This window comes from Primulina tabacum, chromosome 7 (genome assembly GCF_025594145.1).
Source record: "Primulina tabacum isolate GXHZ01 chromosome 7, ASM2559414v2, whole genome shotgun sequence".
Classification (NCBI taxonomy): domain Eukaryota; kingdom Viridiplantae; phylum Streptophyta; class Magnoliopsida; order Lamiales; family Gesneriaceae; genus Primulina; species Primulina tabacum.
The window spans coordinates 38,498,767-38,760,057 of NC_134556.1; the positions used below are offsets into that span (position 1 = coordinate 38,498,767).

At 35.1% G+C, this 261,291-nt stretch overlaps 36 protein-coding genes, 4 long non-coding RNA genes, 1 other non-coding gene and 3 pseudogenes across 71 annotated transcripts; 26 read left to right on the forward strand and 18 right to left on the reverse strand.

The window, feature by feature from the left end:
* Positions 1 to 382: 382 nt before the first annotated feature.
* LOC142550976 (uncharacterized) lies at positions 383 to 1,261 on the reverse strand. Its single transcript, XM_075660029.1, has one exon. The coding sequence runs from the start codon at positions 967 to 969 to the stop codon at positions 502 to 504; it is 468 nt and encodes a 155-aa protein (XP_075516144.1). The 5' UTR covers positions 970 to 1,261; the 3' UTR covers positions 383 to 501.
* A 9,432-nt stretch (positions 1,262 to 10,693) lies between these two features.
* LOC142551814 (pectin acetylesterase 5-like) lies at positions 10,694 to 16,772 on the forward strand. Its single transcript, XM_075661233.1, has 12 exons — positions 10,694 to 11,096; positions 11,213 to 11,295; positions 12,066 to 12,195; positions 13,446 to 13,525; positions 13,662 to 13,751; positions 14,066 to 14,190; positions 14,684 to 14,744; positions 15,192 to 15,245; positions 15,376 to 15,457; positions 15,535 to 15,636; positions 15,996 to 16,141; positions 16,268 to 16,772. The coding sequence occupies exons 1-12, from the start codon at positions 10,853 to 10,855 to the stop codon at positions 16,379 to 16,381; spliced, it is 1,311 nt and encodes a 436-aa protein (XP_075517348.1). The 5' UTR covers positions 10,694 to 10,852; the 3' UTR covers positions 16,382 to 16,772.
* A 2,640-nt stretch (positions 16,773 to 19,412) lies between these two features.
* LOC142551815 (metallothionein-like protein type 2) lies at positions 19,413 to 20,104 on the forward strand. The gene is made up of 3 exons (XM_075661235.1): positions 19,413 to 19,650; positions 19,777 to 19,854; positions 19,932 to 20,104. Exons 1-3 carry the CDS (start codon positions 19,586 to 19,588, stop codon positions 20,020 to 20,022), a joined length of 234 nt encoding a protein of 77 aa, XP_075517350.1. The 5' UTR covers positions 19,413 to 19,585; the 3' UTR covers positions 20,023 to 20,104.
* Positions 20,105 to 20,426: 322 nt separating this feature from the next.
* On the reverse strand, positions 20,427 to 24,693 carry LOC142551816 (kinesin-like protein KIN-10B). The gene is given in 14 exon segments (XM_075661236.1): positions 20,427 to 20,502; positions 20,584 to 20,622; positions 20,733 to 20,795; positions 20,880 to 20,901; positions 21,011 to 21,057; positions 21,148 to 21,413; positions 21,490 to 21,574; positions 21,752 to 21,815; positions 21,895 to 22,200; positions 22,293 to 22,500; positions 22,596 to 22,776; positions 22,778 to 22,990; positions 23,951 to 24,119; positions 24,327 to 24,693. Coding segments are annotated over 14 exon segments (1,980 nt in total). The 5' UTR covers positions 24,578 to 24,693; the 3' UTR covers positions 20,427 to 20,436.
* On the forward strand, positions 21,586 to 22,262 carry LOC142551817 (uncharacterized). The gene is made up of 2 exons (XR_012821623.1): positions 21,586 to 21,845; positions 21,977 to 22,262. It is a non-coding gene; the product is annotated as an uncharacterized LOC142551817 (long non-coding RNA).
* Positions 24,694 to 26,432: 1,739 nt separating the features above from the next.
* On the reverse strand, positions 26,433 to 38,619 carry LOC142551818 (E3 ubiquitin-protein ligase PRT6-like). 3 transcript variants are annotated; one of them, XR_012821625.1, is made up of 19 exons: positions 38,309 to 38,619; positions 37,028 to 38,086; positions 35,272 to 36,440; positions 34,988 to 35,128; positions 34,084 to 34,327; positions 33,296 to 34,006; positions 32,538 to 32,738; positions 31,727 to 32,412; positions 30,807 to 30,858; positions 30,093 to 30,726; positions 28,918 to 29,126; positions 28,309 to 28,832; positions 28,119 to 28,223; positions 27,928 to 27,994; positions 27,715 to 27,792; positions 27,526 to 27,594; positions 26,981 to 27,087; positions 26,754 to 26,880; positions 26,433 to 26,558 (listed from the first exon to the last, which is right to left on the reverse strand). XR_012821625.1 is itself a non-coding variant. In XM_075661237.1 (18 exons), exons 1-18 carry the CDS (start codon positions 38,375 to 38,377, stop codon positions 27,013 to 27,015), a joined length of 5,955 nt encoding a protein of 1,984 aa, XP_075517352.1. In that variant the 5' UTR covers positions 38,378 to 38,619; the 3' UTR covers positions 26,990 to 27,012. The 3 variants fall into 3 exon arrangements, 1 of the variants encoding a protein (XP_075517352.1); XR_012821624.1 differs by having other exon boundaries at positions 26,754 to 27,087; XM_075661237.1 differs by lacking the exons at positions 26,433 to 26,558; positions 26,754 to 26,880 and having other exon boundaries at positions 26,990 to 27,087; positions 35,272 to 35,722; positions 35,861 to 36,440.
* Positions 38,620 to 41,576: 2,957 nt separating this feature from the next.
* LOC142551819 (receptor-like cytoplasmic kinase 176) lies at positions 41,577 to 45,326 on the forward strand. The gene is made up of 6 exons (XM_075661238.1): positions 41,577 to 42,112; positions 42,683 to 43,032; positions 43,485 to 43,620; positions 43,752 to 43,894; positions 44,029 to 44,152; positions 44,610 to 45,326. The coding sequence occupies exons 1-6, from the start codon at positions 42,055 to 42,057 to the stop codon at positions 45,065 to 45,067; spliced, it is 1,269 nt and encodes a 422-aa protein (XP_075517353.1). The 5' UTR covers positions 41,577 to 42,054; the 3' UTR covers positions 45,068 to 45,326.
* A 1,271-nt stretch (positions 45,327 to 46,597) lies between these two features.
* Positions 46,598 to 49,068, reverse strand: LOC142551820 (RHOMBOID-like protein 1). Its single transcript, XM_075661239.1, has 6 exons — positions 48,682 to 49,068; positions 48,027 to 48,190; positions 47,685 to 47,848; positions 47,228 to 47,487; positions 46,980 to 47,106; positions 46,598 to 46,838 (listed from the first exon to the last, which is right to left on the reverse strand). The coding sequence occupies exons 1-6, from the start codon at positions 48,999 to 49,001 to the stop codon at positions 46,716 to 46,718; spliced, it is 1,158 nt and encodes a 385-aa protein (XP_075517354.1). The 5' UTR covers positions 49,002 to 49,068; the 3' UTR covers positions 46,598 to 46,715.
* Positions 49,069 to 50,824: 1,756 nt separating this feature from the next.
* LOC142551821 (scarecrow-like protein 9) lies at positions 50,825 to 53,743 on the forward strand. 2 transcript variants are annotated; one of them, XM_075661242.1, is made up of 2 exons: positions 51,268 to 51,335; positions 51,439 to 53,743. In XM_075661242.1, the coding sequence occupies exon 2, from the start codon at positions 51,459 to 51,461 to the stop codon at positions 53,457 to 53,459; it is 2,001 nt and encodes a 666-aa protein (XP_075517357.1). In that variant the 5' UTR covers positions 51,268 to 51,335; positions 51,439 to 51,458; the 3' UTR covers positions 53,460 to 53,743. The 2 variants fall into 2 exon arrangements, with proteins under 2 accessions (XP_075517356.1, XP_075517357.1); XM_075661241.1 differs by having other exon boundaries at positions 50,825 to 53,743.
* Positions 53,744 to 54,692: 949 nt separating this feature from the next.
* Positions 54,693 to 57,964, reverse strand: LOC142551822 (UPF0161 protein At3g09310-like). Of its 7 annotated transcripts, none has more exons than XM_075661247.1 (6): positions 57,766 to 57,964; positions 57,575 to 57,644; positions 57,418 to 57,477; positions 56,983 to 57,123; positions 56,676 to 56,758; positions 54,693 to 54,975 (listed from the first exon to the last, which is right to left on the reverse strand). In XM_075661247.1, exons 1-5 carry the CDS (start codon positions 57,889 to 57,891, stop codon positions 56,700 to 56,702), a joined length of 456 nt encoding a protein of 151 aa, XP_075517362.1. In that variant the 5' UTR covers positions 57,892 to 57,964; the 3' UTR covers positions 54,693 to 54,975; positions 56,676 to 56,699. The 7 variants fall into 7 exon arrangements, with proteins under 7 accessions (XP_075517362.1, XP_075517358.1, XP_075517361.1 ...); XM_075661243.1 differs by having other exon boundaries at positions 57,751 to 57,958; XM_075661246.1 differs by having other exon boundaries at positions 54,693 to 55,010; positions 57,751 to 57,958.
* A 20,337-nt stretch (positions 57,965 to 78,301) lies between these two features.
* Positions 78,302 to 80,704, forward strand: LOC142550977 (transcription factor TCP11-like). The gene has a single exon (XM_075660030.1). It carries the CDS (start codon positions 78,638 to 78,640, stop codon positions 79,286 to 79,288), a length of 651 nt encoding a protein of 216 aa, XP_075516145.1. The 5' UTR covers positions 78,302 to 78,637; the 3' UTR covers positions 79,289 to 80,704.
* An 8,526-nt stretch (positions 80,705 to 89,230) lies between these two features.
* On the forward strand, positions 89,231 to 91,928 carry LOC142551823 (large ribosomal subunit protein mL102 (rPPR5)-like). The gene has a single exon (XM_075661250.1). The coding sequence runs from the start codon at positions 89,398 to 89,400 to the stop codon at positions 91,687 to 91,689; it is 2,292 nt and encodes a 763-aa protein (XP_075517365.1). The 5' UTR covers positions 89,231 to 89,397; the 3' UTR covers positions 91,690 to 91,928.
* A 1,949-nt stretch (positions 91,929 to 93,877) lies between these two features.
* Positions 93,878 to 96,299, reverse strand: LOC142550978 (BTB/POZ domain-containing protein At5g03250-like; annotated as a pseudogene).
* A 1,638-nt stretch (positions 96,300 to 97,937) lies between these two features.
* On the reverse strand, positions 97,938 to 102,799 carry LOC142551825 (glucomannan 4-beta-mannosyltransferase 1-like). Its single transcript, XM_075661251.1, is given in 11 exon segments — positions 97,938 to 98,997; positions 99,301 to 99,323; positions 99,325 to 99,493; positions 99,592 to 99,791; positions 99,900 to 100,013; positions 100,101 to 100,237; positions 100,339 to 100,449; positions 100,727 to 100,813; positions 100,816 to 100,969; positions 101,059 to 101,157; positions 102,485 to 102,799. Coding segments are annotated over 11 exon segments (1,569 nt in total). The 3' UTR covers positions 97,938 to 98,837.
* Positions 102,800 to 103,100: 301 nt separating this feature from the next.
* LOC142551826 (uncharacterized) lies at positions 103,101 to 106,564 on the forward strand. 2 transcript variants are annotated; one of them, XR_012821627.1, is made up of 3 exons: positions 103,101 to 103,220; positions 103,258 to 105,775; positions 105,932 to 106,561. It is a non-coding gene; the product is annotated as an uncharacterized LOC142551826 (long non-coding RNA). The 2 variants fall into 2 exon arrangements; XR_012821626.1 differs by lacking the exon at positions 103,101 to 103,220 and having other exon boundaries at positions 105,025 to 105,156; positions 105,261 to 105,775; positions 105,932 to 106,564.
* Positions 106,565 to 108,490: 1,926 nt separating this feature from the next.
* Positions 108,491 to 111,839, forward strand: LOC142551828 (uncharacterized). Of its 2 annotated transcripts, XM_075661256.1 has the most exons (9): positions 108,491 to 108,860; positions 109,045 to 109,162; positions 109,472 to 109,614; positions 109,720 to 109,923; positions 110,924 to 111,065; positions 111,164 to 111,282; positions 111,375 to 111,425; positions 111,522 to 111,575; positions 111,718 to 111,839. In XM_075661256.1, the coding sequence occupies exons 1-6, from the start codon at positions 108,665 to 108,667 to the stop codon at positions 111,276 to 111,278; spliced, it is 918 nt and encodes a 305-aa protein (XP_075517371.1). In that variant the 5' UTR covers positions 108,491 to 108,664; the 3' UTR covers positions 111,279 to 111,282; positions 111,375 to 111,425; positions 111,522 to 111,575; positions 111,718 to 111,839. The 2 variants fall into 2 exon arrangements, with proteins under 2 accessions (XP_075517371.1, XP_075517370.1); XM_075661255.1 differs by lacking the exons at positions 111,375 to 111,425; positions 111,522 to 111,575; positions 111,718 to 111,839 and having other exon boundaries at positions 110,924 to 111,228.
* On the forward strand, positions 111,826 to 116,764 carry LOC142551827 (S-adenosylmethionine synthase 1-like). 2 transcript variants are annotated; one of them, XM_075661252.1, is made up of 5 exons: positions 111,826 to 111,837; positions 112,411 to 112,535; positions 112,671 to 112,722; positions 112,981 to 113,067; positions 115,411 to 116,764. In XM_075661252.1, exons 4-5 carry the CDS (start codon positions 112,997 to 112,999, stop codon positions 116,588 to 116,590), a joined length of 1,251 nt encoding a protein of 416 aa, XP_075517367.1. In that variant the 5' UTR covers positions 111,826 to 111,837; positions 112,411 to 112,535; positions 112,671 to 112,722; positions 112,981 to 112,996; the 3' UTR covers positions 116,591 to 116,764. The 2 variants fall into 2 exon arrangements, with proteins under 2 accessions (XP_075517367.1, XP_075517369.1); XM_075661254.1 differs by lacking the exons at positions 111,826 to 111,837; positions 112,411 to 112,535; positions 112,671 to 112,722; positions 112,981 to 113,067 and adding an exon at positions 114,271 to 114,510.
* A 1,650-nt stretch (positions 116,765 to 118,414) lies between these two features.
* LOC142551829 (dual specificity phosphatase Cdc25-like) lies at positions 118,415 to 120,465 on the forward strand. The gene is made up of 3 exons (XM_075661257.1): positions 118,415 to 118,572; positions 118,657 to 118,795; positions 120,016 to 120,465. Exons 1-3 carry the CDS (start codon positions 118,490 to 118,492, stop codon positions 120,184 to 120,186), a joined length of 393 nt encoding a protein of 130 aa, XP_075517372.1. The 5' UTR covers positions 118,415 to 118,489; the 3' UTR covers positions 120,187 to 120,465.
* Positions 120,466 to 125,736: 5,271 nt separating this feature from the next.
* On the forward strand, positions 125,737 to 128,970 carry LOC142551831 (ACT domain-containing protein ACR10-like). Of its 2 annotated transcripts, none has more exons than XM_075661259.1 (6): positions 125,737 to 126,347; positions 126,904 to 127,155; positions 127,335 to 127,440; positions 127,650 to 127,986; positions 128,090 to 128,374; positions 128,482 to 128,970. In XM_075661259.1, the coding sequence occupies exons 1-6, from the start codon at positions 126,194 to 126,196 to the stop codon at positions 128,620 to 128,622; spliced, it is 1,275 nt and encodes a 424-aa protein (XP_075517374.1). In that variant the 5' UTR covers positions 125,737 to 126,193; the 3' UTR covers positions 128,623 to 128,970. The 2 variants fall into 2 exon arrangements, with proteins under 2 accessions (XP_075517374.1, XP_075517375.1); XM_075661260.1 differs by having other exon boundaries at positions 125,740 to 126,347; positions 126,946 to 127,155; positions 128,482 to 128,968.
* A 2,264-nt stretch (positions 128,971 to 131,234) lies between these two features.
* Positions 131,235 to 134,556, forward strand: LOC142551830 (serine/threonine protein phosphatase 2A 57 kDa regulatory subunit B' beta isoform-like). Its single transcript, XM_075661258.1, has 2 exons — positions 131,235 to 132,745; positions 133,841 to 134,556. The coding sequence occupies exons 1-2, from the start codon at positions 131,579 to 131,581 to the stop codon at positions 134,141 to 134,143; spliced, it is 1,470 nt and encodes a 489-aa protein (XP_075517373.1). The 5' UTR covers positions 131,235 to 131,578; the 3' UTR covers positions 134,144 to 134,556.
* Positions 134,557 to 134,846: 290 nt separating this feature from the next.
* On the forward strand, positions 134,847 to 137,752 carry LOC142551832 (uncharacterized). Its single transcript, XM_075661261.1, has 4 exons — positions 134,847 to 135,187; positions 135,651 to 135,761; positions 136,553 to 136,621; positions 137,473 to 137,752. The coding sequence occupies exons 1-4, from the start codon at positions 135,041 to 135,043 to the stop codon at positions 137,521 to 137,523; spliced, it is 378 nt and encodes a 125-aa protein (XP_075517376.1). The 5' UTR covers positions 134,847 to 135,040; the 3' UTR covers positions 137,524 to 137,752.
* Positions 136,628 to 137,028, forward strand: LOC142551833 (uncharacterized). The gene is made up of 2 exons (XR_012821629.1): positions 136,628 to 136,911; positions 136,956 to 137,028. It is a non-coding gene; the product is annotated as an uncharacterized LOC142551833 (long non-coding RNA).
* A 442-nt stretch (positions 137,753 to 138,194) lies between the features above and the next one.
* On the reverse strand, positions 138,195 to 141,625 carry LOC142551834 (E3 ubiquitin-protein ligase RZFP34-like). Of its 9 annotated transcripts, none has more exons than XM_075661266.1 (14): positions 141,488 to 141,557; positions 141,148 to 141,242; positions 140,888 to 141,004; positions 140,615 to 140,702; positions 140,458 to 140,517; positions 139,937 to 139,969; positions 139,756 to 139,833; positions 139,632 to 139,675; positions 139,491 to 139,531; positions 139,322 to 139,404; positions 139,143 to 139,234; positions 138,997 to 139,066; positions 138,862 to 138,903; positions 138,195 to 138,550 (listed from the first exon to the last, which is right to left on the reverse strand). In XM_075661266.1, exons 3-14 carry the CDS (start codon positions 140,971 to 140,973, stop codon positions 138,398 to 138,400), a joined length of 870 nt encoding a protein of 289 aa, XP_075517381.1. In that variant the 5' UTR covers positions 140,974 to 141,004; positions 141,148 to 141,242; positions 141,488 to 141,557; the 3' UTR covers positions 138,195 to 138,397. The 9 variants fall into 9 exon arrangements, with proteins under 9 accessions (XP_075517381.1, XP_075517380.1, XP_075517383.1 ...); XM_075661265.1 differs by having other exon boundaries at positions 140,888 to 141,041; XM_075661268.1 differs by lacking the exon at positions 141,488 to 141,557 and adding an exon at positions 141,366 to 141,445.
* A 4,097-nt stretch (positions 141,626 to 145,722) lies between these two features.
* LOC142551836 (pentatricopeptide repeat-containing protein At3g49170, chloroplastic-like) lies at positions 145,723 to 148,469 on the forward strand. Its single transcript, XM_075661272.1, is given in 2 exon segments — positions 145,723 to 146,599; positions 146,602 to 148,469. Coding segments are annotated over 2 exon segments (2,568 nt in total). The 5' UTR covers positions 145,723 to 145,764; the 3' UTR covers positions 148,335 to 148,469.
* Positions 148,470 to 150,292: 1,823 nt separating this feature from the next.
* On the forward strand, positions 150,293 to 151,279 carry LOC142550979 (zinc finger protein ZAT5-like). The gene has a single exon (XM_075660032.1). The coding sequence runs from the start codon at positions 150,455 to 150,457 to the stop codon at positions 151,184 to 151,186; it is 732 nt and encodes a 243-aa protein (XP_075516147.1). The 5' UTR covers positions 150,293 to 150,454; the 3' UTR covers positions 151,187 to 151,279.
* A 2,596-nt stretch (positions 151,280 to 153,875) lies between these two features.
* LOC142551837 (uncharacterized) lies at positions 153,876 to 161,058 on the forward strand. The gene is made up of 12 exons (XM_075661273.1): positions 153,876 to 154,193; positions 154,425 to 154,640; positions 154,748 to 155,848; positions 155,953 to 156,075; positions 157,009 to 157,190; positions 157,308 to 157,539; positions 157,705 to 157,902; positions 158,096 to 158,224; positions 158,510 to 158,578; positions 159,432 to 159,554; positions 160,106 to 160,156; positions 160,234 to 161,058. Exons 1-12 carry the CDS (start codon positions 153,951 to 153,953, stop codon positions 160,396 to 160,398), a joined length of 2,832 nt encoding a protein of 943 aa, XP_075517388.1. The 5' UTR covers positions 153,876 to 153,950; the 3' UTR covers positions 160,399 to 161,058.
* Positions 160,627 to 162,415, reverse strand: LOC142551839 (expansin-A4-like). The gene is made up of 3 exons (XM_075661275.1): positions 162,120 to 162,415; positions 161,331 to 161,649; positions 160,627 to 161,051 (listed from the first exon to the last, which is right to left on the reverse strand). The coding sequence occupies exons 1-3, from the start codon at positions 162,298 to 162,300 to the stop codon at positions 160,742 to 160,744; spliced, it is 810 nt and encodes a 269-aa protein (XP_075517390.1). The 5' UTR covers positions 162,301 to 162,415; the 3' UTR covers positions 160,627 to 160,741.
* A 2,243-nt stretch (positions 162,416 to 164,658) lies between these two features.
* On the reverse strand, positions 164,659 to 165,775 carry LOC142551840 (uncharacterized). Its single transcript, XR_012821630.1, has 2 exons — positions 165,509 to 165,775; positions 164,659 to 165,438 (listed from the first exon to the last, which is right to left on the reverse strand). It is a non-coding gene; the product is annotated as an uncharacterized LOC142551840 (long non-coding RNA).
* Positions 165,776 to 167,050: 1,275 nt separating this feature from the next.
* Positions 167,051 to 169,878, forward strand: LOC142551838 (pentatricopeptide repeat-containing protein At5g03800-like). The gene is given in 2 exon segments (XM_075661274.1): positions 167,051 to 168,702; positions 168,704 to 169,878. Coding segments are annotated over 2 exon segments (2,691 nt in total). The 5' UTR covers positions 167,051 to 167,094; the 3' UTR covers positions 169,787 to 169,878.
* Positions 169,879 to 171,903: 2,025 nt separating this feature from the next.
* LOC142551843 (uncharacterized) lies at positions 171,904 to 174,121 on the forward strand (annotated as a pseudogene).
* Positions 174,122 to 174,365: 244 nt separating this feature from the next.
* LOC142551841 (uncharacterized) lies at positions 174,366 to 178,405 on the forward strand. Of its 2 annotated transcripts, none has more exons than XM_075661277.1 (7): positions 174,366 to 175,225; positions 175,697 to 175,838; positions 176,681 to 176,734; positions 176,860 to 176,951; positions 177,239 to 177,474; positions 177,567 to 177,716; positions 177,867 to 178,405. In XM_075661277.1, exons 1-7 carry the CDS (start codon positions 174,603 to 174,605, stop codon positions 178,004 to 178,006), a joined length of 1,437 nt encoding a protein of 478 aa, XP_075517392.1. In that variant the 5' UTR covers positions 174,366 to 174,602; the 3' UTR covers positions 178,007 to 178,405. The 2 variants fall into 2 exon arrangements, with proteins under 2 accessions (XP_075517392.1, XP_075517391.1); XM_075661276.1 differs by having other exon boundaries at positions 174,376 to 175,225; positions 177,567 to 177,737.
* Positions 178,406 to 179,423: 1,018 nt separating this feature from the next.
* LOC142551844 (leucine-rich repeat receptor-like protein kinase PXC1) lies at positions 179,424 to 181,793 on the reverse strand. The gene is made up of 2 exons (XM_075661278.1): positions 180,349 to 181,793; positions 179,424 to 180,280 (listed from the first exon to the last, which is right to left on the reverse strand). Exons 1-2 carry the CDS (start codon positions 181,667 to 181,669, stop codon positions 179,607 to 179,609), a joined length of 1,995 nt encoding a protein of 664 aa, XP_075517393.1. The 5' UTR covers positions 181,670 to 181,793; the 3' UTR covers positions 179,424 to 179,606.
* Positions 181,794 to 185,776: 3,983 nt separating this feature from the next.
* Positions 185,777 to 186,349, forward strand: LOC142550768 (cytochrome P450 76A1-like). Its single transcript, XM_075659831.1, has one exon. It carries the CDS (start codon positions 185,777 to 185,779, stop codon positions 186,347 to 186,349), a length of 573 nt encoding a protein of 190 aa, XP_075515946.1.
* A 3,215-nt stretch (positions 186,350 to 189,564) lies between these two features.
* LOC142551845 (cytochrome P450 76A2-like) lies at positions 189,565 to 191,917 on the forward strand. The gene is made up of 2 exons (XM_075661279.1): positions 189,565 to 190,537; positions 190,929 to 191,917. The coding sequence occupies exons 1-2, from the start codon at positions 189,638 to 189,640 to the stop codon at positions 191,538 to 191,540; spliced, it is 1,512 nt and encodes a 503-aa protein (XP_075517394.1). The 5' UTR covers positions 189,565 to 189,637; the 3' UTR covers positions 191,541 to 191,917.
* Positions 191,918 to 192,605: 688 nt separating this feature from the next.
* Positions 192,606 to 192,678, forward strand: TRNAA-AGC (transfer RNA alanine (anticodon AGC)). Its single transcript has one exon. It is a non-coding gene; the product is annotated as a tRNA-Ala (tRNA).
* A 167-nt stretch (positions 192,679 to 192,845) lies between these two features.
* Positions 192,846 to 196,133, forward strand: LOC142551846 (splicing factor U2af small subunit B-like). 5 transcript variants are annotated; one of them, XM_075661283.1, is made up of 5 exons: positions 192,846 to 193,153; positions 193,727 to 193,895; positions 194,224 to 194,350; positions 194,438 to 194,871; positions 195,001 to 196,133. In XM_075661283.1, the coding sequence occupies exons 1-4, from the start codon at positions 192,917 to 192,919 to the stop codon at positions 194,850 to 194,852; spliced, it is 948 nt and encodes a 315-aa protein (XP_075517398.1). In that variant the 5' UTR covers positions 192,846 to 192,916; the 3' UTR covers positions 194,853 to 194,871; positions 195,001 to 196,133. The 5 variants fall into 5 exon arrangements, with proteins under 5 accessions (XP_075517398.1, XP_075517399.1, XP_075517400.1 ...); XM_075661284.1 differs by having other exon boundaries at positions 195,716 to 196,133; XM_075661285.1 differs by having other exon boundaries at positions 195,801 to 196,133.
* Positions 196,134 to 199,164: 3,031 nt separating this feature from the next.
* Positions 199,165 to 209,707, forward strand: LOC142551847 (DNA glycosylase/AP lyase ROS1-like). Its single transcript, XM_075661286.1, is given in 21 exon segments — positions 199,165 to 199,306; positions 199,732 to 200,456; positions 200,614 to 202,128; positions 202,317 to 202,727; positions 203,553 to 203,643; positions 203,740 to 203,780; positions 203,782 to 205,100; positions 205,229 to 205,308; positions 205,387 to 205,471; positions 205,552 to 205,643; positions 205,729 to 205,797; positions 205,894 to 205,930; positions 206,014 to 206,096; positions 206,586 to 207,050; positions 207,346 to 207,382; positions 207,451 to 207,508; positions 207,684 to 207,823; positions 207,897 to 207,962; positions 208,107 to 208,221; positions 208,302 to 208,340; positions 209,417 to 209,707. Coding segments are annotated over 20 exon segments (5,361 nt in total). The 5' UTR covers positions 199,165 to 199,306; positions 199,732 to 199,957; the 3' UTR covers positions 209,536 to 209,707.
* Positions 209,708 to 216,147: 6,440 nt separating this feature from the next.
* LOC142551848 (uncharacterized) lies at positions 216,148 to 218,887 on the reverse strand. Its single transcript, XM_075661287.1, has 2 exons — positions 217,997 to 218,887; positions 216,148 to 217,353 (listed from the first exon to the last, which is right to left on the reverse strand). Exons 1-2 carry the CDS (start codon positions 218,507 to 218,509, stop codon positions 216,247 to 216,249), a joined length of 1,620 nt encoding a protein of 539 aa, XP_075517402.1. The 5' UTR covers positions 218,510 to 218,887; the 3' UTR covers positions 216,148 to 216,246.
* An 8,456-nt stretch (positions 218,888 to 227,343) lies between these two features.
* Positions 227,344 to 230,380, reverse strand: LOC142551849 (trihelix transcription factor PTL-like). 2 transcript variants are annotated; one of them, XM_075661289.1, is made up of 3 exons: positions 229,735 to 230,380; positions 228,657 to 228,904; positions 227,344 to 228,566 (listed from the first exon to the last, which is right to left on the reverse strand). In XM_075661289.1, the coding sequence occupies exons 1-3, from the start codon at positions 230,145 to 230,147 to the stop codon at positions 227,683 to 227,685; spliced, it is 1,545 nt and encodes a 514-aa protein (XP_075517404.1). In that variant the 5' UTR covers positions 230,148 to 230,380; the 3' UTR covers positions 227,344 to 227,682. The 2 variants fall into 2 exon arrangements, with proteins under 2 accessions (XP_075517404.1, XP_075517403.1); XM_075661288.1 differs by having other exon boundaries at positions 227,349 to 228,904; positions 229,735 to 230,378.
* A 7,408-nt stretch (positions 230,381 to 237,788) lies between these two features.
* LOC142550769 (uncharacterized) lies at positions 237,789 to 238,874 on the reverse strand. The gene has a single exon (XM_075659832.1). The coding sequence runs from the start codon at positions 238,872 to 238,874 to the stop codon at positions 237,789 to 237,791; it is 1,086 nt and encodes a 361-aa protein (XP_075515947.1).
* A 5,223-nt stretch (positions 238,875 to 244,097) lies between these two features.
* LOC142550980 (GDSL esterase/lipase At5g03610-like) lies at positions 244,098 to 246,393 on the reverse strand (annotated as a pseudogene).
* Positions 246,394 to 247,545: 1,152 nt separating this feature from the next.
* On the reverse strand, positions 247,546 to 247,887 carry LOC142550771 (uncharacterized). Its single transcript, XM_075659833.1, has one exon. It carries the CDS (start codon positions 247,885 to 247,887, stop codon positions 247,546 to 247,548), a length of 342 nt encoding a protein of 113 aa, XP_075515948.1.
* A 1,324-nt stretch (positions 247,888 to 249,211) lies between these two features.
* Positions 249,212 to 252,795, reverse strand: LOC142551850 (CAAX prenyl protease 2). Its single transcript, XM_075661290.1, has 8 exons — positions 252,441 to 252,795; positions 251,899 to 251,958; positions 251,544 to 251,753; positions 250,911 to 251,022; positions 250,396 to 250,467; positions 250,023 to 250,085; positions 249,833 to 249,910; positions 249,212 to 249,567 (listed from the first exon to the last, which is right to left on the reverse strand). Exons 1-8 carry the CDS (start codon positions 252,738 to 252,740, stop codon positions 249,434 to 249,436), a joined length of 1,029 nt encoding a protein of 342 aa, XP_075517405.1. The 5' UTR covers positions 252,741 to 252,795; the 3' UTR covers positions 249,212 to 249,433.
* A 1,691-nt stretch (positions 252,796 to 254,486) lies between these two features.
* On the reverse strand, positions 254,487 to 256,640 carry LOC142551851 (F-box/LRR-repeat protein At1g67190-like). 4 transcript variants are annotated; one of them, XM_075661294.1, is made up of 2 exons: positions 256,444 to 256,640; positions 254,487 to 255,965 (listed from the first exon to the last, which is right to left on the reverse strand). In XM_075661294.1, the coding sequence occupies exon 2, from the start codon at positions 255,937 to 255,939 to the stop codon at positions 254,680 to 254,682; it is 1,260 nt and encodes a 419-aa protein (XP_075517409.1). In that variant the 5' UTR covers positions 255,940 to 255,965; positions 256,444 to 256,640; the 3' UTR covers positions 254,487 to 254,679. The 4 variants fall into 4 exon arrangements, with proteins under 4 accessions (XP_075517409.1, XP_075517408.1, XP_075517406.1 ...); XM_075661293.1 differs by having other exon boundaries at positions 256,092 to 256,640; XM_075661291.1 differs by having other exon boundaries at positions 256,070 to 256,640.
* Positions 256,641 to 261,291: the final 4,651 nt, after the last annotated feature.

A 261,291-nucleotide genomic window follows, 5' to 3' on the forward strand; every position in this document is an offset into this window, starting at 1 on the left:
GAAAATAAAATGAACAATCCTCGATCGGAATGCTCCGTTATATATACTATTTTATTAAAGTTAAGGCATTTAGAATAACTAACTTTAGTGTCATGGTATGTTTTAATAATTATATATATTTATAAAATGTTAAAAATTTAATGTAAGTTATTTGTAGTTTAGCGAATAGAGTCATTGTTTCCTGGAATTTAAGTTATAGGTTCAATTCTTATTGTGGTCATTTTTTTATTCTTTTATTTTTCAATTTATTTTTTAATTTATATATTAAAATTACAGTGTAATCCCTCAGTTATTTGTTATAATTATATTTTGATCATCATTTAAATATAAATCAAATGAATTATAAAAAATATTTATCAAGCACGCCGTTGCACCTAGTGTATATAAATTCGGAAGTTTAAATTTCAAAGTATCACTTAATTATGATAATTAATTAATAAATAAAAGATTACATTTTTACGTTAAATTTCAATTACCATATTTTGAGAGAGAGACGCTGGATCAATCTTCGTCATCTCTTCTAGCTTTCTTGGTTTTCTGTTCTTCTACATTATCTTCAACCACCGGCCGGAATATGGATTCAACCTCTTCCGCCGCCGCATCGAGTTGGAGGCTCCGGCGAGCTCGCGACGGGGACGCTTTTCTCTTAACTCCCGATTGCTGCGGCCTGGTTTTCCTAGGCGCCGGCGGGCATTGAGTAGCCGCCGGTATTTTGTGATCTGATGATGTCGGGGTTCTGAACCCATCATCCTCCTCGTCGACATTCTTCACGGCTTCATCTTCTTCCTTAACCTCGATCGCTCCAAGGTTTTCCTGCGTCTTTTCTTGAGCTCCGGCGTCTGATTCCGAACCAATGTCCTCTGGGTTTTCCGAAACGGGTAGGCTCGGATTATCTGGTTTGGTGATCCGTTCTTGCTGGTCTTCGTCTTCTTCGAGTGTAACTTTTGGGCTACTATCGCTTTCGGGCATCCTCAGAAATGGAGAAAAGCCAAGAATTTCTGAGCATATTAAGGTGAAATATCTGAAGAAATGGGAGAGGAAATTGGTCGGGGAAGGCTATTGTTGGAAATGAGAGGGCATTAAATAGATTCCACGTGAGATTAAAATCAAGACATTGGAGGGATTAACAATTTTCTTCAATTTCCTCCACAATTATGGTAGAATTTGAAAGGGAGATTTTTTTTACAGAAAAAGAGAAGAAAATGGGGAAGGCTTTCCCGAACAGTACTTTTGGCGAAGGATCCAATGCGAACACTCACTCACATATAAATCTCTCACCACCTTCATTTCATAATTTCTTTATTATAAATTTATAAATATATATATTTTCTACATATTATTTAGATACGTTAAACTTTTATATATCTGATGAGATCTATATTACATATCTTGTGGGAGTTGTATTAAATTCCATGATAATTTATCCAATTTATATAATTTAAATCATACATTTCAGTACTGTAAATTATATTTTTCAACAATAGATAATTAGTGGTGATTGATTTCAGATTATATCTTGATTGGTCAAACACCGTAAATCTTTTTAATAATGTGAAAAACTTTTAGAAATACATAAAAAGTAATTTATATTATGCAATCTAGTTGAAGAGTGCTAAAATGTTAAATCATATTTACTATAATTAAACTAGAGCATATACTTTGGGATTTCGTAATTTTTTGCATTTGCACACAAATAAAATAAAAATAATAATAATACGTGGGATGACAATTTTTACGAACCCGATGGAGAATCTGATATCTGACCTGAATGGAGGAGGATGTGGAGATAATTTTTATCCGGTTAAATAAACGGGTAATCGAAAATTATGATTTTCGTGTATGGGGATGAAGGCGAGTCTTAATGTTGAGATAAATTGTTTATATTTTTTTCTATATTGTTTAATTTGTTAATTTTTATATTTTTTATTGCTCTCAACAATTTATTAAATATTCATAATTCAATCGGAATAATTCAAATTATATATCTATATTGTAAAAAATTAATTATTTTTCTTTCGAAAAATTTTGGTAGATGGAGAATGTTGTGTCTGTGGGCATTAGTACATGGTATAATATTTGAATTACTGTCGGGATTTATTCTTAATTTTCGGACAATATGATTCACAATTTTGCTTCTTATGAAAGCCAATAAATCTAAATCTGTGAGGGGTGAAATAAATCTAAATATATTATCGAAATAAATCTTCTCAAGCACAATTCATTTTGCCCACTTTTGTTTTGCAGATATAACATACATTATCGAATTACTCGACAGTGAACATATAACAAAATTACTCTTTTATATGTTTCGATTTGATTGAGTGAAAATTGCAATTTTATTTATGTAATGTTTTGAGTTTTAGTAATGTAATACTAAGGCATAGTTTGGTACATGAGATAAATGAGGGATTTATAAATAATCCTCATTATCTCATGTTTGATACTTTTTTAAAAAGCCCATTCGATAAATAATTTTTTAGAATGATAAAATGTCCCTTCTATTAGGTGTGATAATTTTAATTTAATGATAAAATACAATACAAATGACCTAATTGTCCCTCAATTTATAAATGATTTTTTATAAATCTATGCTAGTAGATAGAAATTAAAATCAAATAAATATTTTTATTTATTTTTATATATTATATAATATGATAATTATATAAATGAATTCGAGATAATTATATAAATAATTTTTATAAATATCAATAAAATTATTAATATCACTCGATTAACCTTAAAAATTGATATTTGACTTGACTCACAAAATCAAGGGCTCAATTATCATATTATATAATAAATAAAATTAAGTAAAAATAAATAAAGCATGCAAGCAAAAAATATGAACTCAAACAACAACTTTGAAATTATAAAATTTATTATAATAAGGTTAATTTTGTCATTACAATCTAATATATAAATTTAATCACTCTTATTAAAATCATACCAAATATTAAATATAATATATCTTATTTATCTTTAACTTATCCTTATATTATATATCACATGTTTATCCTATCATATGTACCAAACTATGCCTAAGTATCGAAATTATTTTTATTTTCTTTATAAAATGGGATGTGAAATGTAAATATAAGAAATTAAAATTTTATTATTATTTAAAAAAGAAAACTTTAATTGGTCAAATGGTAAGGCAAAGATTTGATAGTAGGGGCCAATGCTACTTATTTATTATATATTAAAAAAATAAGTCAAGGTGGGTGAAAAAGTTTCGGATTTTTTTAATTTCGAAACAGTAATTATTTAAACCTACGGATGACAGAAACTTTTTCCTGCGGAATTTAATATGTTATTTAATACACGTGTTCGTGTTTGACTTCATTAAAAATAAAATTAGAATGTAATTTTTGGTTTAGATGATTTTAAATCAGAGTTTAAACCATTATATATATATATGTAATATATTGAAAATCTTAAATTTTATTTACATCATCGTGATAAGGACAATATATATATTGAAAATCTTAAATTTTATTTACATCATCGTGATAAGGACAATATATATATTGAAAATCTTAAACTTATATATATATATATATATTGTTTCGGTTTTGGGGGACCAACTGTTTTTCGACGTGTTGGATTTGTGTTACTTGGCGACATGGATGATCAAATTTTTTTTATTAATCCTATCGTATCGAATCGAATCACACCGCATCTTTTTTTTAATATTTTATAAAAATTGCGATTAAACATAGTAATCATAAATCGCACCGCATATACGGTTCAGTTATTTTTTTGCCAATAACCGCACAAAACCGCACCGCCTAAACCGCTTACCATAATATTTGGTATAAGATTATGTTAATCTCAGCTATCTTCAAAATTATTACTCTTAAAAAGAAAACGTATCTTCTTATTAATTATTTTTCACATTAGTATTTTATTCGAGTGTTTATTTTTTAAATCACAATATTTTATTTGAAGTTTGAGAGTAAAAAAATGATAAAATAATGTAAATGTCATTTTGTTTTGAGTGTATTGTGTTATTAAATTATTACCTTAGTTTTCAATCTTGATTATTGTTTTATTTAGTTTTATTTTCGTATGATTTGAACTATATTTTATATTTGAAGACATTATATTATTGTTGTTTTCAAATTAATTAAAAAATACGTTATAATATTTTTCATTAAAAAAACCGTAAACATATCGCAACCGCGTGAAACTGCTTAAAACCATAAGACAAATTCTTCATGTAAAACCACGATTATTTTTTTAAAATACTAACTGACCGCATATGACAATTTAGTTTGATTTTTTTTATATACGAAAAAGCAAAACCACATTGTGATCACCCCAGCTTAGGATGGATTGTGAAAAGCAAGTAGAGACAGGGACGGAGCCACCCCAAAGGCTGGGGTGGGCTCCAGCCCAGACTTGATTTTTGGGCTTATTTAAAAATATGGATGAAGTTTTTTTTTTTAAAAATTTTAGCCCATTTTAGCCCACATTTTAGCCCACAAATTTAAAAAAATAAATAACATTGAGTATAGCACAAATTTTAGCCCACAAATTTTTAGCCCAGGATCGAAATTTTTTCTAGCTACGTTCCTGAGTAGAGATACTTGGACTGATTTTTTTAACAATTTGCATGTTAATAATTTTATAAACTCTCTTAATAAGAACGATGGTTGCATTCAACAAAAATATTTGTGAATACAAGCCAAATCACACTCATCAAATTTTCTCTCTTTCCTTATATTACTATCTCAATAACCACTTTTAGTAACTAATAATGGAACTTCATATCTGTATAGAAAATTTCAGCAGACACCTAAAGTAATTAATAATAAATAGATAAATAAATGCATAAATTGACTAAAATATTCCTTCGTGAGAGCGAGGTAGCTACTAGCTAGCAAAAAATTTCCTACAGGTACAATTTGGTCCAAACCAGAAATGCTTGCGGCTGTCACCTTCAATGCTAATTAAGACAAATAAATTATCTCTTCAATCAACAATTAAAATACATTAATAAAGCTACGACCCTCAATATCGATCCAACCTCCACGTACGTTCGTTCGTTCATTCATTCATTAATAAATAAATTATGAAATATAATTTATTTATGTATATTGTTTAACTTCTCTTTGAGTTTTTTTTCACCGATTAATCTGCAGTTGTTGTGCGTATTAAGTAAATCTACGAGCTTTAATATAATATTATGTAAATCATGCTAGTTGAGTAAACTACACTGAGCAAAAATTGTACAACAAGTAGTCATATTACTATATCAGTTCCGAATTGGATTAAACCTTTCGGATTTTCGGATGATGAAACTTAACTAATCTTGTATGATATCGGAATTGAATTAAATCGAACGGGACCAGATTGACACCAAACTGGAATCGAATTTTTTAAAAAATCATTATATGTATGTGCGCGTGTGTATGTATTGTTGGTCACGCGTGCGAAATATGAGATAATAAAACTCGAAAATAAAGAATAAATTGGACACCGAGATTTACGTGGAAAACCCCTAAAAATTATTAGGGTAAAAATCACGGGCAACATGAAAAGATTTCCACTATAATATTTTGTGGTGTACAACTCACTCACTGTGTTTCCAAAGAGAACACACACTCTCTTAATACAGGAGAACAAAACACCTCAGAAATATTATAGAACTAAGCACTCAAATGCTTATAAGATGAGAGAAAACTCGAAAAAGGGATGATTTGAAATGAAGGAATGAAGCTCTATTTATAGAACTTCCTGTCAGTGTGAAAACGCGTTAAAAACGCGTCCCGTCTGAACGCATCCTACCGCGTATAAAACTGCAACCTTGAGTGGCTGCCATGTATTCTGCCTCTGTTGTAGATAACGCCACAACTGTCTGCAGTTTTGAAACCCAGCTTACTGCTCCCCCCTGCAAGTGTAAATACATAACCAGTAGTAGGTTTCCTTTTATCAGGATCACCTATATAATCTGAATCGACATAGCTCCTGAGTGTAAAATCCGATCCTCCATAACATAATGCAGCATTCGAGGTACCCTTAATGTATCGAAGGATCCTCTTAACAGTGCTCCAATGCTCTCGTCCAGGATTCGCCATATACTGACTAACTGCTCCCACTGCTTGAGCAATGTCTGGTCTTGTACAGATCATGGCGAACATCAAACTTCCCACTGCTGATGCATACGGTACTCGAGACATCTCCATCCTCTCTGCTTTACTGCTAGGACACATCTCGGAGGATAACTTGAAGTTAACAGGAAGATGGGTCGAAATTGGCTTACTATCTTGCATGTTGAAACGTTGCAAGACTTTCTTCAAATAATTTTTCTGGGAAAGCCAAATCTTTCTGTTACTTCTGTCTCGGTGAACTTGCATCCCTAGAATCTTGTTTGCTGGTCTCAAGTCATTCATATCAAATTTCCTAGCCAACTGTGCCTTCAATCCTTGGACCTGATCTTTGATGGGGCCTGCTACCAACATGTCGTCTACATACAACAACAAAATGATATAATCATCATCAGACCTCTTGAAATATGTACAAGGGTCTGCACTTAGTCTGTTGTATCCAAGGCTCATGATATAGGAATCAAATCTCTTGTACCAACACCTCGGCGCCTGTTTGAGACCATACAGAGATTTGTTCAACCTGCAAACCAAATTCTCTTTGCCTTTTTCTGCAAAACATTATGGCTGGAGCATATAGATTTCTTCTTCAAGATCTCCATGAAGAAACGCCAGTTTTCACATCTAGCTGTTCTAGATATAGGTCAAACACTGCACATAATACCAACACTACTCTGACTGTTGTAAGCCGAACCACAGGAGAAAATATCTCATTGAAGTCAATGCCTTCTTTCTGAGCATACCCTTTTACCACCAATCTAGCACGATACCGCTCCACTTGGTTATTGCCATCACGCTTGATCTTATAGACCCATCTGTTTCCAATGGCTTTCTTTCTTGTGGTAGTGTAACAAGATCCCAAGTTTTATTCCTATCTAATGCCTCCAACTCTTCTTGCATTGCTATCATCCACAAGGATACATCCGAGCTTTGAGTAGCCTCGTGGAAACTCGATGGCTCACCATCATCTGATAATAGACAATATGCAATGTTGCTTTCAGTGACATAATCTGAAAACCAACCTGGTGGTCTTCTGTCTCGAGTTGACTGCCTCGTATTGGAAATCTCAAACTCAACATGTTCTTGTTCTTCGTGCTCTGGTACTGCTTCACAAGAAACTTGACCTTCGTCCGTCTGATTTTCCACCTGAAAAATAGTAGTTTCTGAATTCTGTGTGCCTTTGTCTCCCTTTAATTTATCTTCTTCGAAGATAACATCCCTGCTAATGACAAGCTTGTGAACAGTAGTATCCCATAAGCGAAACCCCTTAACTCCATCAGCATAGCCCAAGAAGATACATTTTCTGGATTTCGAATCCAACTTCGATCTTTCTTGCTCATTGTACAGAACGTACACAAGACTTCCAAATGTATGCAAATGAGAATAATCTGTCGGATTCCCGGTCCACATCTCCATCGGAGTCTTCAGATCAATCGCCACTGAAGGAGAACGATTGATAACATAACAAACGATTTTGACTGCTTCTGCCCAAAATGACTTTTCTAGACCTGCAGTCCTCAACATAGCTCTTGTTCTGTACAACAAGCTTCTGTTCATCCGCTCCGCCACTCCATTCTGTTGAGGTGTGTAATCTGTCGTGAATTGTCTTTTGATGCCCTCATGTTGACAAAATGAATCAAACTCGTCACTGGTATATTCTCCTCCATTGTTAGTCCTCAGACACTTGATTTTCTTTTCAGAATCAAGTTCAACCCGCGCTTTGAAATCTTTGAAGACTTGGAAAATATTGATTTATTCTTGATTGGATACACCTAACATCTCCTAGAGAAATCATCAATGAACGAGTCAAAGTATCTCGCTCCTCCTAGGGATATAACCGGTGCTTGCCAAACATCCGAATGAATCAGCTTCAATATACTTTTGCTCCTGACAGTAGAAGTGTCAAACTTTAATCTGTGTTGTTTACTGGTAACACAATGCTCACAAAAGGGTAGTGACACTTTTGTAAGTCTCGGCAGCAGCTTCCGTTCTGAGATAATTTTTAACCCCCGTTCTGACATATGCCCGAGCTTTCTATACCATAACACTGTTTATTCTTCTCCTGAACCATTTGATGCAACAGCTAATTCTGTCTCTTTGTGTGTTTCTCCCAAAAGTACATACAGATTTGCAGCAATCTTTTCCGCCTTCATAACCACAAGCGCGCCTTTCACAATTTTCATGATCTCGTTCTCGATACGAGTTTTGCACCCGATGTCATCCAATTGTCCCAATGACAAAAGATTTTTCGTCGGTCCCTTCACATGTCGTACCTCCTGTATGGTGCGAATGGTGCCATCAAACATTTTAATTTTGATAGTACCGACCCAGCGATTTCCAAGGCATGGTAATTTCCCATGAATACAGATCCTCCTGAGACTGGTTCATAATGATCAAACCATTCTCTCCGAGATGTCATATGCCACGTCGCTTCTGAATCCATAATCCATGTGTCACAAAATTTGTGCCTGTCTTCCGCAACAGTTGCTGCTTCGCTGAATAATATTTCACCACCGCCTGAAGTACTGGCCATATTTCCTTGAGAACTTTTCTCGATACTCGTACACTCTTTCTTGAAGTACCCTTTACCACTACATTTAAAGGAGTAAATATTTTTCTTCTTACTTTTTGACTTTGATCTACCTCGCCTTTGGCTCCCACTGAAGTCACGGTCCATAAATCTTCCTCTTATCATCGGCAAAGCCTCTGTTTGCTTCGAAGTAACCAACATGTCTTCCTTATTCTTGCGCCGAATTTCTTCTCCGAGAACCGCAGTTAAGACATCGTCGAATCTTAGAAAGCCCATAAGAATATTGTTGGTTATGTTGATGATAAGTTGATCATATGAATCTGGTAGACTTTGAAGTAGAAGCTCCGCACGTTCATTTTCCCCTATTTTATGTCCCATGGAAGTGAGTTGGGCAAATAGAGTATTTAGTGTGTTGATATGGTCGGTCATCGATGAGGATTCCGCCATCCGAAGAGTATAAAGCCTTCTCTTTAGGAAAATCATGTTGTGTAGTGACTTGACCTCGTACATCTTTGTCAGAGTATCCCAGATAAATTTTGCTGTTTTTATCTCAGAGATACTTGACAATACTTCGTCTGCTATAGCCAAGTGTAAATTGGCAACATCATTATCATTCATCCAATTCCACTTTCCATCATCCGCAATCTCCACCGGTCTATCTTCAATAGCCACCAAGCAATTATCCTTTCTTAAAACTGCTTGTATCTTTATTTTTCACAGCATAAAATTGCTTCCATTGAACTTTGCTATCTCGTACCTTCCCGCCATTATGGCTACAACAATTTTGTAGACTGGACAAAATAATCCCGCCTTAATAAAAAAATCTCAAAAAATCTTTTATGATGTGGAAAATCAGTCTAGGCTGCAACCACAGAGCATACTCAGAATTTTAAGAAATTTTAAACCATGGCTCTGATACCACTTGTTGGTTCCGCGTGCGGAATATGAGATAATAAAACCCGAAAATAAAGAATAAACTGGACACCGAGATTTACGTGAAAAATCCCTAAAAATTATTAGGGTAAAAACCACGGGCAACATGAAAAGATTTCCACTATAATATTTTGTGGTGTGCAACTCACTCACTGTGTTTCCAAAGAGAACACACACTCTCTTAATACAGGAGAACAAAACACCTCAGAAATATTATAGAACTAAGCACTCAAATGCTTATAAGATGAGAGAAAACTCGAAGAAGAGATGATTTGAAATGAAAGAATGAAGCTCTATTTATAGAACTTCCTGTCAGTGTAAAAACGCGTTAAATACGCGTCCCGTCTGAACGCATCCTACCTCGTATAAAACGCGTTCCTTTCTGTCCGAATCAAATGCCAACCTTTGACTCATCCATTTAGCATGTTGCCGACATGTATGTAGTGTACATATTATCTAACATAGTTGTATGAAAACTGGTCCTGAAATAATTCCGATATCGGATTCAAACGGATCGGATTAAAATGAATTTGGATATATTCTAAAGCAAACCAATTCAATTCATTGTGGGTGTTAAATTCAATTCAACCAAGGAAGCAATATAATCGGTTCCAAATGGAACTGAATCCGAATTTGAGTTGGTTTCGGATTGATTAAATATGTTAACCATGATTAGTAAGTTCGACCAAGAAATTATTTTAAAAAAAATAGAAATGGTCGTGCGCGCTACATTTCAATTTTTTTAAAATTTAATAATAACCGTTCTATTAAAACTTTGACTTGGAAACACAGATTAAGACAAGAAGATGATATCCATGATCAAAGAATTTGGATTCGTAATTGGCTTCGAAATTGCGTAGATTTATATAATTTCTTAGAACATGAATTTTCTATCATGGGCCTTGGAACGGACAGATCATATGGGCCTCCGCTGGGAGTAGATTTTTATGTTAGGGTTATCAGTAAAACAAGATGATTCCAAACATGTTTATTTTTCAAAATTAATGTTATATTTTCTAAATTTTTTACCTCCTATTAATTTTTTTTTTAACATGGATCTTGTTCATACCTTGCCCTCAGCTTGACGGATTCTATGTTTTTAACAAAGTAGATGATCCAAATCCAGCGCTTGACCAATCTTGAGTGTTGTGAATTTTCCCGAAGAAATTTCAGTTCCATTGTTTTTGAAACCTTTTGTAATGGCTGACTTGGTGTAAATTAATTAAGTCAGTTTATTTTTATTTTTAAAAAAAAAACCGCAACAAATCAACAGCTCGAATCGATGCCAAATAACCAGCACCGGCTATTTCGCGGCGGCGGAGCCTTTTCATTGCGATGGTGCCGCAGATTATCCAGACGAGATTGGATCATTTCTGCTGCGGCTGTGGCGACGCTCGGTGTTCTCTACCTATCCATCTCCCCCATTTCTGTCTCACGCGCATTTACGAAACCAAATAAAAATTCGACACCAGCTTCTGATTGGGTGCCTTTCACGCCTCTTTCTAAGTCAACGGAAAATTCTGCCGGTTATTGCCTGAACTTTTTATTTATCTCCATGTTTTCTCGTTTAGTCGTTTATCCGTTTTTTTCTTTCTAAAACCAGTACTGAATCCCATTATCATTGAATATGTCGTACTTGCAGTTTGCTTGGATGGAAGTGTGCCTGGTTATCATAGAGAGAGGGGTTTCGGATCTGGCTCGGACAGCTGGCTTCTTCATGTTGAGGTTTCCTTCTTCTTTTTCCCTTTCTCATTCGGTCCTAATTTCTTGTAGACTGTTTGATTAATGTCATAGTCATGCAGCATAGGTATAGTACACCTTTTAGTTACTCGTTTTTGGTTCGCAGTTTCAAAAAAATTTCAATGTTCGTAAGGCGTTTGCTTTTGACTTGGGTACTGCTTTAAGACTTAGGCAAGGTAACCGAATATTACACCTTTGAAAGTTGGACGAGCGTTATATGCGTCTGGTTGAAGTTCAGAGTGCAATGCATTTCCCAAATATTAAGTACTGTCATGCTCCATCGCTGACTTGCCCAACTGTGGGAGGATAATGCTACCAATTTATTATCTTCACATTACTAAATTACCTTACTGTATCATCTTCTGTGAATATATTATATTGTCCAATAGCAGGATAATCGCAAATTTTATGCCCTGCATTATTAATTGATGAATGAAATCTTTTTCCCAATGCTTGATTTTTCTATTATGATTTGGCAAGCTCTCCCATAAGAGATGCCATGATGTGTGCTGCTCATTGCTGTAAGGAGAGACTTCAAACTAGCTCGTCCTAATTTTTTTTATGTGGGATCAAGCGTGGACCCCACTTGTTTGGCAATACAACATCTTGTTAATAGAGATGTTGTATTAGCAAGTCAATTTGATTTCAGTTACAGGCTTACAGCACAGCAATATATGCTGATCTCATGAAATTTTTGTTGGAGTTTTTATTCTCAAATTCTTAAGTAATATGCATATCTACATCGATGTCAACAGGGAGGAGGATGGTGCAGTACTTTGTCATCATGCTTGGCTCGTATGAGCACGAAACTTGGTTCGTCAAATTACATGGAACGTCAAGTTCAATTTTCTGGTATTTTGAGCCATGATCCACTTCAAAATCCAGGTAAATATTTTTTCCCTGGATCTTTATATTTCATTGACGGCCTTGGCACTTGTTGATTCTGGTTTCGATGGAAAATGGTCTCGGTACTCTTGAAGAGGGGGAGGGAGGAGGGAGGGTGGGGGGGTGGTGGTTTAGATTCTAAAAACAACTTTTTTAAAATTTGAAGTTTGTTTCAAGGCTGTTTTTAAATTTTGTGTGTTTAAGCAATAATTCACATTGCGATTAAACAAAATCCAGTTGAGAGGCCATATAAAGTGATGAAGTTAATGGCAACAGTGTGACGTAATAACAAAAGTACGGAAAATAAAGAGACGAGATTTATAGAGATTTGAAAGTGGTGACTGGTGATATCTGTCTTTGTCTCCTCTTCTTTCATTATGGAAGGTGCAAGGAATTACTTAGAAGATTTGACTCTTGTGAATCATTTGTAGTCTTTAAAAATGATCACGGCTTGTGACTCATAGATGTCACCCATCCCATATCTAGGCTTGAAATACTTTAACTTCCACTCAGATTACTTGTGATATTCATTTTTTTAAAATTGAGTCTTGGATCCGGAAAGTCATTCCAACAAATACAACAAAATTTCAATTAAGTGAATTTATGTATCTTATAACTAAATTCTTATAGTTTGGTCTACTAAACTCTCTAAAACACCACAGTTTGTGAAACTCAATATATGCAGAGTCGAAAGCTTCGTAAATTCTCTAATCTTTAGTGTGTTCTATCTCCAGTTTCTCTCTGAATGGATGAGGGTCTTCAACGACAATATTTTGAATTTGGGGACTGTTTATATCATCTTACCCAAAATATCTTCTCATCAAATATTCTGTGTAATTTTAAGAGTTTGAAGTTTGGAGCAAAGCTTTATTCTGTTTCTTCAGCAACTCATTGAAACTTTCTATACTATATTTTTCTTGATACTGATTTTCTTCATTTTTTTAAGTTAGCTGATCTGTTCGGGATGCTTCAACCAACAGAGAGTTTTTGTCTTGAATGATGACCAATGTCTTGACCAATTTGTTGGTCTTAGCCGAGTTTGCCCATAAATAGCTACTGATATACTTGTCTCAGCTGGTTTTCTCTCTGCCGTTGTTGTCCTAGGCAAATTTCAGAAGATTTCTTAAGTGACCATCTACTTTGCTGATCTGGATTTGTCAAGCATATACATCAATGATATATTACTTTCAACCTGATGCCAAATTTCTATTGTTCGCTACTCTAATGTTCCATTTTTTGTCAATTTTCAGATTTTTTCAACTGGAATAAGGTGAAGATCCGGTATTGTGATGGAGCATCATTTTCTGGGAACCCTGAAAGTGAGTTCAAAGTAAGTTTATATTAAGTTTACCACTTCATTTTAGTTGATGGTGATATTACATCTAAAAGAGATGCCTGAAAGACATGATTGGAGTAGTGTGAATATACAGTGAAGGTAATGAGTTTCCTGTTCAACTGTGTCCCAGAATGGGACTAAACTTTTCTTCAGAGGTCAGGTTATCTGGAACACACTAATGGACGAGCTCTTGTCAAGTGGGATGGCTAAAGCTAAACAGGTATGTAAAGCAACTCTCAAGTATATTTCGTTTCAGTTTGTCTGGTGTGATATTTCTGTAAGGTGAATAGCTATTAGGGTCGGGTGCAAATTCATCATGTCTATGATACCATGATAATTTACACATTTTCTTTCTTGTATTTCCTGTATTGAGTTATTGAAAACAATCAGTTGTGTCCACCTTCATTGTCGGAGTAAGAGTTTAGATCCTAGCGCCAAAAAGATGGACTCCACTGCTTGTTTAATTAAATGGTTGAAGCACTACCAAACATGAAAAATTCCAGGTTCTTACACGTGCACTGTATAACTTCACAGGCTCTTCTTACAGGGTGTTCTGCTGGTGGTTTAGCCACTCTTGTACATTGCGATGACTTTCGAGAGCTTCTATCAAAGGACGCAGATGTCAAGTGCTTAGCAGATGCTGGTTTTTTCCCTAACGAGTATGTACTATACATTCTCTCAGCACTTATTAAACAATACTGGAATCATGTTATGTTGGGATTTACCTCGGACAAACGGCCTAATGATAAAACCTACATGCTGACAGTTGTATCTGGAAGTTTCCATAATTTGTGAGCATGGGAAAATATTAAATGTTCATTATGAATGCAATCAATAGCAATTGTTGTATCTGTATCCGAAAGCTCCTTATAGAGCCTTTTGATTCCTGAATGTTGGTGACTTTTTGTTCCACCCAATTTTTTTTTCCACTTTAATTGTTTAAATCTTTTTGGGAGAATGCTCCCTAAATTTTTGTTGACTATAATTATTTCCTTCAAGCCGAGCATAAAAATTTCATCTGGGGTATCTTGATATGGCATCATACCATTTCAGTTAAAATTTTGCAGTAAATTATTTTTGTGGAAGCTCATATTGATGTCGATTGCTTCTCACTTCCTTTTATATTGACTTGAATTTTTTATTTGTAACCAGGAAAGATATTTCTGGAAATAGCACCATCGAGTCCTTTTATCGTGATGTTGTGCATCTCCAGGTTGTTCCAAAACTACATAAGCATTGATCATGTACATGGGCAATTTATATATTTTGTTTGGTATCTTTTTTAGCGTTTGTATGTTTACAGTTGGAATCACATGACACTACATTCACTTGATTTTCAATTTATCAACACACACTACTCCTCTCTATTACTAATGCTGATGGTAACTCTATTTTGGTTTAAATATGCTCTCATTTCCAGAAAATACAGGCATAAAGATCAAGTAGAAAAAGCTGATTTCTGCTAGTCTATTGGATTAATGTTTAATTATGCAAATGTTATTATATTAATCAGTAGCTTCCCCACTCAATAACCTACTAACCTCAATTTCTGCTTGCCAAGATCTTGAAACCAAATTGTGAACTTCCAAAATTCACTGAAATTAATTGGTTAATTTTCGTTTGTTGCAAGTATTGTAATATTTTGTATTTATGATTTCAGGGATTGGCAAAGAGCTTGAACCATGATTGTGTTGCCGGATCAGAACCGCATAAGGTTCAACTTTTTTTCTGTTACTTGTTTAGGTATTTTTGTTTCTTAAATAGTTTGTGTTGGTCGCCGTACGGTGCTTACTTTCATTATTACTCAAATTTTGATTGCCTAACCTGCATTTTTCTCATACCAGTGTTTCTTCCCTCAAGAATTTTTAAGAAGTTTAAAGACCCCAATCTTCTTGGTTCAACCAGCATATGATTTTTGGCAGGCAAGTTCATATTTCAGTTCATTTCTTATTGTTACTATTTTCTTTCTCAAGAAAAATTCTGATAACATTTTTTCCAGATAGCAAATATTTTAGTGCCTGCTGCTGCAGATCCTCATGGTCGCTGGTTTAGATGCAAGTTAAATATTTTCAACTGTGATCCCAGCCAAATAGATGTGCTCCATGGTACCGTGAGATGTTGCTTATTGTTTATTTAAATCATATACTACGATAATGACAGAGAGATTCCTTCAGAAATCTCAATGCAAAAATAAAATACTAAGTTACCAGCAAATGTTTTGATTTTTCATTTACCTTGCATTGGGAAAGAATTCTGTTATGGAACAAAAAAAAAGACTGAAACTGCAGGGACTTTTTTCAAATCACATCCTCAAGTTTTCTTAAAATTTATATTCCATTCTTTAGATGTAAATATATGTGAGAATCACATATATTAATCGATGTCTAAGCAGCTCTAGTCTCCTTACACTTTTTATTCAGGCTTAACAGTTGTGATATGAATGAATTTTTTCTCCCGCATGCAGGTCACAGAAATTCATTGCTGAAAATGCTTAGTGAATATCAACAGATACCAGAAGTAGGAATGTTTGTTAATTCTTGTTTTGTTCACTGCCAGACGTGGATGACCGATACTTGGCATTCTCCTACTTCTCCCAGAATCAACAATAGAGTAAGTTTTGTTTCATCTCCCAAGATTCACTAAGTAGCTTCCTTGTCAAAATTTTTGTGTGCTCCCTAAGACATGTTTCATTCTGAATTTAGTTCACCTCATCTCCTTTTGCTGTTTGTTAAACAGACAATTGCGGAATCAGTAGGTGATTGGTACTTTAAGCGAGATTCGGTGAAAAGAATTGATTGCCCTTTTCCTTGCAATCCTACTTGCTATCACATGGATTTTACTCACAGTTAATGTATTTGAAGATCACATTTAACCTCTTCGACAATTTGCTGGGAATTAAGAATTTTTCAGTCCTTTTTGCAATCCACCAGTTGCTCATGCAGATGAATGCACATATTTGAAATCCAGTGTTCGAGGATGCTGGTTCATAGTATTTCGAAGCAAGGACAGAATGAAGTATTCTTAATTATGTATTTCACCACTGTTCCGGATCATATTTCATGAAATTGGGTAATCACACGCAATGAATTGGATAATTTCCGATTTTGTTCAATTACTTGCGCGGGCGTGCCCAATGTAATGTACACATTCTTGTAGGAAAATGTGAACTTCAAGGAGCACCAAATGTGGTCAACATATTAATTCAATGATAAAGTAGACGCTGTTTATGATTTAAGTCGAATATATGGTGTTTTTTTTTTTTGGTTTAAAAAACCCCAGTACTAAGGTCCAAGAATCACCGAGTTTTGAACTGACTTTTCATGTTGCGCTTGCGGGCAATTAAGTATTTGTATAATTATAATTCTTGTACTGAGGCCGAAAAGAAATTAACTTAATAATTTCTTCAAAGTCATACATGAAATATACGAATTAGAATACTTTACAATCAACCTCCAATGCAAGTAAAATCACTCGAGAAGGTCTGGTAAGTTTAATTATTTTTATTAATATTTTTTTGGTTGAGCTTGTCACATAAGGTTAGCTTCATGTGGTTTACTCGCCTGACGTCGTTTGTTGTCTATTGTATTAATTAGGTTTATCTAGTACACACAGAAGGATAACGATCGCGTATTCTCACGTCACAAAAAATCACGCATAAAAAGATGTGATCAATAAAATAAGTTTGAATAACTAATCGACACAAAAGTTAAATATAACTATCGAATAGTTCATATTTTTTATTTTAATGAGTGTTAAAGATCAAACGTTTACTACGAAATCAAAAGCTATAACTGTTAGTCAAGTCAAATTTTATTTTCTTATAGTTGTGACAGTGCGAAGTGCACCAACTTGGGTGTTAATGAGTGGGTTGTTAGGCACAAGAGTCCGGAAATATGCGTGTCTATCTGCTGGTTTTGTCTCATATTTTTTAGATATCAGTCTTACCATTTTCCTATTATCAGTAATGCCCCTAACATAAACAATATTAACGTTAAGATATGACATAACTCTTTTAAAGCTTACCTAGCCAACCAGATCAAGCGGCACAATGTCAGCTGCTTGATGCACGAGAACTTTCCAGGAGGTCATTCATCTCAGTACTACTATCACTCATGCACGCTTAACCCAACATCCTCTAGAAGTAAAGATATATGTTTATTGGGAAGCTTGAACGCATAACTTCGTTGTGATACCAATTGTTAGTATCAAGCGCTTACTACTATGACAAAAACTATATCTATTATCCAAGATACAAATTTATTTCCTTATACTCGTGGCAGCGCAACACTTACTTGAGTGCTAATGGGTCAGACTTTTAGACTCACGAGTTCGGGAAGATGTGTGTCTATCTGCTAGTGCTTTCTCATATCTATTACAAATTAGTCTTATCGTTTCTTTACCGTCGGCTCTGTCCCCAGCAGATACAATATTAGACGTTAAGATTCAGCGTCACTCTTATGTGGCTCACCTAACAAATTAAATCAAGTGACGTAATGTCAACAACTTTACACACAAGAACTTTGAGGTCACATATTTCATTATTACTCTCAATCATGCACATTTAACCCATAATAATTATTAATGATTAAAGTTAAAACGAGATTTGTAATTTCACAGTATAACAAATAAATTCTTACTTTTATGCATGTTTAACATTTCATTAAAAAATTTTATAATACCACTACACACATTAATATAAAAGCCAGTTAAATCTACAGAATAAATATATTTTGAGACACGAAGTAGTGGAAAAAAAGGTTTTTCGATCCACGCTTAATGGTGCAAAATAATCGATACCCCACTCCAAGTTCCAAATATGAATATTTAAATATCACAATTAAAGTAATCCCTTGGCAATAAAATTGAGGAGACCATGTGGTGGCATAAAGTAATGGAAATTTGTAGTGAAAAGTGATTTGATCCTCATATGGAATTGGGAGAGCCATTCTTTTAAGTAGATAGAATCCACCATATTCAGTGGTTCATCACTTTTTTTTCTTTTTTTATGAAGGCATTTTGCTTTAACGTGAAATCGAACTCATATATTTTTTCTTTTGAAATGAACTTATACAATTAAAAGTGTTTGCGGTTCATCTACCTTTTCATTCAATGAGTATGTCTCTTTGTGAAACGATCTCACGAATCTTCATCTGTGAGACGGGTCAATCCTAACAATATTCACAAAAAAATAATACTCTTAGAATAAAAAGTAATATTTTTTCATGGATGACCCAAATAAGAGATCTGTATCACAAAATACGACCCGCGAGACCGTCTCACACAAGTTTTTGACTCATTCAATTTCAATAGTTAAAAACTTCATTTGTACATAGATTTGAATTTCAAATACGTAATACTACAAATCCACTCAAATTGTTTCACTAAATTTCAGATTTATGTATTTTTCAAATCTGCCATTTTGAGACACATTTTAACAAAACCAATAAATTTCAGATTCTCATTCACTGAAGTCATTTCAAATTCAATATTGAAATAAAATCATTCAACCTAAATACAATCTAAGTGCACAAATACTTGAAATATAAAGTTCCAGATAATAAATAAAACCTCTTTATATATGATTTTAAATGAAAAAATATATTATAATGTATAATTCTTGTAAAAAAAGGGGAAAAAAATCTAGATTTAGAAATTCATTTTCTTAAATTTGAGGGGCAGTTGTTATCTGTGATTTAAGATCGAATAAGTGAGCTCTATGATAATATAAAAAACCACAAAAATAATGTTTACAAATATTTAAAAAATAATTATGATTTTTTTCCTTTTCAAAAATTAAAGTATACTTATATTATTATAAAGAACCGATTTTTAAATAAAAAGTTTATTCTGAAAACGGGACATAACATTCGTGTGTGGCGGATGCACGAAGATCAGAAGCTCCTCAGATATCGCCACGTGTACGGCTGATGTACACCACTCCACTCCGCCGCTGCAGTATAAATAAGAAGCTCCACTTCGAAACAATTCAGAGCGATCAGTGAACAGCAAACAATCTCATAACAAATCCTCCATTTTTCAAACTTTATTCGGAAAATGTCTTGCTGCGGTGGAAGCTGTGGCTGCGGCCCCAACTGCAAGTGCGGCAATGGCTGCAACGGGTAACTAACTAATCATACCTTGTATTTTATATGGATTATCGTAGAAAGAATTTTCGATTTTCAGATTGTATTTCTGGCTATATTTCATTCGTTCATTTCTATTATCCGTAATCAAATTTTGTGCAGCTGCGGCATGTATCCAGATCTGAGCTACTCCGAGGTCGCCGCCGCCACCCCGGCTCAAGTCCTCGGCTTCCAGAAAAAGTACGTGTCGAGATGAATATTCTTCAAACACGAAATTCCTATTTTATTTATTTATTTTTTTGGTTGGATTTTTGCAGACACGTTGAAGAATCAGAGATGGTGGCTGCAGAGAATGGGTGCAAGTGTGGGGGCAACTGCAACTGCAGTACATGCAGCAAGTGCAATTAAATTGGGCCTGGCCCAAACCTTATTGGTCTCACTAAATGTCCTACATTAAAAATAATAAAATAAAAGTAACTGTTTGTGCTTATATTCTGCGTCTGTTGTCTCTGGTAAACTAAGTATATTTAAAATTAAATTTGTACCATTATTATGAACACTACAACTGAATCGATACCATATTTTAAAAAATGGAGAAAAAATCAATGCAATTAAGGGAAACACCCTTTAAAAAAAATAAAATAAAAAAAGAAACATTACATCAAACTAATTGAGCAGTAAGTAGCAAACAGAAACAAACTCAAGATGTCACAAACATGTTAGGTGCAAATGATACAACAGGCATGGAACGAATATAATTAGAAGGAAACAAAGGAAAAAACTGCAAGCAAAGTAGTATTTGACAGTTTCCCCCCTCAACAACTAGATGTTGTCACGTTCTGATTCTTCAAACATCCCCCTTGCAGCTCTTTCGAACAAGTTATGCACCTTCAAAATAATTTCAATCCACATTCATGCAATTGTTGCAACGCAAAGAAATCGGTTACCAAGTGTTAATTTTTATCTAACCTGCTTTGACGAAAATCCCATCTTCTGCAGATCATTTAGCTGCATTCATACAAAGGATCAATCGTTTTCTAAGTATCTTTTTCGCAACAAATACACCAAGCTAGATGGTGATGATATTGTTTCATATCAATGTCATTTAATTTTCTTACCGACTTTACGGGGCTCGATTCCCTTAGCTCGATGATGTACTCAGCTATCTTTGATCCAATTCCCTGAATATAGTTATGAAATTCATAAATCAGAAGTAAATAACAAGCGTATCATGTTGCGAGTTATATCATTACTATCAGTGTTACCTTCAATTCCAGTAGCTCCTCCCTAGCAATAGTTTCATGGACGTGAAAATGGTATCAACGTCAACAAAGAATAACAAAAGCCACACATGACTAAGAAGAAAACAAAGGCATCACTAAATGACTCGAGTTACCTGCTGGCGGTGTTCAAGAATTCGATGTAGTCCTGGATGAGGGAGCTCTGTTCATCGAGAACAAGTTCATATTTGTCAGAATAAACGAGAGGGATCGCGTCATTGATTGATCTATATGGTAAAATTCACTCAAATACCTTTAAACGAGAGCTCTGAGCCACCAATTTTTTGAATGGGGTGCTTAAATCTTGAAAGATATTTTCGCCATCGCGTGTTATGAAATTTGACTTTGGAGTCTTTGAATCCAGAGGTGACACTTGGGTTTTTTTTATGTTAGTGTTAATAGAAGAAAGGGCTTCTCGTTGTGGACTTTGAAATGCTTTAATATTTTCACTGACAGGAGGAGACAAGCTGGTAAGGATGCTGTGATATGTATTTTCTCTCTTGTCCTGATCGAAAACATCTACAGTAGAAATTATATACTCAGAATTACAACTAATACATAATTAGGGGAAAAAAAAGGTTTTAAGGTAGAATACCAAGTAAAGGAGAATTTAATTCTGATGTGTCGTCATGAATTGATACCACACATTTATTTTTCACAGTGGCAGCAAGGTCTTCAACCTGTGGATCAAACACATATGATGATATTTCATGTAGCTTTTTTGAAGGCTCGGGATTTGAAGCAATTTAATGAAACTTAATGGCTATATATATGTTGACATATACTGAGACTAGAATTCCTTTTAAAGAACAATATTCCTACATGCTACCATTTTGCAGATTTAAACAAGTGCTTACCTTCCTGCAGCTATTTTCATGACAGCCAGTGTTAAATAATTTTCTGCCAGCCAGGAATGGAGTCCTGTAAAATGGGAGTACACTCATAACCAAAGTAAGAATCGAGTTATGAAGCAAGATAACTAACAGCATTTAGTTTTTACCGTTGCTTCAAATTCATAACTTCTTGCTTTTGAACAGACTTTGAATCACTGAAGTTTGGGCATGTGTTTATTTTCCTTGTAGAATTCACAGAACAAGGAGTTCTACCAGAAATCGGAGACTGAAATGGCACCATTTTTTGAGAACTTTTTGTTTTCCCTTTCGATCCGAGCCATGCAAGAAGCTTAGCCTCCATGTCAATTTTCATCTTTGAGGAAGCATTCTTCTGAGCTGACATAAAATTTGACACATGGCGAGATCTAGCTGCTAAGCTTACTGTGTGAACACATTCTTGATACTCTCCTGGGGTTCTATGAAAATGCAAAAGACAGATAGAGTCCTTAAGCGAGCCCTAGAACCTTTAAATTAATATACATACAAACAAGATATAGAATGCTATACCAAACATGCAATCATTAGAGCCCGGCTTGTTCCACCAAGAGAATCCTGTAATATGCGTGTCAATTTACTTTCCCTATAAGGTATCCTTGGCTTCTTGTTGTTTAGTGCATATATGACATTCGAAAGTGCGAACAAAGATTGGTTTATTTTTGCGCTTTCTTGAAGCCGAATCCCTTCATTGAAAGTTTTTCTGTTATCTTCATTTCCTACAAATACAAATATCAAATGTAGAAGATTTATACCTATGGTCCAGATACTAGTACACATGAACTCAGATTTAATGAAAAACTCGAAAAAAAACCTGCTAAATCAATAAGGTTAAGCTTTCCAGTCACAGGATTTGCGACATTATCATTTGAAGGAGTGGAAATAGTGATCACGAGAACTGCATGGCTTCTGCTAGATACGTCGTTGAGACCTGTACGTGCGACCTTCCTTCTCTGAAGAGCGGCAGAGAAAATCTCATTGAATTGGGACACTAACACTTACTCCAATTTGAGATAATCCTTTGAGATGAAGCTTTTCATCCTTATCATTCAATACCATTATCTTCTTTTCCTTAGGTTCTAATAGATCATAACAATTGTCTAGATAAACCTCGTAGTAAGATACCGCGACTGTACTTCCAGTAGACTTGCACATGGACAATATTAAAGACATGGCCCGGAGCATTAGACCAGGAAGCTCATCACTCCCCTATATGTCATTCGTCAAATTTTCAACATAAGATGAAGAAACAACAATTGCAATTATATTAAACTTAATAATGGATTGATGCCTAAAAAGAGGTCCAAGTGAATCAAGCTACTCGTTAGCACTTGAGCTCAGTCTCGAATCGAGTTCAAATAGCTCGAGTATTTTTTCAAGTCGAGTTCGAGTTTCAATTATTTATACTCGTGTAGTTCGCGAGCTACTCGAGTACTGAAAATATATATATTGTATTGAGAATTATGAAAAATAAAGGATATTTTTGTCAATACATATCCGAACCCTAACTCGAGTTCGAGCTCAAGATTTAAATGCTAGAATTAAGACTTATCGAGTTTTTCGAGCTCATGTAACTCGTTATATACACGAGTCAAGCTCGAAATAAATTACTCTATCGAGCTCAAGTAGACAGAAAATTTATAACTACTCAAGCTATTTTCTGTCTACACGAGCTCGACTCGCTTGTTTGCGCTAAATGCTTTAAGTGGCTCAACTTCATTAAGAATGGAAGATTCAGGCGGCTTTCCATATAGGTCAAGCAAACCAGTAATGAGAGCATTGTTTATTCCTAAAGAGGTGGCCACGTTTCAACAATAAACCAGACCCGAACTGGACCATGGTCGACGGTCTGGACTCTGGATAAGTGGGTAGTTGGGACTTTCCCAACCCTTGATTATACCGGTTAAACCTATGGTATTCGTATTTTCTTTCTCTCTCTTTGGTTTTTTTGTTCTGTTTTTGTTTCAAAATCAAGTGGCTGTAGGCTAAGCATGTGTTCTATTTCTTTTGTACGCACTGGTTCGACGGCTTTAGGTGTTGGCACTATCACTATCTTTTGACTTGATTCTACTGCTAGATTAGGGATTCCAGCTGCTCTGTTAACTTGCTTTAATACTTTATCATAATCGTACACATGTAATAAATATAAAGACTTCGATTAAACCAAACCTGCATGGTGTACGTTTTCCCACTCCCAGTAGCCCCATAAGCGAAGACAGTAGCGTTATAGCCCTGAAACATTCCTGGAATTAAAGGTCTCACTTCTTCTTCAAAAATCTGGCTCACATTGTTGCCTTCTTGCCCGAACAACGCATCTAATTTGTAGCACTCAATTCGACTGCACAGGAGAACAAAACAAAACAAGAAAAGCCCGTCAAAACCTCAGAAAAAGCCACACAATATAGAGAAACCCAGATCAAGTCACTTCTTAAAATGTTCACCCGTCAACCCTAAAAACCTTAACTTTCAAATTCTCCTCCCCCTCCGGGAAAATAAAAATAAAAAACAATCAGTCTTGTGAACAGATAAATGGGAAACAGACAACCTGGATTCTTGATCTTTAAGAAGAACAGTGACATCATCACCACAAATTTGTGATTTTGGATTCAGAAGAGAAACACAAGAGACGGGGTTTTCATTTTTCGAAGAAATTTCTCTGGGGAGAAATGGCCGAACTCGTGCGACAACTCTAACTTTAGAAATCGAACAGGAATGAAGATGACGGGAGGAATATGTAACGGGAGTAGAAAAGCTTCTAGTCTGTGTTTCGATCCGATAATTTTCTCCAGTTTCCATGGGAATGAAAGATTTTTTCCACGCACAAAACTCGCACTCAGCGGAGAGACAAATTTGAATCGCGGACGAGGGAGAAGGAACAGGGTTGGTTTTTGAATGTTTGAATCCGAAATTTGGCAGTTTCCAAATATGGCTATTTACCTCAGCCGGGAAGATTTGCAAAGTGCCATGGAACGGCCCGAGAAATTAGTTGCTCATTAGGCCCATTATTACACGATCACGAAGGCCCAAACTAAGGCTTATAACCTATTACGGGACTATTAGGCTAACTAACATGGACCGATATAAGGCCCACATTAATTCCTAGATCCGCTGCATCCCATATAACTATGAGGCCTCGCTACATGACCAGATCAAGGCTTATCAGAAAGCTCTTACTCCTGGCCCATGTAAAATCAATTAGGCTTCGGCCCTTCTTAATATTCCTTAGGTATTGGGCTACTACGTCTTGCAGGCTGATGGATACATGTAAAACCCATAAGCTTAGTTGTCATTTGGCCCATTAAAATATGCAAGGTAACGTCCATAATCATATCAAGGCCCAGAATTAATTCCATCCCAGACTCCCAAAGCTCGGCCCAGTTAAGACCAAGCCCAAAAATATCAATGGAATTATTGTATATATATTAAAAAATGTGCTAAAGGTCATTCATTCTAGATTTCATCAAAGGCCCAAAATGCTAGGCTGTACCATGCCTAGTATCAATTGCTTTAAAAGTACCTGGCTCAATTTTACGGCAGGTGGGAATCACATTGCCCCGTAAGAGTTTTGTGTTAAATGTGGTTAAGGGTAATGGTGCCCAGTTAAGGCCATCTGGGTTAATGGATCCAAATCTAATCAGGTAAAAATTAGCTATTGTTTGGTAAAAAGTTAATCAAATCAAAATGAATATTAATCATTTTCCTTATTGGATCTTGAATTCAATTATTTTAGGTTGTATTTGAATTGAAAGATTTGAATAGATTTGGTTTCAAATCTAGTGCATGTATTTTGGCTCAAAGTTATAATCAAGGATTGAAGTCCTTCATGTTTGCTAAACATAAAATATATAGTTTTACTTCAATTTCAAATTCACTTTTTAAATTTTATAATGAAATCCTCTTGCCCAAACACACTTAATCGGCCCAAACTCTACATTAGGTTTCACTCGATTTAAAGTTTGAATTTGAGTTCAACTCATTTAATTTGAACTTAAATCGAATTAAGATCTGTTTATTACATCAAATATTTTTTTATATATTTATAAATATTAATTAAATCCTTCAAAAAAAATATAAATATTAATTAAATCGATACAATTTATAAATTATATTTAAAAAATTTGAAAATATGTTAAAACGAATACGCATAATTTAATATTTCATGCCAGCGCAATCCATTTGCTGCATTACTAGCCATTACGCAATACAACACACTCAATAATTTCCTAGATTCATTACACCATTGTTAATTGTTTTAATTATTAAAAAAACAAAAATGTTTCGTTTTTAATTATTATTTGAATTTTTCTATATCAAAATTTTAAGTTCAACCCTTTTCAGTGTTTTTATTATTAAAATACTTTTGTTTGATTTAATGTTTGAATAAATGTTAAAAATGATTTTATTTTGATTTTTAAATAAAAACGGAAGTTCAAAACAAAAACATATAACTCCAAAAAACAATTTTAAGCAATTTTTTTAAAACAGCTTTTGGAATCAAGTACTATATTTTTGAAGTGTTTTCCGCCCGTAAAAGTGTTTTTAATTCCTAAGACTTGTTTTTTTTTTCTCAAAAAAAAAAAACAAGTGTTAATACTTCTCCAACCAAACGAACACTGTTAAATTAAAAAAAAGTGTCGTGCTTCTCCAACCAAACGAACACTAATAATTAGACCGAATTCACTATACACCCCAATTATACGATAAACAAGGATGAAATCAATTAATATATAGCAATCACAAAATGTTGGGGACTTTACACAACATCGAGTTTCCTGAACTGTACAGAGGGTAACTGGTAAGAAGACAGATGACAGCAACCACCCTCCCCCCCCCCCCCCCCCCCCAAACCACACCCACCCACCCCCCGCAAAACCTAAATTTACCTGCGAAAAAGTTAATTCACTTCACACGAGGACGCCAGTGAACAAAACAAAGTAAAGATATCCTTTCAACAATCTAAAACCATACCTACCTCAAGCTATTATGTACAAAAACCAATCACTGCTATGGCCCCTCAGATCCTCGGTTTGAGTATGAATCTGGAGGTATGGAGAATTGAATTTCTTTGGATTTAACAGAATAGTCCAAATATATACAGCCTTGCAAAAATCATTCAGAAACTAATAAAAATTATTCTGGAGAACAAGTTAAACACCAAGAACATAATGGCCACAATCCATGCGTAAACCCAAAACTCACCAGAATCATTGTTTCAATTGCACGTCCATGAGCTAAAACACAAAAGAAGAGCCAGTTGTCGTTTGCCGAAGCACCTTTGAACTTCGATCAAGCCCATGAGAAGCCACCTAGATGGCATAATAAAAAATTTAAGGCAGATAGAAACAGAAGTATTGACAAGAAGCGTATTAGAATAATTATTATCTCAACTCAAAAATGTGCTTCAAAGTTAAGGGTATTGTATCTCAAAGTCGTAGAAAAATTTCCCCACCAAATATCAGAAGAGGCATGACTTGGTCATAAGTACAGCTGAAAATCACTGGCATGATACCATGTAATCCTCGATAAAATGAACCGAATAGCATAGAATTGCAAATGGGAATAAAATAACTAAAGATATTTCATTCAATCATGGCTACGGATTTTTATTCATGATAATGTCAGAGGAAAGTGCATATGCTTAAACAAAGCAGCAAGGTCATAAAACTGCATTTAAAGCCAAGAGCTAGGTCTTATACAAAAATTCAAAATACAATCACGAGGGGAAAGAAACCATAGCCATTTACCATATGAGTCAAAGCTGCATAACGTTCTTCATTCAAAAACAATGGCTTCCCTCTATGCATTTCAACATCCTGCAAGAATGAAGGGAAATACTGTAAAATGGAAAAGGCAGCTTTCATCTAGGGAAGCTAAATAATTAGGTGAAAAACTAATTATTCAGGTACCATAAGCTTTTAGAAAAACCAATTTACCTCTTCACCAAATGCATCCAAGTAGGGAGATGGCCAAGGTGCCTGGCGTGCAGATCTCTGAAGCAAGATAGTAGTTCTCTGTGACAATATATTGTAAAAGTTTATCATTATCCGGATGACACTAAAGCTCCATACCAGATATGAAGATAACCAATTGAGGTTAACACATACTGACAAGAAAGTAGCAAAAATCTTGTAAAATATACAACGTACTCTAATCAAGAGGAACACACCAATACCAGCACCACAGGCCATAGCATGAGTCTGACAACCAGTTCCCCTTGAGAAAAAAGGAACAGAGTAAAAAATTTAGACAGAGCTCAATGAAAAAAGGAACATAGTATATGTTACGAGCATGAATGAACATTAATTAATTTACATCTAAAATAAGATAGTGTTATAACCTGCAGCATGTTTTCCAGCTAGGTGAGCACAATTTACCACACAGCAAGCACAAAGCAGGCTCCTCCTTTAAAGCTCCACAGTCAGGGCAACGTTTTTTTATACACCTGATGTTTGACAGTCTCCCACATCATTGATAAATTCATGCAAAAATAAGCAAAATTATGATACACCATTGGCCAACAACCCCACCTCTGCAACAAATCCTGGTAAAGATGAGGCAAAAGCATCAGCTTAAATGGGACTGAAGGAGTACATCTCACTAGACACTGGGATTTATGAAATCTCAACGCTTCAGAAAAATGGCGCATCCATCTCGAAGCTGTGAATCTCAATTTTTTATCAGCAATAATGACACCAAGTGGGGGAATGCCGAACATCTTTTCAAGCTTTTCAACCTCAGGAAGCTCTTCCGCAGGGTTATTAGCACCTTCTGCATATTGAGATCCACCCCACGTATGAATCCCATTGTTGAATGGGATCGAATTTGAACAATTTATTAGTTTCCAAAGTAACACACATCTACGCAAATAAGGAAAGGTAAGGCTACGGATCGAATCATAGATGTCGTAAGTAGCATCAACATAATAGGAATCAAAACACTCCGCAACTTCTCCGTATTCCCCCACAGCTTTGTAGATGTCAGTTATCAAACAATCATGGCATCCCAATCCACATATAATGCCTTGTTTTTTTCTGTAATAAGTAAGTATAGCCTGTTGCACAAGATTAAACAAAAGTTCAGGAAAACATAGCAAGTTTATATCTTTTACAGGTCAATCAAGATAAGTACTTTTTCACCTGAGTCACAGAAACAGTATAAAAAGCATGAACAAGAGACGTAAAGGATTCCTTGCATGATAAAATTGGCCACGGAAGACAGAAGAGTGTCCACATTAATGATGAAAAGGCATCACAGGCAAGGATGGGCTCAGACAGGCGTCTCCATAACTGGGTGTCTGGATACTGAACTGCTGCTTCAGCATTGTCTAATATATAAAGCATACTACCTGAAAACCATAATGTAATACACTTCAAATGTAGTAACGAAAAAAAATGTCTAGAAAGAGAGACAAAAGTTCGTTGGCAATATAACTTCTACTATATAAGCACTAAACCTTGACTCCATTCTCTTTAATCTCACAAGCTATGCATTTTTTATTCATTTAAATTCACAAGTAGGTCATCATATTGAGTGGGTCAGATTAAAGATGTATCATGCAAATGGACATAAAATGCAATACATCTGCGGGAACTGATTTTGTGTTTAGAAGAGATAAAAAATTCAGATAATCATGGAAGTTAGTGATAACGCCAATTTATTGGAGCCTTGGAAAGAAAAGAACAGGCAGATCTTTGAAGGAATAGAAGAAGATGCATCTCAACTGGGGAAGAACATCAAATAATGGATTCCACTTTAGGAATAATTGTATAAAGACCTCAAAACAAACCTGTTTAGTTCATTATTGATTGAATGGAAACCTATATAGCATACACAAATGTGCAACTTGTTTGCATCAGGACACATTCTGATTGAGATGTCAACCTATTGGTGGACTGAAATGATTTGTTATACTCTTATTGCGTATCTCTATCTATTTATTTATCAATAAATTCTGTGTTCAATAAAGGAAAAGAAAAAACTTTATTCTCCATTCAAATTTTTGAAGCAGTCTCAATTTCGCTAAATAATAATAAGATGCAATAAAAAGTTGAAAATAAGTAAATAACAATGAAACATCCGTGCAAAGGAACCCAAATTGATGATGATGTCGTGTCTTAACATCTGAGATAAGACAGCTTCAAAGAAATACATATAGATCACATTTCCATTTAATGCCCGACAATAATAAAACAATTATAAGATCAACCGATTTCCTTAAAACAACGTGAGATGTCATTTCATAAGTATAATTTCAAGAAGCAATCTTGAGGAATATCATTTGGCGAAATTAAACCAGCACTAGGAACCATACCTCCTCGTTGACAAAAGTGACTGGAATACTCATTTGGAGAAGTGCCACAGCATAAAGACTTGGCACAAAGCTGAATGCCTCTTAATCTTAAAAGGACAGTTAGAGAATTTGATGTTCGAATGGTTTGAGTAGCATGCATGAGCAAGGATAATATAAAACCACTAGAAGAGTTAAGTTCCCGATACAACGTGTCAAGGCTGTAATTTGAACTCAATGAACTCTTTCTTGACCGAGCAGCAATTTCAGTTGATATGAGGGAGTACCTTAGTGTATCCCACAGAATCAATGAGTTGCTTACCCTGCCAGTTTCTAAAATCTTGTCCTGGCCTGGATAGTACACTCCACACAACAAACGAAGGATAGGTTCAAGATTCGATATTATGCTCACATTTCGCGCTGGAAAAGCTGTTAGACTTTCATTACTTCCAGCAACATTTGCGGCAGTTTGTACTAGTGACAACGCATTTTGAAGGCGTAGTGAACCGACCATGTCTGATGAGGTTGGAGGGAAACCAACATCCATAAAATTTCTAGTCGAAACAACTGAAGGCTGAGGAATCTTTCTCAGATCTCCAGGCAACGCTGGGAGAACAGCATTTGCAAGTCCTCTACACACTGGACAGAGAAACTCGCCCTGACAAATGGTTTGACTATCATCAAAACAATTTTAAAATCCTTACACCCAAAGGTTCAAGATGGATAAAGAGGTCTTACCTGATCTGGATCCACAATGTGCCCTCCTTCGAACACAATTCTTCTTATGTATCTGCATTCATAGCAAAGTAAGCAAACTAATCCTTTAAATTCATTTTCGTGTATAAAACCAAAAATAAATTTTTATGGTGGGGTGATAATGATGACATTTAGTCTTTTAATCTGGAGGCCAATGTAATCATATCATTGTTGCTGTACATGACAAGTTGGCAGTAAAACTCACGTTTTCAGGTATGAGCAAGATATTCAGATATGTGGAAGAGAAAGCAGAGAAAGATGGCAATCCTAGAGGCTTAACTGTCCCACTCAACATTACAGACCTATTTAAAATGTATCAAATGTCAAACTAGCTCTGACGTAAGATACATTAAGAACATCCAACTACATAGCATTAAGTTAAGAGACCATAATCTAATTGCGAAAAAATGACAAAGCAATTTCAAAAAATAGATTCGTGTTTTAGGGCCTGAAAATTGATTGTGGAAGTTATTATATAATATTAAAAGGAAAAATATGCTTCACATATTCATTCTTCTGGAAAGGCACGTGACAAAGGTTCTTCATATGCATTGTGGTAAACTTTTACTACTGACTCATATTTGATTGACAATGTCATCAAAGAAAAGGAAAGTGCAGCCACTCTACTGCTCTAACAACTATGTAGTAGCATCAACAGTCTGGTTGGAGCCTGCTTTGATTTCTTCACTAAGAGATAAACCAAAGAAGTCACAGTGCTTGTGCTGTTTCAGACGGTTTTGTATTTTAGTCAGGTTTTTCGCTAGACATGAAGCTTAGATATTTCAAATGGTAGGTGGAGTAGAATGCTCTAGCAAGTCCGGATGATGTGTGACATTTGTGAGAGTGTCTGTGTGTGGTTTTTTCTATTGGTGTTGTGGCGGTGGGATACGAAAAAGGTATACCTTTCCCTGAGTGATGATAAATAACGATCAAGACATCCTTGATGCACTGCATGCCCACAGGAAGAAACATAAATCCCATCACTACCAGCAGGACCAAATTTATCGTGTTCTAAATGCCATATATTGGCTTCTGACTGCATCTGATTACTGCGAGAGTGAACATTCTGTGAAGCTGACGGACAATCTGTTGGTTCTTTAGATAGCGCAGCAATGTATTTACCCAACAAAAGAGATTCCGCACCGCAACTTTTTTCCGTGTCACTTTCAGTGGCTAAAAAGATTCCATCTTTATTTGGGGAATCTGAGTTGTTCAAATCGGATGGAGATCTCTTGATCAACAGATACATGCGTTCTTCAAATGCCTCAAGAGAGGGCGCTGTCCCCTCCACCTTGTCTGTTGACATGCAAGGGAGCTGAACATTCTTAAGGGAAGGGAATCTAGCCTTAACAAATTGCAGAAAAGAATCAACTTCCGCTGGTCGTCCCAAGGAAGCAAGATCGTTCAAAGCACTCTGAACTACATCAATTAACTGAGAAGATGAAATCATATTGAAGCCATCTGAAATATTGACCGGTAATATACCATTATAAGTGGCGGGGCTGCTAGAAACATGCCCTTTGCCAGACTGGAGAACTTGTTCCCAAGAAGGGGGCCCTTTGTCGACAAAACTCAGGAGCCGGGATTTCTATAGCAAAAAGTAGGAGGAATAATAATGATGCATAATATATGTCAAATGACTAACAGTAGTATTTAAATTGATTGGCGCACAACCTCTTGACATCGATGAAAATTGAGGAGGTAAATTTTTACCTGAAGAAGAACTAAGAATGATACAGGACTTCTCGATTTGGGATCATGGCAGAGAGAGCAACTGACTCGAACAGAATCTTGCATTTGATTACTAGTTTCAGAATCACACACTTCTCCCTCAGATTTGGCATCATCCATCTTGTCATCTGCATTGGAATTAAAGCTCTCCAAAAACTTGGACTGTTGATCTCTCATTCTTTCCTGTGCATCAGAATTTAGAAACGATAATTTAACATGAATCACTAGATAATATCACAACACAAACAAGCTAAACATAAAAGCAACAGAGCTCAAAATATATTGAATTATATTCAATGTTGCCTGACTATGAAATAGGACCATGTCACCCTACCAAGGAACTTGAATCCTAACTGCCTACCAGTCATCGACTAAGCAAAATCATCAACACACAAAAGTTGATATTATGGCCAACTAACTATTAAGAAGGGCTTTGAAACTAATTTGCCTTTGCATATTCATGGAGGCTAGCAAAATTTGTTATCATGATAAATGTTAAATGCACCTGCATATTGACTTGTATCAGATGGAAAAATGGCCAAACATCAACATTCTAATTTATAAAAGCTTAGTTTTGTGAAAAATAGAGAGTGAAATTCCCCAACATATTTCAATCACAGTTTCTTTCATCCTTCGCAAAAGACAATGATATGAAAAGATATGGCAGGCTAGCAGAGCTTCAACCATAGTTCAGCCTTTTTAAAGTAAAAAATTAATTAAACCCAAAATTGCGATCTTACCAAAATAGCAGCTTGTCTTTCTCGAGACTTTGCTTTGAGCTTTGAGCTTTCAGAAGTAGACTCTGTCTCTTTGAAACTATTATTCACAGAATTTGGAAAATGATTGGCACTTTCAGGCGCAAGTTTTTGCAATTTGGTCATGCATCCAGGTTCAAGCTCGGCAAACTTATCGAGTAGACTTGATACCAAAGATGAGAGACTAAATTTTCCAGCTTCCGTAAAGTTCTCCGCATTTTCTTTCTCATGCATTCTCATCAGCGATACAAGGAGTGACAACATACTCTGATCACCATAGTCGCTTGTGGATATTTCTTCACTGGCAAATGCCAAAAATGGGATAACATCACCCTCGCAACATAATGGATCACCAGATTCCTTATGAACCCGACATACATCTAGGGCCAATGCCAACAAATGTAACCCAGTTAAAAGAACTCCATCTGGAGCACGTGATGACATGAGCTTTTCAGTATGAACAGAATAAAACAGAACAGCACGAACAATTTCAGCAAGTGTTCTGCAGGTGGCGATTTTAGCTAAATCCCTGAGAGGATAATAAATCTTTGTCCATCTAGGAAGTTGATTTGTCAATGCAGAAACATTACAGAACCGCGAGTATCTTTCCTCCGCAGCCTGTAGATCCCTAGAATTCCACCGAGGATGGTATAAATCCAGCTCCTTCCAGTACGGGGAAAGAAGTCTATACATCCCCTAATCACAGAAAATCAGAGTGGCCATCAATGATTGCTCAACTCAAAAATAACATTGTCTTGAGATAGAGCTCAAACCTGAGTCATGCCAGAAGGATGTGAATATTCAGCAACTGTGTCCAACACTTCTTGAATTTTATCAATTTTGGAAAGATCTCGAGGAAGAGATTTGACAAGCTGACTCCGAGTGGCATCTCCAATTGAAAGCTTATATACCAACTCTTTTTGCAAGCATTCAGCAGTTGTTAACCCACAAAATCTTCTTTCTTTCACTATTTGTATTAGAAGAGCAAGCATTTCAGTAACTAGAATTGGTTCGTACCTGAAACACCAAAATCATGCAAAAAATTAATCACATGAGTAGTTGTAAAAATTACTTTTTTTTAAGAAAAAAATTACTCTTCTTCAGCATGAAGAAAGGATTGCAGAATTGTCAATACGGTCATCCATGAATTGGTCACAGATCTGATTCTAGGCTATGTTTCAGGAAAGTATCTGATTAAGGTTTAAACAGATACGCCAGAACACAAAGATCTGCAGCCAATAATGGTAGTCTATTCAAGCAGCAGATAAAAAAAACCACAGAATACATAAAATGTTATTCAATGAGGTGCAAAAAGTAGCCATTCTTCATTTCACAATCATATGTCTCGTAAAATAATATTGCCATGGCTATGCTCATGCTGATAAGAGCTTCTTTAGAAACAGATTAAGAATTCGAATAATACTGAAATAAACTAGTTATTTCATTTTGCGAAATTGAACAGTTATGGAAACATAGAAAGAAGCATTTAATAACTACTAAAATGCCATGTTAATTCACACTTCAAAGATAGGTATAGTCATCGAAAATATGGTTCACATTATCTCAATCGACAACATCCAAATGTCAATAATCGGTAACACAGGGAATATTTGTAAATGACTGCTCCATTTTTGCAAAAATTGCCCAGAAGGGAAAATTGAATGAGAAATTATATACTCGCTTGACTGCTCGAGTTTCAGAGATAGGTAGTCTGCCAGCCCAAAACGTCCAAGAATTCTCTTGATGAAAAAATCAGCTGGAGATAATGCAGCGCAGCACTGGAGCAAGAAGAGATCAAGTTCCTGACCCTGTTCAGACCTGAAGAAAGCCAAAGTGAAGAAATAATTTAGGCCAGGATAAAAATTAATAGTAATAAAGAAAAATGTCAAGGGGATACTCCAAAAGGAATCTGTATAATCTTAGACGGACAAATTCTTAATCGAATTCAGAGGTCAACACACCATCGAACTGAGCGATACCACTCGCTAAATAATATAGGTGCATCACCATTCCTGCGCCACATCCCAGCATGTACCTCAGCACAGAAAACCCTTATTCTCAAAGGATGCTCCATCACAAAAGCAGAAAACCCATAAGGGTGGCAGCCTTCTAAAATCTGGCCGAGGAAGTCACTGGATCTGGCAAGAGATTGGTCAGCAGAGCCAGCATTGAGAAAAGATGATGAGATAGATTCACCATAACATAGTTTGAGAGCAGTTCGTAGGACCATTGAAAGCAGCCGATGAATTGGAATATTGATTGAGATTTCTTGTGAACTAACATCAAATGTGATATCAGGCCAGTCTGATAAACACAGGACTCGTAGCCTTTCTAGTTCACTGGTGCTTTCTCCATCTAGCATATGGTCATCAAATCCAGCTTCTTGTCCCGTGGAAGCACCACATTCCGACCCTATACCAAGGTTACTTAGTCTATCATGAGCTTCACTTGAAGTAGAAAGCTTACTATAGGATATACTGGATGATTTAAACATATATCTGCCTCTTCTAAACTTAGAAAGCGTTCTTTTCAGAGCAAAAAAATTATTACCAGAGCAATTATTTGTTTTCAGGGACGCGGCACCGAAGGTCCCAACTGTATTATCCAATCCCAACCAATTTTCCATAGATCTCAAGCACTCATGCAACAACCACAAAGCAGATGATGGTAAAGGGAAACAGTCCACAGCCTTGGACCCATAATCTGACGAGCATTTCCCCATAATACTACTGACATAGCTTTCCTGCGATAGCCTTCCCACCTTTGCAAGTCTTGGGCTCTCTTGGTCTTCACGCTCTAGTTCATATGCACCGAAGGAAGCTTCTTCCCTAGTATCCAAATTGCTACTCACTGAAAATGCCCCAGCCACTAAAAGAGAGAGGATGTTGGATATAGAGTGACATAATACAAAAGGCAAATGAACATTCTCATTTTCTTCTTCTATGTGATTGCCCATTTCTCGCTTCTGAGCATTCATCCCTTGCACGGAAGCCAGTAATCTCATCCACATCTTAACTAAATCTCGTCGGCTGTTGCATAAATACTTGGGTACAACTGCATGGCTCATCACAAACCTAATATCTTCAACGACACGAAGAGAAGTTTCATACAAGGGTGCCCATTTAGCAACCTGAAAAGCAGCTGAATTGAACATTTTCCCGTAGGGTTCAAATAATATAGAGAACACCATTAAAAATACTTGAGAAGAACCATAACTAAACAAATTTACTACGACTTTGAAACCAAATCCTAAATCAGAAGCTCGATATACAAGTGATTACAACATCAAAATTTTAAAACTCTGGTTACACCAATGTCGGAGAGATGATAGTATTGGAGTACCTAATGAACCGTAATACACATCCGATGGTAGGGAACACTAGAATTAGAGTTGTTATTAGGTTGCAAATAGGGCAGCCAACAAATAAACAAAGGAAAGTGGAGAAAACTAAATTTTGATTCCGAATAATTTAGAGCATGCATAAGCAATGAGGCCAAAATTCACAGAAGGCAAAAAAAACATGAATATATATTGTATTATGCTCCACAGGACTAGCAAACTTAACTTTTCAACTTCCAAGGAAATTTTCACAGCTAGCAGTTGATAAATCACCACCACATGAAGAAAAAACAGTTCATGTAAACATTACAGGAGTGTAAGATTAAATGTGCAGTACGCACAAGTAGAAATGAACGTGAAGAAAATAATTACACTACCTGAAGCCTTCCATCATCTCTGGCACAAGCAACAAATATATTTTCTAAGCATTGCAACAGCATGTCCATCAGATTCATTTCCTCCACTAGACGCGGTGTCAGAGTCGGCACAGTCAGGATTTGGACAGAAAATGTTGACAGCAGTGTATATTTTCTGAATACGGTGTCAGTGGACTCTTTAATGGCCTCATCTACGATCATTGGATAATATCTTACAAATACTTTTGCAAATTCATATTTAAATACGGGTTCACCCAGCAATTTCAAAAGTAACTCATGGAGCTTTCCAACAACACTATCATGCATGAAACTCTCAGCCCTCAATAGAGCATTCAAAAGACCAACCGAAGAGTACACTCTCCCAGAAATAAAACTGAGCAAACTTTCACTGTGTTTGCAAAAATTCAATAGCATCTCCACCGCGACAGCGGTCAACTCATCTGCAATCTTCTGAAGCTCAGCAGCATGGTCAGAGGTTCTAGGACTCTCCTCATTGATCCTTTTCCCACATTGTAGCTTGTTTTTCCAATAACCGAGAAATAAGTCCATAACAGGTCCCAAAGACTTCGCAACGTTCTCAGGAAGGGGTTGTATCTGCTCTGCACCTCTGTGCTTCGAGCAAAACCCTTCCCGTTTCCAGGCAGTAACATCTCCACAATCACAGCACCCTCCACCTGTATATATTACAGAGTAATCGTGATCCTTATGGTTTCCATTTTCAAAACAAGGAACACAAATCGCACATGTAGGATCATGCTCACACGTCCGACAGCGGTATGCAATATCATTATTCCCCCAAACAGCCCCACAAACGCCTCGTTCATTTTCACTCGTTTTCGCCAGGTGTTCTAAGGCCACATCAGGCTCACCTTCAAACATCAACCACTGCAACCAACTCAAGCTCTCGCGGAAAACATCTTCACCCTCCTCCAACTCATCACTTGGCAAAATTGCAGACACCAACTGTGGTACACGAAATCCATTGTCCTTCGCATAAGCCACTAAACCATGCTGTCCATGATTCAAATTTTCATCTGGGACTCCCAGCCGTGAGAGCCTCTGGAACACGTAAAAACACAAATTTATATATTCCGTACGACCCGGTTAACAATTCTAAATCCAGTTAAATTTCAGCACATAACCTACTCTCGATAGTAAAAATATATACACCGTAACATATCCATAATTCTCCAGAAATCGAACACATTTCTACTACTATGTAAACTTTAATCACAATTCCCACTATTTAGCTTAAAATTGAGCAGTTTGAATCGACAATACCTGAAGGATGAGATCATAATTGGATGGAGGGATAGATTCCGCCGAAGAGTCAACCTCCATCCGAAACATATCACGAATCCAATCGATGCAAGAACACTTATCAATTTCACAGCTAGAACTCCCCAGGGCTGAAGCTCACTGAAAACCACGCTCAAAGACGCATAAACATCTACAAATTCATATAGAGAATGATCGTAACATTCATTAAATCGGATCAAATTGGGAGGAAATTATCAAAAACCCTAGGAAGTCTAGAATAACTCTTGATGGTCCAATTTTACGTTGCGAAATGTTTCTGGATCCTCACTTTTAGAATGCGCGCACACACGCACACATATATATTAATTATATTATTTATTATTATTATTATTATAAATAAAATAAAAAGGAATGTTATAGTGTTTGTACGTTGTGCTGTACCGTATGTACAGTTGAATGACTGCTATCATGTATAATTCTGTATATTGAATAGTCTGGATTTGGTAAATTTGGTAAAAGCAAATATGTTAAAAAAATTTATGAGACGGTCTCACGGATCGTATTTTGTGATACGAATATCTTATTTGGTTCATCTATAAAAAATATTACTTTTTATGCTAAGAGTATTATTTTTTACTGTGAATATCGGTAGAGTTGACTCATCTCATAGATAAAGATTCGTGAGATCGTCTCATAAGAGACTTACTCTAAATCCCTTCATCTTTATTTTTCAGCTTTACATTAATAATAAAATATTTGTACCCTTCAGATTCGTAATTAATTTTTACTCGAAATAATTACTTCATTCTCATTTTGAAATAATTTTAAAAATATTTCATATTTATTTCCTTAGTAAATATTATACTACTAGCACTTGACTACACACCAAGTAAAAAAAAAAACAAAAAACTTAAAGAAATTTAAACAAAATCAAGAATATTATTTCAATATTAATTATTCAATCATATCTCCATAATAATAGGATTGAAATATTTAAAACAAAGTTAACAAACAAAAATAAATTCATGGAGGACATAATTGTAATTTTAAATAAAAATTTCAGTAAATAAATTAGAATTTAATTAGTATTGAAAACTTTACTTTAATTACATAGTAATAATAGATTCAGAACTGATCGAAAATACGTTAACTGATGATCTATACGTTAACTTCGTGGCATCCAAATTTCCAATAATCATTATCATATAACGTTTATTTAAGTTTTTTAAAAATTAAAGTTATAAATCATTATGTTTGTTGGGTGCAATAATTATCACTGTTTGGTAGAGCGATCGAACCGTTATGCTTAAGTTGCTATGCGGTTTAAAAGATTTGAGTTACATCATTACCACCAGATATAGTTTTTGGTAAAGCGACAAGCGCTCGGTCCTACGATCTTATCCATACATTGATTTATCATAATTTTACCAAGTCTAAAAATAACAAAAAAATCGAGGCGATATTATCGGTTTGCAAAAAAACTAGGCATATATTTTTGCCACGGTGAACTTGACAACTCGGAGAAAGTTTAATGTTTTATAAAACCAGCCATAAGACAAAAATATCGATTTAAAAATATTTTCGAATTTTTAAATGATCGATTTTAAAATTGATATCGAGTAAGACCATTATATATGAGAAATATATAAAAAAAAATTAACAAATCTTTTCGAACATAACGAGACTAGCATTGTTATAGCCAGAAGAACTTTTTTGACTCTCGGATACATGAGAGCAAGATTAAGAGTTTTTGAGATTTCGTTGTCTAGCTTAGAATGGAAAGGATAATCGGGAATCGAAAAACAAAACTAGAAAGCTCCATATAGAGGATAAAGCAAATTTATGGATTCAGAGTTGCGAATACTTTAAGAAAGCTACGGACCAAGTTGGTTACAACAAGTTAAAACCAATAAAATTAACTCTTTCTTATCGAAAAAGTAGTCTAATTTATGACACTTTTCAAATTCAATTCTCCTGCTCACCAGTTAAATCAAATTTGTTTCCTTCATAAATTTCAGGAAAATATTGTGCTTTCTATCTATTATAAAAGCAAAAAACTAGTAAAAAAGTTGTTCGAGCACATATAATAGATAAATTTGGACTGATAGTCAGAAGTTCGAGTTTTCACGACATTTTTTTGGACAAGTCTGTCCCATAATGTTAATCCAATGCAGTTTTTTTAATTACCATGATTTGCAAACTACCTAAAAAGCCCAAATCCAGTATAAACATGTGGTTGGCCGATAATGAGGAAAAGATTGATCGCAATGCAGTTATGCTCATAAATGCACCCACGACTTTAGACCTGGGTGATACAAATATTAAAACGCGACATCTAATGCCAGTGGTGGCATCGACCGTATTAAATTCCTCCGCCCTCACATGCTATTCAAATTATTGCGTTGCCCAGATTAAGAGAGCCATTCGGTGGCCCTATTGTCCAAAATAATTATATATAAAAATTTAAAATCTCATTCAACAACAAAAAAATTTATAAATCTGTCGATTATCTAATCGACTCGATTCATGAAAAATATTATATTTTATGTTAAAAATATTATTTTAATTTTAGATATGAATTGATTTGATTCGTCTCACAGAAATAGATCATCATCTCAAATATTCAGAATGCTATATATAGAGTTTTATATAAAGTTTTGTCATTTTTTTAATGTACAAGAGTCTCTCAAATTATGATCATTTTATATAAAGTGAACATGTGCTAATTTTAATGTCATTTCAGCAACCATGGGATTAATTAGTTTTAACCACGCAGAAGGAGTACGTTTGACCTGATTACATCACCGAATAATTAAACAACAATTTATTATATGGTTAAAAACCATTTAAATTCCTCAACCCTCTTGTGTAGTTTATAGTGGCTTTAATTTTTTTAAAAAGCGTAATTTCAAATTCAAATTATTGCAAATATCTAACAATTTTTTTGCAAAATTTTATAAATATTTATTTTGGGTATACAATTTTAAGAGAAAATTATAATTTTTTAATTATTTATGTTTGTTATATTTATTAAATTTAGTCTTATTTCACTATCTTTATTTTTTTTAAATTTTAATTATTTTCATAAATGTCGCCAAAATCACAAACACAAATATATGAAACAAAAAATAAAATTTTTACAAATTTCAAAGTCATAAAAGTAATTATTGTTGAATCATTGAGCAAGCGTACGAGCTAAGGCAATGTGAAACGAAATTGCTTGCAATCTTCAATATATATATATATATACACACACACACGCACACACAGTAATGATAACGATCCCCTACCTCACGTTTATCAGTCAACGCAAATCTTGTAAACAAGTCTGAAGAAGTCTTTTTTCCACGATCCTAGGCAAAAGAACAAAAACAAGAATTTGCACATTTTTGCTGAATAAAATATCAAAACCTTAAGACCATGTTGGTAAAACCTCATATTCTTCTTCAAGATCCAGCCTGTTTTGTGTCTTTGCTCTTTCTCTCAACCAGAACTACCATGAAGTGCAGAGAAACACACGCCAGGTGCTGAAACCCATACAAAATTAAGAAAATCGACAGAGTCTTTACGCTAAATCTGGGTTCAGGGGGGTTGATAATGGTGCTTTCTTTTGTTCATTCAGGCCTCTGAGCTAAGCTAGTTTGTTATTTTTGCATTTACCGGTTAGAAAGAAAATCTTGAGGTGGGCTGTGGATTTTGGCCCGTTTCTTTGAGCTGTTTATTGTTCAGAAAGATTTAGTCTTTTTAGGTTGTTTTTGGGAATTGTAATGGGGATTTGCCTGAGTAGCCAAGTTAAATCTGAGAGCCTTTTTCATTCTGACACAGGTAATTTGTTCCAACTCTTCTTTACTTCAAATCTTGGTTATGAGTGAAGACATCATATTTTTCTTTAGCTTGCTGTGAATATGGAGAAAGAGAGCACAAGTTTGCAATTTTTCTTCATTTTCTGTTTAAAGACGATAATTCACTGCTTAGAACTACTCGAAATTGTATCCCGTAAAAAATATGTTATTTGCAAAACAAATATCTCTCTTAAAGCTTAGTTTTTCGACATGATTCTCGTGTAAGGAAGTGTTCCTACTATTGAACATTTACGCTCCTCTTGGATCTATGGTATAAACTATTTGCAACTATGATAATCTACCGAAAGTATAGTGTTCCAACGTAGTTGAATGCTGTAAAAGCTGAATGATAATGGATGCACTTATGTTTCTCATCAGTATTTATATGGACATTTCTTTCTGATCATCGTTCAAAACGAAAGTACCAAAGAGTTTATCGTTTAACCTTTTTTTCTTCACCTAAATTCAATATTCGGGTATTTCTCTTCGATTCATGGTTTCCCTTGATATTTATTACTATTGGCTTGTATACTTTACTGGATAATATACGTAGGTGTGAACTCTTCTAAAATGGTCAGCAAAGATGGGACAGAGTTTAGTATCAGCAATGGGACCGATTTAAGCAATTCAAGCAGTAAAGGTTCTTCTACTTCTGTACCCCCAACTCCTCGAAGTGAGGGTGAGATATTGCAGTCTTCCAATTTGAAAAGCTTTACATACAACGATCTCAAGGCAGCCACTAGAAATTTTCGTCCCGACAGTGTACTGGGGGAAGGGGGTTTTGGTTTGGTTTTTAAGGGATGGATTGAGCATACACTTTCAGCTTCAAAGGCTGGATCCGGTTTGGTGATAGCTGTGAAGAAGCTGAACCAGGAAGGATGGCAGGGCCACAAGGAATGGTTGGTATGTACAATTCTCATGTGGTTCTCTTCTATGCATTTCTCAGGAAGTTTGTTAGTTTTGTATCTGATGTTTACTGGTGCTTCCATGCATGTTCATGTTCTTTTCTTTCGTGTTGGGATTCAAGATTTTCCTTCGTGTTGGGATTCAAGATTTTCATGTTCTGTTAGATTTGGTTTTTCTGTAATTCTTGCAGGGAATTGACTTATGTAAAAGCAAGCGAAATAACAACCACAGTCTCTTCTAGTGATGATTGAATGCAAAGTTAATGAAAATGCGATTTTCTAATTCGTTATCTATCATATCTTTGTGTTCGGAGATTACTCTGCTGCAGATATAAGCAGACTGCTCCCAGTTAGAGCATATATATCACCTCACTTGAATGGTTATAATAATTTAAATTATGGATATTGACAAACGTAGTTGATGCTATGTTGTTTCACTCAAATCAACAGGCAGAAATCAACTATCTTGGGCAGCTGCGTCATCCTAATCTTGTAAAATTAATTGGTTACTGCTTAGAGGATGACCACCGGCTTTTGGTCTACGAATTCATGTCCAAAGGCAGCATGGAAAATCACCTATTTAGAAGTGAGTTCAGCATAAACTATGATGTATTGGCTAAGATCTCAATCACATTATCTCTGTTTAAAGTTAATGCAAGTATTATTAAAATGTTTACCCTGTAGATAGTTTGACTGTTTGAGTCTATGATGAATCAGGAGGTTCTTACTTCCAGCCACTTTCATGGGGAGTAAGAATGAAAATTGCTCTTGGTGCTGCTAGGGGGCTAGCCTTTCTTCACAATGCAGAGACAAAAGTAATATATCGGGATTTCAAGACTTCTAACATTCTTCTCGATTCGGTTTGTAACTTCTTGTTTCTCTAGCATTAATGGAATTTTGTACATTTGTTGAAGAATGGTTTCTCGTAATCAAATTACAATTTGAGATTATTTAATACGTAATTTTGTTCATTTTTGTGCTTGTTGATTCACAGAACTACAATGCCAAACTTTCTGACTTTGGCTTGGCCAGGGATGGGCCAACTGGTGATAAGAGCCATGTCTCGACTAGAGTCATGGGAACTTACGGATATGCTGCTCCTGAATATCTATCAACCGGTACAGATTACATGAAATTCTTTCTAATTAGCAACAAGCAAAATGACTAAAATTCTACACCGTGTTTTCTCGAGTTTACATAATTCCATGAATTTTCATGACAAACTTATATTTTACATAATACTCCTCTCTGGCTTTCTTGCCATTACAGCAAGTTGAAAATTTGAATTACAAGGTCTATTACGCTCGGAATCTATATATGCAGAATAAGTAAAAATCGGAATGACCGGTCGAAATTGTTGATTTTTTCCTGAAATATACCTACTTCAGAAGGAAAAGACGGTGACTTAAGAACATAAATTTCACCTGGGATCCCATTCAATTTGACTGTTTTAAACGGAGCTTGAATTCATGACAGTATTATCTCTGATATCTCTGTGGCCACTTATGTTGGTTTCTAAGAATTCATTCGAGTGGCAATTTCGTCCCAAGAAAATAATTTATTCTTCTTGCACAGGCCATTTAACCTCCAAGAGTGATGTATACAGCTTTGGTGTGGTACTGCTAGAGATTTTATCCGGCAAGAAAGCAGTAGACAAGAATCGTCCCCCGGGAGAACATAATCTCGTTGAATGGGCAAAACCTTATCTTACAAACAAACGCCGAAATTTCCGTATCATGGACCCTCGACTTGATGGCCAATATTCAATGGCTCGAGCTATAAAGGCAGCTAACCTTGCTCTTCAATGCACATGCATGGATCCCAGGTTAAGGCCGAACATGAATGAGGTTGTCACAGCTCTAGAGCAGCTCCAAGATTCAAAGGACCCTTCAAAAAACGACGATAAAGATTACCCACTAAGTCGACATGGCCAACCAAGTAGCGGGCTTAGATATTGCAGGAGCAGTGCTGCTGGTGAAACACGACCAAAAGTGGCTTATCCAAGGCCTTCGGCTTCTGTACATTATGCATGAAATTGTTCTGGTTCAAGGTTAAGCCACTTATCAAGTAAAGGGTGACCAAAAATCTGTGCTATTCGCCCATGTTTCAGATGGTTGTATAGTTTTTTTTTTTTTTTTTTGCATTTAATTCTCATCTCTGGTTTTAGGTATCTCTTAGGAGTGGATCTATTTGTTAATTTGGAGTTGTGAGCAGCATTTGGATCTGATAATTTTCATGGTATTGTTGAAAGATCTTTGAAGCGTTATTTTGGAAATGAAAGCATTTGTTGTACTTGTCTCTTGATTGATTTCCCCAAATTGCTTAATCGATACACTTTTTCTCTGCAATTGTTATTTTTATGAAAGTCTTATGAACCATCTCTTTTAATCTCTGTCATCTCGTATGGCCAAAAAAAAATAGAAACAAAGGAAGGATATATAATCTCAGTCAAAAACTTGTATCAGACGATCTCACGGGTCGTATTTTGTGAAACAAATCTCTTATTTGTGTGATCTATGAAAAATATTATTTTTCATGCTAAGAGTATTACTTTTTATTGTGAATATCTATAGGATTGACTCGTCTCATAGATAAAGACTCGTCTCACAATAACCTACTCATAATCTTATTGATATCACCTATCATCATTATTTAACGGGATTTATTTATTTTAGCTTATTTTAAAATTATTTTGTTAAAAATAGCTTTCTTTGTTTAATATAATGTAATATAATTTATTATTATTTAAAATCTCTAAACACCTTTCATTTACCACTTTCACATCTCCATTAACTGTTACAACTTAAATTATATTTATTATTTGATAAATATTATGTAATATAATTTTTTATTATTTAAAATCTTAAAACACCCTTTATTTATATATCTTTCTTTAAATAAGAATTAAGAATGAATATACCCACTTTATAATTTATTTTTTCTAATTAAAATAAACTTATTTCGTTATATTTCTTCTTCAAATTGAATTATTTTTCTAATTAAATATATTCATATTTAAACTAGTCTGATTTGACACACATCTATCCATAATGAAATCATATTTAATAACTTCATTCAACATAACATATATTTTTGTAAAAGCTTATTTTAAATGATTCATGTCATCTAAGTACGATTTCCAAACATTTATTGGATAAAAGTTTGAAATCATTTAAAATAAGTTATTGCAAACATTTAAGTGAAGTGTATTCAATTTAGGAGATTTATTGATTTTTAATTAATTTTATAATTAAATATATTTTTATTTAAACTAGTCTAATTTGACATGCATCTATCCATAATGAAATCAAATTTAATAACTTCATTCAACATAACATATATTTTTGTAAAAGCGTATTTTAAATTATTCATGGCATCTAAGTACTGATTTCCAAACATATTATTGGATAAAAGTTTGAAATCACTTAAAATAAGTTCTTACAAACATCTACGAACATTTAGTTATATTTAGCGTATAAAATTGTGTATTTTGCACTATTAAATATTACAAATCAACGTAAAAAAAAACTTAATAGGTTATAATTGACAAAAGAATGGCAACGTAGTTCAACTGATTCCAGATCAACAATCGCATTAATCTCATAGGGAGGACACAAGTTTAATAGCTTTGTCTTTAAATTTATCTTAAAAACATGTGAAGAAGAGCCGGGGAAACAATCATCATCGACAAAGCTGCACACATAACCCCTGGATCAGCGTTGCTGTTGGATTCAACAACGAATATGTCCTGCTTTTGCTGCTGTTCGAGCACGTCAACGTATACTGGCTACCGTTTTGTTCAGCCTACAGATGAGAAAAACTATCCGACATCAGTAAACTATCCGACATCAGTAACGATATTGAGCTAGGGGGTGAAATATAACTCAAGTTCGTACATATAAGAACGTGGATAGAAAGAAAGAGTATGTCGAATGACTTTCTGACCTGGCACGAAACAGGCTGTGTGTTGCAGCTCCACCTCGAAGTAGGAACACAGCTTAGATAATGGCACCATGAACAACGATCATTCAGATCAACTCCACGAAACAGCATCACCATGCCAACCGTGATCCTATATCAAAAATGAGTTTTCACAATAAAATTTCATGCCATACGCCTCGTAAACTCGCTCAAGAAAGTGGAAAGAAGAACAGAATGGCATAAAAACATGATTTCAAGATTCAAGAACTCACCCAACGATCATAAGGATCAAAGAAACCAACCAAAGTATGCATTGATAAGCCTTAAATTTAGGACTATTTGATGTTGAGGAATATCCTGGAGGAGCATATCTCTGATTTACCCATCTAAACTGGGGGCGGATCAAGAACACAAAACCAAGAAGAAATCCTGATAAAAACCCTCCAATATGAGCGAAATTGTCAACGTGTGGAAGAATCCCTACAGCCAGATTGATTGCGATAATTATCACTAGGGTCAAGAAAGCCGCGACCTAAACAAAAGGTTTTGTGAGTGGAAATTAAAACCTGAAATTCATGTCATAGAAGATAGATGCAGTATTTCATCCAAGGGGCGACACGGGGAAGATGGGTGGGTGAAATTTGTATTCTTAAGCAGTTTAGGAAAACTGATACCACAGTACAACAATACAACCTACTATTTATCTGACATGTATGAAAGTGCACATACCTTGTTTGCATATATAGACCAATTAGTGATAAGCTCCGAAAGCATTCCTCCCAATAATCCAAAAAGTGCACCAGAAGCGCCAACGGATATATTTGTCTGAATAAAGAGAGCAGACAGCAAGCTACCACCAAGTCCAGATATAAGATAAAGCAAGCCAATACGTACTGCAGTGGCAAAAAACAATGATATAAGAGTTACAAAAGCAGTTTGAAATCCATTACGAGGCCAAGATTAAAATGATCATACCAGCTGATTTTCTTAAAAATCATGTGGATGTTGTTATTATTAAACAAATAAGCAGAAAATTTACAGATGATAAATTCACGGTCAGTCGTCACATACCAAATCCGAATTCCTGTTCGAGCCGAATGCCAATAACTAAAAGACTCAGCATGTTGGCAAGTAAGTGAAAAACTCCACCATGTAACCAGATACAGGTGATAAGCCTCCATCCTTCATGTTTGTGGACGACTTTACCAACGTCTAAGGCTCCCATCTTCTCTAACCTGAAAAGAAGGATTTGGATCTCGTTTTTTAGATGACATAATCAAAACTATACTCTCCTCCATCCTAAGAGAAAAAAACAGAAAGGAAAAATCAATTCCTTACCTTAGTAATGTACAACAGTAAAATGAAATGTTGCAAAATCATTAATTGTTACACGCACAAAAATATTAGAGTAACAGAATTTATTCAGGGAAAAATCTTAAGTCAACCTATTCAAAAAAGAAGAGTAAAATTCATCATCTCAGATATTAGCAACTACAAGTAATTGGTTGTCCACATAGAAGATTCATGTTTAAAAATGAATCAGGACCATATTAAGTAAACTCGAGTGGATTCGCCCTCGGATTATCATGACCGTACATAATGAATCAGAATTCATAAAGACATCCTACTAGCAAAAGGGTACAATACACTAAAGACTAAAGCCAAAATCTTTATGCTGAAAAAAAAAACCAAAAACTCAAAGGGCATGACAACAAAAGAGGCGTACGCTGAAGAAGATGGCCCAAGAAGAGGATTTTCACGAAATGGCTGAAAAGAAAACCTTCCCAGAAACCTGGCAACACAAGAAATCGAATTCTTGGGGCAATTATTCACATACATGGTGATGAAAAACATCACGGTGTTTGCTATCACAAAGGAAGGTATCAACCAAGGAAAACATTTCTTGAAATGCTTCACTTCTCGATAAATAACGGCGTTCGGGCTCTGTGTTGCGGCGAGCTGCGGTGAATCCACGGAGACAGGGTGGATCATGTTGCTTCCCCGCCGTGAGTGGACTCTTATTTGGATATCTTGGGGAGTGGCCATTGCGATCCAAGAATGGGAGGAGAAGTATTGAACTCAAAACCTCGTCCTGAATAGACTTTCAAGCCATCGGCCGGACCATTTTAACACGTCAGATAAAAATAGTAGTTATAAAAATAGTTGAACTACGTCCATATTTTTAAAATTAGTTGTACATAGTAGGAATCGAAAATAAAGTATTTCAATTGTGAATTATGATGTAATTTATGTTCGTACACGTGTGAAATGAATGCTTTGACAGATTCAAACCTAAACAAACTAATCATTAATAAATTATTGTCAGCTTGCAGTTGTTGTTCATGGACTCACTCAACGAGGATGGAGTGTTGGGATAGTAAAGTCCAACTATTATTTGGTCTATCGAATGACATGATCTTATCTACCCCTCTACAAGAATAGATTACACCGATGGAGATAATTTTATTTTGGTCTTCAAATATATAATTCCAAAAAATTTTAAGAAAAATCCGGACCAAATTTTTCTATTTATCGAGGAATATTGTCTTATAATTCGAAACCGAAAAATCCGAAAAGACTGAATTACAAGTAAAATGATATAAAGAAGAAATTTCGGAAAATTATCTATTCAAAATATATATAATATGCTAAACAAAATCAGCCCAACTTACAATTAAAAATTTCAATTTATGTCAACTTTTAGCTATTAAAAGTAACTAATTAACCAAATGAGAACCTTAAAATCAGTGGTATCAAACGGCCCATTTAAATTGGGTCTAGATATTAGGAATCCAATGTTTTCGATTATCTGTGTATAATTTTCAATTATTATTGCTCAGATAAAAGATAAAAAAATGTTTATATGAATAACAACGATAATAATGAGTAAGCCTATTGTGACTCACGGATCAATCTGGTCCATAATTTGAGGGAAAAATAATATTTTTAATGAATTTGGTCGGATAAGAAGTCTGTTTCACAAAGTTAACCCATGAAACGGTCTCATAAAATCTTGTGATGATTATTAATTTGTAATTTTAATAACAATTTAGTACATAATTAATTACTTATTCCGATGTTGGAGAGTGCCGACTTTATGCCTGAATGGGGGACATTGTCTAAAGATGCAATCATTTTAAAAATAGTAAATATGTAGTAATAAAGGGCACCAAGTCGGACATCGTAATTTTTTATTTATACAGTGATGATATCGTATTAGCACAATCACCAATCACCAAAAAAAGCCAGAAAATTTATAATATTTATTATCTTGATGTACTTTTTTATAAGTTTTTATTTAATTGTTTACTGCCCCTCGCTCTTGCTCTAGCTCTATTATTAATATAATATTAAAATTTATAACTTTTAATATTTAATTTATCACATTCATAATGGACTGTTTTTATTTAATAATAAAGTACCATAAGCTTTAATATCCAAAAACATTGTTATTAATTACCTCAAATATAATATTAAGGGAACATTGGAAAAAGTTATGGTGTCTCATGTCATACCGAAAGCAATTACTCTAATATGTATAAATATTACATGCAGACGAATGTACAAGTTAATGGAGGGAGTAAACTCTTGATCAATTATTATTAATTTAATTTATCTTTCCAATATTTTATCGGATGAGACCGTCGCACAAAATTTTTTTAATACAATTTATCTAACTAACGTGATTTGTAAAAAAATTACCCGTAAAAGCTGCTCTTGCTGTTACATCGATGAATTTTGTAATCATGAATGAATTCTCAAGTCATTTGGTAATCATATATCGTGAGAAATTTTTATGCAAATGATCGCAAGTATAAATTACCGGCTAACCAGGTCAAAATATGTTATCGGTCCAGATTCCATGAATTTCTTCAGGTTGCTTGCTTTAATTTTTTTTTAAAAAAAGTCAGTGTACTAAAAATGACTGATTCCGGGGAAAATGTACTGAGTTTGACCAATGACTGTCTTTTAGCATGTATTTCTGCATCTATAACATGTTCAAAGATTCAATCTTGATGATTTTTCGGAGTTGAAATTGCTGTTATCATTTGTCCGTACTGCATTTTTTTTTTCATTTTTTTTTCTTTTAAAGTTTTTTCATGTAAGGTGAGGACTAAAAGTTGCAGTGGAAATCTTGGAAGTTTGGGTGTTCATTTTAAAGAATATACAATTTTCTTGATACAGTAGATGGCAATGGATCCACGTTTTCATGGACTCTTGAATCCCTCGAATGGATTTCAATCGAGGAATCAATCCATGGGCGAGTTCTCCAATGGGAAACTAGTAAATGGAATCAGGTCAGATAATAGTAATCCAGATCAGACGCTAGTTAATGGGCAGGGGTATCAAAGTTGCTTTCAAGAACATAATGTTGGAGTGGTAGGTTTGGTCGCAAACCGGCCCGTTTCAAATGGTACCATCTCTAGTTCTTGTGTTGACACCGAGGATGAATATCAAGATGATTGTGACTTTTCCGATGCAGTTTTGAGGTTTATAGATCAAATGCTCATGGAAGAAGACATGGAGGACAAAACACATATGCTTCAAGAGTCGTTGGATCTTCAAGCACAAGAAAAGTCATTCTATGATGTCCTTGGTAAGAAATATCCACCTTCTCCTCAGCCCGAATCAGCTTTGTTTAGTCAATTTGGTGAGATCCCAGATGGCAATTCTTATGTAAATCCCCATAGTTTATCACATAGCGATAGTAATGGCAATGGCTACCTAATTGATGCAGTCGATCCAAGGTGGATCAACGCTCCTTTATATAGAGATACTTCACTAGTAAGATGTCATACCACTGATCATATTCCCAACTCGTCTGTTAGTACGTCAAATATCTTATATAATATTGATGATGTTTTCTCGGACTCGCCTATAAGTCCTCTGCAGATGCGTGAAATGCATAGTGAAAGTCAATCTGTATGGAATTTCAACAAGGGGGTGGAAGAAGCAAACAAGTTCCTTCCTGGTGAAAATAAATTGTTAATCAGTTTGGATGTTAATGGTTTTTTAGCTCAAAATTCAATAGAAGAATCTGTCAAAGGGGTAATTGAGGTGGGGAAGAAAGATGAGGTGGAAGAATGCTCACCTTCTCAGTCAAAGGGTAAGAAAAATGGTCATTGTTTGGATTCGGATTTTGAAGAAGAGAGAAATAGCAAGCTTCCTGCTATCTGTACGGAATCTGATGTGCCTATGGAGGAATTTGATAATGTCTTGCTTATTTCCTTGGGGGAGCATGGAGAGAAATTTGCAGCTTATCGTGCTGACCTGCAATATGCAGCAACTAAAGGTACGCAACACAATCTGAAACTAAACGGATCTAGGGGTGGGAAGAGCCGTGGCAAGAAACAGAGCCGGAAAAAACAAGTTGTTGATTTGAGAACCCTTTTGATTAGTTGTGCTCAAGCTGTTGCTGCTGACGAGCATCGAAATGCCAACGAACTTCTTAAACAGATCAGGCTGCATTCGTCTCCTTTTGGTGATGGGAATCAGAGATTGGCTCATTATTTTGCCGATGGTCTAGAAGCACGTTTGGCTGGCACTGGTAGCCAGATACATAAAGCCCTTGTTAATAGAAGAACAACTGCTGCCGATTACTTGAAAGCTTACTATACTTATCTTGCATCATCTCCATTCAGGAAGATAACTAATTTTGCCTCGAATAAGACAATCATGACAAAATCAGAAAAGGCAACAAGAGTTCATGTTATAGATTTTGGTATCCTTTACGGCTTCCAGTGGCCTACTTTTATTCAGCGTATCGCAGCGCGAAAAGGTGGTCCACCTAAGGTTCGGATTACCGGAATAGACTTTCCGCGACCTGGCTTCAGACCCGCGGAAAGAATTCAGGAGACAGGGCGCCGATTGGCGCATTATGCTGAGAAATTTAATGTTCCTTTTGAATACAATGCTATAGCCCAAAAGTGGGAAACAATTAGAATGGAGGATCTCAAGATCGACAAGGATGAATTCGTGGTAGTCACCTGCTTGTATCGAGGCAAGAACTTACTTGATGAGTCGGTGGTTGCAGAAAGTTCAAGAACAGCGGTTCTTAACCTGATTAGGAAAATTAACCCGTCTTTATTCATCCATGGTGTACTCAATGGAGCATATAGCACGCCATTCTTTGTCACCAGGTTTCGGGAAGTTTTGTTCCACTTCTCTGCACTGTTCGACATGCTGGAATCAAACATACCTCGGGAGAAACAGGAAAGACTGTTGATTGAGAAAGATATATTTGGGAAGGAAGCATTGAATGTCATAGCTTGTGAAGGCTGGGAGAGAGTTGAAAGGCCAGAAACTTATAAACAGTGGCAAGTACGTGATCTTCGGGCGGGTTTCATGCACATCCCTTTCGAAAGAGATATCATGAAAGGTGCGATATATAAGGTGAGAACGTGTTACCACAAAGATTTTGTAATAGATGAAGGTGGTCATTGGCTGTTAATGGGCTGGAAAGGGCGGATAATCTACGCTATTTCGTGTTGGAAACCTATTTAAGAAATAAATTCATCCATGATATACAAGATTTGTGACACTAATCAAATGGTTCGAAGTTAATGTGCATCTCTTCTCACTTGTTCGATCACAAACTCTAATGTAGCAGCGCCTTTTTATGTTGACGTTGCTTTCTCATTCTGATGCAAAGGAATTACCGAGTTGTCTGGTTTCCGCAAAAAGAGTTCTTTTTCTCTGTTTTGAATGAAAAGGTTTGTGTTACATCTCATGCACGATGCACAGATGTATGCCCCTCTTTGCTCCATTTTATGCTTTTGTGATCTCCATTCTCGCTGCTATGGAATTTTTCTAACAGAAATTAAGAACAGTCTAGTTCCCTCGTTCGAATCCTCTGTTTCGATTTTGTAGCATTTTTGTGCGTTAAATTCCATACTTACACGATGATACAGTTGGATCTTGAAGAGTAAATCCTCCAGGTTTGATTAATGTGAAATTTTTCGAGCTGTTTCAAATATGAAGGAAATTTTAATACAAAGTGTGATGTACCAAGTGGGCAAATCGTGTAATTTTAATCAGCATATCATACCTATGTGGAATTTATAATGTATGGAGAATAAATAAGATCAAAACTCTATTAAGTTTCTTGAATCAACGCTAAAAAAAGCAAGAGAAAAATAAATAAGATTAAAACCAAGTGTTATAAATCAATGCTAAAATTTCCCCACATAGCATTTGCCATTGCCACTTGTGGGGGACCTCGAGAGGTGGAGATATATTCAGTTTTCATGTCATCTACTTGAAGGACACCACAAAAGTTTACTTTTGAGAAAAACTAGTTGAGTACGATAATGACACACAAACCAATGCTCTATTTGACAACGTTAATGCCCCAAACATGTTCTTTAGCTCGAATCTAACTGTGCAAATTGTTAGTATTATTTGCAAGATCAAGAAAAGCATTTGAACCCACCTGCAATTGGGATTTTTTTTTTGAGGTTAAATAATTCCGAAGGCTTTAAATTATGGTACACCGGCATGCGATTAATGTATGATTATTAAAGTATAATAAATCCTTTCTTCACCTTTGGACCTAGTCGACTGGTGAAGCTTGTAAACCTTATGATATATAGAATATCATTAAAATATTAAATATTATATTTCGATAACTTCTTCCCACAAACCCAACACCAAGACCAATCTTTAACAAATGACTTGAAAAAATGTTCTTGAACTGACTAATTCTCGATGCATCACTTCATTCATCTTGACCAAATGTAAAGAAAAATCATTATCCTATTTGGGTTGCTTCCACCAAATGATATCAAGTAAAGGAAACTCTAGAAAAATAATTTTATAAAAAAGAATGGCTTACATCTTAACCACTATCATTTTCTACTAAACACTTGCACTAATATATACTTGGAGTGGACCATAATTACACCTATATACGTGAGATCAAACCAACCACTCTCTTTCAGCCAATGCAAAGTCAGAACCTCCATTAATGGTGACTGGATGAAATTGCGGCCCCATTTTGCTGATGCATCATATTCTGCAGCTACATAAAAAAGTCCCCAAATTGGATTGCAGGGACTCCAAGAGTTATTGGCAATATTATTATGATATAAATACAAGTAAAGACTATGGTGGTCATGGATAATTTCATGGCTCTGATAGCAACAGTATATCAACATCTAAACATCAGGTATGCCACAAGAACTGAGATAACAACCATTCTGTTGGTAATGGATCACTCAAGACTCTCAGAGCATTTCTGCTTTTGATCAGCCAAACATTAACCCAACCAAGTTTCAAAATCCGGTAGGAAATGTCATAGTTCAAGTGTTTATGTTAGATTATAATTTAACTAGGTACTTATAGATACAGATACCTACGAGGATCTTTCAAACCATTTGACAAATCTTATCATATCAGATGAGGTCAAATGAATCTGGATCAAGAAATGCATGCATCCAATTTTTCCAACCAATGATGTAAGCAAAAGGCCAACTAGGAAATTCCAAACTAATTCATCTGAAATTTAGGAATATTCTTAACTATCCTCCCTGCGTTGTTTGGTTAATAAAACCACTACTTAGTACTGAACAGAGCTTCAGTACAAATTCACAAGACTGGTTTCCAAAAAGACAATCGACACTGGTGTAAACAGCTCTACATGTCAATAAACAACTGTCTACTTTATCTGAATAATGTTTAAATGAAACTTTCCAGTAATCAAAAGACACAATATCAGCTCCCATAGAATAAATTGAAGATAAGGTTATGTTCACAAAACCCAAATTTATCTGCTTCACAACTTTGTGCGTGGAGTATTATTTTGAGTTTGAGTACTTGGTAATCATAGGAGAAAGCAAGCAATTTTTTGGTTCATTATCGACTTTTGCAAGTTCCGGTTATATTTTTTTTTGGAAATATAACTTTGGCTGCTCGGGGATTGCAATTTGTCTGAAAGGAAATTTTCATGTCATTGAGAGGACTTGACTAGTTTGCTACACATCATATACGTGTAGCTGTAAAAAGTAAAACAGTATCCACTTACAGGACATCAGATCAAAGGAAAAAGGAAATTTTTGGACAAGACCCTTAAAAATCATAAATAGATGGCAGATGATAACTAATCTAAAAAGTCGCAACCACAGAGTAATGGACAACCCAGTAATCACCAAAATGTAACAAAACTAGGCAGCCACAGTATTTTCATGCACATACACACATTATTTCAGGGGGAATCTTTACAATTCCATGCATATTTTACTCGACCAGATCTAGCTTTCTGTACTTCGGCAGATATTATCTTAGAGTTACCGATGATAAACTTTTAAGAGATCCTATTATCTGTCCGTTTTACCAAAGACTCGGTCCAAAATAATATTCAGGGCCATAAAATTGTGATGATCCTTGAAGCAGATTTCCTGTTCCCTTGCATGAATTGCTGCTTTGGTGGCTGTATTTTTTCTACATACTTTCCACAGCAGTAGCAGCAAATAAACCACTGCTCAAATCATGACTTAAGAAATTGCTAAACTTTTGTTCTGAAGGACATTAAAATCTTCAAATACAAAATTTCCAAACAATAATCAAATTCGATAAGCTTCTATAACATTTCAAAAATTAGTAACAGTAGGACAGAAGAATGATGGGGTTTATGCTTAAATATGCTTGCTTTATGCGCGATAAATTATTGTTTGTCCCATATTTATTGACAATTTTCCAAATTCGAAATAAGCATATACTTACCATGTCATTCCCAATCAAAGTAATTCACTGCTCGGGTGGAGTTGCCTCATCAAACCATCTAGGGGGATCAAAGCCGGATCCACCTACCACGTTCAAAAAATAACATATTTTTATCTTATTTAATGATAATAGCTCATCACAAAACCAATCATTGCTGTGTATAAAAGGATTCAAAATATCCAGTTATCCAAACTGCTCAGTTTTGAAATAGTTGGTTTACAGCAGAATCAGAAAACATTTTCAAAATAATATATGAATGATTTTGTACTTCTACATATGGAACAACAAATTGGAAAAAGGGTAATACCAAGAGGATTGCAACGACAAAGGCGCCAAGCAGTCAATACGGTCCCTTTTGCAACTCCATACTTCTTGTAAGCGATCATCGAATACTCACTACATGTCGGAACATACCGACAACTATTTAGCAACAAGGGTGAAATTTCCCCTGTTACTCAGTCAATCGTCGTTAGAACACGCCCAACAAGATTAACCAATGAAAAGCGTTGGATGCGACACATTCAGTTATTTTCCAGTATTTCATAAAGCAAAAAGCAAAATACAGGGAAAATAAACTGTAGCACTTGATTCTACCAACTTCTCTACTCGATCACTCCAGCTCACATCCCCGACTCTATTTTATTTCATGTTTAATTGCGGCCAGACAATGGAAGTTTACTAAATTATGGATAAATTTAACTATATTGTCAAATAATTCTTAGTAGAGTTAGGAAGAACTCACGTTTGTAGAACCTTAGAACAGACAATGCTGCTTTAACACCTACACTAGCCTCTTCATCCTCTGATACAAAAACCAAATAAATTTTACTAAAAAAGGCTGCAATAATTTTACGATATGTACTCAGTATACTCAATAAAATTATCACTCAAACCCATACCTTCTGCCCCGGGCTGACCCGAATCCTCCCCTGAACAATTAACAACCCTAAAACGACGTCGCTCTTCCCACTACCAAAAAATGGAGAAGACAAACCAGTAGAAAGGAACCAATACAATGATTGGCAAAATAGCAATAAAATCGACAAATGGGTATGTAAAAAAAAAAAGTAATTACCAGTTTAAAACGTACAGTAAAGGAAGAACGGTGTTTCTGAAACCGTCCAGAGAATTGGGAAGGATTGGGTTTGGAATCAGCGTTGTTGAAGTAGATGGGTTCATGAAAATATTTGCAGTTGACACTCAAAATTAACGCCATTTTCTGTGTAGCTGGCTGCCAGATTTTTGGTGGCCTCTGTGACGGCTCAAGATCACCGCTTGAATATCATCTACGGTACACAACATGTATTGTGTATTTTATAACGGTTGGATCATGTGAACTCCATGTGATTCACTTGATCGTACGGTTGTTATGTGCACACCGTCATAATTTTAGATTTAAGTATTTTATGTGATTATCAAATCAATTTTTTAAGAGGACATTTGTAATTTTTTGTGGCTTTATAAAGTTTTTAAAGTGGTTTTATTTTTTATTCTTGAATTAGTTTCTTTTCTAATCATTGTTTTTGTAAATATAATTGCATCAAACAAATTATAGATTACCTAAAAATAAGGATAGTGTTTGTGATTTTCGAAAGGAAAAAATTTGAAATAAGAAAATTATTTTACCAAAAATTAGTTTTTTAAGAGTCTCCCTTGTAATAGATATATAAAGATGGCAATTGTATATATGAATGACAAAATTTTAAAGTGTATGTCTCTTGTGAGACGATTTCACGAATCTTTATCTGTAAGATAGGTCAACCATACCGATATTTACAGTAAAAAATAATACTTTTAGCATAAAAAGTAATTTTCATGGATGACCCAAATAAGATATTCGTCTCACAAAAATCAAAACACGACCCTTGAGACCGTCTCACACAAATTTTTTCCGATTTTAAAATATATATATATCACATGATATAAATATTTACTCCCAAGTTAGGTGGTCGCCACAACCTAGGTATGTAAACGAATCGAAATAATTCATGATCTTTTCGAGTCGACTTGAAAAATATTTGATTTGTATTCGAATTTATCGAATTCTAGTCAAACTTGAACATTTTTCGAGCTTAAGTTATTTAATTTGATAGTTTGTGAGCCGCTCACGAGCCTTAATATTTTATTAATATGATATAATTATATATTAAATAAATAAATTTCGAGCATTTCGAGTACTTATTTTCGAGCAATAGTTCGAATAGATCGCGAACATGTTCGAATCTTTCGAGTGGAACTCGAAGGCGAGCTTTAATTTGAACATAATTCGAGCCAAAAATTTTAAAATGTTCGAAATTCGAATCGAATTCGAACTCGAATAGAACTAATTCGAGTCTTCAAAATTCCATCATATTCGATCCGTTTTTTTTATACCCCTAACCACACCTGTGCCCAATTACTGTAACATTAATGCATAGGGCTTTTGGCATAATTAGCACGCATCTATGACTCAATTAGCACGTCTAAAAACTAGGATCAAACACACAAAAAGAAAAACAATTTGATTTTTTTAAATATATATAAAAAACCAAACCTTAAAAAAGAAAAGACTTGCCAAAATTAAGTAATTTGTTTTTAAAAATGGAAGAAGGATATATTTTTTAAATATTCTAAAATTATGGTTTTATACATGTCTCGAACAAGAGATATTAACATTAGGGCCAAGATACCAACGCGAAATATTTTAAATAACTATCTAGCTACATGAGTGTAGCTGAAGAAAAATGATATATTTATTATTATATAAATACGTGATGCGTGTATAAAGATATTATTAAAAATTAATTTTCAATGATCAAAAAGTTGTGATGCGACAATATGACGTAAGAAAATATTATATGTACAATGAAAATTATAATTTAGATTATAAAATGTTAGCTTTTTATAACAGAAAACTTTAATGGATCGCACAGGATTCTTCGTGAACTCATCAATTAAATCTTCATTATGAGTCTGCTGAATGGTTAAAAAGAGGCAGCGATCATATACATCAGGGTTCTTATAATATCAAGAAAGTTCGGGGCTGTGAGAATGGGGGAGGAATCTGAGTGCAAGACTCCGAGGAATCAGGAGTACCAGATACAGGAGCCGCAGGTATGTCCGCCGCCGCCAAGGAAGAAGAATATGGAGGCACGAAAGATACGGGCTCCGTCAGAGAATGGCTATTTCCACCCTCCCGAACTTGATTCCCTTTTCGACAATGTGACGATGGGAGAAGCTTAAACTTTGGTTTAATTTAGCAGTGTAAGTCACTCTGGGCCTGGGTAGTGGACTGGGCCTTGGAACTTTTAATTTAGACAAACCATGAGCGGGGAAAACTACATATAAAAGAACTGTAATAAAATTACAAGAGATTTTGTCCATGTATATTGTGTACAATTTGATTTTATAATGTTTGCTCAAGTATTCCCAGAAATCCATTCAAATCATGGTATGTGGGATTTAATCATAAATACCGGAGAGACACAAAATTAAATATCTAAATTTGAATGGGCCCACACTTGACGTATCCTCGTGGGGAGGTTAGAAAAGCTGGCAAATACTTTGATATTTTGCAGGAGACGAGACAGCACCTATAGTCAGAGTTGCACGTGTTGCATACTCCCTTTCACTCTTCAAAATTTCTCGCACGACCATTTTTCAAATCCTATTTCCAATTTGAGCTAACTTCCCGTTGAGGTCAGAAGTCTACACACACGCATAAGGAAACTAAATGGAAGTAAGTGCCATAACAAATACCTGAACTTTATACTATGTAATTAATACATTCATGAGAAAATTAGTCGTATCAAAGTTATATATCTTGCTGTACACAACCCGAACCCATGTAAGTAATGGGGCTACTCTTCGAGTTGTTTTCAAGTTCAAATTTAATGGTATTTATACCTCGGTAGGATGACTAGCATGTTGCAAGACTTGATCACATCCATGTAGCAAGTCATGATTTAAGTGAGGGAGTTGGATGAGTCAGACATTCAACACGGCCGACATCACGCAAGGATGCGAGTTGGAAGAAGTGTATCGTAGAGGGTGATAAGAAATAATAGAATGTTTCGTCTCATCTTTGATTCATTCAACAAGTTATATATTGTGATTTGAGTGTAAAAAGAAGAAAACATTTACAACTCTTTTATCATGATTCGACGAGTTTGTGAGCACATAGGACATCATTATTTGCGGGATTAACTATGATTTTCAATTAAATGTTTCTATCAAATTTTCTTAGTAAAACGCGTTCTTAAAATTCCACTTATGTACAGGGGGAGTCAACTAAACGTGAAGGACATGCAAAAGTTGAGGAGAAGGGGCCGCACGAGTGTGGGTCGGGGGCGGTACGTGTTGGAATTATTTTATGGGCTTGCATAAGTTAATTAATTGTACATGGACAAGCTATCTAATAAATGACTCAATAAAGTGATCTAATTAATTATGGGTTTCCAAAGTATTAAATAAATTGGTATGGTCCACCTTATGTGTAGAAACCCAGCCCAATTAGGTTTTCTATGATGGGTTGAAGACTGCTATAGTTATATAAGGTTATGGTCCCCAGATCACATAGAACATAACTCAGAATACATACGGCACACGTATTCTAGATCTATCTCCTTCTCTCATCAAAGGCAAGAATAAGGTGGTCGATTCTCTGTTGTCTTGGAAGATCCATAACTCCGACGCTAGATCAATCAATGGATTCTGGTACGTGTTTACTGTTATTCTTATTTTCTGATAATTCGACATGAATTCCTGGCGTGTTGTGATATATGGGTTTAATCACATGATTTATAGATTTATTTTATTAAATCTTCAACAAGTGGTATCAGAGCCACGTTCATGCTGAATTATGAGAAATTTTGTTTATTGATGGATCGAAACATAAAAGTATGTTTTATTCCCAGCTCTGATGCAATTTTCTAGTCTATAAAGTTTTTGGATTCAGATCTGATTTTTCTTAAAATTTTCTGAATTTGGATCTGAATAAATTTATGTTCTTTGAATCTAATATTTTCGAATTTTACATCCAAAATTCAGATTTATTTTAGAATTATTATTATTTTTTTTAAAAAAATCAAAATTCGAAATCCGATTTTTGATTTTGGGTATGGGTCGCCGGATTTTGGCTAGCGGCTGATTCGCGATTAGGGTTAGGGTTTTTCGAATTTGGGTTTTTTGTGTGATTTAAGGCCTTGTTTGGTTGTCCAAATTTTGAAATCCAGAATTTTAATCTTTTATTAAATTTTGACTTCCGCAATTCTGATTTGTGAAAATTAAATTCGACCATTTCAAGATTTAATTGCGTGAAATAAAATTAATATGGAATTATTCATTATTTTATCATCTTTGTTTATTTCGATAAAATATTTGTGGATGAATAATTATGATGTGCAAATATTTTATTTTTGTAAATTTGGTCTCCATTCTTTATTTGGCCCAATTAAAGTAAATTAAATTTTCTTGTGAAAATTTAATTTAAGTTGATATCTTGTACCTCAAATTTGGTTAAATTTAAATTACATGGTAATAAAGTGATTTTTTGAGATATGTAGATATTGTTCAAGTTCAAAATAAATTGTGTTTCAATTTATGCGAAAAATAGTCGGCCCAAAGGAATACTATTTTTTGGTCAAATTTTAAACACAATAGATGATTTTAAAGTGCATCTAGATCTATGCGGAAATTAATCGGCCCAAAGGAAGATTATTTTCTGGCCATATTTTAGATTCAATATATCTTTTTCAAGTGCATTTATATCTATGCGAAAAATAACCGGCTCAAAGGAAGACTATTTTTTTGGCCAGATTGCAGACTTAAAAAAAATGTGTTGATATCTATGCAGAAAATAATCGGCCCAAAGGAAGGTTATTTTTTGGCCAGATTATAAGCACATAATTATGTGGTCTTAAAGCGTGTCAAAACTATGCAGAAATTAATCGGCCCAAACGAAGATTATTTTCTTGCCAGATTGTAGACACATTATATGATATTAAATTGTGTTAAATGTATGCGAAAAATGATCGGTTTAAAGGAAGGTCATTTTCTGGCCAAATTTTTGCACAATATGTAGTACGAAATATGTGATAATTTCGGATTTATTCATGCATGCAATTGTTGGTCCAAAGAAAGACATATTGTTGGCCGGATTTATTATCAATATTTAATAACCATGATGTTTTAGTGTATCACTTACAAATTGTTATTTTTGTTCAAAGACTAAATATCAAATTATGCTAGGTACATTTTTTTATGAGCCCACCACCAGCATGCTTATATTTTGTGATTTATTTAATTCAAATATATGCATGGACTATATTTATTGTGAGTTTTTTTTTGTTCTATTTTGTCATAACATCTTCTATATCTGTCAATCTGAACAACATTCCAGTACTTAATGGCTCAAACTTCAAGAAATGGAAAGAGCATGTTATGATAGTGCTCGGCTGCATGGATTTGGGTTATGCGCTAAGGGAAGATCGCCCCGCACTTTTGACCAGTTCAGGAACTGCTGATCAAAAGGGTTCTTTGGAAAAGTCGGAGCGATCAAATCTCATGAGTCTGATGATTATGAAACATTCCATTCCAGATACTATAAGGGGTGTAATTCCTGAAGAAAATGATGCTAAAAAGTTCCTTACTCAAATAGCAGATCGTTTCGCTGCAAACGAAAAGGTCGAGACAAGTACTATTCTGAATAAACTTGTCTCAATGCGGTACAAAGAGAAAAGGAATATAAGGGAGTACATAATGGAAATGTCAAATCTTGTGACTCGACTAAAAGCGTTCAAGTTGGAATTGTCGGAAGACATAGTCGTGCATTTAGTCTTGATCTCTCTGCCTGCGTAATTTAATCAATTCAAAATAAGTTATAATACCCAGAAGGAAAATTGGACTTTGAATGAGCTTATTGCGCAGTGCGTCCAGGAAGAGGAGAGATTGAAACAAGATGTGATTGAAAGTGCTCACTTGACAGCTAACTATCAAGGTAATTGCATCAATAAGAAAAGGAAATGGAGCAACAAGGAAGAAAACTTTGAGACTTCACAGCATATGGAGCAACAGAAACAAGATAAAATGATCACTTGTTTCTTTTGCAAAAGGACTGATGGGCATGTGAAGAAGGATTGTCCCAAATACGCCAATTGGCGTGCAAAGAAAGGGTTGCCTAAGGAGCCGGTTGCCAACTGATGGTGAAAGATACATATTATGAAAAATGAAAATAAAACTGTTGGTGTTTTTTTCTAAAGCTTTATTTAGGAACTGAGTTTTTTTATTTTATGATATTTGAATTTGAAAAACGAAATTTGAATTTAGTTGCATGTTTGGACAAATCAAGTTTTTACTTTATCCATGTGTTATTTTCAGTTTTTCGAAATTCAAATATATTTGGTATGAGTTCTTTGATTGATAAGCTTGATAAATTGAACATCGATATTTTAAATGACATTGACATTATGCATGCATGAAATTTTGAAATTAAATGCAAATTAATTTCGTATGTTGACTTTAGTGGGAGTGAGTAAATTGGAAAGTCAACATTGAGAATAATATATTGATGTTTATGTATACATATGTGGTGGTATAGATTTTATCATGTGATAATCTCATTCGGATTTATAGAGAACATTGTTTAGATATTGTGAACATCATTAGAATGTTGGACAGATATTTAAGAAACCCGATATTGGATTATTAATCGGGTTATGCGGTACATAAAGTGAACTAAAAATTTTATGCTCACACATCGGAAATCTGACATTTGGAAATAGTTGGATATTTGGAATCCGAATAAAGTTGTGGAATTTTATCACCGGTAATGATCATTGGTCTAAGAAACCATTGAGGATCAATTGTGATAATAAAGCCGCTATATTATACTTAAAGAACAACTGAAACTTGTCAAAGTCAAAATATATTGATATGAAGTTTCCAGTTGGAAGGAAATAATTCAGAGTGGTTATGTGGGGCCCTTAGCTCCTAATCGTTATTACAATGCAATCTGATTAGGGTTAATTAATTACAGCGGAAAACGAGTTTAAATTTTCTTTACAATGAGCCCAAATCATTTTATTTGAATACTAAAAATAGTATTTAATCTCACGTCATAAACATGCCCACACGAAATCAAAATCTATCATATACAAACAACTCACATTCTCGGGACATGCCCCGGTATATAGATACATATATATATATATACTGGGAACAAGACAAAACATAAAACCTCAGCCCAAGCTGTGGCTCCCTCCAGAAGTACCCTCTCCGGTCTCCTGATATCCTGGAGTACCTACCATTGTCCACACACAAAGACAACAACAGCCCCCCTTGGGGGTGAGCAAAGCTCCGTATGGAACAACCAATCATATATACCACAGATATCTAAGCAATGATATATGGTATGCAATGCATGTATGTCGTGGAGGTATCGGGTCAAATGCCCATCCACTGAGCACATGTCAGAATCAATCGAATCGCTATCAAATCAATGCTCGAGCTGGCACACCGGCCAATATGGGATACTCGTATGATAGCGTCGGCAAAGCGCCATCAAATCCCAAATCTCATATCCAATCATATGGGGCCACAATTGTCTATGCTTTACGGGTCATATAATACCGGCATAGCGATTGTGTTCACAAACCCCGGAATCCAATCCAATCATATCAGGGTATCCAAGGATCATAGCTCAACGTGCATGTCATGTATCGATGTATGCATAAAATGATGTGTGTTAACAAAACATTTATTTTATACACCGATATCTCAATCTCAATGTCATGTATGCCACATCAATCGACAAATAAGGCATATAGACACATAATCTCATTCCAATCAATCAAATCAATCCGACATATATCATATAATACAGATACCTGTCGTATGTTACCCGGTCGCAACATACCTCAATTCTTCGTTTCCAGTTGATGTAGCCTGAAGATATTGATATTACACTTCATCTACATCAATAACATACTCATTCCAATCAATAACATATTCCAAAATCATTAATATGAGTTTCAAATATCATTTGAAACGTCAAAAATTCATATCAAATCAAAATCATATCATAATTCAATTCCGACTTCGAATACAAGCTTCTTGTCGGTTATTCTACTACATATCAAAAATTCAACTTCAAATACATGCTATTCCAGCACTTTGATATTTCGAGCTGCTGAAACTAGAAGAAATTACCTCAGTCAGAAGCTCTCGACGCGACGATCACAAATATATAATTTGTTTCGCGTTTAGACAGCGTTTCGAAGTCGATTCGGACAAAGGAAATCGAGTTTCCCTTCTTTTCTCTCGAAGCCACGGTAAGGAAATGAAGAAAAGTAAAACAGAAGTCTCGTTCTTATCACCACCGTTCTCGCGCTCGGGCGGTAGAATTCTCGCGCTCGAGCGCGAGACATTCTGTCCCCGAGAAATCTTTATGCCGCGCTCGGGCGGTCAAAAGTTACCGCTCGGGCGCGGAGTGTTCTGCTCGACACTAACCTTTTCTACCTTGGCGCTCGGGCGGTCATTTTCTACCGCCCGGGCGCCACACATTCTGTACAAAATATTTATGTTTGTACTAAATTGGCGTCCGGCCTCTCCACTCGAGCTCTTACAACGTCAATTCATATTCAATATTCATTTTCTCAATTTCATTGTCATAATATACACAAATGTATAATCACATATCAAATTCCTGAATTATCGATAATCATATAAGATTTACGATAATACGATACACGGTCCTTACATTTCTCCCCCTCTTAAAAGATTTCGTCCTCGAAATCTCAAACATCTCTATATACATAACATTGGCAAACATACATATGTCACCAGTTATAGTACATATCAAAGCTAAAATCAGTAAAAGAATCAGAATACATCGAATACAATGGAACAGATGGATTAGCATCAAATAAATGCGGATATGAATCTCGCATCTTGCTCTCCGATTCCCACGTTGATTCTTCAACACCATGTCGTGTCCATTGCACTCGTACTAAAGGAATCGATTTATTTCTCAATATCTTTTCCTTTCGATCCATAATTCGAATAGGTTGTTCGACATAGGAAAGAGAAGGATCAAGTTCCACCTCATCAGGTGCAAGTACATGTGATGGATCCGGTTCATATTTCCTCAGCATAGAAACATGAAACACATCGTGAATAGCAGATAGAGATGGTGGCAATGCCAATCGATACGCAAGATCACCAACTCGATCCAGAATCTCGTATGGACCAACATAACGAGGAGATAATTTCCCTCGCATGCCAAATCGAACAGTGCCTCTAAAGGGAGATATTTTCAAAATTACTTTGTCACTTTTCTGGAATTCCAAGGGTCATCTTCGTTTATTCGCATAACTCGTTTGACGATCCTGAGCAGCTTTCATCCGCTGCCGAATCAACTGAACCTTATCGTTCATTTCCTGTATCATTTCAGGTCCAGTCAATTGTCTCTCACCAATCTCATCCCAGAATAACGGTGATCTACATCGTCTCCCATATAGAGCTTCAAACGGTGCCATACCGATACTCGTCTGAAAGCTATTATTATAAGAAAATTCGACCAATGGTAAGGCATCTTGCCATCCCATTCTGAAGTCCATCACAATCGCACGCAACATATCCTCTAGAGTCTGAATCGTACGCTCGGTCTGGCCATCAGTTTGAGGATGATAAGCAGTACTCATAGCCAAACGCGTACCCATCGCTTCCTGAAAACTACCCCAGAATTTAGAAGCAAATCTGGGATCACGATCAGATACAATCGAGACTGGCACACCGTGCAGTCTCACAACATTCTCAATGTATAAACGGGCCATTCTCTTATAAGGATAAGTCCGTTCATACGGAATAAAATGCGCATATTTCGAAAGCCGATCAATAATCACCCAAATAGCATCACAGCCCTTGGGCGAACGAGGTAAATAAGTCACAAAATCCATAGCGATATGTTCCCAATTCCATTTCGGGATTTCAAGACTATGGAGCAATCCTCCCGGTTTCATTCTCTCGGCTTTTACTTGCTGGCAGACAAGACATTTCGAAATAAACTCAGCAATGTCCTTCTTCATACGTTTCCACCAGAATTGAGGTCTCAATGTCAAATACATCTTCCGACCTCCAGGGTGAATACTGTATTTGCTACAATGTGCTTCACGAAGAAGAGCATATTTCAAATCAGAATCATTAGGGACTACCAGCCGACCATTAAGTCGTAAAGAACCATCAGAAGAAATCTGGAATCCAGATTGATGTCCTGCCGATACCAGTTCTTTCGACTTTTGGATCTGAGCATCGCTTCGTTGGGCCTTTCGTATCTTCGATATCAAATTCGGCTCAATTTGCAATGCTGAGACAGTAACAGAATTCCAATTCGAGTGAAAAGTCCAGCCGGAAATACAAATATCCTCATGTACCTTGGCGACACAAACAGAAGTTAAAACAGAATCATAAACTTTCCGACTAAGGGCATCCACAGTAACATTCACCGATCCAGGGTGATATTGAATCTCACAATCAAAGTCCTTCAGGAGATCCATCCACCTGCGTTGCCTCATGTTCAAATCAGATTAAGAAAAGAGATATTTCAGACTCTTATGGTCCGAATAGATAACAAACTTTTCTCCTTACAAATAATGGCGCCAAATTTTCAGAGCAAACACAATGACGGCCAATTCGAGATCATGAACAGGATAACATGTTTCATGAGATTTCAATTGACGAGATGCATAAGCAACCACTTTTCCATGTTGCATCAAAACACAGCCCAAACCTTTACCAGACGCATCTGTACATACCACAAATCCTCCGGTACCTGAGGGAATAGTAAGCACAGGTGCTGTGGTCAATCTCGTCTTCAATTCAAGAAAACTAGCTTCACATTCATCTGACCAAATGAATCGCTGATTCTTCTATGTCAGTTGAGTAATAGGTTTAGCTATTTTCGAAAATCCTTCAATAAAACGACGATAATATCCAGCCAAACCCATGAAGCTACGGATCTCAGGAACATTCGTAGGTCTCGGCCAATTCAATACAGCTTCGACCTTAGCAGGATCAACAGATATGCCATGTCTTGAAATGACGTGGCCCAAAAATACCACTCTGTCCATCCAAAATTCACATTTGGACAATTTGGCATATAAATGACTAGTACGAAGAGTTTGAAGTATCAGTCTCAAATGTTCAGCATGCTCCTTTTTCGATTTCGAATATACAAGAATATCATCGATAAATACAATAACGAATCGGTCCAGATAATCTCGGAAGACACGATTCATTAAGTCCATAAAAATAGCAGGAGCATTCGTAAGACCGAAAGGCATAACCAGAAATTCATAGTGGCCATACCTCGTACGGAAAGCAGTTTTGGGCACATCTTCGTCTCGAACTCGTACTTGATGATACCCAGAACGTACATGCATGTCATGTATCGAGGTATGCATAAAATGATGTGTGTTAACAAAACATTTATTTTATACACCGATATCTCAATCTCAATGTCATGTATGCCACATCAATCGACAAATAAGGCATATAGACACATAATCTCATTCCAATCAATCAAATCAATCCGACATATATCATATAATACAGATACCTGTCGTATGTTACTCGGTCGCAACATACCTCAATTCTTCGTTTCCAGTTGATGTAGCCTGAAGATATTGATATTACACTTTATCTACATCAATAACATACTCATTCCAATCAATAACATATTCCAAAATCATTAATATGAGTTTCAAATATCATTTGAAACGTCAAAAATTCATATCAAATCAAAATCATATCATAATTCAATTCCGACTTCGAATACAAGCTTCTTGTCGGTTATTCTACTACATATCAAAAATTCAACTTCAAATACATGCTATTCCAGCACTTTGATATTTCGAGCTGCTGAAACTAGAAGAAATTACCTCAGTCAGAAGCTCTCGACGCGACGATCACAAATATATAATTTGTTTCGCGTTTAGACAGCGTTTCGAAGTCGATTCGGACAAAGGAAATCGAGTTTCCCTTCTTTTCTCTCGAAGCCACGGTAAGGAAATGAAGAAAAGTAAAACAGAAGTCTCGTTCTTATCACCACCGTTCTCGCGCTCGGGCGGTAGAATTCTCGCGCTCGAGCGCGAGACATTCTGTCCCCGAGAAATCTTTATGCCGCGCTCGGGCGGTCAAAAGTTACCGCTCGGGCGCGGAGTGTTCTGCTCGACACTAACCTTTTCTACCTTGGCGCTCGGGCGGTCATTTTCTACCGCCCGGGCGCCACACATTCTGTACAAAATATTTATGTTTGTACTAAATTGGCGTTCGGCCTCTCCACTCGAGCTCTTACAACGTCAATTCATATTCAATATTCATTTTCTCAATTTCATTGTCATAATATACACAAATGTATAATCACATATCAAATTCCTGAATTATCGATAATCATATAAGATTTACGATAATACGATACACAGTCCTTACAGGTTATGTGTCAATTGAGCATGTTATTGCAAACTCTATAATTGCGGATGCGTTTGTCATGGGTTGACCACCCAAGATTTTTTGGGCATGTGACACACATTGGTGTTGTCCACATAGTTGATATGCCTGTACAGTGGGAGTTTGTATTCGGTTTGAACATTGACTCATTTGACATGATTTAAGTTTCTGTACAGACTAAGATTTATTTGAATTACTCTGAAATATAGTGATGACTTTCATTGCGGTTTAACATTTGGTTGAAAGTCTGTTATTGGACTCTTTGAGTCATTAGGAGGACCAGTTGGAAATACAGGTTTTATTCTGGGATTACATTTATGTATTTTCATGCTACACATCCATACTTGATCTATGTTATTGATTATGCTAATATTGTGATCATCGATGGGTCTAGTGATTTTAAATGTAGCGATGACTGCTTTGGTTCGATATTGGTATAATCGATAGATCAGATTGTTAAGGAATATTTTGGTTTAGATTGCAAGAGCTCAATCCAGTTTTTTGCATGTACAATATCCGGATAACTTATGTGGCCCAAGTGGGAGATTCTTGGAATTATTTTATGGGCTCGCATAAGTTAATTAATTGTACATGGACAAGCTATCTAATAAAGGACTCAATAAAGTGATCTAATTAATTATGGGTTTCCAAAGTATTAAATAAATTGGTATGATCCACCTTATGTGTAGAAACCCAGCCCAATTAGGTCTTCTATGATGGGTTGAAGACTGCTAAGGTTATATAAGGTTATGGTCCCCAAGTCACAGAGAACATAACTCATAATACATACGGCACACGTATTCTAGATCTCTCTCCTTCCCCCATCAAAGGCAAGAATAAGGTGGTCGATTCTCTGTTGCCTTGGAAGATCCATAACTCCGACGCTAGATCAATCAATGGATTCTAGTACGTGTTTACTGTTATTCATATTTTCTGATAATTCGATATGAATTCCTGACGTATTGTGATTATGAGTTTAATCATATGATTTATAAATTTATTTTATTAAATCTCCAATAGTGCGTACCTACAATAGCGACTTCGTTAATTGTGGAAGAAGTCGCGTACCACCTGACGCGCTTTCCTAAGGATTCTTGCTGTATTCACGTGTTTTCTCCAAGTACGTACCACGTACGATCCCCATTTTGTCATTTGGAGTGAAAAAGATGCCACGTTTACGTTGTCCCAATTAACGTTTTTATTATTCAATTTGTTGACTTGTTTAATTACTTTGTTCAACTTTTTTCATAAAGAGTTTAATTGTCATTTGGAGTGAAAGATGTCACATTTTATTTTCTTTTTTGAAAAATGCAAATGTAATTTTCAAAATCATACAATTCTTATTCAAAATAACCTCAATATTTGTTCTTATATCCTAAATTATTCAATACCCTTTTCACTATTTTCTCAGTTCATTGGTCATTTTATTTAAAAAAATTTTAATCTTCATTCTTAATTTTCTTGCTAAAACATCTTTATATTACTCTAACCGTTGATCTAATTGATTGGGTTATTTGATAAAATAGGTATTCAAAAATGGACATAGTTACCTAGATTTTAGAATATGATGTGAAAAGGATGATACATATATAAACGGAAAATTATATTTCTAAATGATGTATGTTTGTTTCTTTGCTATTTTGGTCATCTATGTTAGCAAATTTCAGTCGCAATTGTCTATATTTCGATTTTTGACAATTTTAGTCCTTTTCATCGATAGTGCTGATATGACACCACACACGTCAGCACCATGTTAGAAAAAAAGACTAAAATCGCGTAGAAAAAAAACAAAGATAGTCGATTAAAATTGAAACTTGACAACAAAGATGACCAAAATCATCAAATTTATAAAACAAAAAAATTTCAATTCTCTCTTTTAGAGAATGAAAAAAAGAAGGGATAATCACATTTGGTTTTACTTGAGAAATGAGAAAATAATTTCTAAAATCAAATCAAACACTGCGTTGATTTTGTTAAAACATTTTTTATAATAATCAATATCCTGTTTAGAAGTACATATGATTATTTTGTTTCAAACAGTACGTTGATACCTTTTATGTACGTTACCTGCTATGTTTTCTAACTTATTATTGGAAGAATGACAAAAAAATTATCTTCTTTGATTAATGTATTGTAAAAAAACATCATTCAACGTACCTTAAAAAAGCCAATTCATCGTACAAAATTTTTATCCCAAAGAGCACTCTATTTTATTTTTAATTTATCAGTTTTCCCAAGGTTTTTTTATGCCCAAAATATGTCATTTACAGATAATATTTTTTACTTTTTTAAAAAGTTAAAGTCACGTGTATGTAAGATTAGAACTCAATAAAAATTTTCGACAAGTACCAACAACCTTAATGATATATTGTCATAGACCTCTTCCTCAAAAACTAGTTGGCAAAAACTTAAGTGTGACGGTCTCACAGATCGTATTTTGTGATACAGATCTCTTAGTTGGGTCATCCATGAAAACATATTATTTTTTATGCTAAGAGTATTATTTTTTATTGTGAATATTGGTCTGGTTGACCCGTTTCACAGATAAAGATTCGTGAGATCATCTCACAAGAGACTTACTCAAACTAATTCAATCTCGAGTTAAAACAAATATTTAAACCGTTATAATTTAGACGGATACAGCATACTTGTTAGTGACCAAGTCAAAAATCTAGAATTTTAAGAAATCAAAAAAAAAAAAAACGTTTGTAAATCAGACCAGAGCAATTATTACCACATGTTCTCTGAATAAGCTCCTAACTGAAATTTTATCAACTTCGATGAACTTCGCTAAAAGCTTAGGTCTTAAGATCTAGTTTAGTGAACTACAAAAAAATTCAAGATTTATTAAAAGGGATAGAAATATTTAAACCAAAAATAAAAATTTATAACCAATATGTAAAATCTTCGCTCAATAATTTAATATATATAGATTTAAGAATTTGAAATCCAATAATCTCATATCCATGATCTATTCAAAAGATAACTTACAGTAGGATGTAAATGATTTAGATGGAGGGAGATTTAATTTGATTAATGATTTTAGACTTGGATTACAAATTACATTTACATTGGATGATTTGAAATATATCCTTCATTACAAATTAAATTTTTTTTTTGTTGATAACGATTAAATTTGAAGTACTCCAAAATGAATCTTCCGAATTTTTTTTAAATAATTTTAGAATCAAGGATTTTAAATCTACACTTTCGAATTAACGATCCAAACACAACCTAAAAATTTATTTTCCGACCTCGTAAGTTTCTTTTTTAAAAAATGTGTTTTTTTTATAAGATCCCAAAATTTAATGTTCGCGCATAATATCTATACTCTATTATTAAACTCGAGCACTTCGTATTAACTAATTTTGATTTTCACTGTGTCATCAAATTTTATTTACAATTTTACTTTTCATAATATTTGTAAGATAATTTTGCTTGTGTGAGTTTATTAGTATTTTTGTATGTCTCTTTATATTTTTTTGATTTTTCCTACAATTTATTTAGAAGTTCAAATTATCTCAACAAATCTTATATAATCGTTAATCTTTAGGCTGCGTTTGGTTTGGAGGATAGGATAATGAAATGATTAAGAGAGAAATGATAAAAAGAATTATTGAAGTAAAAAATTAACATATAATGATAAAATAATATTATGTTTGGTATGATGAATAAGAATGTGATAATTAATAATTTTTTGATGAATTGACAAAATTGCCCTTCTATTTGTTTGTCGGCGAGAGGCGGCGGCGGTCGGCCGGTCGGTCGAAAGCGTCGGCGGTCGGCCGGAAGCGACGGGGGTGGTAGGTCGGAAGTGGCGGCGGCGGTCGGCCGGTCGGTCGGAAGCGTCGGCGGTCGGCCGGAAGCGACGGGGGTGGTAGGCCGGAAGTGGCGGCGGTGGTCGGCCGGAGGTGGTGGCGATAGGCCGGAGGAGGAGGAGGCGGTCGGCGGCAGGGGTTGGCGGTGGGCGGTCGGTGGAAGGAAGTGGTGGTGAATTTGGATTTAGGAGAATAGTAAAATTGGAAAAATATGATGGATTAAGAGTGAGATAAATAATCCTAGGGGGTGAGGAGATATTATTTTAATCTACCTAATATGACCTAATCATTTATAGGAGGGATTGAGTTGGTTAAATAAAAATCGTATCAAACGTTTGATTAGATGGGTGTAATAATCATAAATCCACCAAATCCCATGAACCAAACACATGTATCATATCCAAATAAAATAATATATATTTTGTTCAAAAAAATTATCAAACAGAAAAAAAATAAATATGACATGCATATCGCGTGTTACGGAATATTGGTATGATATAAATTATTGCACTTAAAATTATATGAAATTTTATACTTACGTACGTACATGTAGAACACAATCTCCATCTTCACTAAAAAAAAAAAAAAAAAGATCAAAGCTGCCTCCTCATCGATCTTCAATGCTCATTCCTCTCATGCCAACAGACAAGCATCGCTATGCAACGTCGGAAAATATAGAATTTCGCCCTCTGCTTCTTCGCGAATCGGCCGCATTTCTCCGCGAAAGATGATCTGCAACTCCCTGAATACTCCGCACCCTCTTCACTCCCTTCCATGAAATCAATCTTTAATCACTAAAATAATCTTGTATTATTTACAAGTGTTTGCTAGAGCCTCAGAGGTTAAAGTAAGATAATATATATATTTATGTAGGAAAAGGGTTTTTTGTTTCAAGCAACACGAACTCAAAATTGATTAGGCGATCGACTTCACCAGTTGATCAATATATTTGGGTTTCTTTGTATAATGGTTTCTTGAATAGTAATTATAGGAAATCTTAGACAGGTACGAGTTGACCATCGCAATCGATGAACTATATATAATTGAGTGTGAACTAATGATGATAGGGGGAAAATAGTGGACTACCTTTTAATGGTAAAAAAAAAAAACTTTAGTAACAGCGCATGTCATAATGTATTTAATGTCAGTTGTTGCATCGAGCACAAATCTTGCAAACAGGAGTTGGGAGACTGGACTAAGTTTTTCCCCGGAAGAAGAAGTGTTTACTATATACTATCACAAGAAAATGTAGTGAGTAAATAAATTCATGTATATCTTGTGTAAGTGACATGACCTAGCTAGTTAGGTGAGTTGTAGTTTGTATACGATATTTAGTGAGACGGATATTTTATTTGGGTCATTCATGAAAAAGTATTACTTTTTATGATAAGAGTATTACTTTGTGAATATCGGTAGGGTTGATCCAGCTCACAGATAAAAATTCGTGAGACCGTCTTACAAGAGATATACTCAAAGATAAATAGATGATATATAGGGCTTTTTTTTTTTGGTTGATGTGCTTTTTTTAAATTATTAGCTTAATTAATTGGTTGTTTAATATCACTCAATATATAGTTTCCAAATACTTGCATGCACCGATACATCTTTTCTCATATCCATGGTTTTATGATAAGTAGTCCCTTCTGGCTTCTAGTTAGGGATGTAAATGATCCAAAACAAACCAAACAGTATCAGGCTTGAGCTTGGTTTGTTTAAAATTGTTTGAGGCTCGAGCTTGATTCGAGCTTCTATTATTAGGCTCGAGTTTGGTTTGTATTGAAATTACTGAGCTCGTTAAAAGCTCGAGCTCGGCTCGTTAAAAGCTCGTTTAGCATGTTAATCAAGCTAGGCTCGAGCTTGATTCATAATAGCTCGTTTAACATGTTTAACAAGCATGTCTTGAGCTTGTCTCGTTTTCGAGCTCGATAAGCATAGAATTGAGCTCGAGTTTGAGTTTGAATCGAGCTTGTTAAAAATTAAATATATCTATAAACTAATTTTAAATCAGACATAAAAATGTAAATTCATTCATAAATAACCAAAACGACACAAATAAGAGCAAAAAATAAATAAATAAGTATATTATTGAACATTCCAAAATCATGTTTGCGAGCCACCTAAACGAGCCGAGCTCGAGCTCGAGTACGAGCCACCTAATCGAGCCGAGCTCGAGCTCGCAAGCCTATTATCGAACATGTTTGCGAGCTCACGAGCCAAATATCCTTAGGCTTGAGCTTGGTTTGATTAAATTTTCGAGCTCAAAATCGAGTTTGGGCTTGGTTTGATATGATTAACAAACAAACCCAAACAAGCTTTTTATCAAGCCGAGCTTCGAATATCTCGCAAATCCCTACTTCTAGTATGTGAAAAAGGTATTGTTGGCCTAACCATTTTACAATCAAAATAGTCAAAATTCATTTATTGCAATATTGCTTTTGCAATTATTATGTTACAGACTCGAACTATTCATGGGCTCCTATGGTTACGTTAAGTCGAATTCTTTTATGTCATAGCACACTCACGGATCAAACTACAATAAATGAGTGGTCCATGAATATAAAAATAAGGGTTTTTTTTTTAGTTGATACGAAATTGTTATATTCTCTCTCAAATTCGAGATCTCATTTTAAACATAAAATTTTTAAAACTTTAATGTTAAGTGGACCACAAACCATAACCATAAACGTAAGGTGATAATATATACATTATCGGTGAATCCTTGATATGATATATATGACTAGTGTGAATACATAAAGACGAGTTGAATTCACACATGAATAAGGAAAATTACATAATTTTATCTAAAATGTGAGAGAGTCGTATACTAAAAACATCAATTTAAGTAAAAAAAATACCAACGATCTAACATTTAATCATTCATACCAAAATGTATACAAATTTGATAGTTGGTTTTAATCTTCTAATAATATTTAACGCCAAAACAAAAGAATGACACTGAAATTGTTGATATAAACTCCTGTCATTATTTATATATTATCTCCCGGGATAATGATATCGCTCTTGTTTTTTTTATTATCTGTTTGAGGTGTCTAATATATCTATACTTTAACTCTTTTTATCACTTTTAATGAATGTTTATTTCATCTCAAAAAAATAAAATAAATAAACAGTAAGAATTTATACAAATATAAAAATACATTAAAAATTTCTGGAAGAAACTAAGATGGAGACGTTGTGGAAGACTGAAAAATGTAATAACATTTCTAAGAATGTGTAAATATGAAAACTTAAATTTATGAAGAGTTGTGGAAAATTTGTTTTCTTTATGCCTATGTTTTCCTCTTTTGTTCGGTGAGACTTTTTCCTCCAATCCCCACTTTTCATTTACGATCTCCAACCACGGATTTGTTCCGATATGTTTTCGCACTTCTGACCATTCAAAATATTTCGGAATAATTATTGGGTTTTTCTCATGCAATTTTGCGGGCTAAAATTCGTGTTGGGCTTTGGTCGAATTTATTTGAACTAAATTTAATTTTTTTTTCTTGCAAACATAGAGTAATCAACATATGAAGATATTTCTCACGGTTAGTTGTCTTATATCAGTTAAATAAAATAATTGAGAATTATATATATGGATTTGAACAATCTTCTTTGAGCTAGTTTTTGGGATTGAGTTAGATTCATGTTTCTATCTTAACATGATATCAAAGCTCATTTTCCACTGTTGTATGTTTGACTGCCCCGTTCTGTCGATAATTTGGTCATGTGTGGCGTGAAGAGGGTGTGTTAGTTGTCCCACATCGATCAAACAAATTCCCTGAGAGTTGCACATATATGGATTTGAACAAACATCTCCCCCCTTGAGCTAGCTTTTGGGGTTGACTTATTCCAAGTCTCAATTTTAATATAGTATCAGATCTAATGTTCCACCGTTATGTGTTGAACTGACCATAGCCGAGCCATCCGTTCTGTCCATAATTGAGTCATTTGTAAATTTCAAGCTCCAGATGTTCATTCGTGAGTGCGAGGAGGGTGTGTTAATTGTTCCACATCGGTTAGATAAATTCCCTGAGAGTTTCATATATGAACTTGAACAAACCTCTCTCATTGAGATAGTTTTGGGGGTTGAGTTAGTTCCAAGTCTCAATCTTAACATGGTATCAGAGCTCAGGTTTTATCGTTATGTGTTGAACTGCCGTAGTTGGGCCACATTGCCACTTGTGTTCCTTCAAACGTGTCTTCAAAATGTAAACAAGTTTTTTTTTCTCTCCATTTTTTTAAAAGTTGGGTGATGAATTAGTTACAACTGACTCTCGTCGTGTCGACAACCAGCTCAACGTCAAGATCATGGATTTGATTCTGGAAATGTGACTCCAAAGAATACATACATTATTTCGATATATTACATGTACCAGCACTTTGTTTTTCTAGGGAGGAAAAACAAGCTCTACTTCATTTTTCATGATTTTTTTGATTTTCTAAATAATTAGAAAATTCATATGTGGGGTGGGGCCCCACAATCCGATGTAAACGAAGATCTTGGGTGGCCCATCACTGTAACAGCAGAGCGCGCTCTCCAGGGGCCAATCACAATCCCCAAGGCAACATTGACTAAACTACCCTTAACCTTTCGCAGTGTGGGCCCATTCTCAGAAGTACCGAATAAACCCTACCCACACAGGAGTCCAGCAGCAGTCAATGGCTTCGTCACATGTGGTCCTCCGCCAAATCTCCCCCTTCGACTCCCCTCCGTCCCTGCCAACCACCGCCGTGCACCTCCTCCCTCCTCCCTCATCCGCTTCCGCCATGGATTCCAAGTCAAAGATTGGTGTGGTTTCTAAAAGGGTTTCTACCGGATCTTCTTCAAGCAAAGATCGGCACACCAAGGTTAACGGCCGTGGTAGGCGTGTCAGAATGCCGGCTCTCTGCGCCGCCAGAGTCTTCCAGCTGACACGGGAGCTCGGTCACCGCTCCGACGGCGAGACGATCGAGTGGCTGCTACGTCAAGCTGAGCCTTCTATCATCGCCGCCACAGGTACGGGGACCGTCCCGGCGGAGTCTGTTTCCACCACTTCCGGTACACTACCTCCTTCACGATCCACAGCCTTTTCTTATGCGCCGCTGGCCACGGTTGCTCATCCCGTGGCCGTCGCAGCGGGAAATAGCATCTTCTCCGTGCCTCCGCCGCAGCCGAGCTGCAGGCTGGACCTCTGCCAGCCAACTCCAACGATGACTTTGGAGTTCTCCCCTAATGGATATCGACATATGTCCTTCACGGCGTTGCTGCTGCAGCCGGCATCGGCGGACGAGGAGGTGGAGGGTCAAGAAACTAGTGGCAGCAACCAATAAGTAATCATTAATTATAATGACTATGGAGATTTAGGGGTTTTGGTGGGGCCTTAAGTGAATTGGGTGAGAATTGGAGATATTTATACACCATAATAGAATGATGAATGAGCTTGACAGAACTGTACACCATTTGCAATGAACTTATAAAAAGGCTCCTAGTTTCATTAAAAAAGTGTTCTTTTACTACCATTTAGTTTGTCGTCACTTGTTTGTTTAGTCCTTTTAAGGAAAAATTTATATTTGGTACACGGTACTAATAGGTTAACTGGGGTTAAGCATGATCAACGCCCTTGAAATTCTTTTGCTATGTAAGTCTACAATTTGAAGATGACTCGAAATAGAAAAAGATAGGCCCCCACCCCTGAATGTGGAAGTTGTAGGAGTTACCCGGATTGGGTCAAAGAAATAGGCGGGTACGAGGCTGTTGCATCTGCGCCTTTCTTTTATCCATGTTGAGTGGACCACAAACCTTCAACACAATAATATACACTAGGTTGTACGTAATTAGGATTTAGGACCAACGGTGACGCAAGCAAGCCAGCCTTTGAAATCCTACTGGTTTAGTGTGCGTGCGCGGTGCGCGTTCTTTTTCCTCCTTTGTCACGTCACATATATAGAGCTGAATAATGGCTCCACGGTTTTATTCACGAGTCAACTTATTGATAGTTGAAACTTATTCAACACGGTTATTCTCGTAATATTTGGTTGGTTGTTGGTTAAGAGGAAGGAAGTGATTTGAAAATGTAGTATAATAAGTCAGGTAGTCTTCAAATATGGAACTGTACAGCTCTGAGGCGACGGAACTGATGAATTAAGGATATAGAATACACAAGAAAATACTGAAAACTTGCACAGAAGATAATTCATTTCCCAAGTCAAGAGGGTGAATGGGCGCAGAAAGGCTGATGACAAAAGGGAATTGTTTACCTACCGAAGAAGAAGCTCTTTTTTCCTATAATATCATTATTACCTGCATCTCTTTACAGCTGACAGAATTTCCTGCAGAATTTCAAATAAAATTCATGGTCTTTATGGATACTGAAGTTGCAGTCTGACAATTGATGTCTCCACACACTGAACTTCGCTCATTCTCAGTTGTGTTCTTGGAGGACAATACTACACTTCAACATTTCTTGGAGGCCTGGGAGATTGTAACGGTTTATACATGAAATAGTCCTAATGTAGAGGAGCATTCAGCTATCTCAAATCCTGGAAGATGATCTCTATAAGCATCAGTCTTAATGCATGATACGCTAGTTGCCAAAAGCTTCGGGAATTCAACCTTTATCCACATTCCCACCTTGACAAAACAGAACACTGAAAGTTGAATGAACTAGATATATTGAACATGACACCTGGTACAAAAAGTTCGGGCAAGAAAAAACGACATCTGAAATCGAATGCGCTTAGCAATGATGCTTCCTCAGTGGCTAGCTACTGTATGTTTTATATACTTCAAATCGCCTATTTAATTCATCAAAAAGTTTCTGTTTATTTATTCTAGTGTACTAACATATTCAGCTTGAAGTTTTAAAATCAACCATTTAATTATCTACTTTATGATATGACTGTCAATTTAGGTTTGGTTTGTTAGGTCGACCGGATGCACCCAAAAAATTATGGGTTGAGTTACTATTTTATCAAGATATCTGAAGACTATCCCGTTGGGGGCGACCCACTAAAATCAAGTCTAGATTTATCTATTTATACTAGGCTGCGTTTGGTTTTGAGGATAAAATAAACTAATGATTAGTAAGTAAATGAGAAAGAAAATGATTGTCGTAGAATGTAATATATGGTGTTATGTTTGGTAAGATTTTTAAGTGTAGGATAATTTTGAATTTTTTGATGAAAAGACAAAATTGCCCTTGTTTCTTTTTTTTCTTCTTCCACTCCGGCGGCGGCCGATCCGGCAGGGAGGTGGCGGCGACGGTCCGGCAACGTCGGTGCGGCCGGCAGTAAGCAGCGGCGACGGCTGCCGGCCGGCGGCGGCGGTCGGTGGTCCGGCATCGGCTGGTTCTCGGCGGCGGCGGCGGTTGTCGACCGGCGGCGGCGACGGCGATCGTGGCGGGAAGTGATGGTAAGTTTGGATACAGAAGAATAAGGATCAAACCGTTTAGGTTGCAGGTTGCCCTAGCAGGGCCAACCCTCCCTTGTTGTTTTAACAAATATTTATTTTATTAACCATTGCGGCGTAATCTCAATTGATTTTTCTCATCCATCTCCAATTTTATTCATTATTGAAAAAATGATTTCATTAACAATAATTGAGTTACTTTCTTTACTTGATTTATATATTGGTTTATTGAGTTTTTAATTTTTTTAATTATTTTTATCATTGCGTATTTTATACGTATATGTAGATAGTGTAGATATTAAGATAAGTTTATATTGTGAGAGTTTAGATATTTTGTAAGTCATTGACGAGGAAAAAGAAAGAGATGGAAAGAAAGATGTACATTTATTTGATATATAGGTTTATGAATTTTGAATAATGGTGTAGATTTGTTAAACTTCATTTAGTTTTAAATTTTAATTTTTTATACTAACAATATTAATTGTTGAACAATTTGATTAAATGAACTATCAATAAAATTCTTATAAGACTGTCTCACATGTCAATTTTGTGATACAGATTTTCGATCCGATCTTACATGATCCATTAAAAAACATTATTTTTTATGTCAAAATATTATTTTCTACTCTAGATATGAATTGGGTCGATTCATCTCACGGAATATCCACTCATGAACTATATGAAAGTAAAATATGGATATGGACCATATGATCTTTGTTTTCACGTTTTTTTTTTAAAAGAAGGGTTTGCTCGTTTAGTCCGCAACTCGAGATGAGTTCAGTTGAAGTTTAGGTTTTTCCAACTAATCAAATTAGCAAACAGCTCTCCCCACCCCTTTAGTGGTGAGCTACGACGAGGGTGAGACTGATTGTTTCGACGGCTCTACTTTACGAGTAGATCATCGACAACATTATTCTTTATTTGTAGCATAATTGTATCCAAAACATACTAATATTTAGTGGTGCAATAGAAATTGGCAAAATGGTCTTGCCCATTGTCCAAACGATGGAGCATTCTTAGGTTACTTATAGAAATATGTAGAAGGAATAAAATTTTCTACATATTATGGCATAATCCTACTTATAATAAAATAAGTGTATTTTATTTTCAATTTTGTCCCTCAACAAATTGAAAATCGCCTAATAATATCTATGTATTCATATCCATGATAAGATAATGATATTCTTTGATCCAAAATTTAAACTTTAATAGATTATTTTAATTACATCATCATACTACAAATATGCACATTTAATTGTAAATAAATATGACCGTCCAAAATAATCCTAACACATAAAAGGTAAATTCATACATTATAATGTAGTTAAAACTTGTATTTTGTGATTACACCAATATATATTATTTTATACTCCTCTGATATTTTAAAATAGTAAATTAAACAAATATATGTGCATATAAGTAAATGTTGAAGATCGGGAAACATGACTCTTTCTGAATGCTCCCTGGCTCCACCAGTGCTGCCTACCTTCCTAGTTTGAGCTACTTTTAATTTTTTGGATGTCTAGCTGCAACATGAACTACTGTGCTTTCACTTAGAAACCTATCATAATGATAAATGTTTCGTCTCGTTGTAACTTTCTCTTGAATTATCAAAAGATTTGCAGCTCCATCCATCTCTTCTAGGGATGTAATCGAGTCGAGCCGAGTCGAACTCTTGAATATTTGAGCTTGGTTCGTTTATAATCGAGCCGAGCTCGAGCTTTATTTAACGAATATATGCATGTCTCGCGAGCTTATTCAAGCCTTTATCGAGCCTAAACAAGCTTAATAAATATGAATTATACATTTAAATTTTCATTAAATTAATTTAAAAGTAAATTATATATTATTCTTATTAAAATTTGTAAATTTATTATAATAAATAAATTTAATAGATTTTTCTATATATTTTATAAATAATATGCAAAATCAATAAATCAAATATCAAAACTATTATTTTTTCATCTAAAAGATTACTCATGAACTTACCAACGAACATGTTCACGAGCTAACGAGCCGAATACTGTAAAGATTGAGTTTGTTTTGTTTATCTTAACGAGCCTCATTAAACGAGCTCAAACGAGCTTTTATCGAATCGAGCTTCGAATAACTCACAAACGGTTTGGTTCGTTTACATCCCTAATCTCTTCCCATTGAAATTCAAAGCTTTAATAAAATTACAAAATAAACTCTAACTTTACGTATTAAAAATTATAGATTTTTTTTAAAATTTTCCATACGAGATATATAACAGTCGAGATGATGAGAAAGATCGAAACTTCAAGTACCGCATCAGTGTTAACAAAAAAGTGCGTGGGTTTCCTTTATTAAGACACTCCATTTGAGTTATTCAAGTATGTCGGAGCACTCTAGACATTATACATCCATTATTGTTTATGGGTGACACAGATTATTTCACGTTGCTTTCGTCTGTGATCAATAAAATTCGATACCCATAAATTAAAGTTTTCCAAATTTTGACATCCACATTATTATTTTTATGCTTCTCCTAATAAAATAAAATTTATTAAATGTAATGTGTTATATATAGTTAAATATGTGTTCGGTTCATTTCAGATCGATTCTTTTTCTTCAGTCTCTGGCTAACACAAAAAATATTTATGCATACTCCGTCTTTTTCGAATAAAAATTCGGTACAAAATCTTGAAAACTACTATTAGTATGCTATTTGAGTACTAGATATTTCAAATCTGCCACTAGTATATGATTTTTGAGTATCAAACATGTATAATTTTTTTGTTATTAATGGAATGTCTTTTTCGAATGAAAATTTGTTACAAAATATTGAAAATCTTGTATTGATATATGAATTTGAGTATTAAATGTTTTAGATATGACATAATATATGATTTTTGAGTACCCAAACATGTATAACAAATTTTGATATTAATGAAACGTTTTTCCGGATGAAAAAATTGGTACAAAATATTAAAAATGTGCTACTAATTTATGATATTTCAGTATAAATTCTTTCAGTTCGTGTACATATATGATACTTGAGCACACAAACAAGCAAATAAAATATTGATATTAATATAGTTATTCCAATTTTATCGTTCATACCAAATATAAAATACTATGGTAAGCAATATCACATATATTCTAAATTTTTAATGTTTTGCACTGAATTTCATTCAAAAAATTAATTGTGAATCCGAAGAGGATATTAAATTTTTTTTTTTTTGTGAATAAAAAATTATTAAACACACATGCAACACTCTACTATACAGTTAAAGATAACAAATTCCCTTGAATAATATTTAAAAATGGTAAATTAAAATGTATGAAATGTGTGTCAGAGTGGAGGGTTTGCATGCCAATGTTATTGGGGGATGAATCAATTAGCTGGCTTATTAATTATTATTCTGCTCACGCATACGTTGCATCACATCAACGCAAAAATTTAATGTTATAAGCATAATTTTTCCAGAGAAAAAGTGAACTGGAAACAATTTAAAATATATATTCATAATGTAAATGCTTGAGCTAAATATACAACTCAAAGTTATTTTAAATTACTATATATGTATTTACACATAATTTTTTTATTTGAATTATATTATGCAAAAAAAATTATTTTCACTATATATACACATAATATAAACAAATTTATTTTGGTATATTCGAGTAGATTCTATATTAAATAGTCTAGAATTAAAAGATAGTTGTTTTGAAAATGCAATTTGTATATATGTATGTATCACCTGTAATTTGTGTAAGAGGAAATTAAGAAAATATGGAGCAAAGATTTTGCCACGGATTAATGTAGCATCTAGGGGTGTATATGAATCGAGTTCAAGAGTATTTTAAGTCTGCTCAAAAAAATATTTGATACGGGTATGAGCTTATTGAATTCGGGCTGAACTTGAATATGTTCAAACTTTTTTCGAGTAAAACTCAAGCACAAATTATTTTGTTCGATAGTTCCTGAACTTTAATATTTTATCAATATAATAAATTTATATTTAATAAATAATTTTCGGGCTTTTCGACCAATAGTCTTAATAGTTTGTGAAAATATTCGAATCTTTTCGAGTCGAACTCTAACTTTAATTCGAAACGAGTTCGAGCAAAAAAAAATGTAACTTTTTGATATTTGAATCGAGCTCAAACGATTCAAACCTAATTCGAGATTTAAATTTTTCGTCATATTCGACTTGATTCGCCTCGTTATACAACCCTGATCGCATCCTAATGGAAACCTGCAGATTACCAACAATCAAGCCAAGAAATATCGTAATGCATGGTCCCTTAGCTTGAAATACTGTTTTTGAAGCTCTTGTAGCCTTTTTTTAATCGTTATATATTAATTTAAATTGTTTGTTGTCATTGTTTGAGATTCGGCCTAATTATTTTTATAAGTTTATTTTAAAAATATATATCAATTCTTTTACGGGATCAGTAATTAAGTAACTAAATATTTGATTAGAGATGGTGCTCAATGTATTTTAATTAGGGATTTCGTAAAAATTTATCGAAAAAATATGCATAGAATAATCCGATTTTTGGTTTAAAGGACGGGAAACTAGCAAAAACAAAAAAGAAAAATTGTAATTTTTGTCTTATATGTTTGCTTATTTTGAATTTTGGGTGGTGTTCTTTGATCCATTCCACTAAAAAAAAACCTCTTAATTTTCTTCTCCTTGTTTTGAGCCTCATATTTTTTTTCCTGCAAAAAAGGTGACTATATAAAGATTAATATCAATGTTCGTTCGTGACAAATGCACGAATAGTTATATGCTACATTGAGAGATTTATTCTTGGTTTTTGTTTTGTATATGATGATCGACATATCATCTAACTGAATTATACTTCCGATGTAGTATAAGCTCACCCCAAATGCACGGTGGCAATTAAGATAATCAAATAAATAATCACCAAATTTCTATAATTGTGCAGTACACAGAGCCAAGAAGAAAGATCAATTCTCCATCTAAAATGTACTTTTTTAATATAGCAATTCTGATCAATAAGACATGTGTATTGGATATAAAATAATTTAGTTATTTTTTTTATGACGTGAGAACTTACCGCGTACGCATTACTTTGCAATATCTTATAAATTACACTAGTAAGATAATCCGTAGTAGGCAAATCTTATGTGACAAACTTGTCCGATAAGATGTTCACATGGAAAATTGAATTCCTGACCACGAGCCAAACGCTCACCATCTTAATTAACTCGAATATCCTTTGGAGACAATAATATAGTTACTGATACAATAACAAACTATGTATCAACATAAGTAGTCTTTGAACATACTTGACCCGAATTTTGGACCATTCAACAACCGTTTTATGTTGTTTAGGTCAAATTTGAGTCCATTAACATGCAAATACTGATAAATTTCTAGCCTCCCGAAAATTTAATTTTGAAATATTATATATCCCGAACAATGTTTTGTTCAAATTACAAATTAAATATTTTTTATTTGATAAAAATAACTCACAAATATATTTTAATAAATTTGTAACTCATCTATGACTTTCATCCTTCATAAACTTTACAATTTTTGTTTAAAACATGAAACAAAAAATTTATTTTAAATAAAAGCCTTTTATATGCAACAGACCTCACGTGTGAGGAAACACTAGTTAAAATAATGAATTTTAAAGGCAAAATTTAGAAATTAAAAGATAATTAGAAGTTGAGATAAGAGTGGAGAGAGAAATACTCCTATCTTTCATATACTATTGAAAAATAAAATACAGTTATGGTTTTAGGACTGCTGCACACTATCTTTAATCTTTATATATGGACTTCAAAAAACCATGTTGGCCAGCTAACTTACCTTTCAGCCAAAAAAAGAGATATTTATTTAGTGTGTGTGTATATAATGCATGTTCGTAGAATTCTATATCAAGATACATAAAATAATTGGGGAGAGAAAGGTACAGCAGGAGCAATCTGCAGTGATCTACCACTGCACTTTTCCTTTTAAAATGTGAGTCAAGTTACAAATTAGTTTGCTTCCTGACATGTCTGCCATTTAATTTTTTTTCATCTCCTCTCAATCTATATATATCAAGATCTTCAATTCCATACAGCAAGCATACACACCAGAGAGGAGATGGATTGCAAGATGGAGAGATACGTGAAAACATGCAAGAAAAAGTGTCGAAACCTGGGTCGAAAAGTGGTGCCTTGTGTCGCCTGCGATACCTGCTGCCAATGTTACCTGTGGTCAGCATGGGACGAAGAAATGGTCGTTCCGAGCGACGTCCCAAAGGGACACTTTGTTGTGTATGTAGGTGAATATAACAAGAGATACGTGATCAAGATCAAGTTACTAAGGCACCCGCTCTTCAAGGCTTTGCTAGATCAAGCTCAAGAAATATATGATTTCAGTCCTGATGACTCAAGGCTGCGCATTCCCTGCAACGAGAACACGTTCCTTAGCGTTGTCCAGTGTGCGAAATCTCCACCAGAAGGATGCCTACAAACGTGACGATAACGACAACTTGATCTGATCAGAGGCCAGTCGCTATTGTCATGTGTTCCTCGTTTTGTTAATGTTATGAAAAAATGCTAGTATATGCAGAAATAACCTTTTGTACAATATGCCTCTTTTCTGATGTATTCGTTTGCAGCCGGCAGATTCTTTCAACTTAGCTTGAGATTTTTCTAAATGAAACTATCCCAATTCCTAAGTACTGTAAAATTATGTTTTATATTTCACAAGTTCCATCGTCATTAAAAAAAATAGAAAATATTAGACGATAGACTAACCAAATCTGAAACATTTATACATGATTCATCCCAATTCTTGGTCACCTATGCTGCCTTTACTCCCAGTGTAAAGAAAAACTCGACGCAGGGACAATAAGATTACAATGACAGTAGCATTTATGTGTCTTGGTGCAGATCAAGGAAATAGCCAACCATTAGATCTAGGTTCATATGATAGTTGTTTTTCTTGATTTTCTCCGAAGTATGATGCAACTAACCTTTTGAAATTGATAAATAATTTTGGCAAAAACTTATGTGAGACGGTCTCACGATCGTATTTTGTGAGACGGATCTCTTATTTGGGTCATCCATGAAATGATATTACTTTTTATACTAAGATTATTACTTTTTTATTGTGAATATCGGTAGGATTGATCCGTCTCACAGATAAAGATTCGTGAGACCGTCTCACAAGAGATCTAATCAATTATTTTTATAAGATTAGTATAAATTTCACTATTCACTAATAACTAATCCAGTTATAATTAATATAACCAATAGAAATATAAACAAACTTTCGATCCCAAAATTTTGCTTAATGGGAGCCCTATATTGTGATGGGCCCTCCCCTCGACAAATGTTCACATTAGAATTCATTTTAGAACTTGTTTTTGCACTAATTATTAAAAATTAAATCAATCAAATATTATATATAAATAAAATAAATTATAAACAAAATTTTTGATTTATCTATTTCAACAAATATCAATATAGTGTATCATATTTGAAATATTTTTTTTCCAAAAAATTTTAATTGTTTTGTGTGTAATTTATTGTATTATGCTTATATATAATGTATGATGTGTTTAATTCATAATAATTAATATCAACAAAACTTGTTCGAGCAATATTAAGTACGATTTGAAGCATCAAGTTTAACAGATGATTTCATATAAGTATATTTCAACTTGATATAAATATTATTTCAGTTTCAATGAGATTTCCTTTATTATAATTAAATGAATTAATGCACTATTCTATGTTTTTTTAGTGGGCACTAATATTTGATTTTATTATTTAATTAGGATAATTTATTTTTCTGCAATATTATATGTTTTTTTAGTTGGCATTAATATATGATTTTATTATTTAAGTGGGATAATTTATTTTTCTGATCTTGAAATATGCATCTTCGCCTGCGTTAAACCCTAACTAAGCTTCCTTCCTATTAGTTTAGGAGAGAGCTCACTTTCAAAACCCTAATCTATATCTCCATTTTAGGCGGAACCCCAATTTTATCAGCCAAAATTCAGCTCATTTTGGATTCAGCCAATTGAAGAAATGGCGTATCTAGCTGCATTGAGAGAATCTCATTTTAAACCAAACCACTTCAAGCTTTCATCCCCATTTTTGTTCGGAACCCATTCCTTCTTCTGCTCCTCCGCCACCTCTGAGGTTGAATCCCCGAAGATTGACCTAAATTCAGGCGCCGATGAGTTGTTCTCATCAGATCAAACAGCCGATTCTTCTTCAAGAAACAATACGGCGGCGGCGGCAATTCCATCGAGGCAATCAGAAGGTAAGCGGCAGAAATCCCCTGAAAAAATAGAAGATGTAGTGTGTAGAATGATGGCTAGTCGGGCGTGGACAACTCGTTTACAGAACTCGATCCGAAACTTGGTTCCGAGTTTCGATTTCGAACTAGTTTACAATGTGTTGCACGGCGCCAAGAGCTCGGAGCACGCGCTCCAATTCTTTCGCTGGGTTGAAAGATCGGGCCTTTTTCAACATAATAAAGAGACCCATGTAAAAATAATCGAGATCTTAGGACGGGCGTCTAAGCTCAATCATGCCAGGTGCATTTTATTAGATATGCCGAAAAAGGGTTTGGAATGGGATGAGGATTTATGGGTTTTGATGATCGATAGTTATGGAAAAGCGGGTATAGTTCAGGAGAGCGTGAAGCTGTTTCAGAAAATGGAGGAGTATGGAGTTGAACGGACGTTAAAGTCTTATGATACTTTGTTTAAGGTTATCATGCGTAGAGGTAGGTATATGATGGCCAAGAGATATTATAACAAGATGTTGGATGATGGCATCAAACCCACTAGACATACGTTTAATGTTTTGATTTGGGGATTTTTTCTTTCAGAAAAGGTTGAGACTGCCAATAGATTTTTTGAGGATATGAAGAGCAGGGGGATAATGCCAGATGTGGTCACATATAATACATTAATCAATGGGTACTGTCGAATTAAGAACATGGAGGAAGCTGAACGTTATTTTGTGGAGATGAAAGGGAGGAACATTGAGCCAACAATAGTATCTTACACGACTCTGATTAAGGGGTATGTCTCTGTTGAGCGAGTTGATGATGCATTGAGGTTGCTGGAGGAGATGAAGGGGTTTGGAATTAAGCCAAATGCCATCACATACTCAACGTTGCTGCCCGGTTTGTGTGATTCAAATAAGATGTCTGAAGCGCGTAAAATTTTGAAAGAGATGATGGATAAGTATATTGAACCTAAGGATTCCTCAATTTTCATGAGACTTATTTCTGGTCACTGCAAGGCAGGTGATTTGGATGCTGCTTCAGATGTGCTTAAGACTATGATTAGGTTGAGTGTTCCTACAGAAGCTGGGCATTATAGTGTTCTGATTGAAAATTGCTGCAATGCTGGTCAATATGATCAAGCGGTGATGTTTTTGGATAAGCTCATTGAAAAAGATATCATCTCGAGACCTCAGAGTACTTTGCATATGGAGCCTAGTGCGTATAACCCTCTGATAGAGTATCTTTGCAGCAATGGTCAGACCGCAAAAGCTGAAACACTTTTGCGGCAGTTGATGAAGTTGGGTGTGCAAGATCCCATTGCCTTGAACAATCTGATTCGTGGGCATGCAAAAGAGGGAACTCCTGAGCCTGCCTTTGAACTTCTGAAGATCATGGTTAGGAGAAACATCCTTGCTGAAAAAAGTGCACATGAATCTCTTATCCAATGCTACTTGAAAAAGAATGAGACTGCCGATGCAAAAGCGGCTTTGGATAGTATGATTGAGAATGGGCATCTTCCAGATTCTTCATTGTTTAGAACTGTAATGGATAGCTTATTCAAGGATGGACGAGTTCAGACGGCAAGCCGAGTGATGAAAACTATGTTGGAGAAGGGGGTGAAGGATCATGAAGATTTGATTGCTGAGATCTTGGAAGGTCTGCTTTTAAGAGGACATGTTGAGGAGGCCCTTGGAAGAATTGAACTGATTATGCACAGCGGCATCTCACTGGATTATGATAGCCTCTTGTCCATTCTATGTGAGAAAGGAAAGACAATTGCTGCCATGAAACTATTAGATTTTGGCTTGGAGAGAGACTTCATGATTGATTTTTCGAGCTACGAGAAGGTGTTGGACGCCCTATTAGCTGCGGGGAAGACTCTCAATGCATACTCAATCTTGTGTAAGTTTATGGAGAAAGGAGGAGTAAAGGATTGGAGTTGCTGCAAAGATTTGATCAATAGTCTCAATCAAGAGGGGAACACAAAACAAGCAGATATCCTCTCTCGGATGATCATGGGAAAGACCGAGCAGGCTGATGGCAAGAAAGGTAAGAAAAAATCAGCAGTGGCTCACTAATCGAAACAGTTTATGATTTTGCTGCTAGATCATTGGTGAGAACTTGTTCTTGAAATTTATTGGAGATTGTCTCTGGCCCTTAACTTACACACATTTCTTAGCACTGTGAAAGAAGCAGTTGATTGAATAGCAAAAGTAGATGGCCTATTAGTGTTGGCTGAGTGTTGTTTTGCTTGTTTCAAATAAGACAACTCTCGGCTGAGCTTTTTTCAATTGATTTTCAGGTTCTATATATTCTTTTTGACTGTTTATCTAACCATGAATTTAGTAAATTCATTAATATATCTTTATTTTTTTATACAAAAAATGCCCATGCTATACTATTTCTTCTCGGTTTCGTTTTGTACTAGCTAATGTTACCTTCCGTTTTATCTATTGTGCTGTCGTCTCATTTCTGACTTTAAGTTTTGTAAGGGTTCAAAATAAAATTATATTTAAATCATATTTTTGTGTGTGTATAATAATTTATAAAAATATGTTTATAAAATTTTCTAAAGTGTGTAGACGGTTGGAGGCATAGTCAAATTTCACCATGAAATTGTAAAATGGGACTCTAAGTAGGACCGTCGGAGTAGTAATTGAGTCTAATAGTTTCCGATTAATCTCTATGTTTTAATTAATATTTAGTTTGAATTTGGCTGTTTATTGAGCAATTTGTGGGTGAACTGGCGGCATAGGCGTGAAGCCGTGACTACGAATGAGGGAATTATACAATGACGCAACGTTTGGTAGATAGGATTAGCCTAGGATAGGACTACCAATCAATTGTTTGACTCGCTGATAAGTGCATCAGGGATAACCCAATTCCCGTGATTTGGACACTGTTCAATTGTGAAGACGTCTGACATAGATCCCACTTTTGACGAGGTATTAGGAGTCCCATTTTGTACAGTGCCCAAGCCAACGCCTTATTTTTCCAAAACTGCCCTTTGCCCTAATTGAGATATAAGCTGCGAATAACAATAATTCTTCAGTCGTTGTATCAGAGGCCGCCACTATGGGTTTCTCGGATGGACTTAATGGCAGATTCTACAAGGTGAGTGATTGTTGAAATGCATTTTGGTAAATAGTTAAGAACATTGACGACTACAATAATCTGAAGAAATCAAACTACTGTAACAAAACATATTGTTGCATTCATGTACATCGTGTGACAAGAAATGGGCTTTCTTCGAAAAAAATAAGGAAATGCAGAAATAGAGTTGCAAAAAATTGTAATTACTCCAACAAAACAAGAAATCACCATCGAATTAATTTAGGAGAAGTAGCTGGTTGTGTCCTTCGATTTATGTTTCAAATGAAACTTCTGGGTTGTCTATGGTAAAATCAGCCACAAACCTGCAAAATAATTTTTTTTTTTAGTAACAATGAGAAGGAGATCACCCCAAAACCCATTAGTAACGACGTGAATTCGAGAAAACGAATAATAGAGGTATAAAAGAAAAATAGTTGCCAAAATACAAATTTAATAGAAATTATGACATTACTAGATCGTTTGCTAAAATATCAGGGGGATTCACTTCAGATTTGAGATGGAAGAAATTTAAACCATCGAGGGAGAGCGATAGTATAATCCATAGATCTGGGTTCTTAGATCTGCGATAGATGTGTTGTGTATTTCCAGGTAATTTGAAAATAATATAGTCACCAGGGGTAAAACGAGAAAGTATATTTTACTATCTCAATCAATCAGGAGGTTAACAATTGAAGCAAACAAAAATCTTTTTTATGCAAGGTATTATATCTCATGCGATGCCACTTTATAATGCATTGTATTGTCTACATATTATTAATCCCATCATATCTACCAAACCTTGCCTGAAGATATTGTCGGATCAATTTTTTTAGAGTAGGTCTCTTGTGGTCTTTATCTGTGGGACGGGTCAACACTACCGATATTCACAATAAAAAGTAATACTTTTAGCATAAAAAATAATATTTTTTCATGGATGACCCAAATAAGATATATGTCTCACAAAATACGACTCGCAAGATCGTCTCAGACAAGTTTTTACCATTTTTTTAATAGCAAAGGCAGTTGTTTATTAAAATTCATTTTTTCACTTTTAATTATAGTAATATATGTTGTATTTAGAAAAAATTAATAATGTTTACACAAAATTTATGATCGGTTTTTTTTCTTAAAGATAATACAAAGTATTCATATACAGCAATAATCAAACTCGAATCAAATGATTCCATGACGATTCATCCAGATCCTCGGGTGGTAGTGGAACGAAATGGAAAGATGTGAAATTTGTTCACCTCCGAATTTTTCGTCTTTGACAATTGTAACACAAGCTCGGTTTCCTTCAAATCTCGTGTTCCACTTTTACTTAATATACAAGAAATTTTATTTGTTTTAAATGAATTTATATGTACAAAATATAAAATGAAATGCCAGCTGAATCACAAGATCTAGTCTAAGAATGACTTGGCACATCAGTTCCATGTTTAATTCTCACTTATGGTGCCGAAGGTTATGCTAACTTATGGCAAACATGCGACCAGAAAATTACTAGAGAAGCTCATCCGCCACGGCCACTGGAGTTACCAGTACGATCCATCTAATGTTGTCCGGTAACTAATGGTGGCTGTGGCTTCGTGTCGCTATGCTTGGATGTCTCGTTATTGCATTGATGAGATTTCCTCCTGCAGAATATATTTCAACTCCTCTTCATCTTCACCAGTTTCTGAAACCTCTCCTTCATGCTCCACAGTCCTTTTCTAGCTCAGAAACACGTTCCCACACTTCGTCTAAGCTCGATCCTCTACCATGTGAAACGCCCCTCTGGCCACCACCATGGTGGTTCGAAAGATAAAGAGCTGAATCTGGGTTGCGGGAGCTGTCAAGATTGTCTGAAACAAAAAACCAATTTGAGATTAATTGCGTAGACGCAGCTGTTTGAAGAATAAGACCCGCACGAATACTCTTAGTGGCAGCCTTTCGCTTTGAGCAGCATGCCAACTCGCCTCCAACGAGAGCTTCTGGCAGTTCAGTAATCTACAGGTTTGCTCTCTCTCCGAGTCTGTGAGCCAGGGATGTGCCTGTTATTATTGTATTTTGATAAGTGTTATTACATCTGAAATTCAAATTTCTAAAGCTAAATTCAGATATATATCGATGGCGCGATAAATCCCATCAGAAACTGGTCTACCATAATCAGGAATGGCAGTGGCAAGGGACTGGAATTTCAGGAACTTCAGATTCACATCTGATGCAACATCAGCCAGATCGCATCCACGAGATTAGCCACCATCGTTATAGCTGTCAAAGAATTTAGCCCTTCCATTAGTGGCCTTTCGTCCACAATGCAAGGAGACGCAGCAGCTGATGCCTGGTCCATTGACATGAAATGATCGAGAATCCTCTGGAAACAGTCAATATCGTATGAAGATTCAACAGAAGAAACCAAGTTCGGAACTAAGAGCTTTTCCAGTGCAGCTTCATCTAATTGGACCCCAACCTGTCTCTCCAAATTTTCTCTACATGACGGACTGGCTTGCAAAACAATAGCAATGTGAAGCAGCCTGAGAAGAAACCTTATGTGTACGACTCCTCTCTGGTTTGGAAGTGATTCCACTATATCTTCAAGAAGCGCCCTTTGATCTGCCTCGGCAGGAATGGAAATCATTGACCCCGAATTCAAGTTCTTAAAACTTTATTCTGTTGGTGTGTGGGATGTATCTCTTGGCATAAAACACAAAGGCTCAAGCAATATTTTGGGGTTTCATACCTCCTGCTTCAACAGCCAGGATGAAGCGTTTAAACCGAGCTAAAGAAAGAAAAGAAACATCCTCGTACCACCAGTCATCAATTGTCGGCTTCATCTCTGTAAAAATGCATATTCCATTCCACAAAACAGCTTCAGCAGCTGCTCTACAGTCTCTGCCAACCCAGCGACAGGCCCTATGAATAACTCAGAATTGGCACAAGCTGCCGTTGCCAATGAGTTTATGCACCTTGACACAATGTGAAGCTCCTCTGCAAAGTGCAAACTGTAGAACTTCACAGGTTTCACGGCCCTTATTGTATCAGTCCAATTGCGAGAACCTCAGCGAGAAAAGCTTTTGTTTGTGTAATGAGATTTCGCTCTCCATACTCTTCAGTCATTTCAAGAAACTCAGTTGCGCATCTAAGACACACAACAGTCATCGAGGACTCTATTTTGACACCATAACAGAATTGGCTACAAGCTCTATTTTGACACCGTAACAGAATTTGGTACTAGCTCGAAAGATTTGGCTCCTCCATGTAGCTCATATGTTGGAAGACACAAGCGGGTGCATCAGAACTAGTTGATTCACCTGTACGTCTCTCAAGTAGTCCACTCCTTGACTGTAATGGAAACTGTATATTTTGAGCTCATGTTACCTATTGTCGTCTAAACATCAAATTTCACAGAATCACTAATAAATTGAAGGCCAAATAAATTCAACTCTTCATACCTTATGAAGATGAAAGGACATTTCTCCTATTTCAATGGTGACATCAATTGGGAGGCCGGATGTGCAATATTTCTGAAGAGGTTGCATGAAAGCTTCATGAAAGTGACTAATTGTACACCATGACTAAGGCTAAAGGATTTGATAATGGCGGATATAGAGCAAATAATATGTCCAAGAATATATATAATTGGCAGTTTCACATAGATGAACATAACTCGATCAATATCTAGGGATAAATAAATCAGAGAAACAATGGACTCTATCATCTAAGCCGTCGAACACCCTAAATTTTCCAAAATTACAGGAAATGTGCAGAGCTCGAGGAAAGAAAGAAAGAAAGAGAGATGGAGAGCCTATTAGAGAACACCAAATGATTCGAATCAACTCTAGAACTTTTTGAGACTGGTCGAATAATATGCTAGATACTGGAACTCGAGCATGTTTGAAGACATTTCGCGTGAAGTTTTAGCAAAACTTAGCTCACTCAATGAACATTACTCCTATTGTGAACTGTAATAAAACTAGACTACCTCATGAAACTTGAACAAAACGAAGTAAAAGTATGTTGAAAAAGAGTGCTGAGGCTCTGTAATTCGAGGCTACGTGTGGGTTCTTTGCGAGCATGAATGGAACGTTGGGTTTTGTTGATCCGTGCATGTTTTCGATATATGTCATGATCTTATTTGTGCACACATTGTCTGCACGAGCCAGGAAACGTCTAGCAGGATTGCATCTCCATAAACTTTAATTCATACAAAACCAAAAATCTTGGTTTGATTTGGTTAATAACTGAACCAAATTACATCTCGAACATCTTTAATTCATGCTCTAAAAGCTTAGATAAATATTGGATATAATTATCTTGCTTTGTATCGACTTCCTTTGAAAGTTGAAGACTCGTATTAAACATCTAAATCTTTTATCAGGTGCATTGAAATCATTATGGCATGTGGCTGCTTTTGATTTCTGGAACTTTGCCATTTTTTCCTTCTATAACTCATGGCTTTGCTGGTAAGGGTTACTCTTCTTGGAAGGAAACGGAGTGGAGCAATATATAAACCTTGATGCTCTGTTTTTTAATATTTGTTATCATATTTTTATGTGAAATTTATGATTTACCATAATTGATACGTATAATGTTAGAGTTTTTAAAAAAATTATGCAAAATTAGCAATCTCCAAAAATATTGTCCACAGGTTGAGAGTAAAATCTCTTGAGAATTTATTATAATCTAAGTTCGATTCATAAAATATATATTTTTTTACACAAAATCGAATTAATTTTGTGAGATGGTTTTTTAGTTTAAAAAATGAGATTTAACTCATTGCTAACAGAGTAAGTTTTTTGTGAGACGGTTTCACGAATTTTTATCTGTGAAACGGGTCAACCCTACCGATATTCACAATAAAAAATAATACTCTTAGCATAAAAAGTAATATTTTTTTATAGATGACCTAAATAAAAAATCTGTCTAACAAAATACGACTCATAAGACCATCTCACATCAGTTTTTTATTTAGTAAATGAATTTGAAGTACCGCCAAATGGATCCAACAACATTTCCCACCCACGCTCAACAACTTTTGTCTTCAACTCGATGCTTGCACGTGCTCAAATCTCACATGCATAATTGACACGTGCCACTCCCAAATTACATCCTCCACACCACCGTCTATAAATAAAATCGCATGCAGCCGCATTCCCTCGAAACAACAGTTGTGAGAGCCGTGTTCGCGACAGCGATCTTAATTCCTGCGGTCCGTGAAACGATGTCGCTTCCTTTTCCGGTTGCTTTTCTTGGTGAGTGTCTGCATGGTCAGCCGGACTTTGTGTAGATGTCTGGATTTTATGTTATTTTTTTGTTGGGTGAATTTTTGCTTGTGTTAGAATTATAATATAGGTTATCAAATTAGAAAAGTGGGTTTTCCCCTAATCTTCTTATTAAGGTGGATCGTGAATGTGTTGGATTTGGATGATTGTGATTCATTGTTGCGGATTGAACTTGGATCATGATCTATTTGGTTAATTACTGGAAAATATAATTTATGAGTAGCTCTCAAATTAAAATTCAGATAGAAATCCAGAGTAAGATTTTTTGTTGGATTGTTGTGGTTAAATTTGGGTATTTTAGATTGAGAAATTGCTGACATTTGATTACAACATAAATGCTGCCCCTTTTGTTATATGTAGCAACTAGCGTGCCCAAGAGCTTAGTTCAGCTTGCGAAACATTTATATATTTTTCTGAAAAATACTGATGGAATTAGAACTGTTTTAATCTGATCTTGTTTCCCCTAGGCCGCTCCGAAGGGATTATATTATAGGAGGTGATGAATCGATATTCAACCAGGTGGTATAGTTTGGTAGAAAATTTGGTCTTTTATGATTTCGTCTTCTAAGCTCCAAAAAAAGTGTTAAAGTTCTCTTTTAATACTATGGCCTCGACTTTGGAATTTCTGCATGATAAATATTCTTTTGATTACTCTGCGAAATTACATAATGTGAAATGATATACAAAATAGTGAAATACAGGGAAAAATAAATAGATGAAACCTTTTAATACAATTATTCAATTTCACGAAGAAACAAGATAGATAGATAATTACATGACCTTTATTTGCTTACTCTGTCAGTAGACTGACATTTAACACTAGAGCTTGTAGGTTGCATCAGCCCACCTTTGTTCTTTCTTTATCATCTTTAGTTCGGTACAATAGTCCCTATGTACCCAACTCCAACAACAAAAAAAGCGGTTGCCTGGAGTAGTAGGTAAATATAGAAATGGTCGTTCCCATATAGCATATTGTAAATGGCACAATGTAGCAGAAACAATCCGAGAGTAAGCTCTGTGAAGTGGATCCTGTGTATAAAATGAATTTAAGTTAGTGACTAGATAAATTTTGAAGTTATCTTTCATCCGGGGTGCATAGGATATCTGATCAATCAAAGGTTCCATCTCTTACTCCCCGAAGAAAGTAAATGGAGATTTGTATATGCGGATTTTGGTCTTTCATGAGCTTGGTTACCTCCAGTGTTTGTAAAGTGTCTGTATTTTCTTTTTAGGATGGTTATCTTTCATAATTCAGTCATCCACCTTTGTAATCTGGCAGATTGACACGAATTTTGTATTATTTGACGATAGAAATTGCTTAAGTTAATTTACCTTTCACCAATACGTGATCGAGGCCCTCGTGACTGCTCTTGGATTGTTCTTCCTTGCGTTGTTCCCCAGCTTTTCAGTAACAACCCATTCATTTACTCGGTTAGCTTCAAGAAGTCCAATTATTGCCGCCTTTGATCTATGAAGAGACATGACATTTTCAAAGAGTATCCATAGTACTAGAAGATGTATAGACCTGTGACAAAGTTAAGTAGAAACTTAGAAAAATTAATTAGATTATAGATAATTAAAGTGATGTAGATTTTTCTATTTAGCTTTTTTGAATTTACATGCCTGAGAGTGGACACTGCATTGAGAATGGTAATGGCAGCTGGAAGATAAATCGCTAGCGGCTTTGGCAGATGGACTTCAGGAATTAAGATTGTTGTTGGGATCACGATGCAGTAAAAGAAAAACGTAACCCAATGTGCAACAATCTTCCTTACAAAGAAAAAAGCATATATGACGTGCCACTTCTTCCAGATTGACACGCGCTGCAAGTAAGGAAGGTGTGTGAATATCCACTGGAAAGATTCAAATTTTTGCTATTGTACAACTAGTTTGTCAGTGATACTAACAGGGAACAGCTGTAGTTGTATTACCTCGCAAAGAACTATTTCCATGAACATTTTCCTGAAGAGATTAGCCGGCCCGCATGACCAGCGATGCTGTTGGTATCTGTATGCCTTAAATGTACTTGGTAGCTCGTTTTTCACCTAAGAAAGGTGATCAGGTGCAACTTAATCAAAAAGTATGTTATCTTGGCAAATATTTCATATTTAAGTGATCGATTGAACACTCACCGCCAGGTCACCCGCGAAGAGAAATTTCCAGCCCTTTAGGCTAGCCCTGACGGCAAGGTCCATGTCCTCTACTGTGGTTCTGTCCTTCCATCCACCAGCATCAATTAGCGCACTCATCCGCCAAACACCAGCTGTCCCTGCAATACAGGTCAAATGTCTTAACACTGTTATTCGTAGAGTGAGTTCACTTTTGAAGTAAAAAATAACTTTTAAAACTGTAATATCAGTGCTGGGCAACCATTGAATCCAAAGAACGAGCATGTTGAGGATCCAACTTCTTGCTCAACACTGAAGTGATATTGTAATGACATCTCTTGGAGGCGAGTCATTATGCATTCATCTGCATTCACTGGAAATTTAAATTGCCTTTAGCTTCAAGAAAACAAGCAAATCGTTAAATTAAATGACTGTGTTGTGACAAAATCCCTTAAATGAGTGTGTTGTGACAAAAGCCCATTGCCCATCGTGATTTACTTCAACTGAAGATTGAAATATTATGATCATGGTTAAAGACTTGAGCACGCCAATCTCACTCGTGTCATTTGAATACTATGTTAAATGAGATAATACTTTCAAATTTTGAGTGTTTTGACTTGTGTTACGGAGTATGATATCGTTGGCCTTACCAAATTTCCACCTTGCCTGAACCAAGCCCAATTGTGGGTTTTCAAGTAGATAGGGAACGGTCCTCCAGAGAAAATCTTTTTCTGGCTATCGAAGATGACTACAAATTCACAAGCTTCAACATAACTCTTTTTTAAACCTTCTCGAAGGGCACCCGCTTTGTAACCATTTCTGTTGTTCCTTGTTTCATACTTTATATTCACACCGCTGCGGATCCATTTTTGGCACTCTAATTCCACCAGTGCCTGCCATGATTTGGTATTTGAAATCAGTACACAGACAAAATTACAACAGAAATCATATGTGAACTTCATTTGTGGTTGAGACTGAATACCCGTAAGGCTGCATTGGTAGAGTCATCTAGAACCTGCACAATGAGTCGATCTGATGGCCATGAAAGATTAGATACAGCTCCAATTGATAGCTTATAAACCTAAATAAATACAACTTTTTTTCGTTAGTTCTCCCTATTCTGTCATTTCTCAAATTTGATCCTGTGCTGCATAGTATGAAGGCTTTAAAATCAGATAATATCCAGAGTGGATCGCTAATTCACCCTATGTACTACTGGTGTAAGCTTTTCTTCATTTGTTTTTGGCAGTTTTCACGAATCTTTGCACACAGTTATTCTGTTTGTAACCTTTTTATTAGTGTAATTTACAATAACCTAGACTCATAAATGCACATCGGATGTTTCAGTTTTGTATATGATTAAAATTCTAATCAACTAGTACGTATATGTGGAAATTATAAGCTGGAATTCTGTTGCGTTAAATCTAAATTGCTGTGTGTCTTATGTACAAATTATGATCAAATACCAACTACTTTTGGGGCATTGGTGAATTATTATGGTAAAGGTGTGATATTATACATTAACTCACTATATTTCTTGTACGAGATTAGTAAATTGCTATATATGAATGTATTCTACCTTTAGGTGAGTTAAGACCTCTATTTAATTAAGCAGATTAGAAATAATTACATTCAACAATCACCGTACATTTACTGCAACAAAAAGCACAGACTAGTAAATGAGCTAAAAATTTATTTTTGATGATAAAAGAGAGAATATATGCCGCAACCATGAAGGAAATATTGGAAATAAAACTCGCAATGTTTTTTATCAATTAAATGACTTTGACAGAGAGAGAGAACCAATGGTCTTATTTTTCATACTGTGCCACTTTTAAAGTATGTGTGTTCCTAATTATATACAATATTAGAGCAGTAGAATAACCAAGACAGAACTTTGAAAGCTCTAAACCATAAAGTAACGATTTGCATTCCTCATCATTTCTTATTTCAAGAAACTTCATCTTTATCGCCAGAAAATTTTCAACATTTGCATCACTCTTCATTCATTCCTTATTCAAGAAAATCTCACTTTATTGTGAGAAAATGATCAGCGGTTTCACAACCCTTCATTTATTGTTCAAGAAATTCAAACTCTTAACCTCTTGTTAAGAAACATCAATTTTCTTTCGATAAGAAACATCAATTTTCTTTCGATAATCTGTGCATGTAGCGATGTATATGCATGCGATGCTTCATCATTATGAAATTAGGAAAGATGATTACTTTTGATATATAAATATCTATTTTGTCATTCATCAGATTATTGACTGATGAATGGTATCATCGATTTTTAATAGTGTATCTATACTTTTGTGAAAACCTGTTATGCAATTGATGCACTTTATACGACCAGAAAAAAGCAGGCATGGACGCAGGCGATCAGACTAGAAATTCTAGTATTTTACCTCCTTTTCGTTATACATTGGGATTTGAACCAACACCATCGGATAGTTCTTGTTTTTCTCCAGGTCTTCTTTTATGGCATCTAGCTGGTAAGCGGTGTATCTTTTCTTTCCCAGACATTTGACGCATATGATAACAACAGCCATGTAAACCCGTTCAATGAAAAGCATTATTGACATCCCTATGCATATGTATAGCGCAATCTGTAGAAGAGGCACAATTATTTGAAGTCTTATACACTCCCAAGCATAATTGATGCCTCTTGTGGGATTGTAGGTTTCATTGATCTCTAGCCCTGTAAAACCGACATTTCTCATGGTGAATGAGTGGATTTCTGATGTAAAAGGAAGAAAGATTGAATCTAGACTCTGGAGTCAAAGAAAAGGAGGATCAAGAGATTAAGTCAAAATGCAATGAAAGTTGTGGTTACAATGCTTTAGGCAGCTTCGATTCTTGCTTTAAATAGGCGCAGGGGAACTCAGAGATAATAGGCAGCGCCACGTTAAATGGCTTAGGTGGAAGACGTAGAAAAAGTTTAATTTTATGGAAAGTGAACTTCCTCGTTCTGAGAGACACACGGTGTGCATGCAAATGAAGTTGCTGCAACGTAGTACTTGCTAGCTGGAATTCTGGCCTTTCTGACCGATGTTGCAGTTGAAGAATTAAACACGGATAGTTATCATGAAATGAATTTTTAACTTGAAGTTGATTACAGAGGAAAAGATGCAACTCCACTTAGTACCTACCTTAAGAGGAAAAGATGCAACTCCACTAGTACCTACCATAGGGAAATTGCTCATTTTACCGGCATAGACTTTTTGATGATCTTATTTTTTACGGTTGACTTGATTTCGCAGCTTAGATTTAATTTTCAGGGCACTTGGAGTTGGCATTATTGTGCATGTTTCACTTATTTGTAATGAGACAATAAATAACCTTCAAGATAATGTGATACAATGTTCTAATATTATTGTGATTATCAAATTTGAGCCGCTGCGAAATACCGTGGTTTGCCTCAATATTAGATAAACTTTATGCATGTCATAAACTCAACAATTTTGCATTTTTTGTTATTTTATGGCATAGAAAAACAAGTTTAGTTTCCATTCAAGCTGAATATCGTCATTGTTTACATATTACCTCATCTATAATGTCGACTTCTTTGCGGATTAATTGCTATGAAAATTTATTTTCGACACGTAACATGATCATTGTCGCGACTTGCATGTATACAGCTCATTGCTTGGTCTTATTCATTTTGAAGTTGATAAATAATAGGTATAGTCATCATCGTATTAATAATACGGCTGAGAAAGTTGTGAGTTTGGTAAGTGCCAGTTTATAGTTGGGAATAATAAAGCCTGTTATTTTGATTTGGTCGTAAATTTGTGCTAATTTGTAAGTATGAATATGGAACAGTAGCAACTTTTACTAGTGACGGTAAAGATGAAAGACATGAACTAATTTATTTCTGCAATATATTAAACAGTATAAGTGTATATCTGTTAGTTTGTACTCTTACTAGTAGTTGCAGGGTGAGTTAGTTATAAATGAAGATTGAACTGTTAAATTAGGCGGACAAGAGTATAATGATATAATGTAGTCTTCATAATCCCCTCAACAATGTACAAAAGTAAAAAAATCCAATGATTGGTCACTCTTTGATATTATTTGCTAGGAACTTCCCATAACTGAATTTCATTTAAAGACAAAGTGGATCAAATTTGTTCACATAATATTAAAATGGTGTGTTTTAATAAATGATAAAAAGATGACATAAGTGCGCATTGGTGCAGATAGTGAGAAAGCTAGTAAATGGAAACACAGATTGAATAGGGAGAAATAGATATACCTCTGAAAGACAAAAAAATGGAAAACTAGACTTGAAGTGCATGAACTGCCTACTAAGTTCTCTTGAATTGTGATATATGATTCTTTCGTTAATATGTTTACTAAGCTCCGGATTGTTATATCGTTTTAATAATATGCGAAACACCTTTAATTTCCTTCATGGTATAGGAGTCAGAAAAACTACGTAATCAGTGAAACTCAATTGCTTTGTTTGGTTTTATTTTCTATGTTTTGAGTTGAAGTTTTGGGGAAAGTTTTTGAGAAATGATTTTGGAGAATAAATAGGTATGTTCGCTATTAGTTTCCGAGAGGACAGTTTTTTCTTACGCAACTGACGTAAGATTTTGTTTGATAAATATTTTTAAATTTTATTTAAATTGATATTTATATGGATATTGATTATGACCGAGGTATTTTAAAATTTTTTAATGCGACTTTTCTTAATTTTGAGTGAACAATCGCCATCATACCACATCCAAATTTTGATTGTCTGTCCTGTGACAATATGTATCTCGGTTTTTTGTTCTGGATTTCCAGCTTGTGAGAATGTTAATGACAAAACATGTCATCTCATGACCTAGTTTCTTCATACTCAAGCTTTTGATTCTACAAACAAGGATTTTATTTTTCCTGAAAGTACAAGAGTTTTTCGTATTGAAGCTTACGGTGTGGATGTACTTGGATTTATTGTGTTATATACAACCTGCTTTGTGAAACTTTTCATTTTTGTTCTAAGTATGGGTTTTTTTCCCTCGCATTCCAATATGTTACAACACTTGTATCCAACTAAACAATAGTTCTCAAAGTCGAGCTTTCGAAAAAGGTGATGATCATATTGTGAGTGGACAGATGTTTACTTATGGTTTTTGTTGGGAGTATAAATTTTTATAGAACCTGGTTTACTTAGCATTTCAATTTATCATGCAGTTTGCAACTGGTCCACTCCAGCGTATGATAAATCTTATAAACTTATGATCATAGGAGAATGACATTTTTGAAGTCATAAAAAACTCTCACCAAATATATGATTCGTGATGAGCCTCATCTGTAGTTTTGTTTCCATGGTTCTGCATGCTTCAGACAGACCATTCCCACATTCTCGCAAAGTAGTATTTTCTTCACTTGAGAGTTCCTCATTTATCGATACCCATCTTGTGGAATATTTGATGCATCACTAGCAGCTAATGGAGCTTATCTTCCAAGTATCTTTGGTATACTTTGGAATGTGAAGGTTCTCACAAGCAATTGGTAAGCCAATTTCTCTTACCATGGAAACTCATTTAACTAGCTAAAGCTTTCGCATTTTAGTTTTCTGCAGGGTGCAATTCTTCCCACACGAACTCATTAGTAGCACATCATGCAGTTGGCAGCTCAACTCGCTGTCCTTTCTTTGCTAACATGGACGTGAGGGAAGAAAATTTCAAGACCTAACAACATGAGTGGTATATTTTTACCTGGCCTGTTTTCTTAATCGATTTTAATCATTTAAGCTTTTGATTACATAGGAGTAATACTTGATCATATGGTAGTCTACATCCAATATCTGAAAACACAAGGAGCTTTTGTGTTGATGTTCTTTCCTTCTCTCTATATTTAAGGTACTAATAACAGGGCATATAAGATGGACAGCACTGAAGTTGTTGGCACTGAAGTCACGTATCTTACAAATTTGTCTCGGGCATCAGATTTTAGGCTCCTTTTACCTTTATGGAAAAACTACAAAAAAGGTGCAATCTTGTTAGTTTCAGTTCACCCGTTAAGTTGAGAGACCATTGATTGGGTATAAAAAACCTATTGCATTAATATTAACCTCAAAGAAAGTATATGCATGTCATTTTGTGTAGACTTTTGACTGATCAGTTAAGTTTGCATGTCTTTTAAGTGATTCAATTGGGTTCCTGACGTTTCTATTTACACAGATTAAACTAAATGACAGTTCCTGCTCGGACGGTCTTTGCTCGAACTCGATGTCAAACTTGCTTCTGGGATGGGTTTACCAATCAATCTAAACATCGGGTTGCATTTGGGTGGATTTCTGTGTAAATATGTCGAGTCATATACATCTTGAATAACCACTCTGTATTTCGATGAGACATATTCTGGATGCTTTTGTCGTAATTGATTCAGTGTGCTAGAAAAATGTAGCAATATTTTGCATTTTGCGTGTAGATTTTATTGGAGAAAACTCATAAATAGCAGAATCTATCGTGCTAAATTATTAAGAATTTGACCGGAAAATTTAAGCAGAAGCACACATGAAGTTATATTTCTGAATTTTTTAAAAGTGTCTTGATCTTTCAGATTTACGTGTTCTTTTCTTGAAAGAAATCTTTAGTTTTCTCTTTTAAATTATTTTCTTAATTGAGAAAAAAATACGAAACGTGATAGAGCGTGATCTGGAGACCATGAACCACATATATAAATAATGTTTTATCATTATATTTTGATATTTTTCTTTTATTCCATCATAAAAACAGACTAGATACATTAAAGTTCAATAATCCGAAACCTTGTTTGATAATTTATTTTGGGCTTAACTCAATAGACAACTCATAATTATTCACATATAAACTCATATAAATAAAATTGATACAATAGATTTGATTTAAGTAGAAGAATTTTAATTTTAGAAAGAATTTTAAACTTGGATTCCAATGCATGTAAAATTCAAATGTGATATATTTAGAATGTATTTGAAATATATCGTCATATTTGACGTAATTGTTTTTTTAATATTTATTATTACTAATACCTATTATTTAGTTGTGTGGTTAGTATTTTTGGACAATTTATTTAATTTTCATATTTCATGCTTAAATTTTTTTAAAAATATAATTTTGATTTTTTAAAAGTTATACGAAGCTATCTTAATTTTATAAACTACCCCATGAGCAAAAGATGGATTTTCTAAAAACAAATAATAAAATGTGAAAACCAGTATCAAAATTAACATCGGCAATAATGTTGTTTTATTATCCGATTTTAGACGCCTCAAATTGTAACTTTAAGGTTTTTTTTAAAAAAAAATATGATGCACACATTGCGATATATAACTCAAAAACTGCGTTTAGATCGATGAATTTCAAATTAATGAATTTCAAATATATTCAGACGTATTTTTATTCTTTAAAGAATTAAGATCATAAACTTTAAATTCACGTCTTATATATTTATATAGTATTTCATGTTAATTAAAGATGAATTTCGATTTCACTCAATTATAATATTATTTAAAATTCATTCAACTTTATATTAACAATATATAAATATATTTAAAAAAAATTTATTATATCATTGTAATCAATAAAATTCTAATCGAAATCTATTGATTTAATACCACACAAAACAAAATGTCGTGGCACCAATGAAAAAAGCATATTCAAGCCCAAACTCCGTGCCCTTTTATTGGGCTTTGATTCCTCGTTCTTTTGGGTCCAGGTAGTAGAAAAGGTCCAAGGGCTTTTAATTAAATAGTTTGAGCCTAATAGGCCCATAAAAAGAAAACTTGAAGAGTCGAGTCACTCGATTTGAAAATGATCGAGCTCGAGTTTTTTTTGTGCTTGTCTAAAGTTTGTGATTGACTCCTATATTTATACTAGCTACTTTGCACACGTGGTGTATGTGTGTACAGTTTTTTTTATAATTATCTATAGATTAAAGTGAAATTTGACAAATTATCGAGGGACTAAAGTGCTATTTGAATAGTTGTAATTTAAAAAAAATAAAAACAAAAATATTTTTTGAGATTTAAAAAAATAAAAACAAAAATATAATTTTGATATAAAATAAGGGCAAAATTGAGAAATAAAAAAACAGACCAAGTTTTTTTTCTCTATTAGAAAGATTCTTAATATATAGTAATAGATATCGAATAAATTTTAAAATTAATATTTACATGTAATATATTATTATTTTTCATGATGAAGGAATCTGTCGTCGTTAACATTCGACGGGTATCGAATAAATCTCGAACTAATATAGTAGTTTATAAATCATATTAATCTGATAAATCACACTGAACAAGTTTTATGTGACAAATTAGTCCAAAAATATGTCGGTAAGGAGAATCGAACTCTTGGTCTTTATAATTGATATCTAGATAAATTATGAATACATGTATATATAATTATGAATCAAAGCAATAATATAAGAGATCCAAGGCTCCAATTTGATCTAAAATGTCGACTTCACTTGGATCCCCATAAATGAATAAATGACTTGCGATCTTCCGTAATTCCATTTCAATCAAACAGTGATACGTAAATCCTCGTATTCAGACAGCTGATCAACTGTAATTCTCGTACTTAGGAATTCGGAGCGAAATCCCTCAAATGCTGCAAAACCCATCTCCGCAGCGCACTCCACCGTCCTCATGGCCACCTGTTACTACTTTCCAACTTTTCTTCGTTTATCTTCTGATAAAATCTTCTTTTCAAACCAAATCTTTTCACAGGACTTGTGCATTTTCCAACACCGCCACAAGAATTGCTATTCCCGATTTTTGGCTTCTTCATCCAATAAATCCAGGTATTCGTCGATTATTCGTAATGGGTTTTTTCTTTGATGCAGGGTACTAGTATTTGCTTCAAAAAAATTTATGTTATTGTACTTGATATGCTATACAATATTGTGGGGTGTTTGTATTTGCGAAATTTCTGTTTCTTGTAGTTATCGGTCAAGATTTATTGAGTTGCTTGTGTTTGATTTTGAGTTAGCAAGAAGGTGAAAAGCAATGAAGATCTTTGCAGTGAGATTAGAGAATTTTTATCCACCGTTGGATATCCTGAAGATCATGTGCCCTCCATGAAGGAGCTTGCGCAGCATGGAAGGTTCGATTTTCATGGATTTTTTTTTAAAATTTTAGTGTTATGATCGGTGTTACGTTTCAGTACTGCGATAAAGTGCACACATATATTTAAACAATGGTGGAGCAGGAGACACGCTCCATCATCTGTGGTTTTAATGTATGTATTTTTTTGAACTCGTGTGCGAGTGGGATGTGGGGATATTTACATTTGGAGAAATATATTTCCCGGTTTATATGTTTTTTTCTATATCCTATTATTTCAGTGGTGGTTTAGGTGTAAAAGGATAAGATGGCATTTCTAAATTTTCGATAATCAATTATTTTACTATAGGAAAGACCTTGCACACATGGTCAGGCGAAGAGGATACAAACTTATTAGACAGATTCTTCAGTCCTCAGCTACAAGAAACTTAATCAAATTCGATATAGAGATGGACGAAACAGGAAAATTGAAGATGTTCGGGGGATCTGGAGGTGAATACTAAAAAATTTAACATCGTGCATATTTGCATTTTGATATGAATATCCGATTTAAAATCTTTGATTGGTATTTGATAGACTATTTTGTGGTCTGAAAAGGTCAGAATGAGAAACTGAAAGCCTCGGTCGGTGATGTATTACCAAGGGATGTTATGGAAGAGGGAGACTTGTATAGATATCAAGAAAAAGATGGAGACCTTTTCTCGAGTGACCAAAGGTCTGTGGCATCAGATTCAAGTATCCCGTTCATGCAGGAGAAGGTGGCTAATTTTATTAAGCATGGAAAGTTGGTTGGAATTGACGGTTAGTTCTCGAGCGCTAATTTCTATACATTCTTCGTTATTTCTCAACTTTATAGTTTTCCTTTGATGGCCTAATGTGTTTCTCTTCTAGAGTTGATCTCTGGTGTCATTGCTTGCTCCTTTTGGATTCCTATTAGTTGCTAATTGTTTTTTTAATTATTGAATTGAAGATTGTTAGGAAGCAACAATTGTCTATATTGTTCTATGTGGTAAAATGATGAAAAGGTTATGCTTAGGCTCCCATCTGGTTTAAGAAAATTTATTTGCTTTTTTACCATCAAGTGTAATATTTCTCAGAATAAATGACACTTGTTTCCATGGTTGGAATGCTTGTATAATCTATGAAGTTGGGTAATGTGAATAGAGAACCATCAATTATGTCCTCTCTAGAGCTAACTAATGCTAATTTCAAAGGAAACTTGTTTCCAATTCTTAATACAAGTAACACCCATAACCTCAGAGTTTTGACGGCTTTACCTGATTAGTGCTAATACGAGTGCTGAGATAGTCCTGTTTAGCAAGTATCGCAAAGGGTTTGGAATGTTTCCAGACGTTGGCTTTGTTAACAAGTGATTTCTTTCCTAGGATGCTGATTCGAAATTTTAGTTATTTGCTATCTTGGCAAATAAGTTAATGGTGTTCGATAATTAATTATAGCAGTACATTGCGGGAAAATAAGAAAAGGGGTTAGCCACATGTCATGTCTTGCAAATGGATTGAATAGTTGATTCCGTTTGCTTTGGGTTCTGACTTATTTTTTATACCTATATCCAAGAAGAGACCCTCTATGAAAGTTCAAAAACAATGCTTTCCATTTGCCTTCTCGAATATGTTGGAACATGTCGTCAAATCAAGTTATTTGTTTATTATTTGTTAAGAAAACAAGTCCATCTACCATAATGTTTTTTGTCATCATGACATGATATTTTGCAGGTAAATATTTATTCAATTCTTGGTTGATTTATTTTTCTAATGCTTAGATTGTGCGTTTCTGATTACAGAGAAAATATATGCCGGTGAAGGAGAGAGAGGTACTGAATCAGAAGATGCACATGAAGTGCAAAATACCTCAAGTAATCAAGGGAACAACAATCTTTTGTTACAAAGCTCTATTGGTGGTGAAACATTAAATATAAATTCCATGTACTTCACCCGCTTCAAAGGAAACGTCTCAGTCGCTTTCTTTTTCTACGAACTTTTTTTTTCTTGTTCGATTGCATCACTGCATCTGATTTATACAGGAACACCTGCGTCTCAAAAGAAGAGCAAACACCTGTGAATCACAAAAATGATCTAGATGATGAGGTCTGTGTGCACCATAATTTCAATCTTGGCCATGATTTATTTGGATTATGACATTGTATGACTTTTCCAGTTTCTTCAAAATTCACCTTGATTTATCTGGATGGAATGATTGCTTTTGACTGCTATTTATGTTGTTTAAAATGGCAGGAAATGAAAGCAGAGAATCTAGCTGAGGTTAACCGCCTCAAGGTCATGCTGGTACGCTCTGAGTAATTTAACTATACTATAACATGTGATTTTTCTTCGACTTTTCTCGTGTGATCGCTTTAGTGCTTTGTTGTTGTCTGTTCTTAGCATCAGAAGGAATTAGAACTGGATCAATTGAAGAAGCAGATTGAGAAAGAAAAGGTGCAAATTTTTATGCATAAATAACTATTTCATGATTTTACAAGCCTAAATTATATTTCAAATGTATAAATAAAAAAGCGCTAGAAATACCATTTTTATGAGAAAATGGACAGTGAAAATGCCTATTGATTTAATATCTCAGGCTTATTTGTCTACTTTGCAAAACAATGCGGAAATAGAGATCAACAGAGCACAGAAACTTATTTCTGAAAAAGAGACTGAATTATATGCTGCAGAAGGAAGTTTATCCGGACTGAAAGAGGTATTGCATTTTCTATTTGTTATGCTGAAAAATTGGGTCAGTGATTCAGAGATATTTAGCTTATAAGTATTTCATCGAGAGAGCTTTTTCAAAATAAACAAAAGCAATTTCGTGTTTTAATACAATAGTAAAAGTCACATTTGCTGCTGGGCTTTTGGCCTTTTTAAGCACTGTGTTAAAACTTCTCTATCCAAAATGACTTTCCAAAAACAGTTTTTAAATCTGGTTTCATTAACTAGATGCATTCAAAGTCTGTGGATGGTCATTTCTCGGTAACATTTGTATCAAATCATCGAAATTTGAACTTGCGACATCCACAGACCACACTTGATGTGAACGCAAAGCAAATGGCAGAAGGCCAGAACAAATTTCCAACGGGTCAACCCTGGATCTTGGTTAAGCTTTTAGTCCATTTGCAATAATATATTTCGGAGACAATGAAAACGAACCCACTTCTAGCCTTTGCTATTATTTTACCACAGATTTTGAATTTTTTTATCAAGAATAAAGATAACATCTCTTTGTTTCAGACAAATCATTTATTTACCGAGGTGAAGTTGCCTTTTCTTTTAGGTTGAGGTCAAATATACGGGATATGGGGAGATTGTAGAACTGGCTGGGAGCTTCAACGGTTGGCATCACAAAATAAAAATGGATCCACACTTATCATCCATTGGTGTCGGCCCTACTGAAACGAGGTTTAATGCTCATTTTCGTTTATATCAATTTATCAGATTATCAGTGCTCAACCGTTGTTCATAGTTTTGGTTTTGTACCCGCGATACATTTTATTAATAGGACCACAAATTAAACATGCTACCAAAAATTTTCAGGAAATCTCAACTTTGGAGAACAGTATTGTGGCTCTATCCCGGAATTTATGAGGTTTGTTCAACAGATCACCGTGTGTTCTTAACTATCATCTGATCGTGCATACATCCCTCCAAAAATCCAACAAGATTTATGACATTCGGTTTACGAACATAGGAGGAAGAAAGAACTTTGCAATACTTTGGAGGGTGTGGTGGCTTCGACCTTCAACTGCTTCTTTGAAACACACTCATTTCTTTAATTCATCACCACTCTACAATACAAGGGATATAATCTTATCTGTCTGCTTACAATGTTGTTCTTGGTTCGCAGATAAAATTTGTCGTCGATGGTGATTGGAGGATTGATCCTTCAATGGAATCAGTTACTAGAGACAACTTGCATAACAACATACTTAAAGTAGGTAGCTGACAATCCTTAGCTTGCAAATAACATCGACAGTCTAAGTGTTTGATATAGGTGATTTAATAATAAGCATCAAATCTTATATAAAGTGATGTTACAAATTATTTAACATCAATTAAAATAGAAATATTTTATAATTAACTTAGTTTTTTTCACACTTTGTAATGAAAATTTCTCAATAGATAAGACTCAAGATTCACCATCTCACATCAACCGATGTGCTTTACTTTCCAATGTTCCTAGTGAAATTAATATTAAGCTTATTAAATTATTCATATCATATGATAATAAAATAACAATGAAAAATGAAATATAAGTTGATGAAAACAAACATTTATATTCAAGCCATCAACCTACAAATTCCTTCTGTTCCATTTCGTGTCGTTCCGCGTGTCCCGTTCCGTTCCGCCGTTAAATACCCGTTTTCGATATATGAAACGTCGATACAAGCCATCAACCTACACACCTCGAAATCTCGTCAAGGTTGCATCCGTTCCGATTCCAGAACGCCCGTTCCGATTCCAGAACGCCCGTACCGTTCCCGTTCCGGCGAACCATGCTTATACATGATAATCATGTGTTGGGTTCTATTTCATTTTTTTTATCACGTTGTCCACTGAATGTCAGTCGGGTGTTAGGGACCCGTCCTAATTAAATATTTACGCAAATGAGTTCATTTATGAATCTCATACGGCCAATTGTTGTTATTAATGTATAAGCTAAGGGAGCGGTCCTAATTAAATATTAGTAAAAGCTTATGTGAGACGGTATATTTCGTGAGACAGATATCTTATTTGGGTCTTTCATGAAAAAATATTACTTTTTATGATAAAAGTATTAATTTTTATTGTGAATATTGGTATAATTGACCCGTCTCATAGATAAAATTCGTGAGACTGTCTCACAAGAGAATTACTCTTAAATTTACGCACTGATCATTGTTATTTTCAAATATAAAAATTTAATATACTATATTATTATTTATATGCAATCAAATGTCAAAAAAAGTAGGGATACAAAAATTATGTTTATTTATTTTTTAATTTCTAAATTTACACCAACTCACGTATGTTTCTCGACGCACAATGTACCAGTGACTGCGCAAATTCCATTCCGCCTACTCACGTACACTTTCTCGTCCACAGAGTACAGGTTTGACGGCTCTGTAATTTGACCAATATCAACCGTTGGATACTATCTATTGATAGCTGGCACCATCGCAAAGCCCTCCATCTCAATTGGGGCCCACTCTCTAACAATCGGGTAATTGTTGGTTTGGAAACTGAAACTGGGGTATATTCAGATCCGTGTTCCTATATATATCACCCCTTCTCTTCAAGTTTGAACACCGTTTTCATTTTCTCAAATCTCCCTCCCTTCTTATCTACATTGGAGTAACAATATATTTCAGATCTGAAGCCTCTGTGTTGATTAAAGGTACTCATTTGCGTTTTAAAGCATTTTCCTGTTTTAGATCTGGTTAGATTGCTCTCTCTCTTGTTTAGATCCGTGGCTCTACTGTGTGTTTTTGCTTTTTAGGTTGAATGTTGGCAGATTTGATGGTTTTTTCGAAGTTTTTTTTATTTTACTTGAGGTGGAAATGTTCCGAGAATGACGAACCTAATGAATTTAAAGATGCTGCGTTTCTTTTTCCAGATCCGTTGCATATTTTTGTTGCAACATGGAAATGTCTGTGTAATGATTCTCGTTTGATGTTTCCGGTTTTAGGATAAATGTTAACCGATTTGACGAGTGTAGTTTTTTAGTTGTCATGGAGGTAATTGTTTTTGCATGTTCTTTCCTCGTGAGATTCAGATCTCGTTGAACGTAGTACATCATGGCGAGAATGTTGTGGTTTATGATTTTTCATTGAAATTTTCTGTCTTTTAGATTTTTTGGGTATTCCTAAGTATTATCGACAAAATGTGAACTTGTTTTCTGAGATGCATTTTCATTTGCTATTTTGTGACAATTCGAATTTTGTACTAAAAGTAATATTCGTTTATATTTTTTGTGTGAAATTTAATTTAAAAAAAACTATTTTCTAATCGCGGACAGGTACTTGTGTTCTATGTGCGATTTTTGTGGTGGAGACTTGACGTTGCAAATTACATCAGGCGGCAAAATTAATTTTAGATTTAAATGAATTCCGTGTTTCCATTTTGCTTTTATTTTTGCATTAAGTCCAAATTTTAAGTTTCCCGTTTATATTCTCCTAGAGATTGAATATAGATCTGTCTAAGATTCCACATTGTTATCCTTTAATGCACATGGTTTATATGCTTTGGATCTGATGTTCTGCATCTGACTTAACGCATTCCTTTTATTACTTTTCAGGCATAATATGGACACCTTCCTGTTCACCTCAGAATCTGTAAATGAAGGTCACCCCGACAAACTTTGCGACCAAGTCTCTGATGCCATTCTCGATGCTTGCTTGGAGCAGGATCCGGAGAGCAAAGTTGCATGTGAAACATGCACAAAAACTAATATGGTAATGGTCTTTGGCGAGATCACAACAAAGGCAAATGTGAACTATGAGAAGATTGTTCGTGATACGTGCAGAGGCATTGGATTCATATCACCTGATGTTGGTCTTGATGCTGACCACTGCAAAGTTCTAGTCAACATCGAACAACAGAGCCCGGACATTGCCCAGGGAGTTCACGGCCACCTCACCAAGAAACCTGAGGAAATTGGAGCTGGTGACCAAGGTCACATGTTTGGATATGCCACCGATGAAACACCCGAACTTATGCCACTCACTCATGTCCTTGCCACCAAGCTCGGGGCCAAGCTCACAGAAGTGAGGAAAAACAACACTTGCCCATGGCTAAGACCTGATGGTAAAACACAAGTTACAGTTGAATACAAGAATGACAATGGGGCCATGATCCCTATTCGAGTCCATACAGTTCTCATCTCAACCCAGCATGACGAAACAGTCGCGAATGATCAGATTGCAGAAGACTTGAAGGAGCATGTGATCAAGCCTGTGATCCCCTCCCGGTACCTTGATGACAACACAATTTTCCACCTTAACCCATCTGGCCGATTCGTCATTGGTGGCCCGCATGGAGATGCAGGACTCACTGGTCGGAAAATCATCATAGACACTTATGGTGGCTGGGGTGCTCATGGTGGCGGTGCTTTCTCCGGAAAGGATCCCACAAAGGTGGACAGAAGTGGGGCATATGTCATTAGGCAGGCAGCCAAGAGCATAGTTGCTTCAGGGCTTGCTCGTCGATGCATTGTGCAAGTTTCCTATGCTATTGGTGTAGCAGAACCACTTTCAGTGTTTGTTGACACCTACAAGACGGGTAAGATCCGAGACAAGGACATACTCGCGCTCATCAAGGAGAACTTTGATTTTAGGCCTGGAATGATCGCCATCAACCTCGATTTGAAGAGAGGGGGCAAATTTAGGTACCAGAAAACTGCTGCTTACGGTCATTTTGGGCGCGATGATCCTGATTTCACTTGGGAAACTGTTAAAATTCTGAAGCCTAAAGCTTGAATTTGTGGCCAGACACGTAAGATCATTGTTCCTTAGCAAGAGTAGAAAATAATACTGGATTGTTTTGTGCTTTAAAAATGCTTCTTAGAAGGAAGTGTATCTGTGTCGTTTAAGTTTGTATTACTATGTTGTCATTGAATATGTCTGATCAATAAAATTCAGGGTTTGTTTCAACCTACCCGTGCAGGCACTGCCTGCACGGGCAATGAACGGTCCGGATCACTCCACATGAGTGATCCGGGCCCACCTCCCTGTAAAAAAAAAAAAAAAAATTGGCTCGAAAAAATCCGAGCCGTTGGATCGACCCCTGCAGGGGTCGACCGAACCAAAATTCAGAGGATCGAATCAGTCTCGACTCTCGTAATTTTTCATCGTTTATGAAAGATATTTCATTCAGTTATGCATTATTTTTCCTCCCAACTAATGTCAGATCCACTGTATTTTATCCTTTAAAACGGATATAAATCCACCACTCCATTATATATGCTATTGCGCCGACGTGCCTGTTTTTACAATATTTATTTTTATAATTCTTTTGATTAATATATCTATTCTATTTTATTAAGGGTGATGATATGATAGTAACCACCTTAGGGACACCAACTTTTTCTTCCAATTTTAATACTAATATTACATTTTTGTTTTTATTTTTAATTTCAACACATTTTTATTTTTATTTTTTTTTATTTCAACAAGTCAAATATCAATTTGGTCCCTCAATAATTTGTCAAATTTCACTTTAGTCCATCGATAATGATAAAAAAGATTGCAAAATAACTAGTATAAATGAAGACTCGGTTGACTTACTCACCGCCGACGGATTCCAGATATCGCATTATTAACTAAACAGGCATGCATGGAAACGAGGATTAGTTGACGGATAGTTTCTTAAATGCTCTACTTCTAGGTGGAAAGACATTGTGAGTCACGGACGAGATCTCTCGAGCCTCGCCGGAGATTTAGTCAATTAGGTTTCACCCGAGTAACGGGATGACATCCAATAGAGAAGGGGACCTTTAGTTAGGCAAGCACTGATGAGGGAGGCGTGTAGGTTAGTCCTTTATGGTTCCCGCGAAACTAAGGTAACTACAGTATATGGGTCCACTGTGAAAGCGAAGATCAAAATATAATTATAAGAAATAGTGAAATATTTAATTGCAATTTTGATATATGAATTAAAAAAATAAATAAATAAAAAAATCAAAGTAAAAATTGAATCTGCAACTTGATGTCTAACAAATAAATACTCTATTCGTTGAACTACGTTTGATTTGTACTACAATTTTAATATTTTATTAATATATATAATTATTAAAATAGATGGACATAACAAATTAGTTATTTTAAGTGTTTCAAACTTAATAATATAATAATAATAATAATCATATAGATGTATATATAAAAAGAAAACTTTCTGTGAGATATTTATAAATTTGAATTGAATATACTAAAAAATCATTATGTTTCTCTGTGTTTCATTCTGTAGAATTTTATGATTTTAGATATTTGTACAAATGCATAGTATTAACAAAACAGAAAAATAATAGATACAAATATACATAAAATAATGTTAATATTTTGAAATTTTTTAATTTTAAAATAATTTCACGCACATTAGCTACAAGATATAATGACCAAAGTTTTAACTACGAGTTTTAAAAATAAGTAATACTTATTAATTATTTTTACAAATTTTGACATATTTACTTTAAGATATTGCTAATTATTTAATTAATTACCAATTTCTTTATGAAATTTACGGGGTCAGACTCTGAACAGATACACATAATTTAATACCAAGGATATGATCTTGGTTCAATTATTAAAAATATATATATATATTTGCTTATGTTAAAAGCTATATACTCATAATAAATCAGTGTGTAGAAGAAGAAAGAGATGGCTCGGAGCATCACATACATCACCGGCTCTCAGCTTTCCTCTCTCAAGAACCGCCCGAATATCGCCATTGTCGATGTCAGGTATACGATGATATGGAACTCACGTTTGTTTGATTTTGCGGAATATGATTAAATAATTTGTTGGGAAATGTTAATGTTTGTCAGGGATGATGAAAGGAGCTCCGATGGGCATATATCTGGCTCGCTTCACTTTGCTAGCGACTCATTTGTTGACAAAATGCCCAATCTAATCGAAGCTGCTAAAGGCAAAGATACCCTTGTTTTCCATTGTGCTCTCAGCCAGGTGTGATTTACTGGATTACGTTTCGTTTGCCATGAATTTTCCCTTTCTCCTTCGATGCGAATGTGGGTTATTGGCGTTTGATCATTATAACGTGTTTAATAGGATCTGGTTAGTTTTCTGTGCTGTACTTTATGTTCGTATAGAGGAAGATACAAATTCACAATCATCTTGGGCTTTGTTGACAGTTGACTTTGAATTCCATTATGGAGAGGGTTAAGTTTGAGAGTTTTCTCATTTAGTGTACCAGTCGACGTCTTAGGAATGGCCGAAACTATGTACTGTGATTGATTGAGTTGTTTTTAAGATCGAAGAAATTAAGTTGAGCTCTCATGGCCAATTTGGTTGTTAACAAGCTCACTTTCTCAATGGTACGAGTATTCGTGTCTTTATAGAACCTGTATCCTAACTCAAGATTGACTATTGTTTTTAAGGTAGTGCTTCTTTTTGGGATTTCTCTCAATCTTAATCTAAATCTTTATATACTTGGTTTTGTCTTGTATTCATTAGTCATTTGATCAGTTGGATGATCATAAGAATGAGTTCACAAGAGATAGATCAGTTTCTAAGTGGATCTGACATGCTAGCCTCTGTTCTGTTTTCGCATTTCGGTTTAATTCTCTTCTGTTCCATGCGCCGTGAAATTTAGATTATTGGGCTGTTAAGGATGTTTATGCACTCTGGGAAGGAACCAAAGCATTAGCTGCTCATAATATTCCTCAAGGTGGACAAAATAATTATGCATCTCTTACCTAAACTTGTGGGATCTTGGATCATTGAACTTCTGTTTCAAATGACACATTGAAGGCAAACTAGCCGCACTCTACCTTAGTATCTTCTTCGTTCTGGTTTTATGTTCCATCAAACCTTCTAACAGTAGGGATTTTGGTATTTCATTTTGGGTGGGTCGGGGGTGCAAATTGTAGTCTAAACTGGTCTGCATCCCAAGTTAAAAGTTGGAAATAGTTCGGTTGGCTGAACCAAAGATTTAGACACTATAAACTTTTAGTCTACAGTGTCGCTCGAGCATTATAAAATTTGCAAAACATGAAGTTATGTATCCAGTAGGTGCCTTTGAGTGCAATTAGAATGCATAGAATCAAATTAGGCCTCTGCCTATAGTTAGCACATAAGTCTGAATTACTCAATTCGTTGAGAGTTCACGTTTACAAGATCCATGCCAGTGAAAAGCCACAAGAATGAAAGCCTGAACTATTTTTCAGGTACGCGGACCCAAATGTGCACAAAGGCTTACAGATTATATCGCTACCATGAAAGAAGACGTGGGAATAAAAAATGTCATGGTTCTGGAACGTGGGTATAATGGTTGGGAGGCTTCTGGAAAGCCCATTTGTCGCTGTACTGAAGTGCCGTGCAAGGGGGAGAAAGCTTAACTCCCTGTTTTAGTCAAACCAAGAATGCTCATATTGCTATGAGCCTATTATCTCTTGGGGCATTGACATGGAATTATGTCCCAAAATGGTGTGCTTACATTGTATCATTTAATTATCGAGAATGTTTTCTTCTGACTTTTGAAGGAATCTAAACTCATTGGATTCAACGTGATTATATGATTTTACTCCCGCATGTTCGTTTGTATGTTAGGAAACCCGTACGTAATGTAAAGCCTTCGGTCAAAGACTTTGCTGGTGAATATCTGTAATTCTGTGGTTGATCCCATGTTATTTTTAAAAAAGAAAACAAAATGTAAGAAAATTGAAATTTAAACAGAAACTTAAATTATTTTTTTCGGATTATAACAAAGTTTTCATAAATTGGTCTTTTGTCCCTTAGTTTCAGAATCAATTGGCTCTTCGGGCATTGAATCTTATAGTATAAAAGGAATTTGAATACTGAATAACCCAAAGGTCGGGTACCAATGCAAGATGATAAGTGATAAATATTAAATCTGTAGATTATGTTACACTTAGATAAATATCGATTTTACACCGAGAGAAATATCTCATAAAATCGAATGGTAAGATCTGCAAATTGACATTTTGAGTGCTCGACCTGAACTCAGAAAGGCTAGCTGATACTTAAATTCCATATTTCTATCATTTTTTATAAAATGGAAAATTCAAATTTATTCGTAAATGTGTTACAAAAATCTCGATTGTATTCGTCCTTTTCAAATTTGGATGGATGATGTATCAACGAGGCCGCAGCTCGTAAAACATTTTGAAATTATCACGTTGTTTCTTGAATAATATTTTTCTGAAATTAGTTTGACTTTTACAAGTCTTGTTATTAAATTGAGATTCAGGGATTTATCATTGCAAATTATGCTTCTTTTTCCTGGAAATTCATTCAATTCCGCAAGTTAGACGTTATCATTCGGGCGTGTTCCTTGCCAAAAGAAACTCAAATAAACGCATTGCAAGATTTTGGAAATGTTATATTTCACTGTAGTTTTGCAAAGTTGTGTTCTTTATGATTATCTTATAATAGTTTTTTTTAAAAAAAAATAGAGGAAAAATATGTGATGCTTTAAATTAGATTAATACAATTAAAATTGGTCGAATTTTTTTTCCCAGGTTGGTTTTTTTGGCATCAATGGAGCTTGTGGGATCCATAAAAAAATTTATAAATAATTCCCAAGTATAACATAATATAGTTAACTAATAAGCTAATTTTATAAATAATTATTGTTCTCGCAATCTAAAATACCTCCCTTGTGAGATCCATAAAAAAAAATCTTTCAATATTCTTCGACCTCCCTATCGCTTGATTATCTGTCTATCGATATGTTTTAGATGATTCTTCTACACTTGATTGTATAATTTTTGTGGTACATCAAAATATGCATCCGTCGAAAAGAGTTTTTTCAAGTTGAAGTTGCTCAAAACTTATCTTCGATTAACTATCTTACAAGAAAAACTAAATGACTTGATTATGTTATCGATTAAGATAAAATTGGTTACAAAATCTATTATACAAACTTAATCAATATTTTCGCTTTCAAAACTACGAGATAAACAATATTAAAGTAACTATGTACTAGTTCGAGAAATGAATTTCATATTTTGTTTAGATAATATTGATTTTATTAATATTTGTTTATGACATAAATTTATCTAAATTTTTTTTAAAAAAATTTCATATTATTTTTATTATGATCTTTTCGATTAAAAAACATATAAATATTAATCTTTCCTGACTTTTGTGTGTGTGTGTGTGTGTTTGGCCTAACATTCGATGAAGTCGTTTTCAATTTAATTTTTCTTTGAAAACGCAAATGTCGGAAGCAGGTACGTGGACGGTGGGCAGTTCTCCAATAGTCTCGTGCATCGGCTTTAATCTAATTTAAATTTCAGTTTGACCACTGTTATTTGAAGAGTAGGTCTCTTGTGAGACGATTTCACGAAACTTTATCTGTGAGACGGATAAACCCTATCGCTATTCACAATAAAAAATAATATTTTAGCATAAAAAATAATAATTTTTCATGGATGATCCAAATAAGATATATGTCATACAAAATATGACCCGTAAGATCGTCTCACGCAAGTTTTTGTTTTATCTGAAATATTATGCCATTAACAGCTCTAATCACAATTAATTATAATGTCGAATAATTTTAAATATTTTATCTGAAAACTGAAAAGGACAAAATCAATTGGGGTGGTAGTTATCATCCACGAAATTTCCTAGTAGTTTAAGCTCATTTTTAATGGACAAAAACTTGTGTGAGACGATATCACAAATCGTATTTTGTGATACGGATATCTTATTTGGTTCATTCATGAAAAGTATTACTTTTTATACTAAGAGTACTACTTTTTATTGTAAATTTCGGTAGGGTTGACCCATCTCATAGGAAAGATTCGTGAGACCATCTCACAAGAGATCTACTCTTCTCTGTGTTATAATTCATGTTAATTACCTCTTTAAATATCTCCTCTATAAATTTTGTATAAAAAAAACGAAACTCCATTCTTTATATTATAATACATGTATATAATCTAACATATAATATATTCAAAACCGGATTATAAAAAACAACTATCTTCATTAAAATAAAAATTGTGTGTGTTGGAATTTATATTTGGAATTTTTTATATAATTAAAAACATCGAAAATGAAAAAATTCCCTTGTCTCGAAATCAGGAATCCCGATAAACACACTTGATCTAAGTTCTAATCCAAATATATTTAGGAAATTAATTAATTACAGATATACATCCATTGCCTACGTAATTAATTACCAAAAAATAGCGTCACGGCTTGGCGTCACCATATATATAATATATATATAAATATAAATATATATATATATATATATATAATATAACATTAAAATGTCCCAAAAGACCAAGATCCAACGGTTTATAAGAATCTTGAAAACAGGGAAAAGTTTGATTTAATAAATCTGACGGTGGGCTTTTTTTGATACTTTTAATGGTTGCTTAGTCTACAAGCTTAACGATGATGATAAAGTTCCTATATGAGTCAGATGTCTTGAACCAAATGAGAACATAAACCGAGGTAAGTGTATGAGTAGACAAACACTCGGAAAGAAAAGACAACAAACATCGACTCTCAGAACATACTTGTAAAAAGAAGGTTCGACACTACTGTCCCACTGGATCTGGACTATTGATTTTAAAGAAACTGGTGGACCCCATATATATGTGTATAAATCTGGGATTTTGATCTTTTCATGGGACAGTGTCCCACAAAGTAGGATGAAATCTTCCCTTGTAAAATATTTCAATAATATTACGTTTGCATATGATAATTGATCACACGATACTAGTAAATATCAATCCACGTCACCACGATTTTCATTTCGGTTGAATCTGTGTAGCCCCATTCTTACATAATACAATTAATTTTTTAGCCACTTGTTCATGATATTTAACTTTGACGTGAATAATGAAATTCATGGTACCAATAATTTACTTGGCAAAAATTTTTGAAGTGTGCAACCTGACATCGTTTCATTGGCCCAACTTTCTGGAATAAAAGTTCCAAACTTTCATCCCATGGAGTTCCCATTTTTCTTGAATAAAAAATTGAATTATTGGCGGTAACATTTTGCAGTTACATTAGACAACCTTACCCGGTTGATATCTATAATTTGTATCAATATGACCTCGTTTAGTACTTGGGATAGGATAAGTAAATGATTAATAATTAAAGTGATTAAAAAATGAGATATATGGATTAATAGTATGGTGAGATAAATAACATGGTGTTTGGTATGATTTTAAAATGATGGATTAATTTTGTAAATTTTATTGTAATGACCAAAATGTTCCAAATGCTAATTAAATATATATTCTTAAAATAATTGTAAATATTCTTAAAATAATTAAAATAGCATTAATATTTTGAATGTTAATGTTAATAAAGTTTTAGTAATAATTACAATATTATTGTTTTTTCTTAAAATAATTATAAATATTCTTAAAATAATTTGATAGATAATTAAATATTAATAATTAATAATTAAAATAGTAGTAATATTTTGAATATTAATTTTAATGTTAAATAAAGTTTAGTGATATTAAAATATTATTGTTTTTTTAAATAATTATGAATATTCTTAAAATAATTAAATAGATAATTAAATATTTATAATTATAATTTATGTTTATTAAAATTAATTTAAATATATTTGAAAATTTTACGATAATCATTAAATACAATAAATTAGAATTTAATAAATATTTATTTTTATAAGAGATAAGAAGATAAAAATATAATTTGTCGTATGTTGATAACTTATCCCACTTAATTTTTTAGATTAATAATCAAATAATTAATCATAAAATTAGGTCTTAAACCAGGTCAAAATGGTTATTAATATATCTTAAAATTTTAACCAAACATTAGATAAGTATGTGATTATTCATCTATCATTCTTTAATCACATCAACCAAACACACCCTATAAGTTTTACTTTTAAAGTTTTTATTTTTTATTTTATGACACAACCAAATTACTTTTAACATTTAAATACGGTAGTGGAGAAAAATTTATTCATACAATCACAATTTGTTTGAAAGAAATACATATATTGAAAACATGATTCTGCTCTAGAGATAAAAAAATAAAATATATTATTTGCACACATTTTGTTGAGTGTATCTTCTGTGAGATTGGATGATTCATAACAAGTAATACTTTCCATATGAGAGGTACAATTTTTTAATGAATCAGGTCAAATAAAAAGATTTGTCTCATTAAATTGACATATGTGATGATCTTATAATATGAGTTTTTGTGTATTTATTTTTTTAAAAAATTAAGTTATTTCTTTTTATATAAATAATAAATTTTTTTAAAAAAACCATACAAGCCGAGAGCACTCACAGCCCAGGCACAATGATGCAATTATCAGGGCATGCTCTACCACTGTGCTAAGGCAAAAATTTGTGTGATACGGTCTCACGGGTCGTATTTTGTGATACAGATATCTTATTTGAGTCATCCATGAAAAATATTACTTTTTATGCTAAGAGTATTTCTTTTTATTGTGAATATCGGTAGGATTGTCCCGTCTCATAAATAAAGATTCGTGATACCGTCTCATAAGAGACATACTCATGTGCTAATAGCCCGTCGCATTTGATTTACCAAAAACGAGGGAGTCCTATTAAGCAGGAAAAAACCAGTTTATACATGTGTTTAATTATATGGTAGAGAACTTTTTCGATCAGGTGTCATATATTTAGGTTTATGTGTAGTTTTACTTAAAAAATTATTGAAAAATAATATTTTTTTTTAAAAAAAGAACTATCATTTATATTTTTTTAATGAAATTTTCCTATGATGAGAAATTATTGAAATTAGTTAATATATTTAAATATGAAGATAAATGGATAAAATAATAATAAATATGAAAATCGAATTATATATTTTTGACAAATGAAAAAGGAAATACGATCTTGAGATAGAAGAGCATAGTCAATGATAAATTTAGAAGTCATTCACTCATTTATCACTCATCCATAAATTTTGTTGAAGATATTTTGATATCTCCTTCCCAAGATTTTTGTCAGTGTGAGATTTGGAAACTTCGCGCGAAGCCTGCATTCATTGCATCCATTTTTCAAAGTTTTTTCCCCTTTGTTTGAGGAAACTTTTCACCTGACCAAGAAAAAGCACGAGTGAGTCACAAGAAATAGCGACTCGCTGGCTTCAGTTATACAATTCGCCCACCTTCTCTTTTTTTAATTACTTTGGTCGTCTTTCAGTATGTTTGGTGCCTACGGTCAGTGAAAACCACTTGTTACCCATCTTCGATTAAAAGAGGCCATAGAGTTTCAAATTACTAAATAAAATCACTAACCACTTTGTTGTTTTTGTTAAAAAAAAACAAATTTTTGGGTGTCTTATTAGGAAAATATTCAATCTTTTTGGTTGAAAATTGAAGAGATAGAGGCGGGAGAGATGGGGATTTTGTACGATGATGCGGTGTTAATTAGAGTGTCGGAGGAAGAGGAGGAGCCCAGTGTGATTACTGTGAATTGTTGGGATAAAACTGGTTTAGGATGTGATCTTTGCCGTGTAATTCTCTTCTTTGGGCTAACAGTTGTAAGAACTGGTAAATATTTTCTCACCGTAGCTTACTTTTTCTCCTTGTTTAGAAGTGAATGAATTGTAAGTTTCTTTAGCATTTGAGAACTAGAACATACACACATTATGAGTCAAAAGTATGAGAGATTATCTATTTTCATGTCTTGTTTTAATAAATTTAGTTTATGTCTCGTGTATTTTTTTTCCGGGATTTAATCCTTTTTTATCGAATTGTTTGATCGGTGTAAAAATTCTTTGACAGATTGTGTTGCTCCTAGATTATTATCTCAAAACTTACAGGATTAAGTTTTGTTGTAAAAGTGCAAGAATTCGGCTGCCGTCGGTCCAAACTTAATCTTAGCCAAGTGAAAAAAATTTAAAATTTTGAACACATCCCTGCCAAAATCTCAGTTTGTATTTGTTTTCTGTTTCATTTTTTTTTTCCAAGTTTTATTATGTGAAATATCGGTTGACAATTGAAAATCGAATGTTACAGTTTGAAGAAAATTGTTGCCTAGAAATGCAGCTGTTACACTTGAAATTCCTCATACGCTATAGATGGTAGCTTTTTCCTAATTATTTAGTGAATTCCCTTCATGTTTGTCCATTTGATCACGTGGTTGAAGACATGTCGACCGATGGAAAATGGTGTTACATAGTGTTTTGGGTGCTGGGCAAACCGAGTACAAGATGGAGTTTATTGAAGAACAGATTGATGGAGGCGTGCCCATCCTGTTCTTTGGCATCTGTGATTTTATCCGAAGAGGCCGATGCGAAACCCTCCAATGTTTTCCTCCTGAAGTTCTTTTGTCATGACCGAAAAGGTCTTTTGCACGGTAAATGCTGTAATTTTGCAGCGATAAGATTCTGTAAATTAAAATTATGATGGCCTGTATTTTGTATTTTGCGCTCGGTATTCCCGTAGTTCTGTCATCTTGTTGGTTCTATAGTACCTCGTTCGAGAAGGATGTCTTCGTTCGATCCACTAGTTGAAATATGAAGAAATTTTTGACAGATGTGACGGAGGTTCTTTGCGAGCTCGAGCTTATAATAAAGAAAGTGAAGATTTCAATGACTCCAGATGGAAAAGTGATGGATCTCTTCTTCATAACTGACACAAGGTTCTGCATTTTTTTAACACTTCTCTTGAAACGGGTTTGCTTTATTTATCTATGCTTCTATTTTGTAGCTCGTTAAGCGCAAATTTTATGTGGGATATTCACGATCATGAGAGGAATTTTTATGCTTTTAGCTCCTTTTTTATATATTCCTGAATTTTGTTGGAGTATGATTATGCCCTGTCTTACTGTGCCTCTCGGTAATTTATTAGGGAACTTTTGCATACGAAGAAGAGAAAGGATGACACCTACAACCATTTAAGAGCTGTTCTTGGTGATTCCATGATAAGTTGCGAGATCGAAATGGTGGGTCCTGAAATTATGAATTCGTCACAGGGGCCCTCATTTCTTTCAGATGCAATCACCGAAGATATGTTCTATGTAGAGACACCAGATGAGCACCAAAATAGCACTGTGGCATTCAAGAGTCCGTCCATCACGATAGATAACTCGTTGAGTCCGGGTCACACTCTTGTCCAAATTGTTTGCCAAGATCACAAAGGCTTATTGTTTGACGTAATGCGAACTTTTAAGGATTATAACATCCAGGTAACATCATATGCAGACATATCATCATTTTAAGTCATTTTTTAACATCTTCGGACATCCTTTTTTCCAATGTCGTTGTAAGCTTAGTGCTTTTGTACCCCAGATTTCTTATGGTCGGTTCACGAAGAAAGAGAAATCGGAATGTGAACTGGACTTATTTATCATGCAAGCAGATGGTAAGAAGATATTCGACCCCAGTAAGCAAAAGTCATTATGCTCTCGCCTTCGAGTGGAGCTAAGCAGACCTCTCAGAGTAGCATTGATTAATCGTGGCCCTGACACAGAACTGTTAGTCGCAAATCCGGTAGAGTTATCAGGCAAGGGCCGCCCCCTCGTTTTCTATGATATAACCCTTGCACTCAAGTTACTCGATAAAGGGATCTTTTTGGTACATCTCAATAAACCTTCTTGAGTAGCTCTCTGTTTGTTTTTTATTACTATTTTTTGAACATTGGTTTTCTCTTCGCCTTCACATCATATATATGATCTTTAAAGGCTGACATAGGAAGGTACATTATCGGGGATCGTGAATGGGAAATCTACAGAGTTTTACTCGATGAAGGAGACAACGCCTCCGTATCAAAAACCACGATAGAAGAGACCGTTTGGAGGATGCTGATGAGTTGGGAACTTTAATTTTCTATGATACAACGAGCTCCTAAACCATGGTACACCTCACTCTTAATAGGCTACACGTCGAAATGTAAATATACCTACTCCGTGTATATATATATATATATATCTTTTGTAAAGCATTTAGCTCGCAAGTCTTGATCAGTGTTTGCACAGCCTACCTTCTAGTTTGAGACTACGTATCGAGGAAAAGATGTAAATATCTGTTGAAGACGTGTCTTTCCATTTTCTGAAGTCGCTACGAATGTGTAGGATGCGTGTTTTGTTATAAACATGTAGATATCTGCAACAAAGCATAAACCCTATATTCTACGGCGAAACTGAAAATTCCACTTTTTTTACGTTTATTTCATTGATTTATTTGAGATATTATTTGTTATCTTGAAAATGTTCCAACTTTTATTTACCCGTCTCCAAACGCTGGTAACAAGGTTCTAAATTCACTAAGGGCTAGTCGGACATTAGACCAGCGACTAGAAAGTCTAGGCCGTTTAGGTATCGTTAAGCGGATTCTACTGTATCAAGAGACTTGTAATGATTCTTAGAATAATTTTCAGTTCAAATTTTGTTAAAATCTAATTGATACATGATTCATTCTTTCTGCATCTTCTACTTAAGGCGGGTCAAGATAAAAAACCAAATATAAGAGAAATCAAAATAAAGAAAAAAAATTACTTTTAGGGTCTCGTTCAATTTTTTCATGTGTGTAGAAGTAAGCAGACAAAGAAGATGAGAGTGATGTATTATGGTAAGCGTAAACCAACAAATGGTGATTTTAATTGGGTTTCAAATCCAAAAAATTATAAGTAGAAACTTGTAATTATTTATAATCTTTTGTTATTTTTTTATAATGTTTAATTTGTTAATCTTTAGAATTTTTTTCTTTATTGTTTCAACAATTTAATAAATATCTATGGTTTGCTTGAAATAATTCAAATTTGATAAAATTCAATTATAAGTGTTAATATGATATTTGGGTATGAAATGAATATCTAATAATCCGATGAGTACAAAGATGATGGTTAAATAGTCGATGAGGATAAAGACAGGGATGGATATGCAAATAAATATAATTAGTGAGAATGAAAACGGAGAATATAGAATCTTATTCAAATCCAACTCATTATAGTCCCTAAATAAGGTTATGTGATGGGATAAGACAATGTAATAAAAATCTTCGAGATATCTTGAATTTATCAAAAGTTTTTAATTTTAAAACTAATATTTTTGAAGCAAGAAACATTATTTTCATAGAAACCATAATATAATTTTATAAATTTTATTTTCATTTATATTTTTTCTTATTGAAAAATATCTTAAAGTTAGTAAGAAATACTTTTTGGACTTTAAATTTTAAAAAATAACATGTAATATGACATGATAAAAAGAAAATATTTTTTCCTGTTATACATATATAATATGTATATATATACGACAAAAACTTGTGCAAGACGGTATTACAAGTCGTATTTTATGAGACGGATATCTGATTTGGGTCATCCATGAAAAAGTATTACTTTTTTATGCTAAAAGTATTACTTTTTATTGTGAATATCTATAGGGTTGACCCGTCCCACATATAAAGATTCGTGAGACCGTCTCACGAGAGACCTACTATATATATATATATAATGTATTTATTGATATTCAAGTATATATTTATTGGTGGTGAGATCTTTTTTTCAGCACATGTCGTATTTTGTGAGATATATATTTTATTTGGGTCATCAATGAAAAAATATTATTTTTTATGCTAAAAGTATTACTTTTTATTGTGAATATCGGTAGGATTGACCCGTCTCACAGATGAAGATTCGTGAGACCGTCTCACAGATGAAGATTCGTGAGACCGTCTCACAGATGAAGATTCGTGAGACCGTCTCACAAAAGACATCTTCTTATTTTTAATAACATTTATACTTGAGGTTTGTGTCCTCTTGTTTTCGGTTTTAATTTCTTTCTACATTCTCACACCCAAATAGAAATTTTTAGGAAATTAACACGCACAAAATCTAAAGAATGAAATTGACAACTCTCACCGGATACCACAAGTGCACTGTTGTCACTTGGTATGCATCTCTCAAACACAAAATCATGGATTTGTCTCTGGATAAATCTCGTTTGCAAATCATGTCAATCAAGTGAATCATATTGAACCAAACATGTACTGTCTGAAAAATATCGATATGAAAAATCACATGTATTTAATTTTATTTTTGTTTTACAAATATGTTGCTATTTTTTTAAGGGAAAAAGTCCTCTTTAGATTATTTATAATTTTTTGTTATTTTTTAATATTATAAATTTATTCAATTAAACAATTTTAAATCATTTTTCTTACTTCAAGTTGGAAAAACGATTCAATAAAAATATCGAAATAAATTATTTTGTAAAGTGATTTGGTTCGATCAGTCATCTTCGAACCCCCTGCTGGTTTCTCCCACGTCTGTTACACAGTCGGACCCAGCATTCTTCACTCTCCCGCTCAGGAAACCGAATATATATATATATATATATATATATAAAATAAATAAATTTAGGGGACCATTTAATAAATATATAAAACTGAGGCCGTTGTTGGAATAAGTATTAGTTTTTCCGCCTTCTCTCCTACAAATATAGATTTGGTGTGATTATATATATATACCCGCATCGCTCGATTGTGTTCCTCTTCCATCATTTGGTCGCCGGGATATTCCATGCCGGCGATTCTTGATTGGCTTCCCATTGCATTATTCGGTAACTTACAGCTTCTGCTTTCCGTAGATCAATTTGCTGGCTCGTTTATCTCCGCAGTTATCAATATTTTTAAATTTCTCCATTTTGATCACCTTTTTCTCTCCCATTAATTCTTGGACAAATATTCTGTGCGGAATTATCTGTTCATTTTAATTTAATATGAACGGGTGCAAATGCCTTGTTTAGGGTTAGGGTTTTGAATGTAATTTGGAAGGCGAGGATGTTTAATAAGATGAAGATAATGAAGAGAGGCCACCGGAAGGTGGCCAAATCCGACGCAGATTATGCCTACGTGTCTCCGAACCGGAGCTCCGGCTCGGTGTCTACATCTGACGTCGTAGTCAACCATGCCTCTCGGGGCGGTGAGGTTACGAATTCACATCAACCCCATCATATGATTTCAGCTGCTGTGCCTTCTCCTACGGGTTCGATTGAGAATCAACCTATGTTTAGGGATGTCGCGGTCACCGAGCGTCAGAGTTTATTTATGTGGAAGCTGCAAATCTGCTGCTTCCTCTTTGATTTCTCGGATACACTGAAGATGGTGAGGGAAAAAGAGATTAAAAGACAAACCCTTGTGGAGCTTGTGGATTTTATTCAGTCCGGATCAGGTAAAATAACTGAATCTAATCAAGAGGAGATGATTAGAATGGTATCTGTTAATATATTCCGTTGCTTGCCCCCGGCCTCCCATGAAAACTATGGGTCTGAGAATGCCGACCCTGAAGAGGAGGACCAGTACCTTGATCCGTCATGGCCACATTTACAGCTGGTTTATGAATTGCTGCTGCGATATGTTGTCTCATCCGACACAGATACAAAGATTGCCAAGCGTTACATTGATCATTCTTTTGTTTTGAAGTTGCTTGATCTGTTTGATTCCGAAGATCCCAGGGAGAGGGAGTATTTGAAGACTATTCTGCATAGAATATACGGGAAGTTCATGGTGCATAGGCCCTTTATTAGGAAAGCAATAAGCAATATTTTTTATAGGTTCATATACGAGACAGAGAGGTTCGGCGGGATTGGAGAGCTTTTAGAGATACTCGGGAGCATAATTAATGGGTTTGCTTTGCCAATGAAGGAAGAGCACAAATTGTTTCTAGTTAGAGCTTTGATACCACTCCACAAACCCAAACCGGTAGCCACGTACCATCACCAGCTGTCATATTGCATTACGCAGTTTGTGGAAAAGGACTACAAGTTGGCTGATACTGTTATCCGGGGTTTGCTGAAATATTGGCCCGTCACCAATTGCCAAAAGGAGGTTCTCTTTCTAGGGGAACTTGAGGAAGTGTTAGAGGCGACACAGGCGTCGGCATTTCAACGTTGCATGGTCCCTCTTTTTCGACAGATTGCTCACTGCCTCAACAGTTCTCATTTTCAGGTGTAAGAAATTTACTCTTGAGTATTTTGTGTTACAGTTGACTTCTGCTCAATTGAATTCCAATTTTGTGTTTATCCATCTAGTTGTTTTGTAGCTACACATGCTGTTCTTTTTTTTTATTGTCTTACATGGCTTGATCAAAGCTGCTTATTTTCCAATTTTCTATTAGTCATTTTCTTATTAGTACGAACTTCTCTTCCATTGTAGTTTATGTACTTCTTTTGTCCTTTTGGATGTTCCAAAAACATATGTTGATTTTTGAAGAAGAATTAAATCGTGGTTAATATTTTAGGTTGCTTTCTTTACTAACTTGCATTTTTCTTTGCAAAAAGAGATTGGGATATACATATCTTGGAAACCAACCACACATACATGTCTCCATTGTTTTCATCCACCTTTGTTGCAATGAATTTGGATTTGCTTTAATGATTATGCCCTTAGTTTATGAGGAGATTGTGCCGGTGAGAGCTTAATAGAATGTCCCTCCAATTGTTAATTTTCTGCCTGAGAGTGGGAAATCTGATAGCTATAGGATCGTTTGTGGTGCTTTTGGAATCACTTACATGATGAAAGCGAGTATAACTTGATTGGAGGCTGCTTGCAAGCATGTGAGAGATGGTTTATGAAAACAAATAATGCCTGTTAAATAACGTGGCTTTTGTGGAAATTTTGGATTAAGCTTGTTACAATCACTGAAACGGTTGGGTTATGTTTATCAAACTAGAAGTTGAAACTTTAAAAGGTTTATTACTGTAGTCATCTTCGCCAAATTTTCGTGGATTAGCATTGCGCCGTTCACTTGTACTGGTTGGAGGAAGACGAGTGAAAACTGCAATTTATACATGCTACTGAGGATGGTTATGGGTTTTGCTTGTTGCACTATCTTTTTTCTGTCTGTAAAAGTTACCCACAGAAAATCTATTCTCAACTCTTCTCCGAGAACTTGATGGATATGGCTTTATGCCTGATTGCAGCTATTTTATTAATAAAATGGCTGCAATACTTTTATCTGTACCCTAGCATGACCATGATTTTTATGTACCATTGCATCACCGTGATGGTATTTATGTGGTTATGACTTAATGAACATTGCAGGTTGCCGAAAGAGCTCTGTTTGTGTGGAATAACGAGCATATTGTGTCCTTGATTGCTCAGAATCGTGGTATCATTTTACCAATCATCTTTGAGGCTTTGGAAAAGAATGTCCAATCCCACTGGAACCAGGCAGTGCATGATCTAACTGTTAATGTCCGAAAAATGTTTATGGCAATGGATGCCGAGTTATTTGATGAGTGCAAGAGGCATTATGCACAAAAGGAGGCGAGAACCAGGGAACTGGAGGAACAACGAGAATTAAAGTGGCAGAGATTGGCAGCAGTTGCAGCTCAAGGAGGCTGAAGTCAAATGATCGTTGTTCGTGATGGATGTGTGTAGACCATGGTGACTCTTCTTGGCTTCGTTATATCCATTTATAAATCTTTCAGAAATTGACTTTGCCATATGACAGGCAAAGCAGCAGGCCAAGTACAGACGACTTTATATGTAAAATGTGCTGCATGTTAAGATTGGCTTGTCAAGTGCCTTCATATGTGTTTTACTATTGTTTATGTCTCGATTATTTTGAGGTCGATAATTTGGTGCCTCCTTGCTCGGTTTCCTGCCAGTGCAATGTGCATCTGCGTGATCTTGGCTTCAAGAAAAGTGAAGCATTTTGTTTCTTTTTATGATAAAAGATAAAGTAACCCTCGGATGGTTGCCTTAACATTTACGGAAAGAGAGATTTCACTCAATTGGATGGCTCGTTGTCACTTACAATTCCCTTCCGTTTCTATCTTTTAATAGTTGTTCTGCACAATAAATTATGTTTGTGTGTTTTTTAATCTATTAATTAATGTGAGATAATTATATTATAATAAAAAAATTGTTTTAATTTATATTAAACTCATTTAACCGTAACTAAATTATATATATCGAAAAGACAAGACTTCTCGTATCATTGTGACGGAAAGAATTATTATTATTATTATTATAATATGTGTATATATATATATATATATATATATATATAATCTACTGGACCCATTATAAGACAGAAACTAAACATAATTAATTTATTCGAGAGAGAGAAAACGGGGAGCCCCTCCCCTTTCAGAGATACCTACCACTCGCTCGTTTGCAAAATCCAAATTCTTATCTTCACACAAACATCTCCAAGTAAATATTTGGTTGATTTATTGCTGTTTTAGATTCACACATATACAGACTACAGTATTATTGGTTCAAAATCTATAAACAATGTCAAAGAAAGGAGCAGCCGCCTTGCAGGATGATGTTCCTTGGAGGGCATCTTCTGCTGCAAAGCCTATTCCGAAAATTCATCACTCGCCTGTTCTTCGTGTACCTCAGAATTCCTATTCAAACTATGCTCTATATGTTATGAAGGTGATTATAGTTGTATTATACTTTTATTTCTATTTAATCTTTTTGCGTAAAGTCACAGTCTTGCTTTGTATTTTTGTGTTTTTTCACATGGGTTTTTTAGTTTTTGAATGATAAAGGAAATTAAAAAAGTGCTAAAGATTGAGCTTGATCGGTATTAATGAAAGGTGACGTCTTTTGATCATTTGAAGCTCTAATTTTCTTTTCCCGGGAGTTTGGAAGTATTTGAATGAAATCCCTTTGCATTTCCGGGATTTTATTTGGTATTGAAGATAATTACCATGTGTTGGGGTGTGGATGATACATTATCATCTTTTTTAAATTGCAGTGTAATACTTTCTGATTCGGTTCCCTTCATACATTTCTTGTGGATTTTTTTTATGTATTTGATAATAAGGTTGCGTAACTATATGTTCTTTGATAATGAAATTGAACTAGTTATGATTTTGAGAAGTTCATTTTTCAGCATCCAGATCCCATTGGAGACGGCCTAGGAATAGAGGCCATAGTGGAAGCTGCAGGGCCTGATTGCATTGTGCCAGGACAAGTTGCACCTATCAAACTACTTGGTCTTAAGGTGAATTTTATTCTATCTATGCTTTAATTCTCATCTTGACATCATCCCTTTTGTTTCTGGACTGTAATATGTGAGAGAGATAGAATTTTTCCATTTCGGTTATTAATGTAATATAAACGTAAAATGAGTGGCACTGTTGTTTATAACATGTGATGTTATATGTCCATAGCTCCGGTTATGGTGCACTAGCTATCTCTTGCGTATATCTGCTATCTGGTTGTCACCAAGATATATTATGTGTTCAATGAGGATTTATGTGTTTTGTGCTGCATTTAATGGCTATTTTTCTTGTTTAGTGTCTTCTTTGTCTTTGACCGAGTCAATTTTTTATACTCGTAATCCATTGGATTGCTCGTAGTCTACATGGCCATTATTCAGTGATACCTTTAAGTCTTATTTTTTTAGAAGAAAAGAACGAGTACATCTTGTAAAATTTTGTGGTGGTTCATCAATCATGGTTCTTCCTTTTCTTCTTTCTAACTTATTAACTTTTGGCGCAAATCATTTTTCCTGTGTCTATTGTTTCGTGTTTGTGATCTTCCTTTTTAGATTTTCATGTTTTCATTGTATCACATGTCCTGTGTCTATTGTTTCGTGTTTGTGATCTTCCTTTTTAGATTTTCATGTTTTCATTGTATCACATGTCCATCAGGTCCAGTTAAGTTTTATCAATGCCCGGTACTCCACTAATGGCCTTGTTCTAGGCTTGAAGAACTCACTAAAATTTCACCACCACATTTGAACATGATTGGTGAGATTTTTCATCACTCTTAGTTACATCTTTTTTGCAGGTATGGCCCATTGAAATCGACTTGAAATTTATGGAACCAGTTTCGCGGGAACTCAAATCAATCGGAAGGGTAGAGCTTTTACTATTATTATTTTTTGAGTACAAGCTGTTATAACTGTTCGATACAGGCTACATGTCAGCAAAATAAGGTTGTTAGGTTCTTTAAAATAATATAAATGAGAAAGGAGGTCGCAAAAAGCTTTATTCCACTTGTCAATGTCGTAAAAGATGTAGCTGACAAGGAACAAGTGTTCATCTTCAGATTTTTACTTCAGTGCTTAGGTACCATTAAACATAGAAGAAATTTTAGCTAAAAAAAGCATAGGAGCCAGAACTTTAATTTGGACAAGTGAAACCAAAGTATTTGTTTAGCAGAACTTTAATTTGGACAAGTGAAACCAAAGTATTTGTTTATGGGGTGACACAGATCAAGTCCAATATAACGTACATGAAGATTATACAAGTGTGAAAAACAAAGAGAGTGGCGAAAGCTTGCCTCTGATTGCCCATCACTCTCTTCACCATCTTCACAAAGCAGCGTCAAGAAAATTATGAACCTACGGTATCCTATTATTGGAAATCCATATCATGCAGGGAAAAAAATCTATACCATGTAGTTCAGGTGTTGCCGAAAAGGATAGTGGCTCACCCTTTAGCTAGACAATGAGGAACAGAAGTGGATATTGCAGACTTCATTGTTTTTTGTGTGTTTTTGGTAACTTTGGAGTGCAGCAAATTCTAATCCAGTGCACGTGAGTGGGATAGTTCGTGAACATATTACAAGCATCAGGAAATTTCTTGACAGAAGTGTTGTCCCTTCTAGCATCTCGTTTCAAACGTGTCATAAAATGCTGGATATTGCTCCACATGTTAACACTCCACTCTTATATGATATGGTTGTACTTTTTCTTGTGATTGTAGTTTATGGATTCAGCTGTCGATCTTATGAACAAATCGTTTATCGACAACTAGAGCTTGGAGGACTGTGAAATGTGCTATGCATGTGGTGTGAGAATGATTAGTCATATCACATGCTGGGATCCTGGAAGCAGACATTCAAGCAAATGACATTCAAGGAAATCGCTTCAATTCTCTTCCTTGTTCGGTTTCATTTTTCTTAAGCATTTTGAACTGTGACAGTCCGGACTCTGTACTCGGGAGATTTCTATAAAATTTTACGAGAATGAAAATCTTTGCTCTACTTCTATCTGTAGTCTGGTTTTTGCTCTCAACTTTTCGAGTGAGACTTGTCTGTAGGGAACTGATAGTGATTCCAGTCGCTCCGCTGAAAATCTTCTTTTCTAAAAAATATATCTTGGGAAAATTTTAATTAAAAAATTTAAGTGTGAATCTTATTTTAGCGCTCTGTTGCCTGTGATGAAATTTTTTATATTAATGACATCTGTTCATATTTATAATAAATAAATTTTTTTATATAAAAAGTAATATTTTTTAAAAATCTATTCAAACGAAAGAGCCGTCTCACAAATAAAAATATGTGAAATATCTCACAAAAGTTTTGTGACGTTCACTGGAAGTCTGAGAGACGCGAATTACATACAGAAATATATCTGCATACGTGTGTATACACTAGCACATACGTGTGTTTTGTGTAAGTTTTTAACACACCTCAAGTCTTGAAATGACTTAAGATAGATCCTCATTTCATATAAAAGTACAAAAGTAGTACAGCAAACGTGTTCTCCGTTGGAAAGTTCAGTATACTGAGATAAAAGTTATAAATTAATGACCAACAAAGTAACAAAGAAACAAATCGATAATTCACATCAGCCCATCGTCTCCATTTTCCTTGGACTACATATATTCGTGCCACCAAATTTGTCTGTCATCTAACAATCTCTGCTATGCTTGATGAGCAAGAAGCATGGCTTCCTCTGGTCTGCCTAGTATTATACGAGTTGCAATTCAAGCATTTGTTCGCCAGAATGTGATAGTTCACTTCAGATGTTTCTCCACAGTCGTTGCAAAGGATCCAAACCTGAATCATCAAGAATTATTCATTTGAGTTTATATCCTTCTAAAACTAGGGGAGAACAAGGGGTACTGAGGGGCGTTTGAATTTGTAGTCGTCTATGCTAGCTTTTACCTATGCGGCGTAGTGATTGAAATGTACCCACAGGCCACATTGCCTGTTGTACAGTTGAAAGACTTGTTTTTCATTGCAATAACCAGTTATATTTTCCAAAACAACAGCAGGCAGGTGATCATATAGTGGTAGCCTTGCTCGAGTAATCACTACGTTCCCCGCACAATATAAGTCATAGAACAACAGTTAAAGATGCTTCTCACCATTTTGTTATGATACATTTCAGGCATAGGAGTAGCAGCAACCTGAAAATTGAGGCGCACGCGAGAGATGATCAAAGTACAGTGGTTAAATGACTAATGTAAAACATAAATTAACTGTATCATTCCTGTATATACCTCTTGATCAAGTTTTTCCCAAACACGGGTCATATCACAATAAGACTTCGAGCAAACGGGGCAAGAATACCTGCACAAGTATTCTATTATTAGCATAATAGCACCGAAAAATGGGAGGGGGCCAAAAAGTACAATTAAAATCTTACTGGAAATGGCGTTCCATTTCCTTGATGCAGTCAAGATGTATGGTGTGACCACATGGCGACACAGTGACGTCTCTCGTCGTGTCAAAAAGATACTGCAGTTGTAAATATTGGAGGTTAATAAAAAACGGGTCTGTTAGAAATATACTTTTTTCAGTACATAGGCATTTGCAAGTATTTACCTCGAAGCACACGGGGCAATTGTGATGCATTGCTCTCTCTACACAAACATGTGAATCTCTCAATGAGTTTGCATAGCAACATTCTGAAAAAGAGAGAACATGCTTTCAACTAGTCTATATTATGTCCAGAGATTCAGTGAGTAAATCCATAAAAATTAAGAAAACTTACCACATTTGTCGCAATGGAAGAAGTTTTCTTCACCGCCAGTTCTGTTTTAATCAAAATGAGTGCAAACGAAAAGGAAATATTACACAATGAAATAAAGTTGCAAGGAAACGATAAAATGCACAAGGAGGATAATATTTTCACCTGCAAATTCCGCATTTATCACAGTGAAATTGTTTCTTGGAAACCTTAAAAAATAGGTAGTGTGGTTAAAATGAGTAACTAACAACAAATATTTTAAAAAACAAGACCAGAGAAGCTTACTTACATCATCGTCAAAGAATTTACATTTTCGGCAATAGTAATTCCCCATATTGACCCCACAATTAATGCACGTTTTTTGAACCTAAAAGGAAACAAAAAAATCAATTATTCAGCCGACTGATCCAAGTAGGCTTAAGCAGTATGACAAGAAAAGTAGCCCGATGAGTTTAGGGCCTGAGACTTACTTCTTGTTCTGTGCGGCATAGAGAACAGACAACCTGATACACAAATTTATCAAGTCAAGTTAATCACATTACAAATATACATACAATTCGAGCATATTTATCCGTGTGCATGGATATCAAAACACTACAAAATTGAGAGCGATCTCAATTAAATCAAGAATCAGACAAAGAAAATAACCATGTCGCTCAGCTACAAAAAAAGCATATAGGGAAAACAAACTAAAATGAGTATCCGTGGCTCGTGCGCAACAAGCTGCAGCATTCTTGTGATTCGGTGACGATTGCCATATGCTTATTCACGTATCGAATCAGTTTTGGATATGTAATCCAGCTGAAAAATTGACAGATATGAATAAAATTTCTTTTCTTAAATTCTTCCTTCTACTTTAGATGACCAAAACACAACAACATTTCAATACCTCGTATATTCAATATACATGCTCTTAATGCCCCATGATATTCAAAACACATCCAAGAACACATTACTTATGAAAACAAGAAAAAGGAAAACAAAAACTAACCCTCTCTATCTCATGCCGCGGGATATCATGGCGTTCGAGTGGATCGACGTATATCGAATTCTGTTTATCGAGAATATAAAATTTTAAGCTCTATTTAAAAAAACAATAGTAATTAAGTTCATCATTAATAAAAAAGATTTGTAACCAGAAAATGAACCTTTGCGTCATTGTGGCAGTGCCTGCAATCAAATATCTCATTACAACACGGTGCTACAATCTTACACTTCCTCCGGTAATGAGAGCACCTGAAATTAAATCAAATATTTCCCCAAATAAATTATCCTCTATACACAAATTCATCTTTCGAAAATGTATATCACTGAGCAAACATTATTAAAAAATCCAAGATAAAAGGTTAAAATATTTTAAAATACACATAAATTTAGAAACTTTTTAATGCATGACCATGGAAAAAGATGGAGAAACCTACCCATATTCAACAAAACCCATCTCCGTCATGTATTCACCATTTGCAGAAGAATGAGAAATCATCTGATTCTTCAAACCACAGTCCATTCTGAATCCTGGCCTGCTCACAGAATATGTCCTGAAAATTCGCAAATGAGTTGAATAAAATCACCAGCCTGCGCACAAAGCAACCAAAACAAGAAAAGAACTTATCTGCAATAAAGAAGGAAAAAATGAGAAAAAAATTGGAAAAAAAAGAAGAAGAAGGTTCACAGATCAGACCCTTAATGGAATACCGATAAAGATTTGCTAAAATCCTGAAGGGAAACACAAGAACCCTCCAACGAGACAGCAACAAAGAAACGATCTTTAGGAGTCTGACAATAATTGCAAGACTATAAAAATATTATCAAGAGGGGCCCCCAATTTCCCTCCATCTTTTTCGTTAATTTCTACGTTTAAAATCCCGACTAGCCATTAATAAGTACGAATTTTCTCACATTCCGCAACGCTTTAGAGTCACTAGGCAACACGCCAGCAATTGCCAGGTTATTCATTATATTCTTACGAACGCAACAACAAAATTAAATAATTCAGAATGATTGGTGAAGGAAATGCGTACCAAACACAAGAACCCTTAGATTAAACGCAATACTTTATTTATTACAGTTGGGATGTTTCACCTATGATGACAGAACTCCACTGTTCGGGTGGTCATATTTATACTGAGGGAAGATGAAGCGCGTGACAATCTCTGTGGTCCTTTAAATTTATTTATATATTTTTAAAAAATGTTGTTTTTATTACCTTTTTTGAATTTCAAAGAAAAAACATTTACGTTGTTCCATCTTTTCCCACCATCCACGTGTATTTGAGTAGACACCTGATTTTTACGATCGAAACTTCGTAGCCTGATGTGATTTGATTGCTTTTTTTTATTATTATTTATTAGTTGCTACATTTCTTATATGGATTTTTTTTAGAATTTAGAGCTTATTATCAAATATCATACGTTAAATAAATAACAAAAATTTACATGAGACGGTCTCACGGATCATATTTTATGAGACGAATTTTTTATTTGGATCATTCATGAAAAAGTATTATTTTTTATGCTAGGAGTATTACTTTATATTGTAAGTATCGGTAGGGTTGACCCGTCTCACAGATAAAGATTCGTGAGATCGTTACATAAAAAATCTATTCTAAATAAATTATTTTTTTATTTAAGAGTTATTGAGCTCAACTAGGAAATTACAACTTGTATTTTTGTTTCTGGAATCGATCAACGAATCAAATTGTTCATGTTTTAGCCAAGGAGATGACTAATAAAATAAGAACTCCTCCTACTTTGTTGTTTGTTGAGGTGATAACTCATAATTTGCCCTTAATATGTTTTGAGCATTTCAAATGAGTAATCCGAACTTGATTTGGAACTAGGAAATCTTTGTTTAATTGTTTATTTCATTTATTTCCATGTCTCAAGTTCTTTGTTTCTTTTTCTTTTTTAGGGTAAACAACATATTTCGTTAATTTGAACCCATGTTGTTAATTACAAAAGAGTATGAGCTTATTAAACATAGCAGCAGTACATTGATCGTGTTTATGATGATGTATTTGGATTGATGCAACGGTAGAAGCATAGTTAGAAAGCAAGGAAAAGTGAGATAAAACCTGGACAACATTGATTGCGTTAATGCTGGGTTTTAATCAATTTTCTTAGTTAGTTTGATTTATATTATTATAAATTATTGGAAAATATTATAGTTGTTGAAATTTTACTCCAGCGGGAGAGATAATAATAATTTTATTTTACTGTATATAAAGTAGGTCTCTTATGAGACGGTATCAAAAATATTTATCTGTGAGACGGGTCAACCCTATCAATATTTAGCATAAAAAGTAATATTTTTCATGGATGACCCAAATAAGAGATCCGTCTCACAAAATACGATTCGTGAGATCGTTTCACATAAATTTTTGTCTTTAAAATACACAAGAGCTATAATGAATGAAACATTAATTTTAATTGAATATACGTGAAAGATGCTGGGATATTTAGGAGCAAGGTGGCGTCTCTTGGATAAAATGGGGAGATTTGGAATCGGGTACCGTACGTTTTTGCCATCTTATGTGACGCATCCTAGACCACCCTGTCTGATTAGTGCAAACCTAATTATTTTGAAAGGAACATCCCACTACTATTCCTCTCTTGTAAGAATACATGATTTCGAATCCATCATTTTATGCTAAAGATTTTGTTTTACATAACCCCCCTCACACTCGACCTTCTGCGTATATTGTTTTTCGTTTTTTTATTATTAATAAAATGTGCCGATTTTCATTAATTGTATGCACGTCGTTTTTTAATAGTTTCGATGTGATAATTTAATTAATGGTTGATACCAAATTTTCGATTTTATATATATGCTCAACTTTGATACAGTTATGGATATCTCTGCGTTGAATGTGCTTAGATGTATGGTGAATTAAAGAAATATGGATATATATTTTACATGTAAGCCGTGGAGTTTGCTCGAAGAATCTAAAAGACCGAGTGTGGAGGGGATAAGGACCACAAGGTATATATCCGTATCAGCTTCATCCACAGCTGGCTTGGAGGAAAGCTCCCTCATGTTTTCGTATTTTTGTCCATTCAAGACAATTGTTTTGAACCAAAAAGAAAAAAGAAACTTTTCAAAATGGCACATAAGATAAGACTTGTTCCCCTGATTTCCAGCTTTTATTTCAGATCACTACACTGTTGCTTTCGTTCGCTTAGAGGTTTTTTTTATCCATCTACTCCCGTTTCTTGGTTTTCTTTCATCCACGTACCAAAATCTGAGTGATTCTATAATTGATTTCATTGTTTTTATCGTCATCGTCGTTCTTCTAGTAGTAGTGATCAAGTGCACATGATTTCAAGAATTTTTAAGTAGTATATTTAAAAAATGGAAATCATCTCGGAAATTTAGCTTGCCATCGATTTTAGTTTTTTTTTAGTTTAAAGATGATTATTAACGTATTTGATGGTTGGAGTTGGTTCAATGATGCGTTGGACTCCATGTGATGGCGAGGAAACGAAAACCAGCAGAGGAGAAATCGAAAACATTTTTCCTCTCGCTAGCAGATTGCAGATGGGCTTTGTGTGTTGTTTGAGTCTATTTCTCAAGTAGGAAGTAAACTATTCTGTGGAAATGAGCTGAGAATTTGCTAATAAAGCTGCTTGTGATTATTATTTAATAGTTTAACAAAGGCTGCTTCATTGGACAGGTGTTGCGGATGTCTTGAAAATTGAGACTCCTTTGAATTTCATGTTGCTGGATCTGCTGAAACTGGGCCTGGATTTGCAGCACGTGAGATGGGGTAAGTTGGTCGAGCCTTATTGAACACAGTAGGCTCATCTCATGGTTGATTAACACCATTAAGTACAGGATAAAATAATTTCTCACTGGTTTTTGACGAGATCGATCCAAAATCAGGGAAAACTTAATTTTTTACTAATTTGAGGGAATACACCCTCAGTTTTTTAGCGGAAGTGGGTGGCTGAGATTGAGTAGGTCTTTTGTGAAATGATCTCGCGAATTTATATATGTGAGACGAGTCAACCATACCGATATTCACAATAAAAATTAATACTCTTAACATAAAAAATAATATTTTTTCATGGATGACTCAAATAAAAGATCTGTATCACAAAATACGGTGAGACTGTTTAGACTCCCGGAAAAAGAACCAGACTTTGGCTTCGACACAGAGACGGCCTCAGCTTGCGGCGTATAAGCTGAGAGGGGACTTTGCAAGGGTAAATTTCCCCCTATTCAAACATGATTGTACCAAAAATTTACGATGGTTCAAACTAATATTTTCATGACTATACTGATTATTGAACCAGTTTACTTTATATTATGTAAAATAATAATATAATATAATAAATAATATATTTTAAATTATCAATATGTTAAATGTGTATATATAAATAATAAAAAAAATATTTATTTAAGTTAAAAATCTAAACGACGTATAATCAAATATAAATTATATATTAAAAATAAATAAATTTAAATAAAAAGTAATATCATTAAAAAAAATTTGTGATAAAATTCAAATAAAATAATCATGTTTTAAAAAAATAAAATTTAAAATTCTATATATAAAAAATAATTTGTTTTAAAATAATAAAAAAGCGTTTTTTAAATAAAATTTTAAAATGTGTAAACCGATCAAACCGATTCTAGCCGATTTTAATCAATGTGATCAAATCAAATGATTTTTAAAACTGTTCGGATGGATCGGACTCATAATAAATTGGCTTCGAACCAATCGGTCCGATTTTGAAAACACTATCGAACCTCTCCATTCCTTTGTTGATCCAAAACTTGAGGCCATACGCCAAAACTTGAGGCCATTTTTGCGGAAAATGGGGAATTCAGGGAAGCCCTCTTCCTCTATCCGACAAGAAAGATTAAACCTTTGGCACAAACTGATGAATCAAAACTCGAAATTTCATCTAACGAAACATCGAATGAAAAATTAAGTTCTCCAGGAGCAACTGGTACTGTCCAAGTTGAGACCTAGTTATCATCCGATTCCCCGTATGAGGAAATATCATCACCTTCGTCGTCGTCGTCGTCGTCAGCCGGGTTGGGTTTTTGTTCCGGGTTTCCTGAACAAAAACAAAGAGAATAATTTTTGTGGAATATACTTCTGGTGAGACAGTCTCACGGATTTTTATCTGTGATTTGGTTCAACTCTATCGATATTCACAATAAAAAATAATATTCCTGACATAAAAAAATAATATTATCATGAGTAACTCAAAACACGATCCATCTCACACAAATATTTGTGTTTTTTGTTTTATAAATGTAAATCAGAGTGGACATTATTGGAGCGAAGATGTTGATAAACCTTTCTGTCTCCTCCACTGTCTCGCTCTCACCCCAATTACCCCAGCTTCCCTCCCGCAAAAAAGTTGCCGGTGTGCGACCTCTCGAAATATTAACTTTCGAGACTTACAAGGATCGGTTGATTCGCCAAGCAGAGGTTGGTCATGTCGAAGAAGCAATCTCGACCCTTGATCTCATGTCTCGAGCTAATCTCGCCCCTGACCTTACCACATACTCCGTTCTCCTCAAGTCATGCATCCGGACTCGGAACTTCCGTTTGGGTCAACTCGTTCACTCCAGAATACTGGAATCGGGGCTCGAACTTGACTCATTTGTCCTCAACTCCCTCCTCAGTCTTTACTCTAAATGCGGTGATCAGAAAACGGCGGAGGAGATATTTGAGTCCATGGGTGACCTGAGGGACTTGGTTTCATGGAGCGCGATGATATCTTGTTATGCGCACAGCGGTTCAAATTTTGAAGCGGTTCAGAAGTTCGTCGAAATGGTGCAATTTGGAGAGTACCCGAATCAGTTTTGCTTCTCTGCAGCATTGCAGGCGTGTTCGAATAGGCAGTACGCATGGATGGGATTGGTGATTTTTTCGTTTTTATTGAAGACGGGATATTTTGAGTCTGATGTGTGTGTTGGTTGCGCGTTAATTGATTTGTTCGCCAAGGGATTTGGTGATTTGGGGTTAGCTAAGAATGTGTTCGATGAAATGCATGAAAAGAACTCTGTATCCTGGACTTTGATGATTACGAGAACTGCACAGATGGGTTCTCCTAAAGATGCCATCGAGATGCTTTTGGATATGGTTTTGGGAGGGGATATCCCAGACCGCTTCACATTAGTAGCGCGTTATCGGCTTGTAGCGAATTGGGGTGGTTATTTTTCGGGCAGCAGTTGCATTCCTGGCTTGTCAAGAATGGCCTTTGGTTGGATGTCTGTGTGGGGTGCAGTTTGGTGGATATGTATGCGAAGTGTGCGGTCTATAATTCAATGGGCAATTCGCGAAAGGCTTTTGATAGAATGCCGGAACATAATGTCATGTCTTGGACTGCAGTTATCACTGGGTATGTGCGAAGTGGAGAATGTTGCATGGAGGCCATAAAATTATATCGTCAAATGTTGACAGAAGGCAAAGTTAAACCAAATCACTTCACTTTTGCTGCTCTTCTAAAGGCTTGCGGAAATCTTTTGGATCCAAATTTGGGTGAACAGATACATGATCATCTGGTAAAGTTTGGTCTTTCATCGGACAATTGTGTTGGTAACTCTGTCATCAGCATGTACGCCAAGAATGATAGAATGGACGATGCACGAAAAGCATTTGAATTATTATTTGAAAAGAATTTGGTTTCATATAACGCTATGATTGATGGGTATGCACAGAATTTGGAATCTAACGAGGCTTTTGAACTTTATAACCAAACTAAAATATCTGGTACAGGTGGCGATGCTTTTACGTTTTCTAGTCTCTTTAGTGGGGCTGCAAGTATTGGAGCAGTGGGGAAAGGGGAGCAAATGCATGCTCGATTGCTGAAATCTGGTTTTGCATACAATCAACATGTTTGTAATTCTTTGGTCTCTATGTATGCCAGTTGTGGCAACATTGAAGCAGCGTTTCAGGTTTTTGATGAAATGGGAGATCCAAATGTGGTATCTTGGACGTCGATAATCACAGGCTTCGCAAAGCATGGTTTTGCCAACAGGGCTCTGGAATTATTCAAGAAAATGCTTGATTTTGGGGTGAAACCTAATGAGATCACGTATGTAGCCGTTCTCTCTGCGTGTAGCCGCGCAGGGTTAATAGAAGATGCGTGGAGACATTTTCACTCAATGTACAAAGAAGTAGGGATAAAACCGAGAATGGAACACTATGCATGTATGGTTGATGCATTAGGAAGAATGGGATTTTTAGATAAAGCAGTGCAGTTAATCGAATCAATGCCATTTAGGGCTGATGCTCTTGTCTGGCGCACATTGCTGGGTGCCTGTCGTGTTCATGGTAACACAGAACTTGGCAAGCTTGCAGCCAAGGAGATTCTTGAACAAGAACCAAACGACCCAGCAGCATTAGTCCTACTATCTAACTTGTACGCATCAAGTGGTAAATGGGAAAACGTGGCAAAAATTAGAAAAAGTATGAAAGTACAGAATTTAGTCAAGGAGGCGGGGTGTAGTTGGATCGAAATAGCTAGAAAAGTGCATAAATTTTATGTGGGGGATACCAAGCATCCCCAAGCTAAGCAAATATATGAAGAATTGGATCGGTTGGGACAAAGGATTAGGGAGATGGGTTATGTCGCAGACACCAGTTTTGTACCTCATGAGGTTGAAGAGGAACTTAAGGAGCAAATTTTGTCTCAACACAGTGAGAAAATTGCTCTAGCATTTGGCCTCATTAGCACTACTAAACTGATGCCAATTCGAATTTTTAAGAATCTCCGGGTTTGTGGAGATTGCCATACAGCTATGAAGTATATTTCCATGGCAACAAGGAGGGAGATAGTAGTGAGAGACTACAACAGATTTCACCATATCAAGGATGGGAAATGTTCCTGTAATGATTATTGGTGAATGCTTACAAGATTTTATTTTCTTACATTAATGATCACAAAATGATGTTTCTGTTTTCTTTTCAATGTAATTAGGTTAAAAAACATGCATCATTTATCAAGGGGCATGGAAAGTGAAAACTTAAAGATTTGTTGATATATTGTACCGAATTAACAAGCATAAACTAACGTTTCAAGCCTAAAACATGGCCTAAAACAGCATAAACTAACCTTTGGTCATGGGTTCTATTCTGGGTATCAACATTTTTTCGGATGAGCTCGTACAACAAAATTTGCGCAGTACAGTTTATCTGACTAGCGTAGTTTGTAGCGTTAGTTCGAGTATTTACCTAACGTGCATCGAAAGATAACATTTGTGAGTTTACTTATCATAAAAATAAAATAAAAACATGTAAAAAATTTTGCATCCATGACGAGATTTAGAGGTAGGAAGTAGATATCATAAAATTAAGGAAGTGTTTCTAACATTAAAAAAATAACTATGAATTTTCTTTCACAAAGCCCGTAATGTCACCATTCAGTCACGATGGCTCGAAAATTTTGAATAACAAAACGATTATATCATATTATAGCAAAATTCCAAGTTTCGAAGCCAACCATGAAATATTTCTACAGTTTAACTGTACTTTACACATAAATTAAATCTAATCAAAAAAAAAAAATTTTCCGATTAAATCACGTTTTAAGAACCACTAAAATAATTAAATGACGCATGGAATAATTCAAGTAGATTATCTTTACTTCGATCCCTCCGTAATATTAGTAAAACTTAATTTATGCTACACCCGATGTATTTATCTGTTTTTATACTATTTAGCTACTCGTCAATCTGTTGAAAAACCACAATTTCCCAATTCACAAGAAACACGTTAATGATACCTAACTTGTCTATGTGGTTAATTAAATTTTATTTGTGATTTATGGTGAACCCCATTATCTTAAATTCCACAAATCACTGGAAACAAGAAAATAGAAAAGAATAAACATGGCTAGATCAATTATCTAATTTTTGTCTTTTAAGAATAAAATAAATCGATTATTGTGACATGTATATATCATCGATATGATTCAGAAATTTAGGACAACGTCGTATCATGACAACTCTAATAATTGGTTGAAATTTAATTAAGATGTTAATTATCCCCAGAAAAAAATAAAATCCCTATTTAATTATTGGACCGGCGAGATTTATGGGTCGTAATTCATAAATTTTACCAACTTGAGAAACTTAATTTCCAAATTGTTATATCACTTAGCCACTTACAAATTATGTTTCAATTATAATGCATTTTGAATAATATAAAAAATTTATATTATATATATTTATTAAAATAAAAAGGAGTGAGGCGGTGACGCGAGATTTCTGTGTTGCCAGGCTTGCTCGCACCCTAATCCTCCACAAAGAATAGTTGCCAAAACAAGAAGTAATAAGTTTGCTTCTAAGCCAACCGATTCCCACTTCTTTCCTTGGCTGTCATCCATAAAAATTCTACTCACATCCTACATTCAAAATTTTATAAATATATATGAAGATACTTATAAAAATCAACTATGAACACAAACATTTTATTGGATATATGTAATCTTAATAACTAATTGGATGAATTGAAGTATTTAAGATGGTATCACGATAAATCTATATCCGTGAGACGAGTTGATTCAATTCAACCTTACATTGAAAAATAATATTTTTGACATAAAAAGTAATAATTTTTTATGAGTTGACTCGGAGATCTGTCTCACGAAATTGATCCGTGCAACGAATTCATTGAAGTTTTTGTGTAAATAGTTTACGCTGCTGCATCAGGAAAAATATATATACTTCTATATGATATACAGCATGAATTATACCAGTGTTAGGCAAATTTCCATAAAACTGCGATTTTATCCAGTAACATATAACAATAATAATCTCTATATAAGACGATTGATGAGATGAGCATAACCACGCAAGAGATTCTAAATCACACCCTTGAATGGTCCATGCATGGCAAAGTTTCCTCATCTCTCTGTTCCTTCGTATTACTTTTTTTTTTAGTTAAAAGGAAAAAAATAAAGGGAAGCTAAAAAAGTAAACAAGGAAACGATACGAAAAGTGTGCAAATTCAAGAAGAAACGGCGATGGTGGCCGAGGATTACAATGATACCATGAAAGGAAAACGTGACAAGAGACCAAGATCGGGTTCACCTCTTGCATTAACCATGGCTACAAGCTCATCTAGCACCGCCAACATGGGCGGTTATAGCACCGGCAGCAGCGTTCTGAGTGACATTTCCGGCAGTTCTGACCACTACTTGACGTTAACTTCCGGTGAGTTCAAGCAAAGCAAAGAAGAAGACATGGCGAATAGTTTGATTCACTTTGCCAAAGGCCGCCGCCAGGTGTCATCGCCGACCGTGGCGGGGGCTGCAGAGTTTTACCGCTGCAAGACGTGTAACAAGAGTTATTCTTCATTCCAAGCATTAGGTGGCCACCGAACCAGCCACAAGAAACCCATAATCAAGCCATTCACAACAACCGTAGAGGATGAAAACCCGTCAGCAGAAAACCAGGAAGAACGTGTTGGTCGTACGATTCTTTCGCTCAAAATCAGGAACAGAAGTCTAGCCTTAGGCAGCGGCACATTAAACAAGTCTAGGGTTCATGAGTGTTCAATATGCGGTGCTGAATTCGCCTCCGGCCAAGCCTTGGGTGGCCACATGCGGCGGCACAGGCCGTCGGAAAACAGCAGCCACAGCGAGTCTGACGAAGAGAAGAAGCCCCGGAAAATGTTGTTATTAGACCTTAATCTTCCAGCCCCGGAAGAACTAGCCTTCTCCGCCACTCCTCTAATCAACTGTCATTATAATTAGATAGTTATCGATTAATTCATTTCCGTATTATTACTATTTTTTAATTAATCTTGCGAATGAAATTGTGAATCAATTATTTGTAAATATTTTCAATTATTGTTCTTTACATTCATAAATTAAGATGATCATCAATTGAAATAGATTCTTTTGCATATAAAAAGTTATTTAAATTATATACAAGAATTGATTATTATTACTTATTAATCGAATTCTTGCATGAGAGCATGTGATCACGGGATTGAATATCTAGTTAATTAGGTTCGCTTTAACGCAACCTACACCATAGATATCGAAATTATTATTATTTTTCTCAAGTAACATAAACTTTTTATTGGATTAATTATGCTTTCACGTGTGTATACATTTTTGTTTTAGCCTGTCAACCATTGGATTAGGTGTAATCTGGGCACAAATGAACCGAACCGACCGAACCGGACAGAACACATATATTATTTTATGTCTGAGGTCGAGCTTAAACTTAATTTTCCAGCTGTTAGCCTAACCCATAATTTTCGAATCACGATTAATTTACGGCTCTCAAATGTTTTGAATAAGAGATTTTGATATGTTGACACAATTCGGTTTGGATGAGTAATTGAATTTTCTTAGAGTCCACAAAATGCATTTTTAAAGATTTCCGTTATTGACATTTTCCCACGATTATTAGTTACATGTCTGCATTAGTTGCCTGACTCAAATTCAACACAAAAATTTCTGTGAGATGATCTCAGAGTCAATTTTGTGAGACAGATTTCTTATTTGGATCACTCGTGAAAAAATATTGTTTTTTATAAAAAAAATATTACTTATTATTATAAATATGAGAAAAAATATTGTTTTTTATAAAAAAAAATATTAATTATTATTATAAATATGAGTATGGTTGACATATTTCACAGATAAACATTCGTGAGACCGTTTCACATGAGACCTACTATAAATTCGATAAGACAAAAAACACATTCCATGTTTTATGGCTTCTACAATGTCACGCATACATTTAGTATCAAAGTTTTGGTAATAATTGATGGAGAGGTGCACATGCTTCTTGCTGTTTGCGCATGAATTTCAGTTACATCGTATATTAATGTTGTCACACTCTTGCATGATTGCCGCACAAATTATTTCATGGCTATCCTCCCATCCGGAAGATGTGGCGCATATTTGATTAATTTCAACCAATATAGCCACAACTGTTCCATAATGTAAGTGCTCGTTCTTTCCAATTTAAAAAATGGGAAAAAAACTGCAATATTAGTTTTTATGATAATTTGGTTCTCTATGTTATCAAATTTGAATCTTTTTATGTTATCTTATTTATTTTTGCAAATTAATAATTCTTACGGCGTGACACTGATACAACACATATACGATGTGTACGTGTCTCCGACATGACACTGTTATATACATTATCATTAAAAGATACACGCTAGAATTAGAAATCACATATGACGAAAAAAAACAAATATATATGACCCAAACTGCAGTTTTCCTAAAAAAAATATGATTGATTTCATTTACACTTTTTTCATGCCCCAAACATTCTTATATTTGGTAGAGGTGAAAAAGAAAATGAACACCAGCCCTCAAATTCAGATTTCAGACAACGAACGTGGACTTTGAGAATGTGAGGGAAACAAATTTCCTATGAAGAAGCTTGAATGTTGTTGGGTTTATTTTGGGCTTTAGATTTTGGGGCGTATTATCTCCGCTGGCAGAAAATGCCAATTCTTTTAGGTGTTGTTTGAATTAAAAGATTTGAATTTACAAAAGGGATTTGAATGTATGGATTCCGAATGGCTAAGTTGGATAATGAATTTGCAATGAAAGCTAAAAAATAAACATCACAAATATATAATTTCAAATAATTCATTATAATTTTGAATCACATTGACACAAAGGATGATTTGAGAGGTGAAATTGATCTCAAATTTGTCGGCAATATGCTAAATGAGCATTAAATGGATGAGTCAATAAAGATTGGCATTTTTGACTCAGACAGAAAGGAACGCGTTTTATACGCGGTAGGATGCGTTGAGACGGAACATGTTTTTAACGCGTTTTCACACTGACAGAGGCTCTATAAATAGAGCTCCCCCTTCATTCTGAAATCATACATTTTTCGAGTTTTCTCTCATCTTATAAGAATTTGAGTGCTTAGTTCTATAATATTTGTGAGTTGTTTTGTTCTCCTGTATTAAGATAGAGTGTGTTCTCTTTGAAAACACAGTGAGTGAGTTGTACACCACAAAATATTATAGTGGGATTCTTTTCATCTTGCCCGTGGTTTTTACCCTAATAATTTTTAGGAATTTTCCACGTAAATCTTGGTGTCAACTTTATTCTTTATTTTCGGTTTTTATTATCTCAAATTCTGCATGTTGGACCAACAAAATTCACTCAAATCTAAATATAACCTCGTGTAAGGACGATGGATAAAAAAGTTTCAACAAAAAAATGGACATGATAAATTGAATCGAGTAATTTATCAGGAATTCATGAGATTATATAAATTTTCAATTTTCACTAAAAAATATTAAATTTTAATCGAAATCATTGACATTCATTCATTGTCAATGTATTTTTAGAAAACTATTATGAAAATAATTCGTTCAAATTTAACTTAAAATTGGTGCACATGTGCCCCTTTCCGTTGGTTAAAAAAATATAACCTTTAAACCCTAAACCTCAACTTTCAGCTTCTATAATTCTCGATCGCCACCGCTTGTAGAGACCCTTCGCCACAAGCGGAAGAGCGACGAAAATGGTGAAGTCGTACCTAAGGTACGAGGCGGCGGCGTCTTTCGGTGTTATAGTCTCGGTGGACTGCAATATAACGTACGACGCCTCCGGCAAGCACCTCGTGGTGGGTGCCCTCGAGAAATTAGGCGTGTGGAATGTGCGCCAAGGAATTTGCACGAAGTTCCTGGCTCCCACTCCTTCCTCCTCCACCCGTGGCCGCTCCCTAGCCGTCACCTCCATCGCCGCTTCTTCGTCTCCTTCTCTAGTAATCATACACTTTCTTCATCGTTTTGTTTAGAATGTGATGCAATTCGGAATGTCATCCGAAACAATTAGAATTGGAGTGTGTGTTTTTTTATATACTGTCTGATTATTGTTATTTTTGCTGCAAACGCTACCTGTGGATAAGTATGTTTAACCAAAAACTGTAGCTGAAAAGATTCAATTTTTTTTATCACTATTGAGTTAGATTAAATTGCATTTGCGTTTTATGCAGATAGCAAGTGGCTACGCTGATGGCAGTATAAGAATGTGGGACAGCGAGAAAGAAACATGTGAAACCACTTTGAATGGACATAAAAAGGCCGTGACAGTCCTTCGCTACAACAAGATTGGATCTTTGCTTGCTTCTGGAAGCAAAGACAATGATATTATTTTATGGGATGTGGTTGGGGAGGCAGGGCTATTTCGCCTTTGTGGGCACCGTGACCAGGTTTTTTAGGTTCTTTTCATGTTAACTGGCTCATTTTTTTTCTTGTATTATTTTACATTCCATTTGAGGACACATTATAAATGTTGCATGTTACTCGAATAATGTAGGTTACTGACCTTGTTTTCCTTGATTCTGGTAAAAAACTGGTCAGTTCTTCAAAGGACAAATTCTTGAGGGTTTGGGATCTTGAAACACAGCATTGTATGCAGATTGTTAGTGGTCATTATAGTGAAATTTGGTCCATCGATGTTGACCCCACTGAAAGTTACCTAGTTTCTGGGTCGGGGGACCCGGAGCTCCGGTTTTTTAGTGTAAAACGAGATTTGGATGAAAAAAAGTTTCGACCAGATAATACCGAATTTGGAGTGGATAATGCTAAAAATTTTGTTTCAAACAAATGGGAAGTTTTGAAGCCTTTTGGTGAAGTACTGCGTCAAAACAAGGATAGAGTGGCTACAGTTCGGTTCAATAAGTTTGGAAACGTGCTGGCTTGCCAGGTTTCTGGGACGATGGTGGAGCTGTTTCATGTGTTGGGTGATTCAGAGTCCAGACGAAAAGCAAAGAGAAGAATAAATAGAAAGGAGAGAAAATCTTCTGAAGTAAAATCTGAGCTAGCCGAAAATGGTAATTCTGTAGTTGAAGAAGCTAGTGAGATCCTTGTCACAGCCCCGGATGTGTTTAAGCTTTTCCAGACTGTACGAGCTAGGAAAAAAATAAGCTCCATGTCTTTCTGTCCTGTTACTTCAAAAAGTTCTCTGGCTACAATAGCATTATCTTTGAACAATAATTTACTTGAAATTTACTCAATTGACAGCATGGAAACTACTAAAACAAGCGTCATTGAGCTCCAAGGACATCGATCTGATGTGAGAAGCGTCGCACTTAGTTCAGATAATACTCTATTGATGTCGACAAGTCATAGTGCTATTAAATTTTGGAATCCGAGTACAGGATCTTGCCTTCGAACTATTGATTCAGGATATGGAATATGTGGCCTATTTGTGCCTGGTAATAAATATGCGATTATTGGTACAAAAAGTGGGATGCTAGAGATCATCGATGTTCGGAGTGGTGCTTGTCTGGAAGTAGTTGAGGCTCATGGTGGTCCGGTTAATTCTATTGTTGCAACTGCAGATGGTTTTGTGACAGGTAGTGCAGACCATGATGTCAAGTTTTGGGAGTATCAGACTACGACGAATCCTGGTCAAGTATGTTTTATTCCTTGTATTCTGTTTCTCTGCACGTTTTCTTGAATTATCAGTATTCTATTTTTATTATTTGCAAATACTGATTGATATAACCCTGCTTGCAGGATTCAAAACAATTGGCTGTGTCTCCAGTGAGGAATCTGAATATGGGGGATGATGTTGTGGTTGTTGCTGTTAGCCCGGAGGGTAAACATATCGCTGTTGCCCTGTTGAATTTCAAAGTGAAGGTGGAATGATTTCTTTATATTTGCAAAATTTGTTCACTATGAGTTCCCTGCATTGACATGTAACGATACATTTCCTCTATTTTAGATAAGAAACGTCACAAATATTCTTTTGAAAATTGAAGTATTCTTCGAATCATGGAAGACCCACTCTTTGCTTGTATGGCAGGTTGATAATAATTAATAATTTGGAATTCTCATGCATAATCTGAATGCTGCCAAAATCTACATTTCAACATGTAAGTTGAATTGATTGGTAGTGGGTATGAATCCGTCAGGTTATATAACTGTATGGACTGGAATCAAATAGAACCATAACCATGCTAAGCATTATTTTGTGATTTTTATGTGTTCACTTAGTTTCTACTTCCATGCTCTAAGAAGGGTTCAAACTTTGCTTTAACTTGGTACTGTTTTTAATGAGTTTCAAGACTAAAGTGTAATGGTGCATATTTAGAGCTTTTGACACGTAGATTTGAATCATAATGGTGAAGTTAGAGTTAAAATTTAATGTTTCTGAATAAAACTTAGTCTGGTGTGTGCTGAGGTATTTTGATTTAAATTGATGTATAAGCTCTTTATCAAGCTTCCACTCAATAATTTTGTACCCTTGGTGAAAATGCATGACCCTTGTCGAGTTTCTAAGCTGAGATTTGCTGATTAATTTTTTGACATTTGGGCCTTAACCAATTATTGCATCTACTATTGTTAATCCAATTTTGAAATTGTAGTTTTAAATGGATCGGTTTGCCAGTGTGTATGAGGGGATGGTGCATCTTAGTGTTACATACTGACATGCTTTATTCTTTCCCATTCTTGTTTTTTGCATATAAGGAATAGAATGCGTTCTATTCTGCCAAACAGTTGTTTGCTAGGCCTTTTGGGATTTGATTCAATTTTTTTAATAACTGTCGCATGCTGCCATAAATAATTCAGGTTTTCTTCATGGATTCACTCAAGTTATTTCTCCCCCTCTACGGGCACAATAGTCTTGTGCTATGTATGGACATATCTTCTGATGGTGATTTGATTGTTACTGGCTCTTCAAACAAAGATTTGAAGGTTTGGGGACTTGATTTTGGTAACATACGTAGTTCTACTTACGCCCATGAGGATAGGTGTGTCAATACTTTCTAGAAGAAATATTTTCATCTTTTACTGTCTTCCATGCACAGACTTCACAAATCACTATGCTATACTTTGTTACATCTGTTGACTTACTGCTTTTATTGCAGTGTAATGGCGGTTAAGTTTGTCAGAAATACCCATTATGTGTTCAGTGTGGGGAAAGACAGCCTGGTGAAATATTGGGATGCAGACAAGTTAGAATTGCTTTTAACTCTTGAAGGTCATCATTCTGCAATCTGGTGTCTTGCCATCAGCAATCGTGGAGATTTTCTTGTAACAGGATCTCATGATAGATCTATCCGACGTTGGGATCGTACAGAAGAACCTTTCTTTATTGAAGTATGGTTCTCACCCTATCCTGTTCTACAAAAGTTTCAGTTGTTGGTTTATGCAATTGACTTACTTTCTCGAATACAAACAATCTTTACTTCAATTGATTGTAACATAAATTACTATTTGGGTGTTTGGCCCCAGAAAGGTGATAAATATATGGTGCTTTTGCAGGAAGAGAAGGAAAAGAGGTTTGAAGAGATGCTTGAATCTGAGAGAGAGAAGAGCTATGCACCAAATGAGGACCCTCCAGATGAGGGAGTTGTGGCATTAGCAGGGACAAGAACCGGAGAAACTGTGACAGCAGTTGACTCTATGCTGGAAGCGCTAGACACAGCAGAGGAAGAACTTAAACGAATTTCTGATTATGAGGTGCTGCTGTCACATTTTCTCCAGTATTAGATATTTAAAATTATGGTTGGTGGGCAATAAGCATAGAAAAATCACATGCTTTTTCTAGCTGTTTCCTGATAATTACCCTTTGGGCATGAGGGCAACCTACCTGAAATTATCTAATGATGGTTATATCTGTGATTCTCATTGACCACTTTTTTTTTATTTTCAGGTTGAAAAATCTCATGGGAAACATTCTGATTTCAGGCCAAACATTCTTATGCTTGGTCTTTCTCCATCAGAATATGTTTTGCGTGCAGTTTCTGGCGTTCGCACCAATGATTTAGAGCAGGCATTGCTGGTAAGTATGGGGGGCTGCTTCTTTATGTGAAACCTAGGGTATCGGGCTGTTAAATTCCCAATTTTCCACTTTCTTGGAAACTCGCGTGTTAAATTTCTGTTCATGAAAAGGACTATAAGATATATAGTAAATGCCATCTTAATGAAGTACAATTAAGAACACCTGATGATGCCAAAATACTAATGCATGACTTACGTCTTTCAGTTGTAAGTCAGATCCTCATCCCCTGCATTCTACATTCAGAGAAAGAAGTTTGATTTATTTATAATTTGGTGTTTTTTGCAGGCTCTGCCATTCTTAGATTCTTTGAGGATTTTGTCTTATTTGAAAGATTGGGTCAATACTCCTGATAAGGTTAGTGCTTCTATGATCTTGAGATTCTTACTTTTACCCTCTTGAAGGACATGCGATTTATTTGGTAATCTATTGAATGGACAATGGAACACACTCCATGTCTCTGTTCTTTAATTATTGTTGGTATCAGAAAATTAAGTATTATGGTCTCTATTAAATTGTACATATGTCGAGAGTTCTAGTTTCTAATCTTGTCCTTTACTTATTTTCTGCTTTATATCTCATAATATTTCCAGCTGCCCTCGGTTGATGAACTACAACCAGTGACTACCTTGACTTTGATGGATCGATCTATTTTGTTTCCATACATAAACTTCCCTCGGTATCCTAAATCTTTTCTTCTCGTTCTGTGTTTTTAGTAGCTCTCAGTCTTTTGTTCAGTTTTCTCATTTCACATGATCCTACGTTCTCCGGACAATGTCCTTCACAAAAGGTTATAGAGCATTTTAAAATATTGGAAGCACCAGTCAACTACTCAAAGCAATAATCAAGTTGAAATTTAGATTTGCCATTTTGTCCTTTAAAATAGTTTTGTATAAGCATATTTTTTTGTTCTTTGATCAGTTGATGAATTGATATCTATTTTCTTATGATAAACTTTTAGAATAGCTGATGGAATTAACTTGTTGACTAGGTCGCAGCGTTAGCTTTAATGTTCTCATTTTGGTTGTTGGTAACGGTGAGAGTTATGTTCACTCATGTAATTGTGGTTTGGTTCTGGTACAGACCGCAAAAGTCTCGAGAAATACTGTAACAGCTGTGGTCATATTAGAATGGTCAAGCTACAGGCTGCTCTTCTGATATCAACAACCAGATTCATTGTCGGAAACATTTAGTTTTGCTATCCTTGCAGGTTGAGCTTGTCTGTCGAGTTGCTACAATGATATTGCAGATCCATCATAATCAGCTAGTGGCTACTGTGTCTGCCAGACCTGTATTATCCATTCTGAAAGGCATCTTGCATTCAAGGATCAAGGTGATTTTTGAAGTGATGTGGAATTATGTACTTATTGTTGCTTGCGCAATGGCAGTTACTCAATTCCTATATTTTATTTTGCATGCTGTGTATGCTAGTAGTAAGTAGTGCAAATACCTGAATTGATCGCCCACTCTAGTCATACGAATAATAGAGGTTGAGGCCACTGAATATATTATGTTCAATCTGTACCTATGGTAATAATCTTTGTTCTCATTGTTCTTTGAAATTTTGACGGCTACTTATATCTCCCAAGAATATTTTGGCCGGTACCTTAGCCCAGAGTTCAACTTTGTAGTGAATCCAGCATATGTAAATGTATCCATTTTTTCAATTCCCCACCTTTTTCATTGGTTTAAGACCCTTTTAGCATTCAAAATGTAAAGAAAAGTCCATAGGATGGGGACTTGCCGTTTAGTTTATACACACATTTCTTATTTGGATAGATTCTGGTGAAATTTAATAATTTTATTCCTCGTAGTGCTTTAGCAGTTGAATACAAAATAAGAGCTTATTTTTCTGCTGGTATTTTTTATGTTTATTTGTGATAGGAATGCAAAGATACCTTAGGCGTCAATTTAGCAGCAATGGAACATCTCAAGGCAAGTTAATTCTGGCACTCAAAATTTATTAATTTCGTTCTTCTGCTGCAACTTTGACATGCTACAATTTTTCTCAGCATATGATGGCCACAAAGTCAGATGCACCCTTTCGAGATGCAAAAACTAAGTTATTGGAGATACGCTCACAGTATTTGAAACGTGCTGAATCGAGGACACAAACAAAGGAAGAAAGGAGGAAAAAGAAGAAGAAAAAGATGGACAATGATCATGTTTGGTCATGAAGATACAGTTCTTAGAATTTGATCTTTACTTCCCGTTGCAGCATATTTCCCATTCCGGTTCGCATACAAACAATGGGATTTATTGTTGAGCTTTCGACTTCGATCAAGATTACCGATAGTTTTATTTCGTGATGTAGATTGGCGGACAAGGTAAACATCAAATCTCTGTCAAAGAGCTGTGTTTCGGTGGTGGCTTTACGTGTAAGGTTGTGTTTTGATCGCAATGTGTAACGCACAATATGTAGTTTTATTTAAAATAGGAAAACAGGTGAGCAAAATAGAGATAATGTCCCAAATATCTTGTATAAGCTCATACAATCACGCACACGATACAATTGAAGATTCACCTGAAATTCTTGCCTTCAAAAGTTTGACCAAACTGCCAATATTTTGGGGTGATGTTTCGTGAAATCAATGTTCTTCCATCGCTGGTGGTGATCCGGAAACTCAATTTTTGGCCGACGAGCTTTGCATTACTCTCCCATTTCTGACCCCAATTTCGTTTCAAAGTAGTCCAGGTTTTGCTACCATCGCCGCTCATCTCCACATTCGTTACATCTCCGGCTCCTCCAACGTTTAAGACCTTGACCAAGTAGAAGTCTGGATTCCCTGTTAGTGTGAACCGAATGCCTCCTCGTTTCTTGCATGGAACCCTGCGATTGCACTCAAAATTAGATATGACCACCGACGTTCAATTGTCGTCGGGGATTTTTAGAGATCATCATTGGCTATTGTATACTTGAAATGTTATAAGATACTTAATCTTCTGGTGGTGGTAATTATTATCCACGGGATCGACAAGCTAATTTAGTCCGAGATTCAAGCAAGATCTTTGGATGATAAAATATCGAACATCTTAATTACTTTTGCAATTTATTATCACATAACGTAATTTATTTAAACTTGCATGCTTTCACGAACTCTAGCCATACCTGCGATATTGCACTGGAACAATGCCTGCCTCGTACTGAGCAATCTGAAGAAATGCAGGCTGAGACAGATCGAAATGCTCGCGAGGCACGTTGCACCAACCCCCGTCGTCGTTGGACTGGCTTGGGTTTGGGGGACAGAAATTGGTGGCGGTGACGAAGAGGGATGGCTGCCCCGGCTTGCACCATTTGCTCTCGTTGCGGCATTTGATCTCGTAACAAGCTCCACAGGCCTCTCCACCGTTGAACAAAACCGTGCTTAATGCTGCCGTCTGTAGGCCATACCCATCTTTGTACAGGTCTTCATATCCACAAGCTCCTCCTGCATCAATGCATGATATATATTTATGATATACTCTGTTTTTTTTTCCTTTTAAAAATCAAATATAAATTATGAGCTTGTGGATGTTATATATATATATATATATATATATATCTATCAAAAAACATGATCAGTTTTTCATAATTTGTCATATTAAGAAGAATTTTGCTTTTTTTAGGAAAAGTGTTTCTATATTTTCAAACGAAAAGCAATGCACGAATCGGTGTCGGAGAAGAAAATTTATGCACACGAGAATTTAAGACTATCAATTAATTATTAGAAAAAGTCTACGGATCATGCATGCATGCAATGGAACATCATATATATATATATATATATATAGTTTTGTATGCATATATATTTGACTATATATCCGGGGGACTACAACATTAGACACATCCCATGCACTATGGTTAATGGTTGTAACATATATGGAATAAAATATCAAAAGAGATGAGGTCTCAGCTAACCCATTGTTCCAGAGCCATCAGCGCCGCCGTAGAAGGTTGCATGGGCTTCTTTCCATTGCCCGGGCCTGAACCGCTGCTTCCGGTCCTCGATAGGTTTGTTTCCGTTGGCCGAAACCTGTGCATTAGGTAGCACAAACAGAAGAATCAAGAAAGATGATGACAAAAAAAGGGCTCCTGCCATGATTTTTGGCTTACAAAGAAATTGGAAATTTTTTAGTTTTTAAATATAAATTTTTATAAAAACTTTTTCCCCCTATAAACCATATATACACCTAACGATTTGATTCTTCTGAATGATTTGATTCTTCACCTTAAGCCATGGGCTTATATATAGCTGGAGTCTGCAGAAAACAATTAATGGTCACCTAAGATTTGATTGACGAGTGGATGTTAATGCTTTCTAATTACTCATTTTAGATGTATGGTGAGAAATACGTCCATAGAATCATATAAAAGTGAAACGAAATTTATTTACCACGAATATGATTGGATAATTTTTTGTTTCATGGCAATATAAATTTGCGGTCATTTTAAAATTGTTTTTCCTTTTTCCACTTCTAATTAATTCTTAATAAATATTAAAAGAAATACTATTATATTCTGAGCCTTAAACTAATTTTAAATAAGATCGTAGATACTCTAAAGTTTGGAAAATTTTATCATAAAATATTGGATAGACAAGCCAACCTTTTTGCAAAATCGATCATTCGAAGGGTTGACGAGAAATTAAATTATACCATCATGACAGTCGCTCTACACTTAGTTTTTGAAAATCAATTACTCCATTCAAAAGGTTAACTTTTGAGATTTTTAAATATAAAATTCAATATATTAAAAATTGATTCAAATAAATAATCAATACTCGATTTTTGGTTAATAATTCATACTGGACTAATTAAATTAATTCCAAGATAACACTATTTCAAAATAAACATAAGCAACGTGACCCTGATAACTGTGAACAAATAAAAAAAAAAGAAGAAGATAAATTTAAGGTCTTCAAACTTGATTTCCATTATAAAAATTCGTCCACAGAGGCACTATTATTGACGAGACTTAAATTTCCTAAGAAAGAGTTAAAAATATTATTTTTTGTGAATTTGTATCACCTATTTTAAACATCCAAGATTTCTAGAGGGCCAATCGCCACTCGGAAATTTTACTTCTTGTATCTTTGTTAAGTTCAACCCATTCTGGTGCACATCCATTTTTGCTGCTTATCCTGTACAAGGTGTCTTCAGCAGGTTTAACAAATAATTGAAAGTAAAGAGTTTAATTTTGATTTTAAATGATAGTACGATTTCAAGAAAATATGAAAAAAAATCATCTATAACAAATATATATGTTATAGACATAATTATTTTATTAAATTGTATAACTAAAAAATTACATGTATTACTTGTAAAATCAATTATCAATCAAAATTTTGAATATGTAATTAATGAAAAGAGATTTAATGATAAATAAAAAGACTCTAAGTTATTTTCTACTGTAAAAATAATATACGATATAGTTTTTATAATAAATATAATTATAATGATAATTGATTAGCATTTGTCAATTATCAGAATTTTTACATATGATATTTAATATCTTTATTTAATTATTTTGAAATCAAACTAATTAATTCAATAGATATAAAAATAACATTTGTTTATGAAAGTTTATTTCTTTTGTTATATTTCAAATTTTAATGGTGAAAATCATACAAATAGTTTAAAATTTATATTTAATTAATTATTATATAAGTTTATTTGATGTTTACTATATAATCTTATTTGAATGTGCATTTCTTTACATATGTTGATTTATTTATTATTTTAAAATTTATTTAACAAGAAATTAATAGTCATCAATGTTAGTATATGAAATATCGATATATAGAATTTATTATCTATGATACAGAATTGTAAAAATAAAAAGTAAAAAAATTCTTTACGACATTAAATTAAATATTATGAGTTATATTTTACTATCAATATTACTATTTCATTTGTTTTAATATTATTTTTATAAGTTAGTCACAGTGATTTTAAATTGATAATTATTTGTCTTTAATATGCTTCGCTTTTTTCAGATTATGACATTGATAAAATCCTATAATTTGGTTGATTTTTAGGTTATTATGCTTTATATGTGATGTTTGAATATATAATTTTTTTTAAAAAAATTGTTTCAGTTCATTTTGTTCTATATATTATGTTCATTACAATTTATTATATAACATAAAATCAACTGCTTGAATTTTAATTTGAGAAACAATTTTGAAAGTAAGTTATATAAATTCTTATAAATCGTCTGATATGATAAGAAATTAAGCCCAGATAAATAACAAATGATTTAATTTTTTTTTAGAAATCAATTTTTTTAATTTTTATAATATAATTGATGTTGCACGTGCATCATACTGCATCATACTGGTATGTTAAATGGCAAAGAGGATCATTACCAGCATTTATGGTCAATTTTCAACTTGGCAAAGGAATCAAAATTTCAGATGTATCCGAAAGGATTACTAGATAAATATTAAAACTTGAGGTTTGACAGCAAAAAGCCACAGCAAACTAAACAGATTGATTTAACGAGGGGATACAGGTATCAGCATTGTCAATGTGCCGAAATTTAGCTCATTGATGAGAAGAAGCAAGGTCTTTATCAGCTTTTGACATTACAACATTCTGTAAAACTGTACAGGGTACAGCCATTGCCTTTTGATAGGGATCTAGCTTACAATCAAGACCACGATCAGTGAACGCAATGTGATAAAGTTTATCCTGAATATGGTCCGGTCCATTATCTGTATAGCCATTACGTTTTGATAGGGATCTAGCTTGCAGTCGATGTGATAACCAAGCCAACAAAGTTTATCCCGAATATGGTCCATCACATGCCAACATCAAAGCTCGCAGCTCTACATTAAAATAGTGAAGGGTACATGCGGCATATCAAAACTAAATCGAAATATTACTCTTGTTCACATGATATACGGAGCAATTAACTTAACTATAAGAGAGCATTTTGCTATCTCAATGTCCTAAAAATACCTAAGTCCAGATCAAATCTAATCCCAGAAAGTTATATTGAAGTCAATGGCAACAGATAAATGGACTTGAATATATTTCTAGACATGCAGTTGAGGCACTTAAATCAGGAATATAAAATCAGAACTACACGGGATAAGCCAGCTTAAGCCAAATTTTCAACATTAGACTCCATAATCTATGAATCTGTACCATTTTTCACAATATAACTAGACTCCTGGTGATAGAAAAATTTGAATAACATAATTTCCTGGAATATCCTCAGCAATCAGCAAACCCTCCACGCAAAATTTAAAAAATTAAACTCAAAATCGAGTACATAGTTAAAGAGGATTTCTTGATGTTGACCTGACACTCTTTCGTTGTCCACGAAGCTCAGGTGGCAGCTTTCGGTCATTGACGGAGTCAATAACGGCGGATATACGATCGGCGTTCATTTTCCTGCTCCTATTAGTTGAAGACGATGAAGGTGAGGACGAAGAGGAGGACCATCCATTTTCCTCCTGCAAGCCATGGCTGATGTAGGCCGTTGATCTACGAATCGACGGCTATGATCGAGAGATGACTCGGAAAATCGTTGCCATCTCTCAAAATCGTTCTCCTTCCCGCAAGACAAATCAGAGTGCTGGGAATCATTGGATCAGAAGTTTTATGGCCCATTTATTATTCAAGTGGATACAGGTTAGCAGGCCCAATACAAATGTAGATTAGGCAAGCCAGGCTTCAATATGGGACCCTATCTTTAATCTACCAATCTTATCTTTTTAGCACCATTTGAACGAAAGATTAGATTTTTTTTGAGACAGTTTTACGAATTTTTATCTAGTGAGACGGTCAATCGTACCGATATTCACAATAAAAAGTAATACTTTTAGCATAAAAAGTAATATTTTTTTATGTATGACTCAAACAAGATATATGTCTCACAAAATACGACCCGAGAGACCGTTTCACATAAATTTTTACCTTGATTAAAATCACGAAAATTTAAATTGGAGAGTTCGATTTATATTTGATATATCTTCGATTTATTTATTGCATTATGTCATAATATATTGATCCATTGATATAATGTAAAACAACGGTAACATTTTCTAAAGCCAAAATTAAAGAAAAAAATGTGAAAATATATGTTTTTTTGATAAAAAAAATTCTAAGTTTCTTTGCCAATTTTTTTTAATGACACGAGAAATTCTTTAGTGTGCACTATACAAATTAGATAAATTGTATTAAACAAGTTTTGTATAATAGATTTGTCCGAAAAAATAGCTCTTACGTAGAAATCATTTATAAAAAAATCATACTGAACAAATAACGTGCAATGAGCTCTTCCGAAAATGGGTCAATTTTCGCACTTAGCTTTGATTCAATTACAAAGATATTCTACGTGTGAAAGATCTGCTTGGAAAAACCCCAAGCAAATCCAAGATCTTCTACGTGTGAAAGAACCATCCTAACAGCATTCAATGAGTTATAAAATATACAAACATTTGATAGCCCAATCCGGAGACATAAGTTCATCTCACTTCTGATTACCAACAACTCCGCACAAGTAACTGAACTTAGATATCTGATAGGACTAGCTTGCACACCACAAACCTGTCCCAATGTATTATGCATCACCGCCCCAACACTAGATTTGTTGTTTCTAATATCAAAGCCTGCATCAACATCCAATCAATGTTAGAGCTTCCGAATTTTCATTCCATCAAACATGTGCGACGAAAGATCGTTGAAGTGGCTCACATTTTAGCTCGCAAAGCTTTATCTTGTAATAGCTCCATTAATTGTGTTAATGACGATCTACCCTTGTGATTTGTAAACATTGTATCTCGGGACTTCCCGAATTAATATTATTATAGTTCATTTAAAAAAAAAACTACAAAGAATCCTCTACGAACCGTTCTCAACTATAACTGTAATATGAGTCTTTCATGGCAGCCCTTATCCACCACCGCAGCCATCCTGCCGCCGCCTCCCTCTCCTCTCACAACCGTCCGTGTAGACTCTTGACTCGTCTTCCGAATTCGCAAGTTATTTGTTTCCTCTCACACTCAAAAGCCCCTGTTTCCCTCTCCTATGGTAAATCCGGGTTCCTCTCGGACCCTTCACCTTCAGTCTCCAAGAAACCATCATCTGAGCCCATATTTATCCAAAATCCTCGTGAAATCCCTCAACCGCTCTCGGAATACGACCGTTCACATTTTCTTCGATTATCCGTCCAGTATTCTGATGTTCAGCGCAGTAAAGCGGTCCACGCTTCAATCCTCAAGATTGAAGAGAACACCCGCATGTTTAATCCTCTCATTACATCTTATCTCGAATTGGGTCACGTAGATTATGCCCAAAAAGTTTTTAATTCTCTTTCACGCCCAGACATTGTGTCCTACACTGCTATGATTTCAGGGTTGGCAAGGTGTAGCCGTGAGTGTGAAGCTGTGGGGCTCTTCTTTGAGATGAGAAGCAAAGGTGTTGAACCTAATGAATACACCTTTGTTTCGTTGCTGATTGCTTGTGTGCGTTTATTGGATTTAGAGTTCGGTTCCCAAGTTCACTCCTTTTTGATTAAATTGGGTTACATGGATTCCAATTATGTAGCGAATTCACTATTGGCGCTGTATGGTAAATGTGGTTGTTTAGAATTTATGATCAAATTGTTTGATGAAATGATTCATAAGGACATGGCTTCTTGGAATACTGCCATTTCTTGTTTGGTTAAGGAAGGTTTGTACGATAAAGCATTTGAATTGTTTCGTAATATGTTGAGACTTAGTGGATGCAAAGGTGATTATTTGACTTTTTCTAGTCTCTTGATCGCTAGTGCTAGATGTTTTGCGATTAGGGAAGGCAGAGAAATTCATGCATACGCATATAAGATTGGGTATGAAACCAATTTGAGTGTTAATAATGCACTTCTTGAGTTTTATTCCAACTGTGGATGTGCGAAAGATGTGAAGACTTTGTTTGAGAGAATGCAGGTGAAAGATGTTTTCACTTACACTGAAATGGTTAATGCTTATATGGGATTTGGGCTTGTTGACTTAGCCGTGGAGGTTTTCCGCGGGATGCCAGAAAAAAATTGTGTTTCCTACAGTTCCCTTTTAGCAGGATTATGTAAAAACGGCATGGGTTTCAAGGCTTTAGCGTTGTTCTGTAGAATGGTGAAGGAGGGCTTGGAACTCAATGACTTTACCTTGACGAGCGTTTTAAATGCCTGTGGGTTGATGATGGATACGAGAACCAGTGAACAGATTCACGGCTTTGTTTTAAAGTTTGGTTTCGGGTCAAATCACTGTATTGAAACAGCATTACTCGATATGTGCACTAGGTGTGGTAGAATGGCTGATGCTGAAAAGATATTCCACCAGTTTATGCAGGATCAGAACAGTTCATTTATGCTGACATCAATGATATGTGCATATTCTCGAAACGCAGAGCCAGATAAAGCAATTTCTTTGATCTGCCTGTGGCATAATGAAGGACATGGCAATTTGGATGAAGTTGCCTTGGCTTCAATTCTTGGCATATGTGGAGAGTTAGGCCTTTCTGAAACTCGGCGAACAATTTCATTGTAAGGCTATAGAATATGGTTTCTTGATTGATATAGGTGTGGGAAACGCCTTAATTAGCATGTACTCTAAATGTGGTTATATGGAACTAGCCACCGATGTCTTCTACGGTATGTCTGAGCATGACATAGTTTCATGGAACAGTTTGCTGTCTTGTCATATCCTTAATCGGCAGGGAGATAAAGCCTTGAACGTGTGGGAGAAGATGAAGGAATCCAGATTATCACCAGATACCATCACGTTTAGTTTAATTATTTCAGCTTATCGACACACCAATTCAAATTTGGTTGAGAGTTGCCGCGATATTTTCCTGTCTATGAAATCAACTTATCACGTCAAACCTGATTCAGACCATTACGCTTGTTTGATAAGTGTTTTAGGTTACTGGGGTCTTCTTAAAGAAGCAGAGGAAATAATCAATAACATGCCGTTCGAGCCTAAGGCTTCTGTTTGGCGAGCATTGCTCGATAGCTGTAGAATGCACGCAAACACCTCAATTGGGAAACGAGTTGCCAAGATAATACTCCAGATAGAGCCCCAAGATCCCTCAACTTACATACTAAAATCAAATCTTTACTCCGCGTCAGGGAGATGGCAGTGTGCTGAATTTGTTAGGGAGGAGATGAGAGATCGAGGATTTCGAAAATTCCCTGGCCGAAGCTGGATGATACATCAGAGCAAGATCCACTCGTTCTTCGCGAGGGACAGATCTCATTCTCAGTCGAAAGACATTTACAGTGCGCTAGAAATATTGTACTCGGAATGTTTGAAAGCCGGTTATATACCTGATACGAGCTTTGTTCTTCATGAAGTAGAGGAGCATCAAAAGATGAATTTTTTGTTATACCACAGTGCAAAACTAGCTGTTGTTTACGGGATTTTGGCTTTCAGGAACAGGGAACCTGTTCGAGTCGTGAAGAACATTAATCTCTGTGGAGACTGCCATACTTTCTTCAAGTATGTTTCAATTGTTACCAGAAGGGAGATACATGTAAGAGATTCCTCTGGTTTTCACCGTTTTTCTATGGGTGAATGTTCCTGCAAAGATTACTGGTAAAGAATGATCAAATATGAAGTTCACAACATTTTCATTTTGCGCTTCTTTTGTTATTTTGCAGAAGCTAATTTTGAGTATCTTTTCACAAAAATACATCAACTATGTAGATTCACGATGAACCTAAAACATTATCCATCTTATCAAATTAACTACATGTTTTTTTTACTAAATTATAATATAATTTTTCTTTATATTTTATTTTAATTCCTGCCATTACAATTTCAAAATTTTATAATTTTTATTGTAAAAATTTAAAAAGCTACTTTATTATCTATTATTTTACGGAACACGTGCATAATGTATGTCATGATCCTCTGGTATATATAATTTGGTCTGTCACTTGAAAACATTTCCTGAAAATTTCAAACTACCGTAAGACAATCTCAATGTTGCATCTAAGAGAGAATATATATATAATAATAAATACATGTGTTTTTTTTTAAAAGTTTCAAAAGCTATATTTGTCTGTCCATTGAATTTAAAAAAAAAATTAAGTGAATGGTTAAGATGATGTAGATAATTGCAAATCAATGACAAGATCAATCTTAGCCTCATTTTTTAAAATAATATATTTAAAAATCAAAATATAAATTTGATTCTTGGAAAAATATTAAATATTGCCAACGACCATATTTTCAAAAGCCAAATGTACTCCTTTAAATTGATCTCATTACATTTCAAAAAAGTTCACAATATCTTTCAATTTAATTCCAAAGACTCGAGGATTTATTTCACTTTCATTTCGTTTTCAATCCAAAATTGAAAATAGATCCATGGAGAAACGATTCTCTCAAGATTTCTTCTCCAAATTATTCTCAATTCAAATCTAGATTCAAGAAAATTTATTATATCCTCAATTCAAAAGAAAGAAATGATGATAAAGATGTTGAGCTTTATAGTCAACCAAACTCAATTCTCCCAAAATTCTCTCTAAGCCTCTCTTTCTTTGAAACATCATCGTTTAAACTAAGAAGAAAAGCGAAAAAGATTATCCACAAATCTGACGCTTGACAATGATAAAATCAATAAAAGTTCATGAGGATTTGTCGGGAATTAACATAACCAAGAATTGTCAGACTCATGGAAAGTCGTACACGGAACAACACGCTGCAACACTTCGATGATGTTGGAAAACGAGTTTATGCATTCCGAAAACAAACTAATTGAACTAGAAACACTCGATAAAAGAGGTTTTCATTTGAGATGAATGTATTTATTCCGAAATATTTTATTTTAAATAAAATTCAGCAAAATCTTAATTATATATTTTTTGTTTAGTATGCTCAAGCTCAAATAATATTTGGACAAGATTACTGAAAGTTTGTGGTCCGTTGACAAAGCGAGGTTAGTTATGAGGGGCAACCAAAATGGAAGATTTGATTTTTTCGAAAAGTCTAAAGGAGTTTCGACGAATGGTACCAATAAGTTAAAGAATATTGATGGCGAATCTTCTTCATCTCTTTTCTCAACACCTTCTTATACACACACCTGCCGACAAAAGAAACGACTTGCAAAAAGTGAGAAAACCCATTAGACCGATAGAAAGAAAGATTTTGTAAAAGACCATGAGAGGAGAAGGATAGAAATATACAAATATGATGGAAATGTTCAAAACAATGTACAAAAGAGATTTTTTATTTTATCTAAAAAAAGTGGATGAGAGGAAAAATTACTCAAAATATAAAAGATAAATATGAAATAAGGATGATGGAATACAAGATGATGGCGAGGGAGCAAATAAGACAGAAGATGCATCAAAAAAATCGAATCATGAAGAAATATGTTAACAATCAAAACTTGAGTACGTCAATATTACACGAAGACGTGATAACAAATTATTTACAAAAGATTCAATCAATAATTTATTTAATTCATATTTTAATTATTTGTATATTTTTATATCATGTATTTTTTGTTATTTCATGTATTTTTTAATCTAAATTTTAAAATTTTGATCACGTGTATTTTAAATTATTATAATTATGTCTAATCTTTTTAATAAAATAGTAATAAAATAAAAAAAATTAATACTACACCATCATCTTCTTTGTAATATCACTTCATAGGTTAATTTGAAGTTACAAACTTCGTTACACCAATTTCATTCATGGTATTGTTGTACGTACATGCTCTGTCGTGTGAACGACGGTGCATTTTTGGCTACCTACTACGAATCTCAAAATCAACGGCCCAGATTCATCCAGTGACAGGATGAACATGGAAATTGGAAAGCAGAAAATAGATTGTATTGCACAATTCTGTGGATTATGTCTCCACTCTCTCTCTTCTCCACTGCAGCCGTGGAAAGCAAACCAAAACCATGGGCATGCAGCGGTATATTAGGTTGAGTTGCTGTTATCTGAGCAGAAAACCTAAAACTCCTAGCGATTAAAACCAGCTGCGATCTCTGGATTCTCTGTATTAAAGCTTGCATTTTGTTCCGCTCTTCCTTTTGGTAGCATATTAATCACTTTTCGCTCTCTGGGCCGAGCGTGAAATCTTAATTTTTTATTGCTACTTTAGCTTTTCGTTTAATTGGTTTTCTCTGCTTTGACGTGTAGGATCAAGAAAGATTCTCCAGCCCTGGTTGGTAATCATAACTACGAATCGGTGCATTGCTTATATAGGAAATAATTATTTTTTGATAAGAAATGATCGTTTCAAGAAGTGGGCGACTTTCTTGAATGTTTCTTCTTTTATCCTGGCGTCCCTTCTTGTTAGCTCCGCGTAAAGTACGATTTTTTAGTATTTTTCTACCAATTTCCCACCTGTGGCAATTTTTTGTTGTATGGAATCAAATGTTATGTCTGGTGGAATGCACCCAAATAGAAATCCTGATATTTTAGGCCTGGAAATGTCACTCCACCACCACATACCACCACCACCACAAAACTCTCCCATTTTGCCGCAACAACCCCAGCTTCCCATGATGTCATATGGGCATAATGAAGGCGATTACCACCCACAAGCTCAGAATTCTTTGAAACAGGGCTACCCATTTGCGGTAAAATCCAAGAGTCAAACTTTAACATTGAGTGATGATGATGAGCCTGGACTCGCTGCCGAGAACAGTGCTGACGATGGGAGGAAGAAAACATCACCTTGGCAGAGAATGAAGTGGACTGATGATATGGTGAGGTTGTTGATTGTGGTAGTGTTTTATATTGGTGATGAGGTTGGCTCTGAGGGTAATGATCCTGTTAATAAGAAGAAAAGTGGTGTGATTTTGCAGAAGAAGGGGAAATGGAAATCAGTGTCGCGGGCTTTGATGGAGAGGGGATTTTACGTGTCCCCACAGCAATGTGAAGACAAGTTCAACGATTTGAATAAGAGGTATAAGAGGGTTACTGAGATTCTTGGAAAGGGAACGGCTTGCCAAGTTGTGGAGAATCAGAGTTTGCTCGATACAATGGACCACTTATCTTCTAAAATGAAGGACGAAGTCAAGAAATTGCTGAATTCTAAGCACTTGTTTTTCAGGGAGATGTGTGCTTATCATAATAGTTGTGGCCACGGAGGTGCTGCTGCCACCGTAGGTGGTGGTGTTCAGTATTCTCCTCCAGAGGTGGCCGCAGGGCCACCTCAAGGTCAAGTACAGTATCAGCAGCAGAGGTGCTTCCACTCGACGGAAAGCATACCGGTCATGCCTAACATAAATCGAGGGGAGAATAATGACGGTTCTAAATCGGTAAAAGGTGTTGACGATGATTACGATGATGAAGACGAGGAGGATGAAGATGACGATGAAGATGACGAGGTGATAGGTGGAAGATCACGATGTCATGACCAGGCACATGACTGACGACATAAATGAAATGGATGAACGATCATCGAGAAAAAGGGATAGGGAATGGACTTTTCATTCTTCGCCTCTGATTCGACAGCTTGAATCTGAGTTAATTAACATATTGCAAGATGGTATGAGGAGTCCCTTTGAGAAGAGGCAGTGGATGAGAACAAAACTGATGCAATTGGAGGCGCAAAGTGTCGATATCCAGTACCAGACGTTGGAGCTCGAAAAGCAGCGTTTAAAATGGTTGAAATTCAGTACCAAGAAAGAAAGGGAAATGGAAAGGGAGAAGCTCTTGAACGAAAGAATGAAGTTGGAGAATGATAGAATGGTTCTCTTAATTCGGCGAATGGAGCATGATTTGCTTGATCATCAGCGACAGAATCCGCAGCAGTCCTCTAACAAGAAGAGCGACCCGTCTTCGATTAGCTGATGAACCAGTTAGTTACAAGAAGTACTACTAGAGAAATTATATATCTGACAAAACCTGGGTGTTTTTCGATTGTTCTTGCAATAGTTCAATGTCTAAAATCTGAAAGGAAAATGGCCAATTTTATATTAGTTTGTTTCGAGCTCATTGTTTGGTCAGAGCCAGCGTCTTTAAAAAAAATCTCAAGTGAAAATGCCCAATATATCAATTGGCAAATGATCTAAAAATTTGCTTGTCTAGAAATACAAAAACCCGTTTAGTATCGTTTACCTCCAACCAATTAAACCTATATTTTGATTAATTTATGGAAAGATCAGTGTTTTTTTTTTTTGTACTTAATCTGAACATTTGAAACTATAGGGGGATTAAATACAATAAAACATAATTAAGGGGCAACCTGTATTTTATACTTAAGGGTCCCATGCACGTGACCCTCCAACACGTGCCTACCTAACGGACTCGTCACAAATGTAACGCCACTCTCCCCAAGCCCCACGAAACCATCCAAACCCTAACTCCTTTTAACGGCGGCAATCTCCAGCCGTCTTGTTTTTCACGTCCGTCTGTTCCTCTCCGTTTCCGTCTTGACGCCGTCCATGGCCTCTTGTGACGACGATTTTTCCATCCTCGACGATCACCAAACCCCCCACACCGTCCAGCCCTCTGCCACCGTCACCGCTCAAACGCCACCTTTTAACATCAGCCCTTACGACAATGATTCCGATCCGTTCGATTCAGAACCTGACCCCAACCCTGTCTCCGGAAAACGCATCATTGATCGGGAAGATATACACGGTGTTACGTCTAAAAGGACGAGATCGCATTCATCCGCTTCCGCCGCCGGAGACTACAGGAAGGACCGGGAGGAATGGAGTGACGCCGCGATCGCGTGTTTGCTGGAGGCTTACTCGGAGAAGTTTGTGCAGTTGAATAGAGGGAACTTGAGAGGTAGGGATTGGGAGGAGGTGGCTGCGGTGGTGAGCGACAGGTGCGAGAAGCAAACGAAGACTGTGGAACAGTGTAAGAACAAGGTTGACAATTTGAAGAAGCGGTACAAATTGGAGAGGCATCGATTGAGCAATGGTGGCGTATCGGTGAGTCACTGGCCTTGGTTGAAGCAGATGGAGCAGATCGTGGGCAACTCTCTTGCAGCCAAAGCAGCTGCCGAAGAAGAGAAGTCCCCCGGTGGATCCTCTTACTCCATCAGACAGTCCAAAAGGTATTAAGCTCTGGAAAACACGATTTCTTGTTTATTTGCAATGAAATATGAATTATTGGTGTCATGTTTATGTTGTGGAAAGGTTTCAATTGTTTGAATTGAATGGGAATGGGAAAGAGTAATTGTAAGTCGTGACTAGGCTTTTATTGGTTCCACTGAATAGCTCACGAAAGTGATTTTTTTTTGTGAGCGGACTTCAATTATGTGAAAGCTACATGATTCTCGCGCGAAAATATACCTGCTTTGAAAGTAACATCGTTTGATAATTTATGGATGCACAGGTGATGTTTGAACTTTGTTTTCGTGTATATTTCATCATTCTTTCTTTTTGTGTGATCTACGTGGGCTAGTTTGCATTTGTGGTACCAGCTGCTATGAACATCATGTTGTTTGACTTGCTATCCAGTTGCTTCATGATGTAGTCATATTTATATTTCTGGAATGATGACAAATGAACTTGTCTATGGGCAGACTAGGAACATCATCTACCAGTCCTGGTGGTCAGGTTATGAGCGCGAAGCCAAAATCATCGAGTCTTAGGTGGCGAAGAGTTGTGTTCAAAGTTAGTGGCGCCGCTCTTGCTGGTACTGCTCCTAATAATATGGATCCAAAGGTTTATTACCGACCCTGTTTCTGACTTGTTTTGCGATCAAGTGCATTTACATGGTCCCCAATTAACTGTGTCATCATGAGTTTTGTCCTGGTTTTAAGTAGTCCTATTTATCTCCTATATTGAAGTCTCTTGTTGCCATTCGATGTGTAGAAATCTTTTTGAAACTGAATGGTTTATTCACTGATATCATAACATGATTGAGAAAATCAAGTCGCACCCGCACTTTTGAGTGGAAACTTTTTGAAACTGAACTGATTCGATTCCTTTTAAAGCCAAATGAAAGAAATATATTAACCTGGAAAGAATGGTTGTAGTTTCCAGTCTTTTACTTAGTTGTGATTTACCTCCACAGGCAGTTTGGTAAGGGGTAGACCCACAGATAAAAAAAATTTCTGAAATTTCATTTGTACTTTTTCTAAATTAATTTCATCTCCCTCCCAGACAGATATGAAGTTTCATATGCGATTTTATACTGAATTGTACTGTTCTGCATTGTTTTTATGTAGAATGCTGTGCTGCACAAGTTTCACTCTAAATCAATTTCGTAGACATGGAAGGTGGATGTGCATGTAAAGGACCTTTTAGTGATGTGTGTATTTGTTTTCGTGGTATTATTGGGCAACAGGAAAAGAGGCTAATATAATGAACAAAAAGACAGGTGGAATCGATGTGCTAGAAATTATAAAATGTTGCCTGTTTAATTTAATCACTCTATGACATAGTTAACATCTGCATCACTATTTATTTTCTAGATAATAAACTGTGATGTCGAATCATCGCCATTTGGTGGTCATGCTGAGTTCCTTTTCTTGTTTTAATTATTTTTTTAATAATATACATAGGTGGCCATGCTGATTGCTAGAGAAGTCTCGATTGCTTGCCGTGTTGGTGTCGAGGTATATGTTAGCAGAAAGGAATAGCTGTTGGTGGCGGCAACTTCTTCATTTTTCTTTATACAAGTCATTATGAATTTTGAATTTTTTTAGTGTTTCAGCTATTTATGTTTTAATTTTTCATGTAGGTGGCCGTTGTTGTTGGTGGCCGCAACTTCTTTTGCGGTGACACATGGGTAACATCGACTGGGTTGGATAGGTGTACTGCATATCAGATTGGGTAGGTTTCTTGGCATGAAGCAAACATTTGTTTTTAGTATATATGAAGTACCAATCCTGTTAGATGATGATAATGATGATAATTGTACTGACTGACAATCTAATTGGATGTGAGACTTAACCAAGAGGTCCGATTGGAAATCCTTTTGTAATCTTTTAGTTTGGTGGTAATTGCAAATTGCTAAAATCAGGGGTCTTCAATTCTTAGTTTTTCTTTACTTGTTTCAAAGTTCAGCGAAGCTGTCAATGGTTTATTTTTTTTCTCATTCATGTTTTTACTGCAAAAAGAATGATGGCGACTGTGATGAATTCCATACTGCTCCAGTCAGCATTGGAGAAGTTGGGGGTGCAGACACGTGTGCAGAGTGCATTTTCTATGCCTGAGGTTGCTGAGCCATATAGTAGGCAACGAGCCATCCGGCATCTTGAAAAAGGAAGAGTTGTAATTTTTGGTGGCATTGGAGCTGGCACCGGAAATCCACTTTTTTCCACCGATACTGCTGCAGCTCTCCGGGCTTCAGAGAGTATGTATGCATGACCTTGCTTCATGGTTATGATATATTAAATGGTTTTACGCCTGTTTTAATATAGATTATCCTGCCTCAATTTTGTCCAGTTCATGCTGATGCAGTCTTGAAAGGTACAAACGTGGACGGCGTCTACATTTGTGACTCTAGAAACGAAAATATTACAGCCGAGCACATTTCTTTCAGAGACTTGGCTTCTAGAGGTGCATCTCCTATGGACATGATGGCCATGACATTCTGTGAGGAGAATATGATTCCAGGTCTTCAACTTCTCGTGTTGTGTTTAATCTTTTTTCCATTTGTCGCTTTTTAATTTTATTTCCATTTGATTTAATTCACTTACTAAGTTGGCTATTTCATTCTTGATTGAAATGAATTATTTTTTGCAGTTGTCATTTTCAATCTTCACGAGCCTGGAAATATATCAAGGGCATTATGTGGAGAACAGGTCGGTACTCTAATCAGTCAAACTGGACCCACTAAGCTAATGTTCATTTTCAGCTGCTGGTTACATACGGTGATTGAATGAACTTCTTTGTTCTGTGAAATGCTTTCTCCAACTAACATTCCTGAAACAAAGTTTGGGTCGAAAGTGACCCTATATAGACGAAATTATTTATGTAGAATTTGGGAGAAGTTCCAAAAAGTCGTATTGGATACCTTAGGCAACTGTTCATGGGTAAATCTCATAATTCAAACGCATTTGAGGGAACCTCTTCTTGATTTCGGGTGTTTCTTGAGAGTGTAACTTGTTGTTGTTCTATCTTTTGTTTTTCCTTAAATCGAGCAATCTTGATTGTAATGGTGTTCTTGACAGTATCTCTAGGAAAGACGCCTGGTTAATGTTTGTATTATATGTGTACGTGTTAATTCTTTTTTATCGAATTAATGAAAAGTTTCGTGTCCTCTATACAGGACAGGAGATGCATATTCTTTTGTTTGTACGAGAGTATCGCCATTTGTTCCTATTGCACGCGATGTTGTTTTACCCTTTGAATATAAAAAAACAGGTTGTTGTCATTGTTAAGCATCGAAATACCCAACACTCTCACAGAAAAAATAAAAACCCCAAAACTATTTGAAGAATATGGCTAAAAAATATACGCCATATGTGAATTTTGGTCACAGTAGTAAATATTAGAGGTGAGAATGAGCCAAATCGTGACAGAAATCGTTCGTATTTTTGTTTGGAGCTCAAATTTCATCGAGCGGGCTTGAGCTTGGCTTGTGTCCATTATTTTTAAAAATCAACACTCAGACCTCATATGCCATATGTATGTACTCTGTGCATATATATGTATGAGTCATAGTGTCTTGTTTTAGTGCGAAATCCGTAGCACCAGGAATGGATCAGTATGACAACCTTACCTAAGCCTAGCTTTGTAAATGGATTGCTTGTATTTTGTTCGTAGATTTCAGTTGTATTTTTGTTTGTGATGGATTTGTACAGCCATTCGAGGATGTCTTGCCTAGTCTCTCACCTGTTTTTGTATTGTTTCAATTATATTTTCTTAAACAAAAATGGTCAAGGCCTGAAATCACGCAAATGCCTGTCATAAATTTCAAACCTTTGACGGGGCAGCATCAGCAAATGGACAGGCCTACTTTATTCTATGAATCCATAAAGTAATTACATTGTCGGGTAATTATGAAAAGGAAATGATTAATGATCATGATTATGTTGGACGCAGTTGTTATGCTTGTTTTTACCTTCTTCTTCTGGTACTACGATGGTGAAGTTCCATTACAACAAATATTGAGTTTATTTTATGTGAATTTTCTTAAAAATTCAGGTTTATCACCCAGTATCAAAATCTTGGGGTCTCGCACACAAAATTTTAAAAAAAAAGGGATTTTGAATCTTTTACAATTTTTGCTGCTCATAGTAAATAGTTGATAGATTATAAGTCTCGTATCTTTGATGAAGAGTAGGCAGGAGGACGCCATTAGATAATAATCTCATTCAGAATACACTGACAAATATTGACGATAACATGGAAATCACATCCTATAAAGCTACATGGAATCAAGAACCCTTATCCTCGAGGCAAAAAACTTACAAAAAAGACAAATTTGCAATGAAACATTGCACATTTAAGAAACAACCGGTAAAACCGAGATAGGCAAATTCAAGCCAACGCATCTTCCGTTGTCGGAAGCGAGGGGGAAAGTGATGTACGAGATTCATCGTAATCTTCCCCTAAAGGAGATTGCTCCACCCTTATCTCCTCTATCATTTTAACAGCTTCAGTCATTGTGGGCCTTTTTTCAGGCTGTGGTACCACACAAGCCATCGCCACATGAAGCATCGACACCAATTCTTCCTCGATATTCTTGTACCTCAACAATTCTGGATCGAACACTTCTGCCGTCCACTCGTCCCGCACAACAGACTGAACCCATTTCGGTAAATCAATTGATGTTTCCTCCTCCCTAACTCTAGCCCGGTTAGGGGAAGAATGTTGTGATGGAACCTTCCCTGTGAGTACTTCTAGTAACAGCACTCCAAAGCTGTAAACATCGGACTTTTGTGAAAGTCTCTTGATTTCTGCTTGCTCTGGCGCTCTGTAGCCTCCCAATCTAGCTATGGCATGCACGGGATTCAAAAGTAACGACAACCCAAAATCCGAAATGCAAGAAACTCCATTTTTATCTAGTAATACGTTTGATGATTTCACATTGCCATGAGGAATTCTAGAAGCTGCATACTCTTCATGAATTCTTGCGAGCCCTCGAGCTGCCCCGAGAATTAAGCTGATTCTTGTAGTCCAATCCAGTGGTATTCTCCCAGGTCCTCTGTTTCCTGTCATCATCAAGAAATCAGTGTGAAAAAAGAATATATTAATTGATTGAAATTCTCAAATTTCATACCATGGAGAAGTGAATGTAAGCTCCCATTAGGCAGATAATCGTAAACAAGCAACTTCTCTTCCCTTGCATAATAATAGGCTCTAAATCTCACTATATTAGGATGTCTAATCTTTCCAATCACGTCCATGTACTGCTCAAACTCTTTCCTAGCACAAGGATTTGCATCCTTGAGCCTTTTGACAGCCACGATGCATCCATCATCAAGCACGGCTTTATAGACAGTCCCTAGACTCCCTTTACCAAGCAGTTCAGCCGATGCCCGGAGCAAATCTTCAAGTTCAAATTGCTTTTTCCTGTCAAAAAACACTAGTCTACTCTTATCAGTGGCATTTGTACCATCACTTTCTCCCCCTCCGGTATTAGCATACACTCTCTTTTCCCCCGAGTGGCCATTTCTTCTCTTCCCGCCCTCACTTCCCGTTATTGAATTTGAGTCTCTCGAGTACTTCCCACAGCAGTATGCTACCGCAAAAGACGCTATCACCAGTAAAAGGACTGAATTTGCCACCACTATTGCTATTATTGCTCCATTGCCGAGTCTTTTATGATGCTTGCTTGATGACTCTTCAATCGTTGTACTTGATGATGAGGGAAGAGAACTGGGATTTGACAGTACAGTTTGTGGTGATGCCGGTCGTCCACCGGTGTATGAACACTGGGGAAAAGGGTTGTTCCCACAGAGCCCTTCATTGCCAAAAAAACTCTTGTCACCGAATTTTGATTGTGAAGTCTTTGGAACCATTCCATACAGTTCATTGTTCGACAGATTCAATTGTTTAAGCTGTGGAAGTGAATCAAGCGAGTCTGGGATTGTCCCTGAAATCTCATTGTTTTGGAGGTGAAGAGTGAGCAAGCGGGATAATTTGGAGAGGTTGAACGGGATCGAACCTTGGAGATTGTTGTTGGAGAGATCAAGGCGAAGGAGCCGGTGGAGGGACCAAAATTCTAGAGGTATTTCGCCAGAAAAGTCGTTTCCAGAGAGGTAGATGAGCTTGAGGTTAATGCATCGGGAGATCGGAGTGAGGGTGCCATTCAGCCGGTTGCCACGCAAATCAATGAAACGTAGCTGGTCCAATGATGAGAGCGCGTCAATGGGGCCGCGGAGGTTAAGGTAAGGGAGGGAGAGGGTGGTCACACGGTCGTTGGTGCACTTCACGCCCGTCCAATTGGCCGCGCATGCTGTTGTGGTGGTGGTCCAGTTGGAGAGGAGTGTTCCGTGGAGGTCTGTTTGGGACCGGAAGAGGGAGAGGGCGTCGGTGTCGGTGGTGGCACCGGTATCGCTGAGGAGGAGTGGGAGGAGAAAAATCAAGTAGAGGTCCATATGTGAATGCTGGATTGAGCGACGATTGCATGGGAGAATAATGTTATTAGCTTAATATTGTTGGAGGGTACTTGAAGTTTCAAAAGTCATATTAATTGAAATGTAGAAATTTGGATTTACATAAATTTCGAATATATATATAATTCAATTTTTGCTAGGGAAATGATTAAGGAGGGAAGAAGCATGATGAGGGAGTTGGTTGTTCAAATGATTGCTGTTCTCCACTCCTTTGAATAAAGGAAAAAAGAAGATAAAATTCAATTATAATAATTGGGTACGTGGGATTGATGCACGCCATTCGAGATAATTTGCAGAATTTTTGCTTTTCAGATCACACATATATTTCGGGGAATCCTAATCTCTCCACTTTTACCAATTCAAGATTACGCCCGCTATTTCTTTTCTTTTCTTTTCTTTTCTTTTTTCAATAGTTTGCAAAAGAAAAGCAAATACTTTAAGTAGGAAACAAACAAAGTTATGTCGCCAAACCCGATGATGAAAATATCGATTTCAGAGACAAATATGTCACCTCTCCTCTGCCGGGAAAATTCAACATCGCTATTTTGGTTAGATTGGATCGATGTGAGAAAATCCTATTTGTTGCATAAAAATATTACTTTAGGGTTTCTTTCAATTAATTGATTCTGTTTCTCTCTAAAATTTATCATACAATTTCTGGGTAATGGGTTGGCTGTAGAATCCTTTGGGGTGTGTAACGAGATGAGATTTGATAGTTTTCCCATCACTTGAAATCTCATTCACTGACGGAAACAATAACTTCATCAATTGAAAGATTATTTGAGGAGGATGGGGTTACAATGTATAAAAAGAAAGCGTACATACCACAAGGATGCTGAACAAGATATGTCGAGTATTCTACGATATCAAGCATAGATTTGTCAACATATAAAGGGACTTTATGTCTCCTAATTAATTTCTTATTTCCAACGTCGAATAATAAAATTAATAAAAAAATAACTTATAAACCAATAAGGTTATACAACCAAATGAACAAGTCTTCTGAAATAGAACATTTCTTGAGTTTATAATATAATATTTATGTTTTCGTTGAGAGTCGACGTAATGGAAGAGACGACTTAAAAAAGATGTCATCGGATCAGTATCCGTAATTGTATAAAAAAACATGCTTATAATTTGGATTAAGGTGTATGATACATTGAAAGTCGAAATGTGTGTGAAAATCATCTAGAGTGGGTCGTCGTTGATATTAGCTTTTCAAATAGTGGACAATTAATACAAATGGCTCACATAGCTTATAGACTCATGAGATTATCACAACTTAATAGACAATCTTTCTGGGATGATACACCTCTTGAGTTATAAACTAACACTAACATTCAAGGCTTCAAGCAACTTGCAAATTTGATGCATTCTGCCATGAAAAAGCAAGGCAACAAAAAGGTAAGTTTCCACTAATAACTACGATAAAATTTTGTAATGCCCTAGATTGTATGTGGATAAAATGAAAAGATGAAGTGTTGATTGAAGGAAGAGACCGCACCCGCGCCCCTTCTGATGCCGCACCCGCGGTGCATGGACAGAAAATTGGTCATTTTACAGTAGGGTCACCGCACCCGCGGTCCAAGACAGAGTGCACCCGCGGTTGAGGGACAGAGAGTTGGGAATTAATTACAGAAATGACACCGCACCCGCGGTGCTAACGTAAACGCACCCGCGGTAATGTCACCGCACCCGCGGTCTTATATGTACCGCACCCGCGGTCGTCGAATTTCAGAAAATGAAAGGCATGCCGTGGGCACAGCGCACCCGCGGTGAAGAGTGACCGCACCCGCGGTGCTGCATGCGAGAAAGCCACCTTTGTTTCTCAAGTTGACACATGGCATGGTATATATATAGAAATGTGCTGATTCATTTCTCTCCACTTCCATCAGCTGAGAAACGAGAGAGAGTGGGGAGAAACTTCAATTCCTTATGCTTCAAGGTTATGATTTTGAAAGAATTACGCATCCAAACTTCATTTCAAGTATAGATTCTTGCTCCTTGCATCAAGGGCTTCAAAAGGGTATATGTTTTATTAAGTTCAGCATGTTTTGAAGTTGAGCTGTTAAAGGAAATCAGATTTGGTTTCTATTTTGTGTTCTTATGATTGTTGTGAACATATAGTGGAAAAAGAGATAGAAGGAATAATACTATATGTGATTGTTATGAATTTCCAGCATGTATGGAATTGAGATGGTGCAGATTTCAGAATAGTACATGTGATTCATGAAGATTTTGGATTATGGTTATTGATTTCTGTTATATGAGTTGATCGGTATATCGAGAATCCGCCGTTATGCCGTCGAAATTGCATTGAAATGAAATATTGAATCTCATGTGTATTGAGGTATACTAGAGCTTGATAGAATGTACATTGATGATGCCATTTCAGATTTGTATTGGCGACTTTGACATCGAGACTTCGATAGCGACAGAGATTGTGCGACGAAAGGTATAATGCATGTTTTGTTTGGGGAAGACACAACTCAAATGAGATTCAATTTGAGTTTCCCAACAAAATCACATACTAGAATTATTGTTTATCTTTTGATATGATTACGATTTATTTATAGATTTATATTCAAATCTCTTGATATGATGATGTCTTGTTTATAGATTTATATTCAAGCCTTTGAGATATGAGAGTTATTGACAGACTTGCCAAACTAGATGTTCGGTGGTATCGACGCTTCGGATCAGATTCACTCCGATTGTAGACATTCGATACAGACTTGACCGAAGTCTAGGAATAAGACGTACAGTTACCCCGATTGGGAGGGTATGTGACAGACAATGACGTCTTATTCACACCGGGATCCCTAGAGTAGAGTCGATTCGAGTCAAGACATGATTTGATTTGGGTTGCATGTTTAGATAGATCGGTTTCATAGACTATGGAGCCATTGTTATTGCTTTCATGCATGATTTATGATTTCGTATCAGCATGTATACATGTTTTATACTGGGATTTGTTCTCACCGGAGTTTCCGGCTGTTGTTATGTCTGTATGTGTGCATAACAACATGTGGGGCAGGATCAGGGTCGCGACAGAGATGAGAGATGGACATAGCGTGGTGATCACGGGCGTAGCAGACGAACTAGTAGTTGTACTTTTGATATGCACTGTATTTAATTACTGGTTTGTAGAATATGAATAAAACGAAGCATGTATATTATGTTTGTTGTAATGAAATAATGAATATAGAATTATCTTGTGCCTGAGTTATAAACATTTGAGTTAATGTTAAAAGCAAAATTTAGACCCGTATTTTTGAGCAATGATCCGACTAATCCCGAAAAGAATTGAGTTAGATCCCGGGTCCCCACAAATCTTATACTCTTTGATGTGCTGGGTAAGGGGATAAGGTAAGATAAAGAGGTGGTTTTGGAGTTAAATCTTTGTTTGGTTATTTTTTCAGTAAACTCATTGTATCAAGCAAACAAAGGACTAATTGGTATTAATTATTAAACGTGGTCAATTAAACCCACCTATACCTCCTTGGACTAACAATTCATATTTTAATAACTTATTTATCGATGATTCAATAATCATATCTTTAATACCAAACGTGGCCCTAGATTTATATTATTACAACATAGTAGCCTCACTAATAATGTATACATGGCGGCCCAAAAAAATTAAAGGGCCGACCCGAAAGGAACCACAATATGACATAATATGCTCGTTATCACATTAAAAAAATAAAATGTCCTATAAAATTAATTAAGAAATTATCATGATAGATTAAGAAGTTGCGACGCTAAGATAGATATATATTATTTCCTTGAATATTCGAACTCATTTTCATATATTTGTCCATGACAAATTGAAAATTTCATGGAGAATATGAAGCCCAAGGTTTGGATGTTTCGACGTTGATCAAGATCTATCGAAATTGTTACTATGTTTAATTAACTTCTTTTGGAGCAATTTCAGCTTATCATTTGTGTGTGGCATCTAGAGTAATCATACTGCATTATCATTTGATGAAACTGTATCGTGTTTTTCATTTCTTCCTTTGTGAAACATTACAGGAAATGTTCATGGCGGGGACAGATACCACCACCAGTACACTAGAATGGGCCATGGCGGAGCTCCTCCGCAACCCCCAAACTCTTCGAAAACTCCAATCCGACCTCCGAACCCTAATACCACCTGACAAAAAGCTCGAAGAACAACACCTAGATCACCTCCCATACCTAAAAGCAGTCATCAAAGAAACACTAAGACTTCACCCACCCCTCCCATTTTTAGTCCCCCACATGGCCATGGATCCATGCAAGATGTCAGGCTACTATATCCCGAAAGAAACCCAAATTCTTGTTAACGTTTGGGCCATTGGAAGAGACCCTAAAACGTGGAAAGACCCTTTGGAGTTTAAACCAGAGAGGTTTCTGGACCCAAGCATGATTGATTACAAAGGGCAGAACTTCGAGTATATACCGTTCGGATCAGGGCGTCGGATGTGCCCGGCCATGCCTCTTGCCTCTCGCTTGCTGCCAATGGTTGTGGGCTCGGTGGTGCACTTGTTTGATTGGGCGTTGGCGGGTGGGATGAGGCCTGATGAAATGGATATGAGCGAAAAGAGTGGGTTTACTTTGAGGAAAGGAATTTCACTGAAGGCCATACCAGTTCCGTATCAAGACAACAAGTGCTAGTTTGTAAATTAGAATTACTGAATACAAGATGGCCTGTAATATCTAAATCAAAATTGTAATATGTATATTATTAAATAAAGAAATATTACTTTTAAAATAAAAACCATTTCAAGAGGTTAATATATAGGCAAAAACTTGTGTGAGACGGTCTCACGAGTCGTATTTTGTGAGGCAGATATCTTATTTGTGTTATTCATGAAAAAATATTACTTTTTATGCTGTGAGTATTACTTTTTGTGTGAATATCGGTATGATTGACACGTCTCACAGATAAAGATTCGTGATATATATATTCACCAACTCGTATCAACATTAATTAGAGATACCTGCCTATTATGGAAAACAAAAAATAAATTACTTATGTTGTGATTTTCCTAATATGCAACCTGGAATCTACGGATTCAGGGATTAATGCATTAGGGCAAGGTATCCTCCTTACATGTTAAGGCAGACTCTCCTCCTAGATTTTGAAATTTTACGTGATGTTATTCAAGAGTAGTATGGTCCAGGGGTGATGCCAATCAATCGACCAGAGTTTCATAAATCGTATCCTGATTTTATTGATCGGGAAAACCCTTATCAACAAGGATATCATATCTCAAACTTTACGTTGTACTCAGAGGATGATGGCCATTCTAGGGTGGAGTATGTAGCGAGGTTCACAATCCAATGCAGTGAATTAGTAGATTTGGATAATTTTGCTAATCACAAGCTACGATTGTTCTCTAATTCCATGATTACCCCCGCTTTCACATGGTATGCATTATTGCCCTGAAATTCCATCATGACTTGGCATGACATGGAGCGCCATTTTCATACTCAGTTTTTAAACTGTCTCTGAAATCATCATAGCAGAATTATCAAGGTCAATACCGAAGTATGGGGAATTTGCAAATTCATATGCAGATTTAATAAGGTGAGGAGTAGTTGCAGGGTGTTTCTTCCTGAGTTTGAATATGGAAAAATTTCACAGTGAGGGATTGATTTTGAGCTTAGAAAGAAATTTCAACGGACGAAAATCCATAATTTTTACGAACTTGTTGAAAAAGTATAAAAGTACAAGGAGAAATTGTGTGAAGAAAATCATAAAAATATAACTATTGTAGGGTCTTACATCCAAGAGGTTGAAGGGGTTGTCTTGACGAAAGTAGCAAATTTTGGATCTCGTGTGGTTCTATTACTATACAACGAGAGTTAGGAATCTTCCAAAAAAAGAAAAAAAACAATCCTCCAGTCTAAGTGTTGTATACATTCATCAAATGTGGGAGAAAACTTTGACTACTTAGTGGAGGAGAAAGTTGTAACATTTACCTCGTGTCACAAGTTACCAACTAAAGAAGAGGTAACAATGAGATATTACTGTAAGTATCACAACTCTTTCGATCATAACATCAGTATTTGTTGGGCTTTTAAGAATGTCATACAATAAATAATTAACAAGAGGGTCTCAAAATTTTCTGAGAAAAAAGAGACAATGACAATGGATGAAGATCATTTTCTTTCAATAGTCAATGTGAATGTGAATAACACTTATTTACGTGTTTTAATCAAAGAAATGAGGAGGAATACAGTTGAAGACAAATCTTTCAGGCCACGAGGTGTTATAAAAAAATATTGGGTACCAACTAAGATGCTATTTGAATTTTAAAGACAAAAGAACATAAAGTTTCCAAGGAAATTATCATCATTATAGTAGTATAGATGGAGGAATACAAGGTATTATGGGGGATCCATGGCTAAAAAACAGGTGAACTAGTGGTATCTTGAAAGAAGTGGGTTTACTAAAACAATGAATGATGGAAGAAGAGCTGACTAATAGACATTCAAGAGGTTGTCTTGGAAAACACCATCTCCTATTAATCATCAAAGAGATGAGAGGAAGCCTCATTTTATTGTTCCTCCCATGATGGTCCCTGGCGAACTGTGACGGTACATGGAACATCAAAAGTTTCCAAAGCCCATCTCCCTGACACAAAAGCAAAGGTTTTTAAGGGAGAGGGGCTTTTGAATCGACAAAGTGCGAAGATAAACCAAGCAAACATTGAACATACAAGCCTCGTTCACACAAAATCTAAAAAATTCAGAAAACGCTCGGTAATTTATTTGTTTATGCGTTCAAATAAAATTTTAAAATTCCAAGACTAGTTTAATCTATTATGTATGATAGTTTATACAAAGGTAGATTTTTTAAATGTTATTATATGGCATGAATTTAATATTATATAATGGTGACAAAAGAATTTATTAAGTTGGTCGCGCGTCATGGACCAAGCAATTAGATCAGATGTCGATTTTGCTACTTCTACCTACTCATTGAAGAGTATTTGGTAGTTTCGTTATACACACTCTCAAATCCAATTTATATTATAGTTTTTTTTATCAATTAATTATCAACCAAAAATTATTTAATCAATATTGGGTTTGGCATATATTGATCACGACAAATTGAAATGCTCGACTGTAAAAATGGCTTCTTCTTCTTTCTTTCATTTGGTCCCCAGTTATAAATTGTCAAACTAGGACATTGCAGGCCGGCCGATCATTGAATAGCATCTAGAAACATGCGCTACTACACCTACTATTTTGAAAAAATATTCAATGCATTAATTTTTTTAGGAAAAAAAATTATCTAATTAGATTTAAACTGTTCATATATCTATACATATACATTCATACCATTTGGTAAATGGTATGGATTAAGGAATATCATTACATTATCGATTTGAGTTTTGACTCGAGTTAGAAAAATAGTTATGTTCGTCTCACAAATCAATAATTGATCATTAAACAAGATCAAAAATAGCTTGATCGAACGTGATCTGGCAACGATTTATATTGATTTTGTTTCATTAAAGGCAAATTAATTCAGCAAACATTGCATCTTCTAGCATGCAGATTCTTTCTTTGACTAACAAGAAACAAACAATTTCATATCAGGAAGATATAACATGGAAACTTTTTCCTATATTTAATTAAATACATGTTTTATCGACATTTTTCATACACGAAATTTATGACTAAATCATTAGAGTTAAAACAAAGGATCGATAATTAATTTGTTGGGTAATTAATAATAGTTATTTTGATATATAACATTAGATAAAAATAAGAAATAATAATTAAAAGGTGGATTAAATAATTTATTTTCGCATTGAAGTTTGTAAACTGAGAAAATATTAAATACGATAGGTTCAATCAAAAGCGGACAAGAGAATCTTCTCACCGCAACGCCTATATAATAAATTTGGGAGAAATTTACGAGTGAGAAGTAAAGAAAGACTCGTAAACATGCAGTGGGAGTTGACCATCGTCTATTGTTGCCTTCTTATTGTCGTATCTATCCTCTTCCTCCTCCGCCAGCAGCGGAGCTCCGCCACCGGGAGGCTGCCGCCAGGTCCACCGGGATGGCCGGTGATCGGAAACATGTTCGACCTCGGTTCCATGCCGCACATAACTCTAGCTGGGCTACGGAAAGATTATGGCCCAGTTGTCTGGCTAAGGATCGGCTCTATCAACACAATGGTGCTGCTCACCGCAGAAGCCGCGACGGAATTGTTCAAGAATCACGATGCGAACTTCGCAGAGCGAACGATCACGGAGGTGATGAAGGTTCATGACTTCAACAAGGCGGCTGTCTCCCTCGCTCCATACGGTCAATACTGGCGGGTGATGAAGCGTGTGATGACTGTTGAAATGTTGGTTCAGAAAAAGATCAACGAGACCACCGCTATCCGGAGGCGGTGCATTGCAGAAATGGTGGAATGGATTGGAAAAGAAGCCACCGTCGACAGCACAGTCTCACCCGCTGGGATACACGTGGCACGGTATGTGTTCTTGGCTTCTTTCAACATGCTGGGGAATTTAATGCTGTCCCGTGATCTGGTGAGCCCTGAATCGGCGGAAGGGTCCGAGTTTTTTTCGGCCATGACCGAGTTTATGGAGTGGTCGGGGCATCCGAACATCGTCGATCTGTTTCCATGGCTGAAACGGCTGGATCCGCAGGGTCTGAGGCGAAAAGCTGAGGAAGGGATGGGGAGGACAATGAAGATTGTGGGGCAATTCGTGGCGGATAGGTTGAAGGAGCAAAACGTTGCAGGAGGGAATAAGGATTTTCTGGAAGTGTTGCTGGCAAGTGAAGGGAATGGGGGTGATAAGATTTCAGACCACGACTTAAATATAATGATCATGGTAAACGCAATCATCTTTCATGGCCATTCAGTTATTTTAATAAGTCGATTGATTTGCCACTTTTAAATCGAATGGAGGTTTACTTTATATACACGTTCCATCTTTATTGATCAAGATTTCAAGTTCAAACATAATGAACAAGAGATATCAGGTTTCCTTACAACCCGACCTTTTTTAAATTAAAACCTGCTTATTTCTCTCTTTCGGAACCATACAAAACAACATCTTTCGAATGTTTACAAAGACAACATCAAAATGGAGTCTAAAATTGCAAATTTACGAGTTTTTAAGTCTTATTGCCGATTCAAATTCATGTTATTTAGAAAGAAACTGAAAATGTCCATCGATTCAATGCGCCTTGTCATTTACTAATTTGGTTTGATTTTCTCAGGAGGTGTTTCTGGCCGGTTCAGAAACAACAAGCAGCAGCACCGAGTGGGCCATGGTCGAGCTGCTCAGCCACCCGGAGTCAATGACGAAGGCCAAAAACGAACTCGCCCAGGTAGTCGGAAAGAGCAACAAATTTGACGAGAATCACATCGAAAATCTACCATACTTGCAAGCTGTGATAAAGGAAACCCTCAGACTACATCCTCCGATTCCATTCCTGGTTCCTCGAAAAGCAATTCAAAATGCCGACTTCATGGGATACAAAATTCCCAAAAACACGCAGGTTTTCGTGAACGCTTGGGCGATCGGAAGGGACCCGGCTTGCTGGGATGACCCTTTATCTTTCAAACCGGAAAGATTTTTAGGCTCGAATATTGACTACAAAGGGCAGCATTACGAGCTGATTCCTTTCGGCGCTGGCAGGAGGATGTGTGCCGGGATTCCTCTGGCTCACCGAATGCTTCACCTTGTGTTGGGTTCTTTGCTCCATGAGTTTGACTGGGAAGTTAATGAGATTGGTCGGAAAGGATTGGTGGACTCGAGAGAGAGGATGGGGGTGACTGTCCGGAAATTGGTGCCGCTGGAAGCCATGCCTACCAAATCCTCGATATGATGCCCGAGCTAAAGTAATCAATAACGTAGCTCTCTGATATGAATTTTAGTCTTGTTTGGTGTCCATTACCGCTTATGCCAAAATGTACTTTCATTTGATTGAATTGAGCGGTACTTGAAATATAACCGTTCAAAGATACTGATATAAAAAAAAAAATTCTAAAAAAATAAGAGGTGATCGAGAACCCTTGGAAGGATCTAGTTCATAAATCACAATGGACGTATGTAGTATTCTGGATCAGAGATGCATCCATACAAATGGTCACACTTTGTAATCATATATGTTCAGATCATCTTTGATCAATGTGTTTGCCCAACAACAACATATATGTTGTTGCATCCTAGCTCGACCAGTTCGATTCAGTAGATGATAAACAGCAGTAGTAGGAGTCCGAGTTGATGTCCAGACTTGTTTCTAGTAGATTGGTTGTAAATCTGTCATTTGTCATCCTAAATGAGTGAGATTGTTACAAGTCTTATATAGTTGAGAGTGTGATATCAACGTTTCTACAACATGTTTGTATAAATCAAAAATATCTAGTTAAACCTCACGAAAATGAAGGAAGGAGAAACATAGAGAGATTTGGTCATCAAACTTTAAAAAAAAACTCGTTTTTTTTATAATTAGTTTTGATATACACATACTTTCAAAATATTGTTGCATCAATTTGTGTTATGTCAACATTTATATAAAATTTACTCAATAGATCAATATAGATTAAGAATAATTTCATCGGTTGATACTGAATCAAGAAACATATGTTGAAAAGTTCCAAACATATCCTAACATTTTTCTAAAAATTAAAATAAAATAAATCTAATACTATGTATGCTTAAGTTTAATGTCTTGATTTTTTTTTCCTCTTATGAAATGTCTAAATCGTGTTATTTATATGTTATATTCTATTTTTTTTAGAACTTACTTAATCTTACAATCGTATCTTGTGATATCCGTACAGAATTTGTTCGAAGCAAGTCTTAATGAAATTATCGATTTTATTGGGATGAAAAAATTCAAAACTTAGAATATTTATTTTTTAATTGTGGAATAGAAAGTTTATCAAATGGGGATGTAGCTCAGATGGTAGAGCGCTCGCTTAGCATGCGAGAGGTACGGGGATCGATACCCCGCATCTCCAAACTTGTTTTAAGTTATTATATAAGGAAGAAAGGTAATATCGTTTTGAGATTATTAATGTGAACTTTTATCAAAATGATTCAAATTTTAGAGGGAAATAAATTTTTTTTAGATAAATTTTATATGAATATATTTATTTATACAAATAGAACATAAATAATTTTGTTTTATTTTGAAAAACCTTCTCACCATTCCCCAAAACAAATCCGAACAGCTGTACCTTGAGAATTTGGAGAGTAATGGCGGAGCACTTGGCGTCCATCTTCGGTACGGAGAAGGATAGGGTGAATTGTCCCTTCTACTTCAAGATCGGCGCGTGCCGCCACGGAGACCGCTGCTCGCGTCTGCACACGAAGCCCAGCATCAGCCCCACGCTTCTGCTTTCCAACATGTATCAACGCCCTGATATGATCACGCCTGGTGTCGATCCTCAAGGCCAGAGCATCGACCCTAAGAAGATCCAGTCCCACTTCGAGGTTCCGTTAGTTTACCCTTCAGTTTTCCGTTACATCTTCCCCTAAACCTTTATAAATTCATATACGATTAATTGTCTCTGCTATTAAAAATTTTGATGCAATCTTTTTTTGTTATGCAATGTAGGATGTTCTTATTTTACTAGATATTGAATCTGATCGACTAAAAACTAGCTCGTAAGCTGTTGGAGTGGGACCGGAATACAAGGTTAAATCAAGCTCGACTCCGTTACACCCCTGACCCTGGTTTTGTCCGAGAGAAATCTCTCTAGATGCTGTCGTTTTTGCCTTTCCTTTTAGTTTTCTCACACGCTGTTCCCACACATTTGGTAATAATTGAATTGTCTGTGTCTCGCCATTAGAGTATAATTTGGTGACACTTCTTGATGTTTTTTAAATTTGATTTGTCACTTGTTCACTCATTCTGTCACTGCCAGTGCCGTGCATCCCATGTCTTAAATTTGGAATTCAAGTATAATTTTGGTTACTTGATTTACTGGTCTCAATTTTCTTTTCACAAACCATCAAAGTGTGGAACTTGTATATATGCTTATTTGATAATTTTCGAACAAACAGGACTTCTACGAAGATTTGTTTCAGGAGCTGAGCAAGTACGGGGACATCCAGAGCCTAAACATCTGTGATAATTTGGCTGACCACATGGTAGGCAATGTGTACATTCAGTTTCGGGAGGAAGACCAAACTCAAGCTGCACTTCAGAATCTCATAGGAAGATCTTATGAAGGCTAGTTCTTCTCATTAGTGTCCACAATTTTCACTGTTAAAAAATAGGTTACTGACAAGACACTAAGATATTCGAGGTCAGGTCTCTAAATTCTCTGGAGGATAGTGAACTTGTTTGCAGAGGATCCATCATAAATCACGTAAATAATGGGGCTAAATTTGTTATGAGAGATCAACAAGGTTTTTTATGTCTTTCAAATTTTTTTTTTTTTTTGCAGAACCTGTGCATATTTTACCTACATGTATGTCTAGCATTAACAGGAGTCTTTTAAATTCAGTAGATCGCATGATTCTTTCTTTCTTAAGAGTGCTGGTATTTGACTTTTTAGGGCGCCCAATCATCGCCGACTTCTCTCCTGTGACGGATTTCCGTGAAGCGACCTGTAGGCAGTATGAAGAGAATGTGTGCAATCGAGGTGGATACTGCAATTTTATGCATCTGAAAAAGATAAACAGGTCAGTCTTAAAACCGAATTTGTTCTCCATACTTTTCTTTGAGCTCCACTCAATTTGGTTGTTGATTGATCCATTTGTTTTCTGAAGAGAGCTGCGGCAACAATTATTTCGGAGTAGAAGAAGGCATGGTCGCAGTAGAAGCCATAGCCATAGCCATAGCCCTCGCCATCGTCACTATAATGAGCAGCATGGTTCTGAAAGAAGAGGTGATCATCGCCACCATGATAGAGGTAGAAGGCCTCGAAGCAGAGGTCTTGGTCGAAGGAGTGGACGAAGCAGAAGCCCTGAAGGAAGGAGAAACAAGGGTTCAGTAAGGGAAAGCAGTGTTGAGAGAAGGGCTAAAATTGAGCAATGGAACAAGGAAAGAGAGCAGGAAGAATCTGCCAGAGATGACAATAATAAATTTGATGGTAGTGGTGATAGATATGAGCGTAATGATGAGAAGGGCAACGATAATAATCTGCACCCACCCCAGCAAAGAAGTGAAAGTTATGACCTGTAATGTCATTCCAGCTATTATGGTCTGTCTCCTTTTCTCTGTTCATTTCTCTCTTATCGTACTACTTTTTGCTATTTGTTCAGAGATTTCTTTTGTTAAATATGGGCGGCTTTGAGAAAAAAAGGCTTAGTGCGCATTTTCCACTGTGTAGGTCAGGAAGGTTCATTCTCCTGTGGTATCCTAGAAAACCAAAATCTCTGTTCTCTCTGTTTCCTCCTCCAAAGATACTCACGTATGCCTTTACATAAGGAAACCTGTTTAACAGCTATCAACACATGTTTCCATCCCCCTGATGCTATAACTTGAATATTCTATCATCTCTTCGATTTGTCCTCAAAAAAATCTTTCATTACCTAAATTTAATTTTGAGTTTTCTTTAAAAAGTAAAACAGTTAAGGTTTGACCGTATGGTTACACAGCAGTTTTAACTGCTAATTTTGAAGGAAAAAACTCAAAGATAACCTAATTCATATGTTTTTTTTCATTTCAACTCATAACAGCGTCTAGTTTAATTTAACATGGGAAGTAGCAGTATTTCTTCAGCATCTTCCTATCTTGTTGCAAACATGATTATATATGCTTATTTTATGGTGCTTCTTCCACTTTCTGCACATTTCCACACGAACAAAGCATTATATTTGTCTCGTAAAAGGTATTTCTCACGGATTAATGATTCACATTTTCCCACTCGAGTAGTGTTTGTGTTTTAACTTGAAGTTCAACAAATTATTCTCTTTACCATCCATAATCTTGCATATGACATGTGATTCTGAGAATAAAAATATAATAACAAGGTAAGTTTCCACACCTGTATGCCATCTATTTATTAGTATAAATACCATTTAATACAGTTTTAAGTTTTGCAGGGTCAGGCATTCCTGCTGGTGCACACCGTTTTCTATAGCAGCTTATATTGATATTTGACTACAGGTTTGGAGGTTTTTTCTGCAGAGAAAGATACTTGAATTTGGCTGCTGGAGAACACAGTACAATGCCTCTTCTGATGTTATCCTTTTCTATGCATGATTGATTTTAGTTGGGGACAGACGATTCGGTTCACTTAAGAATATCGCCAAGCTATTTTTGCGCTGTTCCAATTCCACCGGATTATTGTCTCTTATTTATCCAAGACTATCCAAGGAAACCAAACTTTGTGTTCTGTATTATTCTAGTATTCGACTATATTTGATGTATTATCAATATTGTGGACAACTATGTGCACAACTGAAAGGTTTGATTATCTTTTTGTAGTGAAATTGTGAAACTTGTGTTGCTTGATGTGAATATTTGCATGGTGTTGATTGATGACCTTAATCTATATAACCCGTAAAGTGTGGTTAACTGTTATCGTACCTTTTTTACACTCAAAGAGACGAATAAAGAGTTGAAATTTATTATCTATAAATAATTATAGAACTGATTTTGATACTAAAATGGATAAGAACTTAAAATTGTACCCTACTAGGCGTGCATCACCAAAAATGAATATTTCTATCTTATAATTATCTTTTTGGGGTGAACATAAAAATTTTCGTACAATTTTTTTTTTTTTGAAATCCTATTATAGGGAGCTGGCAGGACTCGAACTTGAGTTTTGTACAGCTTATTTTTTAAAAATAAAATTCGCACAACGTAGTTTTTGTAGTATAACTTAGACGGTGGAGTTTCTGTCGAACATCTTTCTCCAATCTGTCCCTATTTTTTGTCCAAGTTTCCACTTTTTTTGTCAATGCTTCATTGCTCGTTTTCTTTTTATTATTTTTTTTCTTCTGTAAAGTGATCATTTTGAATTTGTCGAGAATCACGAGGGGTAGGGGGTGGTGACCGACCGCTTCACACGGTTGGGTGAGAATATCAAGGTTGGGACTGGGAGGTAAGGACCACCTCTCTCACGTGACCAGCTTATTTTTTTTTATATATCCATCCTTCTGTTACGTTGATAATGTCGGATACAATTTTAGAATCATAATTTTTATTTAGTTTTTAATATACTACTATTTTACTGGGTACATGCATTTAAATTTTAATGATCTTCGTGACAATTTAGGAATCCCATTTGTTGATTTAATTTTGATTCAACAAATTTAGAACTATAGGAATACGTTTTGACCATGTGAAATGCAACAATATAGATTCATAATCTCCCTTCCAAAAAATAATCTTGTAATCTATGGTCGAGTTTGCTCACCAAATTTGTTGTGTTTTTTTGTTCCTTACTTTTTATAATTATCTTAGTAATTGCAATTTTTGAAACCGGCACCTTTTTTTTATAACAACCATCAAGTGTTCTCATTTTAATAAATTCTTCGAGAAAAAAAAATAAGTCTTTTGTGAGACAATCTCACGAATTTTTTTCTGTGAAACGGATCAACCCTACCAATATTCACAATAAAAAGTAATATTCTTAGCATAAAAAATAATATTTTTTTATGGATGACCCGAATAAGATATTCATCTCACAAAATACCACCCTTGAGACCGTCTCTCACAAATTTTTGTCAAAAAAAAAAGGCAATTGGTTGTTTGGATAAAGTTAAAAATATCAATTTTGTCGTTAACAAACAAATGATTGGCGGTTCTTTCTCTTCATCAATCATCACTTTTCACAAAATTGACAAATATAATTTTAGTAATATCTATGAGACGACACTAGTGCATGGAAATATATTTTAAAATAATTTACATAGCACATAACAAATTAACCACCGTTTTTTTTTCTTTTTGAGAATTAATGAGCAGACCTAAAGAAAGCCGTACATCATCCTTCCACTCCTTTAGGGACAGTTAAGATCATTGATGAGACTTCGATAATTTGATCTTATGCAGTTATGCTGATATCATTCTTGTAACTTTTGTATATTTTTATAATGGTGAGATGGTGACAGTGTCGGAGCTAGGAATATGGCTCTATCCGATCTAACATTTTAAATTTTAGAATATTTCAATATTTTAAATTAATCTACCGGAACTAATATCGTGTTAATCCAAAATTATACAAAATATACATATAAAATTTAAAAAAAAAATTAGGCAGCCTGGGTATTAATACATGTGGCTCCGCCAGTGGATGGTTATGTAAAATTTTTGTTGAAATATTAATATTTTTAATTTAATAATTTTTTACTCAATGTATTAATTTGATATTTAAAAAACACAATATTTAAAACATAATTAAAAAGTATACATAATTAAAAAATTAGACATAATTAGAAAAAAAATAAACATATTAAAAATTACAAATAATTATAAAATATATTTCTGCTATAGCAATCTTCGTATGTTCTTTTTCATAGCATTGTGTTTCTTCTACTTTTATTTCTTATGGTTTTTTAAATGTATAAATAATGTCAATTTATAGGAGTATGGTTTTATGGTTTTGTATTTTCAAAATATGACCTATTTTTCTTCTTAAATCAGAATTTTTTTTCTAATATTTATATTTTAATGAGTTTTAAAAATGAAATTTGACCAAAATCAACCAATTTTTCCGGTCCGTTAACACCCCATATTGTTGAATTTATTTACCAATAAGAAATAAACAATAGCTGACCAGTCTGGCTGCTGAGAACCCACGTGTGAGTCTCTTCCTAACGTATCTTCAATGCTACGCCGCTTCAAAAGCCTGTTTTATTGTCGACTAATCTATTCACACGTGTCACGCGTGCCATCCTCTTCCCACACTAGGATTAATTTCCTCTTAATTTGATGTACTAAATCCAATGTTATGTCCCTCTGTAAAACGTCAATCTTTTTTAAAACAAAAAACAAAATTATCCCAAAGCAAAATCTGACAAAAGACGTTGCTTATTTAGTAAATCGAATTGCAGACTTACTTCAAATTACTTTTCGTAGTCAGAAATCAAATATATGTAATTCCAATCTAATTCTTTTACCACATTACAAAATATATTTCTTTTCTCAAATTTCTTTCTTCCTCGCATGACCCACTAACTGTAAGATACTATCCAAATAACTTACATCCGACAATTCGACAAATTATTGTATTATATTATAAACATAATTTAAACACAAAAATTATTGTACTTAACCATCTATTCCGCCAAAATTTTAATACTACAAAATATATTTATTTCTCCCTTGTAAAGGACCCATTAACTGTAAGATATTACTATCCAAAAAACTTTCATCCAAAATCTTCGAGATATTATTATATTTTATTATAAACATTTTTTTCATTTTATTTATCAAATTTCCTCACTTCGAATAAATAAATAATAATTTAAACACAAAAACTGCTGTACTGAACGGTAATTGCGCCAAAACTTCAATCTTCACTATATGTTCTATCAAAAGAACTAAAGTCCTGATCTTTCTGTTAGTGAGCTCTCCTCCCTACTTTCTCTCTCTCCCTTCTCCAAGAGAAAATCACTCTTCTTTCAGTTTCAATCCACCATCCACCGCTTCAATAGATCTTGACCAGACATCCAACTATCAAGGTCAGTTCAAGCAAAATGCTTACCTATTGTTCTAAATTGTACATTTACGGTGTTTAATTGAGGTTTCCATGATTACATGACAAAAATTTGGCATCAATTAAATTTGCAGTACCAAATTAATTAAAAGATTCAAGTTTTTTCTTGTTCTATTGCCTATCGAGCAACTGATAAGGCATAAATAATATCGATGAGATTAATGAACGAGAAATTGAACCTCGAGCTTTCTTTTCTCCTACGGTACAGTAATCGATTATTGCTCCACCTACCAAATTCTGGCATTTTCCAATGTTTTTTTAAGAGATCTGTCGATTAAAACTGCTCGGTATGATTTCATGAGAAAAGACAAGAGAAATTAATTTGATATGCTTATTTTATCTAGTATTGACGTATTTTTCAGATTCTGACTTTTTTCGGTTTATATACAGAAATTTTCCAGTGCTTCAATGCAGTTCTGAAGAAAAGTACTTGGCGTGTGAAATAATAGAGTTTTAGCCAGGGAAAAATCACTTACGGTGTTGCATATGGGACGAGGTAAGATGAGATTTTTACTGAGTTTTGCCATAGAGAGATGCTTGTAAAAGTAGAGAAGAGATTTGAAAATTTTACCAAACGAGTAAAGATAGGAATTTTCCTGGGTTTTGTTACTGGGAAATGGATTTACGAGGAAATATGGCTCCAGAATTAAAAGATGTCCAGAATAGTTCTTGGATTCCTACAACCCCAGCAAAGCCCGATTCGACAACACAGCAGCCAATCTGCTCAGATGGGAAAGAAAAAGACATTGTTGATGCTAGTCAGTTGTATCCAAAACCATACTCCGGGTTTAAACAGTACAACGGCACAAGTTGGCTTGAAACAGGGAGATTATTGAATAATCTTCCGCAAGAAACTCAATGCCTGGCAATACCTACATGTTACAATTTTACAAATGCAGCTGATGATCATTTGGTTTCCAACACTTCACAAGCAAATCAACACTCAAATTCCCAAGTTCATGAAGAGGATTTATGTATAAATGATAAATTTACTATAAAGAACGACAAATGGAACAACCTATCATTTGGAAATCTTTTGGCTGTGGCACATGCTCATAGTTTACCTGGAGCAAAATCCAACGTAGAACTCAACAGCCTACCACAAACGTTAACAGGTAAGTCTCCTGTCTGACTTCAGTGTAAAGGTTAATTCTTGTGATGCGCATGTTCAGTGAGTAATTGCTGTGCAATGTGCATTACATAAATTCGCTGTACGAACTTGATCATTTTCTTGTACTTTCGATGATATAAACACGCCTTCTTATCCAACAGGGGAAAAATCAATACCCACCTTGACATCATGTAATTTTCATTCACCAACCAAGACAAATACAAATTCAACTACGGTCAAGAGTGTATTGTCCCCGTTTGAACCCTTGACACCAGAGAAGCTCGGTAAAGCAGTATGTGAATCTGCTATGTCATATTTAAGCAAAGGTGAAATGCACATAGAAGAAGATGCAAGAGTGGACAAAATCTTGAGTTATGAAGTGAAGGAATCTCAGTCATGTGCAACCAATTCTACACAACTACCAGAGAATCACAAGCCTGACAAGAAAGGGGCAGAGGAAACTGACTTGAAGAAAATACCTAATCCTAAACCAAGAAAGAAAAGGCACAGGCCCAAAGTAATAGTAGAGGGCCAGCCCAAAAAATCTCCCAAACGAGCCGCCGCCCAAAACCAGCTTTTTTCTTCAGGCACCACGAAGGTCAAGAGAAAGTATGTTCGAAGAAAAGGAACCAACAATCTTAATAATACTCCCCTGGAAGGAGGGAAAAGTGAAACTGATTCAAACAAAAGTCCTCCCAAACCAAGTACCGAAAGCCCCGATTTCTCCTCGGGGACAACGAAGATCAAGAGAAAGTATGTTCGAAAAAAGGGGGTCAATCATCTTAATAATACTTCTCTTGAAGGGGTGAAAAGTGAAACTGATTCAAACAAAAGTCCTAATTCTAAGGATACTCCAATAGAAAAGAGGAAGTGTGTGAGAAAAAGGGGAATCAACAAGCCTGAAGCTACCAAATTAGATGAGGGAAGTATCGATGCAGCCAATGGAAAGTTTGTACGGCTTACCAGAAATTCCTGCAGAAAATCTTTAAATTTTGATTTGGAAAGCCAAGAGAAAGACAAAGGTTCCTCATATTGTCAATCTTCAAATCGAGACATTAGATCACAAGAAGAGAACCTCAATGCAAAAGATAATTTAAAAGCAACTATGCAATGCAGACACAGGATGGAGGTAGCGATGGAGAAAACTGATGTGGGTGTAACCTATGAATCTGTATGCTTTACGAATCAAGTTTTGAAAGATTACCGGTCAAAACCAGAAAGACATTCCTCAAACCTTTTGCCTCATGCAAATATGTGTCCACTACAAGATGATTGCACTCTCACTGTTGAACGTGTAGCTACAAGAGGAAAATGCCAGATAGTATTCTCTAATGTAACGCACGACAAAGAAGAAAATTCAGTTCAAGTTACAATAAATCCTGATTGCCGATTGACATCTAGCATTCCTAATGATTCCAATTGCAGCAACAGCAAATGCTTGAATACAGAAAGCAATGAAAGAAACTATAAGAGACGGCGAGCGGATACTGCTGTCAGAGCTGAAATCTGCAGCACAAATGCAACTGGGATTTTTTACAATTCCTTGCAGACACAAAACACAGATAAGAATGACGGCACACCTATCATGCATTTTCCCCTATTTTACAATAATGTGAGGACTGCGACAGGACACGATACAGCAAAATGCAGTTTGCATTCCACTATGATGTCCTCGGGTAATCATGAGAATCTTGAAAAACACCCTTTAAGAGATATAACCACGGCAATGAAAGAACAGTCAAATATGTGTAAATTTGCTATGGATTCATTAATTTGATGGGTAACCATGATACCAGGAAGGTGCTACGTATAATAAGAAATCATATCTGGATATTGTTCTAACTTGTTTTAACATTTAATGCAGGTTCTCCTGTGGCTGCAAAATTTAGATATGTCTCCACAATTGATGCAATAACTGAGCAACTTAATAAACTTGATCTGAAAGCAGAGAGCAACCAAGTATCAGCTCGAGACCAGAATGCGATTGTAGCGTGCCGTACGTTTTATCAAGAGCAATATGCCCTTGTTCCATATCAAAGAGGTGAAGCTGTTATCCCTTTCGATAATTCATTTAATAAAGTTAAACGAAGAAGACCACGCCCTAAAGTTGAACTTGACGGTGAGACAATTCGAGTGTGGCAACTTCTATTAGAAAATATAAACAGTGAAGGCATTGATGGAAATGATGAAGAAAAAACAAAATGGTGGGAAGAAGAACGAAGAATATTCAGTGGAAGAGCAGACTCATTTATTGCACGCATGCATCTTGTCCAAGGTAACGTGTAAAGTTGTCAAATTTAGCATAAACTCTTCTCTGCCACAGAGCACATATTAATTCTTGGGGACAATGGCTAAATACAAACGGATAGAATCATCAGAGAGAAAGAACAGAGTTCTTGATTTCGTTGAACTTGTCCGAAGGAAGTAAATCAGTACCCTGCTTAACATGGTTTCTTTCATTAACAACTCCCTCCAACAACTACATCCATATGCATATCTCTTTGTTTAACGTAAGCTAACAGAGCATTCTTCTGCTATCTGATTCAACTGTACAGCTTTCAACAGCTATACTCGAAAGATAACATAGCATGATATAGTTGAGTATGTTAAGTATGATCCGTTGAATCTATTGTTGTAGATACCATTCTGTTATTGTCAGTTCCTAAATCAAGTAAAGCAAAATAAAGATGCCTGGAAGTAGAGTACATAATAAATTAAAGAAACAGAGTCTATCTTGCTCTAGTATTTAAAATATCTGTACCTCCATTTGTGGGGCAGCAAACCCCAACAAAAGCTGTTCAAAAAATAATGGAAGAACATTGATGCCGATGAATCTGAATCAGACATAAGAAATGGAAACATGATATATGACCAACAATGTCATAAAGAATACTAATTCTTCTCCTTCCCTTATTACCCTCCCTCCTTCTGGCTTACCAAAAGAGGGATGTGCATGTAGTTATTATCTATGTGTTTGGTGCAGAATGCTTCATGTAGACTTAGAACTCTAGTTTCTTCTGTATTGTGGACTTATCTGGGAAAAATTCTCAATTTTCATTTCACCAATATCACAATTTGACTGTTTTACCTTCTGTCACAGGAGACAGGCGCTTTTCGCCATGGAAAGGATCAGTACTAGACTCTGTGATTGGCGTATTCCTCACTCAGAATGTTTCAGATCACCTTTCTAGGTTGGTTGCATTTCTAGTTCTAACAAATGTAGGTTTGTAAAAAAATTCTTCAGAGTTGATGACAGAAATCATTGAATCCATTCATTTACTCTTCAGCTCTGCCTTTATGTCTCTTGTTGCGCAATTCCCCCTCAAGTCAAAGACTAACTCTACTGAATTACAGTGAAGAGAGAATGGATACACATGCTATGGAGCCTGAAAAATATGTGCTGAATCCCAATGAAACTTCTGGAGTGAATGGAGAGGTGTTAAACAAGGAAGTCTATGGTGAGGATTCTGAGATACTTCACGAATTTGAAGGCAATGAAAACAAAGCAGTGAGTAGAGTCGGGTCCTCAGGTAGCAGTTTTGATGGAAATAAACCTGAAGACAGCTTTGGAGTCCAACTAGCGGATATGTCCAAACATGGCCCATTTGTTCCCCATACATATGCCTTGACTAAGAGAGACTCAGTTGATGCACTTAATTCTCAGAGTTCTGTGACTTCTTCTCACAGCTCTACAGATTCCCCAGTAGTACAAACCACAGAAAGAACTTCGTTACTGAGCACCACTGAGGAAGTGACAACAGCTGGGGTTGTGCCAAATAGCTTCATCAATCCTACTTTTGTACAACTTCTACAGATGGCCGAATCAAACTGTGTTTTTAGGGAGGCCGGAAATTTGTTTGCTATAGGTGGGCACATGCAACAAGATAGCTTGTCTCTTGCCTCACAAAAAGAAATCCAAAGTGATGATTGGATATCCCCCGCAAAATCTGTTAATTCATGTGGTGAGTCTACTTCGTGTCTAGCACCCACTCCAGGAGCTCAAGAATCAGAATTCCTTTATTTATCCAAGTTGTATGGTGCTGACAGCAGGCAAAGACTTTCCCCTCCAGGAAGCAGAGTGTCAACATCATCAGAATCTGAATTCCAGGACTCAATTCAAAAATTTACTGGTGATAGTTCCAAAGGGAGACCAAAGTTATGCAGTCCAAATGCTCAGTCAAGCAGCAATGATCAAATCGAGATCAATAAAAAAATAATTGAAAACCAAAAGGGCCAAGATGCAACAGAGATACTGTTTCAAGAAAATAATTGTAATACAGAGGCATCAAACAATCAAATCTATCCTCAAAATTTGATGAATGCCACAGGTAGTAGCAGCCACACAGAAAATTCAGAGAAGTCTAAGAGCATGGAAGGTCGCCTAACTATGAATTACCCTTATAATCATCCTAGCAAAAAGGAGCATGTACCCAAAAAGAAAGGAGGACGAATTAGAAAAGTGAAAGAAGACCCGATCGATTGGGATAGCTTGAGAAAACAGGCCGAGGCATGGGTGAGAAAGAGAGAGAAAACACCCAACACCACGGACTCGGTGGACTGGGAAGCTGTCAGATGTGCAGATGTTAATGAGATTGCACACACTATTCGAGAAAGGGGTATGAACAATAGACTAGCCGAGAGAATCCAGGTATGATTCAGATATTAGCAGCAAAGAATATAAAGTGTCTATATTTAATATCACAAAACCCATTGCTTTTTCAGACATCAAAGAACCCCATGGTCACCAACTAATAATCAGGGGAAAACCTTGTGCAGGACTTCCTCAATCGGCTTGTTAGAGACCATGGAAGCCTTGATTTGGAATGGCTGAGAGATATTCCACCAGATAAAGCAAAGTAAGGTCGCAGATTTTCCATTTATTTTTTATGCATTCGACAAATGAAAAACATTAATACATTTGTTACATTTTCTAGAGAGTATCTATTGAGCGTGAAGGGTTTGGGTTTGAAGAGCGTGGAGTGTGTGCGGCTATTGACACTTCATCACCTTGCCTTTCCAGTAAGTTTTTATCCCTATAACAATTCCTTTATTGAATATCTAAAAACTTCACCAACGGTAGTATTTCTTATATTTAAAAGGTTGACACAAATGTTGGGCGTATAGCGGTGCGATTAGGGTGGGTACCTCTTCAGCCGTTGCCTGAATCACTTCAGCTGCATCTACTGGAAATGTCGGTAATTTCAACCACAACTAGATTTTCTTGTATAAAATGTAGAATAAGATGTAGAATTATACGCACTGCTTCCTTTGTGTAGGTACCCAATAATGGAGTCAATTCAGAAATATCTGTGGCCTAGGCTTTGCAAGCTTGATCAAAAAATATTGTAATCATAAACTTTCTACTAACACAATCACCAACTTACTGATTCACACTATTAATTGATTCCCCTTCAATGACTAATGGTGCTCTTTGATTATAGATATGAGCTGCATTATCAAATGATTACTTTTGGAAAGGTGTGGTATGACTGTTAGAAAAACATCTTCAATAGCCAGATTGACCAGCAGATTTTATAAAATAAACTATATATTTCTATCAGGTATTTTGCACGAAGAACAAACCAAATTGCAATGCATGTCCAATGAGGGGAGAATGCAGACATTTTGCAAGTGCATTTGCAAGGTATGAAATCATTCCACGCTTAAATAAAAAGTTAAGTTTTGAAGTGATTCGTTTTTTCATGATTTTGATTGTATTTTCTCCTTGAATATGACATAGGACCAACAAATCATATTAAAATATCTCTCTGCTGATATCTTTAATAGAATGTCATATCTATACGATGACCAGAAAGAAGAACACGGTTTGTATATCCAGAAAATAATTATAGAGTTAAATCCACCTTAAACTATTAAAACATGGATGACAAAAAAAATAATTATAGAGTTAAATCCACCTTAAACTATTAAAACATGGATGACAAAAAAATCTTTTGACGATGATTTTCTTGAAATATAGGACTATGAGCTAGTCAAACGCAAGCTACGTGAAGGTTAAATATATATATCATATATTATTAGACACAAATGTAAACTGTGATGAAACTAATGATCTTTTTGGAAGGTGCAAACTGTTGTCTTAAATAGTGGCATCTGATGAATTTAAGTGCAGTGCAAGACTTGCTCTTCCAGCACCGGAGGAGAAAAGTATCACACTTGCCACAGAAAACAGAGAAGCTAATCAAAATCCAGCAAAAAAAATGAAGTTGTTGCAGCTGCCTTCACCGCAACCTAATCAAATAGTTGCTGAATCTGAAGTAAGAAACTCTCAACCAATTATTGAAGAGCCAACTACGCCAGAGCCCACCATTGAAGCCCCTGCCACACCAGAACCAAGCTATAACCAAGTTCCAGAATGTGACATCGAGAACAGTTTCTGTGAAGATCCTGATGAAATTCCTACCATCCAACTCAATATGGAAGAATTTACCCATAATTTACAGAAGATTATGAGGCAAAATGCAGAAATTCTGGAAGGAGAAGCATCAAAGGCCATAGTAGCTTTGACTCCAGAAGCTGCTTTGATCCCTCTGCCTAAACTTAAAAACGTGAGCCAGCTCAGAACAGAGCATCAAGTGTAAGCAAATTCTCCTAAACTTCTAGAACCACGAGATTTGTTCTTTTCTAGCTGTGTTGTGAGGTCACTTTGTGTCCTTGATCAGAAGTCCAGCCATCCATTTACAGCTAAAGTCTAGAGATATTCCAATCGTAACTTCTTAATTGTTCTAAGCATGACTACCACGCGATAATGTTTCCAGCCATCTGTTACAGCTAGAGCCTAGACATTGCAGTTATAACTACTTAATTGTTCTAAGCATGATACCACGTGATAATGTTTCAAGAAGATCACTAATCAATATCCATTTGCACAGATATGAGCTACCAGATTCACACCCTCTGCTAGAAGGGGTTAGTAATGTTCTAGGGTATTCTTTTAATGCATAATCTACTTCAAACCTAATTATGATATTTCGCAGATGGACAGACGAGAAGCAGATGATCCCTGCCCATACCTACTTGCTATATGGACGCCAGGTATAGAGACTTAGAGGCCTATGATTACTAGAACTTGTACAAGCCTTCTTCAGGCTTTGACACTATAGGATACAAATGTTGTAATTCTTCCTGTTTCTGAAGAAAAACAAAAATTGAATAATGGCGTTGTCTCAAAGTAACTACTACACAACTAACTATACCAAATGCAACTCAGGAGAAACTGTGAACTCTATTGAGCCACCTGAAAGAAGGTGTAGTTCCCAAGAGCCCCAGAAACTATGCAATGATAGAACTTGTTTATCCTGCAATAGTGTCCGCGAAGCAAATTCCCTAACTGTGAGGGGAACTCTTTTGGTAAGATATTATTGTGGTAGCTCTGAAAAATCCTGATACAGTATATAGAATCTAACATGAGCCATCATAACAGATACCTTGTAGAACAGCTATGAGAGGAAGCTTTCCTCTCAATGGCACATATTTCCAAGTTAATGAGGTAACAATATGCCCCATCTTAAATTAAGAATTTCCAACTAAATGAGGTAATAATATGCCCCATTCTTAAATCTAGATGGGATCAACTCTCATCAAGCAGTCTACCTTGAAATAGAATTCAATGAAAACATTAGTTTACCTGTAGGTATTCTCTGACCATGAGAGTAGTCTTCATCCCATGGATATTCCACGAAAGTGGCTATGGAACTTACCGAGGAGAACAGTGTATTTTGGAACGTCTATACCAACAATATTTAAAGGTAAAAGGGGGATATACAATTGAATAACGAAAATATTAGTTATTCATAAAATCTGACATTCTACTGAATCTTGTTATCAGGGCTAGAGACCGAAGATATCCAGTATTGCTTTTGGAGAGGTATGTGGATATTAGATTGTTTGCATTTCAACTTACGAGAAGCTTTTAAGTATGAGTAAAGTATTTTCTTTTCATATCATATTGATGTAATTTCCATATTTAACTATTTGGGCTTCCCAGATGAGGAAAATATTAAAATAGCAAGAACCAGAGGGCAAAAATCAAGCCCAAATGAAAATGCTTTTAACTCAATCTTGCTTGCAAGAGAACACTAGTGATGAATTGCACGTTGCTACCCCTTGCTATTATCAGTGATGCACTGAGAGAATATTTTTCCTTAGCCATCCATTTCAATAGCTACAATTGACTGTTAATAACAATTATTCCCGTGCTGACGGGTTGGCTATAGAAAATTGTTAATACAGGCAGAGTGTAAGAATGATTCAGCAATTCAGAGATGTTAATATCTTCTTATTCTCTTCATTTCTTCCTCATCTTAGATAATGTGTAGTTATTCGTGTATAACGAACATATGAATATATGACATCCATGCCTGCTGTCTCTCTGTTTTACTTCTACTTTCAGTTTCTTACAAAACTGTTTTCAGAGTTAATTGCATTTTTTTACAGATTGGACGCATAAAAAATTAAACCTTGTTCCTTCTTCCATCCTTCTTTTACAAATACATTTTTGTGTTCACCTCACTAAACTTTCCTGAACCCAAATATATCAATTGAAACGAAATTAAGAAACAAGCCAATGCGTCATCAGACATTAGACAACCTGATCAGTTAAACCTTGGCGCCAGTTAAGTTTCAGCAGGCCATATTAGCCAGGTATATATTTGACACAGACTGGCTTACCCTTGAAGAAGATTAGAGGTCAGTAGTGCATGGCCGTTTCACTTAAATCGTTCTCAAGCAAGAAAAAGAAAAATATTAAAGTCCATGCCGAAAATCATAGTAGACAAGTTAATATAGCTGATTATAAAACTACTCCCTTCCCTGCACAAGGATTCTCATAGTATAACAGTGTGAGTTTGTAACAAATTATTATTCTGAGGCAAGCTACACACAAGCTAAAAACTTGAAACCTCACTTTATGCTGTTTATTAATGAGAGCCGTATTTTTTCCAGGGTTTGTTTGTGTCAGGGGATTTGATAGGAAAACACGAGCACCGCGGCCTCTCATTGCCAGATTGCACTTTCCTGTGAGCAAGTTAGCCAAACGGAAAGGAGAGGCAGGACAAAATTAAAAGAAGGTCATCTTTATCATAAGTCATGGTAAGATTGTGAGCAAAGCAGCAGTGGGATGGTATCAAAGTCCCTCGGCAGCCTGGTTTTCTAAAAGCAATGGAAAATGATCACATATATAAATTTATCACCTTGAGCTGAAACCGAGATTATATAAACCGTCAACGATTTTGTCCCTTGTAAGATGTGCACTTCCTTTTTTCCATCGATTCACATGAACTAGAAAATAAAATGGAAATCAAATGAATGTCGGCTCATCCAGTCAAAGAAAGTGGTTGGCGGAAGCTTTCCACTTCAAATAGAAGAGAAAATGCGTTTTTACACTGACAGGGGTTCTATAAAATAGAGCTCCCGCCTTCATTCTGAAATCATCCCTTCTTCGAGTTTTCTCTCATCCGATAAGCATTTGAGTGCTTAGTTCTATAACATTTGTGAGGTGTTTTGTTCTCCTGTATTAAGAGAGTGACACAGTGAGTGAATTGTACACCATAAAATATTATAGACGTCAAATTCTGCACGTGGGACCAACAAGTGGTATCAGAGTCTTGGTTTAAAATTTCTTAAAATTCTGAGTATGCTCTGTGCTTGCAGCGTAGACTGATCTTCCACATCAGAAAATATTTTTTGAGATTTTTTATTTAAGGCAGGATTATTTTGTCCAGTCTACTAAAATTGTTGTAGACATAATGACGGGAAGGTACGAGATAGCAAAAAATGGAAGCAATTTTATGCTGTGGAAAATAAAGATACAAGCAGTTTTAAGAAAGGAGAATTGCTTGACGGCTATTGGAGATAGACCGGTAGAGATTACGGATGATGGAAAACGGAATGAGATGAATAATAATGATGTTGTCAATTTACACTTGGCTATAGCAGACGAAGTTTTGTCAAGTATCTCTGAGATAAAAACAGCCAAAATTATCTGGGATACTCTGACAAAGATGTACGAGGTCAAGTCGCTACACAACATGATTTTCCTAAAGAGAAGGCTTTATACTCTTCGGATGGCGGAATCCTCATCGATGACCGACCATATCAACACACTAAATACTCTACGGATTCGGGAGCGACGTGGCACATGACGTCTCGAAGAGAATGGTTTGATCATTATGAACCAGTCTCAGGAGGATCTGTATTCATGGGAAATGATCATGCCTTGAAATCGCTGGGATCGATACTATCAAAATAAAGATGTTTGATGGCATTATTCGCACCATACAGGAGGTACGACATGTGAAAGAACTGACGAATAATCTTTTGTCCTGGGGACAATTGGATGACATCGGGTGCAAAACTCACATCGAGAACAGGATCATGAAAATTGTGAAGGGTGCGCTTGTGATTATGAAGGTGGAAAAAGTTATCTGTATGTACTTTTGGGAGAAACACACAAAGAGACGGAACTAGATGTTGCATCAATTGGTTCAGGAGAAGAATTGATAGTGTTATGGCATAGAAAGCTCGGGCATATGTCAAAACGAGGATTGAAAATTCTCTCAGAACAGAAGCTGCTGCCGGGACTTACAAAAGTGTCACTACCTTTTTGTGAGCACTGTGTTACCAGTAAACAACACAGATTAAAGTTTGGCACTTCTACTGCCAGGAGCAAAAGTATATTGGAACTTATTCTTTCGGATATTTGGCAAGCACCGGTTGTATCCCTAGGAGGAGCGAGAAACTTTGTCTCGTTCATTGATGATTTCTCTAGGAGATGTTGGGTGTATCCAATCAAGAAGAAATCAGACGTTTTCCAAGTCTTCAAAGATTTCAAAGTGCAGGTTGAACTTGATTCTGAAAAGAAAATCAAGTGTTTGAAGACTGACAAAGGAGGAGAATATACCAGTGACGAACTTGATGCATATTGTCAACATGAGGGCATCAAAAGACAATTCACAACGGCTTACACACCTCAACAGAATGGAGTGGCAGAACGGATGAACAGAACCTTGTTGGACAGAACAAGAGATATGTTGAGGACTGCATGTCTAGAAAAGTCATTTTTGGCGGAAGCAGTCAAAACCGCTTGTTATATTATCAATCGTTCTCCTTCAGTGGCGATTGATCTGAAGACTCTGATGGAGATGTGGACAGGGAAGCCGACAGATTATTCTTATTTGCATACATTTGGAAGTCTTGTGTACGTTCTGTACAATGAGCAAGAAAGATCGAAGTTGGATTCGAAATCCAGAAAATGTATCTTATTGGGTTATGCTGATGGAGTAAAAGAGTTTCGTTTGTGGGATCCTACTGATCACAAGCTTGTCATCAGTATGGATGTTATCTTCGAGGAAGATAAAGTAAAGGGAGACAAAGGCACACCGAATTCAGAAACTACTATTTTTCAAGTGGAAAATAAGACGGACGAATGTCAAGTTTCTTGTGAAGCAGTACCAGGGCACGAAGAACAAGAACATGTTGAGTCTGAGGTTTCCAATGTGAGGCAGTCAACTCGACACAGAAGACCACCAGGTTGGCTTTCAGATTATGTCACTAAAAGCAACATTGCATATTGTCTATTATCAGAGGATGGTGAGTCATCGAGTTTCCACGATGCTACTCGAAGCTCGGATGTATCTTTGTGGATGATAGCAATGCAAGAAGAGTTGGAAGCATTAGACAGAAATAAAACTTGGGATCTTGTTACACTACCACGAGGGATGAAAGCCATTGGAAACAGATATGTCTATAAGGTCAAGCGTGATGGCAATAACCAAGTGGAGCGGTATCGTGCTATATTGGTGGTAAAAGGGTATGCTCAGAAAGAAGGCATTGATTTCAATTAGATATTTTCTCATGTGGTTCGACTTACAACAGTCAGAATGGTGCTGGCATTGTGTGCGGTGTTTGACCTACATCTAGAACAATTAGATGTAAAAACGGCATTTCTTCATGGAGATCTTGAAGAAGAAATCTATATGCTCCAGCCAGAAGGTTTTGCGGAAATAGGCAAAGAGAACTTGGTTTGCAGGTTGAACAAATCTCTGTACGGTCTCAAACAAGCGCCGAGGTATTGGTACAAGAGATTTGATTTCTATATCATGAGCCTTGGATACAACAGATTGAGTACAGACCCTTGTACATATTTCAAGAGGTCTGGTGATGATTATATTATTTTGCTGTTGTATGTGGACGACATGTTGGTAGCAGGCCCCAACAAAGATCATGTCCAAGGATTGAAGGCACAGTTGGCTAGGGAATTTGATATGAAGGACTTGGGTCCAGCAAACAAGATTCTAGGGATGCAAGTTCACCGAAACAGAAGTAACAGAAAGATTTGGCTTTCCCAGAAAAATTATTTGAAGAAAGTCTTGCCACGCTTCAATATGCAAGACAGTAAGCCAATATCGACCCATCTTCCTGTTAATTTCAAGTTATCCTTCGAGATGTGTCCTAGCAGTGTAGCAGAGAGGATGGAGATGTCTCGAATACTATATGCATCAGCAGTGGGAAGTTTGATGTTCACCATGATCTGTACAAGACCGGACATTGCTCAAGCAGTAGGAGCAGTTAGTCGGTATATGGCGAATCCTGGACGAGAGCATTGGAGCACTGTCAAGAGGATCCTTAGATGCATTAAGGGTACCTCAAATTCCGCATTATGTTATGAAGGATCAGATTTTACACTCAGGGGCTATGTCGATTCAGATTATGCAGGTGATCCTGATAAGAGAAAATCTATTACTGGCTATGTGTTTACAATTGCAGGAGGAGCAGTAAGCTGGGTTTCAAAAGTGCAGACAGTTGTGGCGTTATCTACAACAGAGACAGAATACATGGCAGCTACTCAAGCTTGCAAGGAGGCAATATGGATTAAAAGGTTATTGGAGGAGATCGGGCACAAACAAGATAATGTTCTTTTGTTTTGTGATAGTCATACTTTGCACATCGCAAGGAATCCAGTCTTTCATTTCAGGACTAAACACAATGGAGTCCAATTTCACTTTGCGCGAAAAGTAGTAGAGGAAGGAAGCGTAGATATGCAGAAAATCCATACGAAGGACAACATAGCTGATTTTCTGACCAAGCCAGTGAATATTGACAAGTTTGAGTGGTGTAGATCTTCAAATGGCCTAGCGGAAACGTAAGCAGCAGGGAATGACAAGATTGAAAAGATGTGTGGAGATGTGTTTAATTCTCAATCAAATCTACAAGTGGGAGAAATGTCGGATCATCCAGTCAAAAAAAGTGGTTGGCAGAAGCTTCGTGGAAATTTCAAATAGAAGAGAAAATGCGTTTTTATACGCGTTTTCACACTGACATGGGTTGTATAAATAGACTTCCCCCCTTCATTCTGAAATCATCCCTTCTTCGAGTTTTCTCTCATCATATAAGCATTTGAGTGCTTGGTTCTATAATATTTGTGAGGTGTTTTGTTCTCCTGTATTAAGAGAGTGTGTGTTCTTTTTGGAAACACAGTGAATGAGTTGTACACCATAAAATATTATAGTGAAAATCTTTTCATCTTGCCCGTGGTTTTTACACTAATAATTTTTAGGGGTTTTCCACGTAAATATCGGTGTCCAGTTTATTCTTTATTTTCGGGTTTTATTATCTCAAAATCCGCACGTGAGACCAACAATAAATTCGTGCAATCCAACTTACGTCTCATCAAGACATAATAGTTTGAAAAACGACCCTGCTTACAAAATATTAACTGCAAATTTGATGGATTCATCTTCACCTTTAGAAGACCAAGGGTGAATCTATCTACTTTAAGGATACATGATACTTACATATAGATTGGTCATTATTGGGGTTTAGTGCTAGAAATGTTGTGTAAATAATTTAGAAGTGCAAACGCCAAAATTGGGCATCCTAAGGAATCCTCGTTTTTTTTTTCCCTTTAGCATAATTGGGGAAGATATTTTGATATGGCTTTGAATCGGAGTAGGTGCATTACAAGCCAACTATTCCTTAATTTTGTTTCATATTCTAAACATTTTTTTATGTCAAATAAATTCCATCAAAATATATATGTTCTGTGTTTATATAACCATATATATTCTGGGCCATAATCCTTCTCAAGGAAAGGTTCTGCACATGCCCATCATAATACATTTTGAAGATAATACATTTGTAACAAAAATTCCATAAAAAGTCAACCCTGATTTTGCCCTAGCTGCCGCTCACATCGACCAAAACAGCTATTTTCAGGTAACATTTTTCGGCGAGGTCTTCTCCTCGGTTTTCGTGCCATAATAATCAATATGCCGTTATTGTTAGATGATCTTTATATCAAACAATTGTCTACTATCAATTATTTGGGATATATTTATTCTTTTGGTGGGGCAGATGGTTGATGGCTAATCCTCTAAATTTCAAGAGGGTGGAATTACTGCTTATGCAGCATCTATACCCAAACATAGCGCATCTGTTAAAACCTTAACCAATTAGCAACAAAAACATTTGTATTGCATCTTCTACCGAATCATCTTTTTCGACTAGAAGTAAATCGACAGAATCGAGAGTTCAAACACAGAAAGATGCACAAACTCACCATATCAGATATCATAGAATGCGTGTCTCAATGAAATTTCGTTTTATCTATCTAGTTTATATTAAAACCAATCGAGATCAATAACATCTCTAGCCTCTATGCATATAATCGATGAACAAATAGTTGGTTCGATAAATCGCACATACAAACAGAGAATGATGCTTGATAAACTCAGAGAGAAAGAGCTCATACCTTTGAAGGAGAAAACTGTGCCTTGTTAATAGTTTCTCAGGAAATTTGGCCAAAAGTCTCGCTATGGGGAGATGTATGAAAATTTTGCAGCGGTTTTAGTTTATGGATTTCCCTCCATTTTGGGGCCATATTTAAATAAGGACCCATTGCTTGGCGCGCTAGAGGAAAAGGAGAGATGGGCCGGGCTATCGGGTTTTCGGCCATATACGGCCCAACTTGGAAACTTCCTCACTAAATATCATTTTCACGTTTGAAAACTGGATTTCAAAAGAATATTAGTATTCGATGGGATTTTATTAAATTAAGTGAAATTTTCATAAAATTGGTAAAATTTCATGGGATTTAAGTTATAAAAACAATAATTATTTTTTATATGTTCAAAAATAATATTTTGTTCTTGATAAAAATGTATAAGTATTTGTATAAATATTATTAAAAAATAATCTGAAAAAACAAGCAACACAACATTTTTGAATATAAATAATATTATTTTTAACTGCGAAATCAAATTTCAAATTACATAATTCCAATTTCATGAATTTAAAATCTAAATTCAATTCCAAGTCCCATTTTTTATACATCCAAATACTAGGTTAATAATTTATCTTTTTTCCTTTTTCTTTCTTCTTTTTCGGATAATGGCTAAGAACATCTACATTGAGTTGTTCAATTGGTTGTTATAACATCAAATTTGTGTTAAAACCGATGCGAGTCATTTTATTCAATTGTCAACTCGGCAATCACATTCAAATAAATGAACAAGTTCAAATTTTTTGAGCGTTGAACCTCGTCGATGTCATCATTTGATTAAAAACACTATATATACTAATGAATGACTTAAATTCATGCGTTATTTTTCAAAATTCATGTTTGACAAATCACTTGTCACAATTTCGAATTTTTATATAAGATGTCAAATAATTCTTTAATCTATGGGAGAAAAGGTTTTTATAATGAAATAATTATCCAATACTATCCATGCAATCAATATACAGTAGAAACCAAAGGGCAGTAACTGAATGTGTCACGAATCCATTTTCATATCTGTGGCTTGATTTTGTAGCTGAGTGAACGGATAATCTTGATCCTGCCAACTCTCAACTCCTGGCTGCAGCGACTCAATGTCCCAAGCATCTAATAACTCTTCGTTAAAACCAAAAGCCCGAGCATCAGAATTGGTAGGATTGCTCCAGAAATGTGCGGAGGAACGAGACATACCGGCAGTGGCTTCAAAGCCCGTGTTCCACACATTTTCTTGTTTGAAGCTACTTTCGGTTCTTAGCTTTGAAAATGCGGGTATACTCTTCCCTTTCGTGATATCTTTGGGAAAAGCGACAAAACTCTGACCAGGATTGGACTGTGGCCAACTAGTGATTGTGCCCTTTCCTTTAAGGACTGGGTCATCGACATCGATACTTCCAAGAACTGGAACTTCTCCAGGCTGATATGGTGGAAGGAACAGCTCATTTATCATTGCCAATTCATCTTGAGCAATTGTTTCCATCTCTAAAGGCACATGTTTGGCACTAAAAATTTCGGTATGGCCCTCTGCTCGGGAAGGAAAATGTGAGAGTTGTTCTATCGAAACTGGGTCGAAGAAGCCTGATGTTACAGAGGGCTTAGGCAAAACGGGGAGTTCAGATTTGTACTTCACTATCTGCCCCTTTGGAGATGAGTCAGATGTACTTGTTCCTTGTTTCTGATGTTTCACAAATTTTATCATTTTTCCTGGGGAAGTGATACTGCTTCGCTCCTTTGCTTGCTTAAGACGAGCCAAAACAGCAGGGTTCTGGAACGTTTTAGCCAAGAATGCTACCATCTGCTTCTGCCGATTCTCTGCTCCTTTGAGCTTCTCATTAACTTCTTCCATATTGTGAAGCATATCTTTCTGTTCTTGCTGCAATTCAACAACTTCCATCATCATCAAACCTCTCTCTCTCCTTAGAAGTCCTATTTCACCTTCTAAAACACCTTGGTCGGTGTTGTTTTGTGAAACAAAAGAGCTGCCTATCTGCTGCTGAGATGACTGAGTTGATTTACGCCTGTGGATATTTTTCAATAGATGCCTCTTCCCCCTCATGAATCCTTCATTTGTGAACTCCCACTTTTCTGTATAGATTTTACGAAAGCCCTGCAAAAACCCAAAGAAATTGATCTAAAACTTACAAAGCCGTAGAAGGAAACAAATAGCAATCATCAAAACAACTTCCATGTCATGATTTGTACATCCACCTCAGTATATTTATCGGTAAGCCGTCATTCTATGCACATAATGATCCGTAGATTTTTACATTTAACATCAAATTTATGCAAGAAAATAGTTTGATGCATTAATTCCTACCCGTGGAGAGGGATATAGCTTACATCGTCTGCATGAACCAATTACGGTAGAAGGTTTAGTATGCTAAAAGAAGTCCAATGCTTCATCACTAAAATTCAAAAACAACAGCAACGTCTCAAAAACAAGTAGGAGACAGTCACTTCAAGATATCTAATTCAGACAGAATTTAGTCAAGAAATGAAATAGATCTGCAAGACACAAATAACTTATTTCCCATTCATGTGAAGAAACTGCTTTCAATTTCTACAAATGTCTAAACAAAATACATCACGAATACAGGAATTGTATCAAGAATCGAGATAGTCACAAATTAAAGACGAACATGAAACAGATACATCAGATGACATGAACACCAAAAATGTACATAACAGCAATCAACAGTTCGATAACGAAGGAATTTAGCATCCCGAGTTACAGCAGAGCAAATACCCACATATGTATTGAGCTGGCGCACAAAGCTTGAGAAATTGTCGTGCTTAAAATTTCTCGGCAAAATCAGTCTGGCAAATTCCACCGGATCCCACACAACAAGGCTATCACCCTTCGCTCCCCACGAAATAATGGCATCCAATGAAGGGTCATCCACCAACTCGAATGTCTTGGATAAAAACCGAGGAATTGGAATCCCCTGTATGGACTCCAAAGGCTGCGGCGACTCGAATAAATTATACCCACCCGCTGTTCCGTCTTCCATTAATACGCTTTCTTCTATTGAACGACCCCCCATGAATTCATTCTGTGAAGAATCAACGCCAGAAAAAGATGAGAGTGGTTCGGAAAAACGAAACAGAGGCGAGACTGGAATAGGATCAGAAGTTGGAGGAGCACTATCAAACTCTCCGTCAGCCCAAGAAGATTTCACGGTATCATCAGGGTCCATTCGTTTTCTTTTAAAATGAACAAGATTTTCTTGGTGACATGAAGCTAGATCATCTGATAAATCCATAAGGGGTTTCTCGTGAGAGCATAAAAAATCGATGGAAAATGACCGATGAGGTGGGGGTTCACACCCATATATATCCCCGACACCGTGCAAAAATAAATATCTAGGACGAGCAGTAAGGCGGTGAAGATTGGCTTCTTGGCATTTTCTTCTTCAAGAGACACTGTTAATACAATATTTTTCTCCATAGAAAACAAACAAAAGGGAAAAAGAAATGGTTCACCAATCACCCCAAATTTGAGGGAGGAAAAAAGCATGCAGATTGTATCCGCGGGAATTTCAAAATGTCGGTGATGAAGCCGGGCCAACACCAGTTCCAATGGTCTGAGATATTTTTGGGTAGGAGATGGGCCAGTTTTGGGGGAGTTTGATTCTACATGAATCGTGTGTGTTAAGGTTTGGATAAATTTGGAGGCCAGACAAGATTGTGTGGGGGCCCCACTATGCAAACTTCTTCATTAAGTAGTACTTGAAACACAAACAAACAAATTTCCATGCTGTCGACTCCATTTAGGTAAGGAAACTTTTCGATTAAGCTAAGAAATTTGATTCGGTCAAAACCGAGGGCTGTGAAAGTCAACTGGGCGGTGGCTATAAGATCCCACCATGATGCTGGCCCAAGGCCAAGCCATGTCCCATTTGGATATTAACTGTGTATTCAAAATCTCAGAGGAAAAACTCACATTCCTGTCAAATTGATATATATAATATCTATACTATTGGAAAATAATATTTAAAATGTGTGTATTGAATATTTGAATGTTGAATATTTGAATGTTGAAAATAAGAGTTGTAAATATTGAAAATTAGTGTGTGATGATGTAGGTAATGATGTATTTTATTTTTGGATTATTTGTAAAGATTTTCTATAAATAGATCTCTCATTTGTGAAGAAAATCACAATTGAGTAGAGAGAAAAATATTAGAAAGTGTGTAGTTTGGTAAATTTTGAGAGTTTGAGATTTTTACTTTTTACCATAAATTTTTACTTTTTCACAACACGTTATCAGCACGAAGCTCTAAAAGTCCTACATACTTTTCCAAGCTCCAAACAGAAGAAAAAGGTAACAAAAATAATTATATTTATTTTACTGTTATTTATTTATTGTGTATTTATTTAATATACAATATAATGTTATTATTAGAAATAATAAAAATAAATTTTTCATAAACTTGTTATAAATCCTGGGAGGATGTTAAGACGACATCCCACACTCCCGGTAAGGGATACGACAAGTATAAAAGCCTATAAGGTTTTTAAACAAAATAAATTATGACACTCATTATAATATTATGATATGATATACATAATTATTTAAACATGTCTAATATTATATATATCATATTATTACCATAAAATTATACAAATACATACCTTTATTTTTTTTGTACCCCAACGGTCATAAATGGTAAAAAACGGCTAGTTTTTGCCCTATAAATATGATCTCACAAACACATTCCATCACTCCAACTTTCTCTTCTTCTCTAAAAATTATTCATCATCAAATTTTTCGAAGAAAAAATAAGATGGCTTTCTCAAGGATATTTTTAATTATTTTGGTTATCATACTCACGAGTCTTTTATTTATCGGAGAATATCCTCCTCGTGCGTTTTCTTTATTTTTACAAATACTTGTACTTGTTGTTTATCCGTTACTTTGTATTGCAATAATTATTAACTAATAAAATGCATCGTAATTTTTTTTTAGTACCACCATGTCAAATTTAACAAAGCTCGAATTTGTTGCGCTCGACATCACGGGAAAGAATTATATGCCATGGACTCTAGATGTAGAAATGCATCTTGAGTCATTGGGTCTAAGCGAGACCATTAAAGAAAATGGCATATGCACGTCACAAGAAAAGGCAAGAGCCATGATATTTTTGCGTCGACATCTCGACGATGGATTGAAATGTGAATATCTGACTGAAAAAAATCCCATGGCTTGTGGAAGGGATTAAAAGAAAGATTCGAACATATAAGAGAAGTTATACTTCCGACCGCCCGGGATGAATGGAATACATTGAGATTCCAAGACTTTAAAAAAGTCAGTGATTACAATTCGACGATGTATAGAATAATCTCGCAATTAAAATTTTGTGGACATGAGGTCACAGAATCTGAGATGCTTGAAAAAACATTTTCCACGTTTCATGCATCAAATATTACTCTACAGCAACAATATAGAGTACGTGGATTCGCGAGATATTCTGAACTCATCGCCTGTCTTCTTGTGGCGGAAAAAAACAACGAGCTATTAATGAGAAATCATCAGTCCCGACCCACTGGATCAACAGCATTTCCAGAAGTAAATGCTGTAAGTAAAAATGAATTTAAACCTGGAAACCAAAATCAAATTCAAAGACAAGGTTTTGGTCGAGGTCGAGGTCGAGGTCGTGGACGTGGACGTGGACGTGGAATTGGCCGTGGTCGTGGTCAAGGCCGTGGTTTTGAAAATAATCGAGATAGTTATTTTTATAACTCATCTCAAAAGAACGTCCCAAACCATCCACAAAAAAGGCATCATGAGAATACAAGTGTTAATGAGAAGCACTCAAAAAGATATGAAAGTTCTTGTTACAGATGTGGTACTCCAGGACATTGGTCCAAAGTTTGTCGAGCCCCTGAGCACCTTTGTAAACTTTATAAAGAATCATTAAAGGGGAAAGAAAAGGAGACCAACTTCACTGAACGCAGTGACCGTTTGAGTGATTCAACTCATTTTGATGCTGGTGATTTTATGAATGATTTCTCTGGAAATGATCAATATGTTGGTGGGATAGAAATGAACAATATTGATGCTGCAGATTTTCTCAACGATTTCTCTGAAAATGAACAATATAATGGTAGAATATAAATGTACAATAATCTATTTTTCATGTATTCATAGAATAATGTTTTATTGTATAATTATGATTTGTGTTATATTTAAATATATATTGCAAGTAATTTATTTCATTGCATATTTTTTGAAGTTCAAATATGGAAAATGCTATGAGCAAAGCTGAAGTTTGCATACCCGATAGTGGTACAACGCACACTATCCTCCGAGATAAAAGATATTTCTTGGAACTAAAACCAACAAAAACAACGGTGAATACAATATCAGGTCCTGTAGACTTGATTAAAGGATGTGGTAAAGCACAATTTTTGTTACCTAATGGTACAAAATTTTTGATCAATGATGCTTTATATTCACCACAATCGAAAAGAAATTTGTTGAGTTTTAATGATATATATTCCCATGGGTATGATACTCAAACAATGAATGAAGGGAATGAGAAATATATGTGTCTTATCACATATAAATCAGGAAAGAAATATGTGATTGAAAAACTACCAATGCTCCCTACTGGATTGCATTATACACATATAAGTCCCATTGAATCAAACATGGTAGTTGATAATTCTTCGATATTAACCAATTGGCATGATCGATTGGGACATCCTGGTTCAACAATGATGCGAAGAATTATAGAAAATACACATGGTCATCCACTGAAAGACCAGAAGATCTTTCAGAATAATAAGTTTCAATGTAAAGCATGTTCTCTTGGAAAACTTATTATAAGACCATCACCAGTCAAAATCCAAACTGAATCACCAATGTTTCTTGAACGTATTCAGGGTGATATTTGTGGACCAATTCATACACCATGTGGACCATTCAGATACTTTATGGTATTGATTGATGCCTCCAGCAGATGGTCACATGTATGTTTATTATCAACTCGAAATGTTGCATTTGCAAGATTACTTGCTCAAATAATAAAATTGAAGAATCAATTTCCCGATTATACAATCAAGAAAATTAGACTTGATAATGCTGGTGAATTTACTTCCCAAACTTTCAATGATTATTGTATGTCTATGAGAATCATTGTTGAGCATCCTGTTGCTCATGTACATACACAGAATGGATTGGCTGAATCATTGATTAAACGTCTGCAAATGATTGCTAGACCAATGATAATGAAAACAAAGCTCCCTATTTCTATATGGGGACATGCAATTTTACACGCTGCTTCATTAATTCGCATCAGACCAAGTGCATATCATAAATACTCCCCATTGCAGCTTGCATTTGGTAAAGAACCAGACATTTCTCATCTGAGAATTTTTGGATGTATGGTGTATGTGCCTATTGCACCACCGCAACGAAAGAAAATGGGACCTCAAAGAAAGGTTGGAATTTATATTGGTTATGATAGTCCATCAATCATTCGATATCTTGAACCTCAGACAGGCGACGTGTTCACAGCACGTTTTGCTGATTGTCATTTTAATGAGGAAATCTTCCCAATGTTAGGGGGAGAACAGAAACATACCGAAAAAGAAATTACATGGTATGTATCATCATTGTTACATCTGGATCCAAGAACAAAACAATGTGAAAAAGATGTACAACAAATTGTACACTTACAAAGAATAGCAAATCAAATACCAGATGCATTTGCAGACACAAAAGGGGTAACTAAATCATATATACATGCTGCAAATGCCCCTGCTCGAATTGAAATTCCAAAGAAACAAATGGAAGATACTCATGATGTCATTAAACGCCTGAAGCGTGGAAGGCCAGTCGGTTCCAAGGATAAAAATCCTCGAAAAAGAAAATTCATAGAGAAACACGATGATCACAAAATAAAGAATGACGTTTCTGAAGAAACACATGATGATCACAAAATAGAGAATGGTGTTCCTGAAGAAACACATGATGATGAAAATGTTCTGTCAGAACCACAAACTGACGAGAATCATGAAATCTCTATCAATTATATTAATACTGGAAAAATATGGAACCGAAAAGATATAGATGAAATTGATGATATATTTTCTTATAATGTGGCAATCGACATCATAAATGATAACGAAGATCATGAACCAAAATCTTTTGGTGAATGTAAAAATCGGCATGATTGGATAAAATGGAAAGATGCCATCCAGGTTGAATTAAATTCGCTAAATAAACGTAATGTTTTTGGACCTATAGTCCTTACACCTGAAGGTGTAAAACCTGTTGGATACAAATGGGTTTTTATTCGAAAGCAAAATGAGAAAAATGAAATAGTAAGATATAAAGCTCGACTTGTTGCACAAGGTTTTTCTCAAAGGCCTGGAATTGATTATGAAGAAACGTATTCTCCTGTGATGGATGCAATTACGTTTCGGTATTTGATTAGCTTGGCGGTATCTGAAAATTTAGAAATGCGTCTTATGGATGTTGTTACAGCTTAGTTATATGGATCACTTGATAGTAATATATATATGAAAATCCCTGAAGGATTTAAGATGCCTGAAGCACAAAGTTCAAAACCCAGGGAATGTTATTCTGTGAAATTACAAAGATCATTATATGGGTTAAAGCAATCAGGTCGAATGTGGTATAATCGACTAAGTGATCACTTGATGAAAAAGGGATATGTAAATAATTCAATATGCCCTTGTGTTTTCATTAAGAAAACAACATCCGGATGCGTAATTATTGCTGTATATGTTGATGATTTAAACATCATTGGAACGAATAAAGAAATTCAAGAAGTTGTGTCATACTTGAAGGAAGAATTTGAAATGAAGGATCTTGGAAAAACCAAGTATTGTCTGGGTTTACAAATTGAACAAAAAGAATGTGGAATGTTTGTTCACCAGACAAATTATACAGAAAAGATCCTTAAACGTTTTAATATGGATAAAGCAAATCCTTTAAGTACTCCAATGGTTGTTAGATCATTAAACATAGAAAAGGATCCATTCCGTCCATGTGAAGATGATGAAGATATTCTTGGTCCAGAAGTACCATATCTAAGTGCCATCGGTGCCCTTATGTACCTTACAAATTGTACAAGGCCTGATATATCTTTTGCCGTGAATCTGTTGGCAAGATTTAGCACATATCCAACAAAGAGACACTGGAACGGAATTAAACATATATTCCGTTATCTACGAGGAACGACAGACTTGGGACTTTTGTATTCAAAAGATGCTAATCCAAGTATAATTGGTTATGCTGATGCTGGATACTTATCTGATCCACACAAGGCACGTTCCCAAACTGGATATGTATTTACTCGTGGAGGCACTGCAATATCTTGGCGTTCTCAGAAACAAACGCTCGTAACAACTTCATCAAATCATGCCGAGATTATTGCACTACATGAAGCAAGTCGTGAATGTGTGTGGTTAAAATCAATGACCCAACATATCCAAATTTCATGCGGATTATCATCTGATGAGAAGCCTGTGATACTATATGAAGATAATGCTGCATGTGTTGCTCAAATGAAAGAAGGATACATAAAAAGCGACAGAACTAAACATATTCCTCCTAAGTTCTTCGCATTCACCAAGGAGCTTGAGAAGAATAGATGTATTGATGTTCGTCACATTCAATCAAGTGAAAACTCATCAGATCTCTTCACAAAGGCACTTCCTACGTCAATATTCAGAAAGCACATATATAATATTGGGATGCGCAATCTACGAAATTTGTGAAGAATTGTTCATGTCAACATCAGGGAGAGTTTACGTGACTGCACTCTTTTTCCCTTACTATGGTTTTTATCCCAATGGGTTTTTCCAAGTAAGGTTTTTAACGAGGCAGTACAAAAAACACGTAATGAAGACATCATCGTATCATGATCATCATCACAAGGGGGAGTATTGGAAAATAATATTTAAAATGTGTGTATTGAATATTTGAATGTTGAATATTTGAATGTTGAAAATAAGAGTTGTAAATATTGAAAATTAGTGTGTGATGATGTAGGTAATGATGTATTTTATTTTTGGATTATTTGTAAAGATTTTCTATAAATAGATCTCTCATTTGTGAAGAAAATCACAATTGAGTAGAGAGAAAAATATTAGAAAGTGTGTAGTTTGGTAAATTTTGAGAGTTTGAGATTTTTACTTTTTACCATAAATTTTTACTTTTTCACAACATATACTATATTATAATGTTTAAACAATTGAGAACAACTACCTTAGTCATTTTAATGGATGGGCAAAACTACTTTTTCATTTTATCAAATAAAATTTATTATAAAAAAAATAAATTCTAAAAAATTTAAATGATTTGTTAATAATAATAATTAACTAAAATATTTTAAATAAAAAGGTCATTACATTAAAAATATGTGGACGCGAATTATAAAGTGTATTTAAGGCTAGTGTTAATAATAAAATGAGGCAAAAACTTATTTGAGACGGTCTCACGGATCGTATTTTGTGATACATATCTCTTATTTGGGTCATCCATGAAAAATTATTACTTTTTCATTAACTAGTCTGTGTTGTAATGAAATTTTATTTTTGATGCATTTGTATAATATGATTGGCTAATCATCTCACAACAACAACAAAAAATGATGGATTTCATTTTCTTTTATTTTTAGTTGGGTAAAAAATTGAAAATTCCATTCGATATAACATAGATTCAGTTCCAATAATTAGAGCCATCATAATATATATATTCAAATTTTAAATAAAACACAGCATATAGAGACAAAAAAGTTCTAAATTTAGGAGTTTGAAATACTGATGAAAAGACTGTGTAGTAGGAAAAAACACGACAAGTTCTCAGATATGTCAGTATGTAGTCAAAATCCAAATGGGTGAGAGTACTGACTATAAAAACTTGGTTATATACGCAATTTCAGTTTAAATTTTACTTCCAGGTCACCGCTGCTGTAACTGATCAGCTTAATTCCCTATTTTGACTGCTAATATCTATTCTGTCCCCTCGGGGAAAACAATATTTTCAATCTTTGATGAGATCTATCAGAAGCCAGAAAAATTGCGTGATTGAGTAATGACGATGAAAGAATGATAAATGTATTTATTTTTTAAACTTTTTTAAACATATATGTTTTTTTCCCAAAAAATAATTATTATTATATGGTGTACAATCTCAATTAAATTTTTACTAGCTAGGATTACCAGACGACTGCCATACATGCATGCATGCATGAGTATGGCAGTAGGCAACCTCTGCAGAGAGAGGGCTTTCGCTGTTGTAATTTATGAATTTTTAGTTACTTTTTCATGCACTTCATGCTTTTAGGGATGGAACTAAAATTTGCTACAGCTAAAAATTAAGAAGCTTGAATTAACATCTCTTTATGAGACAAATCCTCGAGAACAAAAAATTTAAAAATTATCATTCCTTTGATTTGAAATTGGCATCAATTGTTTATATATGTCTATATATATATAATTAAATAAGATTCATATGGAGTATGTACGTTATTGTCGGTGCCTTCGATCCTTCTCAAATAAGATTCATATGGAGTATGTACGTTATTGTCGGTACCTTCGATCCTTCCCAATAGTTTACAAAAATAAAAAATAGCAGCATCTATATTCTATATCAAATCAATTTACTAAATTTGAAATAAGATTTTGGATCGAGTCGTTGAGATCCAAATTAATACATCCTCATGATATAATAAAAAATAAATAAATACATTAAATATTTTGATGTTATTTGAGGTTTACAACAAACCACCACCGCTTTAAAGTGGTCCAATATTTTTAAAATCGGATTGACAATCGACTTGGTATACATTAAAAACAGGTACAACCAGTTGAATCGGAATACTGTTTTATAATATAAATATTAATAAATTACAATGAATAATATATTTTAAATTTTAAAAACATAAAATATGTATACAAATAGACAAAAAAAATTATATTCAAAATATCAATCCTACTTATATATATTTTTTAAAAAAACAAAAATAATAGATTAAATAAATTATAATACGACTAACATAATATTTTTAAATTCCGAATTTCAAATAATTGTATATATATAAACAACCAAATATTAAATTTAGGATTTCAAAAATAAGAAAAATAAATTTTCAAAATAAAAAAATAGCAATGAAACGACACATATAGATAGATTTCAACAAAAAAATACATGAAATTGAAGAAATTTAAAAAGTTACCAATTAAGATTGAATTTTACCGCAAGATAAGCATCTCTGATCCACAGCAGACGAAATTAATTAAGTTGCCAACTAAGCTCTCAAGTTCCTGCGAGAAGAGCATCTTTGGTCCACAATTAGTCGATCAATTTTCCATATTATTACACAAGAACAATTCTTGAACCAAAACCAATTCACGTTCTTGCATCTAAATGATCTCGGATTTTTAATGCTTGGTTGAATCAGTCCATGATTCTTCCAAGACCATCCCCCATGAAGAACCTGAAGCAGCCATCACTTACCGTGTCACCCTCGTTCCCATTACTATATGGACTGACATTGTTGGGATTATTTATCCTAGGAGCGTGATAATTAATCCCTTGTTCACTCGTGTCGCTGCATTTCTCTCCTCTTTGATTACACATAGATACATTATTCAGATAATTATAACTGCAGCCTTTTGAATCCTCCTTTCTTTTCTTGTTACACTGGAGTTCATAATTATTCACACTATCCCACTTCTCTTTGCACATTAAACCACTCCTTTCATGTCCAAAACAAGCCATTTTGTGTGATACTTCATCCCACAACACCTCTTCTGAAATCCCACTTTGCTGAAACTTTGCTTCAATGCCAGTTCTCAGTTGAATCACTCTTCTAATCTCGGTTTCCGGCCAGAAGTCCCCTTTCGAAGAATTAGTCATCGTTACGCTACCGTCATCGTTCTGGTTTCCGCTTAAGCTTCGTATCTCGGGCGCCATAACTTCTTCTCTAAGAGAAGCTGCCCTCAATTCTTTTGCTGTCAATTTTTGCAAAGCATCCATTAAAGTGTTGTCTCGAGCTTCCATCCAAGCTCTCTCACTAGCCCAGAACTGGTACTCTCTCTCAATTCTTGCCGCATCTTGTTTCCTCCATTCTTCTTCTCTAGTCATCCTTTCTTTTTCCTTATGCTCAATATTTCTCATCATCTTTTCCATCAAGGATTCCTGTTTATCCATCAACTTCTTCATTTGTGAATCAATGAAGTCTCTGATCTTAGCTTTCCAATTCCGCTTACCCTTTCTTTTCTTCATTTTTCGCTTATCTAATTTATCATCATCAATTCCTAAATGTGTATCAGTATCGTCTGACAAAGAAGTATCAGGATCAGAAGAATTTGAGAGACAAAAGGTTGTATCAGAGTGCTTCAAACCCGGATAGGATACTTGATTATCACCTAAAAAAGTGTTCTTGTTCTGACAACTGTATTGAAAACTTCCACCATTAAAATGGGTTTTTGAAGTTGAAGATAAATTAGTTGTTTCGCCATCGAGAGCTTCAAGTTGCCTATAGAACCTGTAATGCTTTCCATCTTGCCTTCCAGCTTTGCCTTCTTTGGTCTTTTTGTAATACTTGTACAGATTCTCAAATTTCTCTCTGCATTTCTTGCCACTCCTCAGATATCCATGTTCCTCGTACATTATCCTGAAATCCCAAATTATATAAAATATTTATAGCGAAAAGCAAGGCGTTTTGACTCTCAGAATCCAAGCAATGGAGATCTTGATATAAATTAACCCTAGTTTCAGTTCATGTACTGAGTTGTTTAAAAAGCTTCAAGTGACAATGATATTTACTGATAATGGGTAAACTCGAGTGGTTCTTTGATGAAGTGGTGAAGGCAAACCTCGTTTGGAATAATATGACTATTCAAAGTGAAAGCTCTCTGTGAGAGGTGCTGCTTCTGGGTGTTCACGTCTTTTTATGAACGGAAAAACTGGAAAAATTGTTTCAAAAGAGTCGCCTTTTTTGCAGCAGGAAAAGTGGTATTAGTTCTTGTTCAAAAACAGATACTGGTGTTCTTATTTGCAGAAGTGATTGTGAGGTTACATCATCATATAGAAATCAGAACCAGAGTTAAATCAGTAACAGTTGGATTCTCGAACTCAACTTCATTAATATAGAGCTACCATTTTGTTGAGAATAAAAAAAAAATCGATAAAAAATAATGAAAAGGTACAATCTGGATTCACCAAGTTAGAAAATATTAGCAGAAGCAAGCTTTCTCTGGAAAAATGGGCACTTCAAAATCTATGGTCATATACAATCACAATTTTTTCTTTGTGACGATTTAGAATGATCCTTTTAAATTTGTTTTCTAGCATGAATGCGTATCTCCTAAAATATTCAGAAAAATTTGTAAATAAATAAGCAACAACAAACGGGATTTGATTTCAAGAACCAAGAAAGTGTTGTTTTGTGAACTTAGAAATTAGGTCAAGTAAAAACACTCCTACTTACACGATCATACATACCTTGAAACCTCGTCCCACAATGGACCTTTTTGGTTGGCCTCCTTAAACTTCGAATCAAGCTTCGATCTAATCTCGAGAAGTGTAAGAGTCTCTTGTTTTGGCCACCTCACCGTCCCAGTGTCCCCTCCGCCGCTCTGCCCACCGGCGGATTCACTCTCAAACAGGCTGAAGCCGCCTACAGTTGTTGCATCAACAGTTTTATGAGCCGTATCCACACCAGCGCTGTTCGTAGAATCAGAACAAAACTCCTGATGCAGTCCCTTCGGGACCACAAACATCTCCAAGGCGTGAGAAGGAGAAAAACCTATGTGAGTTGCAAGAAATCCAGGCGACGCAGGGACAGGAGGCGTAAACAAAGGCCTACCGCTGATGTACTGACGGAGATCAGCCATACCATACTGATTTTCCATCATGCGCAGGAACACGAAGATTACCACTGGTATTTAAGGAAGAAAGAAAGGGGGGGGGGGGGCAACCGTGAAGGTAGCGGCGGACCCGGATCGTGTTGTTACAGAGACAAAGGTTGTTGAATTGTTGTAGAGGAGGACAATGGGCCCATTTCCTCTGATGTTACTGCCGAATCAATGCAAACGATAAAGCCATATCTCCATGTTTAGTATATTTTGTGTATTATAAAGTATAGGGTTAGGGTACATACACAGTGTCGATGTAGCGTCCACTATACAAGTTCCGGGGGTGGTGGATGGTGGGGTTTCGGGGCTGGGGGTGGCAAATAAAGCGGAGACAATTGTCAAAAAGGTTAACAGGTAAAATCTTAAATAATCCGATATGTCAGTTAAAAGATAAAATCCGCGGTTGGATTTGAGATTATGGATTTAGACTTGTATGCAATAATAATTATAGTTTATTTCAAATACACAGGAATGTTATTTGAAATTTATCTATAAAAATTTTCATTAAATTAAATATATCTATTTAAATCAAAATTATCTTCGAAACAACTTTAATAATATATTACAGTCGAGGAAGCTATTTTAGTGGATGTGATGTTTTTTTAGATTAGAAAAATTGTACACCCAGAGTCTAACTTTATATATATATATATATATATAATATATTACAGTCGAGGAAGCAACATTTGGAATTAATTATATTCTTGTCAAATTTTAGATAAAAAAATATTAATTATATATATATATAATATAATATAATATAAATTGTATTTTTTAGAGAATGGAGTTTGGATCAGAAAATTTAATTTGAATGATGGATTAGATAAATGAATTTAAAATTAATAAGGGTTTTAAAATGTTTGAAATTTTGTTAAAAACTCAAGGATAGAAAAAAAATTTAGTGGTACTTAAAGTAATTAATTTATTTCAATGTATAAATAATAAACAACTAGCAAATAGTTTTTCTATTTAAGCTAATTTTGATACATTAGTAAACAGTGATAGATATTAATATTTTTCAGAAAATTAGAGATTCTCCTGACCTGATATTATTATCTATACAGCACAATAAATGATTTCGAAAATGATTGTTCACTAATTTTCACCACCAACATCATACCCCATCACCACATGGCGTCGATAGTAATGATAAATAAATTACAGCAATATCAGTACTTACTAAATTAAATCACCATGAAAGTAAATTCCGCAAACGTTTGGTCCAAGAATTCAACGAAATTTCTCATAAATTATTATATTGTTTGGTTTTTTTTAAAAAAAAAAATTAATCGTTTTTTAAGAAAAATAGAATTTATAGTTTTTAGGCTTCTATTTCTTATGTTATTTCTATTTAAAAATAAAAATAAAAATAAAAACAATTTTCAACATTTATCCAAATATCGTCATAATTGTTTATGATTTTTTTAATAAGAATATTTTTAAAAGTATACTTATTTAAATATTTTTTAGTGCAAACTTCTTCATCCAGCAAAGGTTACAGTACTGAATTGCCCAACTTTAAATTTCAATAATTTAATTGTTTGGCAGGTTGTGTTGCGGACCTATTTTATTTCATTATCTATATATATATATATACACACACACACACGAATTAACCACATAGCACATGAGACACAGTTCATGTGAGACAATGACGTACGCTTTTTATCCGTACATGCACTTTACTTTCCCATCGAACATTAATTAGGACATATATTTTCGAGGATGCCGGATTGGATTTTGGTCTAACCTCAGGTAGAAAATTTTAAGAAAATTATTTTAAGTGTCTTTTATTTTGAAATTATTTTTTAAATAATATTGATAATTTACACCAAGGTCAATATAATGTTGATTGTGAAATCATGTATATCGGTGAATAATATGATGATTAGGAATATATATAGGCTTTTTTTTAAAAATATTATAAATTAAAAAAATCTTTATAAAAATGTTGCAAATTGAGATTGTTTATAAAACTAGTACAATCCGTATTTCACTGCACCGGATTCTAACAGCGACGGTTATTAACCGTCGCACATAGCAACGGTTTAACAACCGTCGCCCATAGCGACGGTCTAATAACCCGTCGCTATTTGCGACGGTTATTAACCGTCGCTGTTAGATTCTCCGTGCCCCCTTTCCTTTTTATTTTTTTTAATTTTTTTTAAGTAAGTCTCAATCCGTGCTAGACTGCACCGGATATCGCATGCCGTCAATATTATTATTTACAGTAATATCATGCAATATTTTGTCGGCTTTTTTAAAAAATATTATAAATTAAATAAAACATTATAAAAATGTTGTAAAATGAAAGTGTTTATAAAACTAGTACAATCCGCACTGCACCGGATTGAGACTTACTTTAAAAAAATTAAAAAAAATAAAAAGGAAAGGGGGCACGGAGCGACGGTTAATAACCGTCGCAAATAGCGACGAATTATTATACCGTCGTTATCGGCGACGGTGTGTAAACCGTCGCTATGGGCGACGGTGTTTTAACCGTCGCTATGGGCGACGGTTTGTAAACCGTCGCTATGTACGACGGATTAGAAAACCGTCGCTATGTGCGACGGTTAATAACCGTTGCTGTTAGAATCCGGTGCAGTGAAATACGAATTGTACTTAGTTTTATAAACAATCTCAATTTGCAACATTTTTATAAAGATTTTTTTCATTTATAATATTTTTAAAAAAAGCCTATACATATACATACAGATTGCAGTGGTAGTTTAAACAAGAAGATCACTTACATGATATTTCAAAAATTATTTAGGTAAACTCTCGTATGTTAACTTTAAAATAAAGGGTAAATTGTATTGTTTTAGTAGGGTTTTAATCTTGAGATTTTCAATTTTCAGCAAATTTATTATTTTTCAATCAAAATTGTTGATATGACATTATACATATGACCGTCGTGACGACATCATGTCGACACTAAATTAGCATTAAGTCACAAAAGACCAAGATGGAAAAATATACATAAATAGAGGATTGGGAATAAACTTTGTTGATATACGATACCAAAATTGCAAATAGACAAATATATAAGATAAACATTGCACTTTTTTCGTAGATTAATCATTGAAACCAACCACTATAAATTTTTTGTTTTACATGTTATTTTACACAAAAAAAATTATGAAATCGTATCACGAGTCAAAATTGTGAGATTGATAACCAATCCAACATAACTCACGAAAAATATTATTTTTAATTACATATATGGATATGTTCATCATGTCTCATGCATATAAATTCGTGAGACCGTCTGACAAAAAAACCTAATATTTTTTATACCAACTATGCCTACAATTAAATAAAGAATAGAGTACATATGAGTCGAAAATGTTATTCACAATATTACCTTTTCCCTTGTTTTCACTCTGTAAAGAAAATTGTCATACTGTTAAAAAAAAAAGATGAATCAATATTTTGATGTTTATATAGATTCAAAATTTTATCTTCAGCTTTATAATTCAAATTGCCTAGTAATTTGATGCACATAAATCATAAATAATATTTCCTCGAATTTTCATCGATAGGGCTATTTGCATCAGGTCTCCATGTGAAAATTCTAAAAGACATAAAACTCTCTAAAAATATTACCAATCCAATACGACCTTCATATTTTTAAAGAAATTTATCACACATTTACCACATTTTAAGGTTTTACGATTTTTAAAAACACAGGATTGTAAATACAATTAATTTAACACATAGTATATCACTTTTTAAAATTTTTACGGGGTTGATGTTGCAATTTTTCCATACAATATATGTGTTCGTTTAAGCGAGCTTGGCTAGTTTTGTTAAATTCTCTCTATTTTTCGAAAAACCCTCCGAACATTTGTGCTTGCCTTCTTTTGTTTTTTTTTTCTAACACTTTCATTTATTGTGAGACGGTCTCACGCAGGGACGGAGCCACCCCAAAGGTTGAGGTGGGCTCCAGCCCGGGATAAAAAAAAATTAATAATTATAATATATATGTAATTTTAACTTACATTAAAATTTTGTCGTATCTATAAAATAATAATATTTAATAACTTAGCCCACTAAAATTATCTTCAACCTATTTAATCATAAGAAGAATCAAATTACTATATAAACTGCAATTTTGGAAGCAATTACTTGAAGCTGAAAAGGATTGTATGGCGGGAGGCTTTGATTGAGTTAGCACAAGGTGAAATGATTGTTTTTTGCTACTTAATTGGTTTATTCCATTTATTATGCAGAAAAATTCAAAATATGGCTTGATTGAGTTTGTAGTTATTTTTTAGCTTATGTAGTGATGAAGTAATAGAAGATTAGATTTTTGTTATGTATAGAGCTTGAGATTAACTTTCATATGATATATATTTTTAGTTGTTTCTGGATTTTTTGTTTTCCTTTGAAGTAAAATCATGTTAAATTTGTTCATACGCAGAAGTTAATAAGTGATTCTTCAATTATTTGTTAAGTTACTGCGACATATTATTTTGAGTTAATTTGAGTTTTTCAGACGATAATAAATTGTTTTACAAGGGTTTCAGTAAAGTGAAATGGTTATATTGTTGCTTAATGTTATTAAATTCACAATATGTGTTCATTCCTCCTATTTAGGTGATTGAATGTTATTAATTATCAAAGTTAGTTTGATGCTCATTTAAAATGTTTGGCGATAGCTTCTGCAACTTTCATTGGTTGTGGTCTTCTCATCCTAGACATGTGCTGATAAAATTTGATTTGATTTAAATATTCATTTTAGAAATCAACAATCGACGAGTTTTATTCGATGAAAAACCACAAGACACATCTTCAATAGCTTATATCCAGTTCATGTCACTATTGTGTATAGAATCATTTAGCCCAGTGTCAAAAAATTTTCTATCTACGCCCCTGGTCTCACGAGTCGTATTTTGTGAGACGGGTCTCTTATTTGGGTCATCCATGAAAAATTATTGTTTTTTATACTAAGAATATTATTTTTTATTGTGAATATTGATAGGGTTAACTCTTCTTACTAGGGATGTCAATGGGTCCGGGTTTTACCCAGACCCGCAATGGACCCGCGTGTATGGGGTGGGTTTGGGCATACTAAATGGGTCATAAGGTGGGTCTTGGGTCCAATTTTTTAGACTCGTCCGGATATGGGGCGGGTCATGAGTCCTATAAAATCCGCCCCATACCCGTCCCATATATGTGGATATAAATACTCTAAGGTTTTAGTTTTATTAATTTTCATTTTTTTAGTAGCTCACCTCAACCATAACGGTCTTAGCTATTTTTATGTCAACTGTTGCATTTGAATCTGCTTTTAGTAATAGTGGAAGAATAGTTGGTCCTCATCTTAGTAGACTTAATCCAACGACTTTGGAGGCATTGATGTGCTCGCGAAGATGGTTGTGGGATGAGGTGAAAGGTAAATAAATCACAGTTTTATTTTGTTATTGTACTTTCATTTTATTTTTTTTTACTGTACTTTCTCTTTTTAAATTAATTTTTTTTTACAATTTGAAATTACAGTTTTATTTTTCAATTTACTTTCTCTATTTAATTTTGTAGTTAATTCTTCAAGTAGTTTACCAACTTGTCCCACCATTCTTGATGAAGAGGAAAATGATCTCGAAAAATATTTCTAAAATATTGTCTACTCGCTAATTTTATATTGATCTGTTTAAATTATGTTATGACTTATTTTTGGGGATGTCAAGATTTTTTTGGAGAGCTAGTAACTCTTTTTTTTATGTAATTCTTTATGTCGTGGAAATACTTTGTTTGTTATTATTAAGTGTGGTTAAAGATATGAATTAATTTTCCACAATGTTGTATTTAGAGGCTTGTCTGTTTCATAATTCAGTCATGTGAGATGAAAGATTACTTTTTTATTTTAAAAAAATTCGGGTCTCATGTGTCTCACAGGTGTACCCGGCCCCGTTTCGTATTCAAGGTGGGGTGGGTCCGAAAAATATTTAACCGGGGTGGGGCGGGTGATGTGTCAAAGTTTTTTTAATGGGGAGGGTCTTGGGTTTAGCCATACCCGCCCCATTGACATCTCTACTTCTTACAGATAAAGATTCGTGAGACCGTCTCACAAGATACCTACTCAAAAATCAATCGGTTCATTGTTTCGTTCACCGTTGAAGGGATAAGGCAAGTTAAGGTTGCTATTGATCAGTCGACAATTATATTTATATCGGTACGGATCTCGCACCGAATGAAATTCACCCTGAAGCCTCCAAACCTGCCCGAGCTATTTGTAGGCGTTTTTTGTGCTCTTTTTAGGTTTTTTAATTCTTAGATATCCGAGATCGAATCAATTTTTCCTCTTGTTTTTCTTACTTAATTTCAATTCATTAACCCTAAATTTCCAACACGCTTGCACAAATATTACTTTCGTTTCTCTTCTTCTCTTTGTCTCCTGCTACTCTGCTCCAACTCGTGATAAAATTCAAGTATTTTTTCGGTTCACCGACGAGTACATTCATGCTAGATTAGTACCGATTCTCCTGTTAATAAGAAGCCGTCGTCCAACTTGATCCTCGAAGAACATACTGCACGAGACAAATCTTTTTTAAGGATAATGTACGTTGTACAAGTGTCGCTTTGCTTTATTGTTATCATTCGTTTGTTTCTGTTCGACCTTCTGTATCTGTTAAAACTTCACACTATTTTATTCATCTTTCGAAAACTACGATATTAGCTTACAATAATTATACTAAATTAATATTGATTTGAATCCATTATTTAATTTCACTTTTTGGTTTGAAACACTTGCGAAGAAATTAACATAACAATGAGATTAACTATTTTTATTTGAGGAGGAGAATTAAGATCCCATTCCATCAATGAACACTTAAGACGATTAAATTCACAATTTATTTATCACCATCAGAAACATAAACAATATTTCATGTAAATATAAAACTAATAATATAATTAATGATTCATTTAACTATCTTAGATGACCATGGGCCCATGCATACCTCTCCACTTAAAACCGTGTTCTCTTTGTGGGTATCCAAGCCGACGAACTTAGCAAATAATCAATCATTGTCCCCGTACTAAATTGTAAATTGTTTATGATTTTTTATTCCCAGTTGCTGGATTTACACGCAACAGTTGAGATAGCAAAGTAGTGTTTGAAATTGTTTTTTAAAAAATAATTATTACTTTTATTTTATAAATTTAATATTACCTAGTCTTTACACGCTAGTATGGTAGTAAATTCATTTATATCTACAATGAGGATCAGAGGAAAGGATCGTACTTCCTCCGATTGATCCAAATATATAGTCTATTTTCTATATTGAAATTGACAATTGTTTATGATTTTTTATTCCCAGTTGCATGTTGTCCCTGATGCAAGAAAAGAAAAAAAACTGGAGGAGATGTAATAAAACCAATTGAAGGAGCAGAGGATAAATATGCTTATTCCTTATTCATCCATAAACAAACAACCTATATATATAGACTAATACATAACTGAAACTAACGTTCAAAACAAACTCCTATTGACTAGGTAAATGAAAACAAACTCATTGATACTCCTAAAGACTAGGACAACATAAACATGTAAAATTAAATTTCCTCAACGTTCCCTCCCTTAAACTGATGTTCCTATACATCCAGTTTAATAAGAGTTGAAATTTGAAGCTCCATTCCTCAAATTGAAACAATTGAAGCACAAACACCAAGTAATTTTCTGAGCTTCTGAAATGAAGGAAGTTTTAGAAGCTTGGTTAGAATATCTGCAATCTGGTCTTCACTTCTACAGTAAACAAGGCTAATGACTTCATCATTTGTGAGATCCCTCAAAAAATGATACTTCACATGACATACCATCAAAAGAGACACCTCTTCTTCCTTTTCTGCAAAGTTAGTTTGACCTACACTTTGTTTGTTCAAATCAGTTTGACATTCTGATTTATAATGGCCATACCTATGACATCTGAAACATTCAACATTGGACTTGTCTATTGACTTTGATCTGTTAGTTGTTGGATGGTGGCCTCCACGTCCTCTACCTCTTCCTTGAAATTGGCTCTCTTGATGATGATGATTTTGTTGTTGGTTCCCACGATCATTGTTGTTTCTTCCTCCTCTACCTCGACCTCTACCTCTTCCTCGTCCTCTATCAACTTTACTAGGTGTGGAGTGATATTCTGATAGAGCTTTCAATGCTTGTTCTTCTTTTTCTTGCTGGTTAATTTTTTGCTCATGAACTAACAAAGAACTTTGTAATTCGTCAATTGACAGTAAACCAACATCATTTGCTTCTTCTGTAGCACAAACAACAAAATTAAATTTTGGTGTCAAGGATCGAAGAATCTTCTCTATAATGAGAACATCTTCAGTCTTGTCGCCATGGATCCACATCTTGTTAAAGATTGCCATCGTTCTTGAAAAATAATCTGTAACTGATTCTCCCGACTTCATTCGAAGTATTTCGAACTCCGAACGAAGTGCTTGAAGCTGCTGCCTCTTAGCTCTTGCTGTACCTTGGTACTTCTTCTTCATGGAATCCCAAATATGCTTGGCTGTGTCTTTGCAAAGAATGGTTTCCAAGATTGAGCGATCAATAGCTTTGTGGACTAATTCAGTTTGCTCTTTCACGTGAACTTTGTAAAAGCCGGTAGCCGTTGCGGCAGATGGAGCACGGCCAACATACTTAATGTCATCAACATTACCCCTACTTAGTGATTTCATTGCGGTGCCTAGACGAGGGGCAACATAGCTGTATGCACCCATGTTCATGGGCTCTTCTTGGCACCATACGATCTCGGAATTTGGATATCTCTTCAATTCTCGCTGGATGAGTTCATAAGGGAATGGACAAAGTTGCTCCACCCTACAAATTGCAATATCCTTTCCACCAACTTTTTTCCTCTCTTCATCGAGCTCATAGTAGACCTTTCCTGAGCAGAGAACTAGACGTCTAATACCCTCTTCAAGATCTGAGTGATCGTTCTGATCTTTTATAAGCCGTTTAAATCTGGTTCCTTGCTTGTCAAAACCAGGGTGAATGCTGAAATTACAGCTATTGAAAGAAATGATACATGGGAGTTATGTGATCTTCCAAAAGGGCATAAGACAATTGGTGTAAAGTGGGTTTACAAGACAAAGTTAAAGGAGAATGGTGAGGTCGACAAGCACAAAGCACGTTTGGTAGCCAAAGGCTATAAGCAAGAGTTTGGTGTTGATTATAAAGAAGTCTTCGCTCCAGTTGCAAGGCATGATACAATTAGACTAGTGATTGCTATGGCAGCTCAAAACTCATGGCCTATCTTCCAGTTGGACGTAAAATCAGCATTCCTCCACGGAGATTTGAAAGAAGAGGTATTCATCGATCAACCTCCTGGCTATGCAAAACTTGGCAATGAGCATAAAGTGTATAAATTAAAGAAAGCTCTATATGGATTAAAACAAGCTCCAAGGGCTTGGTATAATCGTATAGAAACTTATTTTTTGAAAGAAGGATTTAAAAAATGTCCTTATGAACATACACTTTTCATAAAGATTGAAGATGAAAAAAAAATGCTCATTGCTTGCCTATATGTAGATGATTTAATCTACACTGGAAATAATACAACCATGTTTGGAAACTTTAAGAAATCAATGATGGATGAATTTGAGATGTCTGATCTTGGTATGATGCATTATTTCCTTGGCATTGAAGTAGTGCAGTCCTCTGTTGGAATTTTTATTTCTCAAAAGAAATATGTTCGAGAAATCTTGGACAAGTTTCAGATGAAGGATTGTAATCCTGTAAATACTCCATCTGAGTTTGGAGTAAAGCTAAAAAAGGAAAATGAAGGAAAAAAGGTTGATGACACTCTTTACAAACAAATAGTGGGGAGTTTGATGTATTTGACAGCAACAAGACCTGATATAATGCATGTTGTAAGTATGATTAGCAGGTACATGACATGTCCTACAGAGAGTCATCTTTTGGCTGCAAAAAGAATTTTCCGTTACTTGCAAGGTACTAAGGAGTTTGGGTTGTTCTACAAGAAGGGAGAAAAGTCAAATCTTTTTGGCTTCACAGATAGTGATTATGCAGGCGATTCAGATGATCGAAAAAGCACATCTGGTTATGTTTTCATGATGGGGACAGGACCTGTTTCATGGTCATCAAAGAAGCAACCTATTGTCACATTATCATCCATTGAAGCTGAATTTGTTGCTGCAACAGCTTGTGCTTGTCAAGCTATTTAGCTAAAGAAAATCCTTAAAGAGCTGCATTTCAAAGAGGATGGACCAACTCAGATTTATTGTGACAACAGTTCAGCAATAAAGCTTTCAAAAAATCCAGTTTTGCATGGTCGAAGCAAGCATATAGATGTGAAGTATCATTTTTTGAGGGATCTCACAAATGATGAAGTCATTAGCCTTGTTTACTGTAGAAGTGAAGACCAGATTGCAGATATTCTAACCAAGCCTCTAAAACTTCCTTCATTTCAGAAGCTCAGAAAATTACTTGGTGTTTGTGCTTCAATTGTTTCAATTTGAGGAATGGAGCTTCAAATTTCGACTCTTATTAAACTGGATGTATAGGAACATCAGTTTAAGGGAGGGAATGAGGAAATTTAATCCATTTGTTTTTACATGTTTATGTTGTCCTAGTTTTTAGGAGTATCAGTGAGTTTGTTTTCATTTACCTAGTCAATAAGAGTTTGTTTTGAACGTTAGTTTCAGTTATGTATTAGTCTATATATATAGGTTGTTTGTTTATGGATGAATAAGGAATAAGCATATTTATCCTCTGCTCATTCAATTGGTTTTATTACATCTCCTCTAGTTTTTTTTCTTTTCTTGCATCAGAGACAACATGCATTTCCTATTCATGCACATTGGTAACATGTGAATCCTTCATTTAGACTAGCTAGCTTGTAGCAACTTTAAATTTCAACTCTCTATGCATTAATTTGTACTGTATTAATTATGCTACTTTTACTTTTTGAGAGATTTCATATAGCTATCAAATTGATACAATGGATTTGATGTGTGGATTCGAAATCACATTCAATCAAATCCTCCTATCTAAACACAATCTTAACGTGCATGTATAAAAATAATTATAATGACCAACTATATATACACAATTAATCAAGGGAAACTTGCTTTTAAACCCTCACTAGCATAGTTATATTTGTGTTCAACCCCTGTCTGAATTAAAAAAAAAAATTGTAGCCCCCGATCCACACAAAATAATTTATGAGTTGAAAATTTTGGTACAAAACATTAAAAATTCGGAATTAATATATGATATTTGAGTAGTAATTATTTTAGATATATTATTAAAGATAAAAACTTGAATATAAAATTGAAACAATTATATTATATCAACACTTGTTTGTATACTCAAATTATCATATATCAGTATCAGATTGAAATAGTTTATACTGAAATAACATATATCAGTACCATATTTATATTATTTTGTACCGATTTCTATCCGAAAAATACACACGTCATTAATATCAATACTTTTTATACATGTTTGAGTACTCAAAGTTCATATACTAGTAACAAATTTTAAACATTTTGTATTAAAATTTTATATATTATTATCATATTTTTAATGTTTTGTGTCGATTTTCATCAAGAAAAGACATGTCACTAAAAACAATACATGTTATACATAGTTGTTTACTTAAAAATTATATATTAATATCAGATCTAATATATTTTGTACTCGATCAAATGTTATATATCAGCACCAAATTTTCAATATTTTGTATCGAATTTCGTCCGATAAAAAAAATTGATTCTCAGATAGTGTAAAAATGTTTTTTTAATCAAAAATTGCTGAAAACTTTAGTTGAAGACTGAATAGAAAAATACAATTATTATATCGGGGATTTATTGATTATTTACTCGTGAATCAACTTGGGCTTCGAGTTGAATACAGTAGTGCATGTATGCCTTTGTTTTCTGTCGGCCGTGATCTAAAATCAATTATTTTACAAATGGTTTTGTACGTGGATCTCCTGGTCCATTACCTTTTTCAAGTTCAAATTCAGGAGAAATAATATTGCATTACATCCACGATTATATATGACTCCTCGTACTGTCTCAGGGACGAAGTTAGACATTTTTGTAAGCGGAAATATTTTTTTATTCAAAATAATTCATTATTAAAAAAATTTAGAAATTTACAATAGTTTTTTTTTTGTTGTTGTAAAAAATTACTCATTATAATTGCAATACTGTATTCTTCCTGGGTCGATGTCCGAGTGGTTAATGGGGACGGACTGTAAATTCGTTGGCAACATGTCTACGCTGATTCAAATCCAGCTCGGCCCAATAATTCACCAATCTAACATAAGATGGTATAACCCACCTTGTCCTTCAGAAATACCGCATACGAAGCTAAAAAAGAAGAAAATCTTCTGCATTGTAACAATTTCCAAAGAATCATCAACATCACCAAAACGTTGTGTCTTGAAATAAAAAACAATTTTCACAACCACTCATAATAAATTCATATTTGAAACACAAGCAGGCTGAAATCACAACAACAGTCAAATAATTAAACAACCCTTTTCAAATTTAACTAATCTCATTCATGGAATCAAACTATAAAAAAAACGAAAAGAAAATCCATAAAAAATAAAAATGTATATATATAAGAACAATATGCCAATACAAAATTGAATACTTCCCCGATTGGATCCTATTCATAGGTCATGATAATTCATACTGGAAAAACGTTTTTCTTTCTTTTCCGTTGTCAGCTTATGATCTAAACGAGTTTGCACGTACACAATACATGTTCCCCGGCCCAACGCCGAGGACATCCAAAAAGAGGGGATATTTCGTTAAATTTTGAATTGAATGTCTTATATTTTTGATAAGTTATTTAATAGTTGGCATGTTGAATCACTTGGACTTCTCTGTCTGGTGGGAAATCGCTCTTGAAATCTTGTTGCTAAAACTCCCAAGGAGTGAAGATTTTTTTTTAAAGGGGGGTTTAAGTATTTTTTTAAAAATAAATTATTCAAAATTTAACTATTTTTTGTTCTTATCTTATTCATATAAGATACAGCATTAAAAGAAATAAAAATTTTGTCAGAGGAAATGAGAAGTTTCATGAAGTGTTCAAGTAAATACGTTAAATATTGTTCAAAATTTTAAGGATTAATCACTACTAGAAATTCTTATTCGGTGGATTTATACCAACACATACAAAAAGATCACTATTGATGTTTCTTATTCGTGAGCCAAAAATATTTTTTTCCCAGTTTTATTTTTGAAAATATAACAAGAGAGTAAAATAAGCAAGAGCAGGGCCCTGGATTAAAACCTCTTTAAAATATCAGGTAGAATTAAGTTCATGAAGTTCGATGCTATATCACGTTTGAGTTGATCATGTTGGAAATTTCAAGTAAATTTAAAGTTTGAATAAAAATTATGTCTCATGAATGTGAGAGTGTCATTTGGCTCTCCGCATCTTTGAGTTAGTTGTGGCTCATTATTGTGGAAGTGTCTATTGACTTTCCACATTTTTGAGTTAGTTGAAGAGTTTTGGCTCTTCGTATTCTTGAGTTAATGGGAAGTTTAATTGAGTTAATTAATCTTGCATGACTCTTGGTGTGCATATTTCTATTTAGCATCCGTTAAATCTCGGTGATAAAGTAAAGGTAAGTTTTCAGTTCGCCGTGATAGTGTCTCGTGCTAAGTCATTGCTGTTTGTTCCGTTGTATCCTGGGAAACAGACGTCCGCTGAAACCTCGAATCACATACCGGAAAGGACGAATCTGTTTTAAGGAAATTGTACACGCTACAGACCTCGGTTTGGTTTTGATTTCTTTTACACAATAATCATACTGTAAACATCACACTTGTTTCGGTTATTGCTTTATCTCTATAAGTTCGTTTCTACGCTACTGTTTTTTGCAATTTTTCTAACAGATCACGAATATTAGATCTGCTGAGATATTTCTCCGGCAAACAAAATAAATAAATATATATACATCAAGTTTTGCATTCTTATTGTTAAAACTTTGATTTGAACAAGGTAGTTATTTGAATTAACTCACGACCATGAATTAAATACAATAAAAAAATAACATCGATAAATATAAATTATGATTGCTGAATTTGAACAAATTGTTCGACACCAGATTTCAATGTAGTGTAGACCGCACGCCATCCGGCTTGAGTTGGATGCGACGAATCCCAGAAAAATGCAGATTTGGGATCGCTGCAAACTGTGTACAGTTTCTTGCCTTTGTCATCCAAACTGCCACAGGAACATTCGGCGCATGTGCCCATACAGCAGGGCTTCAGTGGAGATTCAAACTTCAATTTCCCTGCTTTTCAATAAAAAAAAAAGTTTATATAAGATCATTGGACATGTAAAAATTAAAATAAAGAAAGAACATGATATATATGTGCAAATATAGATTAATTTAAATACCTTTCAAATCGTTCTTCTGATCGAGAATGGTCGTGAACGAGTCGTAAAGATCAAGAACGAATATGTCGGATTGTTTAGTCTCGTTATTCAACTTGGCGACTGCTTGGCGCAGTAGGAGATTGTGAAATTGGACGGCGGTGTTCTGAGTAGTGTTGCATTGCTGGAACGAAGTCAACTGAGTGATGCGAGGGAGACAGCCCAATGGCTGCAACGCGGTCACCACTATTTTCCTTGCTTCGAACTCGCTGATTCGTTTCAGGTTCACAGCTAGTTGATTCACCACTCGAGGGATAAAGCCTTGTAAACCCTGAGTGCAAGTAATGATTAATGTCACAAATAACTAATAAACAAAAAATATTATATTTATATCCCCGACACCAGATATTATTGAGAACCGAACTCAACCAACCCATAATTATAAAAAAACAAAAACAAAAAAAAAAAAACCAACCCGTAATCATAAACTGCGTGCATGTCATTTAATGTAATAAATTTACCTGGATAGTGCCCCCATTTTGCAGAAAAGCAGCATAATCATTCCCTGCAAGAGAGACTAGGACAACAGACGACTGCAAATCCCGTTTTGTGTACCACCGATTCATTAACGAGATTCTCGAAGAAATCGATTTGAGTGGTCATGTTTGGTAGAAAAGCCCCCAATGTATCGAACACACCGCTTCCCCCGAACGCGAAGTTCATCCCATACCGAAGATTTTGGTCCCGATTTTCCTCCATGCGTAGGCTATTTGGAGTCTTCAGTCCCAAGGATTTGGCTGCACGTCGAGGAGTCAAGATCAAATTTCAGTAATGATTTAAGGGATTAGAAAAAAGGTTGAAAAGTATTTCTGAAGATAAATCAACTGCATGACTGCCATTAATTTCTGAAGATAAATCAACTAAAGTCAAGAAAGGCAACTAATTTCTAGCAAACATTTATTTTTTCATTAATGATCATTGAATGCCTGCTTGATTACAACTTCAAGCTAACCGTGACAAGTATAATTTACTTCACATATAATGGATCATATTGTCAGCTTAATTAATTAGTACTTGCCTTTACCAATATAATTTAATGTGTTTTTTATTAAAAAAAAATAGCATTCTTATTTAATTGGAAACTGCAAAAAGCAGTGCATGTATGACATTGTGTAATCATACATAAGTAATCAATAATAATAATAATAATAATAATAATAATATAATAATAATAATAATAATTAAAGCAAAATATAAAGTGCCACCAAATAATGATAAAAATGTTATAATGCCACATTTTTGTCACGGCAACAGTCAATAAATGAATAAATAATTTTTAATCAATTATTTTTTCACTTACCGACGTAATCTGTGAGAACTCGGCCATCGGAGAATCGGCCGGCGGGCTTCCCAGGAAAAGTGATGCCGTAGGGTATATTCCACGAGTTAGCTAATGTTTTTCTGATGTTACCAGTGTCCGCATACGAGTCTCCGAACACAAACAGCTTGGTGGGTCTGAAGCCATAATCGCCACGGTGGTTGTGGCCGCGGCCGTCGTGGTAGTGATGAGCTGAACCTTGAACACCTACACATCACACGGACAAATTAACACATTAATCTTCTCAGTAAAGTAAAAAGCATCAAACTAGTTTTGTCGTGTAGAATTTCGTACCTGAGAAGATGATAGAGCAGCAGCAGAAGAAGGAGAATATAAGAGCTGAGAGCTCCATTAAAGAGAATGTTAGGTACGTAGCTAGTGCTGTGATATATATATATATAGCGATGATCAATTCCTAAAGGAGGAATTATTCCGGCTGTCAACTTTTGAATGTTAATTCTCACTGGAAAGTCTTTTAACAACCTGCACATGCATTTGCTCAATAATATAATATAATAAAATTGCGTAACGAATTAGATTTTAGATATGTATTTTATTGATTTTTAATCCTTAAAAATCAATATTATAGTAATTTTTACGTTACGTATTTGGTATACCAAATTAGATTTGATGGTTTTTTTAAACAATTTTTTTTCCCTTTAATAATGGAGAAGTAGCTATTTTATTTTCCAAGTTTGTGTTCTTGAAATGTAGATTCGGGATTTATAAAATGAAAATGAATGGGTCAACTAAGTTATTTCTAATGAAACACATAGTTGTTTCGGGGAACCCACGAGTACGCGGACGTGTTGCCAACCCCATAAATACATTCATGAAGACATCTTTGACAATCTTCAAAAATGTATATTAAAATTTTATGAATTTTTAAAAATAATTTGCATTTACATGGGAATTTAATGATTTAAAAAATGTCATAGTTTCATTATTTAACTTTTTTTTTAACCAAGTTCCATTATTTTTAAAAAGCAGAACTAATAAATTAATAATATGTACGGTTTTACACATTTTATAAGCACGGCCGATCAAGTCATTTTTTTTTAAAAAAATAATGCAATAGTGTGAATTGGCTTGGATGGTAACAGTTGACTTTTGTCCATAAATCTAATTTTCAGCCAAGAATCAAAAATTCGATGTTTCAAGATTCAATTTTGTGAGACGGAACTCCAATCCAGCATAACTTAATTCGAATCAGAATGTAAAATCAACATGTATTTTGATGAACCGGAAGCTTGGATTATATTTATCTTTATTTGTACTGTATATTCTACTACGTACACAAGACATTTTTTTTAAAAAAAAATCCATTTAAGATAAATATATTTATTTTTCTCAACTGGGTCGCGAAAAATGAAATGGATACTTGTTTGCTTCTCATAAAATTTTGTAACTAGACAAACTAATAATTACCCTGAATTTCATTTGGATATTTAAGCCACACCATGCTCTCGTATAATACACCGAAAAGAACTACATAACTAGGATTTAGCGTATTCGACTCAACTCGATTCGTAATAGTACAACTCTACACAAAACTGACCTCCAATCCGATCCGATCGATCTGGGTTTTCTTTCCTGGAAAAATGAGCTCTCTTGTCTAGCTAACTCGGTCCCTTCCTATTACCCTAATTAACTTTAAGTGGTGTATCTCTTGAAGTCGTGATCTTGATTACCAAACCCGGAAACACATCATCCGGGTCATGAATGTGCGGGTTCTCCTCAACAATATATGGATCCCCACACTTGTCACTTATAGTCTGCAGCGTCTCTCCTTCTCTCACGACGTAGATTTCGTCGCATGGCCTCCCCAGCATAATTTCGTGCAGTACTGTAGATTCCTGCGCCGAAAGCTCTCCTCCTCCGCTGGACTCACAGCTGCTCAATATCAACATTAATGCAACCAACAACAAACCGTGCCACAAAATTGCCTCTGCAAATCCCACCGGCGAAGAATTTTCTCCGGACATGGTTGGCTATATATTTCTTGTGTTTTCTTTCTGTAAATATTTTCCGAGTTATGGCGTGTCTGTGTTGAGCGTGGGGTTCTCAGGGTGGTTGTATATATAGGGTTGGGTTGTGCATGTGAGGATGCTTTTGACTTGGCCAATGGAGAAGATGGTGGCATTGGCTAAATTCAACTGCTTCATTAAGTGCGTTTGGTACCTGTCAATTTGAGGAATACGATCGAACAATTAATGAGAAGAAAATTTTGGGTTTTTGGCCCATAAATTTTGTCAAGTCGACAGAAATTTTATATTTTATCACTCTCAAATATATAGACTCGGTTTACTTTTTTCGCACAAAAACTTCATTTAAAAAACAAATTTTACATGCAAACTTCATTTCGACACTTAATTAACATAGATGTATTGTAAAAATAATTATGTAGATATTGGACTATATATTTTATGACAGCTTTAAAAAAGAATTGAAGTTTATACAATACATAACGGTCGAACCTTCCTTTTGCATCTTTTTGTATGAAAGATTGGATATTTGCAGATGATTCAAAAACGGCTTTTGGGCAAGTTTTTATTACGACATGGAGTAAAACGTAAATTAAGGAAATTTTAATTGCAAGCATGCAGTAACTTGAGCTTATTGGTTTGAATGCAGTCTATGTAAGTGAGAATAATCGAAGAAATTTACGTCCAAATTTGTCATGTGACCCAAATTTTGCCCAGATTTGTCAAATGCATGCATCTCACTGGAACTGGGTGATTTAACGTGTTTTAAAAAATAATATTTTTTAAAAAAAATTGCACCTAAAATATAAAGTTAATCTCGTTATCTTGAGAAAAAAATTGATTATGGGCATCTCTAATATCTTGGAATTTGACTTAAATGTATCTGTGTGTACTTGGTAGTAAGACGTATGACTTTTTCAAATCCCCTATTTCCCTGCCTTCTGATTCGAGCATTGAGAATTAAAATGGGAAGAAGTCAAAGACGTTGACTAAAGTTAATATCCACTTTATTAGTCAGGTAGTAGACTGGTGGAGCAAATAATTAATTAATATTGTTTAAAAAGTTAAATCTTATTTTGCATTAATATAATGGATATTTCTCAACGAAAAACTACAACATTCCTCCTCCAAATCGCACTAAAAAAATAAATATGTATTCCCTTTCATGTCACGTGCAGTAAGATTGATGGATTTTTTTAAATATCTTGACAAATTTTTATATTCGAGTGTCCACAAATTGTAAACAACGAAAGCAAAGAATTCATATCATGTTTTATCTTACGGTTTTAGAAAATTCATGCTGTCGTATCCACTGTACATGATGTTCAGGCAGTAACATACCAAGTCTGGCTTTATCAGATAACATACCACTTCTGGTTCTACATGGGCATGTATGCACAACAATATTTATAAGAACCAATAGTACTGAATAATCAACATATAAAAAATTACAATTTTTTTGGAGATATATCACTTCAACCTAAACATGATACAGGAAACTTGCCCTATAAAGTTACAAAACAATAAAGCCCAAAAACTCTGAGTCTTAGCTCCAAGTACAGTATCTATGCCAACACTCGCAATCCTCTGTTATATTGTTATACAAAAGGGGATTCGTTAATGGGAAAAGTAGCCACAAGAATCCCAGCATTCCCACTACAAATGCCACACTCACCATCCCTGGGAAAAAAACAAGCCATTTGACATGAACACTAAATAAGGAATACCACTTGGGAAAGATAAAATCTAACATACATTGAGACAGAAATCAAAGTAAAAAATTTCAAATTTCATATGATAAAAGTCGCTCTGAGATAGAAGACCGATATCACAAAAAAAGGTTCGATTTCTACTAGAGTTTAGTCATAAACTCATTTCAATTATAAAGACTCCAAAATCATGAATTTACTTCATAGAAGTTGGCAACAACCAGAGTGAGACATACCAGATCTACGTGAAAACATTGCAGGCAAGCCCATAAAGTTGCAAAATATATGAGCAATCAGTGGAGCAGATAAATGTCCTGCCATTAGTAAATATTAAGATGCATTAATCATGGCAAGTAGTAATTGAAAGAAATATGGGAATGTAATGTGTTGCACTCCATGCAATCACATACAGGAAGGATTGCTCACCAGTGCGAATAAGTAGAAAGGATGCATAAGCCCCAAATATGACAGTGTAGCCTAATTGGAAACCTGAACGTGTGACATAGATAACAAGCAACTGGCATTACTAAAATATACCTTTATTCATTTTAAAATGGAAACTCAAACTTGAAAATCAGAAAGATGATAATATAAACCTCCGTCCAACCTTATATCCCTAGTGCTAAAAACACGCCTAAGATTATGAAACAAGATACATCCTCATTAATGCAATTGGCTACATTTCAACCATTTCATAGAAATCCATAACTCAATGTAAGACTCGTCCTTTATCACTCTGCCAGGTCATTTACTTGAATTCATACATCAGCAATATCAAAGTAAATAGACAACAATTTACCTACAACTGAACAAGCTTTGAGAAAGGTATAGTCTTCACGGACATAGAACTCCAAAAAGTGGTTTAAATGAGCTGCAAACAAAAACATTTCATTATTTTTATTTAGTTTTGTATTAAACAACAAGCACCGACAATTGGAATCTTGAAATGTGTATAAATGCAATAAATACTGGAGGGAGGATATAACAGCGAGCCTGAACGCTTACACCATGCCAGTAGCAGTGAAGCACGGTACACCCACCCCCACACAACTTCCATAAGTTAGCCAAGTGCTCCAGGGAAAGAAAGGCGAAGAATTGTGATAAAGAGCATGTACTAATAGCAGCATAATTTAGATGATCAGGCCAAGTCATTGGGGTTATGGAGGGAAAGACAAGTGTTATCACTGAAGACATTTCCCCTTTCATAGCACCCCTTCACTCCACAAGACCTTGAGTCGTACTTTAGGAATATACAAATTCTTGATCAAGACAAGAAGGTTTAAGAATATGCTGATATGAACTTCATACATTTACCTAAACTGAAAAAAGTAGGACAGAGGAATATGACCACATAAGTGCTGAACCCTCCACAGAGTAACAAAGGAATCATGCAAGCTCTGAACACCAGTTCTTCAGTCAGTGGTGCCTATTCAAAGAAGGTGGAGCAATATCAAAGTTTTAACATAGCCAAAACCGAGAGGTAAAACTTTCTTCTATGCAAGGAGATAGACCGAAGCAGTGCTTTGACTATCATCAATCAAATCCTCAAGAAGCTCATAATGTATGTGATCCGGGGTTCTTAAGAAATGTTAATTTGAGCCACATACCACCTCTTTTATCTCAAAACAAATAACTCCACAGACATCCATAAAGCTTCTTGAAATGCCTTTAATGTACATATAACACTAAATTCATGACTCTCAGCTCTGTAACCACTAGATCGATGTCCTCTTACTCCTTTCCGTGTTCAGCAAAATAAGCAGGAAAAATTGAAATTAACAAGGAACAGATGTTCAAAATCAGGCACTTATTTACCCTTTGAATTGTTTGACAAAGAGTACGATCTACTAAATTCTAGACGCAATTGAATAAATAAGTCCAACTTTTTTTATCACAAGACTCTCATCTGTCAAAAGGCCACAGCAATATGCAAACAAGGACACTAACCACGAAATAGTTACGCCAGGATGAAATACTGGAGACGATTGAAGCTGCTTGATTGATGAACCTTTGGAAAAAGTTTTTGCAAAAAAGTGATGGATTTCCACCTACATTCAAATATTTGTTCCTTGCTTCGAGTACCGATAAAAGATTCCGCACAAAAGACCCCATGTACATGCAGGAAGTCAGTGAAATGGGATAGATCAAAGCTTGCCACTGTTCATATATAAAATTGCAGTAAGTAATCAGTCGCTCTTTTCGATCTGCGAATCACAGAAGAGTATAATCCGCTAAATAGTCCCATACCCAAATATATTGAATTGTGTTAACATCAATTATTGGTTTTCAGTAAATTACTCACGATATGATCCAGCCTGATGTCATAAACACCAAATAGAAGTGATGCATCCCACTTCCTTATCTATGAAAAAAGAAAAGGATGTAATTAGATAATAACTCAAGCAAGAAATATCCCATGGTTTTGCAAAATAAGTTGTTAACAGACTTGGTAATTAGCTAGTAAACTGCCATAATGGTTATTAAAATATAAAACTATCGACAACGTCACCTCCAACTAAACATGGTTTTGCAATCAGGGGGTCAAAAGTTCGAAACTGGTGTGCAAAAATTTCATATATTTCTTGAAGTTAGTTTTAGACCGTACAAAAATATTCATTATTCTGCCTCTCATATCCACAAATTTTGGACAAAGCCGTTCCATTTGCAACAGACTGTTAGCTAGGCATATGTTATACCAAAGACACCGCCGTTCCATTTCAAGAAGCAATTAATCAATCATAGTCGCAGATTCTGAACCCTAACAACACATTCCTCAAAACCATTGAGCTGCATAGGTTTTCTATCAAAAAGTCAGGGAGTAGAATAGAGATAGAAGGTGCTCACAGGGAGGATTAGGGAGCAAAAACCGAGACAGACAATCGAGGAAACTGCTGCGCATACGAAACGTCGCACCATAAAGGATTTGAAAGAGGTTGGCTGAGGTAATCGGAGAATCAGCGTAGGCGAGTAGAGAATCGCAACGTAAAACACCGCCATCGCGGTGCACGCAGCCACCGCCCCTGACTTTGTGATGTCATCACCCACGCCATCGTAGCCTTGGTGTTCCATTGGCACCATCGTATTGCCGTCTACGGGATCCACAGGCGACAATGCACTGAGTGTTGTCTGAAAAAGTAGGCGCATCTGCTCACTGACTTTAAGATGGGCTTGATATCTTTTATAGGGACGGGCTGAATCGATTTGGTAGCATTCTTTGACTTGCTTTGGGCCGTCACTTTGAGGCCCAATATAAAATGGACCTTGATCACCCAACCAGTGGATGGAGAAAACGTTTAGTCATTGTTTGGTGTGTAGGATAAGAAGTGATTGATTAACTTGTCATGTGTTTGGTGTGTAGGATGAAGATTGTTATAGGTTCGTTCAGCCTGCATCATGCCCGCACTGTATATATATTATTATCTTTTTGTTGGTGGTAATATAATCTTTGGGGTAGAATGAGATGATGTTTGATTAATTTAAATTTTCATTTAATATATTAAAGTTTAAAATAATTATAAATTCAACATATTTAATAATATTTAAATATAATTTTTAATTTGACTAATATTATAAATAATTTAATTATTATGTATTATTTTAATTATTATTGTATTATTTTTAACCGTAATATTATAATTGTTATTAAACGTTATTTAATATTCAAATTTGTATTACTATTTTAACTATCACAATAAATGCATATCTATGTTATTATCAAATTTTAATTAGTTTTTATAATATTAATCGATTTTTTTTGTTTCCTGGAATTGAAATTAATGAAAATTTAATAATTAATATGAAATTTTAATTTTATTTATAATTTTATAAATAAATTAACTTTAGAAATTTTATTTATTTATTCAATCATTTTAAGAATATGTTATTAATTAACATATGATGAGGACATATTAGTAATCATAATATATAATAAAAATAATCAAGCAAGTTAAAATGATGTCAAATATCGTATAATTTATCATAATATGCTATTTATCTTTACTATTTATTTTATAATCACTTTTATTATATATCATTTACTTATCCTATGACACAAACCAATCGATGTCTTAGTGTAGAATAGAGCTATTATCTTTTGTTTCAAAATTTTCTATTATATTTGGAAACTATTTTCCAGAAAACGAAGCCATACAATAAATTGCAAAAGAAAATGGTCCGATGGATTCAACGGCTATGATTCATCAATCAAAATAGGCAGCCCGTGCACAAAGAAAAATGCTTTTAAACATTTACAAACACTAATCGAATTTTGCTTGAGATTGATAAGTAACCATTTAAAGGCGGTACAATGTTCCATATTCGATATTTCTCAATTACAGACATGTCAATAACACTTGAGAGTAAATACATGACTGGAAAAATTGTAGCTTGACATTTCTGTTCCAAGCAGAAAACCCAAGATCATACAGGTGTCCTTGAAACTTCGACAATCTCAATACCCAAGAATGCACGGGATATACCACCATTCTCAAAATCCAAACAGAGAAGAGTTGCCTTATGTAACAAAACGTGACTCCATTTTCACAGAAAAACGACTAGCCAATACAATATGAGGGAAAAATTCTACTTGATACAAGGTCTGAACATTCTTCGCCTAATTATGCTAACGATGTTGTATAGATGTGTAGATGAGTGCGAGTCACTAGGCTTAACTGATTTAGCCAAAGCCTATTTATCTGTCGAAAAAAGTTAAGTGGTAAAAACTATCTGAAATCTACAACTCTGTTGGGATTTCCAGCTAACACAAGCAAAGTAGATTGCCACCTTCCGAATCCATTCCACCCCATATCTTTGGAACAAACTTTTGGATTACATGGAATCCAAGGATGAGTTGCAAATGACATGAAAAGGAAGAATTATTTATGAGCGTAATGAAAGCAGTGCAATTCGCACTTCGAGAATGTATAGACAAAACATAGTAGCACATACAAACATAGCTTTAACTTGAACACAAAGAATGCAATCAGTTTAAATTGCTCTCAATGCAAAAAAAATCATGGAAAGACCAAACTGAGGGCACTAGGAAGAATCCACTCTTGACATCAAACTCCTGTGCCATACAAAGCTACTCATATTCAAATTTAACCTCTATGTGTAGGTATTTCCGCATAAGTCTTACAATAGATGAAGTAAAGTTGGCTAACATGTTGCACTCTTCGTGGGTTTTGGTCTCTGACACGACCCCATGGATGACCAACTTTTTGAGACGAGGGCACTTTTCAAGAAGTCCCGAAACCCACATTGTAAAAAGGTCGCTTATCACCGTCCACCCAAGTTCCAACAAAATCACATTATCTAAAACAAACGAACCTTGTAAACCATACTGCACCGCCGCCTCTTTAAGATCATAGTTCAGGGATAGATGATTCAGTAATGGAAAACATGAAGAAATAGTCTCCATATCAACAATCTCATCCTCGTCATCAAATACAACACCCCAAAGTCTAAGTTTTTTCAACTTCGGTGACCGTGAGATCATGTGGTGAAACTTTGCCCACATGATTGTGAAATTGCTCACATCCACAACCTCCAGATTCTCAGCATTCTCACCAATATCGAGATGAATCACACTAACATCATCAATCTTCAAGAATCTCAACATCCCCTTGCCAACAAGCTCGAAAACTTCGAGCGTACAATCTTTCAAGTGCAACTTCTCTAAGCTATCAGCTTCCAGAATAAATTTATCCAAGCTGATCGCCTCAACAAAAATATCCTTTAATGAGTTACTACTCAGGTCCATTGTTGCTTGCAGATCTGACATGACAATATCGAGACTAATTAAGGTCAAAGATTCAATCTTAGGACAAATGGTAAGAAGAAGACTCAGATCCAAAGCCGATATACTGACATAACTCAGAGAAAGAGATCGCAGGCAAGGCAATTTCTGATAACTTGGTTCAACTCCGGTAATAGTATTGTGAGACAAAGCCAAGATTTCAAGCTTCTGCCTACCACATTTTTCGAGAATGTTGATGTTGGGAGTTGTCCTTACATTGTATCGTAAGTGGCGCAATGTTTCCCTAGTGTACATGAGCCACGCAATAACAGGGGCGGCAGAGAATTCGTCCACGTCATCCATAATGATAGAAAGAGATTGCAGTCCGTTGGTTTGGAGAATTGTTTGAGTAATAAGTATCTCAAGTCTACTCGTGGAAAACTCGTGATACGAAGGCCAATCACTTGAATCAAATGAAAGTGCATGGAGATGATTCCTCCAAGCCTCTTGCCATTTCCGGCAAGTCGCAGATGCAATTACGACATCCCGAGCAGTCCCAAGCTGTGATAATATATTACCAACGACCTCAACCGGAAGAAACTCCATGTGAAATCAAACAAGCAAGTGTAGAACTGTAAAAAGTCTATATTATACCAAACTCAGTCAAATCGCTGAACTTTTAAGGTGTGGGCCAAATTGACCAAATACACAAAATAACTAATCAGGTTTTTCAAACCTAGCATCAAACCATAACTCACAACAGTCTGCCTCAACTTCCTGTATTGCTCGAAGTCAATATTTTCGAGCAAGTTCAGAATATTCTATCTGCACCCAGTAATTTCCAAGAAATGGTCCAATACTCTGAATATTCAGGAAAACAAATTAATTATCCAATTCAGACCAAAAGAATAATAAAGCACAGTATCAAACGCCCTTTTATCTCCTGAATATTTGTCAAAAGGCATAAATTTTCATCCCTAATCAAATAGAAGCCATCAAGTTTCTCCGAATTAATCCTGAATCACAGCTTCAAGAAATCACGCAAACACCAGCATAGCACTCGTTTCTATTAATGAATCAGGAACAATTACGAGTAAACAAGGTAGTTACCGGAAGAATCAAACGCCGATACAACAAATCCGGAATAAAATCGAGCAACATTGTAAATATGGTATCAAAAATCACAAGTAGTACAAGAATCAAAAGGCAACGATTTCTCGTGAAAGGAAGAAAAGGGGGGCAGGAATCTGATACGCTGGATGGTGGGGGCTGGGATGGAAATGGTCAAGCTTTTTTATGCGAGACAAACGTATTTCAGACTGTGACTAAATACACGCAGTGACGGTGTATACGTGCAGGCTGGTGTACCCGACTTCAACATCTATACTATCTATACTTCTATAGCTATCTATACTATTTTATTAAATTTGAGATACTTACAGTGTGTTTGACAATCAGGATTTGGGAGTATTTCATGTGTAAATTTCAAAATCCTATTTTTACTGTTTGACAAAGTGATTCAAAAAAAGAATTCGGATTTGTTTAGAATTTTATGGGATTTCGGTATATCTAAATCCCATCAAATTTGATAGATTTGGTGGGATTTGGATTTTAAAAACATACAATTATTTTTTATCCAACACATCATTCTCATCAACACATCATTCTCATCAGTCAACTTTCTCCATAAAAAATTTCTACATGATTAGACTTTTTTTTCCTTTAACTTTTTTTAGAAGTTGAAAGATTTCGTTTAAATTTTATAAGTTTCGTGTGTTATTTACTGACTAATATAATAAAAATTATAATATTTACCAAAGCTTCTTTTTACGTTTAATAATTAATTTCATGTTAAAATTTGAAGTTGTTTGATGATTTTTTTAATTATTATTTTATGTGCACTATGATTAATAAATAATAATTAATTTTTGAATTTACAAACACAAATAATAGAGAAGAATTATTAATTTCTAAATTTCTTTGGGTTATTTATATTTATATAATTTCTAAGGTATCTTAGTAAAATTTTAAAATTCCAAATTCGAATCTTTTTTTCTCCAAACAAGAAATTGATTTGTAAATACAATTTTTAAATTTTAAATCAAACACCAAATGAATTTCAAATACTTGAATTTCCAAATCCAATTCAAATCCCATGAAATCCTCCCAAATCCTAGTTGTCAAACACAATGTTTGAGTAACTAACTTTGGTGTCATGATCTGTTTCGATAATTTTATATATTAATAAAATGTTAAAATTTTAATATAAGTTATATGTAGTTCAATGGATAGAGTCACTGTTTCTCGGAGTTTAGATTATAGGTTCAATTTTCATTGAGATCATTTTGTTATTCTTTTATTTTTTATTTATATATCAAAATTACAGTGTAGTCTATCACTATTTTATATAATTATATTTTGATCTTCATTTAAATTAAAATCAAATAAATTATAAAAAAATATTATATAAGCACGTAACACGTCCATCGGTGCACTAGTTTAAATGAATTCTTATGGTGTAGGAGAGATTTCAAATTATACATTTAATTTAATTTCATAAAGTAGTAGTTATGTGAATTCTTCTTCTTAAAAAAACTAACATTCGATTATTTAAAAATTGGCAAAGTATTATTGATAATAGCGTCGACACACACACGTAGTATAACATAATATATGAATATTATGTATGAAATGAGCGTAATATATTTATATTTTAAAAATATTTTTGATAAAAATGATGTTTAATATTAAAGAAAAATACCATCATAGTTTATATTGTTATCAAAAATTGTTTTACATTAATGAATCAAAAAAATATTTTCATTAATGAAAAACGTTCATTTATGTAATTACCTAAATACATTGCATAAAAACTGATATGATACGAGTGAATTGGGTGAGTTGGGTCAGGACAATCCACCGAATCGAATAGGAAATTTGTTAAGGGAAAATGAGCCATAAAATATATCTTGAGACGAAAATATATATGTAAGTTATGGCTGCAACCGTGTCTTGCAAACAAGAAGATGAACTCGTGAATGAGCGCCGGAAGGATGTCCGACGTAGTCACTCCGATGGTTAAGTCAGCAGGTGGAGATAAAAACGGCTTGTCTATGTGTAAATATACGTGAATGTGTGAATCTGCCCAAGATCCTTGAATATAAATCGTATTTGTTATTTATAGGAAGGAAATCCACGATTACCTTGTTTTCAGTGTCTACTAACTAATTAGGGCAAGATGGTTGCCAATACCATACTTTCTGACAAGTCAAACCCCTGCGATTCTGACAGTAATGATTGTTAAACATAAGTTATCTCATACTAGTGTACTCGAGTAGAGTGCTACTTTCGAGGTAGCCGGGTAGAAAGTCTCCCGAGAGCTTGTATGAAAGCCCGAGGTGAAGATGTCTCGGACATTCACCTGCCCGACTACTTATAAGCTCCTGCTGCAAACTCACCACGATTCGGACGACTCATTTAATGTTTTAGGTCATCCATGACCCGAGCTCTTCTGGGGGTAACAAAAAGTATTTTAAACGAGATCAAAATTATATTATGATCTCAAATGGTATGTTCTCACTTCGGTCACTATTAAGAGACCATATTATAAATCTCGGTTTTGGGCTGTCCCAGCGTGGATGTGTGCAGGTGTAGCATGCACGTCGCTTGGGTAATGGCTCCAACAAGACCCCGAGTCTTGTTGTGTATATGTGGTGTATACTATCCCTTTCATTTTAGTAGTCAAAATCCCGAGTCTTCTTATTTGAAATAGCCTCGATTGTTCGAAAAGTAAATTGTCGTATAGCATGTGTCTACGTGATATTTACCAAGATGAATTTCAGTTTTTATATAACTTGGTTAAGTCATGATTAATTACGAGTTTTGAGTTTCGTCTTTCGAGTTGGGCGTCTCTACCAACTTGACTGATTACAGATTTTGATTTTATTTTATGCATAGATTGTCAAGTTTTATAAATAGTTCGATGATATTATTTGTTGGGATGACGACTTTGAGAAATTCATTTTATGAACTATGGAGATGTTATTTTCAAAAATAGATCTGCATAATTTTCTGAAAATTATGAGCGTTACATTGTTTAAGACAAAATTTAATATCTATAGTCTCATATTAGCGATTAATTTTTTATTAGATATGATCCGGTTCCAATACAAAATAGTGTTTTTTTGTCATGCACCAACACATACACGCACGGTTGAATCAATTTTATTTACATGAACTTATACATAAATAACTATGCGTCGTGGGTTGTTTATTAAATTAAATTAAAAATTAAAGTGATTAGTTAAAGTTTTGACTATTGGTCTTTAATATATCTGATAGGTTGTTGATATTTAATATATAGAGACATAAATGTAATTTCTATTTTTATAATGAACTAAAATATAAATATCATAAGAAATGATAGACGTCGTCTATATATGAGTTATAATCCTTGGATCGAATGTTATCACATTCTCTGTTCTCTATCCTCATTACGTGGAAAATTATTTATCATTTAACATAATGGATTATATAATTTTTCCCCAACATGCACATACACACACATGTATACACTCTCAAAAGCGAGCAAATGTAATGAATATAGGCACTAACTCGGCATACCATTTCAGTTAGTTAATCCATCAAACAATTCTTCATTATACATCAATTACAATGCCCCGTAGTTAATGACAATGCATTAACTTGTAAGTTGTATGGTTGCCACCCAGGGCCGTACCCAATAATTTATGGGCCGGAGCCAAATCTTCAAAAAATTTAGCTCTCTAAAAAAATGAAATATGAAAAAATATTCAAAAAATTAGTCTCTCTAAAAAAAATGAAATATGATTAATATTTTATAATGTGATAACTTTAAATAACAGACAGAATACAATATAGACTAAACCATCACATAAGAGGTAGAAATATATATGCAATTGAATCAAAAAAACATAACAAAAATGCTTTAAATAATCACTTAAATATCACACTTCGTTCGGTTTTGACAGCAAAAATATTAACTGAATTTTCATAGTCAAGTTGTTCAACTATTTTTTCTCGATCGATAGCATATCCAATCAGTTCGATATTTTTCTGTGACACTGTTGATCGAAGTTAAGTTTTGATCAACTTCAAGTTGGAAAAACTTATTTATTTCATATGCAACTGTAGTTGTTATTTTATTTACTTTTCTTCCACAAAATCTTTTTCATGTTAATGAGTTAATTATGGTCTCAATAAATGGTGATTTGTAAATATCAACTATTTTTAAAAGAAAATTCGTCGCACTCCCCAGCATTATTCTACAAATGTACAATTCAATCCAATTTAAATAAACTATATATTATTATTATTAAAATATTTTGCACTAAAAGTATAAACAACAACAAAAATAGCAACATAAAAATCTAAACAAGCATAAAAAATTTAAAGAGGGGTAGATGGCATACATGTAGGTAAGAGATGGAGGGAAAAATTAATTGCAGACGATGGTGTGAAAGGTGAGAAGAAGAGTTCTTAATTAAGAAATTTATAATTTTGAAATTGATTTAATAATATAAAAACCTATTATTTTATATGTATATACCAGCCCAGATTTTTTGTTTATATTCTCAACTGAGATTAAATTAAAAGTCCATTTATTTTATATATATAACGAGCCACAATTTGCATAAAAATATATCACAATATTTGAGCCACCATAAAATAAAAACTTATACACACCCTAATAAAATCTTGGAGCTCCCTAGACTGCTCGGCCTGAGGTAGAGGCCTAACTAACCTCGTCTCAAAAGGAACTTAAACTCGAGCGATAATTCGAACTATTTTATACTAAATACAAGGAGTGCAATTCAAATTCCTAAAGATCGATATAAACTTGTCTAATATGCATCTAATCGTGTCGAACGATAAACGCGACAGAGATAACTTAGTGGATTCTCGTTCAGAATCATTTCA

Excerpts from the sequence above, each read along its gene's own strand:
- LOC142550771 (XM_075659833.1), bottom strand. The coding sequence starts at position 247,887 with ATGTCCGGAGAAAATTCTTCGCCGGTGGGATTTGCAGAGGCAATTTTG.
- LOC142550977 (XM_075660030.1), top strand. The coding sequence starts at position 78,638 with ATGGCTTCGTCACATGTGGTCCTCCGCCAAATCTCCCCCTTCGACTCC.
- LOC142551844 (XM_075661278.1), bottom strand. The coding sequence starts at position 181,669 with ATGGACCTCTACTTGATTTTTCTCCTCCCACTCCTCCTCAGCGATACC. Across the intron at positions 180,281-180,348 it reads CTTACATTCACTTCTCCATG|GAAACAGAGGACCTGGGAGA; the intron begins GTATGAAATTTG and ends TGATGATGACAG.
- LOC142551841 (XM_075661276.1), top strand. The coding sequence starts at position 174,603 with ATGGCCTCTTGTGACGACGATTTTTCCATCCTCGACGATCACCAAACC. Across the intron at positions 177,475-177,566 it reads AGCTCTCCGGGCTTCAGAGA|TTCATGCTGATGCAGTCTTG; the intron begins GTATGTATGCAT and ends AATTTTGTCCAG. Across the intron at positions 177,738-177,866 it reads TGAGGAGAATATGATTCCAG|TTGTCATTTTCAATCTTCAC; the intron begins GTCTTCAACTTC and ends TATTTTTTGCAG.
- LOC142551814 (XM_075661233.1), top strand. The coding sequence starts at position 10,853 with ATGCCAAATAACCAGCACCGGCTATTTCGCGGCGGCGGAGCCTTTTCA. Across the intron at positions 11,296-12,065 it reads GCTGGCTTCTTCATGTTGAG|GGAGGAGGATGGTGCAGTAC; the intron begins GTTTCCTTCTTC and ends CGATGTCAACAG. Across the intron at positions 12,196-13,445 it reads TGATCCACTTCAAAATCCAG|ATTTTTTCAACTGGAATAAG; the intron begins GTAAATATTTTT and ends GTCAATTTTCAG.
- LOC142551819 (XM_075661238.1), top strand. The coding sequence starts at position 42,055 with ATGGGGATTTGCCTGAGTAGCCAAGTTAAATCTGAGAGCCTTTTTCAT. Across the intron at positions 42,113-42,682 it reads CCTTTTTCATTCTGACACAG|GTGTGAACTCTTCTAAAATG; the intron begins GTAATTTGTTCC and ends TAATATACGTAG. Across the intron at positions 43,895-44,028 it reads CTAACATTCTTCTCGATTCG|AACTACAATGCCAAACTTTC; the intron begins GTTTGTAACTTC and ends GTTGATTCACAG.
- LOC142550768 (XM_075659831.1), top strand. The coding sequence starts at position 185,777 with ATGGCGGAGCTCCTCCGCAACCCCCAAACTCTTCGAAAACTCCAATCC.
- LOC142551823 (XM_075661250.1), top strand. The coding sequence starts at position 89,398 with ATGGCGTATCTAGCTGCATTGAGAGAATCTCATTTTAAACCAAACCAC.
- LOC142551850 (XM_075661290.1), bottom strand. The coding sequence starts at position 252,740 with ATGCGCCTACTTTTTCAGACAACACTCAGTGCATTGTCGCCTGTGGAT. Across the intron at positions 251,754-251,898 it reads ACATCAGGCTGGATCATATC|TGGCAAGCTTTGATCTATCC; the intron begins GTGAGTAATTTA and ends ATATATGAACAG. Across the intron at positions 250,468-250,910 it reads TCCTACTTTTTTCAGTTTAG|CTCATTTAAACCACTTTTTG; the intron begins GTAAATGTATGA and ends TTTTGTTTGCAG.
- LOC142551839 (XM_075661275.1), bottom strand. The coding sequence starts at position 162,300 with ATGGCAGGAGCCCTTTTTTTGTCATCATCTTTCTTGATTCTTCTGTTT. Across the intron at positions 161,650-162,119 it reads TGATGGCTCTGGAACAATGG|GAGGAGCTTGTGGATATGAA; the intron begins GTTAGCTGAGAC and ends GCATTGATGCAG. Across the intron at positions 161,052-161,330 it reads GTTCCAGTGCAATATCGCAG|GGTTCCATGCAAGAAACGAG; the intron begins GTATGGCTAGAG and ends GTGCAATCGCAG.
- LOC142551815 (XM_075661235.1), top strand. The coding sequence starts at position 19,586 with ATGTCTTGCTGCGGTGGAAGCTGTGGCTGCGGCCCCAACTGCAAGTGC. Across the intron at positions 19,651-19,776 it reads TGCGGCAATGGCTGCAACGG|CTGCGGCATGTATCCAGATC; the intron begins GTAACTAACTAA and ends AATTTTGTGCAG. Across the intron at positions 19,855-19,931 it reads GTCCTCGGCTTCCAGAAAAA|ACACGTTGAAGAATCAGAGA; the intron begins GTACGTGTCGAG and ends GGATTTTTGCAG.
- LOC142551827 (XM_075661252.1), top strand. The coding sequence starts at position 112,997 with ATGGTGATTGGAGGATTGATCCTTCAATGGAATCAGTTACTAGAGACA. Across the intron at positions 113,068-115,410 it reads TGCATAACAACATACTTAAA|GCATAATATGGACACCTTCC; the intron begins GTAGGTAGCTGA and ends ATTACTTTTCAG.
- LOC142551830 (XM_075661258.1), top strand. The coding sequence starts at position 131,579 with ATGTTTAATAAGATGAAGATAATGAAGAGAGGCCACCGGAAGGTGGCC. Across the intron at positions 132,746-133,840 it reads TCAACAGTTCTCATTTTCAG|GTTGCCGAAAGAGCTCTGTT; the intron begins GTGTAAGAAATT and ends TGAACATTGCAG.
- LOC142551837 (XM_075661273.1), top strand. The coding sequence starts at position 153,951 with ATGGTGAAGTCGTACCTAAGGTACGAGGCGGCGGCGTCTTTCGGTGTT. Across the intron at positions 157,191-157,307 it reads ACTTACGCCCATGAGGATAG|TGTAATGGCGGTTAAGTTTG; the intron begins GTGTGTCAATAC and ends CTTTTATTGCAG. Across the intron at positions 159,555-160,105 it reads TCTTGCATTCAAGGATCAAG|GAATGCAAAGATACCTTAGG; the intron begins GTGATTTTTGAA and ends TATTTGTGATAG.
- LOC142551845 (XM_075661279.1), top strand. The coding sequence starts at position 189,638 with ATGCAGTGGGAGTTGACCATCGTCTATTGTTGCCTTCTTATTGTCGTA. Across the intron at positions 190,538-190,928 it reads ACTTAAATATAATGATCATG|GAGGTGTTTCTGGCCGGTTC; the intron begins GTAAACGCAATC and ends TGATTTTCTCAG.
- LOC142550769 (XM_075659832.1), bottom strand. The coding sequence starts at position 238,874 with ATGGGTGCATACAGCTATGTTGCCCCTCGTCTAGGCACCGCAATGAAA.
- LOC142551846 (XM_075661281.1), top strand. The coding sequence starts at position 192,917 with ATGGCGGAGCACTTGGCGTCCATCTTCGGTACGGAGAAGGATAGGGTG. Across the intron at positions 193,154-193,726 it reads AGATCCAGTCCCACTTCGAG|GACTTCTACGAAGATTTGTT; the intron begins GTTCCGTTAGTT and ends TCGAACAAACAG. Across the intron at positions 194,351-194,437 it reads CATCTGAAAAAGATAAACAG|AGAGCTGCGGCAACAATTAT; the intron begins GTCAGTCTTAAA and ends TGTTTTCTGAAG.
- LOC142551832 (XM_075661261.1), top strand. The coding sequence starts at position 135,041 with ATGTCAAAGAAAGGAGCAGCCGCCTTGCAGGATGATGTTCCTTGGAGG. Across the intron at positions 135,762-136,552 it reads TCAAACTACTTGGTCTTAAG|GTATGGCCCATTGAAATCGA; the intron begins GTGAATTTTATT and ends TCTTTTTTGCAG. Across the intron at positions 136,622-137,472 it reads AACTCAAATCAATCGGAAGG|TTTATGGATTCAGCTGTCGA; the intron begins GTAGAGCTTTTA and ends TTGTGATTGTAG.
- LOC142551821 (XM_075661241.1), top strand. The coding sequence starts at position 51,144 with ATGGCAATGGATCCACGTTTTCATGGACTCTTGAATCCCTCGAATGGA.
- LOC142551828 (XM_075661255.1), top strand. The coding sequence starts at position 108,665 with ATGCTGCAAAACCCATCTCCGCAGCGCACTCCACCGTCCTCATGGCCA. Across the intron at positions 109,615-109,719 it reads GATGTTCGGGGGATCTGGAG|GTCAGAATGAGAAACTGAAA; the intron begins GTGAATACTAAA and ends TGGTCTGAAAAG. Across the intron at positions 109,924-110,923 it reads AAAGTTGGTTGGAATTGACG|AGAAAATATATGCCGGTGAA; the intron begins GTTAGTTCTCGA and ends TTCTGATTACAG.
- LOC142551820 (XM_075661239.1), bottom strand. The coding sequence starts at position 49,001 with ATGGCCACTCCCCAAGATATCCAAATAAGAGTCCACTCACGGCGGGGA. Across the intron at positions 47,849-48,026 it reads CGAACAGGAATTCGGATTTG|TACGTATTGGCTTGCTTTAT; the intron begins GTATGTGACGAC and ends TTGCCACTGCAG. Across the intron at positions 46,839-46,979 it reads CACAGCCTGTTTCGTGCCAG|GCTGAACAAAACGGTAGCCA; the intron begins GTCAGAAAGTCA and ends TCTCATCTGTAG.
- LOC142551822 (XM_075661243.1), bottom strand. The coding sequence starts at position 57,891 with ATGGCGTTAATTTTGAGTGTCAACTGCAAATATTTTCATGAACCCATC. Across the intron at positions 57,645-57,750 it reads TTACTGTACGTTTTAAACTG|TGGGAAGAGCGACGTCGTTT; the intron begins GTAATTACTTTT and ends ATTTTTTGGTAG. Across the intron at positions 56,759-56,982 it reads TTGTCGTTGCAATCCTCTTG|GTGGATCCGGCTTTGATCCC; the intron begins GTATTACCCTTT and ends TGAACGTGGTAG.
- LOC142551829 (XM_075661257.1), top strand. The coding sequence starts at position 118,490 with ATGGCTCGGAGCATCACATACATCACCGGCTCTCAGCTTTCCTCTCTC. Across the intron at positions 118,573-118,656 it reads ATCGCCATTGTCGATGTCAG|GGATGATGAAAGGAGCTCCG; the intron begins GTATACGATGAT and ends AATGTTTGTCAG. Across the intron at positions 118,796-120,015 it reads TCCATTGTGCTCTCAGCCAG|GTACGCGGACCCAAATGTGC; the intron begins GTGTGATTTACT and ends ACTATTTTTCAG.
- LOC142550976 (XM_075660029.1), bottom strand. The coding sequence starts at position 969 with ATGCCCGAAAGCGATAGTAGCCCAAAAGTTACACTCGAAGAAGACGAA.
- LOC142550979 (XM_075660032.1), top strand. The coding sequence starts at position 150,455 with ATGGTGGCCGAGGATTACAATGATACCATGAAAGGAAAACGTGACAAG.
- LOC142551848 (XM_075661287.1), bottom strand. The coding sequence starts at position 218,509 with ATGGATTTATCAGATGATCTAGCTTCATGTCACCAAGAAAATCTTGTT. Across the intron at positions 217,354-217,996 it reads TGCGCCAGCTCAATACATAT|GGCTTTCGTAAAATCTATAC; the intron begins GTGGGTATTTGC and ends GGGTTTTTGCAG.
- LOC142551831 (XM_075661259.1), top strand. The coding sequence starts at position 126,194 with ATGGGGATTTTGTACGATGATGCGGTGTTAATTAGAGTGTCGGAGGAA. Across the intron at positions 127,156-127,334 it reads CCGAAAAGGTCTTTTGCACG|ATGTGACGGAGGTTCTTTGC; the intron begins GTAAATGCTGTA and ends AATTTTTGACAG. Across the intron at positions 128,375-128,481 it reads TCGATAAAGGGATCTTTTTG|GCTGACATAGGAAGGTACAT; the intron begins GTACATCTCAAT and ends TGATCTTTAAAG.
- LOC142551834 (XM_075661262.1), bottom strand. Across the intron at positions 139,834-139,936 it reads TATGCCGCACAGAACAAGAA|GTTCAAAAAACGTGCATTAA; the intron begins GTAAGTCTCAGG and ends GTTTCCTTTTAG. Across the intron at positions 139,235-139,321 it reads ATTGCCCCGTGTGCTTCGAG|TATCTTTTTGACACGACGAG; the intron begins GTAAATACTTGC and ends TTACAACTGCAG.
- LOC142551818 (XM_075661237.1), bottom strand. The coding sequence starts at position 38,377 with ATGTTTCGGATGGAGGTTGACTCTTCGGCGGAATCTATCCCTCCATCC. Across the intron at positions 36,441-37,027 it reads GAGATGATGGAAGGCTTCAG|GTTGCTAAATGGGCACCCTT; the intron begins GTAGTGTAATTA and ends GCTGCTTTTCAG. Across the intron at positions 32,739-33,295 it reads AAAGACAAGCTGCTATTTTG|GAAAGAATGAGAGATCAACA; the intron begins GTAAGATCGCAA and ends TCTGATGCACAG.
- LOC142551849 (XM_075661288.1), bottom strand. The coding sequence starts at position 230,147 with ATGATGGAAAATCAGTATGGTATGGCTGATCTCCGTCAGTACATCAGC. Across the intron at positions 228,905-229,734 it reads TTGTGGGACGAGGTTTCAAG|GATAATGTACGAGGAACATG; the intron begins GTATGTATGATC and ends TTGGGATTTCAG.
- LOC142551851 (XM_075661294.1), bottom strand. The coding sequence starts at position 255,939 with ATGGAGTTTCTTCCGGTTGAGGTCGTTGGTAATATATTATCACAGCTT.